The following is a 254,743-nucleotide window of genomic DNA, read 5'->3' as shown; positions in this document are numbered from 1 at the left end:
GCAGAGGTGCAGCGTTCGACTCCGGCTTCGGCCTTCCTGGGTGAAGTTTGCATGTTCTCCCCCGTGCCTGCGTGGGTTTTCTCCGGGTGCTCCGGTTTCCTCCCGCATTCCCAAAACAAGCGCAGCGGATTGCTCCAGTAGAACAACATTAGAAATCTCTGCGCAAAAGAGCGCAGGACAATTCAGATCCTGCGTAGAACCACCAAGCACCGAGCCGAGTGACGTCCCCATCTCGGATGTATTATTATTTTTTCCCAAAAGAACGGTGAGAGCGATCCGACACCGAACAGACACCGCAGCAGTCGTCTACAAACCAGATTGTGTAACTCGTATGTTCCCGGCGGCTGTCTAGCTTCCTAATGGCTCCCGAGTGTCTACGTGTACATTGTGTAACTGCTCTGACTCGAGGCCTCCATGAAAAGAGATTTCAATTAAAAGCAGGCCTTTGTAAAAGCGCTATCATAACAAATACTTTCAAGAACGATAAGCCTTTAGAACAAAACAAAACAAAATCGGACTTGGAGTGCGCTCACGTCAGGCAAAATGGGAGTTCATGGGGCGCTTCACCTGCAAGCGCTCGAGAGTGAAACCAAGGCCGGCGGGAAACATGCAAAGCTTATATTCAATGCATCCATTCTGACAACAAGCGGGCTGGCCTTTGTCGTTGTTGTTGCTGGAAGAATGTGCAAGCGTTTATGTTGAACGTGGTGAAATACCGCCACGGAAAAGGATTGTTTGTGGAGATCAACACCTTTCTCTCTTTTTCCCCCCCCCCCAAAATCTTTCTCTCTGACGCATGTAATAGAGGCACACGAGCCCGATGGATTGGGGAAGAAACGACAAGCCGCATGCCACTCAAGAAGCCGTCTCTTATTGTTCCAGCCGGTAATTCCACGCGCACTCAAAACAGGGATGCCGAGCACCCCGACTATGTTGTTCTGTCTACCGATTGCATTCAAAGCACCGGAAATCGGGCCTCCGGCAAGATTAAACGCCGTTACGGCGACCCTTGCAGGTAATCCTTCCGAGCACTCCACCCGGAATGTTCTTCCGCTCAAGACACAGGTTGGGATTAAAGCAGCGAGTTATCAACAAGCGCAGCACATGTTCGACGAAGGCACAATTAACATAGAGAGCGACGCGAGCCGCGCTCCCTTTTGTGAGAGCGACGCGGGGCCTCGGCTGCGGCTTCTGCGTAAACAAAAGTCACCGGCAAGATGGGGGAACGGCGGCGTAAAACGTGGCTCCACACTCCAAAGCTGGGGCGCAGCCGCAGCTCCGTTAAAATGACAAAAGGTCGCAAAGTTGCTCTTTTGGCGTCAGCGCCGTCAGCCGCACGAGCTCCCCATCCCCTTTCTCGCTTACAATATGAATTCTGCGATTTCAACACCAAAAGACATTCGAGTGTGAGCTTTCCTCAAAACGATTAGGCCGCAAAAATAAACATGCACCCGCAAGCGGCGTATTGAGAAAAGGAAAATCCACCTCTTGTCTCAAATCCAGATACGACATCTTGAAGCCGATAAATCCGTGTCATACTCTGAAAACTCCAAACTCCTCCATTCGAGAAGCCGTCGCGGGGTCTGTGCGTGTATCTCGGATTGCAGCGGTTTGAGCAGAAGAAATGATGACTTCCCCATCCATTCATTTGCCGTGAATCCATAAAACAATGATCTCAAAGCCGCATCGATTCTCTTTGAGGAAATGAAACGTTCAAAAATATCGTTCTAAATGAACACGTTAGATGAGCTGTTGCTACGAACCCCATCCGGAATCATGAAGTGGTTCAATGTGGACCTTTGAAATGTCCGTCAGTACGGAGCCTCTAAAGTGACATGGAGGGACGAAAAAAAGAAAGAAATATGTTTCTCGTTAGGATGACAAACTTTCCCGCCCGAATGAGAAATGTCTTTCCCTGCTAGGGCTAGCTTATTTACCCGCGCGGGCTAGCTTCCCGTGAGCGCCAGCCTATTTTCAACCTGCTTCCAGTGCAGGAGCTGAGGACTCAAAACAAGGACTGTACCAAATAACGTCATCGACCAACTAAAAGAAGATATGGTGAGCATAGTTGTTTCTCATTCGGGCGAGAAAGTTTTCTCTAACGAGAAACAGATTTCATTTTTTTTCCCCACGTCACTTCGGGAAATGATAAATAATCCCGAAACGCTTCAAGATATGTGTGCATTCACAAGATGCTGTTAGGCTGCAATACATATGCCAAGCCTGAAGTGGCGCTACAGCACAGCCAGAAAACAGAGAGAAGCCTCAGCCTAAAAGAAGAAGAAGAATCGTGCCGTGAAGAGAAGACCCGATCACGAATGGCCAGGATTTCAACACAATCATGATCAATATTAATTTTTTATCACACAAAAGCCTGATCTGGCCGCACAAAAAATGAAAAACATTCTTGCGAGCCAAGTGCGCCATTTTGTTCAGATGTTAAGAAGGTACAGCACCAAGCGTTGCGGCTTTCCGTCAAATTTTCCTCTCATCTCGGTGGCGGTTTAATGTTTTGTGCCGGCATAACCGTTTCCATGTGACACCACATCGCATGTTTGCTCGTGTTTATTGCCCGCGCCGATCTTAATATTAATGGCTAATTGCTGCCGTATAATTCACAACCTGTTTGCCAAATATCGCCGCGGTGGTCCGTGTTTATTTTCAAATATTCTGAAGAACACGAATGGAGATGAGGTGAAATGTTCGTCAAGAATGAGGATCGTAAATTTAACCGTGACGCGTAATTACGCTGCATTAGCTACTGCTGTTGAAGATCTCCATTTTTTTTTCTTCCTCATTGATGAGCCGGCATGGGATGAAATGCGCCCCCCCCCCCACCCGACCCCCCGGCATGGAACACGAAGAAACCAACTTTGGTGGTTTGAGTGTGAGCGAGGACAACGGCTGCTTTGGTTTACGTTGAAATTAACGCAGAGGAATGAGACGCCGCTGTTTATGTTGTACGTGGCCCGTTTCCTGCGTTTCCATCTGCGCCAGAGGAAACTTTAATCCGAGCAACTATGAAATGCATCTTTCAATCAGATGAAAAGAAAACATTTCTTTCCCTGAAGTTCGCGATTCCAAACACGACCGCTGCACAGCGCGACGCTGTGCAGCTAACCGAGTATTTTCGACGAAAGGCCACATTTTGGAACGATGTTACGGTTGTGTCAGGGCCGAGGACCCGAGGCAGGACTGCAGGAAGTACTCAGAAACAAAATATTCATTTCCCTAATACAAGACAAAAATGCTAAGCAGGCACGTGGAATGACATGAATACACGTTTGAAAACCACAAGTGGGCCTTGAGAGAAGCGATAATCCGACAAAGGCAAGGGAACTCGAGTCTTACGGGATTTGCGAGTGTTTATCTGCATTTTCGTTGGGACCGCCGGGGTATGGCCAAACCGCACCAGCGTTGGCGCATATCCAAGATGTATCCGATTTTTAATATTCATTCGAAGCGGGCCCGATTTCAATCTGAAGATATCCAATCGCAACATTTCTCATTTCGTCCATTGTTCACGCTGCCACGATGCCGATCCCGATTGTGCGTCTGACAGATGACGTGCAAGCATATGCTCATATCACGTATCGAACTCCGCATAGTCAAGGTGAACGTGACTTCCCATGGCGTGTGTTTACCTGTGTATTTACGTGGGTGAAAATGAAGATATGCCTCATTGCCAGCCATTAGCTTGGTGATGCGTTTGAGTCAGCGGGAGTTGACAGCATAATTAGCTCGTGGCTCACCTTTCCAAACGTCTCATCATACTCACGCACACCTGAATTACGTACGTGAAGAGAATGAACAACCTGTTGGGAACATCAAGAGTTCTCACTCCCAACAGAGTCCCGTGTCGTGAGATTCAACTTTTTGGAATATGCCCACTGTACTTTTCTACTCTTTCAGAAAGTTACTAAAAGAGACTTGGTCGGCGCTCAGTAGGTTTGAGTTGCGCAATTTGCATCCCACCATGATCATTCCTACATCTCCATCGGACAGGCTAAAAAGAAAAAAATCTCAACGGGCCGAGATATGAGGTCTCCCTTCACGGAGCACGTTATAAGCCAAATGTTTTGGTGTGCTGAATCACGCAATGCACCTTTAATATAAATGAACATGTTCGATGTTCCATAGTCTCATTTGGGAAGTATGATGCAGGGAGGGTGGGGGTGGGGGGGGGGCATCATAGTTCAAAGATCGCCTGTTCCCAAATCATCAAACGCTTTCCAGACTAAAAATAGAAGTGGGCTTCGCGCAGAAACTGTGCGTGTTGAGCAAATACAGCTGAAACCCGCCCAGTAAACACGGCCCGACAACCACTTAAAACACATCCGCAGAAAAGAGGTGTTTGCAAGACGCTTGCACTCAAGTTGGTCCACAAGAAGTGAGCGGCAAAACATGACGCCGCCCGTGTGAGTCTGTTTGATGCCCCCCCCCACCCCCCCATTCTTTTTTAATCTTAGCCCTCAATAGAAGCGAGTCTGAAAGGCTGAGCGGGGATTTTTAAGAACACGGTTTGTGGCGGTTATACCCGTGGATCACAATAAGCGTTTTACACTGCGCAGGAATTCAAATAAGTTGAGCGGAGAAACACAGAAGACAAAGCTCGGCGGTGAAAGAGCGCCGATCAGTCATTGCTATGCTACATGCTAAATCTCTGCTTTTGTGCCCGAAGCTTTGATCCCAAAACTTCCAGCGACCCTCTCGCCGAGTCTGTTTGCTCCTATTCACATCTATTCAGACTTGCCATTATGCGCCGGCTTCAGAAACAGCCCGTGCTTACTCACAGATTAGTTTACGTAAAACTGGTCCCGAGATCAGAAGCGAAAACCTTCTTTTGACGCCGCCAGGAGCTAATCTGTACACAGTAGAAGAATGCGGAGACTTCTCGAGTAACTGTGTACAAGTTGTGTCTTTTTAATGACTCCATATACAGCGTATTGAAAAAATAATAAAAACCCCAGAATGAATCGATAAATACATTTGAAAATAAACATGAATTGAAAAAAAGTCTTTCAAACGTTCGGTTGAGAAACACTTGTTTACTGAGATATGTCGGTGAAAGCCACATCATCTTTGCGTGTGTGCAGTGAATGTTTACTCCTGGACTTAGAAATACATGTACTCGGTCGGGGCTGTAATACTCGAGTTCGGAATCAACACTTTTTTTGGGGGGGGTTGTCCGGGACCTGACTCGCACTCGTTGGCATTTGACTTGGGCTTGTCTGGGACTCGCAAAATATTCTGGGCGACTTGGCCAAGTCCAGCTCTGATTTTGTTTCTGAAAATGAACCTCCTCCTCGCTTTTAACCTGACTGTAAGGGAATCGGGGACTGCAAACGCCGCAACGTGTCCGCGTTCATTCATTAGCTCGAAGCTCGCCGCTGTTGTGTCGCCGCCGCTCACCCCTCGACCTTCTGAAAGTACAGAAGCTGTGCTGCCCCAATAAATTCCAGTCAAACTCAAGAGGGGTTTAAGTATCTCAGGGTCGAGTTCACGAGCGAGGCCGGGATGGAGCGGGAGATCGACAGGCGGATTGGTGCAGTGTCTGCTTTGATGGCGACTTTGTATCGGTCTGTTGCGGCGAACGGGGAGCAGAGCCAAAAGGCGAAGCTCTCGATTTACTGGTCGATCTACTTTGCCGCCCTCACCTATGGTCACGAGCTATGGGTCGTCACCGAAAGACCGGAAGCTCAGTCATCCGGGAGGGGCTCGGACTCAGGCCGCTTCTCCTCCGCGTCGAGAGGAGCCGGATGAGGCGGCTGGGGCATCTGATTCGGATGCCTCCCTGGTGAGGTGTTCCGGGCACGTCCCGCCGACAGGAGGCCCCGGAGACGAGACCATGTCCCCCCGGGAAGAGCTGGAACAAGTGGCCAGGGACAGGGAAGTCCGAGCTATTGCCCCCGCGACCCAACCCCGGCTGGATAAAACTCAAACTTGTCTCAAGAAGAAGAGTCCAGTTCCGTGGATTCAACGTTTTCAAAGCAATTCTTGACAGCATTCTACCAGCGGCCGTGGTCATGTTTTCAGGTCACAGCGAGACAAATCCCTTTGTCGTAAATTGCCACGACATTCAGGTTGCGCTTTCGCTGATGCTGACCTGAGATGCCCCGATTCATGCGCGTGTTGCTTTAGTCCGCAGAAACAAAGGCGACGTGGAAAAACTGCAAAATCACCCAAAACGTCGACGAGGTTGGAGATTTGCCGTCTTCTGAGCCAGGAAGCCGAGCAGCTTTGCTTGGCCACCTCCGAAGACGATCTTGTGCTGGTACTTCCCAAATCAAGGCTGTTGTTGCAGCTTGGCCCGTCTCCAGCCTCTCGCCCCTCTTGCTTTCTCTGTGGACCAAAAGAGTCAAACCCCCTGCCGAGTTTCTCATGCTACAAATAACGTACTTGCCCGCGCACGCACGAGCGCACGCAAGCAGAAATATACTCAAGCTAGCATGCATTTGTGCTGTGGCTTGATCAATGTAAAGAGAAAAAAAAAAAGGGGGAGGAGTCATTGCGATGCATGCCGCGTCGCCCGCATCCGATGGTTTTTCAACAGTAATTCTGATGACTTATCTTATCGGCGCATCAGGATGGCGGAAAACAAAATAAACGCGTACGCCCAGGCTTGAACTCACGCACTTTTGGTATGCGCATCCGGTGAGGTGTGCACCTGTTTCCTTCGTCAGCAATTCATTTGTCAAAATGCGCTGATTAGCAAGAAAGTCGTCATCGTTTTTCCGTGAGCTGCGGATCCGTTTGAGGTGTATATGGCACTCGCCGCATTCTCCAAAGAGATCGGTGGAGTGTGACGCAGTAGATCGAGAATGACTTGAGTGAGTGTTGTGTATCACGATTTACCGTTGCTCTGCTCAGAAATGCGACGCGGGCCCCGAGTTGACAGTCGTAAGGAATGTCTGCCTCTTGCATACCAGCTCTCCTACGTACGTCGCGAGACGCGGCCGTTGCGCTGGAGTCTCTGCTGCCCTTGATCAAGTCTTTCTTCGCACAAGCGGTTGAACAGTGATGCGGAGACGGAAAGATGAAAAGAGAAGAAATGATATTGCAGATCATCAGGGCTCGAAAGGCCAACGTCTTCCACGCCGGTCGTGATATTAAACCTGCGCGTCGCTCTCAAAAAACACCGCCATCGGAGAAAAGACCACAAAAACATTCTCGGGTTCGATTTCTTTCGGCGGCGATATCGCAAGCGGTTTGACATCCCCGCGGCGGGGTTGAGAAAAGCCTGAAATGTATTTCTCCTCAAGGGAAAACGCGATGCAAATAGCACGCTCGGAGGGCTCCGATGCGGTGACGCAGCTTCCAACAATGCGGGGTATGCACCTCAGCCAGACTCTGGAGATCAGGTGCCATTGCACCTGGGAGATCGCTTCAGGTCACTTTCAGGAGCATGTCACTCACAGCTGGGGCTGCCCTTCAGCGGTCCGCCCCTTCAGATTTCAAGTTCGCATCAAGTTCACGCTCAACACCCGGTCTGGAAAAAACGATTCCCCGTCCGACACTGGTTGCACTACTCGAGTCTACCCTAATCCGACGGGTTATAAAATGCTGTTCCGTCAACCGTCGAGGAGAACTGCCGTTTGCCACCGCGTCTTCAGCAAACAAACGTGAAGCAACCTGCAGACTCTGTAAGAAGACAATTCGGGACACGTAGGGCTCCACGTCCATTTTTGTTCAACATTTGCAGAGGTGCCATAAAAAGAGGTGGCCTTGTTTTCTTTTTGCTGATGATCCGCATAAACGGTTCATCAAGAAAAAGGTTGCAATTGCCATCCAAGAAATGTTTGGAGCAAGAGGAAATGTCTCTAGTTTGGTGGTTGTGAAAATGTTATTTTTCAAGGTTTACTCTTGATCGCATCTGGACTTGGACTCGGAACTTGTGGACACAAACTTGACTTGGACTCGGATCTTTGTGATTCGAACTTGACATGGACTCGACCAAGGCGGACTTGACTACAGCCTCGGTGTCTACAGTATTTTGAAGACCAGGCTAATTGCTTAACTCATTCACTCCCAAAGACGTTTTTAAACGTCTTTTCAGACTTGGTCCAGAATTGGCTGGTACTGAATGAGTTAAGGACCGCACTCCAAAATCATAGCGCGGTGCCGTGCAACTCTTGGATCTTCACACAGGAGTGTTGCAGCTCTCCGTTCAAGCTCAGTCCACGTTATCCTTTGAAACAATGACGGCTGCGAGACACCGGAAGAGGCCGCTTGGCCCCGAGTAGTCACGGACGTCTTTCTCTCTACCCACACCTGGAGGAATAATGGCGGATCTGATTCCGTCATCGCAGCTGAATTACAATCACCTATCTAAATTTAGACCGAAAGAAAAAATGACTTTTGTTTTGGCCATGGAGGGAACCCCCACTGCCTGGTGATCCCAGTGCTACTGATATCTGTCAAAACAACATTTCTGAAGAACTGGTTTTTAATTGCACCCCCAAGGCAAACACACACATGCCAAACCTCAACAGCTCAACATACACGCAATGGCATTCTCTCAACAATGACTCACGGCCATTACCTGAGCGATTAAGGGTTGTGAAACACTACCTGGGTCACCCCGCAACGTCGTACACCGACACTCACCGTTTACTCATATTTCAGGCTCGCCCTTCTTTCTGACAAACACAGATGGACGGCCAATGGCGCAAGTATGTTTGGGCATTAATGAAGGGGCCCCCTCGCAACAAGCCGTCCGTCACACTCGCTGTAATAAAGCGCCCGAGCGCACACAGACCGGTCACAATCGCGCGGGTCAGAACGATAAGGTACGAGATAAGGGGCCGCACCGGCGGCTGGGATAAGCCCGACTCTAGGTCAAAGTTATGCACAAAACACGCTCCGCCTGCGATAAGGGGCGGCCGCAAAACTTGCAGCTTGCCACAATACTATCCAAACATTGCACAAAGGCGGGGAGGTGTCTGCTATTGTTCGAGTGATCCCTCACCTGTCTCGAAGATAAGGAATGTACTCGTAGCTCTAAGAAAGTATTTTTCCATCCAGCCGTTGCGGTGCGGCTCGGCGATGAGAGAAGCCCGCGTCGCCGTGGAGCAATGTGTAACATGCGCACCACAACGCGTAAACAGACGCAAGACGAGTCTTGCACTCAGAGTCGGGATCAAGCTGTCATAATCGCCTCTCACTTAAACGCACATTTCAAGAGCGGTGACCTTTACTTTTCGTACTTGTGTACTGTTATCGCTACGTGTTTGGATACACTGGGTTTGTTAACGCAGGTCAATAGCAAGCCAAACTCAAATCTTCATGAGCCTGGAAACTGAGGATCTTGCTCCTTTATTACGGTCGTCTTGACAGCTTACAGTGAACTATGAAATCAGCTCGATGAAAATGTGGAGTAGAAACTAGAACGAACACATTTAAATTTAAAACACGCATTAGCTTCTTGGAACCAAATAAATCCAACACAAATTGTCCAGTGCAAAACAACAGACGTAAATGCAGCTCTAAGTGTGACAATGACAAACGAAGCATTTTCGCGATCCTTTCGCATGCTAATTAGCTCGTTAGCACTAAGTTGGCGGCATTGCTACGTTCGTACACGGTGCTCCGAGCTAGCAAGTTTCAGGAACGACACGTAAAATGATCTCCGAAATAGATTTCTAAATACCTCTAAACTTACAGCCATTGCTTTCCAAGACAGGAGGGCCAGTTAGAATGACCACGGAGACTCGTCTGACGAAACACGACATATGCTACACACAATGCATAGCCATCGCTAACTACGTTTTCGGAATAAAATGTAGCTAAAGATGGAAATAATTTGAAACGCAATTACCCTTTGCCAGGGAAAAACATGAATTATGTTACGAATTATGAAACGCTATGAACCACTTTTTTATGAAACACCCTTGAAACTTTTTACTGTGGGCAGAACTTCTTGTACAGTCAACTTTGTGTGAACAGTTTGGTGGCCAGGGGGAAAAGTCAATTTACAAAAACGTTTTTTTTCCTAAAACGGTCCAGGTCCGACTTAGAGAAAAGGAGCATGTTTGAATCTTGACAAGGTTATTTATTTTCCCACGGTGCATTCGAAAGAGGTCTGTGGGAACAAAAAAAACAACAACATTTTCATCGTAATTGTGAAATTTCTTTTCAAGACCTCCATAGCTAATTGTGTTTGGCCGTATTTTCCTGTGAGATTTACGGGCCTTCGGCCACAGAAGCCGACCTTTCACGACCGCGTGCGTGCAACGGCGATCATTTGAAAAGCTGAAAGCTGTAAATATGCGAGTGGCAGACATTGGCACATTTTGTCGGAATGCAGCTGAGCGGAGGCGATGCCGTGTGGTGGCTGAGCAGCGGGCCTTTGAAACGCGGCTCCGCTTGCTCTCACACATGGACCACCTGGGTGATCTGTTTATGGAAGTCATCCTCGCTTCTGGCCCTGAGCACATTTAAGCTAGTCATGCCTCTTTTGTTTACAGAAGGACAATTTCTAATGTCTACTGCACAAGCTCCACGGAGATGGGAAACAGAGGGCCTTGGTGAACTCAAAACGCTTCCCGTCCAGGAAAAAGTTCCCAAAACGCAGCCACCCTTTTCGGTGACTTGGCCTCATGTAACTCCTACGTTGAATTACTCTGGACTCCGAGAGAAATCTCCCCAATCTGGAAATGTCATATTCTGAGCTTCTGGAGAACCGCCATGCAAATTTTGTATTGGGGGTTGGGGAGGGGGGAGTTGGGGGGGGGGGGGGGTGGCGGCGGCAGGCATTGCGTGTGCAGTTCGTGCCAAAGAGTTTCCACTGGTGAATTTTCAAGGAGCGGTTTCCACTGTTATCGTGCACTGTTTTGCCGCTGCTGTGAAAAGTGTTTTTCAGTTAACCCAAACACCGTCTATAGTAACAGTGATATTATCTACCTGAGCATGCGGGGCCCACCTGCGGGGCTGTAACACGGAGAGGGAGATGTTTTACCTCGTCTGCACGAATGGGCCCGGAGCGTTTGTGTGTGTGTGTGTGTGTGCGCGCTGGGGGAGGCGTTGGTTGGTGGGGTGTACAGTGAGGGGAGGTAGAATTTGAGAGAACTTTACAAGCTAACACGCAAGTCGCTGTTTGAACAGGTCGAGCCGAAAGATTTGCTGACTTTTCCTTCGCTCGTCTTTCTGTGCTTGAACAGCCCAAGTGTAATTATTCCGATGTATGGAAACGATTGGGAGACGTCTCGTTTGCAATCGCGCCTGTGCTCGCATAACGTTTTGTCACAATGGATTCGGAGAAAGTGCCGCTTGACTAGAGGAGGACATCTGTTGAAATGAATGACACGAGCGGAGTGGGCGTACTGTATTATTTTATTGTTTTCCATTTTTTTGGGGGTTTTTTTTTTAGAAATACCTGCAGTGCATCGAACCACCGCAGAACTGCACATGAAACGACGCATAGCGATATACACGCTGGCCATAACATTCGTCCGACATTCTACCGCCATCGAAGACAATAGTACTTCCGTGGTGTTGCCGGTGCTCAAACTGAGTAACAACCGTCCGGTTAAGAGACCAACACTGGGAAAATGATGTTTATGTTGTTCAGGACTAAACTAGGCAAATACAAATGAGATATGGTCAGACACGACCGCAGCAGATTGGCGTTGATTTGCGCTCCGCATCCCGGAAGCCGTCGTTTGTTCCCGTGGATCGATGCGACCTCGGAGGTATAACGCACCTCACCGTTCAGCCGGAGGACATTTCCTTCCAACGATACGTCCGATTCTTAATGGTACGACTTATCGCCCAATCAATAGCTAATAGAGCGAGTCCAAACAGCCACGCACAGCCCCACGCCCGTGGTTCCCAATTACCCTCGCAGTGAGCCACGCATAATCCGTAAACACGATCCCTTTATCCCGACAAATACTTTTGTCCTTAAAAGTTAAGGACGCATTTCATCGAGGCAGGCGGGGTATTTTTTTTTTCCTTCTTAAATACGTTTCCTTCTTCATGATTAAAGTGCGACTCCAAAGAAAGAGACCCGGAAGGAGCAGATGAGTATGATGAAGCAACAAGGTGTTTGTTGGGGTTTTGTGGTTTGAATCCTTGGTAACGATTCACAATCGGAGCTATATTTGCCGGTAAAGCCCTGCGGGTCATGAGTTCCGCCTCTCAATCAAAGACAAGAGAGGGGCGGTTGAGATTCAGACGGGGCAAAAATAGCACCAGGGAGCCCCGCGGTAGGTTGACAAGGCGAGCAAAGCATCTCGTGCAAATCACTATGCGTGAGTAGAGTGTTTTGGATCCAATTTCAAGTTTAGACAGAAACGGGCTGAATGGCTGCCAGGTAAACAGGGCAGCGCAGGTACTGATTTGGCCCCGCATTTACTGTACGCCTCGGCAAAAACAGCCTGCAGCCCTGCTGCTGAACCGAGTCCTTCCTCCACCCGAGAGAGAGAGAGAGAGAGAGAGAGGGAGAAAGAGAGCCGGCTACGACCGAGGTCGGCCATTGCTCCTTTCTACTTGGCATTCGGGCCCAAACAGCATCCACGCCTTGCTGCGTGGCACGCCAGGGAAAGCCTCGCGTGTGAAGAGATGAAATGTGTGATAGCGTCACAAGGATCCTGTGTTGCCCTCATGCGCGAGCTTGGGTGGGAGCCACGCAAAACGGCAACATGTTGCAGGCAGGATTCGGGCCGGGCGGGGCGGGGCGGGGGTCCACACCGAGGTGAACCTTTTTAAAAGTGGGAAGGACCACCTCAAAATCTGTTGACCCTTTTCCACTGCACCTGTGCCGGTGCCCAGGTTAGCACCAGTTATTCTTTGTCGGGGCAGACACTGGCCCCAACCTACGTCAGGGGGCGGTGGGCGGGGTTATTGTGACGACGGCAGATGTCGAGGAACGACTCCCTGGACACACGGAAAGTCGAACTCCGGCACCATCGCGTCCCACCAGAGCCACGGCGGATGTGGCCGGCGAGCACGCCATCTCCAACTCGCGGCCGCCCTCGTGACCATCTGCAAATACGGTCTTAAGAAAAATTGAAGCGTTTGCCGATTGCATGTCCCTGACTGTTACATACTGCATCCAAGTATCATGGATTCTACGTTGCCTAGCAGATGCTAACAGCACATTTTTATTATTATTATTCTAATGAAAGCGCAGACGCTCGTGGGTAAACGTCAACATAAGCAGTGACGTTTGGACGCTACACAATGACGTCATGACGTGGCATTGGCCCCGGTGCCCAACGAGCACCAGGTTTGTTTGTTTGTTTTTCTTTTGGAAGGGGGGCGGGGTTGGAAAAGGGGTATGCGATCTAGCGACATATTTACATCATAGCATATTGTGAATAACAGGTTCTTGTCCGCTTGCGTTTGTTGTCCGCAGTCAGGTTAAGCGTGTGCTTCGGTTGCACGACACCTCTCGGCTTCTTTTCTTTTCAAACAGTCCCGTTGGCTTTGCCTGTTTACGTGTATCTATTTTTTCCTCCCTCTGTTGGAATGGCAGGGCGTGTTCACCTCAGGTAAGAATGCAAGACAACTTAAAATAGTAACATGGGGTTGCCAAGTGACTGCAGGATAGTCTGTGCTTTTTTTTTTTTTTTTTTTCCCATTTACTGATGTACAAAGAAAGTGGCAGCACATGTGCGCGCTCATCAAACCGCAGTTGAGCAAAAACCACCCAGCCGTCCGTCCCGTTTGAGGGTTTTCTTTGACGCCGTGCGACAGTTGCCGGTGGGTCATCGCGCTGCGTCCGTGCAGAGCGAGGAGGACTGAATGGTGAGAAATTTCAAATAAAAACAAGAATTTTAACCGTTAAGTTGTCCGTTTGACGACAGGAACAGCCCCGCCCTCGCTTGTTTTTGTGACACGAAAAGGCACAACTCTGCGCAAGCGCAACGGAGCCGTCAGCTGCCGTTTTGTTGTCATCGCCCTTTCAAGACCGAAACACGTATGCATCGTCCATTTGGTCGAAGCGTCCTTCCACTTCCACGCGCGCACACACACACACACACACGTACAGTAACCCCCCCCTGCTCCAAAAGTATTGCACGGGCAAGGTCAATTCCTTTGTTTTCGTTGGGTTTCGAATCAAAAGATAAGACCCAAAAAAAATAAGAGGCCGGGCTTTTATTTCACGGGATTCACATGGAAATGTGTTCAACAAGTCAGGACAGAGCAGCTTTTGTTTGAAGCCAGACGCTTTTCAAGTGAGCGTAAGTGTCGGAACAGACGCTGTTCAATTAATTGAAGGTGAATCACGGTGAATATTTGGCGGCGAAACACTGAACTTGCAATCGGCGCGGCGAGCCCCGTGACCCATCGACTGTTTGTTGCGTCGTCGATGCGGAAGGCTTTTCCAGGCCTCTACTGCAGCTTCTTGAAGTTGCCGTTTGTTTCCAGGGGTTTATCTCGTCAGTCTCCTCTTCAGGAGGCGAAAGGCATACTCTGTCGGCTGACTTCGTCTTTGACGTGGTCTTTGGAGTCAGCCAATCCTCCATTCGGCGTCTCCAGTTGGTCCAGAACGCTGCCGCTCGCCTCTCGACTGCTACTCGTAGTAGGGAGCGCGTCATTCCTACTCCGGCATCCCTTCCCTGGCTCCCGTGACATTTTAGAGTTCTTTTTGAGATCCCCTTGCCGCCCATCTTTCAATACTGGTCTTAAAACTCATGTTTATTCTTCGGCTTTTGACTCAGCAGGAAACCCGATTTTTAGTTGTACTGACGGTCTTTGTTATTAATTTGTTGTCGTATGAATGATCTGTGCTCCATGTACAGAACTTTGTCGACAGCAATGCCTCGAGAAATACACTTGAGTTGAGTATCAGACAGTCATCCAGGACACATTTGCGTTTGGTCCCCCCCCCCCCCCCACCACCACCACACCTCTCCCAAAACAAAAAAAAAGCAAGGAATCCATGCGGTTGCTGAAGCAGACACTTAACGCACCTCCCAATGTGTCCCAATCAGACACGTTTACCTTCAAAGTAGTTGTAAGACTAAATATGCTGCAGGGAATCTTGGGAATCTCGGCTACGCGGGCCTTCTCGGTGCCGTTGTTGCCTGCCGTGCTCACACACACACTTTGCACTTTGTTTATACAAAGACGTGCGGGTCGGACACCCTTCACTCCATGAGAAGAAAGAAAGCGCAGGCTCTGCATACAGGTAAGAAGTCATCCAGACGCACGCAGACAAGAGCTAGCGTGTGAGCGCAACCCGCCACAAAGGCGCGGTTATTTTGGGAGCACTGAAGGATTTACCCGATGAATTGACATGACTGGAATTCCACTCGTGTCAACGCTTTGACAAGTCGTCTTCTCCCGTTCGCCGGAGACACCCCAAATGTCAACAGACGAGCTAACGCAGCGTCGCGCCGAATCGAACGGAAGGCTCGTTGGCGAGTTATACGAGCTCGGCGCGCCCCGACCGACATACGGGACGAGCCGAGTTGGTTTCTTCTGACCTGGGTGACCTTGCGATTGCGTCGTGATATCAAAAGATAGCCGCCGCACACAAGTGCTCCCAGTTATCTGCAAAACGCGGCCCGAGTCTCGTCACGTCATCCGAATGATGAAAACGAACGCCGTCGTATTCATATCTCGTTTTGGTGCTCGTCATTTCTGCTTTGATCCTTGAGCCGCAAAAGTTCACGTGAAGCACAAATGTCAAGCGACAGACACTTTTCCCGAAATGCGAGATTTCACCTTTTGAAAGGAAATGAACGGAAAGAAACGGCAGATCGATTCTCCTCACGCCGCACGAACGGAATAAAAGTTCAAAGCAAATGTTGGCCAAGTACCACGTTCCTTTCAGTAAGACCAAGATTAGCCCAGCGTACTTCCCCACTTGTCCTCACCCGCACAACGATGCTGAAGATGATTGATGTGCCGCCAAGCGAAGAATGAAGTGATGCCGTTTCATCGGAGCCAAACTTTGGATGCTTAATTGCGGCTTCGGGAGCAATTTTGTCAAAAACGGAGGGCGGCGCGCTGTATGGCGTGTTTGGATGTGCACTCGTTGTTTTGGGGCGGTGGGGTGTCACTCACCTCTGCGTCCGCCGTCCTGCTGAAAGACGTTGACAGGGCAGAAGTTAGCGGCACACGCACGGATTGGCTTTCCGGGCTCCGTCGCCACGACGCAATTGTGGTCAGCGCGTGTGCCGTCAAGATCTCCACGGCCGAGCGGCTCTTTCGTTCCCAGTTTCCATCCTCGTGTCCGTGAAGGAGATGCCGGTTGCCGGTTCTTCGTCTTTGAAGGCTCGGAAATCATTTGTCCATTCGCGAAGCGCTGCCGGCAGCCTCGTCCTGAAAGAAATTACATCAAGGGGTGACTCAAGAACCAAACAGAGGCCGAGATTTGGAAAGGTTTTCCATGAGAAGCTCAATGTGAGCGCATATGACAAAAGCGTCCCTATTTTTTTTTTTTTACTTTTCATTTTTCAGAACTGTAATGATGACGACAATCACTGAATGAGTTTTGATTTTTTTTTTTTAACTAAAATTTAGCCTTGCGGCACATTCGCTAATCTAATTGCTCCAGAGGCTCGGCTCATGCGGTTCACCACCTTGCCATTCGGTCGGATGTGTTTCGCTGCCACCCAAACCGTTTTCTCCCGACAATTCGTTGCCATTTGAAATTCTAAACACTCAGCTCATTCGGTTTGTGGAAAATATTCACCACTCCCACGTTTAGCCCACCAGGCCCAAAATCCGCATCATTTCACCACATCCCAAACGAGGAAAGATGATTATCCTTCAATATCGTTTCACTTCAGTCAATGTCATTCAAGATCATTCCAGATCACTCAATACACTCCACTGGCATCATTCAAAAACCATTGCACGTGCTGCAAAATGTTTTCAGTCAGCACTGCGGCATTCGCACGCAATTTCTCTTGAAAAGGATTCATCTGGTGGAAAAAAAAAAAAAAAAAAAATTTCTAGTGGCGAGACGGGCGGGTCGATAAGTCGCCGCGTTTTTTCCCTCGGTGGCGTGACACGGTAGCGTCCAAGTATTGTAAACATCGCATATCACTCAAATCCTTCCGTGCGGCAAGTTGGAGGCCCCGCCCCCTGGGCCGTCCCTTGCGGGGCCGTGATATTAATAGCAACACCGGCGCGTCTCGGGAGACAGACCTGTTTGCAGGCGCTCCGGGCGCACACACACACGCACGCGCGCGCGCGCAGACAGTCGGCCCCCGCCGCCAGGGCTCGTCTTCGCCCCACACCTGCTCAGCAAGCAGCCGGGCCGACACAATGAAACTGGAAGTTTTCTCCGCGCTGCACTTGGCTCACAAGCCGCTGGAGTTGTGCGCCGGCGCCGACGCGGAGGGGGTCCCGTCTCCTCTGTCCGGGGACGAGCTGGGCTCGGACGGGGACTGCGCGGCCAACAGCCCGCCGCCGCCCGCGGCGCCGGGCGCGGCGGACCCGGGCAAGGGCAAGCCCTACACGCGCAGACCCAAGCCTCCCTACTCGTACATCGCCCTCATCGCCATGGCCATCCGCGAGTCCGGCAGCGGCCGCCTCACCCTGGCCGAGATCAACGACTACCTGATGAACAAGTTCCCCTTTTTCCGCGGCACCTACACCGGCTGGAGGAACTCGGTGCGCCACAACCTGTCCCTCAACGACTGCTTCCTCAAAGTGCTGCGCGACCCGTCCAGACCTTGGGGCAAGGACAACTACTGGATGCTCAATCCCCACAGCGAGTACACGTTCGCCGACGGGGTGTTCCGCCGCAGGCGGAAGCGCCTCGCCAAGAGGGCCGCCAAGGAGCGGGAGCTCGCCGACGTCACGGCGGAGGACGCCCACCGCCTCCGTCCCGCCCCCGAGGAGAGCGCGGCGGCCAAGTTCCGCGGCCCCTTCGCCATCGACAGCATCCTGGGCAAGCCCTTCGAACGCGTTGAAGCGCGCGCGCACGGTCTCTTCTGGCCCCCGGGCCCCCGCGTGCAGCCGCCCTACGCTCTGAACTTGCCGCCGGGGCATCGCGGCTACCCGGCGGAAGCAGCCGGAGGGGACCCGCTCAGCCTGCACCTGCCGCACAGAGCCCGACCCGAGGCCGCCCCCCGCGCGCTCCAGACGCCCCCGAAGGCGGCGAGCTTTCGCATAGACTTTCTGCTCTCGTAAGGGCGACTCGCGAGCACTTTGGCGTGCATGGGCGACCTCGGTTCGCGTCGCCCCCCCCACCCCCACTGAGGCCATCGCGTCATCATCTTGCAATCGCAAATAAAACAAAACCAAACACAACAAAGCAAAACGCGCATTGCTCCTCGTCGTACGCGAGGTGATCCCAGGACATTTTACTGGCTTGCGAGCGCGCGCGTGTATATATATATATATACATAACTATCTATCTATCGATCTGTCAGTGTTGCGGGGAGAAGTTTGTTTGTTTTTTGCCGTTTCTGCTGCGCGTGCGACGCTGACCGTGATGGACGCCCAAACAGAAAACAATTCATGCATCTTTTTGTCCGTGCGGCTCCCAAAACGTTGTCAACATCCATGGAATCAATGACCGAGATGCACTTAAAATCCCTTTTGCATGCCTGTTATGTTTATGAATAAAAAAACGTGAAACAATGACAGCCGGTTCCTTTCGAGTCTTATTTCTTCAGGGTGCAACCACGTGGATGCGAACACAACTTTGTTTCAAAGTTGGTCATCCCGTTGACACTTTCATGACACGAGAAGCAGCAGGTGATTCGGAGTCGTTTTTGGAAAGGAGGGCGCAAGTTTGCCAGTCATCAAGTCTACACAGTCTTGTCATTGCTTCTGTGGCAATCTAAAAAAAAGTCCAGTGACAAGACTGTGTAGACTTGATGACTGGCAAACTTGCGCCCTCCTTGCATTGGTGCAGATATCTAAACGAGTCACAATAAGTTCTATGGCGATGATGATGGACAATAATGACAAATGAATATGATCAATAATAATAATAATAGTTTCCCTCCAAGAGTAAGTAAGTATGTGACATTATTATTCCATCTTCGATGTGTCACGGTGGCCCACTTTTTGCTCATATTTTTGAATCCGCAGAGCGAGTCTTTGTCTGAACGATGCAAACAATTTCTAAATTCTGCAATGCAGGAAGTCGAGAGAAAAACATTTTCAAATAGGAGGTAAAAACCAAATGCTCGATCATAAAACGCATTGGGTGGAGGCCGCGTTGTTCAATATATATATTTTTCTTTTTCAAAATGCTGCTGTTTGGCCATAAGAAGAGCTCAGTAGCTCTCCGTGGTCCTGAACCAACACCCCCCCCCCCTCCTTCTTCCCGCCCGCCACCCACAGAAATTGCACCCCAAATATCAAGTAGTGTCGATATGTTTAAACTTAGTACAAGGGACGATTCCAAGAACAAAAGGAACGCAAAGATTGGCCTATACTTTCAATACTAACCGCTAAAGTGACTTTTTAGTCTCCAAGACGTCAGTTCAAATGGCAACACGCCGTGTCCGAATGTAAAACCTCACCTGCACTCAAGCAATCGTGCCTGCAGGGAACGATTTGCAAACAGACGTGTAACAAGACGAATGTAGGCCTGCACTAAAAATAATAATAATAATAATAATTTGATTAAATGGCAAGATTATTAATCTTTCTTTTTGTTATGGTTTGTTTTTGTGACTGTATTTGGCGAAGGTCGCCTATATTTATATTTTACCTTTTTGATTTCATTCATCGCAATGGCAGCAGCTGACGCAATGTAAAGAACAATAAAATCAATCAATAAATAAAAATCAGCAAATAAATCAAACTAACCGTGCGGACGTGTGTGTGCGGTTGATCGCAACAGCACTTGCGTCCAACGCCGGGCGACGGGTGCCACTTGCTGTTCCGTGCGGCGGCAATGCTGCGACCTGGAGGCGAAACGGCAGAAGAACACACCTGTGGGTTAGTCACGTGACGACCCCTCGAGCGCATTTTTTCAGATTAGGAAAGGAGGAGGGCGGCGCGGTGGAAGAGCGATTGGCACGTTCGCCTCGCGGTGCAGGGGTGCAAGGTTCGATTCCGATACACATTCCACAGTCGACATTCCATAAGAGGCGTGGCGGGTTAACGGAACACTCGAAATTGTCCCCCAGGTGTGATTGTGAGCGCGAATGGTTGTTTGTCTCAGTGCGCCCTGCGATTGGCTGGCAAGCGGTTCAGGGTGTGCCCGGCTGGGAGAGGCTCCGGCACAACCCTCATGAGAAGAAGCAGATCTGAAAATGGATGGATGGATGGAAAGAAGGAGTGACAACCGTCACTTTTGAACTCTTTGAAATCTTTTTTGGGGGGGGGGGGGGGAGAAGTGCTCCATGCAGCTAAGTGAGGCTCACCAAAGTCACCTTGGAGAGCGGGCCCAATGTTGGAACGTCAAACCCAAACAAAGTGTCACTCCGGCAGCCTGCACCCCGTCCGACCTCCCACAAGGCCGCAGGGGCGGTTCCGAAGATCCCGCCAGCAGCAGACTGCGAGGGGGTGTGGTGGGGGGGGGGGGCAGACAGAAAAGGCTCAGTCACGATTGAGCCTCAATTTCTTCATTTCAATTTCAGATTGAAAATGGAATTCGAGGTTCAAAAGTTTGAAACAGGTTGCCTGAGGTCAAATGACTCTATAAATATGCGCCCAAATCTTACATCAACATGTCAGCCGACAATGGCTGACGTGACAGCATTCTAAAGATAAACGGCAGGGGGGTGGGGGGAAAAATCCAATCTTCCACGCATGTGATATTTGCAGCTTATACGACAATCTCCTCCAGTGGGTATGTGAAAGCAGCAGGGGAGGGGAGTTGAGGGGGGGGGGGGGGGGGCGGGAAAAAAAAGCAGCTCCAACAACAAAGATTGTGCATCCTGATCACGACGGGGGTCGCCAGTTTTGATGTCGCAGGAAATTTGCGGGGCCACCAAGCCGCGCTTTGTGTGTCTTGCACGGAAAATCATTTGATCCGCACATCCTTTGTTTGTGCAAAGTGCAAAGGTTATTGTTTGGAAAGTTAGAGGGGTCTGGATGATTTTTTTTTTTCTTCACCAGTGCTCGAAGGCATCTGCAGAGCTTTAAAATAGGCCATGCAGCGTGCACTTTTTTGCGCCATGCTTGTTGATATTATTCCATGGGCCATACAACGGCCTGATGTCCATGTACAAGTGTGTGGGTTAGTGTGCGGGTGTGTGTGTGTGTGGGGGGGGGGGGGGGCGTTCAAGGCCCGCTCGGCTAATTTGGCTTTTCTCTGTGTAATGAACGCAAAGCCCCCCCGGGACCGCCGCCGGGCCGGGGGCGGTAAGCTGACACTGGCGCACTGTGTGTGGTATCCCGAGCCGCGCTTGATGGAAAAAGCCTGCTTCCACTCATGTCATAGTCATTTATTGAGAGACGCCCCCCCCCACCCCCACTCCGCCTCCACGCACCCCCGCCCCGAACCTCCCCCTCCATTCGGATCCCACCAGCGGCTCCCTCCCGGCCTGATCACAACCGACACCGCCGGCGTTTGTTTGGATTCTCCTGCGGACCATTTTAGGAGGAAATGGGGAGAAAAACGCAATGCCGATAAGATGGAGGCGCTCACAATTTGTCAGCAGTGCTCCCGCGCACATGTATGACTAAATGCCATCTTAAAGATGGACGAAATATACGTGCTCTTGACATAGTTCGTATTTTAAAACATTGTTCGAAAGCATGTGTGGGGAAAAAAATAATAGTTCCGGAAAAAAGTTTTGAAGCAAACAGCAAAGTAACCACATATTACGGTAACTCTCTTGCATAAAACTGACCATTGAAGGACAGCACAAAACTGCTGAACCAACATTCATTGGAAAATAAATAATTTTGGGAAATTTTTCACACACACACACACACACACACACACACACACACACAAATATCAGCTCACTCAAAATTGTAATATTATTGAGGTACTATTTCCTCTGTCCTGCATGTCCTTCCAAATCTGCCCAAAATATTCGGCCCAGACTGCTCTATAATAAAATAAAACGCAGCGTAACCGCATCAAAGACATTTCTGGGGACCATCGCAAATGTAGCAATTTTCCCAAACGGATGGTCAATAATTGGTCAAGCCCCTGATCCCACCCCCCTTCCACGTGACAAATATTTCCGGGCCGTGTCTACCATCTTGTGGTCATTGGTCATATTACAACTAAAACTGCAGTCAACTCCTGCATTTTTGCAGTTTGGCACTCGCCGATTTGCGTATTTGCACACTTTTTTTTGCCCACCAATATTTTTCCATACGTGCGATTTTCCCCAATTTCTCAGAGATATGTTTTGCCCTCCTTTCGCCCCATTTTTCATGGAAAACATAAAGAAAGACTTCTATATACAGTATAAAACATCCCAAAAACATATTGGATATACACCGATATGTTTTTTAATTTTTTTTATACATTGTTGCACAGCTGTCATTGGGTGTAGGTACTACCCCACAATGGTACTCTTACATTTCGGAATCATTATTATTATTATTTAATGAATGAATGGGCCACTAAGATTGCGGTCGCGGGCCACAGGTTGGCCATCCTGAGCTAGTGTTGTGATTTCTTGGGATCATTGAAAGATTCATGCATGCAGGTGCGTTCTCGGCCCAACGAAAATGCAGGCCCGGTAGCTGCCGTTGGCTCGGACGCGAGGGCAAGTTTGATTCATTTCATTCATGTGGCAATTGCTCGATGGGCCGGAAATGGCCATGGGTGGGGGCGGTTCTTTTCGGCTATGATTTCAGGGAGATTTGAATGATGACAATGGGTGAGGGGGGGGGGGGGGCGAGTTTCGTTTGACTTGGCCCGCATAGTCGGGGCGCTTTTTGGCGTTTCGTCCACTTGAGCGATTGTCGAGGCGCTCGATGGCCACCCGGCGCGCCACGCCGCCCCACTTAGCTCCACTGTGACACCCCAGCGGAGGGAGCCCCCCGTGTCCACTTGAAAGCCGTGCAGGGAGAATCGGAGGCTCCCCCACCCCGCCTCTCGCTCTTCCTCTTCCTCTCCACTGGCCGCACGTACCCGCCGCGCGTCAAGTACGTGCGTAACCGGACCGAAGACAGATTTCTCTCCATTTTGAAGCGAGCGGAAAGGCCGCCGGTGGCGCGACGCTCACTGGCGAGGACCACATCTCCTCCGACTTATTTTTTCTTTTCTGTCCCCTCTGCAAACTCGCGGGGCCTCCTTTGGGCAGCCGCGCGTCAGAGCCAACATGACGAGCGAGAGCCCTCAGCAGCTGCTGCGGGATCCTCCGCTTCCTCCGAGATCCAGTCCGCCGTCCGGCGTCCTGCATCCCGCCATGCCGAGTCCGCAAGCCGCCGCGGAGAGCGCGTCGCTCGCGCTCAAGGGAAAGAAGAGCAGCTCCGGCCTGAGGCGGCCGGAGAAGCCGCCGTATTCCTACATCGCTCTCATCGTCATGGCCATCCAAAGCTCGCCGACCAAGCGGCTGACCCTCAGCGAAATCTATCAGTTCCTGCAGGCCCGCTTCCCGTTCTTCAGGGGCTCCTATCAGGGATGGAAAAACTCGGTCCGGCACAATCTGTCGCTGAACGAGTGCTTCATCAAGCTGCCCAAGGGGCTGGGCAGGCCGGGCAAAGGCCACTACTGGACCATCGACCCCGGCAGCGAGTTCATGTTCGAGGAGGGCTCGTTCCGTCGTCGGCCCAGAGGCTTCAGGAGAAAGTGTCAAGCCCTGAAACCCATGTACCGGATGATGAACGGCATCGGGTTCGGCGCGTCCATTCTGCCGCAGAGCTTTGACTTCCAGGCGCCTTCGGCGCCGCTCGCCTGCCACGGCAACGGCTACAACTTGGACGCCATGAGCAATTCGGTGGGCGCGGGCTACGACGGACTGGGCGCCGGCCATCACGTCCCGCACATGTCCCCGAGCCCGGGCTCCACTTACATGGCCAGTTGCCCGGTGCCGTCCGGCGGGGACTACGGCCCGGACGGCAGCAGCAGTCCGGTGCCGTCCTCGCCGGCCGTGGCGAGCGCCCTGGACGGCCACTCCCCGTACGCGAGTGCGTCCGCGCACTGGGCCGCTTCGGGCGGGCCCCCTTACATCAAACAGCAGCCGTTCACTTCCGGCAGCCCCGCGTCGTCTTCGCTGCACTCCGGCATGGCGTCCTACTCCCTGGAGCAGACCTACATCCACCCCAACGCCAGGGAGAGCCACGCGAGCGACATATCAGGTACGACCGGGATTGATCCACGATCCGCATTTGACAAACGAGATGCTCTCAAGCACGGTGGAACGCGATCGATAGCAACGATCATTTGGTGATGCCGAATTGACAATTATGACGACAAAACGTCCATTTAAATGTGTATATATAGATATATCTATATAGATATAATATAGATATATCTATATATATATATATATATATAGATAAATATATAGATATATAGATAGAGATATATCTATATAAATATATAGATATATCTATAGATAGATGTATATATAGACATTTTCAAAATGTTTAGTCTAAAAAATTACTTCTTACATGTCATTGTACTAATATATATATATATATATATATATATATATATATATATATACAGTACATATATATGCTGTATATTCCATTTGTGTTCAATTTTGAGTAGCACCAAAACGTACAAGAAATTGAAGAAAAAAAATGTCCATGGTTTTATATTGACTTGCATTGCTAATTCGAATCGACCATTCGTTTGGTTTTGTTTCTTGTCGCGGGATTTTCTTAGTTGCTTAAAATCATACTACAGCTATTTCAATTTCAGCGCCACCCCCCCCCCCCCTCCCATTGACAAAGAAAATATTTTTAAGATGCGTCGAATTGGCGTTTGCGTGGCCACGTCATTTCAAACACACATCGCGCGATGCCTTGGGGTCATTTCAAGTAATTTGAAAGTCATTTGCAAATTCCCATTCGGCTCCACAAGTCACGCCCGTTTGACTTGAGCGCCGCACGAGGGTTGGGGCGGGGGGGGGGGGGTCGCTCCAGTGGGGAGGATTTCAGCGAGACCAGCAGCCCACGCCGGAGCCCGAAAGGGCCTCGAAGGTTAAGCAAACAAAGACTGTTGCAGTTCGGACCACACCGGCGGCGGGTTCAACTTGCACGACGGCCACAAGAGGCGGGAGGCCTCGTTCGACTCGGTGCGACATCTTGACTGAGCGCGAACGCGCGTCATGCCGACGATGCCGCTGTCGCGTCCGTGCCGAGGCAGCGACCGCATGTCCGCTTGTGGAAGCCTCCCGCTGGCTCCCCGCCAACAACAAAGTCACATCTGGAGTCCTTCGGACCTTGACGAATACACGAGTCGCAGCATGTCGATTTAAGTGCGACGAAAACTAAGTGCAAGCTCGGAGGAGTGACGCGGATTGCGACCGTTGAACCCGAGTTCAACATTTCTTTGCAAACGTCCGCTGACGCACTCGTGGTGAGAGAACCGATGGAAATACTTTGGACGCCGGAAACGCAAAGCCGTCGCTGTCTTGATCAAAATGGCATCGCAGTAAAATGGATTGCGAGGTCACCGATTGCTTTTTCCTTTTCTTTTTATTAATAATTCACGTCACATCTTCAAAAGTTGCCACAGGAAGGCGAGATCGTCTGAGACATCTGAAAACGGAGTTCACGTGAAAAAATGGATTGGAAATGACAAAACCAATGAACACATTTTAATGGCCTGTCAAAATAAAATGTACTCGTGAAACTGCAAGGTCAAAAAAAAAAAAAAGAAAACATCACATTTTGATCAAAAATTGCAACGACCGGCTACTTGTTTGACCAAATCATGTGGGTTGTTTTGTACAAAATAATTTTTGGGGGGTAGTAAAATTTTTTGTTTTGATACAAATCAACTCCAGGTTGGGTCAAATTGACATTGTCCATTTTGGGACAGTTTTTTTTTTTTTTTTTTTTTTACTGGGCAGTTTTAAGGGTGTACCGTATTGTTCAGAGATAAGTTTTGAAAATGAAAAACAAAACAAAAAAAGACATCTGACGTTCCCTCTCTGCCGCAGTGGGGATTCCGCGCTATCAGAGCCACTGCGACCGGAAAGATTTTGTGTTCAACTTGAACGGCATCTCGTCCTTCCACCCGACGGCCGGCACTTCCTACTACCACCACCATCATCATCATCACCACCATCCTCATCCTCATCCTCAGAGCGTGTGTCAGGACATCAAACCGTGCGTCATGTGACCGTCGCGTCGTCCCCAAAGGACTCGTTTTGGATCGGATGGAGAGTTCGGCGCGCGCCTGCATCGCGACGGCGACTTTCACGAGCTGCCTCTGTGCGGACCTGACCAAATACGCATTGAAGGAAAACGGAGGAAGGAAGAAACATTCGAGGCCTAAAAAAAAAATAAAATAAAATTTAAAAAAACGGAGGAAGAAACTTTCGTGGCCTAAATAAACAACAACACGCGCCTCTTCGTGATAATGCTCGACATTTTCTCAATATAGTAAATCTATTTTATCCTGCACACGGATGCTGTATTATGAACTGCTACAAATATTGCACTTATTGTATCGCCATTGTCCAAAGTCGTCTCTTGTAAGACGTTTCAATAAAGCTGTTACATTGGAAGTCTTTTCTGAGAGACGTGTCGCATCTGACACACTTTGCTCTGGAATACTTACAACAAAGACTGCAGGCCACAAACGCATTTCGTGCAATGTCCTTGATGTGAAAAACTAGATTGAGAAGCTGAGCCGTCTGGTTGGTTTCACATTGTAGCCCACTTCATTATGAGGTGACAAATTTTGTTTTGTTTTGTTTTTCCAAATTGAAAGCACCATCACATTATATTCTGTTAGCTACATCCACCTTTCTATCTGTAAATGGATCGTTGAATATTTGAATGTGCTGCACTTCATACGTTTTCAATTCTATTCAATTCAATTGTATTGTATCTATTGAGCACTTTCGAACAGCCATCGTTTGCCCAAACAGGAGAAAAGACCCCAATGTGGCACTGCGAAATTAAAAAAAAACGAACCCCAAAACTTAAATGGGACACAATTCGACATTAATATTAACTCGTATAAATGTATGAGGGGTCTCGATATATTCTCTGTGACGTAGCAAGTATGTGAGACGACTGGACTACTGACTTGCTGAAGTCAGTATTACATGTTATCCATTTTGAAGGACATCTTTGTCTCTCAACTGCTCACTTTTCATGAGACCCCCCCCCCCCATTAAATGCCACAAAAAAACAACATTGCATCGTCTAAGACATTTCCAACACTTTAGATTAATTTGTACGAAGGCACCCGTGTGTGGAATGCTCAAATGCATTTGTGGGGAAAACACATCTGAAATTTACCAAATAGTGACAAAGAATCCCGGTTCTGTCCCGACGCCAACGACATGTACAAATACTGTAAAACAACAGCTCGCGTCTCGAGTGTTTTCAGATGGCGGGGGAAGAACGACTCAGGAGGAGCTGGCCCATGTCACAAACACCAATCGCACTTGTCGGAGCCTTTGAGACTCAAAGACTTGCAGGCAACAACATAATTCAGCAGCAAGTAACGTCGCTACCTTAATTATGCCTCACATCCAAATTAACGATAAACCCTTTTACATGCCCCCCCCCCCCCCCCCAACGCAATTGAAGTGGCGGCCTCCCTCCAGCCTGAACGTGAAAAGTGTCACTCGTGCCTCGGTAATTTCTGCGGGGAGGGGGGGGGGGCAACTTCGGGACGCGGCTTCCTGTTTTCATCGCGGCGATGGGAAACGAGGAAGGAAACGGGCTTTTTAAATAAAGGTACAAAACGGTAATTCATAGCCGAGGCCGCGATTCTTTCACTGCGTTGAACAAGAAACCAAGAAGTGGCGCCTTTGAGGTGAGAAGTTGGACTTGACCAGAATGCTGGAAGGCCAGCTCGGATGTTGACATAGAGTGGAGTATTACGCCACTTAGCGGCCACTTTCGAAACGACGTCACGCTGCTGAAACGCGCGCTTCTTTACGATGAGGGCGTCTCATTTCTCTTTAATAAAACTCGCCCTACCCTTCCCGTTCCGTTCCTGTATCTAACGTTACTAAGGATGTTTTAAAGAATGAGATGCACTCACAGCGAGGACACCGCGCTTTTTCAAACCTACGACGAACTGAGCACGGCTAAAATGTCTTTTTACTGAAATGAAACCAGACCCCTCTTAATGAACTTTATTCTTGTCAAAGTACAGTCGTCAAAATCGGTTTTACGTCGTCATTTTGCAGTGCAATCCCACAACCTCAATGCAAAACCTGTTACATCACGAACACATTTTTTACTGTGCATTGAAAACATGAACATGGCGTACTGCAGGGGTCCCCAACCTTTTTTTGCCCCACGACCGGTTTATGTCAGACAATATTTTCAGGGACCGGCATTCAAGGTGTGCCGGATTAATACAACAAAATTATGGTATGAGCTGCATGAAAACTGTGCTGTTTTCGAAATATAATAATAAACACAAGGAGCGTCTAATCTGGCCGCAACACTGATCACTTTGGTAATGTTGAATGCCTTCAAAACAATACACCGCAAATTCAAAATGCATGAAAATGACGACTCACCACAGCCCCGAGCTTGATTTTCTGCAACCAGACGGTCCCATCTCGGGGTAATGGGAGACAATGACACCTCAAGTGTGTGGTTTATGTCCAGTCCACTTCGTAATTTTGTTTTCGTCGCTGTTGCTGTTGCTGCACAACCCCCCCCCCCCCCCCCCCCCCGCCCCCACCTCACACAGGTAGGATGTCGGAAATAGCAACAGTGCTATTGTGGCGATCTCAGAGTATTCAGCCATAACTTTAATCCGGTTGTCTCGAACGTACTTTTAAGGCCGCCGCCGTTTGCGATCTCCAGTTTTTTACTCCTTTTGCTAGCTCCGGCATTTTGTTTTTAGCTTAATTGGTCACGTGACGGAGAAGCGTGGCTTGACGTGAGTCAAGCGTGACACAGGCGGATGTAACGGAATGTAACGGATGTAACCGGTAATTTTCCAAAATAAAACAACTTTCGTATTCCGAAATAAATAAAACGGAATTAAGGCAAGTTCTTTCTGTGCGGCCCGGTACCAAATGCTCTGCGGACCGGCGGTTGGGGACCCCTAACCTAAATTATATTGATAATTTCTTAAACATGTTTATGTTGAGAGCGTCTGATTGGCTGAATGAAACAGGAAGTGTTTTACTAGCGGAAGAAGGAGTTGTGCTCTGGAAGTGCTGCGGTGTAGACTTTTTTCCCCCTTCTCATAAAACTGCAATGGATTCCATCTCTCCTTTAACCGTCGTAAAGTAGAGCAATCCACTAAAAACTACGAACCTCTCAATTTAGAACTGTAACCTGCCTGGCCCGGGAAACCCGTTAGGATTCCCCCTGAAGAGCTGGACGAAGGGGTGGGGAAGTGGTCCCTACTAAAGCTATACTGCCCGCGCGAATCGATCCCAGATAAGCAGAGAAAGTAAACGGATGGATAAAGTTTTGTGATGAATTCGTGTTTGGTCCAAGGTGTAGCCGATCTTTGGCCCTTTAAATTCAGCTTGGATAGATTCCAACTACCCAGCGAGAAGGTTTCGTTCTTGCCGTGGCCCTCTAAAAATAACCCTGCAGCAAGAAATGCGTGGTTTCTTTTACACATACGCTGTCCACGTGAAAAAACCAATGAATGAAAATCAGTCTGGATGACGCTGCTGTCGTTGCGCGCACATTCCGAGGCCAAAAGATGGCAGCATTTCATTCGATCCGAGCTGACTTGCCACTCAATCCAAGACGGGCAGCGGTTGAAGAGCTTTCGTGGCAAACCGCCCAAAGTTATCTGCAGCAAAAAGGCCAAGTGGGCGCGCAAACTGATGGATCTTTTTTTTTTTTTTCCAATTTGCTTGTTGATGATACATACCTGCGCGAGCACAACGTGATGATCCGCAATAAGTGAATGAGTGAAGAACGCGGATAAAGAAATGTGTGGGTCTATATGAGTTTTCGAAACGTGATTTAAAATACAGTACGGTTGCGTCACAAACACACACACTTTCGTGTATCTGTATGTCCACGTACACTGAATTACGACTCTGGGGCGGTTCGAAACGTCGTTCGGGCGGCCAATATGCGATTATGATGCATTGTGGCACTCTGACCACACGGAGGCAGCCGAGTACCACACCGTGACAGACACAACCGGGCATATTTGAGAGGAAGGTTCGACAGCGGCGAAAGTCTTGAAGCCGAAAACCGATGAATCGATTGATTACGGCGGTGACCTGCCAAGCAGCACCCTCTCTCTCTCTCTCTCTCCTCTCTCTCTCTCTCTCTCTCTCTCTCTCACTGCATAAAATATTGTACTCTTCAAAATAAGAACCCAGGTTAGGTTAAAATGAAAATGTCGAATGAAGTGGTCAATTTAACGAACAAATAAACGTATTTTTAAACAATGTGTTGTGTGTAGTGGGGCTGGGGCAAATCACAATGTACGTATTTCATGTTAGTCTGATGATAACTCTTTTTTTGTTTTTGTTTTTCAAATCCAAACTAAGAAAAACGCACTGACTAAAAACATTTAAATTGATTGAGAGATGCAAATCAAATAAAACACAACTATCAGGAGGAAACGTTTTTGTGTTCCAAATTTCCTCTTCAGGTCAGAGGTGGTCAACTCGGGCCCCCGAGGCCCACTTTCCTGCCTGCTTAAGATATTTCTCTCCTCCAAGACATGCACCTGATTCAAATGAGGAGGATCGTTGTCAGGCATCTGCAGAGCTTGCTGATGAATTCCTCATTTGAATCCAACATCGATACTGGGCCTTGAGGACCGCAGTGGCAAATCAACACAGGGAGTTGGCCCTTTCCTTTGAAGAAAGTTTGAATCAACAGAACGAAATTGACATTGCCATGTTTGTCTCCAGTGACATTTGGATCGCCTTTTCGGGTCTTTGTCAGAAAAAAAAAAACGTGTCACGATTCCTGATTTTCTCAGCCAATCCGACCAAATGATCTTTCTACATTTAATGACTTTGCACAGACCGCCCGCGGTGGCTGCAGGGGAGCAGAACATCTGAAGACTTCAGTGACCACCCCCCACCCTCCCCAACAAAAACACTTTTAAATCCGTGTGTTTATTTAGAGGCTCAAGAACAGCTGATAGGACCCCTCACACTACTGCAGACTGATAAAGAAAAAGTTCGCTTTGCATTCTTCAACCAAGCACGTCACCTGAGATGAAGGTTTACGTCAATAAGTAGCAAACCTGAGAGTTTAGAAGCGGAGTTGACAAACAAAAGGAGTCAAAAATAACCCAATCTGCGTGAAAAAAAGAAGAACTAATGTACCAACCCACATACATGGGTCAACTAAAGTCGTAGAACATTTATATCTATTTATCTATATCTATATCTATATCTATCTATATATATATATGGTACAGCATATATTTTATGGATATTTTTACAACTGGGGGGGGGGGGGGGGGGGGGTTCTTTGAAATGACCAAGCGGACTTTCCAGAGGCTGACTTGGCCCTCCAATTGGGTGAAGGAGCGCACATGTGCGTGGGGAGGAGCAGCCCGAGCAGCCAAAAGGGAGGAAAAGCGTTCAAGCTCAAACAACACCCCCCTCCACCCCCAAAAATGTTTTTAGCTCTCTCTCTGTGGAGTCTCGCTCCTCCGACCTCACTTTGCGCTTTGCAAATGTTAACCGCCGGGGTCTGGACAGTCTTTGGTCCACTGCGGAGGGCTGTGGCCTGAACTGGACTGCGACCGACAGCGACCGGGGAAAGGCGAGCAAAAAACGAAGGAAAAAAAAAAAACCCAAACCCCAAATAACAGCCGCAACAACAACAGAAGTTGAGCGCGGCCACTTGCGGAACGCCGTCAGATCGGCCGGGATGCAGGCGCGCTACTCGGTGTCCAGCCCCAACTCGTTGGGGGTCGTGCCGTACATCAGCAGCGAGCAGAGCTACTACCGGGCCGCCGGCGGCTACGCGGGGATGCCGGCGCCCGCGAGCATGTACTCGCACGCGGCTCACGAGCAGTACCCGGGCGGCATGGCGCGCGCCTACGGGCCGTACAGCCCTCAGCAGCAGCCCAAGGACATGGTCAAGCCGCCGTACAGCTACATCGCTCTCATCACCATGGCCATCCAGAACTCGGCGGAGAAGAAGATCACCCTCAACGGGATCTACCAGTTCATCATGGAGCGCTTCCCCTTCTACCGGGACAACAAGCAGGGCTGGCAGAACAGCATACGGCACAACCTGTCGCTCAACGAGTGCTTCGTCAAAGTGCCCCGCGACGACAAGAAGCCCGGCAAGGGCAGCTACTGGACCTTGGACCCGGATTCGTACAACATGTTCGAGAACGGCAGCTTCCTGAGGCGCAGGAGGCGCTTCAAGAAGAAAGATGCGCAGAAGGAGAAGGACGAGCGCGAGCGGCCCAAGGAGCCGCAGGCGGCGGGTCGCGCCCCGGCTCGGGTGCCGCAGGACGCGCCGCCGGTGCGCATCCAGGACATCAAGAAGGAGAACGGGGCCTGCACGCCGCCTCGAGCCGCGTCGCCGGCGCCCAACCACGCCGTTGCCAAAATGGAAAGTCCCGACAGCGGCGCGTCCAGCGGGAGCCCGCGCGGCCGCTCGCTCGGCACGGACCTCTACGAGCAGCAGCGGCGGCGGCAGCAGCACAGCCAGGCCTCCGCGCAGGGCTTCAGCGTGGACAACATCATGACGTCCCTGCGGGGGTCTCCCCACGAGGACCTTTCCCCGCCCCTCGTCGCCTCCTCTCGGACAAGTATGACCCCCTCGCTGGCGCTCGGCTATTCCCCCAACCAGGCGTCGTCCTACGCGTCCGGCACGTGCAGCCAGAGCGCCCCCAACTCCACCTATCACTGCAACCTGCAAGCCATGAGCCTCTACGCGACGGAGCGAAGCCCCGGAGGCCACCTGGCGCCGTCGGGTGCCGCGGACGAGGCTTTGACCGACTACTGCGGCGCGTCGCCGCCGGGCCACGCCAACCAGGAGGGCCCGCAGCAGGGCCAGCAGCAGGGCCGGCTCGCCTCCTGGTACGGCGACCTGAGCCACTTGGGCGCGGGCTACCCGTCCCAGCAGCAGAACTTCCACTCGGTCAGGGAGATGTTCGAGTCCCAGCGGATGGGGCTGAATGGGAATAACAGCTGTCAGATGGCCTTCCCGTCCACTCAGTCCATCTACCGCACCTCAGGAGCTTTCGTTTACGACTGCAGCAAGTTTTGACAGCTTGCAAAGCGCAACCGGCAACTGTACTTTCGGACGTGATCTTGAGGAGGTTTTTTTTTTTTTCACTTGACATCCTGAATGCACAAATTAAAGAACGAGACGCAGATGATTTTGTCCAGGCGCGTGTCCAACACACGTAAGTTTATTCTCTTAATTTAAAAAAAAAGGGCGAAAAAATGGCTCACGCTCTGAGCCTGCGGACGTTTGTAAATGATATCCTAATATATTTATTTTTAGAGAGCGATGAATGGGTTTCTTGGAAGCCAGATACGCCGACCTTTTTTTTTTTTTGGGTCCAATTTCTTGTCCCCGTTAGGTACAAGCGGGACCTTTGTAGCCCAAACTGGTGATTTGATTCACATGTGTGCTTTGTCAACACATTTTTGAAGGCATTACCTTTTTTTGGGATGAATAAAGTGCCTCGGTTTTAATCGGAGTGATTTATTAGTGCTAAGAAAAATATCGGACCTGGATGGGAACACATAACCAAAGCAGGCTTTTTGGGAGAGTCAGACAAGGAGTGCTCTCAATGAAATCAATTATTCAGGACCCAAATCCCAGTCTGCACCCCCCCCCCACCCCCCACCACCAAATTTCACGTTGCAAATGTTCCTTTGAGCTGGTGCAGGCAACGTCCGCGTGGGTCAAACGTGCACGAACGTCAACACGCGCGCGGCCGCTGACTGGGCCCCAAAAAGGCCCAGTCAGCGATTTTTCTCAGCCCGTCACGACCAAGCTCGCCACGAGCAGCAACGCTCGGGCGCGCGCTTGTGCTTTGGCTCGAAGCGAAAAGGTCGTCGCTGTGATCGTCTTGTCGTCCCGAAAATTTGGACGCCGTGAGTCGGCCCGCGCGAGCGTCTGCAAACAAACGTGCTCGCAATTCGAAACGAGCCTCACTGTGATTGACTGCAGGAAGGCAACTCGGGCCACGCGTGCGTTTGCCTTTTCCTTCTCTTTGCCCCTTTTTTTGTTTTTGCTGGCAGGTGCACGCAGCCGATATTCGTCTTTTCCACACGAAACACGTCACTTCAATTTAAGTGAGTGATTCATGTGACGTTTTATTGTTTAGCCCCCCCCCCCCCCCCCGCCAATTAGACCGCTCCAATTTGCTCTGTGAACTCGTTCCCCGATAACATGCACACTCATCCGATTTTATCGGTCCACTACATTCGGATCGTCACGATCGAATCGCATCAAAGAAAAACACGTCTAGAAAATCACGTCTCAATGGAACTGCGTGTCACAAAACTACAAAGTCATTATTAGCACAATATTTTTAAAAAATGACAAACTAATATTAAAAGACCGCATTAAAAAAACGACAACACAGGCGTCGATTTCTCTTTCCGCTTTATACGAACACCCGCACGAGGTGTGTTAGCCTGTTTGGTCACTAAGCGGGCACAGTTGAACGCTCCCTGAAAATAAAAACAAAAAAAAAGATTAGAGTGCACCATTGCCACTTCCATCATTGGCATACGAAAGTTTAAAAAATAAAAAAAAGACTCAAGATGAAGACCTTGCAAATGAGCTGCTCAGTGGAACCAACTCTATTTGTTTGTTTTTTAATGCAAGAATGGAATTAAAAACCCCAAACATATCAACTGATTTTCACACAGCATTTTTTTGGTTGAATTTACAGCATTTTATTTTGTTAATTCGTTGCCCACAAGAAAATCATCTGAATTTAGAAACATCTTTGATGTAGATGAGACTAATTTATTTCACGCAACCACATGACGAAATAAAACGGAGTAAATTCAACCCCCCCCCCCCCCCCACACACACACAAAAAAAAAGGAAAGAGAAAGAAATTACTCAGTGTATCCAATCATTTGAAAAGGAGTGAGCGATCTGAAAGGATTTCATTTTCGTCACACGAAATCGAATTCGACACCATTCGGGACGATGGCTGACTTCTGGAATATTTTTTTTTGCACCACTCGAAATTTGTCGTGCGCCCAAATTGAGCGTTGTCGGGAGGGATTTGATTTCTTCCTGTTGTTTATTTCCGCGGCAAGGGTGACCCCAATTAGGATTTGTGTGCAAATGTGCAGGGGAAAGTGCAGTGCGGTGCCCCCCCCCCCTCCTTCCTCCCCCCATCTCAGCGCTCTTTGGGGGCCCAAATCAAGTCGGAGCACATCTGCTTCTCATTTGGTGGCCGCACTGATACAACGCGTCCGCGGCCGTCACTCACTTACGCGCACGCACGCGTGCGCACTCCATCTGACTTTGTCAATATTTATAAATAAATAAAATCATCCTAATTTTTTGAAGATGTACGGCACTGCGAAAAACGGCCAATTGCGTCCAGATGATTTGATTTCATGCACCCATTTGACGAAATCAAATGGACTAAATTCAACACGCCGTTTTTTCCCCCCCCAGTGCGCGATCAAATATTTTCTGATCTAAACAACGTCAATGAAATGCACCGCGAACGGCGTTAGGAGAACTTCTCGTTTTGTTGCGTTTTTGGATTTGACGCTGCAGATCGCTTATTGATGAATAAATCGCCTTTTCTTCCACGTGACCAGCATGGGACGAAAACCCCCCCGAATGTCCTTCCCATGCATGCCGAATTGGAGCAAGAAAGAGCACCGGGACGGCAAAGCAGCTCACAAAACCTTTTGAAAGGCTGCATTCCAAAATACTAAAGGCGTTTACGTGTTCATGGTAAACCTTCAAAAAGAAAACGAAGAAAGAAAAATAAAATATAATAAAGTCAGTCAGTGCGACGAACTTTCCAGCCGGTTTCAGTAGTAGGCTACATTTTATTTTTTGGGGGGGCACATTTGAGAAGAATTTCCAAAATTCCTGCAACGAGAACCCCCCCCCCCCAAAAAAAACTTCCATGTCCAATTAAAGACGGCACAATGCTGACAAATTAAAAAAATACAAGCAATGCGATGAGGACCACGGCAGTTTAGCTGAACCACACGCGCGCAAACACACACACACACACACCCACACACACACCCACAGGAAAGCTCACGCGGACAAAAGATGCGTTCAATATTTATTTTTTTTTTCCATTTGCATATAAACGTGATGATGTACAACAGCATATTACTCTGGAACCGCTCTTACATGGAGCGCTGAGCCAAAAGGGAATCAGTCATTGTTTTCTTTCGGCTACTGCCACAAATGATTTTTTTTAAAAAAAAACAACAAATCCGGGACAACTTTGATCCTTCATCTGTGTGTGTGTGTGTGTTGCTGGGAATGTCGAAGGCTTGGTGTCCTCCAGGGACCGTCTCAGGCATTTGGGTTTTCCTTCATCAGCGCAACGTCCGCCTCCACCATTTCTTTCACCAGCTCCTGCAGGCACGCCACAAACCGCGTCACGATGACGTCACCGCAGGCCAGCAACGGTCACGGAATGATTTCGTTCCTCGCGGGCGTGCCACCGCCACGAGTGGGCAAACTTCGGCGCTCGAGGGCGACTTTGGAGTTAGGCCAGTAAAGATGCTCATTAAAAAAAAAAAATAAATAAAAATTCGCTCGTCCTTCCTCCTTCTAAATTGCTTGTCCGCATTGGAGTGGGATTTCTTTGTTGTTTGCAAGTGAAAACAAAATCAATTCAAATGAGGAAAAACAAATAAATGACGCGCTTGTTTCACGTGAGGTCCCGGCATTGTTTTCAGAAGGCAAAACAACTTCAAGCAAACGAGACGACCTTTGAAACAACAAAGGAGCAAATGATTCACATGAAACAATCGCAATCGATCGTTTAATCAAAGCGTAGCGCACATTCTGGACATATTTGTCGGTTGACTACTGTTTGTTTCTTTTTTTTTTTTTTTTTTGTCGTCGTTGATATTGATGCTGTATTTCATATTTGATCGTTTCACTGTAGTTGTTGATTCTCATCATAACAACTCGCATTATTTTCAGCATTGCTTGTACGACGGCCGATCGATTCGGTCAATTAGGAAAATATGGAGAAGATTTGTGCAGACCTCTTCCCACTCCCCTTTTTTTACTTTTACTTGCTCATTGTTCATTTTTCATGCTTGTTTGTTTGTTTTTTATTGTTATTTTAATAGTCGTTTTTTTTTTTCCCATGTTCAACGTGCCACTCATTCCTAATTCCAACATACAGCAAGACATCAACTGAAACGCCTCGACCGAATAAGAACAAATCCGAACCGGGTACCGTTCGTTGTCCGCCACCGCAAATAACCGGAGGACATCATATCCGCCAGACTTCATTTTTAGAAAACGCGTCAAACCTTTTTCGTCTATGCGGCGGCGCGCGGCAGCATACGCGCGCGTCGATTACGATTCCGTGGAAGCGCTGTGACGATTACCTTGGGGAGTCGCCCCAAGTGGGTTACGCCCAGTCGGTGGAGCCCTCTTGTGACTCCAGCCGGGCGACGGAGAGACTCACCTCAAAAGTCACCTTTGGTTTCCAGCCCATCCTCTCGCACGCTTTGCTGCTGTCGCCTTGCAGGTAATCCTACGAGGATAAAAAGCGCAAAAGTCAACAAGGAGAAACGCCGGACCGCGTGGAGCGAGTCGGCCGGAGAGCTCGTGTCTTGCCGCGACCCGTCCAGATGCTCGCCTTCCTGCGGTGGCAGAGCGCGATGGGTTGTGGGACTCTTGCGGGCCTCTCAGCCCAAGTCAAGAAGTCGCCATTTCCCCTTCCGAACAACCCCGGACTTGTTTTTCTCCTTTGCCGTGTTCTCCGTCAGGCTCAAGACGCACCGAGATCAGCATCTGCCATCAACGTGTGTCCAGTATCGAACCGCGTCGACGGCCTCTTCGGACTTTTTGCCGAGCCACCCGAAGAAGGTCGGCGAGTGAAAAGAAAAGCCGCTAACGAGTGTTCCGCGGCCACGTGAATTCAGCCCAAACACAGCATGTCGCGAATAATTGAACTTCAACCACAAACAGACGGAGCGCAACAGAATTTTCATATGGAGCCGATTTGGAACCCGACACCAGATTTGGGCCCACTCCGTTACAAGTAGCGCTACTTTGCCTGCAGGCTGAAAAGACGTAGCGCAGATTAGCAACAATAAAACGACTGCAAGTAAATGTAATGCGGGGGGGGGGAGGCGCAAATTGATTTTGCCACGGTTCAGGCTGACGGGGGGGGGGGGGGTGTCTGAATGTGGAGATGGGATTTGGCGGCTGTTAAGTGCAGAGCCGGTTCTAGTCTGTGTGATCGAGGGCCGTTGGCCACCCCGAAAACTCAACTATTTGCCTTGAACAGAAAGCTGATGAACAATCCGAACGACATAAAAGCGCTTTCTTGACTGCCTTCAGCTCCTTCCATTTTTTTTTTCCTGCGTATGCGGCCCTCCAACGAAAAAGGTTCGGACAACCCTGCTCTACTGTATCAAGGGGTAATACTCCGATGCGTCGCTTTCGCTATTGCATGACCAGAACGGAGCGATCCGTCACGGCCGCTCAGCTTCTAACGCAGCTCAGCCATCATAGCGCCGACCCGCCCCGAGGACAAAAAGATCGTGAGATCACGGAAGACGTGAGGAGGAAAGCCGCCGATGGACACGACCTAACGTGGGGGGGGGGGGGGGGGTCCCAGTCCATGCTCTATCCTTAGCTTTGATGTCTGTACCAGTGCTTTAAAACTGGCAATGTAAAAGTGAGCAAAAAAATGGTTGCCAGTCCGCCAAGCTTGTTTCGACTGGTCCGCAACAAAAAAAAAAAAAAAAAAAACAACAACAAAAAAAGGTCGCGGGCCACCGATCGAACGTGTTTGAACCCTCCCAAGCGGCGCAAGCGAGCCGTGTGCCAGCAGCTTGCGATTGGGATGCGGGCTCCACCCCCGCACGCTGCGCTTGCGCACTGCTTAGCCCCAAATCTTCTGGCTGCCTAACACGGTGAAAAAACAAACAAACAAACAAAGAAAGAAATCAACATAAACAGACCAAAAAAATAAACCACAAAAAAAAAAAATGCTCGGGCCAATGTTTATTGCTGTGCAACTTTCACTTGGCGCTCCGACGGCCAAAGTATCAGAACATTTTGTCCTTGGTACTTCGTCCCGGAGAGAAAAAGGCTCCGGCGGCGGCGGGGGGGGGTGTTCGACCACCGCCTTGAAATTTATCGCGTCCGTGTGAGTAAGTGAGAGAAGCGAGGGAGGCGGACAGCGAGCGTCGGTGCTGTGTGAGTTATAGCTCAGGTTTCCTTCCCCGACTCCCCACGCAGCTTGGCCTGCGCACAATGTGTTAAGTGACCTCCGAAGGGTGGCCCTGTCATTCTGACCGGCGCGCGCGCTCCAATCCGCGCACGGACGCACGCGGCGACCTCCACAAGTCGAGCTTAGAAATCCAAAGGGGGCGGGGGGGGGGGGGGGGGGGGGGAGTCGTTTTGCCCATTTGATCGTGTACATACCAGGTGGGCATTGGGCAATATTTACTTGCGCCTGTCAAAAGACTCTCATCTGACACGGTTTACATCTTTCAGTTTTCCCAACGATGACGCTCTCATTTTTGATGACGACGGGAACAAAATCATCGGGGCTAAAAGTGCTCTCGGGCGTCTTGTCGTGATTCTTGTGATTCTGTTCTTCCCGCGGACAGGAAACGCATCAGAATTCCCCGAGTCAGCATAAAGCTGCAGACGGGGAGTGAGAGTGGCCGTGCAAAAGGAAGGGGAGGAGGGGATGGTTGGGGGGGGGGGGGGTGGGGGGGCGGCTCCGGTGACCGTTCGCCGCCACTGGGGTCAAACGGAAACAGACACGTCACAAGTGAAAATGTCTGTTCACGTGCCGAGCAGAAAGAAAAGCGAGAGATGTGCCAGCCTGCGCGCGTGCGTTCAGCAGATTCCCCCCCCCCCCCCCCAATCATTCAACACAAAGAAAGGCGAGCGAAGGAGATGCGCAGGAGAGAAAAACTTCCTCCAGTCTTATCTTAATTGTTGCATGCTCAGTCAAGCACTGAAGCGCCTTTGTCAGGCGGGGGGGGGGGGGGGGGGGCTCTTATGGCCCTTTTTCTAGCGCGCTTGTGCCGTTGCTCGTTCCGGTCCAGTGCCCTTGTTAGCACCCATTCTTTATTTTTCCACTGACAAAGTTCTGCTGCTTGAAACGGGTATTTAAGGTGGCTCCAATTACTTGTCGGGCCAGCCTCGAACACCAACTTTCCACCCCCCCTCCCCCAAAAAAATAAAATTGACACTCGTTGGACGCCAGGGGCGGTGCTGCGCTAAGTCGGTGTTGAACAAGTTCTTAGGAAGAGCACGTTTGGTGTGTTCCAACCACAAAAGGGCCAAGCAGGAGTCACGTCATGAAGCAAAGCGTCCAAACATCGCTTGCTTACGCCGACGTTTACCCAAGAGCGCCTGCGCTATTCATCATAAGATGAAGAATAACAATGCGCTGTTCGCGTCGATTACATGAGGTCGTAAATAACAGTCAGGGACAAGCGATCGGCTTATCCTTCTTAACTCATTCAGTACCAGCCAATTCTGGACCAAGTCTGAAAAGACGTTTAAAAACGTCTTTGGGAGTGAATGAGTTAATCATCGAAGATGATTAGGAGTCAAAGATTGCGTGCTTTTCGGCCACATCGATCGGAAGGATTTATGAAATGAATACCTGGACCATTAAAAGAATGGGTGAATTCTGCATGGGGGGTCACATCTCAAGCCCCCCCCCCCCCGCCCCTGCAAAGAAGTCGTAAAATAATTTGCCGAGGGAAGAGACGACACCACCCCCGGTACACGCGGCGGCACCTCTTGCATTTCCTCTTGGAGCAGCATTCCTCGCGTTATCGGCCTCACAAATCGGCTGCTCTCGTCGTGCCCAAACAGGGAGAGCCAGAAAGTGACGGCCAGGAGCTCCGGCATGAGAGCCGGCCCACAGTCGCTCCGCCGCCGAGACTCACAGTGTTTCATTGTGCGCTGGCTGATGATGAAATGATAAGGCCGAGAGAGAAGGAGGAGGAGGCGGAGGAGGGGGGGGGGGGGGGGGGGGGAAACAAAAAACGTTCAACACCTCGGAGGAAGCGTCCGCGAAGGCCTGCTCGCACAAAGTCGAGGGCACGAAAGACGGACGGCTCTTCCAGATGACCAAACGAGTCCATCTTTCAAACGCTGACGTAAAACAAACAAAACGTCAAGCGCGAGTTACTCTCTCAATTAAACACATTTAAAAAATATATGTACTGTATATCGAAAAAAAAATCTGTCATCATTTCCAGAGACAAACAGTCTGTGAGAAGGATTTTGAAATGTGAACGTTACGGGGTTGGAAACGTCGTAAACGGCGTGACGTTGAAACAAGGTTCAGCTGTGAAAAAAAAACAACAACAACAAATTCTTGTAAACTTCCAAATAGACGTCGCATTGGAAGCAGTAAGTCATAAACGGTGGCATTGTCGACTGACTTCCACGGGAAAGGGGGGGGGGGGGGGGAGACGGTGAAAGTGGCAGGCGGACGCGCCGGGCCCTCTCAGTAGTTGACGTGCACTCAAGACAGCCGCCGAGGAAGAAAAAGGACTGCCTGCAAGAGGCATCCCAGAAATGTATTCATGTCAAGTATTCATGCATTTGGCGGCACGACTCCGAGCGACGAGGCGTTTTCCCGCCGGCGCCGAGTGTCGCAAGAGCGACGGACATGAAGCTTGAACAACATGACAGACAAACGAGTCCTGCCAAAGATGAAATAGAACGAGCGGGAGCGATCGCGGAGTGAGCAGAGAGCGCACCGATGAAAAGAGAAGAGAAAAAATAAAAATGCAACAAAGCCGCCTTCGGGTTACGGGAAGAATGTGGTGGTGGTGGTGGTGGGGGGGGGGGGGGGGGGTCCTCACATCAGGATGAATGACACCGTCAGGACAAAAAGTCAAGGGAAGAAACTGGAGGGGGGGGGGGGTCACACCACATTAACCTTTCTCGACGTGCGCGTACAATGAAATTTTTTCGTACATGTTGGCGAATTCGCAGAACTTCAATGCACATCCGGGATCGGCGATCGGATTGGCCGCCCGAGCGCGGGTGCCGCCCAGGATACAAAATTGAGCCTCCACACGGGCATGCTTGGATGAGTTTGACGTGGAAGCACTTGAGAGGCGTGACCCGAACCCCAACATCCACTTTTGGAATGAACTAGGAGCCAAATTGTCAGCCGGGCCCTCTCTTCCGACCTCTGACCTCACAAATGCTCTTCAAAGAAATTTTGACCGGCACGATTACAAATCTTGCCGAAAGGTTGGACGGACGCCCGACGTCGAGCGAACGCGGACTTTTCGCACCCCGATCGCTCGGCGTGACACTCGGGTCGCTCCGCGGCCAAATCCGGCCGGCCGACGGCAGCCGGCCGAGGAGTCGGGCCTAATCTGCCGGGAGGGAGTCGGGCTTTTCTCCCTCACCCTTGTCAGTCATTCTTTCCTTCCCTCCTCGTCTCTCTCGTCACGCTTAAGCGAGCCGATAGCGCAGGAATCCTGGCCCGCGATCCGGCTCCCTCGCTATCTGTCGGCCAATTACCGGAAGGTGTGCAGGATGCGCCAATCCATCACGCCACCGACATCGGCGTCCGAATAACGGCAAATCCGCTCGACGCGGCAACAATCGGGCTCTCCGATGGCTGGCGGTTGCCGCTTGCTGCCCGGGGCCGGTTCCGCTCCGACGGCGGGAGGAAACTCCTTCAGGAAATACCAGACTGCCAGACACACGCATGCGCCGCCAGCTCTCGTTCTCAGACAGGCGGGCGAAAGCCGCTCGGAAAAAAAAAAAAAAGGCCTGCGATCCACAAGTCCGGCACGCGGAGCCTCCCGACTCCCGAAAGGAGCCATCGTCCTTTCTCGTGCTCTAGAAAATAGCTTGCAATCTGCGGTTGGCGATTAGAACCGCTTCACCCAAAACAAAAAGGTGCATCCAAAAAAAACAACAAAAAAAAACAAAGAATGGGCCCGCGATTCCAAACGGACGAGACGAAATTGGCTCGCATGTGGAAATGCGGGGGGGCCTTCGACCAAATATGCTCATTCGCGCGTCAGGCGTTCACGAGTGCGGCTTGGCCGGCGGAGCTGCCGGCGTGTGTTGCGATAACGCGTCATGAGGTCAGATGGCGATGCGCCTCATCGTGTCATCGTGCCGCATGCATTGCAATCATCGGACACCTTTGCTACTACGATTCTTCGAGCCGGCGTGCAATTTGTGGAGACGCTGGACGTCAATGGGGAAGATGTGAAGGGATGCAGAATGTGAGACGTGGAGGCGGGAATGCTTTGAATTTGTCACGAAATGTTCGACGCGCCTCTTCAATTTGGCCAATTGTATTGGGAAAGGCGGCACGAGCTCGCATGTTCTCCCCGTGCCTGCGTGGGTTTTCTGCGGGTAATCCGCTTTCCTCCCGCATTCCAAAAACATGCGTGGCCACTCTTAAAAAAAAAAAAAAAACTGTCCCGAGTTGTGAATGTGCACCCTGCAATTGGCCGGCAACCAGTTGAGGGTGTCCCTCCGCCTCCGGCCCGAAGACGGTCGGGATCGGGCTCGGCTCCGGCACGCCTGAGGGTAAAGCGGTTCAGCTAATCGATGGCTACATTGGGAAAAATGAGCAATTTGTGAGGATTTTACGAATGCTTTTGAGAAGTCTGCCATTATAAACAAGTAACCCAGATTCAAACCTGAAAGACGGAACTCCCTCCATTCAAGTTCAAAAGGCTGCAGCTCCCCCCCACCCGATCGGCATTGCCGGTCAGCCGCTCATCAAATTCCCGTTTTACAGTTCGGTCTGATCTAGGGTCTCCGTTTATGCGCGCGCAGCCTTGTCGGTGAACCCCGGGAAGTTGTAATCAGCGGCGCGACGTGGCTCCCACCTTTCCTTTTCCCTCCTGACCTCCTCTACCCCCGCCGCCCCCCCTTCTTCCCTTTGCAATAAAGATAGCGGGATCACGTTACAGAGCGCAGGTCAGAGGTCAATCCCATTCTTTTTTTTTTTTCGAGCCTCTCCGTCCCGTTTGTCTTCCAGATCCTCTCCCAGGGGTGAAAGCCGCCCATCACCTAAATTCACATCAGCTGGCGCGTGACCAAGGGAGCGCTGGCGGCCGGAAACTCTCCATCTTCCAAGCCGCACCAGATAGCCTCTTTCTTCACCCGCGTTGGCTTATTTCGTGCCCCCTCGACAGACAGTTGGGTGATCCCATCGCCCGTTCGCTCGCAGCAAAAACGTAGCCGACCACGTTGAAAAGATCGGATTGGCATACATCGCGATAGATGTTGCGGGCACCTCAAATCGGGCGTTGGTGGAATTTGCTCAGCGCGGCGTCCGATTTAGGTCGACGATATATTTAGCTTGCGCTCACTATTGTCAGCATGGCTCGGTTGGTTGGTTAACGATTGCGATTGTTGTGATTGTGCAGTTTATTCGGTCAAGCGTGAATGATAACATCCGCGCCATGGTGCCGCACCACCCCAAAAAAAAAACAACAAAAAAAAACAAGCGAACAAAAGTCGGCCAAATCTGGTGCGGTTCAGTTGACTTCCTCCCAACTGCAGTCAATCCCATCAGAAAATCTGCAACATCTCAATTTTAGCAGATCGAAGACTGGCAAAGCCTTTGCATTCGCCACCTATTTGCACAACATTTCCATCAGTGTGTGTGTGTGTGTGTGTGTGTGTGCGTGTGCGTTTTTCAAATGCATTTTGAAAGCTCTCCAGGATATCTCGGCTCGTAGTCATCACGGAGAGGCCCGGATGGGCTCGGGCTCGGAAAAAGTCACATGCTCCTTTTCCAGCGGACGTTGCCAACGGCGCCGCTTCACACGTCTTTCCTTTTCACTGTTTCTCGCAAACAAGCGTGTCAGTATTTGTACGTTATAAAAGCGAGTCACAAAGCATCTCATCCCCCGGTTTGTCGTGCAAAAATCCGCATTTTGAATTGTCCAGCCTGGCCAAAATCGACGACATTTCGTGTCGGAACATTCTTTGCACTCGGCACATGCTCGAGCAGCCCCAACTATGAGCGGATTCCTGTTTTCTCCGTTGCTAGGAAGACTTTGTGACCAAACGGCGGCTGCTACTTTAAAAGACACAACTACTCTGATCAATCAAACATGACTTTACTTTGGAGTCAGACAATCCTCCATTATGCGTCTCCAGTTGGTCCAAAATGCTGCTAACTGGAGCCTTTGTCCTCATTTAAAATGCCGTTTTTATTTTATTTTATTTTTTTGTCATACGCGTGCTTAGACAGCGAGCGGTCCCATGCGGCTTCCCAGTAGGGCTGATGAAAAATTTTGGATCCCCATCTTCAATTGTCTGGCATTTTATGAGTAGTAATCGAGCGCGCTTGGGCTATTGCAGCCGCTCCTTCAACGTGCTTGCAATGCACGCAAGGAGCACTCAAAGGGAAGTTATGCAGACAGGTTTTCATCAAAAAACACACCAAAAAAAAAAACAAAAAACAAAAAAAACCCCCGACAAGGAATGCATTCAGCATCGTTTTACTGATAATATCGAACTGCCTCCGAGTATCCAAGGGTGCAACTGTCCTCGAATGAAAAACATTTGGCAACCGGATGGGTCAGGTGTGCACTTGCGACATAACGCGGCTGACCTCACGAGGCAGGTTGACGGTGCTTGCGAACTGTCGTTCGTCGCGCTTCATCACCGGGGCCATCGTTTCGCGCTTCCAAGTGCCGACGAAAGCGGCGATGACACGCCACACGCGGCGTATTTTCAGTGAATGCCGCGATGCGCATCCGACTGCTGGTATGACAGCCGTTCCGAAAAGAAAGAACAGTCATTCATACCGAAGATGAATACTTGACAGATAGCGAGGCGAGGTGCGTAAACGCGGCTATTTTTAGGGTTGGAGCCGAGCGCTTCATGACGAGCGACGATCGACGATCTGAGAAAAGGAACGGCAAGTGGTCTGGCAAGAAAGCAAAAATGTTGAGTTGCCCGGTCTAGCTTCTCCGCTTGCATGACCGCAAAGATGAAATGAAAACCTGAAGCGGTCAATCGCGTCGACCTTTGAGTGCGCAGCTCGCACCGCCGTCAGTCACGCCGGCTCTCGCTTTCGGTCTTTCGCTCCGACGTTTCGCACTCGCCGAGTAAGAAATAACTCGGGTGTGCAACGCCGACAACAACAAAAGAAGAGACCTGTCAAACGCATCTGAGAGCGGTGCGGGAAAATGAGGGCTCGACTCCATGTCTGAGTCACACGCAACGAATGGAGATAAGACGCTTCTCACTAGCGACGTGGCCGAAGAGACGTTGACGGACAGGGCGGGGTTGAGGAATACCCGAAGAGTGCATGTGAGGTGAGTGCAACCTGGGTCGCTTCAGTCACGCTTGCAGTGCGTCTGCTTCCGCTGTCCAATTGGGGTTCCCTCACGAAAACTTCTTATGCCCCCCCCCGCCCCCGCGCACACAAAAACGCCGGATTGCAAAGCTGAGCGTCGAACATTTGCGGTATGTTTTCATTTTAAGCGTGTGCAAATGCAAACGAGTTCCTGAAGATAAGTCGAGGAACTCAAGTGATGACAGTCACCACACCTTTCTTTGAGGAGAAAAAGATGAGCATCTGTTTGGGCGGGGGGGGGGGGCGTCCCCGTTTGAAGCGGCGGACGCCTTTGTCAATTAATCAATCGAGATTTGAGAGCATTATTAATGGAGGCCATTATAAGAAATAACTCACAGCTCAACATGTAAGAGACAACAAATGTCTCCGCTTGAGAACAACCCCCCCCAAAAAAAAAACGTCAATGGTGATGCTGTTGGAAGGATGCTTTTTTTTTTCGATTTATACGACACAGGAAGACAAAGTTGGATTGTTTTTCCCGTCTCACAGTCAGGTAATCTTGCCTGGAGGGGCATTCCGGGCCTTCCCCCCCCGCCCCCCTCCCCTATCCCCACCCCTGCATCCATCGTACTGCTCAGACCGAGAAGAGGCGGTGGGCCAGCAACAAGTTGTGCGGCAAATGACAGGTGAGCAGTTACGTGTACGCAGATGGGACGGAGGAAGTCAACACAGCGAAAGACAACTTCCCATTCATGGAGATTTTTTTCTCCGCATGAGGTTACAACCCCCCCACCCCCAAAAAAAAAAAAAACCCCGCTGTGCCTGTCACTCAGCCAGTAGCAGTTTTTGGCCTCAAGCGACACATGAAATGGAAAGTATGATGGCTGCCGACACAATCACGCACGCACGCACACACACACAAATGTTGCATTCATACTCTTGTACATTGACAGACTTCATTCAACAGTCAAGTTCGGATTGTCTTCTCGATGCAGGAGGATTCATATTCCAATGAAATTTTCTCCTTTGGAATTAAAAGCCATTTGGTGCAGAGGGGCGCCGCTGCTCGCACATGCACACGGACGCAGCGTTCGAAATATATTGAAGGATATACTGTACCCTTCCCGCATTTTTCGGACGATGAAGCACGCTGGATGATCAGGCGCGTTATCTATGTGAAGTATTGGACGGTAAATAGTTGACCGTCATTTTCAACGTACCCCGTTGACGAGGTTGTCGCCCCGATAACGTTCACATTTCAAAGTCGCGATCGCACGTCATTCATTTTCCATTTGTCGATGTCGCTTACAACGAACACCTTCATAAGGTCAAATTCATTATCATGACCAGATTTTTTCTCCCCCCCCCCACAAAATAGTGAGAAGGCCTTTGTTCCAATGAACCGCGGGCGGAGAACTGCCACTGCAACCTAGCTTATGAACGAAATGTACCGTGCGGGATTCCCCTCTGGTGATTAGCAACGTAGCAATGTTCATACGGAATCATATGTCGTAGTTGGTGGCCATTTGATGGGAAAAGCTGACAACGAAGTACCGTGAGAACGTACAGATTGGGTCTAGAAGTCCCTCTGGAGGAACAAGCAGAATGACCGTATTTTCCGGATTATAAATCGCAGTTTTTTTCATTTCTTTCATAGTTTGGCCGGGGGTACGACTTATACTCTGGAGCGATGTATGTGTGAAATGATTAACACGTTCTATCATTTCACATGTTATTTTCACATTAAACCACAAGAGGGTGCTCTAGGCCTGTGTTGATACTTTCCACATTGGCGGTAACTGATAAGAACAACTGACGATGACTCTGATGTAAGCGAAGTCGAAGCGGAAACGCCGCATCTTTTATGTCCGGAGTTCGCGGAGTTCTTTAAAAGTGACACCGATTTTATCCAATAAATTTGCGCAAAAATGCGACTTATACTCCAGTGCAACCTATGTATGGTTTATTTTTTTCTTCTTTAGTGTGCATTTTATGGCCGGTGCGACTTATACTCAGGAGCGACTTATAGTCCGTAAAATACGGTAACTCATAAGGCGCCCCGGATCGTGAGGTGCACCGTCCATTTTGGGGATAACGAAAGGATTTTACGGGTGCCCGATCGTCCACAAAAATACGGTCAACCTAAAAATAATCACTTCTCATAGGCAGAACTTTGAAGTGACACGTGCGATGTACTGAGAACAGTAAAGGAAAACCCCCAAACTCAATTCACATCCTGTATCGGCTGTCAACGACCGGAGTGAAATTTGGAACACGCGCAAAAATGCCACTCAAGAACGTTGGACACTCAAGCTCGACCGTGTTCAGTTCTGACTGAAACCCAAAGGCTGAAAGATCGAGACTGACAACTTGGCAAAGCTCAAAGAATGCCATCAGCGGCCATGTCGGCCTGACGCTGATCGACTTATCTATCGCTACATTAACAACAAATCTGTCAGCCCTTCCGACATACTTTCGTCTTCACATACCGACAAACGTGCTTGCACCATTGCGGCCGGTGCGCTCGCACGGTCGGTAAACGACAAGCCCGTCGCGACACAACCGCAAACAAACGAACTGCCCTCGCAAACACCCAAACGCAAGGAACACCTGCACGGTTGACGCAATTCGCTCGTTACACCCTGTTGGGCTCCGGAGAGAAACGAGCTTGTGCCACACACACACACACACACACACGCGCGCGTGCACACACACACACACATACCCAAACAAGGGGAGTGATGAATGACATACGCGACATATTGGCACGTGGCCTGAGGGCACCCTGCTTTTACAAACCTGCGCAAGCGCTTTTTTTTTTTTTCTTTCTCGCGCTTCACAGCAAACACAAAAGAAGTGTCTGAATCAGCTGAATTCTTTTAGCGTGTAGCCACACGATGACAGGTATTTCCACTTGAGGAGAGCAACAATGCTAAGCTGTGAGCCCGGTGTCATAAACTTCCTGCCGAAAGAGGTCAGGGGTTAAACGCTTTTCACTCTCTTCGAGCTCCAGATAAAGACAATAGACAATGGACGAGAGAAGAGAAAAGGTACCACCTTGACGCTCGGCCTACAAACGGAGACGCGGGCTGCAGCGGGGGTGGCCAAACGTTTTCCTTTGAGGGCCGCGTAGAGAAAAAAAAAAAATGGAAGGGCGTAAAGGGCCACTTCAAAATTTCTGCATAACACTTTAATACTTTGTCAACGCGTTTGTTTCGAGGCTCGCGTGGCTTTTGCGTACTTGTGCCTGAATGACTGTGCGCATAAAAAGGGGGGCAAGCAAACCGGGGCTGACTTCAAACAGGTTTCCGGGTTGCTGGCGTGAATCGATCCAAGCGAGCTCCCCAAATAACGCAACATCAAATTCAATATTTGCAATGTCCTGTTTTTACCTTTTGGACCACGTACGAAGAATCTCGGCCCAGGTGCGGACACGGCAGTCGGGCGGCCTGCCCCCCCCCCTCCCCCTGCACTAATCCTGCATCACTCGACTGAATCTCACTTCTAATCCAAATGCGCCGACCCTCTGACGAGCGGCACTCCTGGCTTTCAACTGAAGACCCGACACATCATCTGGGCCGCAACACGACCGGTAACCCGACACTCGCGCTCCCCAAGGAGCAGCCGTAATGCCCTTGGAGGGGGGGCAGACTGATGAGAGAGGGCCACTTCACACCTACAGCCGGGCGGACGGAAGGATCATCGGATGGGGGCTCGTGTCATTACTTTGACTCTCACGGCCGAAATATTCCTCTTCTGAAAAATGATTGCCGCTTCCGACTGAGCGATGCGTAGTCACGGCTAGAACGAAGGGGCGATTCCGACGGGCTGCTTTTCGGCCGCGGAGGACAGCGCGTGTGCACGATAAGCGGCCGGGATAATTTAGGCTTGAAAGTGCTCTGGAGCTGCCGAGTGCACACTTGGACGCGCGACGGCCGGGAATGAGAGACGTACAAAGAAAGGAAAAGAAAAGGTTCGTGCTTAGGTCTGTTATGGAAAGCAGGAAACGTGCGAGGTGATGCATTACACGGAAACATGACAGTTACTGTAAGGTAGCTAATTGCCCCTTCATTTTGATTTGTTTATTATTTTTTTAATATATTAAGATCGCTCTACTACTCCAGCCTTTTGTAAGAGGCAGCTTGGTTGCGCAATCGACTCCCGGGTGAGCAAATACTGTACTTTCCAAGAAAAGATCCCCGTGAAACGGTCAAAACTTACCACTTCGGTTGGCCGGAAATATTTTGGATTGACTTTGACATGCACGACTCCCGTCTCCTGGCAACAGCCCACCTCGTGCTCATCCTTGCCATTCCACCTGCAAAATAGGGCACGTTGCCATGAACCACAAAACCTTGCTCACCTCCCAACATGAACACGCGCAGACCTGACCCCAAATGGAAGCGGAAGGCTTATGCAACGATTTTCAAAGAATGACAATGATGCAACATGTAAAATGGCGACCTGATATGTGCCACTGTCGCGCTCATATAAGTCTGGATTGTATCAAGTGCGATTTCTCAACAGGGAATTGAACGGGGGTGGGGGGGGGGGGGAGAAAATTCACGATAAGGATTGTGTGCGCTTACACTATGGTCTTCCCCACATGTTGGAAGGCTTTTTCCACAAACTCCCTCACGCTGTGCACCTCCCCGGTTGCGATGACGAAATCATCGGGCTCCTCCTGTTGCAGCATCAACCACATAGCCTGAAAGAGAGAGAGCGAGAGTTTGGTTTGGCATCAAAAGAGATCTTTCTCCTGACCTTCGGGCCTCCGAGCAGGGCGCTTGCCTGTACCTCAGTTGTGACGTCACCATGAAAGCTCGTGGGACGCGCACTGTGGGAAAGAAGGGCCGAGCGCTCCCGCGGGCCCACTGCGCCGCTGGCACACATCGACGCACGCGGCCATCGGCGCACGCGCGCAAACCCATTTTCACACTGGTGACATGCTCACGGACATCTGAAAATAAACGCAGGGGCCGAATGCCGATGAACTGTGCCCTCCCTCCAATGATTACAAATCAGGGGTGGCCAAACTTTTTCGCGACAGAAAATTGGGAGGGTCACTTTAAAATTGCTCCATTTTTTTTGTGGGGGGGGGGAAACACGTTCAAGCCAGTCAAGAAAGCAATTGTAGATTGCTTGTCTTATAAAACTATTGTGGCCTCTAAAACGGAATTCTCTTTATTCACTACAGTGAAACTCCTCTACAAGGAAACCTATATGGGCGAAAATACCCCCCTAGTGTGAAAAAATCTTCATGCATTAAAGCATTCCCTGTTTTCTGCTACCCCCTATGACGAAAAGTCCCAATGTTGCGTAATATGAAATCCTTTTCTCTACCCTTGCCTCTCGCAATGAGGTTCGCTACAACAAAAACAAGCCTTCCGCAAAAATCTAATCCGACCTCAGCCTGCCACAGCGACTCCTACTGCTTAGCTCGGAAATGGCAACAGCGAACACCACAGTGGCGTACGCATGCGCAGTAGTACAGGAAGTATTTGCCATTGTTCGTTTCGGTCGCGGGCCTCAAATAGATTAGACACCGCCGTCGTAAACGGTGCACTGAGTCGACAGCGCAGGAGCCGAAGCCAATCCGCCCCTGTGGAAATGGATCGTTTTGCTTCCTGAATGCAGAACTCCTCCCGAGTGCACCAAATGTCTGCGTCCAAGTTCCACCGTATTTATGATGAACTCCATTAGAAAGCCTTTGAGAACAAGCGAGGGCCACGGCCAACAGACTACATCGGCTACATAAAACAAAACCTCGATCGAAAAGTAGCCTGCGGGGCCAAATGCGGGCGGGTCGGCAAAGCGCTGAATGATGCATCGCCTTTCGCAGTGATCAACAACGGTCGACTTTTGGCGCGTCGCTTGAATTGATGCTGGCAGCCACTCGTAGTTCGCTAACTCGCAGTTTTATCTCAGTGGCGATGGCAAGCGCATCAAAGATGCAGAATTATTGCGACATGTACTACTGTGTCTAATAAAGTACAAATGAGTCGAGGCTAATCACAGCTCGTGTGTATTTGCCGATGCTGACATTCGCGAGTGATCAATCACATACTGTAAAAAATACAAAATTGAAAAAAAAAAAAGATCGTTTGAAGACCGCGCCAGCGCTCTGCTTTCAATCGCACGTTTCATTGTGCTCAAGTCGAGCTAATTGCATCCAGGGGCATTTGGCTCGGAGCCGGCTTTGTCTCGGTCGCAAAGCGGATTGATGAAAACGGTCTGCTTCCATGACTTTCTTCGGAGCGCGCTTGACAAGATGGGTTCTTTCCAGCTCCTTCGGGATGTTTTATGTGGTGTCGTTAAACGGAGCAGCCGCTCTCTGTCTCGCTACAAATTTCGACTGTCTATCGCAGCTTCACAGATTGGTCATTTGTACACGTGCCTGGAGAGCGCAAAGAGAATTCAAATCAAGTCAAGTCGCATTTACGTCGATCGCAGGGAACCACAAAAAGAGTCTCAAAGGGCTTCACACGCCCGCAGCTGGCAAGTTTTCACGGCATCCTCTGACCTTAACCCCCACGAGGGCGGGGGACAAAGTCCCAAAGCGCCGCCTGGGGGGAAAAAACCTTGAGAAGGGGCCGCAGATGGGGGAATCCCGCTCCCGGGATGACCATCAGGCTGCAACGGATGCCGAGCGAGCGACATTTGACACAACATTCAAGTAAATTGTCGGGATTTCTACTTTTTTATTTGTGTGACAAAGACCTTTGCTTACTACGTGCTTGGGTCAGTGAAATTTGTTGCTGTGCTACAACCCGACCAAACCAACCGAGTCAGGAAAGCAGTTACTCCTACCTGAAGTGAAACATGCCGCAAAATAAGTTTGAATGCGAGCAACTTTAGGTATTATGGAGGATATATGGGGGGGGGGGGGGGGGGGGGTTTCTCAAATTGGGTCAATGGCAGCCATTTTTGACCATTTGACTATTTTTTTAGTTCTGTAACTGTATATGCATGGTACTAACAAACATGTATAAGCATGACCTAACAAAAGAAACCCTCTTCTTTCATCGGGAAAAAAAAAAGTACATTTGGGAAACATGGATAAGTTTCCTGAAAATCTTCATTTACAAAGAAAATTCAGAGTAAAAGAGATTTTTGTGAAGAAATGCATTTCAAGCAGAACTTTTGACACGACAGTATTTTTCTTCTTGGCTTTTGCGATACCTCCAATATCAAAACAATGCTTTGCGACGAAATAACAACATAACCTAAAGGAAGGCACTTGGATTGCAAAATAAAACCACCGCACTGATGCACAAACTAGGCATGAACTTTTCACGTTCTCACCACCCCGCCGCTGATCAAAGCCATCTCGCGGTGATTTATCAGATCAATCCGAGCGAGTATATATTCACTCGGGGTTGCAAGAAGGCAAACTCAAAAGTGGCCGACGAAGTTCAACGTTCTGAACTCCCCGTTTGATACGAGAGAACAAACACTGGAAGAAGTCTGGGTATTCCCGCGTTTAATTCTCGAAAATCGTTTGTGACCACAAAGCCACGTTTGCCTCCCGCCGCATTTTCCACCGCCGTTGGCTCTCGTGTTTTCCTCTTTCCCCCGCGCCGGGTCTCGCTCGCATGCTTCAGTAACTACCGCATCAACAGCTCAGAGGTTGAACCCTCGGCGCTGAGTCCCGGGGCCTTCCCGTCTGCCCGCGAGATGACCCCCCCCCGACCCCCCCGCCACGGGGGAACTCGGTGGCTCTTGCACAGCGGCCGACGGTGTCGACAATTTAGCGCAGAAGATGGAACCTTAAATTTAAAAAAAAAAACGTCCAGGTTTATAATGTTTTTTAGAAAAGGGCAGAGATGCGATCCGGTCTCGGGACGCTACCGCATAAAATGCGGCACTTGATAAGATATCAAAAAGACTTTTGATAAAACGAGAAGAATTTGAGCCAATGCTCACGTGAATAATTTTGCATTCGGCAGACGTGACGGCCGAGACCGCCGCTATCAAACTCATTCCAGATGCCCTTGTGCACGAAATGCACAAGCAAAGTAGTGCTGGAAAATCCCCGGTACAAAGCAAAAGGAAGCCCGCTGACTCAAATTAGGCCGCGCATCTGTCGCAGAGCGCACGAGCACCAATGTCAAACCAAAGTCAACAAAATAAAAAAAACCCGGTTGCGCTCCCAAAATCCCAGACTGGATGCCGAGACGAATGCAGCGCAACGTCGAAATGTGCACGGGCGCATGGCTGCCGATGCAATTACAAAACGCTCTCCGAGTTCAGCCAGATTACAACGGACTCGTTTTCAGCGTTTTTTTTTTCTTTTTTTTTCCCCTTGATGCACTTTCGGCTTTAAGACGAAAACAAAACAAACGAAAGGCAAACGTTGAAGAACGGCCACCCCGCCATCTGAAATCAGCGGAATTGGGAAAGTCGCAATTTCAGGATGCTTTTGAAGAAATGATCTGAAGACGACGTACAACTCTTGCTCCGATTCGCAAAATCCCCGGGCGTCTTTTTTTTTTTTCCGGGAATGGCTGCAACGGAACTGTGATTTTTTAAAAAAATTTTTGCAAAAGATTTTTCTTTTTACGTGCTTCGACACTTCGCGAGCCATTCCATTGTTTTCCCTTCATGTTGCTTTTCACTTTTCCAAGCACCCCTGCGCTCTCCTGTTGCGTTTTGACCAAAAAAAGGGACTTGTTGAATTAATTTCTTGTCAGGCGCAGACAGTCCGGATGTGGAGTCGAAGACAGATGCGGTTATATTTACGGTATGAGCTCAGCCCGAAAGCCCACAGACGTACGCGGCAGTTCCCCTGGTCAGGAATGACGCAGGAATGGCGGCACCTCCGGCGTTTGCCGTTTTCTGCCGGCACAGCTTGACGGCAGAGGTCAGCCGCAGAGGACGCTCGCACGCTCGCTCGCAGCTGCTTGCCGCGCGCAAGGCACCGAAACTTGAGCTCGTCACTGTCCATCTTCTATTTCACGCAAGCTGGCGCTCAGGAAAGAAGGAACTGAGGCGCACGATAACGAGACATTTGGAGTACTGTAAAATCCCGCGCGGAATAGGCAATTTTTTGCTATTCCGTCTCCTACAGTGGTATCACGGGATATGTTCAAATCCAGAAGAAATATTCTTGTCTTGGAAATAATTTCGACTTGTCATAAGAAGGATCGTTCATGTAGTCATTGTAAAAATGTTAATTCCGATGCTTTCAAAAAAAAAAACCTTCGTTCTTAGGGTCTACATGGCTCGAGTTTTCGGCACTTTTATTGCTGTGTAGGCATGTGAGCCGTTCCTACTTGGAATGTCGTTTTTTTTCCAGAGGGACGGTGTTCCCGTCCGTCCGTCTCTTTCGACGATCGCACAACGCTAACAAGAAGGCAAGCCCAGCCCGCCCGGCGCATACCTCCAGCCTCCCTCTTATTGGAAATAGCGGGCTAGCGCACAGAGGAAATGCCTCGGATATTCCCGGAACAAAAGCAAGCCTACGGAGGCGGCGGCTCGAGGAGGAAAACGATAGGAAGGGAACCCGTATTTCGGCAAAGCGAAAAATTCCAAATCAGTTGCGGCAAAGGACGCGAGACTTTCGGCGAGGTTTGGATTCGGCTCCGGGCGGCTAGGACACATTAGGAGAGAGCGTCTCAAGTGTGTTGTGACTTGTGAGCGGTGTAGACATGAAGTAGCTGACACGAGATCCCCCCCCCCCCCCGTCTTTGTGGGCCGGTCTGCTCGCGTGCCTGATGCGTGTGTGTGTGTATTGCGCATGTGGACGAGATGGCCTTCCAAAGTGTGCACCTGCGTCATATAAATCTGGCAGGGGCTTCCTCCCATCACGGCCGAACATTTCCAATGAGAGTCGCGGGGAGGGCTGGAGGTGAGGGGCGGAGACGTGGCTCCCGTACGTTGCCGTAATAGAGCACAGCTGTCTGGGCATGCGTGCGCGCGTGCAAAGAGCGCAGCCGAGCCCGTGTGTGTGTGTGTGTGTGTGTGTGTGTGTGTGTGTGAGATGGCGATCATTGAGGTTTCATGTTCTTGGAGAGGCAAAAAGGACCAGGCTGTTCTCTGAATTCAAGACATTGCCATTTGAGCGTACATTTTTTGGGTCTGCCTGACACTGTCTAGTGTTCCAAAACTTTAGGATTCAAAAAATGTGCCCCCCCCCAAAAAAAAAAAATCATGTGATTGCCATCAGCTGAGGGGTTACAAGTCTTCTAAATGGCCTCAACATATTGCCGATGCTTGATGTTAGAGGCAGGAAAGGGGCGCGGGGGGGTGGGGGGGGTGGGTGAATTTATGTCTGACATTCAGACAGAAGATTTACAGAAGTCCAACTTGTATTTTCAGTCGACAAAATCCGCTAAAAAGCAGTACACGGTACGGAACATACGTTTGTTTTGATTGGGTTGTTTTCAAACTTGAAAAGTCGTCAATGTCAGTCCAACTGAAAGCAGACCAAAAATATTCTTCTAAGCGAGAGCGCAAAACTTTTTCTACTCGGTCATCCATCCACACGGCGACTGCCGATAACCTCCAAATGGCAAAGAAGCATTTGGGAACGCCAGATTAAAAAAAAAAAAAATGTACAGTATATTTGCAGAGAACGTGTTTCGCTTACGGTACTTTTCGCTTCAGAAAACGCGACACAAAAGGCAAAATGCGTGCATGTGGTGAAGCCTGGCATCTAATCAGGTGGGGTTTGTTTTTTGTTTGTTTGATTTTCCCCAATCGCTGCAGCAGACAACAGTACAATACTTGCCCCCCCCCCCCCCCCCGATGGACATCATGCTTGAAGTCTGAGCAGTTTCCTGCTCTCTTGCGTCACTTTGACATCATCAGCTACAAGAAGGATGGTCAAGCTCTCTGGTTGATCTTCAAGCGTGGTGGCCAGCCCCAAAGTTCTATTTTGGAGTGTTTGTACACATCACGACGTTATGTAAGCAAGTATTTTAATTTAAGACAAAAAAAAATGTATGGCTGACACACACACACAAAAAAAAAAAGAAAACGTTCCGAAATGAAATACTGAAAAAAGAAGTCATAATATTATATTAGTGTCAATTGAAGACAGCATGCGAATCGTGATTGTTATCCAGATTGGCTTGGGTAAGAGCGGTAAAATGCATCCCGCAATTCTCTCGCGCCACACATGCATCCAAAAACACGTCACGGCAGACGCGCCGTACGCAGGGGAAAAAAGAAAAAAAGCTTCCAAAAATGCCGGGTGTTGCCGAATACAAGTGGGATTGCACACGCTTCCATGCAGCGTATATTCTAAAGACGTGCACGAGTATCCCGAGAACGGGCGAAGGCACAAAAAGCTTAGGACACAAAAGCAGTCTCGGCCACCAGAGACATCGGAAACCAAACCGCTGCTTGCAAACTGGACCTCCTTCAAAGCCAAAGCAAACAATTTATGAGTTTTGGCCACAAAGGCATAGCAAGGTACGTTCTATGCGAGGGACTGATGATGGATGTGAGGACTTATACCAAAAAAAAAAATTTAAAAATGAGCAAGGACGACGGGGGAGCAAACGCTTGTTCATCATCGTGGCCCAGCAGCAGGCTGCGTGAGGGCCGTCGCCGGTGCCTCTCTCTTGTTTAAAGTCTGTGGTTTCGCTCCGGAGTTCTTCTTTACTCCCGGGAAATAAAAACATTCTTGTTGGTTCTCCAAATGAGCGTTCTGGGGGCGGCCAGATGTGCAAGAGGGAAAGGAGGAGGACTCCTCCTTTCGGGCTGACTGGATGAGGGCTGGACGAGGGGACCTTCGAGTCGAGCTCCGGCTCCTCGAAGAAGGGAGAAGTGGTTGGTCAACTCCGACCCCTGACCCCTGACCTCAGGCGGGGCTACTGGAAGAGCCCCAGAAATCTTCAAGCGGTCCATCGGCACGTGCAGATTAAAATTGCAACCTTCGCTGAAGCGAAATGACGTTTTTCATTCGCTCAAAAGTCAAAAGTCACGTCAGGTGCATTTCTTGTGATTTTGGCTTTGGTCATTCAGAGAATTGCGTCAGCTGTCCTTGCGAGGACTTGCCAAAGGCCACCGGTGAACATCGAGGAGCCGCGCGGGGGGGGGGGTCATGAGATGAAGCCTCTTTGCGCATCAAGGTGACCCATGGCGGCTTATCAACTCCAAGAGGCCGAAGCGAACAAATGCCCTGGACTCACACGGCGGCTGCGGTTTGATGCCAAAGTGGCTCCGTCGCTCCGAGATTAATTGCGCAACCTTTTACACTAACAGTTGAGTGGAACTGTTGTCAGCCAGATAAACGGCACCGCATTCTTCTCGGCAGGAAGCGACTCATTGCGTTGCACTCCCTGACTTAGCACGCTAGAGACCCCCCCCCCCCCCCCAAAAAAAAAAAATCAATGCGCTGCCCTCATAAAAGTCTCCGCTTCCTGTCTATACAGGAAGCAGTCTCTCATTCCCTCGCTCCTGCTCTCGCGCACGTTAAGTGTGGGGGGGATTGTTCTGCCAATCCAAACATGTTTATCAATAAAAACAAGTGAGCGGCGGAGCGGGACTTCACGGGTCGGCGAGCCGCAGCCGAGCTCGCGGCAGGCGGCGCATTGAATGCGGCGGGAAGCGGGCCGACAATAAATAACGACTTTGATTGCAACGCATTTTTCCTTCGTACAATCGCTGCAAATCCAAACGTTTTGTCAAATTGGCCGCTCGCTGTCAACATTGTTTCCTTTTTGCAGAAAATACGCCCCCCCCCCCCCGCCTCGAATTTGAGCCCGCTACCCCCCTTCCCCAGATGCTGAACTCGCATTCAGGGTCGCAACGCAAAACATTTGACCTGAACCTTTGAACCTTCGAGATAACTTAAGAGCACCTTTCGAGTGCAACTCTCAACAGAAAAATGTAATCGAAGAATTTGGAAGGAATAAAGCCGCGAAAAAGGCAACAGAGAGAAAAACGCCATCGCCCCAACGCGTCCCGTTTTGTTTATTATTTCCATTCTCCAGCCGTCATGGGGGGGGAGTTGAAAGAAGCGCCGGCGCACCTGTTAATTCCACCCCCCAAGGTAACAGGCCTTCAAACTCTCCAGCGATTTCCTGTGGCCTTCGGGTATTGGATGGGCGAGCAGAACCAGATGTCGGGGGGGCTCTTGCGAGTCGTCTTCAGGCACCCGGAGCGGGTGGGGCGGAGAGAACCGTGCGCGGTGGCCAACGGGGAGGTCGGGTCAGAGGCGGAAGGTCAAAGCAGGGGGGTGGGGGGGGGGTGTGGACGACTTGACCGCCATGATCATGAAATGAGGGATGAAGAGATTATTTATTCCAGACCCGGACCACATTCACAAGGTGGACAAGAAATGAGTTGCTCACGCCATCGGCGTTCAAGAACCACTCGAAGAGAAGCGAGAGAACATCATTTATCCGTTCGTCGCGGTGAGGGCCGCTGGTACCGTGACAGAGACAATGTCATGACGAGACTCGGGTTAAGGTGGCTCTCAAGTGGGGAAATTTGTTCAAAGCTGAAAAGTAAACAGTTGAGAGGAAAATCCTCAACGGGAACAAGTTTGGAAGTCCTTGGGCCGACTTCTATTTGCAAGCAGATGGTCACAGAACGTGGAGTCGCTAAAACGGAAATGACCAAAGGTCGGCCACGATTGACTTGGCCTGATGTAAACAAAGGATTGGAAGAAGAAAAGAATTCTTCACATTTTCGCTCAGCACGCCGGGAACAAAAAAAAAGGGAGATCCGCCGTCATCGATACGTATGAGCAGACCGGAGCAGAGAATACATTTAGATGGCGGCAATGCTTCAGCAGGCGAGCAGATTCGCCCGGATGTCACTATTTGACGCGCAACTTAAAGTTACGCTTTGTTGAAAGAAAAAATTAATAAATCGAATGAAAATGGAGTCGATTCAACAAAAACTTTTCTCGGCGTGTAACAACGTTCCGAGACAACATCCAAGTCATTTTCTCTTTTCGAAAATTTCCCGCCACGTTTGTTACCGCGTCAGTTGCTGATCAAAAAGTCAAAGAACAGGTTCCACTTTTCCTTTTACGAATTAGAGCCTTTTTTTTTTTAAACTCAACTCGTACGGTTTCTTAGTGAAAAAGTGAAGCCTGTACAGTTAAAATAAACACACAAAAAAAAAACATGCAAAGCGAAGCGCGTGAGCGCACGCACGCACGCACGCACGCACGCACGCACGGTCCTCTAGTGGGAGTGGACCGCAGCAATACTTCTCACAGACACGGCGACCTCCCCTTTCCATCGTTCACCGCTGCCCATAACCGTCCAGTTCAACCTTTCCCCTTCTGGCCTTTGTGGCTCGAGGTGAACGGCAGAAATTGGGTGGCGAGACCAAAAGAGATGAACATGAACGACGGGCCGGGCCAGGTCAACATTCCGAGATTTCCCATGCGGAGCCAGTGGAAATACAATTACGGAGGCTAAGTATAACAAAAGCAAGATTGATGGAGGCGAATCCACTATTCACAGTGCCGACGCAAACGCGCAGCGCCTACGGCAGGGGTGCCCAAAGTTTTTCCTTTGAGGGCTGCATACAGAAAAAAATAAATAAAAATGGAAGGATGAAAGGGCCACTTTAAAACTCTTTTAGAAACGGGCTTAAGTCGGTCAAGAAAGCCAGTAGATATTCTTTGCATTTTCTAGTTCATCAGCTTCCTGTTCAAGGTGTAACGGGAAATAGTTGATGAGTTTTTGGGGTGGCCAAGAGCCCTCTCTCCCTTACAGACCAGATCCAGCTCTCCATTCTGAACCGGGTGCCAGCCAATCGCAGGGCACACGCAGACCAACAACCGCGCACGCTCACAATCGCACCTCGGGACAATTGCGAGTGTTCCATTAACCTGCCATGCATGTTTTTGGGGATGTGGGAAGAAACTGGAGTACCCGGAGAAAAGCCACAGAAGCCCAGAATCGAACCCTGCACCTGTGCACTTTGAGGCCAGTTTTTTTTTTTTTTTTGTCATGCTGCAGACTGCTGAAAATAGACCGCAAATTGCCCCCAGCACGTAGTTTGGACACCGTGGTCTACAGATTCTACAGATGAAAGAATTGATTTCTGAAACTAATGTGGACAACAGCGTTGCTTAACTCCAGTCCGAAGCTCAGCACACAACTGAGAAAAAAAAAAACAACAACAACTTCCAAACAAGCTGGCAGTCGAGCGGGCATCGGCCGCTGAAAACACAATGAAGACGCTTCTATTTGCGATTTACGCGGCAGCAAAAAATGCAAGGCCGCACGCAAGATTATTTTCAAACACCAACTCGGTGGGGAGTCGTGGCTTGCGGGACGGGGAGCGCCGAGGCTCGGCCAGGACGAGGACAGACGCCACCCAGGCGGACGCGCGTGATGAACAAGTGCACCGCAAGCGGTCCAGCCGCCGGTTGCGGCACGGCGGGAATGTCGTACAGCAACAGTGCGAATGGCCCGTTGTCCATTGTCTGCTATTTTAAATGGATTGCTAACGCCATGAAAGCATCCAACATTCTCGCTGCAGAAAACATTGGGAGGGGGGGGGGGAGGGGGGGGGACAAAGAACACATTTCAGATTCCAGAACGCCGGAGAGCCGATTGTCAAACCAATGGTGCGAGCGGGAGATCGCTAAATGCAGTGTGAAAATGCAAAGGAGGATCACGTTCGGTCAAGCAGATCCAAATAGTCCCGAAACTTGATTTCCTGGACATCAGACGACACGAATGCAATAAATTCAAAGGGAAAAGGAGACTCGCCAAAGAAAGAGATCCCAGAGTTGGAAGATGGTTAGCCAGATCAGAGGACGACATTGGCTTCTGTTATGCTAAGAGCTCCCCATCATGGGAAGTCGGACCAAAAGCAGCTGCAACTAAAAACAGCTTTCTTTAAAAAAAAAAAAAAAATCCTGATATTTTATTTCACTTTTTCGCAAAGTAAAGGCCCAAATACAAGCGTGAAAGGGATGAGTAGAATTAGAGTAACACCAACCACTCGAGCATTTCCAAGACGGGAGGGTTCGGGCAAGTAGGGGCAAAACCTGCAGCGTAAGGATAAGAACATGTAGGTTTAGGACTATGTGTGTGCCCCCCCCCCCGCCCCCCGCATTCGATATGAATAATGCATGAATGGCAAGTCTGACTGATGTGGGCTATAAGGTTTCTTGCCAACCACTGGCGGAGCCGAGTGCGCCCGCGCCCAAACCTCAACGCGCTACACAGCCGACTTCAAAGGGGTGTGGTCTGGATTTGCTCATGCCCAAAGACAAACACATACTCGCACACACGCACGCACATTTTGCGGCAGAAACTCACTCACGCATTTAGTAACTCTACATAAACTTTGAGACAATGAGGCACTCTTCCATGTGCGCGCACATGCACACGCGGGCGCCGAGTCGATTTCCTGCCGTCCAAACAGGAAAACACAGGCTGCCGTGTACCGGACGGCAGGTCCCGGGCTGATGTGGGAGGGACGACTGGCTTTCCGCACCTGCGTTGGCAGCGGTAATTAACCTGGAACGCAAGAGTGCGATGGCAAACGTCCATGCCCTCACACACTCGTACGGAAGAGTTCTCGGGGGGCGGGTGGCATGCGGCGCGTGACGAGGGCTGCAGATTTCTGCGTTGAAGAATTTTCGTCGGGGAGAGAGTGTGAAACGCGTGCGGAAAGTTCGACAGAAATAGCAGTCAAGGCAGGGGGGGGGTACAAAAAAAAATATTTTCACTTCCAGATCTTGAAACCCCTCACCAAGGTCCATCCAGAGGTTTTTTAAAGATTAAATTAAGAGTCGGCAGATTTTCACCAAGTGTTTGTTATCTCTTATTTGTCTTGATCTGATCTTTATCATCTGTGCAAGGTGCTCTTCAACATGACTCGGTTTCTAAAAGTGCTTCTTACAAGAGTTACCGCTGGCTTTCTATCAGCGATTTTCTACCGACCTCTGCCGTTGAGCAACCATTTTTTCACCCCCCACCACCAAAAATGTACATCCACCATTTGTTTTCATTTTACGAGTGCCGGTCAAGAGGCGAGCGGCAGCGTTTTGGACCAACTGGAGGCGCTTTCGTGGAGGACTGGCTGACTCCAAGGTGAAGTGCAGCCGAGATGTGACCGCTTTTGTAAAAAAGTCACCGTTTGAAGCCAAAGAGCCACGCGGGGCTAGCATTTGGACCGCGCTGGTCCCCGCAAGAGTGTCAACACCGGTCTGAAGCTCAGGGACAAAACGGGTGGGCACCATCGGCCGCGGCAATCGCCAATCGACTCTATACTTTGAGGTTTTGTTGGCGGATATCAGATGTACACGGCGAGGAAATGAAATAGCCGTATTCCTTTATCGCTTTCTTCCTTTCGAGTTCGTAAACAGGCTACGATTTGACAATGTAGTCACGCGTGTCGAACACGAGGCTTTGAGGCTTTTCTGGCGCGGCAAATTGATATGAGCGCCAAGCTCAGTGGCCAAGTGTGCCCGGTGTGAGTCGTGAACAGTAATTTGTTTCAGACTATCCAGTTCAGTCGTGTTTGGTCGCATCGCTTGTTATGCGGCGGGCCTGATTTGCAGTGTTTGGGGCCCAGATCCCCAGCGAAACACGTTCGGAGGGTCACTTGCTCTGCTGTGGGTCTGCTCTTCTTTGTTTAAAAAACAAAAAAACAACCCCAAAAAAAAAACAACAACCCCACACATAATGACAGGTCTTCTGTTTTTAACGACTGCCGCTTTTTATAGCAGCTGTCAAGGGAAGTCTGCAGTCACTGTGATTGAGTGAGCGTGGCATTTGGTGCCCACGCATGTACTCGATATGTAAAGGCACAAGATGGCACATGAAGCCCTTTGGCAAAGAAAACAAACGCAGAAAGCCATGAGAAGACGGAAGTGGGAGCAGTTAAGGAGAAGGGAAGGGCAAGACAAATCAGGTGTCAAGCCGAGAGGTTCGAAATGCAAAAAAAAAAAAAAAAGCCTCTGCTAGCACTGACGGGATCCACCCTCGGGATACCCCGTAAAATGTCGACGACTCCCGTTGTCAAACGACATCACTTTTTTATCGTTCGCGACGGTCGCGCTGTCAGGACGACGAGATAAATATCGTAGCGTGTCTTGGACCGACCGGGCGTAGACGTCACACGACAAGACGGAGGGCCTAATCGGTACGGACCCATTCCTGGATGGTGGCGAGAGAGCCGTTTGCGGATGCGTCTATGGATCCAAAAAAAACTTGGAAGGGGAGGAATTTGTTCCATGACACCAGATTTGCAAGTCAGCCACCAGCTTTCGCAGTTAGCATGGAGTTGAAATGCGACGCCCACATCGCCGTATTGTCCAAACTGTCCGTTTCTCCTGCCTGCTGGCTTTCATGCCCGTCACTTTAACTGACCACGGCGATTCTCACCGATGTTCTTCTTATTTTATTTACTGCGGTAGCGAGAGGCAAGCGTAATTGCGTATTTCCACGTACAGGACACAAGACGGGCCTCCTCTTGACTCGATCGGTCTATTTCGTATCCGCGTTGTCTGCCGAGGGCTTCCACACACATCTTATGATGATTCCAACAAGATCAACAAAAAAAAAAAAGAAAATCAGATAAGCAATATCGCAACGTCTTTATCTGGAGAGGGAGGATGGGATGTTGTGAGAACGCCCCCAAAGCGCCGTGACCCTTTTGATATTTGCCTCGACGTTGACACTCGGCAGTCTGGACCGAGAAGGTTCCCACGAGCTGCTTGACCATCTGACGGAGTCGCAGACGCGCAAGAGTGTGCGCGGAGGGAGTGTGAAGGAGGAAGAGGAGGTCGCACACATTCCAGTCCCAAAGTTGGCCAGACTGCTCAGACGGTTTCAACAGGATGACCCCCCCCCCCCGCACCCCCGACGCTACAGCAGACAGCCCATCCCCAATGGTCATAAGTCCGGACTGCGGGAAACTTCCGACACCTCAGCTCACCTCACTTCCTGACGCACACCGACGCTCGCCAAAATGCACTTTTCTAACTTGGCCGGTAAGACACAAATACTGACGTGTCACACAATGTGGATCTCAATCAACCAAAATGTAAATCGAACCGCGTATGCCGAATGTCGTGTTTTATCGCGACCCTCCGAGCATAGCGTGAAACTGATCGGAGTTTGCGCTGTCGCGTTTTGAGCTGGAGCCCGTAGCGGCTTCTTTCTTTCAAGTTCATCCGCAGTAGGCGGGCTGCCTCGAATGGCGCAGCGGGGGGGTGCCGAGACTGTCCGCCAGCTGTTCCCCTCTCTGGAGATCAGCCTGATTCATCATTGTCCAAGTCGCCCCCGCTCCCCACTCACCCAGGTGGGAGATATGACCCCCCCCCCCCCCGCAGCCCCCAACCCTGCTGAAAGTTGGAACTTTAAGTTGCATAACCAGTGACTACGTTTACATGCGGTCAAGATTTGCTTTCAACTTGTTCTCATCCCCTACCAGCCTCTTGCCAATAAATCACGAACCTGAAAAATCCATTTCAAGACGTTTGCGAACGCGACCGTTCAGACTGCAAATCACCACGAAGGCGTGCGAACGAGACCGAGCCGCTTGCATACCGCACAGCGGCAGAGCCACTACTTTTATATGAAAGTAAAAGACCCCCCCCCAAAAAAAAACAAGAAAGAAGGAAACATTGGAGACCATACGGCTTCGAAATGGAACGGGAGTGTTTGATACCAATTCAGTTCATTTCATCGCACGTGCAGTGAAAATGTCCCACGGCAACGGGTTGAAGTTTGAACCGGCTTCAAAAAAAAAAAAAAAAGTCTCCCGTTTCGACAAACACAGGTGGAGCGTACCGTCGAAAGTTTGATGAAATGGCTCATATTGTCACCTCCGAGACCAAACGCGTGATGAATGAGCCGGCGCTTTCATCAATCATCGACGATTGGCTCAGATTGGCTAATTAGCCTCATCTGTAACCAATAGCGAGCGCACAGACGGCTGCCGCGGATGACGGAAAAAAAAAAAAGAACAAAAATAAAGATGGTGAAAAATGACACCGGTGGGGCGACGCCGTGGCCAAATGGCATCAACACAATGCCAAGAATTGTGACAGTTATCACACCGCAAGGGCAGCCACCCGCGCATGCACGCGCGTATACGCCTGAATCTAACTGGTAATCATCAGCTTTAAATAAATACGTGAATTTAAAAAAAAAAAAAAAAAAAAAGCAGAAGGAGACGGGCTTTCACAACGTCCACGGGTCAACCGCAACTCATCTGGCAGCAGTTTCGCAATCTGTGAGAACAGTCAGAACAATGCCAGCTTTCGTCAGGGCACAAAAGCAAAAAACTGCCTCTTGGACATCAAGAGGCGGAGTGGAGATGTTTGCAAAGCGGATAACAACAGGAGCCAGACAGGAGGTAAAGCTTTGCTGGGGTACGAGAGACATTCTATGTTAAAAAAAAAAAAAAAAAAAAAAAAAAGTCATTTGTCCCCCCCGCCCCCCCCCCCCAAAAAAAGTCAGTCTATTTGAAACGGATGACCCTCGTGCAGGTACAAAGATGAGATAACCTTTAATTGTCCCACACTGGGGAAATTTGAGCAGCAAATTTAAAGCAGCAAAATTGGGGGGGGGGGGGGGGGGGAGTGTTTCATTGCACAAAATAAATGTTCTGTGCACAGTTCAATAAAAGTGCAAATTAAAATAAGGGGCATCTTAAATCATAAAGGGCATCCCGCCATGACTTCATGCCTGGATATTCAAGCGCTCGGGTTAGGGCAGTTGGCGAATGAAAATGAAGATGACCAAGTCAAAAAGACACTGTCGAATGACGCCACTCCGTTGCTTAGCAACGCTACCGATGGACTCGGACATTGTTGAACTTCCGGAGGCGAGGCGCGGTCCTGAGCACGCGGTCTGAAAACACGTCTGCTAAACAGAAGCAAATGTGGCTGGCTGGCTGTCGAGGCTGAAATTGTCTCTCACTTTCCAAAAAGGGGGAGTCTCCCAGACGGAGCTCAGCCGAGACTTCGAATTGGGCAAAATCGACGATTTCGGAAATCAACCGTAATGGCAAAAAAAAAAAAAAGATCATGGCGGAGTTGGAGGCCGACAGGCTTCGGGGTGCGGCACATCCTAAACTGATGACAGTCGGCGGCGCTGGCGGTTGCCAAAGGCGACTAACGCTTGCTGACTGAATGTTTTCAGAGATGAAGTAGGAACGCCGCGGCCGTTTTGCGTCACGTCTTACAAAAGCGTTTTTTTTTTTTTTTCCCCTTCGCGTACACGTATTTGTCAGGGACATGTTCACGCCGTATTACACGTTCATGTTTTTACACATCGAAATCTTCATCGTACGTCATCGTTGCTGGCCGTTTTCGTTGAAAATGGCTCCAACGAAGTATCGTATGGATTTGTTACGTCCCTTCAACTGGATCGGAAAGCTCCAGACAACAAAAATGGTAACTTTCTAATATTTGGGCATTTCATTTCAGTCAGTCTTCTCTGAGAACATCGCCAAATAAATGGTCTTGACTCACTTTACAGCAAATGTCCCCGCGTCGTACAAATAAAGGGCTTGAATGAGAGTCGCCGGCGCGCCGACGCGGCGGAGATACCCGATACACGGCTGAGATGATGCCCAGCCAGCCACACGCGCGCCTTCAGACATCATTAAAGCAGAAACGCAGCACGCCCCCCCCCCCCCCCCCCCCCCGCCGCCCGCAATCTACCCGCGGCCAATTAGGAGCAATTTCCCCGTCTCGGGTGGGGTGAGGAGAACGAGAAAGATGAGGAGGAAAAGCAGTTGTCAGCCCAAAAGCAGACACACATGCTTTCTGTTTACAAACTGCCGCTTGTTTGCATTTGCCGCGGCAACTTAGTGCCGACACTGGCCGGACCGGCGTTTCAAAATGAGGCGAAAGAAAGCAACGATGACAGTTGCGGCCTTTGATTGCCTGCAGAGCGGCTGAACAGATGCGTCGACCACTTTTTTTTTTGGGGCGGGGGGGGGGGGCTCTTCCACCTCCACCTCAGTTAACCTCAGTACCCCCCGGGCTTCTGTTCGGCTTCCCGCAAGCCCGAGACATGAAGCGTGGAGGTGCCTGATTTACCGGAGCTGGAATGTTGGCAATTCCCACAGGAAACCTGCAGCGTCTCAAGTCGGGCTCCACCGGACTGGCATCAGACGCATGCATCGATGCGGCAATCCGGAGCAGTTTGGACGGGAAGGTACCCCGTCAATTAGAGCGCAAAGGCTTGAAAAAAAAAAAAAGGCCCATTCAACATCATGTTCTCTGCAACTAAACTCTCGGCTAGCTCCTTGAGCAGACTCACGCAGATGTGACATGGCAGCATTTTAGCCATCGTTTCAATGCGGTGAGGGGTGTTGGCTTTTCACCTTCATGAATACCGCTCGGTACAAAACATCTCAAACGTGGTGATGGAAGCAAGGCAGCAGATGATCCCAGACGGATGTGCATGGCAAACAGCATTCGGCTGAAAAGAATTTGCCAAAAGGTGCCGACCGGGTTACGACGCTATGTGGGATTCGAGTTCAGGTAAGGAAACTCGATTTCAAAGGCAGTTCGAAGCGAAAGAGTATTGCCGTCGTCATTTGCCGCTGGCTGCATTCAGAAATGCTCTTGACAAAAAAAAAAAAAAAAAGAAGAAGAAGACCGCCCCGACCCGATCCTGCCGTCAAGGCTGGTTATGGTTGAGTATTATTGTAAAGCACAATTATAAGATAAGATAAGAAAACCTTTATTAGTCTCGCAATGGAGAAATTCCCAATTCACAGCAGCAAAGTTATGAAAGGAAGAAGTAGAACAACAAAAATATAGGAGCTGCTGGAAAGGCAGCCACTCACGCAGCGCCATTTTGAAGTCCAAATAACACAACACAACACAACACATAGGACACAGACAGTCGTGCAATCTTCACCAATTTTCTGCGTCTACTGTTAAGAAACGGCCGCACACGTCGGCCAATCAGATGCCGGAGGCGTCACGGGGGGCAACCGCGTTTTCGAACCACCTCGGAAGAGGTTTCGGAAAAGTGGCTCCATTGTAACCGCGCGGCGTCAAAAATGTTTTAAAAAAAGAGTCACGGACATTGATGCATTTGATGCTTTGAGCGCTTGACCGCCATGACGCAACGCTCTGATCTGCATTTGAACCTCCTCAATTCGGCTCCCGTCTCAAAGAATGTTCCCCCGCTACCTACGCCACCATCAACTCCTTAGAACAACAGCGCGCCGTCGGGGGGTCTTCTGTCAGACACGGTGGCCCGTCGAGCCTTTCATCTCCTCAGCCGCACGCATGCGTTCCCCAACGTAAGCGATCGCATGCTTTGGCTTGCTACAAGGAATGTTTCCTGACGCGCGCGCCGACGAGATTTCCAAAGAGTCAGCCGGCGCCTGATCCGGGATGCGGTGACCCCCGTTCCTTTGTTTCATCTCGCCACCGCGCTCTCGTCTGCAAGGGAGCCGGGCCGTACGGCCGAGCCGTGGGAAATGGGAGCGGAGTCTACGGGCTCACGGCAGGCGGTGTTGCGCCGCAGCCGCTCCCTTTTGCTATCTGGAGTTTTCTTTTGGCAGAAAATCACAAGAGGCTTCAAACGGGACGCACATTGAACTCGCAAATGATCTGGGGAAAAACCGTCCTCCGTTATGTGGACATCTGTGCACTGTTCAGCTCCCATGCAGGGCACGCAGAGTTGAGCCACGTTTCCACCAAAACTTTCCTATTCACTTCGCGACAGTGGCCCTTGGAACAAAATATCGCTTGTGGTTGCACTGTGGGTTGCGGAAGCCGTAGTAGAACGCCGAAGCCCGTTCCTTTATTTCTGTTGTAGACTCAAAACATTTGGTGGAGTATCAGACAGCAGATCCAAAACTGCTACTTTGATTTCGGAACGCGACATTAAAAAAGGATGACGAGCGGGGATGGGCGGGTGACGACAGCCGATATCGGGAGCGGGGCCATACCCTTCTCATTTCAAGGTTATCGGGTTGTCGTCGCGGAGGATGCCGACGCCATCCGCCGATACTTGGGGCTAAAAAAAATCAAATCAGCGGGAGTTGGTGCTACGCTGCGGCTGTTAGAAAAATGGGCGACTCATCGCATGCGCCGGAAAGACTTTGTTCGCAACTATCTGTCACTGTGCTGGTTTAAATTTGATAAATCATAATTACTTGCGGTATCAAGCGCTTGGCATCAGTATCGGAGAGGACTCAAAAGTGAATGCTCGTACGGGAATCGCTCTGAAAATTTGGCCTTGCCATCACATCAATCAAGATCAATATTTGGCTCATCGGTTCATAAGACTTGTGGAAGCTCCGTGACTGCTGGACAAATTTCTGCCCGGCCTTCCTTTCAGTCTTGTTATTGGGTGGATTGCATTTTACGATGTTTTCCACAAACCGATGGCGTTAGCGCCACTCCTGCCCCCCGGAGGTCGTCGCCGGTGTCGCAAACAATTGCTTCGTCTAACTTCTTCTTGAGGACATTGGTCGAACTGACTACGGTGAATGTTTGCGCTGTTTGCGTGTCAATTTGGCACTCGATTTTTACGTTGGGGAAAAATGTGGCATTTGTGGGTCTTTTTCTGGTCTTGTGTGTGTGCGCGGGTTGGTTCGTGCGCAGATGATGTTGTACCTTCACATAGTCGCGGGCATGTCCCCAATCCCTCTTGGAATCCAGGTTGCCCAGACTGAAGCTCTCCAGCTGGCCCAAGTGAATCTTGGCCACAGAGCGGCTGATCTTCCGTGTCACAAAATTGGACCCTGAAAAAAAAAAATATATATATATATATATATATGATATAAGTGTTTATGGAGCTCATTCGTATTCCAATTGAAGCTCGCGCGATGTACATCGAAAAATAAAGGCCGTTCAGCTTTGCTGAACATACACACCAGTGAGAGGCAAAAATGGCTCATTGAGGTCGAGCGACAGATCGCAACCAAACTGTTACGCAAATTAACCCAACACGCACGCGCACACAAAATAATAGAGCCCCGCAGTCCAGCTCAGCTTCAACTGATCCAAAACTAAATCAAAAGAACCAGCCCAAGTAAAGTCAATTTGTTCCCACTTTATATTGGAGCCAGAGCAGCTTAGCTCCACTCTATCATTTTCCTCTGTCATTTCGAGTCTTGGTGTAAAATCTGGCCCATACGCCAAAGCAAATCAGACAGTGAGTTTATTAGTTGCAAAAACATCAGGGAGGTCACAAAAAAACAAACCCCACCCAAAAAAAAAAAATAAATAAAATAAAAATAATCAACAGGAGGCTCACACCCGAGTTTTCCGCAACTGCAGGTTCAATTTCCGGGATGTCACATGGACACGGGCTCCACGACATCAGAAACGGGCGGTGTTCATATTCAGCGGCAATCCGCAAAATGGGCTCGTTATTGATTTGCCGTTAGCGGGCTTACAAGAGTTCTGGAACTTTTGGCGGAACACCCGGGCCTGGTATCACGTTGCCTGTTCAAACTGTGCGGGGGAAAAGATGCTGCGGAGATCCCGCTCATACAAGTTGCACTTGTCCAAGCAAAATAAAGCACTTTTGAGTTGGAAACGCAACCCCGCTATTATGGTGTCAGCTCGACTAATGCGGCATCTCGCTCGGAATCCCTGATTCGAGCTGGCTCTCCGCTCGTCCGTCGTGATATGTGCGAGGATGATTTGCGAGCGTTTTCAAACATCACATCTCGCATCAAAGAGTGCTCTTTTCATTCCATAAACATATAATGCCGTATAAATCAACCTCCCATCACCCTGAACCTCTCGCAAATGTCCGATTGTTGTTGTTTTTTTTTTTCCTGCCGCGCCATAATAACGCAGCTCTGTCTCGACATTGCGTTACCGTCGCCCTGACAAGGAGCAGCGCCTCTATTTAAGACTCGGGGAAAATCCCATCAAGGCAATCGTACCAAATGCACCAAATTTGTAGTCATTATTTCATAAAATACTGACAGGCACTGCGGGCTGAGACGAAACAGACCAGAAAAGGCCAGACATACGTTGTGGCATATAGCGTGCTGGTGCTTGTACACATAGCTAGCCTCTCAACACGTAAGGAGTGATAAACACCAATTCAGATATTTGACGTCAGGTGTGCGTGCGTGAAAAGCAGCATTGACTTGAACGGTAACTTCCTCAACAATCGTCAGAGTACTCCATAAGGGAATAGGAACGGAGATGTGCCATGAATATCAAAAAAATGCAAGTGACTGACACTCCACGGGAATTTGTATTATTGCTCTCTGAATGAACTACCCATCCATCCGTCCATTTTCTAATTCACTTATCCTCACAAGGGCGTGCCAGGGCCTAGCCCAGGTGACTTTCGGGCAGTGGGCGTGAGACACCCTGAACTGGTTGCCATCCATTCGCAGGGCACACAATAACAAACGACCATTCACGCTCACAGTCATGCCGAGGGACAATTCAGAGTGCCGTGCATGTTTTCGGAATGCGGGGGGAAATCGGAATACCCGGAGAAAACCCACGCAGTCAAGGGGGGGGGGGATATGCAAACTCCATAGAAGAAGGCCGGAGCCTGAATCGAACCCACGACCTCTGCACTGTGCTAAAAGGTCGACCACATAGTACATAACACTTGCATTGCGCTTTTCAAGACACCCAAAGAAGCTTTGCTGGTTGAGAGGCAGAAACCAAAGATTACAAGATCATAAAACTGCAGAGCTGCCAGTTTAATTTGATTTCATTGCATATTCTCTTGAAGGCCTCCATAAATAAATATGGGCTGCGAGCTGTTAATTGACTGTATTGAATGGCTGTACATAGTTTGTCAACGCTAAATAATCCAATACAAATACAGGCACACCAACTTGGAAAAGTCGTTGCCGGTGGCACTTCGACTTACAAGTGGCCTGACCAGTTTTTCAAGATAGAGGTTGCGTCTTCTTTTGGGAGCAAAAATTGGAGTTACAAGCGCTGAATGGCGGGCGGCTCAACTAACAAGCAGCAGACAGTGGACAATTGGATACACACTATTCGCTTTAAGCTGCCAGTTCTAGTTTGAACATAAAACAAAGACTCTGACACATTGTGAATTTAACAAAAGCACAAAACTGGCGATTTTCCATCAACTGCATGCCAATGCGCCATGCAAAACGCCATAGATGGGCAAATGAAACAGGTGGCAATTATACAACCCTTGAAGCAAAAGATATTTGAACACAAACGGTGTAGCACCATAAGTAGACAGGTAAAATAATCATGATCATGATACTTTCTGCGAAAAACGACTCCTGGTACTAGCGCATAGAGACAGACAGTTGTAAAAATCTCCTTTGTCGTGTCTTTATTATACTGTCCCCTGGTGGCCACGGTAAACCCACCCGAATGTCAATCGAGCTGCAGCAAGAAATGGTGACGCACAAACTGTTTGGTTTTGTTTTGTTTTTTTCTACATTCTATTTTATAAGTGTGTGTTATGACTTTGTCTTCACACAGCACAATACTGTGGAGAGCCGTGTTAGTAAAACAAATGGGTTTGTTTTTTTTGTTTGTTTTCATGTGGTGGGGGTTTTTTGCGCCGCTGGAATGGATTAATGCCATTTTCATTTAATTCAGTGAGGAAAGATGATATGATTATTTTCAGTCGCAAATGTGGTCAGGGACAGATTCAACTCATAAATCAAGACACTATTTCGGTTTGGGGGTTGAACTGCAACGGCTGCAACCAGGGCCTCATCGGGGCCTTACGTAGCACCTGGCACACCCCGGGTCTCCTTATGAAGCTCACACCTATGCTGCCCGATTGCTCTCCTCCCTCCTTTGTCTAATCAGCGCGGCATGGAGCAGAGCTTCAACTGAATATACGACTGGCCTGCCCGGTGGGGGGGACAAAGCCTGCTCTGTTGCTGGCAGCAGTGTTAATGTGTTTCCTTTACTGGCAGCAGCACTCAGGACAGCCAGGATGAGGCCTGCGCGGGGGGAAAAGGACGCTTATTGCAGGGTTGGAGCTCAAACGGGGCAGGGGTGGCCATTTCACCTGGCCTCCAGCTGGCAGAAAACGCCATAATTCCATGGGCCATGAAATCTGAGCAGACAGCAAAACCTCTGCCAGAAACTGACACGCGTGTTTTCTTGTTCTTCCATGTCATTTCTCCAGCGCTTGGATTTGTTTGGCAAGAGAAGTGACAGGAAAAACACAACATATTGGCTTGACTGGCACAGCTGGTCTGAAGCGAGGCTAAAGAGGGTGGGGAAAACGTGACTATCGATCCGAAACAAGGACACCGCAACGCTCCTTCATGCTTGGGGATGGGAACTCGTCGCTAGCTGGAGAATTGGACGGAGTCCATGAAGATTTGTTGACCGACTGGTCCGACAGACGAGTCGAGCTGGATGAAAGTACGCAGAGTGTGTTCTTTTCTTCTGTTCTGGATGTGACCAAAGCGGTGCCCCAAGGCTCCGTCCCGGGACCCACTTCATTTTCCATTTACATCAACAGTTTGTGTGCTCACGCGCCCCAACGGATTTTGTCACTACTATGCCGATGACACCATGACTGTTCATCCACACCCACTCCGGCTTTTGAGTTGTTCCAAGCTTCTTTTAGTGTTGTCCAGTCACATCTGAGGGCTCTGAAATGTGTTTCAAACACAGAAAACACTAAGCCCCTGGTCTACTCAAATGCGAGTGAGTTACAAGGGAACCATTGTAACTCCACAAGTGAGTCCAACGGAGCTGGTCTCTAAATATACGCAGGGTCTGGGTTTTCTTCTGGACCAAGAGCTTCCTTTCAAAGCACACATCTCAGATTCAGACACCAAAGCTCAGGGAGAAACTTGGCTTCTACTATGGCCGTAAACTGCTTGCGTCCACAACATTTCTTCCAATTATTGACAAGGGAGATGTGCTGCACAGGGGTGCCTCGCTTTACACTGTTGTTTGACTATTTCTACATTTTGAGGAAATGCAGTGGGGGCTCATTGGAATTAAGGTCGGCATTTCCAAGGTCAGTACTTTTCCATCTTGAAACGTGGGATTAGTTTTTCATGACTCGCCCCCAAGTAAGTATGGCGCAAAGGCGAAGTTGTAGTCAATCGCTGACGCGTCTCACAAATTGAAGATGAGCACGCAGCTCAGTCCAAGTACTTTTCAGATATTTCATAGCTGAGCTCATTTACGTCGTGCGCTTGTCTGAACAGGCAGCGTTTTGCTCTGAGAAGAGCAGAAGACCTGCGATAGCTTTATACAGCATTTGTAATCTCTTCTCTCCAATTTTTTGTAGCAATCACCCAAATGGAAGAAAATATTTTGAGAATGAGGAACACGTCTCCCGGTGGGTTTCAGGATGATGCGGACCCTTGGTGTTGCCCTCTTTCCCTGAAAAGTTGTTTTCCGGGTCATAGCGCCGTTTCTCAAATATCCCGTTCATCAAAATGATATCCTGTCAGTTGCTATCAGCAGCATTGCGCAATCCTCGCAGATATCTGAAACTTGGCTGCCAAAAGAGAGCATGTGTGCGCCGTTTCACTAGCGCAGTGTCAAGGCACACCCAGAAACGGGAAAAGGAGTGAGGCGAGGAAAAACGTCATCTGAAGGGGGGTTTGAATAGCGGACAGGGCTTGTGAAGACCCCCGCCCCCAACTTTAAATTCTTTATATACAAAAATTTAAAGTAAAAAGAGAGAGCAGGGCCGCAGGCGGCGGCGCACGAAAGGCTTAAACGTTTTGACAACGTGTCACTTGGGTTAACTCAAGCTTACACAGAGGAAAAACAGCCGCTTAGTTTTTGGGAGCTCTAATTGTGTCTGGTCCGCAGACTCAGGGAGCCAAGGTGGGGGGAGGCCAGTGAAAGATTTGAAAACAAATCATAGGACCTCAAAAAGAACTCTATGATGTAGCCAGAGAACGGGATGCCCGAGTTGGAGTGATGTGCTCCCTCTTACGAGGACCAGTCGAGAGGCGAGCGGGCAGCATTCTGGACCGACTGGAGACGCTTGATGGAGGATTGGCTGACTCCAAAGTAAAGCGTGTTACAATCATCCGGCCGAGATGTGACCAAAGCATGAATGACTCTTTCAGAGTGCTCTTGAGAAAGAAGAGGTTTGACTTTAAAGATACAACAAAAACAAAGGAAGCAACCTTGCCGTTGCAACACATTTGGAGGGGACTGTCGTCAAGATGGATATTCTCTTGGATTTCATGTTTTCGCATTTTATCGCCAAGCAGCAGGATTAATAGTAGCGCTGTCACCCAATTGGGTGTGGTTCTTCAAATTCACGCTTTGTGACTTGCTCTGTCACGGAGACATTAAAACATTCTTCATTCATCAGTGAGAAAAAGATTGTTGCCAACGACACTCCTACCGCTTTCGCCCAGGGAGCGCACAATCGGCAGATGCTCCTTTTCTCTCACAGCGAGCAAAATATGGCAACAGTCGCGAGCGAGTAGATGCGAACGAATGTGGTGAAGGTGAATAATTCATAGCGACTGCTATTTGTTTGATTGTAAAATCGAGAGATCAATGACGTTGAAAATACACCTCACTAATCCTGGCAGGGAAATGAAAGGGATACAATCTGGCACATTTTACTGATCGTAGTGACAAACAATGGAACTGAAATATTTTGCATCTGAAGGATGATTGAGTGTAACATGCCAACATCATTTCAATTGGTGTGTTATTCACTATAAACTGTTATCTCATGAATGGTTTCATATGAAAAGACGACCATTGGCCAGTCTGGGTTCTGACTATCTGATGATACATCACAAAAACAGACACGCACACAAACAAAAGAGAGGTTGCGGTGACATTTTTAATATGTGCGCGATGCCCCGAAGCGTTGCAGGCACCGGTTTAACCTGATTTACACGCCAGCGTGACCCGAGATGAATACCACATGACTTCATCGTAAGCGGTGCGGCCGGGTCAACCACTCAGGTGTTTGTGATTTCAAAAACCCCGACGAAGGCCCTGACAACGAACCCGACCGAGGTCAGAGGCTTAGCCAGTAAAACCTAACGGCTTACCGCAAAAAGATACTCGCTGTGGGAACTGGGATCGATTGCGCCAGAGGTGGCCAAACTACGGCCGAGGGGGCATTTGCGGCCCGCCGGCCATTTTTCAGCAGCCCGCTACGTGACTGAAAAAGTATATATGACAATATAAATGACATGTGCCGCAAGGTTTGTGAGAAGGCAGGGTGTACAGTAGAACTTTTCGCTGTAGTCACAATTTAGATTTATAAACACAATTTATCTTCAAAACACTCTAGTGAATAAAGATAATGCAAATTTAGAGGCAAGAATTGTTTCTTCCACATTAGGACTGATTTATTAATGATCCTCATCCACAGTTTTGTCTTTTTTTGGTTTTGAATGTGGAGATGGGATTCGGCTGCAGAGGCGGATCTAGTCTGGCTGTTGGCCACCCCCAAAAAAAAATTTTGCCTACACCCTTTCCACAGAAAGCTGTGGAGATGAAGAAGTTTGGACACCCCCGGTTTACACCCTCTCCCCCCAAGCATTAGTCTGTGTTGAAATGCATTTGAGGAGCAGCCCAAATTTTATTTGATTTTTTTAAATCATTTTTCAGGTAGCGCGAGGATAATGAGCACAGATAGAGAGTAGGATCCCGGTTGCTCCCGAGTTCCTTTATGCGAAAAATAAAACTCGAGTGAAATCACTTGCCAAAAAAGGCAATCAAACCGATTGATCCAAATGATTTTCATATGCCGCTTGTTGGATGAGACAAAAGATTGCGGTTTGAAGACGTGCGTTTGTCACTCGTGCGCTCTTACCTCTCCTTGGACTCTCGTGGTTGAAGAGAATCCCGTTGACGGCAAACATGTTGTACGCCTCTCTGAAGTTCACCACAATCCAGTAGGCATACAATTTGGCAGCACCTTTATGAGTCGCAGGGAACAAAAAAAAAAAAGGCCAACCATTATTTTTTGGATTGTATCTTTTGTCATTCATTTGCGCTATTTAATTGCAAAACCAATGAAGAGCAGCCCTCTCATAAAACTCTCCCATGGATCACGAACGCTGTTCGCTTCCCAAAATCCGAATCGACAGGCTTCGAGACTGGGCATGAATATGATGTCACTTCTTGGAACCATTCAAAATGATTTTACGACCCGGATGGCCAGGATGTGTCACCGCGTCTAATCTTCCATCAATTTCAAATCCTATCAGCACATGACCAAAAATGGGCTCAATTTGGACACGACGCCGCCCGCCGGTTACACTGGAAGCGAAGAGAGGTCTCCATGGCCATGTCATCCGCTTGTGATGATGAATTCATTGCCGAGCATGCCTCATGATCGGATGTGCCGCCCCCCCCCCCCCCCACCCATGAAGCCTCGGTTCGGGTGTTGACAGAGGGGGGGGGGGGGGGGGGGGGGAATGTCAGCAAGCGGGGCATTTACCCGACAGAGAAAATGAAACTGGATCGCTTGTATTGCCTGCGCGTGCATCTACGTGCCGCAAATGAGTGCTGAGCCGCGTGAATATAAAGGTGTCTTTGTTTCAGCCAGAGCCACTCCAGTCCAACGGAAGACATTTAGCCTCAGGTTGTGCGGAGAGCAAATAAGTGGCCCGCGAAACGAATCTCTCTCTTGCAACAGCGTCATACGCAGGCGAGCGGCACACGCGAATCGTCGTGTGTCTGAACATGGCCAACGTCAAGCAGCGGATTACTTTAAAAAAAAAAAACAACAACAACAACACGGGACTCGACGTCGGCTACGAGTGAGTTTACCGTAAGGTGAACGAGGGTAGAAGGGCGTGGTCTCCGTCTGTGGGATTTCCTGGACTTTGCCGTACAACTCGCTCGTGGAGGCCTGGTAAAACTTGACGCTGTTGGTCAAGCCACACGTCTTGATCGCGTCCAAAAGACGAAGCGTTCCCACGCCGTCCACATTAGCCGTGTACTCGGCCAATTCAAAGGAGATCTGAGGAAAAGACAAAAACGTGGCTCATTCCAAAAATAAATGAAGAAATCTAACAAAAAAATGTATAAAACATCTATCCATCCATTTTCTAGCGCTTATCCGAGGTCGGGTCGCGGGGGCAACGGCTTTAGCAGAGACGCCCAGATTTTCCCTCTCCCCAGCCCCTTCGTCCAGCTCTTCCCGGGAAGGCGTTCCCAGGCCAGCTGGCCGGCATAGTCTCTCCAGCGTGTCCTGGGTCGTTCCCCGGGGCCTCCTGCCGATGGGGCATGCCCGGAACACCTCAGCGGGGAGGCGTCAAATGCCCAAGCCACATCATCTGGCTCCTCTCAACATGGAGAAGAAGCTGCTCGACTCTGAGCCCCTCCCGGATGACCCACCTTCTCACCTTATCTCTAAGGGAGAGCCCAGACACCCTGCGGAGGAAACTTACTTCGGCCGCTCCGATCCACTCGACGCTCGCACGTGAACAAGACCCCAAAATACTTCAATTCCTCCACTTGGGGCAAGATCTCATTCCACTCCAACCATTGTGTCAAATTTGGAGATGCAGATTTTCCTCCTACCGTTTCACACACTGCTCCAGTGAATCGCATTTAAAAGCACACGGTTTCTGACAAACACTCGTCAGAAGGCAACATCAAGAACAAAACCGGATTCTTGAACAAATGAGCAAGACTTTGCTTGGATCTGCCTCACAATGAACAGTTGTAGGTTGAAATCTCGGTTTGGACATTCCTGTGTGGGGTTTTCCCCTGGTAAGCCAGCTCCCACTCATATTTCCAAAACATGCACAGTAGGTAGACGGAAGCCTTTTTCGTCGAAAGGTTTTGCGGGTCAAGGGATGAGACGGAATCATGAAACACTTGGATGGCGAGTGAATGCTCTTTTACATATTGTTTGAAGGCCGTCTGATGAAAGCGGTTTCATGAGTTGGCTGAACTGAAAACCTGCAACAGTCCAGGGCCCCTTCCACTTCACATTTGTCTGGAACAATCACTCACAAATCCCAAGGAGGTCAGCAAAACACGTTCCGGGAGTCCATTGGAGCCGATCCCAAATTTTCTACTCCCAGAATGCCCGTTTCCAGACAGGAAGGCCGAGAGGGAGGCAAACCTTCAGGAACGCAAATTGAGCTGAAGTTGGAAATGGAGGCGCCCACACAGGTACGGCGTGCGCAGCCGAGAGTTTCTGTCTGCGCTTATCGACGCGCCGGGTTGGCGGAAGGCGCATGACAAGTTCAAATCCTTCCTGGTTAGTGGTCACCACACCTGGCAAGGGGGCCAATTGCAAGGAAATGCGTTGGCCATTTAGTGCTTCTCCATCAGCTCTGCACACACGGACAAATAAAGAGGCCTTATTTATGGCAACTACGAACACTGGGCCTCTCTGTACCGGTACCACTTGCAAACTCTCTCGTTGTGTCATTTTGCAAATTTATCACACATGAACGTTTGGGCTCAACAAGCCATGTTCAGATCACAAAGACAAGCCCAGTAAATGGGCTGTCACTTATCTTTCCTCATTTAGGTACTGATGACGGAGCATCAGGAGCAACCGGGGTTCAGTATTTTGCTCAAGGACACTTTGACCAGGTATTGAACCACCAACTTCTTTATTGGGAGACGACCACTGAGCATTCACAGCCCCAGTTTTTTTTTTTGGGTCGTAATGTGTCTTCCTGTTGGCGGCACGGCGGTCGAGCGCTCAACACATCTGCCTCACAGTGCAGAGGTGTAAACACAAAATGCAGTTTATAAATGAGGATGTTCTCAACAGCCATGCCAATATCCATCATTACCTCTCAGGAGAATGTTGCGGGAACATTGTGATAAGATTTTTTTTTTTCTTGGAATATTTTTATCATGTTCCCCCTGAATTGGATGTCGTACACTCAAATTTAAGCTGAAAGTCTGCAGTCGAAAGGCATTCGTTTGAGGACTTCATCTAACTAGCTGTTTTTACAAACGGCATGCTGTAGCCTAAGCTACTGTTGCTGCACACAGATACACAAACAACACACCTTGGAAAAAAAAAAAATGACATGCTGACAGAGACTCTCCTCCAGTCTCATCTTGTTGGAATTGGGACACCTAAACATCACGATCTTATATGTGCACGCGCATGCGCGCACGCTGTGAAAAGTATAAGCACCTTTTTTTTTTCCTCACCTGCCGCGCCACGTATCTACACACGCATGTAATGAATGCTCGAGCAGAGTCAACATATGTGTTCAACCAAGACTTCACTGAATCGAACCACCGAGACGATTCCAAAAAGCTTCACTGGGCTGACCTCACCTGCAGCGGGTAAGGCGGAACCTCGTTTCGAAGTACGACGTCTGTTCAACAGAAGCAAATATGGATGTCTGTGAAAGCTGAAATTATCTCAATTGGGGGAAAGACGAATTTGGGAAGGTACAAGACATTCGGGGATCATGCTTGTGTTTGGAACCAGCCCCCCAGCATCAAGTCCGATCGCAGAAGCCGCTTGGCATCGTCTTCTCCACCCGTTGGCTGACCAGCGCACCCATTTTCAACCCCATCGCCCTCCCTCACACACCACGGCGGGCAACTGGCCCCAAGCATTTCCCAGTATGCATTTTGCTATTGATGAATGTTGTCATTGTGAGCGCAGGAAGCCGCCGACATAGCAACCAACCTCAGCCCACAACTATGCACTGACGCAGCCGAGCGTACACTGCTTACATGGTCCTGAAAGAACAGTCGGCTTTGGCAAACGCCGCCAACCTCTGCAGGTGCAACTGCACATACGCACGCAGACCACAGCGCCAGACGATAAAGCAACACCAGCGCAGCCGCAGCCTCGCAAGTCATACGGCCGAAGAAAAGGTTCAAATTGTGTTTTAACTCATTCAGTACCAGCCAATTCTGGACCAAGTCTGAAAAGACGTTCAAAAACGTCTTTGGGAGTGAATGAGTTAATAGAATCACTGACATACCCAATCCCGTGTTCCAATGATCCTCAGAGATAAGTTGTCTGGCAGGGTCGCCCCCGTGACTGACACGGGGTCAGAGGTGAAGGACCAGACAAAGCGTGGCTCACGGACCCATGATGATGATGATTAAAAACATTGGATCAGGATTTCCCTGGCCTAACACCTCAGGAGCCAGGCCTTGAGGTGCGGCTCCACGGCGGGGGCCACCAGGCGCTGGAGTCGTGGCGCAGTTCAAGCTTCTCTCCAAAGCACTGACTGTTCATTTACATCCCAAAAGAGGGAAAGCATTCCTGGTTGGGTGTGCCTCGACCTTCGAGGATACATATTTGGATTATGCGCCACTACCAAGGCTGGAGCCGTCCTGTCCTATCCTTTTGGGCACGAACGGACAAAGCCTGCTCGGGCGAGAGGCAAATTGAGTCGTCCGGTTGCGATCGACTGGCAATGAACGAGAATGATCACGCATGTCACAAACGCACACGCGAAGACAATGACTTTTAGCTCTCTCCTAGGGTGGGAAAATCAGAACGGGGGGTTGGAATGTCGGCTCGACCCATCGCAGCGTGGCTCGTCTTTCAGGGTTTTCGGGAAAGGAAATGCCCTCCACTTAGTTGCAGCTATCAAGGGGAAAGACTTTCTCCCTGCCACGTAGGACAGCACAAAAGCTTTTCCTTCCTTCCACCCCTTAAACCGCAACCGTGCAAAGAGAGAGCCATATTTCCTGGAAGAGATGCTTCCAGCAAATGCGAGCTGACCACTCAAGAGGAACGTGTACAGCAGGGGCGTCAGACTCATTTTTGTCGTGGGCCACATTTTAGTTGCCGGTTCCCTTGGAGGGCCGTGATGACTGAAAGCATATAAAAATAAAAATAAAATCAGTAAGAACGGTTTATTCAACTATTGTTTAAGTTTCTGTAATGAGGGGTTTGGTCACAAGCAAATGCTTACAATATGTCTCTTATTTATTAGAATTTTAAATCTTGGTCGAGATTTTAGCGAGCATCATGGACGTTCGCATCTATGATTTGCTTTTGCGGGCCACATAAAATGATGTGGCGGGCCAGATCTGGCCCCCGGGCCTGGAGTTTGACACCTGGTGTACAATATATAAAAGAATATATTCACAACTACAAAGGTGCCAAATGTTTGCGGTAGCTCAAAACGCTGCTACGAAAAAGAAAAAGAAAAAAGTGCATCAAGGGGTGCTGCGACAAAATCGGCAATTGATTGACAGATCGTGATCAGCCTGGGGGAGAAACATGAAGGAAGAACTTCAGCTGACCCACACTATCCCACGATCCAAAAGCAACCTGCTTCAACCGCAAGTGCAACCTCCGGCTGCCCAGCTGTTTGCTCCGCAGAACATACTTTACGCACGCGCGCGCACACACAGAAAGCAGGATCGTGAAGTCGGAAGACTGTTGAGACTGAATCGAGCAGAAACGCAAAACATTTATACAACGTCGATTCGCGTGCGAGTGCGTTTTATTTATGTCCCTGAAGATTCTGTCCAACTCGCTCAGCCCAGGTCGACTTACACGTTTGCGGCGTGGGAGCGGATACGGACGCGGGCTCACAGTGACCCGTTCAAAGACTTGCATTTGAAAGCGCTTCCACTCTACCGATACCTTCAACTTCATCTACATATTCCAAGAGCCAGATCCCGTCACTTACTTCCCGTCCGTATGAGATAGAGGAAACGCTAGGCCCAGACGAAGGTAACGTGGATTTCCGTTGCGTTACAAAAAGGTTGTTTATGAAGACATCATTGCGGGGAGGGGGAAGAGGAAAAAAAAAAAAAAAATGAAAGGAGCATCATGAGTCTTCCGGACGAGAAAGACGATAGACTGACACTTCGAGATTTAAGGCAACAATGGCAAATTGCGAATCGTGTACATGCAACGGCCAACCTGACTTAACGAGCTCAGACGTTAAAGCTCCCGACTTTTTCTTGGACACGTGTTTCAACCGCAATTCTTTGGACTTGCGCTGACGCCCGCGCATCACGCACATCATCTCGGATTCCGACAGCGGGTTATCGACAAAGAAAAGGAGCGCTCCCCATTGTGTCTGTGGCAACCACAAACAACAGTTACACTTGTACGCAAACAGCATACCGCAATGACACTCCTGGAGCCGTTCCAAAAAAAGACGCTCGGCTCATCCGCGGGCACGGCGAACGCGATGCTTTTGTGAGGGAGCGCGGCTCCTGCTTGCGCAACGCGCTTGCCGCGGCAAAACAACAAAACCAAAGAGACGCGTGCATTCCAGGCATGTTCCGACATTTAAAAGACAAAAAAAAAATCCGAATGCTTTAAAAAGGTTCGAAATACTCAATCTGCCATATACGAGGAGATTCGTTTTGAGGCACTCTCAATCCAAATAAAACCGACGAAATAAACAAACGCAGCTAAAATTTAAAGTCGTTTATCACCGAGCAGAAAGCTTTCCAGGATATTTGTGGTTCATCTTCCAAGATTGAACAGCGTTCGGAACTGTTCTTTGTTCCCTCCACCTTGACGAAAGAATAAGAAAAAAAGGATGGATGAATGGAGGGAAATACTAAAGAGTTTTAGGACGGGCCATTGCTGGGGGGGAGGTGGAGGGGGGGTTGCCTTTCACAGAGAGACTTGGTTTCTGTCACCTGTAAACAGCGAGGGTTCCCAATTGAAAAGTTCCCCCGGTGTCTTCGCACAGATGCTTTTGTCAAAAATAAGTCAGGGATGAAGCATTATATCCGACATTTTCTGAGGAAGAAAGAAATTTGGTGGGCATCTAAATCGAGGGCGGCGAGCGAGGAAACGGCTGATCACGGAGCAAGGGCGAACGACCGCAATTGATTTATTTTACTGTTCCTTTTAACGGCCGGCCGCGCGTTTTGATGAACGAGCACGAGAGCGAGCGGCGCTTCGAAGCGTAACTCCTCAACACCTCGACCGCTAAGGTGGAACCGTAACGGAACGTGCCAACCTCCGGAGGGCTTCGCCCCGAGAAGCTTTATGAGCGCATTCCGCCGTCGTTTTGGTCAATAACCGCGCGCGCCCCTGCCGAGTTGGGCTTCACAGAGAAGAATACGCCGTTGTGAGCTGCAGCTTTCTAAAGGTTACAAGACAATTTGCCAGTTAACGCAGTTTTCTTTCAGTAATGCACTAAGTGGTATTATCATTGTGGGGTGTGGGGCGGGGGAGGGGTTGTCTTTGTTTTTTCAATCACTTGAGAAATAAAAGACATTTCCAGACGCGGCTTGATTGAATTTGCTAAACTCAGATCCCGAGGGAGTCGTCTGCCATGGCTGAACGCTGCCACCTATCTGTGAAACTCCATTTCAGCAGTTGATTTGGACTTTTTTGAAAGGGGGGGGGGGGGGGGCGGCCCGGTAGTCCAGTGGTTAGCACGTCGGCTCCACAGTGCAGAGGTACCGGGTTCGATTCCAGCTCCGGCCTCCCTGTGTGGAGTTTGCATGTTCTCCCCGGGCCTGCGTGGGTTTTCTCCGGGTGCTCCGGTTTCCTCACACATTCCAAAAACATGCATGGCAGGCTGATTGGACGCTCTAAATTGTCCCTCGGTGTGAGTGTGGGCGTGGATGGTTGTTCGTCTCTGTGTGCCCTGCGATTGGCTGGCAACTGATTCAGGGTGTCCCCGGGGGGGGGGGGGGCTTGATTTTGGCAAGCGACACAATGCATTGTCTAGATTTGCTGACCGAAGCCTCCGCACTCTCACTCTTCAAGGACACGCGCGTCTCTGTCCGGCGCTGACGCGTTGACTTAAAAAAAAAAAAAAAAAAAAAGAAAGAGAGGCGACTCACGAATGGAGCAACAATTGTGACCCACAAAGGGCAACCGCGATACATTCCTCGACTCTCAATAGGGAAAGTGCAGACATGTTTCACTTGGCACAGGCGGGCCTATTCTTAAGCTGAAGTTCATTTTCAACATCTGTCGGCAAGTCAGGCCGTCTTGTAATGGGGCCTAACCTTTTGATAAAAGGGATCGGTCGGAGCAGCGGGCCGCTCCGCTCCGACCGGCCGGTGAACACACCGCGGCCCGGTCCCGTGTTTGAATCTTTTTATAATATAGACCGATCCGTGTTTTATAACAGTGAGTGCGTCTCAACAAACAGGAAAATCATTCCGGCGTGACGTATTTTCGCTGGAGATGATCCCGCGACGCGGCGTATACCCGAGACCGGTCGTGAGTCAATCCCAAGGCACTTTTCGACAAACAACAATTCACACTCATTGCGGTGGGTAATTGAGAGTCGTCGATTGACCCGACGTGCATGCTTGTGCAATGTGGGAGGGAGCCAGAGGAACCGGAGAAGCCACGCTTAAGCGTGGGATGAAGGTTTTGGAGTGACCAAGTCCAAGTCCGGATTTAAATCTCATTGAGATACTGCCGTCTGACCTTATATGTTCATGCTCTAAAACCTTCTACGTTGGCCGAGTTAAAAGGATCCTGCAAAGGAGAGAGCGGGGTCCTAAGGGGTCCTAAAGTCTCTTCAGACGCAATGTTTTGATTTTTAGTTCTCGGGGCCAAGGGTGGAACAAGCAGTTCTGTTCAGGGGGCACTTACTTTTTCCACTTTATTGGATATTCAAACATTTGAATGTGATCGATTTGTAAAACAAATCTGAAATCATGAAGGGGGCAAAAAAATAAAAAAATAAATCACAGCACTGTTCAAGACGGCTGAGGGCTTTAAGAAGTCTTTTCTTTTCCCCGTCTTTCCAGCACATTGCCCCGAGAGCAGAGCCGCCAACTGAAGTAAATCCGGAGAGGAGACCGTTAAGCCAAGCTCCATCTCGCAACAATCGCAATAAGTCAAGCCCCCCCCCGAATGAGCCTGAACGAGCGTCAAAGGGAATTCCCCGTCACGCAGAGCAGACCGAAGCTGCTGGGAAGAAACGGACGTTGTCTGGGCTGACTGATGTTTTCCTCTGTGGTGACACACTGCAGTGAAATCATCTCGGCGACTTATATTGTCGGCTGAACAGCAGACTCGATTGAAGAGTTGAACGGGGAGGTACCGGTCGTGTGTGCACAATATACATGCATACAAAATGGGCAAATGCCACATAAAAATAATGCCAACGATTATCAACCAAAATGTTAATATGGGCTAGCGGTAATAAGAGATGAGATGATGCTACCTTGACGTGACTCTGAGCACCCAGGTTGTAGATTTCTGTTGGTTTGACTTGGTTAATGATCTTCACCAGACACGTGCTATCCGTCAGGTCGCCATAGTGCAGCTTCATATCTGGTTAAGAAAGTAACATGAACATGACATCTCATGTGATCCAAGGAATGATCCGGAATTGGTTTTACATTGGAGCATGTCAATTAGATTCAAGACTGTCTCTGAAACCATAATGTTTTATTTGTTGGGGGGGGGGGGGGGGGTCATTATTCTGCTGTATAACCCAAAAGCATTTGAGCTTGATGGCATTGACTGATGGCTGGACTGCAGGATTTTCTGGGAGATAGCAGAATTCATTCTTCCGTGACTAATGACATGTCATCCAAGTCCTGAAGTAACAAAGCTGCCCTCAGACAATTAAAATGCCACCGCTGTCTTTTGGCCTGGCTAGGTAAAGGGGCATGAGGCGGGTGTGCTTTGTAATGGGGTTTGGCAACACAGGTGTCCAGACATTTTACAACTTCGTTGCGGTTGCTCGATTCGTGAAGAAAACTGCAGAAAAGACACTTACTGCCTTCAGTATGCGCCTTTGGGTTCTGGTAAAGATGTTCGATGCGTCCCGTGTTGAACGAACTGGAACGTCTCAAAATGCCATGAACCTCAGGATGGAGAAGATACGATAAAGCTCCATATTCGATGACATCTTGGCCAAGCCCGCATCCTGGCTTTCTTTCTTACCTCATATCCTTTGGAGAGCAGAAACTCCGCCAGGTATGACCCATCCTATAAATGACAAGATGAGACAACAAAGAGCACTCAATAGACTCATTCATACACTCACTTTTTACTTTATTGTTTGTGTGCTTGTGCTTTTTATTTTATTTTTTACATATTGTGTTTTTAGGTCGTACAAAAATCGAACTGAATAAAGTATATCATGAATGTCAAAGTCCAGTGCCACTCTGGCGGCGCCGCCGCAACAAGGCTCATGACTGCCCGCCAGGGTCAACGCCCAAAAAGGCTCAAGTCCTCCGACACGAAGCCTGCAGGCACGAGTGCTGAAAAAAAAAACACGCAAACGTCCCTTAAACCGAGTTGGATCGCCGCCATGTCGAAAACTTTAAAACGGCGCTCCAGAGATCTTCCAGGCCCGCGTAGGATCACGGCTATTCAATGTGCGTATTCATGTGCGAACGGGCGAAGCCCGTCTCGTTCCCGTCATCTATTAAACTCGTCTTTTTTCCATCCTCAGACTTTCCAACCGCACATTCTGCGACACCGGGGAACATTCGGAGCCAGTCACGGCATTTATCCCTCAATGCCACTCACATATGCGCACGTATACAAACGCACTCTGGCACACGCCGGACCTGCACTTCCTGTCCAGGTCTGACAAATAACAGAAGGCAGAAGGCCAAGTACATGGAGAGAAAGACTGAGGGACTCCCAGGGCTTCTTGCGCTCACTAACAGTCATGATGGAAGCTTAGTCGCCGGTAGATCTTGCTTCACACACACACACACACACACACTACTAACTTGATCAGCAAGCTCTATAGAACGTCGATAACGATCCTGATGAGTTGAATTGGGTGTGTCGAAGGAGGGAAAATATCAAAAACACGCAGGATAGGAGCGGCCCTCGAGGACCGCACTTTTGGCAGCCGCGCTCTACGAGGCCTGCATCTGCACCGTGAAAACGAGGGTGGAAGTGATTGATAAGGCTTGAGCTGTAAACGGCAGATTAGGAGAAAGGTCAAGGTAGCCCACTTAGCTCTCGGTAGTATTCAGAGCTCCAGCTGGTGTCATGTTTTCCTTCCTCTATGCCAGAGTCGAAGCATTCCACGCCCCGACCAATATGGGGGGGAAAAAAAAAAATGCCCGAAGAGCTGCAGCTCTGTTTGAAAACAAGAAGCTCCTTCAAAGCCATTTTAGCCCAGAAGCCCCCGGCCTCACCTCACCGTTTCCTGTTATGGAGAGTTGACGATTAGGTCGGACACACAAATACGGTTGAGCGATTTCAGGCTCACCTGCCACGGTAAAACGACAAAAACGACTCGGAATTATTGTTATCCTTGACGCAATTTAATTTCTTTTTTTCTCCCCCCCCCAGTTATAAGACTTGAATTAATTTATTTTTCTTTGGGGTTTTTTTTTTTGTTTTGTTTTTTGCAAGTCAATTACTTCATTTGAGGAACAACGTCCTAATTTGGAGGAGGATTTTTCTTTTGGTTTTGGGGTTCTCCCCCCCCCCCCCCCATTTCCGGTTTCTCACGGTTCTCTTTAGATTTGAGGACTCTCACCAGAGTCCAGACACTTTTTAATTTGCCCGCTCTTGTGCTGCTCCAAGTTGGATGTTCTCCACTTTCAGGCTGTTCCAACCAGACTGCTGCACTTCATTTGCAGTGTTGGACGGTTACGCGTCAACCTCAGGTTAGCTATTTTATATCGCGTCCGGAAAAGTCCGGTCCACGTCTTTACACGTTTGTTTCAATAAACATGAAAAGTTGGAAGTGATAAAGCCACAGATTGGCTTGCGTTATTGTTTCAATGATGGCTGTAAACTTGTCATATTGAGTGCGTAAAAGACTGCCGGTCCAAGCGTTTAGTCTGCTAACAACTAATAGAAGCAGACGGAGAGATGACGTGTCCCGCGGTGCAAAATTCAAAGTGAGAGATTTCGTTTCAACAACTACATTCCAGACACCGACACATCAAGCTCCTGTTTTAAGCAACGATTAAAAAAAAAAAGAAAAATGGGGGGGAATAAATCACAATACATAACTGGAAGTTTGGCACCCCCTGCTGGTAAATGAAGAAACTTTGTGGAATCTGGATCTGGAATTATCACTTCAGAAAACGTCCTGCGGTGGAAATAAATGCGGATTCATTCAAGAGGTGAATATGATGAAGTTCCATAGTGTGCCTCTTATACATAGAAAGATTTAAAAAAATAGAGAAATGTGTTTTGCTCTCTCGCTGTACAAAGCTTCCCTCCTCGGGCCCCCGTTAAACTGCAAGTGAACTCTGTCGGGCTCATTAACATGTACGCTAAACTCAACACAGCCAAACCAAGGTCTAAAAGAAGAAAATCAGGCTTGTACGGGGTGCAAAGAAAACTCCTTACTCTATGTGAGCCATCTCACTAAGAACAACCGAGAGATTAAAACATTTCCTTCAACTTGGTGAACAGGCGACACCTGGGCTAAGACAAATAAGGCTGCAAGGCGGGTCATGACGCGAATAGGGAAAATGTATTGACTTTGGCACTAAACTTTATCGCTTTATGACTACTATTCCCGGAACTTGTCAGACTGCATTCATCTGCTGCAAACCGGGAACACATCAAGGGACTTTATGGAATGCCGACAAAAGAGGAACGGGGCCTTGCAGGATCGTATGGCGGCGGACCATAGCAAGAGAGGCAAAGTCAAATCAAGTACAAGTTTATTGTCAAATGCGCTGTATCACCATACAGCACAGATGAAATTTCTTCCCTCTCAACCAGACAAGACGACAAAAGGAGCCGCTGCGGGCGCCTGCGCCGCCTGACAAACCAAAAAGCAAAAGTAGTCAACCGTAACCGTCAGACAGCGAGGATGAGCCTGTACTTTTGGTAACCCCCCCTCCCACGATCATAATTCGGCCACAAGCCCTCCCGGTTCCGCGCCGCTGCCTTGGCCCCCAGGTGGTCTCTCGTAACTCACACCCTCTCACCCCATTACTTCACGCTGACAGCCGAGTCAAAGGTATTCCCACAAAGCAGCATGCCGCCTTCAAATTTATGAGCAATAGTTAGTCAAGCAATTTATGAGCACTGTGACCTCATGGCCCAGCAAGTAACTTCTTCAGATGGTCCAGCCAGAAGAATGGAGTCGCTGTGCAACAATATTATCTTGACTGGTTGAAGAAACGCCAGTTCACATTGTTCTTGTTTTTGCGGTTTGTCACATCTGAAAAGGATTTTCCCAGACCTCCAAAAGTTATCCGAGAGGGCCGTCCGTCCGTCCGTCTTTGTGTGCTTATCCGGGGTCAGGTTACGCGGGCGGCAGTCCGAACTCCCGCTTCCGCCACCATTTCAGCAGATCCCAAGGTGTTGAAGTTCCAAGGCCAGCCGATAGACAGTCGCCCCGGTGTGTCCCGAGTCATTCCTGGGTTCCTCCTCTGGTGGGACATGCCCGGAACACATCAGCAGAGAGCCGTTGGTGAGGCATCCAAAACTGGAGCCCAAGCCGCCTCATGTGGCTCCTCTCGATGCGGAGGATCAGCGGATGACCCGACTTTCCGGCCTCTGCCTGGGAACGAGCCCAGCCACCCTCGGGACACTTGCGTCCGTGATCTTGTTCTCTCAGTCAAGACTCATAGCTCGTGACCATCGATGAGTGTGAGAATGCAAAGAATAATAACAATAATAACAAATCATTAAAATACTGTAATAATAATGATTGGTCACACCTCTTCCCAATGGCACAGTCGCCGCACATTTGACATTTCAGACGACCAAACTGCAAATGTTCCGATTATGTCGAAGGAATAAGATGATGAAGCTGACAAGTGACCAAGGTTTACAGGCTGCGAGTATCGCGCTTTAAAAACTTGCACATAGACCCGTTTTGAGTTTTGCACAGACCGAGTGGCACCAAACTCTCCAACTATTCGAGAGGAACCGTTATAGTGGCAGAAGCATTGGGGGATGGACACATGTGATTCTCCGCTAATGTAAAAGGAGATCTCATGAAAATCGACATTTGCGGTTTTCACTTGACTAAACCCCTCACGGTGTCGTCGGGGCGGCGAGAAGGAGGGTTTGCGTTACCTGTCCGGTGATGCCGGTGATGAGAGCCACTTTCTTTTCCTTCTCGATGTCTCCCACGACACCGATGCCAACGGCCGCAGGTTCGGAACCCCGAGACATTGTTATCCGGGGGGGTTCGGCTCACTACAACCAAACGCCACTAAATGTTTGTTTAGTTTGCACCGCTTCACCTCAAGACTTCCTGCACCGCAAGCAGGCAAACTGGCGCGGTGACGTCACAGCTACGTATCAGGAAGAGGCCGTGAAATAGCCACTGGGCGCAGAGCAGGAGAAGGTTGACATCAAGAGGGGCGAGGGTATTTCCACGGTGGGGCTTCCATCCAACAGCGCCACATTCAGGAGTGGAGGAAATTTACATACAAATCAATGTGTTTTGTTTTTGTTTTTTCAAGCCAACGGTCCATTTTCGCATCCGATATTTCAAATATGTAACATTAGTAATATAATGTGTCAATATACTGGATATAAATACGCGCTTTACATCTCTCGCTTCTTTTCAACTGCATGTGGGATTCCCATCATTCCAGTGTGAAATGAACACAACCTTTATCTTTTGTTTGCCACCTATTTTTTGGAAATGTGTCCAAAGCCGTTATCGATGCACATAGACACCAAGGTTCTTGGCCATGATCTTTGCACCTAAACTGGGCAAGGCTTCAAGCAACGACCAGAGTCCGGCCACAAGGTTGCAAAAAAATGAAAGTACTTTCATTTCAAATACTCAAGGGGAGGGTGAAGCAGTGGCAGAACGATCATAAAATGTGGTGTGGACATGTAAGTTTACAACGGGGATAACAAAGAGCCTTATGTGCTCCATTTTAGTTCCGCAAAAGATTACATTTCATATTTTATCAACAAAGGTGTTTGAATAATAATCAGTTAGAGCACAGGTGTCAAAGTCGAGGCCCTGGGGCCAGATCTGGCCCGCCACATCATTTTATGTGACCTGCGGAAGCAATTCAAGCATATCAACTTCCATCATGCTTGCTAAAGTCTGAACCAAAATTTCAAAATATCACATCTAATATCATAATTTCATCTGTGCTGTACGTTTTACATACAGTACATTTGACAATAAAGTTTATCCAATCCAATCCAATCCAATAATTACAATGTTGGAACAACCCATTATTCTTGACTCGTGATGTCAAAACCAGTTATCCATCTATTTGTTGTTTGCTGTGTATGTAATATGTGGAGGTGGTTCAACATTTATATGGTTTCACAAAATTCACCGTCATAACAGCCCTCCAAGGGAAACCGTAACTACAAAGTGGCCCGCGACAAAAATGAGTTTGACACTCCTGAGTTAGAGGGATAATTAGTGATAACATCTGCTCTAATCACGAATTCTTTCTCCCGTTTGAAACTCGAATAGGGCACAGCATGGTTGGACGGGCTTTTTCATTACAATTAAAAGTAAATATTTTGATACTAGCCTTTCAAGATTGTCGTGTGGAGTCTCCATGTTCCCCCCCGTGCCTGCATGGGTTTTCTCCGAGTACTCTGGTCTCCTTCCACGTTCCAAAACTATGCGTGACAGGTTAATGGTCCTGAATTGTCCTTTGTTGTGATTGTGAGCGCGACTGGTTGTTCGACTATGTGTGTGACCTGCAATTAGCTGGCAACCGGTTCAGGGTTGCCTACTGGGCATGCTGGGATAGGCTCCAGCATGCCCTTTGACCCTTGTGAGGAGATGCGGATCAGAAAATGGATGGATGGATCATGAGACAACAAGGTATGCTACATCTTCTTTTTACCTTCCTCTGGACCTTTCTTCTTCTCGTCATTGGATTAGAGTTGAAGTGCATCACTGTGTATTCGAAGACGTTTATTTGAGTCTGACGGTATAAACTGTCATGGTGAAACTTATCTGGGTAAAGAGGGGCGTATTTTTCTTGGTATGAGCAGGACTGATTGACACCGCAGTTTCATACTGTACGTGTATTTTTAAAGTTCTAAGTTACTTACTTTTATATATGGCAGCATGTGATTTATCGTCAAGCAGGTGCCAGATTTGGTTTCACTGCAGAAGAGTCCAAGTGGAGAGCCCGTGTGCCTTTTCACATCTTCTCTTGATTGATGGGCTGGTGACGCCACCGGAGCTCACTCTCAAATATTATTTTCGTAATGTTATTTGGATGCACTTGTACTATAAAACGACTCTGCTTCCCTCGTTTTGGGTTGCTCAGTGGGAGCGGAACCATTATCGTTGGAAAGCATACAGATCCTACTAAACCAGGGGTGTCCAAAGTTGGTCCTCAAGGGCCGCTGTCCTGCCTGTTTTGCAGCTCTCCCAGGAGCAACACAACTGATTTAAATAATCAGGATTCTTCTAATGCTGCCTCAGAGCTGGCTGACGATCTGATCATCTGAATCAGGTGTGTTGCAGCCGGGAGAGATGGAAAACAGACAGGACAGTGGCCCTCCAGGCCCGGAGCTGGACACGCCTGTACTAAACTGAAAGAAGTGTCATTCCGCCCCTGTCGTACAACAACCGCGCCAACAGCGACGCCTTGTGGATTGATTTTTGTAATACAGTCCGAACTTTTGGCGCCGCTGTTGTTTTAGCTAATTTTTAAATGAACGTGTACTCGTTTCCATATAAAATTTGATATTGATGTTTTTCTTTCAAATTGTGTAGAAAGATCATTTCCGGTTCAGAGTCACGTAAGGATCAGAGAGAGAGATCGCATTTGATGTGGACTTTCCACTCATCGGTGATCTCCCAAGAGAGTATGTGGGCCGTCTTGTGTCTTTTCATCGTGTTTCCTCGATTGCGAGTTGGCGGGGCGTCGATAGAGCTGTGCCCGGTGACGGTGCACCCACAGGCAGCCGTGAACGTGCGACAGCCCGGTCCTTCTTGGGAGATTTTCCCACCTCCCAGTGGTGACGAGGGGAGTCCGCCGTAATCGCAGCTCTTATGATGCAGACACTTCGTCACCACTCGCGACAACAAACGACGCTTCAGAGTTCCAAAGAGTGCTTCCAAATGTCGCAGTTTGCTGTTCGTTTGTGAGGAAACGGCCCCTTGCGTCGATTTCCGTATATCAATCCACAACACGACACATCAGTGTACTTTATTTGTGCTTTCATTTATACAGTTTCTATTTTCATTCATATAATTACACAAAACAATTGTTGTAACATGAAACAACCAACTACCATTCCCAATGTCAAAGCTTTTCAGTTCACAGTGGAACCGCAAACAGTTGTGACATACAGTCCCCTCACATAAAGATGCAATGGTCAAGAATGTCCACAAGCCAAGCAAAACATGATAACAGAAAGAGAAATGACTGAGGAGGTGGGATGTCCACCCCCCCCCCCCCCCCCAATAAGAAACGTGAATCAAAAGATCGAATAACAAGAATGAAGGGCAGCCGCTGCCTTTCCACTGATTGCATTCCGGTCAAGACTGTTGACGATCCTGCCCAAAATCTACGCGGCGCACAATCTCGAGGTTGGACTCCTCCATTTTAACCAACCTCTCACTAAATGTGCAGAAATGAGAGAAACCAGGCGCTTCAAGTACAACCTGGTGTCGAAACCAGTAAATAAACCGACATCAAAATCAACAGCAGTCAGCAACATGAAACATTCATAGGTAGTATCGTGTAGTCTGTGTTACGCCTTCATGGAAGGTGAGAATGGGGGCTACCTACTCCAGACTGTCAAAGCAAAAGGGCATCCAGCGGCATGAAAGATAAATGGCAAGAAAAGTAGCGTGCGTGTGCGATGAGTATGGCGGGGGATCGGGAGCGCGCTGACATCTAGAGATTTTTGTGCAATACGTGTAATGTACAAAATGACGTGTTCAACGAGATCGATGTGTTCTAAGTTATTCACAAAATAACTCATAAGACTTGAACATAAAAGAAAGTAACATGTCTTCTCCAAAATATAAATGTTGATTACAGTAAGTAATAAGTTATTTTGTAACTAAGGGTTGGAGAGGAAAAAAAGTGCCACGCATGCAAAAAGACAGTAAATCATTTTTCTATCGAACGTGGTGGAATCTAAAACAATCTGTCATCGTCCGTCCGCGTTCATTTTGTCGCTCCAATTAAAATCCCGAATTATACATCCAGTGTGACCCTCCGACGCGAAACCGATCGGAAGTCGGGCGGCCATGTTTCGAGCCGGAGCCCCAAAAGCGTTGGCCGCGTGAAAATGATCCATTATCCCAGTTGTGATTCAAACACCAGAAAAAGATGTCACGATCAGTCCCGGCTTGGAATTGGTCTGATTTTCCTTCCCTTAATCTCTCGAAAAATTGTGCGGCGACATCTTCATGACCCAAAGTCCAAAAATCAACCAACCTAAGCGGCTGCTGCTATGCATCCCAAAAAAAAAAAAAGTCTGGTGCCAACACAAAGTTTTTGGGGTTTCCTTCAGCCTCAGATTTCATTTCAAAAGTTGTCATTACACGTGTGGACCAACAAGAGGCCGTAATGCAATCCCTGGTGGAGTAAACAAATGCTGGGCAAACGCTGAAAGTTTTTTTTAGAACCAAAAGTGATTTTTTTTTTAAACAAGATCTTGTTTGTATATGGGTACGAAAATTTGGCATGATCAAGTCATGTTATGGAAAAAAAAGTGGTGTTGATTACATCTACAGTATTTCTGGGAATTACACACAGCCGTTGCTAAGGAGTCCATTTTTTGGGAGTACTTTAACGTGACAACATGATAAGATGTCCACCGTGATCACCGCTGTCCCTGGAAGGGTTATATTGACATTTCTTTACCAAATACGATGCGTTCCTGACAATAAAATCCATTTGAGCGCTCCGTTTTGGGCTGCAGGGTCCCCATGTCATATCAGTACGGTATTTCGACTTCGCTTTTATCTTCTTACACTTTGTACCTCGAATGATAAATTGACCCATTTCTTGTTCCGGCCTCAATGAAGTCGACTGCAGATCGGCTGTCCGAGCAGCTGTACCAAGCTAATGCGGTGGAAGCTCAGCAGAGAGTCGATATTCCGTAGCCATACAGGTACAGCAGACATTGGTCCAGTCAGTGATGGGCTCCGGGGCCCGACATTGTCCGAAGGCCTGCTGGCGGCCTCGCAGAGTTTCTGCAGAGGAAAGTGACTTCCTTTTTATTTATTTTTTGTTAGGAGACGGCACCTTCAAAAAGGAATGAAAACAAAGCGACTGTTGTCAGTTGTCGTCATGTGCAGAGCAAGAAATGGACCTCACCTCTCTAGGACTCTGGCGAGGGCGGTGCTGTGGGCTGACATTTGTCTTTCTGCAATGAGACGGGGGGGGGGGGGGGGGTGCATTGAATTAGAATTCCGCAACATACAACTGTACAGGGGCGGCCCGGTAGTCCAGTGGTTAGCACGTCGGCTTCACAGTGCAGAGGTACCGGGTTCGATTCCAGCTCCGGCCTCCCTGTGTGGAGTTTGCATGTTCTCCCCGGGCCTGCGTGGGTTTTCTCCGGGTGCTCCGGTTTCCTCCCACATTCCAAAAACATGCATGGCAGGCTGATTGGACGCTCTAAATTGTCCCTCGGTGTGAGTGTGGGCGTGGATGGTTGTTCGTCTCTGTGTGCCCTGCGATTGCTGGCAACTGATTCAGGGTGTCCCCCGCCTACTGCCCGAAGACGGCTGGGATAGGCTCCAGCACCCCCCGCGACCCGTGTGAGGATCAAGCGGTTCGGAAAATGGATGGATGGATACAACTGTACAGTATACGCTATGTGTGTCTTTACGGTGGTCGAGGTTGCCTGCGCCCAGGCGACCCAACTATTTGTAACCCAACGCTAGCAATCAAATGTCAATGGGCCAAGATTTGATTGCGTTACTATCACTTCCGTCACAAAATTCATGCCTTCGTCACATCTCGGCCGGATTACTGTAAGGCGCTTTACTTCGGGGTCAGCCAATCCTCCATGAAGCCTCTCCAGTTGGTCCAGAATGCTGCCACTCACCTCTTGACTGGTAATTGATCCATGTACAGCACTTTGTCGACTACGGTCGTTGCTTTCAAGTGCTCGAGAGACACAGTTGAGTTGAGACTTGGTTGTCTGCTTGGGCGTAGTTTGGGGAATTTGGCAGCCAGCAAACAGCCTCCATCGGATGTTTCGGCACTAAATTGGCGTGTGTGTGTGTGTGCAACTGGTGCATCTGCCCAAAATGTCCACCTAAACCATCTAATTGACTCTTACCTTCACATGTAACTGATAGTGCAGCCTTTGGTCTGCCAGCCAGGGGTGTCTGAGAGCTTCCGTCGCGCTCATCCTCCAGCTTTTGCTCTTGACCAGCAAACGCGTGATGAAGTCTTTGGCCTCTTCAGAAACGTCTGTGAACTCTTCCTCCTCAAAGTTCCACTGACAGGCCAGGATGTTGTTGAGAGTCTCGTTGTCATCATCCCCGAGGAAAGGAGACAAGCCACTGAGTCTGGATGCAACGAGGAGACAAAAGAAAGCCAGAGCGAATTAGCTTGGAAGAAGGAGCCCTCCGAAGAAATGTAGGCGGTGAGCACTCACAGCATGTAAGTGATGACGCCGAGGCTCCACATGTCTGTCGGGAAGGAAACAAACTCATAGTTGATGACTTCTGGGGCCAAAAACTCGGGCGTTCCGAAGTTGACCTTCAGCTTCTCTCGAGGTTTATACCTGTTGGGGGCATGCGATGTTTTAAACCTTTTGATTTAAAAAAAAAAAATAAATGTCACGAATCAGTCTAGAAAGATCTTACCTCCGGGCGAGACCAAAATCGATTATTTTGATCTTGTTTGTTGCTCTGCTGACACAAAGAATGTTCTCTGGCTGAAAAACAAGAGGGAACATGAAACATATACTGTCGAAATGACTCCAGACAAAAAAGAAAAAACACTTGTCCCACCCCCGCAAAGATCAGAAAATGGATGGATAAATATTCATGTAGGAGGCTGGACTGTTTCCGAATTGTCTATGTCGATGTTTAAAGAATGATTCCTTTGTTGTGTGTTCACAAACACCCCCAGAGAATTTAGTTTGTGATTTCCTCGCTGGATTTTCTCTTTTAGTGCATTATTTTCGATTTTCTTAGTGCCGTTGAAGCCGTCATTCATTTACGTTTTCGTGAGACGGCCTTTGAACGCCTCTCGAGCCCAAGGCGAAAGAGAAGGCACATTGTCGGAGAGAGACGCGTCTGTATTTGTTTGAGAGTTTGAAAGAATGAATAAAGTGTTCATTTAAAAATTCTGTTTCGGTGCATTATTTTCGATTTTCTTTGTTCCATCGAAGCGATCATTAGTTTACGTTTTTCTGAGGCGGTCTTTGAACGCCTCTCCATCCGAACGCGGAAGAGAAGGCTATCGCTTTGTTCGCTATGTGCCTCACTTGTGAGATTCGAAAAAATTATAACGGCATGCTATGACGAGTTTGTCGCCAAATAACCAACGCGGCCTCATGACGTTTTCAAAGAAGTAACAAATGATTCCAAATAGTTACCTTGAGGTCGAGATGTAGTATGTACATTCGGTGCATGTATTGCAGTCCCTCGCAAATTTGCCGGATAAACAGCACTGTGTCAAACTCAGTCAGGTTGCAGTTCTCGTCGATGATGCGGTCGAACAGTTCGCCCCCCTCGACACTGAAGCGCACGCACAGAGAAGAACAAAGCGCGGTTTGCATCGGGGAGGGGGGGGGGGGGGTGACGCGTGAGAGCCATCGCGCAGCGCCGACTTACTACTCCATGACCAGGATGATGTCGTGACGAGACTCGAAGGCCGCGTAGAGCTGGATGAGGTTGCAGTGATTGAGCTGGTTCATCACCTGGATCTCGTTCCTCACCACGTCCTGGAGGGAGGGGGGGGGGGGGGATAAGCTCAGTCAAATATGCATTTTCCGAATTTCGAAGGACAACACACAAAGACTGTCAGTCTTGAAAGTGACTTAAAAAAAAAAAAAGAAAAAGTAAGCGACACGTTGCTTTAAGTTGTTGAACAGATAGTGCTTATGAGCGGGGTGTCTGAAATGTCAGAGAAAATGTCTCCTCAAATTCAAGCAATTCAGTATTTGGAGCTCATACTGTGTAGCGGAAGCTGCAAGTTGAACATCATCGCTTTTGTCAATTTCAAAATATAGATATCTTTTTTAATGTGAAAACAATTTGAACCGCCTTAAGAAATATGTACGCAATAGCGGTATGTATGCAGTACTTTGTGTACTGCACCTTTTCCTTCTGGCTCCTGGCCTTAATGATCTTGGCGGCCAACGTTAGGCCAGATGAGTTCTCGATGCACTTGTGGACCTGGCCAAAACGTCCCCTGGTGGGAGAGAGAGTAGACCGTTAGATAGGTCAGGGGTCACCAACCTCTTTTGTGTCACAGACCAGTCGAGACAAGTACTGCACATGCTGTTCGTGGACCGGCAACCCCCCCCCCCCCCCATCAATTTTAAATAGGCAGTTTTAAAGCATTGGAACTGACCAAAAAAAAAAAAAGCTTGAGGATATTTTTTTCCTTCCTTTCAAACAGTTTGATTCAGTAGGATGACAAATGTAGAATATTGTAAAATCAACATTTCTAAACTGAACTATGAAGGGAAATACATTAGTTCTCCTGGAATGTAAACATGGTGAACAAGTCATGTAAAAAAAAAATAATAATAATAATAACTAATAGGTGCGATGTACTCTGAATTCCAATTGTGTCAGCAATTTGAGAAATGCGCCTTTGCATGAAACTCATCATCTCGGGTTTGAAAGGGAAGATTGAGGGCTGGTCTGTCACCGAGCCACACAAGCGCGCAGTCACGTGTCCATGCGGGGCCAATGAAAAGGGCCATTATTTTTTTTGGGGGGGGGGGGGGCAAAATCTAATTCTGGCGTCTGGCATCGCTCACCCTCCCAGGACCTCGTCTCTGTTGATGGAGTAGTAGGCCGCTATTTGATGAGGTTTGGGAGTGACGATGCGATGATCGAAAGGTGCCGATGGCGGAGGACTGCAGTCTGAAAAGATTACAATTAAAATGAGGAGATTATAACAAAGTCTGAGGAATGCAAATCAGGCGGCACAATGCAAATGATTCAACCACATCATTAGCTGCTTAGTCAGAGTGTCAATTTATGAAAAAAGAGAGAGAGTTTTTTTCCCGTTTTGTTTTTCCGGGACTTAACCTCCGAGTGAACACGTAGCTGGACAAACGCGACCCAAATACAAAGTCTGGATTGTTTTCACTGTTTGACTCTCCAGCCTTAGTGAAGGTCCCTGATCAACTTTCTAGTTCTCGATGTGATCACCATCACGTTGCTAAAAGAACAAATCCTTTGGCGGCCCGTGACTTTTGGACGGACGCATATCACCACGCGACAATTTTTTGAAGAAACCCAGTGAAACTCAGCACGAAACGCGGGACTTGTCCGCTTCTCACCGATGAGGAATTCCTTCACATCAGACCGCTGGTTGTTTCCCTGTTCAGCCTCCGCGCGGACCGCATCCGAGTCGGCGTGTTTGGCGGTCTCCGTCTCCAACACAACTCCGTCGGCATTCGGATCTTGACCGCCTTCCACTCGACTCTTTTTAAGATCGTCCGTCGCCAGTCGCTCTTCGGTGACGCGGCGTTTGCCGCAGGCGTCCGCGTCGACACCGACGTCGTCGGAGCTGCAAACGCAAGCCGACGTCACTTCTTCATAGCCGTTGTTTGTGGAAGCCGTGACGAAAAATGACACGTCGATAAATACCTCTCAGTTTTAACGATAGGAGTCGTCTTGGCAGTCTGGGAAGAAATGTCTGCTTCTGAGTTACTCCCTTCATCTCGCTCATCGTCGCTCTTCTCTGGATTGAAATCTGCTGAATTGATCTCAAATTCCACCTCTTCGTCAGGGCCCGAGTCGTCAAAGACCTCTTCACTCTCCTTATTGGAATCGTTCAGAATCAAGGTGGACGACTCGAGATGTCTTCCGTTTTCCCTGTCCTCGGCCTTGTTGTTTCCATGAGAATGGTCGATGTTCTTCTGGTTGAGTTTCGCCACCTGCTCTGGCAGAACCGATCCCGTCAGTGTGTCTTCTGTAGAGAGAGACAAAGGCAAATCACATCTTGGTGCAGTTTGATGTCATTTTGAGACAAGCTTCTTTTTTTAGTATTGTATGGAATGCGTTGGTTCCTGTTGCTAAATCCAACTTCTTACATTTTAGGCAGCTGCCTAAAGTCTAGCCTCTCCTTTTGTTACGAGCACTCGGAGATACAGATACAGTCCTTTGTGAAATCTCGGCTAGATTACTGGAACGCACTTGATTTTGTAATCAGTCTCCAGTCGGTCCACAACTCACAATTTTAACAATCGTAAAAATAATCATTTTAGTGCTATAGCACTTTAAAAAAGAAGAAAAAACTGTCACCGTTCCCATCAGCAACTTGACTGGGATGTCTCAAAATGCCGCTTGTGAATGATGAGCCTACCTGAAGTTTCCAGGGACCTCCTCTTCTTCTGGGCTTTCAGGTTCAGTTTTCCTTTATCCTTGTCGTCTTTTCCCTTTTGGAAGGCAGAAACCACAATTCAGCGTGAGCGACCTTGATGCTCTCCATCGCCTCAAACTCGGTCCTCCGATCAACATCTAAGTTTCTATTTTTCAGAAATGTCTGCCACCCGGCACAAACATGTGATATGTCGTAAATATCCAAACTATGGCACGGGGGCCATTTGTGGCCCACCATCAATTTTCAGGGGGCCGCAATATGACCCCAAAAACAAATGAATAAATATGGCGTAAAAATTTGACATGGGCGGCAAGATATGTTAAAATGTTGAAGGTTATCAGAAAAATAGGTGCCATGACTACTAATCCATCCATCCATCCATCCCTTTTCTGATCCGCTTCTCCTCAGGAGGGTCACGGGCATGCCGCAGCCGATCCCGGCCATCTTCGGGCAGTAGGGAGGGGACGCCCTGAGCTGGTCGCCAGCCAATCACAGGGCACACATAGACGAACAACCATTTGCGCTCACAATCACAACTGGGGACAATGTAGAGCGTTCAGTCAGCCTGCCAGGCATGTTTTTGGAATATGGGAGGAAACCGGAGTACCCGGTGCACGGGCATGAGGAGAACATGCAAAGTCCACCCAAGAAGGCCAGTCCTGGAATCGAATCCTCATTAAATGTGGTGTGTTGGACGAGGGAGACGAGGGGGGAAAAAAATCGACCGGCCTTATAACATTTGCCTGCTGCTCCTGTCGTTTCACATCACAAGAAATCCTGCTGTGCGTCATCAATATTCTTAAAGAGCGCAGTCGGACACCGCCGGTTCCGCTAGCCAGTGCTGATAACGACATTTTTAGGCTCAGATAAGAAGTCTGAGTTGAATCATTTACACCCTGCCAGACAAGTGGGGAAACTACTTAACATTACAAACTATCAGAGTGACCAATCGGGGAACGATACCACTAAATATAGATGTGCAAGGAGCCGTGTTGCTCGGCAAACATTCCAAACATTTTACTTCAAAGTCAAAGCTCCCCATCACAACGCCGTGGATTCTTTTCGTTCCAACAAAAGCAGCCTCAATTCCCATATTTTGGTCCACGGGTTAGAACGCTGAATCCCAAATGAGGTAGTGAGGCCCCAAAACAAACATAAGTCGCTAGAGTAACGGAATGGTTGGGTCCTGAACACATGAAAGAAATGCAAAGTGAACATAAACCCAGTCGGGCCCTCAGGTCTGCAAACTTCGGGGCCAGGAGTTCAAAGCAAAGATGGTGAAGCAGCACCTGGCCGTTATGCTGCACACAAATGGAATAGGCAGTGTAAATGCTTTAAAATCTGCACTTTTTGCCCATACCTTTGCCCTAACATCCATTTCTGAAATCTTGCGAGATAATTAATGGATACAAGGAGGAGGAAAAAAGTTTCATTGTAGTCTAATTACCGTAACGAGGGTTGCAAGTAACAAGGGTGAAAATCGATGCTAATGCTCGCTAACAAAAACAAATAAATAATCCATGCCAGTTGTTTTTGTTGCAATGTTACCTGCTATAAAAAATGCGGTGTGATATTTTGAAGGGCACTCTCAGACATTCAGACAAAATATTTGCATTGACTGCAGCGCAAATGCCCCCTCGCGATAAAACGAGGCTGAGGCTCACCTTGGGTTTGAATGGGCTCGCGGGCTTTTTAAAGAGAAGCCTCATCAGCCGGGAGCTCTTCACCACGTCACCGATGAAGCCGATCACCTGCTGGGTGCCCCCCGCCACTTTTTCCAGCGCGTCCAGCCTGCGGCCCTGACTCTCCATTTGCTCACCGACCCTCTCCGCCGCCCCCAACAACTGCCCGCACACGAACGCGACTTGGGAGCGGTCGCCCACTCCGGCGTCAGCATCACGGGGAGCCTCCTCGCTCATCGACGCCCGGCTTCGCTCCATCCCTCTCACGTCGCGGGACAAACTGTCCAGCCGGGTCAGGACGGCCTGCTGCATGCCGAGCAAATTCTCCATCTGGCAGGCCAACGAGTCGATGCGGCTCTCGATGCGGCGCAGCGAAGCGACGTCGTGGCAGGAGGAAGCGCAAGTAGCCGGGCACTTGTCTAATCCATTGAGCGAGAGCTTTCTGCCACCGGGCTTCTGACCGTGAAGCGGCTTGGGATCATACATTCTGGCTAAAGAGTTGACCAAGCTGGAGCTCATGACTGATTTGTGTTTGACCTCTTCCCAGGAAGAAAACAGAAGCACTCATCGATGAGCTCCTGTCAGTCATTCAGGCCATAAAAAATGAGTGGACACTTCTCAGCAAGAAAAGGCAATGGAGGAAGAAAAATGAGCTGCCCCACAAAACGACCGTTCGGCGTTGACTTTTAACGAGCGCCACTGGCTTGCCTCCAAATGAAGGTGCGGCCCCCTGCGGACGTCAGGGAGTGGGTGGCCAGTGATAGCTGGAGTGGCCACTCGGGGATCGATGGGGGCGAGGGGTGGGGGCTTACGGTGGGGGGGACCGGGGGCGGGGGTTGCTGGAGATGATTGCTCCCTGGCATTTGAGATGCCTCAAAGCCCTTCGCTTAGGTGTTAGAATCTCGGGAATCCGGGACTGACACGCGAGCGCACTGTACTGCAAGTCCAACAAACAAACAGGAGCGCCGCAAAACAACACCTCCGTGTGAACACAACTCGATGGAACTCTGAATCCGCCGCACATTCAAAGTTCATGAACAGAAAAGGCCATCAGGGGGCGCAAGTGAGTACCAGATGGCAAAACCTCCATCGGCAACTCGGACCGTTTCTCAGCCAAAACGTTTCCTTCCATCATCCAAATTCTCAAGGAGGAAAGTCGTGTATCGTATTGTGACGACGAGTTTTTGGAAACACTCATTTCTTTTGAAATGTTGTCTTTAGAATGGGCATACAAAACAAACCTCGGATGGACACAAAAGAGCAAGAGTTAGCTTCGATTAATTGACGGGCCGACAGATTTTCAGCTCAATGGCCGTGCAAAGTAAACACAAGGGGAAAACGGGGAATGCGAAACGTGGGAAGCCAACCGCCGCCGCGACCTTGCCGACGAACAAAATGTAGCTTAGCAACACCACCGATCGACTCGTACATCGTTGTATGACTTTGCACCGTCTGCAAATGCGTCTGGTAAACTGAAGCAAATGCGGCTGTCTGCCAAGGCTGAAATTGTCTCTCACTTTCGAAAGGGAGTCACCCAGGAGAAGCTCAGCCCATTTCGACAATCATCCGTCATGACAACAAAATCTTGGCAGAGTTTGAGGCCGACCGATTGAAAGATGATCGTAAGCGGCTTCGTGGCGCGGCACATCCTGAACCCGAGAAGAGGCACTTTTCATTTGCTGAGAGATGAAATATACCGTATGTTTGTTTCTTTCTTTCCTCAAAGGGACATTCCACGTCGTCTATCGTAGGATGGGCAACTGGCAGCCAGCATGCCGCCCTCGCCGACACTCTGAGTGGGCCTTCAATTAATTTAAAAAAAAACAAACGGATTTTCGCAATTTGTTTGTTTATTTCTGGAATTATTTTTCTGCGACATAATGGAGATGTGCCAGGTACGTGGTCATGGAAAGAAAGTCACACTTGCTTATCTCTCTGGCTGCTCCTGCTTTTATTTTATCAGTATAAAGCAATGTGTCACCACCGACCGAGGACAGCCGGTATCGCCGCGGCTCAGCGGCCTTGATAAGCGTGCGGCTTTTTCCACCGCGGACACTGAAAATTTCCTTTAATACATCCGAGGTGCGACATCAGTAAAGTGAGTGAACGTGCGTATCGTGTAAGTAGAGCATGAGTGCGTGGGTGTAATTAGTCGCTGCCTGTGAATAAATTGCATAAGGTGCTCAAGTATGCGTCGGGACTTTAAAATAGACCGCCGCAGACCAACTTCCCCAAGTTCGAGAGTTTGTTGCTAGCTGTCACTGTTGTGTAACTGCATGACAACGGGGCCTGATTGAAGGAGGATTGTGGATCAATGATGACCTTGCCGCGCCACAAAACCCTACTTTTAATCTTCTATCTCTACCTGAATTAGCTTTGTAATGGGGTACGCATCCGAAGTTGTCCTTCAAGGTTGTGTGGAGTACTGCTTTGCTACCACCAGATGTCAGTAAAAACTAAAATACTTGACATGCTGCTGATGTCCAATTGGACACATGATACAAAAGACTGCCGAAAGAGCGCACGCACGCACACGCACACACACACACACTCACACACGCACCGGCACGAACATAAGTTAAGTCAAGTTAGTTTTATTGTCAAATATGCTCTATGTGCAACATACAGCACAGATGAAATGACTTTCCTCTCTCAACCAGAGTGCAAACATGTAGTGCAGTGAAACCCACACAGCTAAAAATAATGGCAGCGACCTGAACTGCGTAAAATACATACAGAGATAAATATATAAATAAATAGGTTTCGCGTGCTCACATAGCAGTCGCGGCTTGCCCTGTTAACATAATTCGATGCAGTGGCGTCAATGGGACGGCATGCTCACAAAACAAAAGGAAGTAGACAGTAGCGGGCCACGAATGCCATTATTTTATTCCCATAATCAGAATCAAAATCATCTTTACTGCCTAAGTATGTAAAAAACAAACAAGACAACTGCTCAACGAAATAATGTGCGGTCATCAATTCACGCATTCGTGGAAGCTCGATAAGTGTTTTTATGAACAGATTAGATGGGCAACAACAGCGAAACGGCCCGAGCGTTCAAGCTGCCGTCAATCGAACTCACTGGCGTAAAAACAATCAGTACTAATCATTCATAAATCTGATAGCACCTTCTAGTGGAGAATGTGAGAATAATAATTTTCAGTCTCATTGTATGTAATGGATTAAAAAGTTATACAAGTGACATCATGTGAGTGACTAGACGCGACAGAATTTCACAGAAAGGAATCAAATGAGCGGCAAACACCGACTGGGATCTTATTTGAGTTTATACGTTTGAATGACAGGAAGATGAATCGGTCTGTCACCTCGGAATATTACTGAATGGGTGGTAGTGAGTGACACTATATTTCGGACGAGGAACTGTATGTGCTGGCTACTTGTACAGGACATACTGTAGGTCCAAATTATCCCGGCATCTTAAGTTTCTTGACATGTCAAAGTCCCTCCACCCCCCCCCCCCATCCCCACTCTCACGAGGATATTTTTTGATCTGCTGACAGGTCCGACTGATTAAAATTCATTAGGCTCTCTCGAAGAACTGGATGAGCTCGTTTAATTCTTGGTATCAAATGATCAATACGTATTAATAAGTATTTAATAGATCCAAAGCACGGTTGAATTGCGATGTGTTCTGAGGCCTTGCTTGTGAATGTTTTCAGGATGCATCAGCATTGAGGTGGTAATGAGTTATTCCAATATTTAAACCACCGAAAACGGACAAGAGTCAACAACCCACGGGAGTCAAGTGCAAAGAGTGCATTCCCAGAGAGAAGAGCCTGTCTTCCTCTTGCTCCCTTTCCCAGCAGCTCCATCCACATCAACCTTCTAACGACATCCACCGCGGTCCGCTTCCACCTACCAGAGACTATGTATCACCTAACACCCCCGACACTTTCCTCCACCCGTTCCACCCTGCGTAAATCCACTTCTTCACATCCTTACCACACTCATGGTTGATCTGGAGTGTTGAGCTGAAGCATTTCAAGTCCTCCACCCTCACCATTTCGTCTCCTTGTAGCCTCACTGTTCCTCTCCACCCCTCTAACAATCTATTCCGTCTTCCGCTAATCTTCATTTCTCTCCTCTCCGGCGCATGCCTCCACCTTTCTAAATGTTCCTCCGGCCGCTTGCTGCTTTCACTGCGGATCGAAATGTCATCTGCAAACATCATGCTCCGTGGGGGTCCCAGTCTTCACCCCTCTGTCAGCCTATCCATCACTATTGCAAAGAGAAAGGGGCTTAGAGCAGATCCCTGATACAGCCTCTCTCCAGGTACTCTTCAGTGAATGTGCCGCTACATGAACAACGCAGGCCTGAACTCATCTTCATGGGTGACAATGCTCCAGCACATTGAGGTCGCATCATCAGGGAACGGCTGTTGGAGACCGCCGTACCTTCAATAGAATGGCCTGCACTTTCTCCACACCCGAATCCTATTGTGGGAAACAGCCAAGTCACTGTGGAGACCCTCAAAACTCTGCACACCAGAACCTCAATGACCCGAGAGCTGTCCTTCAAGAAGAGCGGGATGCCGTGCCTCAGCAGACACAAGACGTCGACTTTTGAGCAGCATGCGACGTCATTGTGAAGCTGGATGCTTGAGGGCACATGATGGGTTGAAATTTTTGGTTGTGGTGAGGAAATCATCAGTGCATCCTTCTATTTAAATATCCTACATTCATGATATGATATCACTGTATCGTGAACCTGTTACATTTTCCATAAAATTCACCTGAAAGCCAAATATTCCCAACTTTTGATGAGAAGTGCATATATATATATATATATACAGTACATATATTTATATGTAAATATATATATATATATACATATGTATACATATATATATATTTTTTTTTAAACTAGTACATTTGTCCAACTTTACACTAGCATGCTGAAAGAAAAGTCCAAAGTGCAACAATATCTCTTCCACTGACTGTATTGAGTGTACACAAAACACATTTTCTAATGTTTCTGTTGCTTTTTTGGGGAGGGGGGGGTATTTTTACTGAACAAGCTGCAGGCCAGCAGCATCAGTGTGTATGTTGGTGTTTGAAAGTTGAAAAGGTTGCCAAGAATGAAGCAGCACAACGCCACAATGTTTATATTTCACATTTAGAACTTTTTTTTCTCTTTGTAATAATTAGTGGGGGGGGGGGGTTTAATGCTTTGAGCGCTCAAGATGTCGTCTTGGCAGAAGATCATGTGATGCATTTTATCACCTCTGAGCTGGTTGTGACAGGCCTGCAGTGGATCTCACATTTGAGACCTCCTTGTAAGTCTTTAGCCAGCTCGGTGCAACGATACACCATGTTTAATGCAAGAACCTCATGCTTGTGGCGGGCAGGTTTTGCCAGTGAACGCAGATGACACCGTAGAAACGGATCCGTTTCTTTTACCTGTATGTCAGCTGTGGGGGTCCTCCGATTCTTTTTGATGGCAAATAATTTCCACAGCCGTCGCCACGTGAGCAAAGTGGCCACCAGGCACACGCTTCCTAATAGCCATAAATCTTTATCCCTTAGGAAGGTCTCCATGATGGAATGCTTCCAGTTCCTGGACCCGCCGTCCTACATCGACTGCAGAACTCTCGGCTGTCTGCCCTGAGCTGCAGGCGGCGGACAATAAATTGCTAACATGAGGCTTGAATGCAGGCCTCCAGGAGCAACAAAAGTGTCTGGATTCCGAATGTGTCTTGCGCACAACGGACTCGGTCAAGAACAAGAGGTAGCCCACCCACCTACCTCTCGTTCCCACCCACCCAACTACCCACTCACCCTCTCGCCGGCTTCCTCACTACCTCCCACTGTCCAGCCTAAAAGGAGAAGGCGCTGTCTGTGAGATGGGAATGGGACAGGTGGTGTTCAGTTCAGGGTGTCAAGCAAATCAGATGCCTGCTATCCTTTAACGTCAGACGCAGCACTTTATACTTGCATGCCTGCTCCAAAATATATTTATCAAGCAGTGGTTCTGACCCTCCTTTCCCACAGTAAGGGCAAATGGAACATATACAGTCAAACAGCCTCCACCCTCCACGTAATAAGTAACCGAATGTGTGTGCGTGTGTGCGTGTGTGTGTACAAATGCAAAAAATGTTATTCCTTCTTTTCCTCAATGTATCAGCATCAACCCAGAACAATGAGTCCTTTTGAGGATATATTCTAATTAATATCTCAGAACAACCTAAGAGGAAAACATGTGTTTAAAAGAGATGAAACGTAATGTTTCCTCAGTAATCGCCGTGTTTGAAATCACGTGTATCAAATGTGCCTGTGATTTGTAGTGCGTGCACACGTGTGCGTGTGCTCGTGGGTTTCAGTGGGGCACCCTTTAAAACATTTTTTCAGTCCTACGGCGCCCCCAAGTGGACTTTTTTCATTCGTGCAGGGCTTTTGTGCTCCCAGGTGTCGAGTGCCAGAAGGAGACGGCCGGAAAGTAATCCAATGTCCGCACAGGTATTTCAAGCGATCAGAAAAGCTTTACTTGTCGCTCAGAAACAATACAAGCCATCGTAAATGGAAATATCAACGATATCCCTGCGAGCGTGAACGCAGGAGTTGCCCTAGTAACCCGGTAGCAGCTGTTTACGGCATGTCCAACTACTGTCGTAAAGTCCAGTGCATGTAGTCGTTACAGCAGAGGGGTCCAAACTTTTTCGTTCGAGGGTCGCATACAGAAAAACGGAAGGATGAAAGGGACACTTTAAAATGTGTCAAATTTTTGAGCCAGTCAAGGAAGCACTTTGATATTGTTTGTATTGTTCTTTTGATTTCTGTTAAAGGTGTTAAGACAAATAGTGGAGGATCTTTCCACGTTTCTGGAGTGGCCAACAGCTCTGCACTTAACAGCAGCCGAATCAGATCTCCACATTCAGACCCCCCCAAAAAAAGAAACTGTAGTTACCTGAGGATTATTCATGCGATGTCTTCATAAATCAGCCATAGAGCAGCACAAAGTGGAAGAAACTATTTTTGCCACTAATATTGAATTATCCTTACTCACGACAGTGTTTTGAAGATAAATTGTGTCGATTTTTGAATCATCAATGGTTTATTTTTATCTTCGAATATAGCGAAACAGGACACCCTGCCTACTACTGCCTAACTTCACCTTTTTTAACTAATCTTGTGGCCCGTATCAAATGTCATTTTTAGTATTATGTATTTTTTGAGGGGGTCATGTCGCGGTCCGATGAAAAATGGATGGTGGGCAAGAAGTGGCCCCCGGGCCGTGTTTTAGACACCACCACCTTACAGTGTATGACGAAGGCTATCTTTCCCTTTCTCAGGCTTGAGCTCCCCTGCTGATGTAGGAGCTGGTCCTATGTCCCTCTGCCATACCTGCCTTCCATTAAGGATTTAAAAAAAAAAAACAGCAACCAACAAGCAAGCTGTGTTACGCGGTGCTTGTTGCCTACCTCCAATTCCATGTGTTTCAGTTCCCAGAAGCAGCGCATGGTCCCCACCTTCTCCAGGTGTTTGTAGAAGGCCAGCCGGCCAAAACGAAGGCTGTTGCTGCGGTTGCGGATGGCCTTCAGCCCTTCCATCTTCTCAACGATGGGGGACATGGGTATCGGCGGAGGGACTGCTGTCGGCAGTATTTTGCCATTCTTCATTGCAGACTCGTGACACGTTCTCTTCGTTTCTGACCTGCGATAATAGCAACAAACTGCGTTTCAAAACATCCACCGCGAAGGACTTCAGAAGTGACGCAGTCATCATATTTCTGCAATCTTCTCTGACTAAGCACGATGCCAAACGGAACTTTTTCCAGACTGTTTTTGTGGGTCTTTCTACATTCGGGCAATAGATCCAAGATTTGTGATTTATTTGAATTAGATGGGTTAGAAAAGCGAACATGAAGCCATTGTCTTGCATGATCTGATCGATATTTAATACGGGAGTTGCTACGAAGAAAGAAAAATGGCATTTTAGTATGCGTGTCAATATCCCGATGAGAATGAGTTGATCAAAGATCACTGACCGTAGATATGTAAAATGGCATTCTTCCGCTCAGTGCCACCGTGTCAAAGGATTACTGGCAAATCCTTCTTTGTCATCTCCACGCCGTCCTTTTGCCAAATGCTTTGAGCCATTCCACCGACGGGGAGCAGCATCACATCTAAACGGGATGACCGATGAGATATCGAAATCCTCCCTGACGCCCGCATGAGACAGCTGGCTTTGTGCTCTACCTGCGTTGAGCCACTTTGGGTGAGGGGGGACCGGGGGGGGGGGTGTCATATAAGCTTACCGAAGATATTTTTACCTCGAGAATGTCCATGTCCTGCCTGTGCTTTACAATTAGACCGTCTGTAGTTTGACAACAGTGAGCGTGCGTGTGACTGAGTGACTGATGCGGACTGTCTGGACCAAAGCAGGGCTGTCCTCGAGCTCCGGGGGGGGATTTCTTGGGCTAGGATTTCAACTCTAAAAGCAAAAGGGTGCAGGCCCGAAGTGGACAGCTGGGAGTGCGCCGACAGACGGCTCTTTAACGTGGATGATTTACAACGCGGCTTCCAAAAAGGTGAAGACATCGTGGAAGTAAACACAAAAATACAATTTTGTTTGTGTACCATTTTGCTGGATTCCTTTCCATTGCCAGCGCACAGCATATTCGACACACACACACTCACGCACACGCACACACACTCTATCCGAGCCGCTTTATATTCAGGAGGGCGGCGGGTGTTTGCCGGAGCCTCTCCCAGCTGTCTTTGGGCAGCGGGGAGGGGTACACCCCTCAGCTGGCTGCCGGCCAATTGCAGGGCACACATACGTAAACGACCATTCACACTCATAATCACACCATTTGAGAGTGTTCAATTAGTCCGCCATGCGTGTTTTTGGAAGGTGGAAGGAAACCGAAGTACCCGGAGAAAACCCTCACAGGCACGGCGAGAATATGCAAACACCGCACATGGAAGGTCGAAGCCAGAATTCAACCCTGCACCTCTGCACTGTGAGGCGGACGCGCTAACCAGTTAGCATCGGGCTGCTATATTTTTTATTTAGATATAAATCATAACTTCAATCAACTTGTGAATTCAAATCCACGACGCATTTTGCTTGGCATTAAAACTTCAGCTACACACTGAAGATATGTCATATCCTAGAAGATACAAATAAATCATTTAGGATTAAAAGAACAACTCAATTTCTACTCAAAACGCTCTCGGGAATTCAATTTTAGAGGGAAAAATAGCTTCTTCCAATCCGCGCTTTTTTTGAAAAAGAGTCACGTGAGGTGTCTGAAAACGCGAGAAAGCCGCTCAGTTAGCAACACTGCGCCGAAGGGGTACGTCTGGGTCCGCCCTCCCTCCCTCCCCTTTTTTTTTTTTTTTCACCCAGAGGCGTCTGCTGTCCTTGTTTTGAAGTCGCATGGAAACAGCGAGCAAAGCCCGTAAACCATCGGAATGCGGCCGAGGTGTTGAAGCGCATGCGCGCACGGATAGAATAGGAGACGGCATCATCGCTCAATTTGTTTGGTGCCACTCAGATCGGACGAGGAAAATAAACGCAGAAGAGAGGGCCGACATCTCGAAGCGTTGCGTGCGACAGCACATCTTTGTGAACGAGCATTCAAAAGCCACCCAATTAATTGCCGCAAAAATAAACACGCCGCCCGGGCTGATATGATGAGACCGAGTTATTGAGAGAATGTCTTAACTTGTCGTCGGGCCCCCGAATTAGACGGCCCCTCGACTTCAGCTCGCAGCCAATTAAGCGCCGCTCAGCATGTTGTCGCCATTTCTCTCCGCAGAATTCATGGCACAAAGCCCGACCGCGGCCGTTTCCCCCCCACCCTGAAAGCGCACGGTGACCCCATGCAAGCTTTTGAGAAATGACCGAAACTTGTCGTCCATCCGGCATGTACACAGACGCACTTGCACTCGCGCATTTGTGCCTCGGCTGACATTTTCAGCGCCCGCAGCCGCTCCGGTCCTTCACACTGTCGCAACTCGGCAAGATAGTGTAACTGTAGAACTTCCACTCGATCACTCTGCTTTTCCCTGTCGTCAAGAACAAATCCAAGGTCTTATTTTAGGAAGCAGCAGATCAATCTCGATTATTTTTTTCTTTTTTTTCTTTCTGGCATTCGATTTCCGACCAACTTTTCATTTTTGTTCCCGTACAATAATTCCCATCAGATAAATACTCAATGTCAACAAAAGCAAGCGAGTAAAATTCTTACGCTACTTGATGAGTAGGTGTCAATAATGTAAAAGGTGCGCCGAGTGGCTTATGCGTTGCACCTCGCAGCGCGTGTCACGAATCTCTCAGGCATAAAGGTGTGAGAATTCAAGACGCCGTCATTGTGCCTGTGTACTTTTGTACTGCGTTTCTGCACAAGCCATGCTCAGATATTTCCACTGAGAACGCCCAAAATAAACCGCGGCTTCAACGCACTCGCATCCTTTTTGCGCCGATTAAAACGGACTCACCCGTCATAGCTGGGAACGTCGGCAATGACCAAAATCTTCTTCTCGTTTCTTCCCGTGCTTCTCATGGGTCCGACGGAGGCTCTCAGGCCGGCTTTGCTGTCGTGCTGTGAAAAAAAAAAAAAAAAAAAAGTTTTCCTTCGCCTGCTGGAGTTCGAACTTCGGGCCTTTGTTCCGGTGTGTCAGCGTATCCCAAAGTCGATCGTGGCACTGCAGAGGGAGCCACAGAGGGCCCGGGATAAGCACCGGGGGAGGGGGGGAGGGGGGCATGCGATTGGGGCGGTGAGAGGGATGCAAGGGGGTGGGGGTTGGTGGAGACTGGGTGCTGTGTCTGTGTATGGCAGATGAGAGGACGCGGGGCAGGTGAAGGCGGAGTGGGGTGGGGGTGTGGGGGGGGCAGTCTGCTCATGGATCTGAGGGCCACAAGCAGGCAGAGAGTGGAGGAAGTGTTCCAGGGAATGTGCCTTATTATAAAGGAGCGTGTGGAATGCCGCTGCACTGCGCCATGTGTCCCTGCAACTGCACGCACACACACCACAGACGGACCGAGAGGGGCAGTGTGATCGATAGACGCTTTGCTTTGCCTCGCTTGTTTTTTTTTTTTTTAGAAGCCGGCATTGAGTTGTGAAGTTTATCCCCACCTTCCTTCTCACACGTCATCTCACTGCCGTGGCCTCTTGGGACTCTAATGTGACTTTTGGAATAGCCAAGAACTTGCTCCCAAAATAGCAGCAAAATCCAGAGATGATCCTCATAAATTCCTCGCTTCACGCGACGGCAAAGGACTGTTGACTGAATAGGCACCGGTCAACTATAGACACGCAGGCACAATAAACAGGATTAAAGAAAATAATTGCGACATTGATTAACTGGCAAACAAAAATATGAAATAGACCAAATTTGAAAAGAAGTCCGAGTGTGTCTGACAGTGACTCCATCTTACCAAACATCGATAGAAGTTAAAACCGCTTTGCTCTCAGATTGGATCACTGAAGACTCGTAGGTGTCAAAGTCAAGGACCAGAGACCTTTTTTTTTTTCCGCATCTCCTTCTAATCTGCAAGATTTGTCTGTATGTTTACTTCCAAAATGAAACTCATTGGAAACTGTCGGGGTCAAAGGATTTGTTGAATTCCTCACCAGCGTCTGTTTTCCTGCTCAAAGTCACTGGCGCCCTCCCTCCTCGGTGGCCTTCTGTCCTCACAACGTCTTCCATGTGCTAATTGGCTCCAACGGACCCTGTTGCCGTTGGGTTTAAAAGCGCTTTATATCCGCCCCACAGCGTCGCCCTGGGCCAAATGTTCATGTTCCACACTTGCTATATTTAGCTTCTCCACACTGAGATTTGGGCCTGCAGAGACCTTTAGGGGGGCAGGTGCTGAAAGTTCATGGAAAGACATCGAACCCTAACCCTGCAGTTCACGGAACGTTTGTATGGAGCTACGGAAGAAGACCGCAGCTGTGTAGATGGACACACGGTGAGGCGGCATCGAAGAGGCATACCAGCTGACCACACCGGTCGCTTCTCTCAGCGGTAGTGATGGGCAAAGTGAAGCCTCATGAACAAATGAGACATTACCTGTCACGTATCTGGTTCATTACCGGATGGTTCTTTCATATTTGCTCTTTAAGGCCCCCTACTGCACAGTGAGCTGTATTGTAGTTTGAATATGAGACGATAGCTTGTCATGTCGCTTCACTTCAAATTCCGACTGTGTCTTGATGTTTTAGTCAACTAATCCGAACACTCTGTACACATAACACTGCAACTAAAACTGAATGACTCAATCTCAAGTGTTTATCCATGGACAACTGAACTAATTTTGTGACTGACTATATATGAACTTTCTCTCTCTAGGTCTATAGATGAATGAATGGGATAACTACCTGAACGACAAACGAACTGAATTTAATAGTGCGGCGTCTTCAATGACGAGGCAGACACACGCGTTTTCTATTGTATACTTTTGACTGTGAATTCCACCATCAGCAACGAGGGGAAGGAGCCTGAACTTCAACATTCTCCAAACATAACACGCATGCGCAGTCGATGGCAATGCAAGGTACGGGAAGTCAATGCATCCAAAACACATACAAACACTGTATACTGTAGCGGTTAATACACCACAAATAGCTAAATCAAGATTGATCACTCGCAAAACAATTGCCCTCACAATCTTTCTCGAAACAAAATCTATGTCTCTCTCTCTATGTCTCTCTCTCTCTGAACACCTCAACTCGGAGTCACTAGGCGTTGTCGCCAGTTTCACACTGTTTTCAACCTTGTGTCACGTCATCGGCGAATGCAAGTCACGTGACCTTTTCCGCTGAACACGCATCGCCCCAAACGGGGTTTGGTTTCCTCGGTCAGGTGACCTTTTTTTCCGCTCGACCCGCAGAGCCCCGAACTAGACGTCAGTTCCTTGTGGTCACGTGACAACGTCACTGATGTGCTCCTCGAAAGGAGACGCGACCGCTTGCAAAAGATGCTCAGTTAGTGGTAAGTTGTGGGCTCTATATCTCATATACCGAAACCATTGCACATCACCTTCCAGTCATGACCCCCGACAATCAGCGTCACATCGATTGTTTCAGTGGTCAAAGAAAACAATTCACATGTGCTGTTGGTGGTGGTTTCGGTCTCATCGGCATTAAATATATATAATTTCTCCTCTCAGCCATATATCGCAAAAGTACCTTGTCCAATGAGTTATGTCGTCTGCAACGTTTCCGTGAGGCGTTTCACACTCTTGTTCCCTTTTAGTTTCGAGTCTCCGCAAAGCCCCGCTGAACTGGATAAAACTTTTAATTCATTTGTGCTGTTAATACACTGACTGTTTATATAGTAGTAGTCTATTTTCATACAGCGTAGAGTTGGCGTGGTATTCTATTTAATCATATCACAGAAACGCGAAGGACAGGTCAGCTCATCAACTTTGGCTTTGCGCTGCTAGCCATCGTTGTTGTGGAACAATGTCCTCATCGCGCGCCGTCTGTTTATTTTGCCCGTCCTTTTTTTTCCACAACAGCGCCTTATTGATCCAAAAATGTTTCCCTATGTGCCCTCTCATGTCTCAGCTGCCTCAGCTCTGTGGCCGGGCTTTAGGGGATAACGCCTCGTGTTTGTTTTGTAATTTGGCCCCCCGGGGAAGCAGATGGCATACGGTCAGCCACTGTTTCTCAGAGTCGAGAACTGTTGGGAGGCGCATATCCTGCACGACAAAGGCAAAGTCAATCAAACATGAAAAATTAGTGCACAAACTCACACAGCCATACCTCAGCCCAGTCTTACTATAGAGCTGCTGGTGCCAACTTGGCGCATTGTTATCTCACAGTCATTGGAAAAAAAAAAGTTGATAAGGGAGCCTCCCTCTGAACATTCCAAAAACAGAAGTGTCCTGCTGTTCTATTCTAGGTGAGCAAAGACTTTATTATCCCAACAGAAATTGTATCCTGAATGAGTTAAAAGTACATTATTGGAAGAGCAAGGAAATGAAATCACATTTGCTGATGGGAGGAGAGCTTGAAGCAGTTTGCGATAAGCTAAACATAGCATAGCACAGCGCACACTGTTTAATCTTAAATTATGGGTCGTGTCCTTAAAGTCTTAGATGTAGTTGATGCGGACATGGGTAAATGCTGTACAGTGATTAACTCAACAAAGAACAGTCTGTAAACTGAAAAATAGTCATAATGACTCAATGATTGAGCACTGACGCAGGGAAGGTGTCGGTGCTGTTATTTGATCTCAGTGCAGCATTTGACACAAACAGAACATACAGTTGAACAGTTTGGAAACTTGGCTGGGTTTAAATGGAACAGTCTTAAAATGGTTCGGGTCCTACTCGGGGGGGGGGGGGGGGGAGGAGTTACTTTTGTAACCACTGGAAATTTTGAATCAGATTGAATGGCCATGACATGTGGGGTCCCTCAAGGGTCCGTTCTTGGACTCCTTCTGTTCAGTCTGTATATGTTAACTTTTTGTCAGTGGCTTCAGAACACAAACGATGGCTATCAAAACTATGCAGATGGCACACGGCTAAATTTTTCAACATTGCCGCATCACATCAGTTCAATTAATGTCACTGTCTTGAGAAACCAAAGACCAAGTCCGAAATCTCGGCGCGCTGATGGACTAAGAACTGACTTTCAGGAGATCAATCAGTAAAAAAAAAAAGCCTTTCGCCAGCTGAAAAACATCTCCAGACTGAAAGGTTGCATGGTGCAAGCAAACCAGGAGAAACTTATCCATCCGGCACACTTGGTGATTGTAACGGTCTTCTGACTAGACTACCTCAAAAGACCATCAAACAGCTGCAGCTCAGGTCAATCGGTGCAGCCCAGAGTTCATTCTTTGTGTGAAGCACATTGAGTTGCCTTGCGTATGAAATGTGCTCAATAAAACTGCCTTGCATGTCTCGAATTCTGGTTGGAAAAATAAAATCTTTATCAATAAAGTTGTATCGGGCAACCCGTATGGGAACGTCCTCCAAATAAATGCTGCCGGGCTGCTGTACATTTTGTATCCTCATCTGAACTGCCGCAGTGTGAGGTTGGGCGGCCATGCCGCCGGTCCATGTGTTGCCAGTATGCTAAATGCCGCCCTCCCTAGACACGACGTGCTGGCCAACGAGTATTATGTTTGCGTTGGGAACCGAGTCAACTCGAGGAGAGCAAAAGCGGGACCTGTTATCGGACACCCAGAATAGGTTTGACGCACGAGTCAACTAAGTGCCTGCTTAGGAGCCTTCATCGCCACTGGAGCCTCTCCCCCTCGATGAGTGCGGGAAAGGGAGATGGCCGGCAGTTTTGGTCAGCGACAGCGGTCCGAGTGGTCACCTCAAGGAGACCAGGACCACCAAGAGCGGGTCTCATCGGTTACGTGATAAATAGTTAGCGATGAATAAAATCGGTTTATTATCTCTGGCATCTCAAACGACGACGTACTTCCCGTTTGGGTGCTTGTGTCGTCTCCGATAGAGTCTGTCGCTCAAAGTTTGTCGTGCGCAGTCGTTCTCGTTTAATATCACCACCCGAATGCCAATGACGTTCAAGTGGAGTTCCCGTTAAAGCTAACGTCATTTCCTGTCCACTCCAGACGTTCTGAAATGAAATCTCACTTTGTGTGCCTTTTGTAAAAGTCACTGCAATGCTGTGACGCGAGGTGGATTGAGGAAGAATACTTGGCAGAGTATGTGACAAGTGTCATTTTTGGCCACTGTATACACTTACATACACACAAATAACCAAGAACTCGTTTCTCCACTTTGTGAGCTGCACTCGGAAAAGGACGTGAACGAGATTTAACCTTCATCTCAAACCAGTATTTTGTCCTCGCAGGTGGCATACGTGTTAATTTTTACAAAAGCGAGGCGCGCGAGACAGATATTTGGCTATTAACATAAAACACACAGCGATGTGTATTATATTTAACAATAAAAGAAGTCAATATGTGTTCATGATCTTTGCGGGGGGGGGTACTTTTTTTGCGGGGGGTCCTTCTCTTTAATGGAGAAGGAAAACCTCCTCCATTAACCTGCGAGCCAGACGACATGATTCTGGTTGTGTCACAGGCGTCTGAGGTCCAAAGGTGACCGTCAGTTTGAGCTGTTTATCGTGGTCGCCACGGCGACGCTTAAAGCCTGCCTGCATGATGAGTGAGGCAAGCTGGAATGTGTGCCGTAAATCACACGGAACACACCTTTCCAAACAAGTAAGTCGCGGCCGCAAAGATGAACCTGTTGGTTTGACGAAAGCCGCAAGCCTGCCCACTCCCGACGCCGCAGGTTTCACATTTTGCCAACGGCAGCTGCAAAGGGCCATTATTTGTGGACACTCAACTGCGTATCTGGTTAAATGGTTGTCTGGAAATGCAGCGGCGGGCAGTAAATAGTACAAATACGGTACTGCAGTAAAGTAGATTACTCAGGGATATCTGTGCTGAAGTGAGTAATCATATTTTGGAACTCTCTTTATTTATTTTTTGAGTTTTTTGAGTTTTACCTGTGTTTTTTTGCAACATGAGAAAAGCCATGTGTTGTAAGCGCCAAGGCCGGAGCCAAATCGATCCAGCCCTCCCCACCCCACCCCTTTTTTTTTTTTTTTTTTTTCAGTGTAGGAGCACTATGTAGGTTCATAAAAAGCAGACCTTATTGTGCCAAGCGGGCATAGTCCATAACTTATCGTAAATGTGTCATGTTCAACCTATGGACTTGAGCGCATTTCGAACTCTTTGGCCACTTTCTGTACCTTTGCCACCTCTGTGTTCATGCAAGCGCTTCAATCATTCCACCGACTCAAGAATCCATCCATCCATCCATACGTGTATTTTCAACGTTTGATGGCTGTGATTCTGGCATAGCATAGCATAGCCGCGGCGTCGCTGGGGCTGACAAAACAAATGATCCTTCTGTGCAAATAGCAGCGTGTGTTGCACCTCCCCGCTGACTATTCCTCTTTGTTCCCCTTTGTTTGGCTTATCGTTGTTCCTGTCACTTATCGCCCATTCACGCGTTCCACCCATACGCTGCAGTCCAAAGGCACTTTGTCTGTGTCGTTCACCAGCACACCTCTGGACGCACCGGAGCCGTTTGGGAGCTTTGTCAGATTTGACCTCTCCATTCCTTTTTTTTTTTTTTTTTTTTTTTGGCCACGCGCTCACATTGCGTGAACAAAGCGGCAGCGGCCGGTCACAAGTGGACGAAGGGGTAACGAAGGGGTAAGTCAAATTTAAAAAGTCAAGGGAGCGTAATGCAGAAGTTGACGATGTTTTGTGTTCCGTGTAGTGAAAATTGTACTTCGCGTGATAGTCGAGTTGAAACAAAACGATTTGTTTCAGTCGATCGCCGTGGCGTTTGAAAAGAACTTGAATTGTTGATCGTGACACCTGTTGGATGCGTTCATCACGCTTTCAATCTTAATATCAGATCTCATTTCCATGCGGAAAGAAATTCAACTGTCTTGCAGCTCAGATATTTTAGACAAACTAAAATCGCTTTAAAAACGACACTCCCAACTCAAATTATCGAGCAAACCCGATACGACATCAAAGATTTAAAAAAAAAAAAAAAGTTGTTAACATTTCACAGCTTGCCTTCATGATTAGCCTTGAAGCTGTTTGATCGCCCGCACATACGAATGAAGTAAAATTCATGTCGACAACAGAAAATCTCACTTTTGCGCAAAAATGAATACAGAAGGACGCGTGCAGTCAGCTCTTGGTCTCATTGCAGGAAACGACGTTAGCCTCACCGATGGCTGCCCTCGGCATCTCAAATACAACTTTTGCTCTCGAGCTGCTGCGCACCTTGAGCCAAGCAAACCCCACCGGAAACATCTTTGTGTCGCCGTTGAGCATCAGCTCGGCGTTAGCGATGGTCTACCTGGGGGCCAAAGGAGACACCGCTACACAGATGGCAAAGGTAAACAACATTTAAAACATTTTTTTTTTGTGTTTGCTTGGTTTAATGTTGCGATAAATGAAGCCCTTCGGCAATCTACTTTTTAGTCAAGTACTTTCTAATGGTTTCCGATTCAAAAGAAAAGTTGTGAAATCCTTCTCCCAGGCTCTGTCATTCAGCTCCGGTGAAAGCGTCCATGCAGACTTCCAAACTCTCAACGCGGACATCAATTCACCCGCCGCGTCGTACGTCCTGAAGCTGGCCAATCGCCTTTATGGAGAAACGACTTCCCGCTTCCTACCCGTGAGTTCTCAGGCGGCGGCGGCCGACGCATTTGCGTAAGTTACACGCTCAATTTGTGAGCGCTTCTTCGTCTGCAGCAATTCCTCGATGCCACGCAGAAGTACTACAAAGCCGACCTGAAAACCGTTGATTTCATCGCGGCTCCGGAGGATTCCAGGGCAGAGATTAACAGCTGGGTGGAGCAGCAGACGGAGAGTAAGACCTCGCAAGGTTGCGTTACGGTATATAGTCGTGAATGCCAAATGCGGAGGTTGCTTCGTTTTGTGCGTTTGCTCTCAGATAAGATTCGAGATCTTCTGAAGCCGGGAACGGTCAGCACCATGACACGATTGGCTCTGGTCAATGCCATCTACTTCAAAGGCAACTGGAAGCACCGCTTCGATCCGGCCGACACCAAAGAGATGCCGTTCAAAGTCAACCAGGTGAAAATGAAAGAGCGCAAGGCAGAGAAGGCTCAATTGGTTCGGATGCTTCGCAGAGTTACAAAACATTTGAAAGACAAAATATGGCAGGAGAATTTAAGACAGTTAAAGGCAAAGAAGAGAAATGAAAAGTTGTACGTCGCACGTTGGCGACATTTAAGGACATTACCGGAAGACTTTGAAAATATTTAAAGCATTTAAAAGTTGAAATATATATATTTATTATTCTTTGTTTTACCCCGCTCACATTCACACCAACTGACAATTAAGAGCCTTTACTCTAAAAACTGTTCCGAGAATGTGGGAGGATGTTGCTAAAACGTGGTCCATCCTAACGGGCGGCTTCACGTCAAGTTCTCCGTATTTGACGATTTGTCAGAATGTGACGACGTCGGTGAATATGATGTATGTGATGAAGAAAATGCCTTACAACTACATCCCCGAGCTGGGTCTGCAAATCCTGGAGCTGCCGTACCTGGACGATGAGCTCAGCATGCTCATCCTGCTTCCAGAGGAGACGAGTGATGGCACTGACCCACTGCTGAAGGTACCCAACCCAACGGCAAATTCCATCCAATTGATGTGATTTCACATTTATGCAATCGACACCGAGTGGTAGCTACAGTGATGCAGTTTTGAGGTGAGGTTTGAGGCTTGCCTAGTGTTCCGTGGGAGGTCATTCCAAAGAGAGGAACCGGCAATGGCAAATGCTAGTGCCAAGTATGGGCCGCTGGCGCTGCAGCTTTTTTAACCCAACACATTTGAACGCGATATGCTGAAGAAAGTCATCCTGCAACTACAGTTGGAGCTCAAAGACACTTCTGATTTTCTTGTAGCTGGAGGAGGAGCTGACACACGCGAAGCTCGATGAGTGGACCAGCAGAGACAACATGGACATCCACTCCGAAATCCTTGTTCATCTGCCAAAGTTCAAACTGGAAGAGGAGTACGAGCTGAATGAGCCTCTCGCTAAACTGGGCATGACAGATGTGTTTTGTGCTGCAAAGGCCGACCTTTCTGGAATGAACGGCGAGGGAGGACTTTCTCTGTCCACAGTGGCCCACAAAGCCTTCGTGGAGGTCAACGAGGAGGGCACCGAGGCTGCCGCGGCCACTGCTGGCATTGCAGCTTTTTGCATGCTGAGGGAGGAACACTTCACAGCAGACCACCCTTTCCTCTTCTATATCAGACACAATAAATCGAATTCGATCCTTTTCCTCGGAAGGTTCTCCTCTCCTCAGTAGAAAAAAAAATCGAATAAAGATATGCAATGAAGGCTATATTTCTTTTGACTACATTTTGTAACATGCATACACTGGAGTATACAATCAGCCGGTCGTTTTGGCAACACAGTGAATGACACAATACAATACAACACAATATAATACATCTTTATTTGTATAGCGCTTTCACAAAAGTTGCAGCTGCAAGAAAACAATTTCCAGAACATTTAACATGAAAGAACAATAATACAACAGATCACAAAAGATAAAGCGCCCTACCATAAAACGCGCACTAATAACAGGTGCTTTCAGCCAAAGCCCAACTGAAGTTGTCAGTGACTGTGGCAACGTAAGATGGCTGGCATCTGGCTTCAGTCACAAGAGGCCACTTGTGAGTCATATATACCTCCGAGGAAGAAAGCCAAAGCGCGCTACACGTAACCGTTGTTCAAGACTGAATCCTCATGCGACGTTTTGAACAAAAACGAGATAAGTGCAAAACCTTAACTGCCATGATCCGGAATCGTACCGGGGCTACTGCGGCAACAACGCAGAGTACTAACCTCTATACTATCACGGCTTTATTTTTAACTATGACAACAACTTTCAACCCAATTTTAAAGTATCAATCATAGGTTCAAAAACTATTAGAGTCTTCCGTGAAGAATCCAGTAACATTATTTTAGGCACAATCTGTATATACATTATATATATAATATATATATAATTATTTAGTTTGTCATCTCGAGTCTTTAAATAAAGAATGATTGATTGATTCCGTCATTCATTCATTGATACGCAAAACGAAGCGAAAGCTGTCTTTTTTTTAATTTAAAAACGTCAACGTCTACGAACAAATGACTTTATAAGCAGAAAGAATATTCGTAAATATGATTTTTGAATGAAATTCATATCGGTGAACAAAACTGTTCACATTTTCACGGAATATTTTTAATTAGTGATAAGGATAAATATCAACTTTCATGAAAAACAACAACTAATTCATCGTGTGGTTTCGCGTTTTGAAATGTAAGGTGACTACTTGAATGCGGAAGTAATAAATCTCGCCTCACCGATCTTTGCCGAACCTTTCCGAAAAAGCACACCCGTTGTCTGCTCTGATAGGCCGAGCGTTCTCGAGCCCTCGGCCAATGAGCGCGGGCCACAGGTGTTTGGCTTTCTTGTCTCGCCTGTATTAGCTGACGGTCGCCGTGTTGGGGCGTCTTCAAGCCCAACTCAGTTTACCCGAGCAAGTGATGCCGCTGCCGGCCGCCTTCTTCGCGCTCGTAGCCTCGCTCGCCTGCAGCGGCCACGCCACCGTCTTCTTCAAGGAGCAGTTTCTCGATGGAGGTGCAGTATGGACGGGCTCAGCTTCACATTTTCTCACTATTTGGCAGCAAAAGTCACTCTTTTTCGTCTTTTTCTTTCTTTCTTTTCGCAAATAAATATATTCCATTCAATGAATTTGGCCACAAAAACATTAATTCTAGCTATTAACATCTATATTTGGCTTCAGTACGTGTGCACAAAATGTTTTGACAGTTTACCAAACATGATATAACCCAGATGATATTTTGCCACTGAAATTAGTACTAAAGATTAAAATAGGCTATGCAAATTATTTTTAATAAAACACTCTATTTGGCCTTAAAAGTTAATATTTGATCACAATATTTAAGTCTACATTTTGGCAAAATATGGCACCCAAAACACAAAGCATGGTATAGTTATTCATATTTTGCCATTTCAAACACTACATATGTTCATAAAAGGCTACATTATGATTAAAACACATAAAAGGAAACATTACACAACAACGTTACTTATTGGAAACGCTCACCTAGTCTAACAGATCCTTTTGTTAAATTTGTTGGGGTGCACGCCATGGAGAGTTTTGACAAAGTGAGGAGAATTGTGGCAGCGTTGAATAAATGCCACCTTTCCGGCTCAACTCACAACTGGTGCGACGATGCTTCTCTGCCGCCACATCACAAGCTGGTTCGGCAACTCCCACTGGCCGTCGTCCGCTGAGACTGACGACTCCCGCAAAATGTCAACTTACACGAAACTCCACTTGAGCAACGCAAATGCGGGCAACACTTGTTGGCTGTTGAAAAAATGGCCAAGTATTTCAAACAACGCTTCAAAGTGCTGACAAATCAAGTCATTCTCTCGCTACATTGAAACCGCGCCCCGCTCAACTGTAAGCTGTCAATCAAATGCCACTGCTACAATATGCGTGCACTCAGAGACGACAACGAGGCACTCTAAAGCGGCCATGCTATCGAAAAGACACATCTCCTTGCTTTTTCACCTTTTCTCTGTGATGTGTGCACACTTACAGCTGACAACGAGGCGCTCTAAAGGGATCATGCCAGCCTGCAACCACATTGAGATGGAGCTTTAAAACAATACAAAAAAAAAAAAATCCCCCTTCTTATTAAGCACCTGTTCATATTGACTTTGTTAAATTTTTAATAGAAAATGTGACGCGTTTGTTAAAAATGAGAGAAGTCATATTTTCAATTAAATTACAGTAAATTATTTTATTCAAGTTATAAAAAGAAATGCACCTTCACAATAAACAACTCAATCAATATTTATTGTATTTCAATCAAATGAAAAAAACTGAATTAACTGAAAAAGGGTAAAAATTGAAAAAATGTTTTTATGTCAAACTTAAAAAAAAATTCAACAGACAAGAACTATTTCATTAATTTCCTTTAAAAAAATGGTAAGTTTGTTTTGAAAGTGTCAAATGTTTTTGTTTTGTCATGTGTCAGATGGTTGGAGGAGCAGGTGGGTGGAGTCCAAGCACAAGGACGATTATGGCCAATGGACGTTGAGTGCCGGAAAGTTATATGGTGACGCTGAGCTTGATAAGGGTGAGTCAGCAACCTCCCACCCCACGCCCCAAAACATAAAAATCACACTCAGATATTCACAGGCATATATTCTTTATCCTCTATGAAAATGACTGCTCGTGAAGCATGTTTCGAGTTACGAGTGCTGTTTTGTTTGGTTTGAAATATCTTGTGACAAGTGTGCTGGAATGTTGTTCTGTGTCATCGTCTTCTCCACCTTCCCTCGGTTTTCCCGGTTGCAGGCGTGCAAACCGGCGAGGATGCGCACTTCTACGCGCTCTCGGCGCGCATGGAACCGTTCAGCAACGAGGGCAAAGTCCTGGTGATCCAGTTCAGTGTCAGGCACCAGCAGGGGATCGACTGCGGCGGAGGCTACATCAAAATCTTTGACGCCCGACTCGACCAGACCCAGATGAATGCCAATTCGCCCTTCTCCATCATGTTTGGTCAGAAAACAATGTTCAACGCTCTCTTCAAAACACAACCCTGGTCTCAGGAAGACCCTGGCACTGGCTCGGAGAACCGAGTTTGAACTCCCAACCTTATTTTGAAACCTTGACCCTAGCTTGAAACCCTATTTTGAAGTTCTCATCCTGTTTTCAAACCCTGATTTGAAGCCCTCGCCTGGGTTATGTTGAAGATCGTGCAGGTCACTAGGGGAGGATTTTTTTGTTTTTTCAGTGAACTTGCTTGAGCCCTTGGAGGAGGTCCGACTGGCGTTGTGTTTGTGTTTGGTGGCAGGTCCCGACATCTGCGGCTCGCCCATCAAGAAGGTTCATGTCATCCTCAACTATAAGGGACAAGGACGCCTCATCAAGAAAAACATTCAGTGCAAGGTCAGCAAAAATGACTGCCGCAATCGCGACGCCTTTTCGTTTTGGTAAATCTTTGGAAACTTCTCTCTCAAAAAAGGTACTTTGTTCGTCTTCTGAATGTTGAACTGTGACTCTGGAAAAAAATGGTGGCTTTATTTTTCTGATGAAAAATATTCTCTCACTTCCGCATGAAATTTCCAAAGGTTTTCCCTGGAAAAAAAATGACTACTTTTTATCTTGAAAAAGACTTTCAGGTAAAAATAATGACACATTTTCTGGTGGAAAAAAAAAACAAAAAACGTTTTATCGACAAAAATGTCGACTATTTTCCTCAGGAAAGTAAAAAAAAAGAAATTCTTGGAGAGATTGGAAATTTTTCCAAGAAAGACTTCAAAAAAGTACATTTTTTTCCTTTTTTTTTCAGAAAAAATTTAGCTTTTGTAAGGCAGGTTTCGGTAGTCCAGTGGTTAGCACGTCGACTTCACAGTGCAGAGGTACCGGGTTCAATTCCAGCTCCGGCCTCCCTGTGTGGAGTTTGCATGTTCTCCCCGGGCCTGCGTGGGTTTTCTCCGGGTGCTCCGGTTTCCTCCCACATTCCAAAAACATGCATGGCAGGCTGATTGGACGCTCTAAATTGTCCCTAGGTGTGAGTGGATGGTTGTTGGTCTCTGTGTGCCCTGCGATTGGCTGGCAACCGATTCAGGGTGTCCCCTGCCTACTGCCCGAAGACAGCTGGGATAGGCTCCAGCACCCCCCGCGACCCTAGTGAGGATCAAGCGGTTCGGAAAATGGATGGATGGATGAAGGCAGGTTTATTGTATTTTTTAAATGAAAAAAAAGATGACTTTCCAAGAAAACTAACGCCTTCTTTTTTTTTCTTAGAAACACCCCAACCTTTAGACAGATCGCCGCCTGCATGTTCTGAACTCCCAGTTCTCTCCATCAGGACGACAAGCTGAGTCACGTGTACACGCTGGTGCTGCGTCCGGACCAAACGTATCAGGTGAAGATCGACAACCGTGAGGTGGCGTCGGGCTCGCTGGAGGACGACTGGGACCTGCTGCCCCCCAAGACCATCAAAGACCCCCTGGCCAGCAAGCCGGCCGACTGGGACGACCGGCCCACCATGCCCGACCCCGACGACACCAAGCCGGAGGTGAGCGTGTCGTTCACGGCCCCCTTCGTAGCGCGCGACAACCTCAAAGGTGCGCCGTTGGCTTCCATCATCATCAGTGGGAATGCAGACGTCTCAAACTCCTTTGTCACCTTTTTTTGGACTTTTTTTTTTCTCCAAATATCTTTGAAAGCTGCTTGGCCTGGAGCTTTTCAAATTAACTCAATCTTTACGTTCACATCACCTCCTGACAATGCGCGTCTGGCAGTCGCGCGACAAGACGAACAAGTTCAACTGCTTCTCATTTCGGAAAAAACACCCTCGTTTCCTGCTCGGTTACTTACAAAAAAAAAAAGGCGTTGCATTCCATACAGCGTCTAATCGGTCTTTCCTGTCATTTGAAAAGCCATTCGTTATACATGCGATTATTTCCAAATCAGAGTGCAATACAAAATATGAGCTATTCAGTCCCCCCCCAAAAAATGGATAAGGGACTCGGGCCCAGGGGCGGTTCTGGATCAATTTCACTGAGGGGGCCGGGCTGGGGCCAGGGGTTTTGATGGGGGGGCACATTCAACCCAGGGCTAAAAAGACAGATTCGAAATCTTATTTGACTTTTTATTTCTTCAGACTTTGAAATTGTAGTCATAACATTACAGTGATGAGAAAAAAACACTATTAGGAGGGCTAAAATGTCTGCAAGCGTAACAATACGTCCGTTGAGAATATTCAAGCCAGGGGATGATATGGTACCAGCCTGCCGGGGACAAAAATTGCAAATACACTGAAGCTAGATGTTTTACATGCATATAATCATCCAAATTTTAAAAGGCAATGTCTTATATATTGATCCTGTTAAATAAAAATTAAAATAAAAAGGGAGACCAAAAAAGTTACACACACACACACACACACACACACACACACATGCACACACACACGCGCACACACACGCATGCACACACACACACACGGGCGCACACACACAAACATGCGCACACACACACACACCGCACACCGCACACACACACGCAAATAGCACTCGTGTCGTGGTCATTTCCTTCTCTGCGGACTGCTTCTCATTTTCCCGCTCATTTTTAAGTGGCGCAGCGCACTAAAGGGTCCGACTAGAATGTTAAATCACGCACTTTTAGTTCCACCTTTCGCGTCGGCGACTCGGCACGACTGCGTAATCTGCGCTCGGAGGGGGGGTCACAGGGGGGGCCCCCGTTGGCCCCCCCCCACCCAGAACCGCCACTGCTCGGGCCTCGTCCCAACGTTACTGTGCAAAAATAAAACGTAACTAGTTATTTTTCCTGGACTGGTCTGACCGCATCCCTGCCACGTATCCTCTGCCATTTGCTTGTTTTAAAAAAAATTGTAGACGTGGTTCAGTCGAAACCGAATCAAGCTGATTCCCCGGGCCTCTCGTTCCCCTGGCACTTCGGGTGAACTGAAATAAATGACAAGAGTGGCAAATTTTTTCATGCAAAAACTGAGTGCATGTACTGCGTGAAAACAGGGACAAAATTTGACATGGGGAAAAAAATGGTCGATGTGAAAACTGATACAGTCGGGGAGGATGAGTGAGTTTTGAATTTCATACCTTGTTGCGTTTTTCCCGCCGCCGTTTGCATCGGTACCCGTCACACAGAACGGCGACACAAGAAAAAATTGCAGAAAACGAGACGGCGCGAAAGGGGCTTGTGACCCCTTCTCACTTCAAAGTTGGTCAATGAAAAGTTGTTCCTTCAGGATTGGGACCAGCCAGAAACCATCCCGGACCCCAAACACCGTAAACCCAGCGACTGGCGAGAGGACATCGACGGCGTGTGGTCGCCTCGGGTGATGCTCAATCCCGACTACAAGGTGCGTCCGTAGCGGTGCGGATTTACGTGGGCAGGCGTCCGTCACCGCCTCACCTCGCTGTTTGTTGCTCGCAGGGCGACTGGACGCCCAGGCAGATAGACAACCCCAAATACAAAGGCTTGTGGGTCCCCCCTGAAATCCCCAACCCAGAGTACGTTCACGACGCAGAAATGTACAAATTCCACAACATCGGCGTGCTGGGATTGGAATTGTGGCAGGTGAGCTCCGCCAGCCAGCCGGACGGTGTCCGTTCGCCGATGTTGTGCTCAATGATGCGTCACCCAACTTCAGATGAGGTCCGGAACCGTCTTTGACAACTTCCTCATCACCGATGACGTCCGGGAAGCCGAAGAGTTTGCCCGGCAGACTTGGGGACGCATGCAGGTGACCGCACGCGTAGGGTGACCAAAGCGCTTTTTTTGAGCAAGCCAATTGTTTGGCCCATGTTGATCATGCCACATTTATTGGGCGGGCTCAGTTTACAATCTGAAGTCATTTTCAGCCGACACTAAGACTCCTTACAATATATTGTCAAGAAAATGTTTTGACTTGACTCCCTCCTTCAAAGAAGCTAGCGTACTTGGACTGTTTTGTTTTGTTTTTGTTTTTTTTGCCTGTACTTTTGTGAACTCTTTTTGGTGTTTGTAAGATGTTTGTTGCCTTTTGTGCTCACCAGGCAGCCGAGAAAAAGATGAAGGAAGAGCGAGACGAGCTGGAGAGGAAGAAGTGGGACGACGAGCACAACACGAAGGACAACTTTGACTTTGACTTTGGTGATGATAATGATGACAAGGCTGATGACAAGAAGGGCGAGCAGAAAATCAAAACTGAGCTGTAGTTCTGCCTTCGGATGGGAGTTGAGTGTATTTGCTACCAATGTGGTTACCCAAAGTCCACACGCAACCTAATCTGCATCGCAAGTATGGCAACACCAGATGGACAAAATACATGAAAACATGGTTAGCTTTGGTGTCACTCACATGTATTGAATGACCTCAAAATGCCGGAAAGCCCACCAATGTTAGCTAGCAGTTTTACTTTGGTGAAAATGTGGATTTCAGAGGTCTCCATCACCCCAAAAAGAAAAATCCCTCTTTGCGTGGCCCGGAATTTTGCAAATAAAAAGTTTCCCCCCTGGTTACCATTTTAGCCGATCAACACAAAATTGGACGGTCATGACTATTTTGAATTGATGCACGAAAAAAGTCTCAGGAACATAGTTTGACTTCTCGTTATTTATTCTTACTTGGTCTTGAATGCAAATGCTGCTTTTTGTATTTTCCTCATCTTCCTCGGTGTGTTAAAAGTATAATAATCCTCATACTCCTCCTCTATACTGGTTTTGAGCTTCTGCAAATGAAATAGCACACCTCGACAATCTGACTCTCAAACTTTGTCAAGGAAACAACAATAATTGAAGCCTACGCGTCTGCTTGGGGCACACGATGGGCCAGGATGGAAGAATAACTTTTAATGTTTTTCTTTTAAGTCAGTAACTGGAAAGATTTGAAATGCATCTCTTTGTTTGGAATAAAAGATCAATAAAATAAGGGCACCATTGCCACCTAGTGGAGTGGATGTGTAGTTACTTATTATTCGAGTGTGGCAATAAAAATCATGTTCCCGTGGGGTCACATGCACCCTACTAGGAGGGCCCTTGCCACTATTTGGTCTAGTAGTTACTCAAATTTTGGAGTTGTGTGATGAGTCTTCAAACATTGGTCCTCTTCCGCATAATTACTAAATGTGTTTGGAATGGTTGAACACATTTCTTCTGGAATGTTGTTGGTAATAAACCGCACTATCGCCACAACCACTTCTCCAACTGATGTTACGTCCCTGGGAAATGCTTGGGTGTTGAACTCATACGTTGGGAAAGGCGCTGGTGCTGAAACGCAAAAATCTCCCGCAGGCAGGTTTAAAGACGTCCCTCCGGAGCGCTAGGGGCAGTGCTGTCGATTTATCATCAGCTCTCGTTTGGTCGTCTTGTTTCCTAGTATTGGAGAAGGCAACACGTTCTGTCATTCTCTCCCTGGCCTCCTAGAGGGCGCCCTTGTGCCCCCAGTCTGCTTCCATTGAGTCAGACAGCTGAGTCACTCACTGAGTGCACAGGCGAGTGCACTTCGACGAGGACTCTTCAGTAGTCCGAGTGGCGAACGCGGAGCGAATGTTAAGTGCGAAAGGAGTTTGGGGTTTTTTTTCGTGTGTATTTTGAGTTCTAGCGGCTGGCAGAATGCTGACGGTGACGTTGAGGACGCTCCAGCAGCAAACGTTTAAAATTCACATCGACGCCGAGGAGACGGTGAGTCAAAAGTTACTCGAGGTAAACACGGTGGCGGCGGCCGAGAGCGAACCGAGACACCACCGCACTGGCGGGCTAGCTTGTAGCATACGTTCATCATAGCCTAGCCGAGTCTTGCCGCGCGGCTGTTCGGGTTGACTTTGTCGAGTCTGAAACGCTCTTGAGATTTTTATTTTTTTGTTCAAATGATGAATCGTTTGAGAGGGGAGGGGACACAAGTTGACGTGTTTACGGGACCTCAAGTCACCTGCGCGCGGAGATGTAGCCTCCAATGAAGCTAGCCCAAGTCACAGCGGTACATGCGTCTTTTCCCTTCAAAGTGAAAATCAATAGAGTTCGAAAAAGCACTGTGGTATTGGATCATGCCGTTAATTTCAAATATATGTATGGGTGAATAATATTCACCTTTATTAACATTTGTAACGTGTTTTGACTATTTCAAAACGATAGCACGAGTGGCGCATTGCTTTATTTTGAAGAGCGCGTAAGGGAAATATAGATTTGCTGTGAAATCGTCTTGGTGTCAGTGAATGACTGTGCAAGATTCCTCATTGTCTCTGCGTCGAGAGCCGTTCACGTTTCAATTAACAAACATATCTGACCTCCTTTAACGGAACTAACGTGATCGTTCCACTCCTGTTTATTGTAGAAGTAAGACGGCAGGAATTATTTTGCCCCAAAAGGCTTTTAAAAACAATCAATGTACAGCAAACTCTATACTCAACTCTGTACATACACATCAAAAAGAACTCCAGAAATTAACTTAAAAAAACAATTCCTGACAACAAGTGGGAAGACTGTGAACAATTTTAAATTGTGGGAAAATGCATTGTATGTTTCGTTTACCATCGGAGATGGAATAAAAGACCATGGAACAATTTATATGAAGACTTGTGTTGAATTGTTGTCATTTGTGACCGAAACATTGTCTTGTGCTTGTCAGGTTAAAGTGTTGAAGGAGAGAATCGCAGAGGAGCGAGGAAAAGATGTGTTTCCCGCTGCAGGGCAAAAACTCATCTACGCAGGTTACGAACGGATACCGCTAGTCAAAATGAGAAATGTATTGTTAGAAAAAGTGTTGCGCTGCTCATGTCAACTTTCCTTCTTGCCAGGCAAAATTTTGAACGACGACATGGCGCTGAAAGAATACAACATCAGCGAGAAAAACTTTGTGGTTCTCATGGTCGCCAAGGTCAGTTTTAACTTTGCAAAGTTTTGGTAATGTTGAATGAATATTTTTATGTTGGGGGGGCAAAAGAAACGGCAAATTATGGCCCTCATTCTTAATCTGTCCGCTCATATTTAATGCATTCATTCCAATTTTATTTCCTCTAAGTGGTCAACTCTAATGTGCTTTTTTGTTGTTGTTGTTTTTTTTTTTTTTTTTTTAAGTAAGGTGAACAAATCATACAAAATATACACAGGTCTGCTCGACTGGACCGGTTGTTATTTACGGCATATTTTGTCCTAAATCGGTTGTAATATCATAATTTGCTGATGAAGCGATGCAGAGATAAGCATTTTCTGCCGATTGGAAGATGTCCGAATGACCATTCTGGAGATGAGTGCAAATCGGTTGGGAGATTTTTGGAGGTGAACGGGGCCCTTGGAATTGCAGTTCAGTGAAGTGGGGGGGGGGGGGGGGGTGTAATGTCAGCATTAGCCAGTGCTAAATTGCCTAAGCGCATTTTGTCATTTGTGCTGTTTACCTCAATTAATGTGACAAGCATTCAACTTTTAGTGGACAGCAGAGGACAATATTGCCTAATATTGATGAACATTCCTAAATGAATGCAATTCTCATTCCACAAGCACAATATTAATCAGAACATGTTTAAAAAAAAAAAAAAAAGGAAATGTGACAATTATAATGTTGTCATATTGTATATATCCAAACATTGAATTTTTGTTTTCTTTATTTGCAGCCCAAAGCGGCGCCCTCCGCTCAAACCCCCCCAAAGTCGACCCCTGAATCTGCGCCGCCCCCCGATTCCTCTTCGACGTCAGAACCGGCATCCTCTTCTTCATCCTCGCCCTCCTCATCCGTGTGCGTCCCCAGGCCAGAAGCCGCCGCCGCCACGTCGGCGGAAGTGCCGCCGCCTCCCGCCCCGGAGAACACCCCCACCACCTCTCCTGAAGATGCGTCTCCACCGTCGGCTGCCACCCAAGACCCCCCCGAAGCCGTAACCCCCTCGACGGTCACGACGGATGTGCAGAAGCCCGGTGACACGCCGGCGGAGGAAGCGGCAAGTCGAGCGTCCGTCCATTCATCAGATTCCAGGTAAGTTTGGTGGTTGAATAAATTGCACTCCAATTTTCCAGACATAATGCACCACAAATATGTTGGTTTGTGTTTGTCAGCGTGGCGGACGAGCTGGGCCTGCTGGAGGAGGCGGCGTCCATTCTTGGTAAAATAGCGACCGATCCATGATTTGATGGAGGAAAAAAACAAAATGAGCGACATCTCTTCCTCCCTGGCAGTGACGGGCCAGGCCTATGAGAACCTGGTGTCGGAAATCATGTCAATGGGCTACGAGCGGCAGGCGGTGGTGTCGGCGTTGCGGGCCAGCTACAACAACCCAGACCGCGCCGTCGAGTATTTACTCACTGTGAGCACGTCGAACACAAAGGCATCCGTTTTGACATTCGACAAACATTTTGAAAGAAGTTCAAACAATTGTTTGTTTTTATATATGTATATACACATTGCCTCTATTTGATTGATCTTTAGCTTTTAAAAATACACTGTTTAATGACTAAAATATTAATTTTCATTTCCACATTTATTTACAGGTATGCATTGTTGATTTAATGATAATTATTGATTTAATTACGATTACTTAACCAACTAAAAAGAAAAGTGCATTTGTAAAATATGCTTTAAATAATTTCTGAAATATAGTTGTCATTCAAAAAAAAAGGTATGGAGTTAAAATTATGGAATTAACCAATTAAAAGGAAAAACATGTAAAACGTATGGTAAATTACTTACTTGTAACTTCTTTTTTGGGGGGGGGATACCTGTATATTAAAATATATGTGCTTATTACAATATCTCTGAAACATTTATTTTTGTGCATGCAAACTCTTAGTTTTTCTTCTTCTACCCACCAATTTTGCTGCTGTAGACTGTAAATTTCCCCAGTGTGGGACAAATAAAGGATATCTTATTACTGTTATTCTCATTTCTTCTATAATTCGTAAGTTGTGTTTTTATGTATACCTGTGCCTGATTATTTCAGTAAAGACATGCAAAACTGCCATTTGTTGGACGATTTTAGAATTCATAACAAATCACTTAGCCGATTGTTTGTAATGAAAAGACCAATGAATGAAATGATAACTGCCCTTTTTTTTGTGGCGCAGGGCCTCCCCACCACCGAGGCCGGTGACATGCCAGCTCTTGGGGACTCTCCAACGGACCCCCCCGCCACCCTGGCCCCCTCTACGCAGACGACGACGACGACCACCACCACCACGACCACCACGCCGCCAGCAGAGGCCAACCGTAAGTGCAAAAACAACACGTGGTCCATTTTGTATGTTGATGGCTCACACGGGCCCGTGGCACATGTAATTGCGATATTCTGTCATCAAGGCGGCATGTGTACTCAATCAAAGGCCATTGTAGCCGAGAAAACACTCAGGAAAGGCCTACAATCGACCACAAAAACATGACAGTGGCGCCCTGACTTCTCCCTTGAATTTCTTCCGTCCCCACTCCCAGAAGGATGTTGTATCTTTCTTCTGCCGCCAGGTCCGTCGCCGGGTGGCGGCGCTCCGCCCGCTCAGAACCCTCTGGAGTTCTTGAGGAACCAGCCTCAGTTCCAGCAGATGCGTCAGATCATCCAGCAGAACCCGGCACTTCTGCCCGCCCTGCTGCAGCAGCTGGGCCGAGATAACCCGCAACTTCTGCAGGTGGGGGACCTCCGACGCGCAACCACCCCTCCCTCCCTCCCTCCACCAAAGCACTCGCCTATTCTGATGCCTTGTGGTTTGTTGTCACGCAGCAAATCACGCAGCACCAAGAGCGATTTGTCCAGATGCTCAACGAGCCTCAAGGTGGCGGCGGCGGAGGAGGAGGTGACGGCGGCGGCGGTGGGGGTGAGCCGCGGGCGCCGTCCCGTTCCAACTACATTCAGGTCACGCCGCAGGAGAAGGAGGCCATCGAGAGGGTCAGTATAGCTTTTCCTTTCTGGATGGGCAATGGACAAAAGTATTGGGACAGGGTAAAGGTCAAATCACATGGCCAACCAGGGCCTCAATCTCAAACAGACAAAGATTCCCATGTCCTGCAAAAACACAAAAATATACACCCCATATTTGGCCACAAAAATGCAATGTTTGTGCTCAACGGAAAAGGTCACGTGACACAGAGGAAACTGAGTCTTGCATGCACTGATGACATGTCACAACATTGAAAACAGTGCGAATCTGGCGCCAACACCTCGCGCCACAATTTGGTCACCAAAGGCGACATTAGATTTTTTTGTTTTTTTGTACTGGCCAGTTTCCATTTCTGTTCCAATACTTGTGAGCATACCTATTTTTAGGTATGACTGCGTAGATATGCAAGTCATGGTGCGTCTGTTTTTGTTTCAGTTAAAAGCGCTGGGCTTCCCCGAAGCTTTGGTCATCCAAGCGTATTTCGCTTGCGAAAAAAATGAAAACTTGGCCGCCAACTTCCTGCTGCAGCAAGCCTGGGATGATGAGTAATTTTTGCTTTGGTTCCCCAACCTCGCATGTTCGGACCATCGACGATGAAAAGTGCTGTCGCCCTGGCACTCCAACGGGCTTTGGTTAGTTTTTGTGTGTGCGGAAGCAGCGTCACGATTGATTGATTGATTGATGCAAATGTTGAATAAACGTCACCTTTCATGGTTTCTTTTCTGAGCTCTTGTCATCCACAATCACGCCGGTTGGACGTGGTTAGTTGCCAGGTTTGGATGAAGCGGAATTGAAGTTTTGCTTTATTTTAGCATCATAACATGTTTTATTTTCCCTTCAAACATTATTCAGAGGAAATACTGTAAATTGTAATTCGACAAGTATGAAGTCTGAACAATTTTCCAGAGTCGGATTTTGTCAAAAAAAATAAACACAACCCAATGTAAAGCCACGTTTGGAGAGTAATATTTTAATTCAGCCATCTTATGAGGACAGAAGTCAAATATAAAAATGTCCAAATATTTATATATTATAAAATTGCTTCCATTAAAAAAACATTTTCTTTTCGCTGTTTTGGGAAAATACAGAATAACATTTCTTTCAAGAGAAAATGGAATTTCTAATGAAGTTGTTTCCCCTCCCCACAAAATTGTTCCCTCCCATTCCCTCCCTCTCCTCCCGTTTATGTTGAGATGAAGTTGATTGTTCTTGATTCAATAGATCTTAATCTTGTGAGCAAAAAGATGTAATTTATCTGACCTGGGGGGCGGTAAATTGTTTAACATAAAAAATCCGACACACTGTGTGCCTGTAATCCACGAGCGTTCCCAAGGGACAATAAACATGCAGTGTAAAAAAACGTTCTAATGAGGGCAGCGTCGCGCCATAGTCTGTGAAATACAAAAGTAGAAGAAGAAAGGCGCAAACGCGACTTTTGGGGCTCCCGAGTAGCGAGGCAAACGCTGTCCGCTGGGGGGCGCAGTTTCCCGGCTGCGTCGGGAGGGTGCGTTCCCGCAGCAACAGGGAAGATGGCAGCGCTCACATCTCTCAGCCAGGTAAAGGATGCAAGCCTTGTCCACGATACCTTTTCAAGCCAATGCGACCCCACACGTTCGCTTTGTGCTCCACCACCACTCCGTGCCATTGTCGCCTCTCGTAACGTGGCCCATTTAGAGGGAAATCTGCTCTCTCGGCCGGTCGAGCCAGGCCCAGTGCGTCGGCAGTGGCGGCGGTCCCGTTACGTAGCGGGCTCGTTAGCTGCCGCCGACGGCCACAACCGGCTAAGCGCCACTTACCCCCGCCCTTTGAACGGAACACCACTGGTACTCTCCGCGGGTGGAATGTCACTGTGTACCCCCGACGAGCCGCGTCTTTGGGGTGGACTCCTTCGTGCTGGCCTGTTGTCGCCTTCACCGCCGCTAGCTGGTTAGCATCGTCGGGGCAAAGCGGGCTAATCTGCAAGCGGTGACAAATTGATGCCGAAGTAAACCAGGCCGCCGCCACTTTTGCGGGCGAAAGAAAAGACAGAAGCGCACCCTGCTTGCAGGTCGTCTCATCATCCATCGCAGACGTTTCACAAGTGTCTTCTATTTTCTTGGTCTTGTTAGCGTGAAGCTAGCAGCAATTCAATTGTGATGTCGTTCACGTCGTGTTGAACTTCTCTTGGATTTCATGTCATGTCGTATCGTATTACCACACCCACACTTTGTCTTAATAAAAGCTTAAACATCCACCCATTCCCCCTATTAATTATACTTGCACATTATGTTGCATCTGCCAGGAATGAATGTTGGTGTTTCAACACCCACGCTTTTATTGGGGAAATAAATAGACAGCCAACACACGCAAAGTGACATTCCCACGATCCTTGTGTGGCAACGGTGACTGGCCAAAAAGTCTGGTCAGTGCCATGTCAGGAAGGTGGGAAGTAAAAGAAACACAAGCCGCTGATTGGAAAACTACATGCCAACCTCAAAATCCTTCCTGGCGCTTTTTTTATGTTGGAGATTGTAACAGCTGCTGCTTTACACCAATTCGATATAAGGGACACTTGGATGGGCTGAACACTTTCACTTACATACGTATGTAATAATGATATCAGTTATCACCCACCCCCCTTAAAACATTCTGCAGTGATTGAAACTTTTTTGTGATGAATAAAGCCAGAGATTGTCACGCCCCCTTTTTGTGTGCCCCCCCCCCCCCCCCCCTGCATCTCAGCCTGTCTAGGTCATAGCAGGGAGGCAAGCATTGTAATACGTCCTGTTTCCTGGCTTGGCTTGTCACGTCCTGTAATCAGTGTTGTTACCAAAATCCACGCACATTCCTACTCACGTCTACTTCAACTTGTGTAAATAGAAAAGCGATCTGCACAATATTTGGGATTTATTGACGGTTTTAAATAATTTATTTCTCCAAAACAAATTAATACAATTGAAAATCCAAGCGAAGATGATATTCTGATTAAAAACAAAACTACATACAGTATATCGAGCTTGAGAATGAAATATTTCCCATCCTGGCCCAGGTGTCCCTAATGCCAGACACGCATTTCTGCAACTACCTTCTACTTGACTTGATTGTATTTAATGGCATACTCCGGTGATGAACGCCCTACACAAACGCTGGTCAATCAAAGGAATCAAAGTCCACAATGAAAGTAATCGTTGTGTCTGTCTGTCACAGTTGACGAGCGGGAGCCCCGTGTTTGAGAACTTTTACAGACAGGTAAAATGTTAACTGGGCACTATCTTCGCATGCTGTCCTAGCAAGCTGTGACGGTGTGTGTGTGTGTGTGTGTGTGTGTGTGTACGTACCCTAGGTGGATCCGGGAAACACGGGAAAAGTGGGACCAACAGAAGCTGCCCTGTTCTTGAAAAAGTCTGGACTTCCAGATGTCACGCTGGGAAAGGTAGCAGTGTGTTGTTAACTGCCATCTAGTTGTTGAGCTGTTTTACTGTTTCTGTCAAGTGTGTGTTTTTTGTGCCCAAGCATGCAACCTGCATCGGTGATGTTAGTCCCTTTTGCCCATTTTCAATGGCAAAAAAAAAAAAATCGTAGAAGTTACCAAAAAGTAACCTACACCCAATTCAAGTTGGGCAGGAATGTTTATAATGTCAGAAAAAGTCAAGGTCACTTGCTCAAAATTGAACACAAAGTCGGCCATTTTAGTTTGGTGCAGCCATTTGGGGTCCAATTCCAAGGCTCGCACTTCGATGAACTTCTACTCAGGAATTTCACCAATTGGACAGAGGCGTCATTGTATGAGGTGTGATACTAAATTGGAAAGCTTTTTGGGGGGGGGATCATTTAGCAGCCCACAAGATAGCTAATTTATCCAATTAGTGTACCCGATGCTGATAAAACAATTTTGTGAATGAGTGTTATAATGTTTATTAAAAGACAAGACGGCGGCTGCAGTTTTTTAAATTTTTCTTCCAGATTTGGGATCTGGCTGATCCGGAGGGTAAAGGCTACCTGGACAAGCAGGTAGGAAACTACTCCTGAAGTAGAACGTGAAGCGATGACTTCATCACAGTCAACATCTTCTCCATCCTCTCTACTGCCAAAAGGGTTTTTACGTGGCGCTGCGTTTGGTGGCGTGCGCACAGAGCGGCCATGACGTCAGTGTGTCCAGCCTCAACCTCGGTGTGCCGCCGCCCAAATTTGTGAGTGGCCTCCACCTCGAGTCCTCATTTTTGGGGGAAAAAACCCCCATCTGTCAGTCATCATCATACATTTTACTCAGGACAACTGCGCACAGATCAAATTAAAAATAGCAGAAAGTGCATTTTAAAAAATGTTTTGTTTTACATTGTGATAAATAACACAAAAATAATCTATTGTATAATGATAAAAATATAAAATTGAATAAAACAAATATAATACATTTCATTATTAATAATAATGCCCAAAATAATACAATGTCATTATGTGAAACTTTTTTTAAAAAGCTAGTAATCTGCAAAACGTAGTCGAGAAATATTACCTTGCACACACTTGGCAATATTTTACAATGAATTGGTCTAAATATTAGGCCAATTAAAAATATTATTCAAATGTTGAATAAATAACACACAATGGTTTGTACAAATCTGGGTCATAATATTATAGATTTTTTCATTATAGTTGATTTTTTTTATTTCATTTTGACTTTTAAAAAATTGTTTGCAGAAGGACAACAGCAGTCCTTCTCTGAGCACCTCCACTGAAGCCCACTGGGCTGTCAGGGTATGGAAGTACACAACCAAGTAGTATGATTTCTTAAAATTCTACATCAAAAAACCAAAGGCAAATATTTGTTTCAGCCGGAGGAAAAGAACAAATTTGACGGCATTTTTGAAAGCCTCTCACCGCTCAACGGCCTGCTGTCAGGAGAGAAGGTCCGACCCGTCCTCATCAATTCGAAGCTGCCTCTGGACATCCTCGGCAAGGTTTGCCCTCGCCCCACATGGTTGTTTAAGGCCTTTTTGTCATCCTCCCATTACCCGTTGGAAATATCAGCGTCGATCCAAGCGCATCACCCTCCTTGTGCTCCTTTACGCTGCCGGCAGGTTTGGGACCTGAGTGACATCGATAAAGACGGCCATCTGGACCGAGACGAGTTTGCCGTGGTGAGCCATTTTCACAGCTATCCCAAACTCAGCAAATTTTGCTGACTCCCCCCCCCCCCCCACCCCCCATTGGATTTCACTTTGTCATTCCACGTCACGAGGTAACGCCATCCTTCAAGGTCAGACTTGTCCTCATTTAGATTTTAGTATTTTGATTTAATTCCTTGTCTTTACGTGTACTAGACATATGGATGACGCTAAATTGCGAAGAAATAGTTGTGCCTATTGCCTCTTTCAAACATTGTGCAGTGACATCAGAACTTCCCAGATGAAAGAATCCGTTGTTTTTGTCTCGTTCCGTGGCAGGCCATGCACCTGGTGTACCGTGCGCTGGAGAAGGAACCCGTTCCAGCCCACCTGCCCACCGCCCTCATCCCGCCATCCAAGAGGAAAAAAAGCTTGTGCTCGGTGGTGGGCGGGGCCCCCCCGCTACCGGCTAGCCCACCGCCTCCCAAAGACTCCCTGCGCTCCACGCCGTCCCACGGCAGCATGAACTCCCTCAACAGTACGGGAAGTCTGTCCCCCAAACATACCCTCAAGTCTGGACAGGTACGAGATCCAACGTCGAATCGGATCGGTCTTCAAGTCTCACGGTGGCATCAACTCTCCAGCACTCCCTCAACTGGGCAGTCCCGGCGTCGGACCGCGGTCGCTACGACGACATCTTCCTAAAGACGGACACCGACCTGGACGGTTTTGTCAGTGGGCTGGAAGTGAAGGACATCTTCATGCAATCTGGACTCTCTCAAGGCGTCCTCGCCCATGTATGGTAGGTTACCTCAGCTAGCTAACACCTGTTAGCGTCCTCCTCCCTTTGGCCATTTTCCAGTCGTTGGCATGTTAGTTCTTGACATCATCGTGCAGTCCAGACTTTGTCGGGGCGTCCTACGGGTTTGGTCGGCTCAGTCGGCTCTGGGTCGTTCGGTTCCTCTTCACTTCAACTAGTCTCTCCGTTCCTGACCCCGCAGGGCTCTGGCCGACACCAGACAAATGGGCAAGTTGACCAGGGAGCAGTTTGCCCTCGCCATGCATCTCATCCAGCAGAAAGTGAGCAAGGGTGTGGACCCCCCTCAGGCGCTTACGGCGGATATGATCCCGCCTTCGGAGAGGGGAACTCCAGTCCCGGTAGGTCATGACGACACCGTATGCCAGGGGTGTCCAATGACAGAAAAGTAGAGAGGAGAGTCATCTTGTTTTGGGAACTTGCTAAACAAGCAATAAAGCGAAAACGTTTTTTATCAGGACCAGTGTGGGGACATTCAAATTGTATTTCTTTCATGAAAATTGCTGAGTAACAGAAATACATTTAGTGTGATGTCTTCTCACATGCAAATTGATGTTCACAGTTTCCTGCAGTCTTAGCCAAAGAAAAACTATTGCCGGAAGTCACCAGAGTCTAAAGGTTTTGATCTGTGGTTCACGATACCATTTGGCATGGCTCACAACGCCATTTATAAAAGAAATCAATCCATAAAAAGTGCACATGTCAATTCAGGTTGAAGAATGTCATCCTTCACCTTTCCCCGGAGAAAACACGAGCGGGTGTCAATGCTTGGGATCAACTGAGCTGCAGTGCAATGCTATGTGGTAAAAATAAAACACCACCACTAATACAAGTTGTTTGGATTTGCCAACAGAGCATGTCGGGGTACATGACGCCAGTGGGATCCGAGATGGCGGCGCTGTCGGAGATGAGGAGGGTAAGCGCAATTTCTTCATGTACTTATTTCATGTGTTGTTAGCGCGTGAAGACATGAGCCAACATTTCGGGTGGTGGGGGGGGGGGTCTGGGGGGTTCCTCCATGATGCGGTGTCCAGGCTGACTCGTCTGCAACTAACTTCTTTGCTCTCCACTCCTCTTCCTCCTCCTCAGGCCATAATGTTCAAGCTGTGGGTAGGTCATTTAATTGGCCCTTCAGGGCCTCCATTCGCCAATGCTTTCAAGTCCCCCAAACACACGGGAAGCATTTGCTCAACATTTCTATTCCCCCCCCCCCCCCCCCTCCCCCGTTTAACTCAAATGACGTTCTCACCTTCGGGAAATGTCTGGGTCATGTCGCGCTCTAATGCAAAAAGGTTGTGCCATGTTGGGCAGGCACACAGAACATATCGTCATATCATGTGATGTTGCTTGCGTAATAGAAATATTCTCGATATGACTCAAAGGGATCCACATGCACTTTACAGTATATTTCACCAATCTCAAAGTGCGACAGTGTCAAATATGTTTCAAAAAGGTCAAGGAGGCCAAGGGAAAAGGCAAGAAGAAAAGCCATCAGATCTCGTTTTAACGCGTCAGTGATCTGCGGGACTCTCAGGCGGTCGAGGGGGGGGGGGGCTTCCACACAGAGGAGAAAGCCCGATGGCCCATGGATACAGAACTTGTTTTTTTTAGGGGAATGGAGGGTGTCACGCAATTGCTCCGGCATGGATGGTCAGCCCCTCCCCCTTCAGCCCCTCGCCCGCCCACTCGTTTGACCCTCCGTGCTCGTCGACTTTCTGGACCTTTCCCTCCACGTCGCCTCCCCCGGCTTCGGCCCCGTCGACCGCGTTTGCTCACGCTTCACTGACCCTTTCTCGCTATGTGTTTTACACCCCCAACTACCCTTCCCACCGCCCCCATGTGCAGGACAGCTCCAGCTCGGTGGGTTCGGGCGAATTTACGGGGATCAAGGAGCTGGACGACATCAGCCAGGAGATCGCCCAGCTGCAGAGGTAAGGGAAGGTGACACGATTCCATCGGAATCCTTTCACGTGTGATGAATGTGCCGTGCTGTTTTTGAAGCATTCATTCACTTGCCATGAACACATCGGACGCCCCACCTAAACTCTGACCTAAACCTCCCTCTCTAAGAATGATCATTCTCCACCATGCAACCAAAAAAAAAAAGTTTGAACCGAAGTGTGTGACATTGCAGTGAAAGAACAGCAATGATTAGCCGCAGAGAATACTTAGCCAAATCCAGGTTGGATGAAACATGCGAGATATGCCAATCCAATTTGATGTTGGTCAGTGAAAAATGGCTCCCAGGGCCTAATTTTCACAAACACCTTCTTTTTTTTGCAACCTTGGGGCCATAATGATCATTAAAAAGAGTCAAAGAAGAAGAAGAAAAAGCCACTACGCCCGACCCTCCTTTCCCTAACTCATCATCATGGTGCGTCCTCTCGTGCGTTTGTCACCGACCCACCAACCCACCGCAACACGCACACACGACTTCAATGTGTGTGTATTTTGTTTGCTCATGACTTATTCTCTCCATAATGCTGCGTCAGCACTCTTGCCTTTACCCAGTGGAATACGCTCAGGTAAATCGCACAAGTCACCCTCTGGACCTGGACTGGCATTCTCGCTTACACACACACACACACACACGTAATGAAACTTGACCCAATGTAAATGATTATGTTTGTAATTTAATTGGAGTGATAATTTGTGACCTTTCATTTGAGGTATGACTCAATGTGCTCTCTTGCAAATGTTGCTAAGAATTGTGCAACTCTTAATTGCTTTTCGGTACAATGTATTTGAACTTGAACTTTGAAAACTGTGCAACGAAAAAAAACCTGGATGGCAAGTATGAAGTGTTTTGGTGTTTATTTCTAAGCGTGAAAAATATGTCAACATGAGCTGGTATTCAATGTGGAGCTTAGTGCTGCCTGGCATGTTGTGGTGCAACTTAGCAAATTTGCCCTGCAAATCCAATGGTAAACATAAAGAAAGAAAGAAAGAAAGAAATACCGGTCGCTTGAAAACCAAGACTATGGCTCGCGTGTGAATGTTGAACCGTGATCTTCCATGGCATTGGGTTGCTGGACCCTCAATGGTTTTGCTTTCACTTGCCCACTGTTGTCATACTTCGCCTTTTATGGATCTCTCGATCCGATGAGTTATTTCGAATGTCGTAGAAATCCAGTCCGGTGTCTTCAACGGCGAACATGTCGACGTGCCCACACAGAGCTGTTTGTTTCATTGTTCTTCTTACCTTCTTTTTTTTTCCCTTTTATATGCATTTGTGTGTGCGCGCCAGGGAGAAGTACACTCTGGAGCAGGACATCAGGGAGGCGGAAGAGGCCATCAGGCACAAGAGCGCCGAGGTGCAGGTAAGCCGGCCTTTCACACGCGTTGGCCACGCGGTTGGCCGTTGGCCCGGTGTGGTTCCATCGTGCTCGTCTTGCGGTTTCAGGAGATGCAGAATGACCTGGACCGAGAAGCGGCCTGTCTGCAGGAGCTGGAGGCGCAGAAGCAGGATGCCCAGGACCGCCTGGAGGAGATGGACCAGCAGAAGCACAAGCTGGAGGACATGCTGAACGAGGTCCGCATCAAATGTCAGGAGGAGTCTCAGATGGTGAGTAAGCAAAGCGCCACCTGAACCTCCAAAATTTCAGAGACCCCGGTTTAGATGTTGAAACTCTGGAAAATCTGCATTTCTTCACCTCATCTTGTGGTCCTGGCAGATCTCAACGCTGCAAAGTCAGATCCTCTCTCAAGAGTCGGACCTGCAGAACCAAGAGGAGGAGCTGGGCCGGGCCAAGGCCGACCTGAGCCGGCTGCAGCAGGAGGAGGACCAGCTGGAGCAGAGTCTGGCCGCCGGCAAGATCCAACTGGAGACCATCATCAAGTCCCTGAAGGCCACTCAGGATGAGATCAACCAGGTGAAATATAATTTCCTCTCTATAGTCAGCAGAGGGTGCTCTACATTTGATTCTTAAAAAAATTGTCATTTAGTCTGAAATTAAAATTACATGAAATTTGGCTCCTTTTCCAAAAATTGAAACATGCTGCAGTCTGGTAAGAATATGTTTGTTTCTAACTTTGGAACCGATTTGATCTACCATGTGTGATTCAACCCATCCATGCATACATCCAATATCCTAATGAAAAAAAGATTAAAAAGCAAGTCTTTCTCATGGCTTCATGAACATTTGATCTCAATTTGATCTCGGCAGGAAATAACTGATATTCAAATCGCTGAAGTTGGAAATGACCAAATCAGACAAACGTCCCCGGACTCCGTCGCTAAACTCGTGTGAATTGCAGAGTTGTGTAAAGACCAAAAGAAGCGCCGAGGTGTGCGCTCCGCGTTTCGCAGACGTCCGTCTTGACTTTTACGACGAATAAGTCTCTCGCGATGGATGTGGTGACGACCTGCCTGTGTTGTGTAGGCGCGCAGCAAGCTGTCGCAGATCCAGGACAGCCAGCAGGAAGTGTCCAAAAGCATCGAGCAGTACAACAGCACCCTGAACGGAACCCACGGAGGAAGCATGACCAACCTGGCCGACATGGGCGAGGGCTTCGGCGACAGGGAGAACGGAACCTTCCCCTCCATTGGGACGGCCTCACAGCCACAGGTGGCAAAAATGCACGCTCATCTATTACTATTTCGATTTCAGCAAGATCTGTAAACGGGAGAAATGAATCCATGAATAGCCGCACCTCTCTTTTTAACCACGTGAACGTGAAAGAATGCAGCTTGATGGGTCAACTGGTCAAAATGGGCTTGAGAGCCGAGAGATGCTTGAATGTGGATGGATTCGTTGACAGCTTAATGTGATGGTGCAATGTTCTCCTCCACTCCAAATTCTAACTGAAGTAGTAGTGAGAGCAAGTATTTTTTTTTTTTCAATTGATATAGTCCTGGTGTTTTTATCCTAGCAAGAAGATCCGTTCAAAGTGAAGCAGTCTGTGTTCAACAGTCAGCCTCAGGAGCTCCACGCCGACCCCTTCCACTCGGAGGACCCCTTCAGGGCGGACCCTTTCAAAGGTGCTCGTCTCCCTCGGCGTGCTCCGCTCCTGCTCTTTTTTGATTTTGGTTCTTGTTGGCAGCATTTGTTTCGTTCCCCTCTTGGCTTCAAGCTTTTTTTTGTTTTGTTTTGTTTTGTTTTGCCACCTTTCTGCTCCTCCAGGAGACCCCTTCCAAAATGACCCCTTTGCAAAGTTGCCTGCAGCCTCGACAGGTACTCGCTTTCACACCTTCATTCTTTGCTCTAATAACAGTTTCAATCATTTTCTTCGACCCATTATACCGCTGATTAATCAAGTCATCAGCGCCAGTGAGTCATGATTTCATGATCTGGCGTTGCAGATCCGTTTGGTGGCGACCCGTTCAAAGAGACGGACCCGTTCAAGGCCTCGTCTGAAGATTTCTTCAAGAAGACCGCAAAACTGGACCCCTTCGCCACAGCGGACCCCTTTAGCAAGAGCGCCACGCTACCCTCCAAGGTGACGCATTTAGTCATTGAGTTTCATCTGTTCGCTTTCCATCACTTCAGAAGTTTCATGGTCCAAAAAAATGTTGTTCTCCTGCAGCAAATGGGTCATTTCACGAGTAATGACCCGTTTTCCAGCGGCAACCCCAAATGCAAAGGCGCAGGTAGGAAGTCTGGCTGGCCGAGCGTCTACGGCTGTTTTCTTGACCGCCGTCCATTCGTCCCTTTCAGATTTGTTTGGCTCTTTGGATCCATTTGGCAGCGGCTCCTTCAGCAGCAGCAGTAACAGCAGCTCTGCCGCTTTCGCCGACTTCAGCCACATGGCCACGCCCAGAGATCCGTTCGAAGGCCGCGCCAGCTGGCTGCCAGACTACCAGAAGGTAGCGCGCGACGATCACAACGTCGCCCCCTCATGGCCCCCGACGACTAACGAGATACTTCCTTGTGGCCAGGCTGTATTTGCCGATGATCCGTTCAGCAGGAAGAGCGACACGCCGGCCCTGCCCCCCAAAAAAGGAGTTCCGCCGAGGCCCAAACCCCCCAGTGGTGAGTCGAACAAGTTTGCATCTGGTAACGTTCATCATCAGCTGATCTGTTGTCAAGATAAAACGCCAGAGTGCTGATGAGGCCACAAACCAAAACAGGAAACCGTTGAGAGCGCTTGGAAGTGTAACTGAACAGTGACCACTCGGTGCGTGCAGGTAAGACGACGCCAGTGAACGTGTCCGGCCCGACGGAAGCCCCCAAGCCAAGCGACCCCTTCCAGCCGTTTGGCCGGGACATTGTCGACCCCTTCCAGAGTAAAAAAGGTTTGGGGGACCCCTTCAGCGGCAAGGATCCTTTTGCCCCGCCGTCCTCAGCACCAAGTAAGACTCTCCCTTCACTTTGGATGCTGTCCTTTGTCATGTGACTCCAGGAAATTCATAAAGACTCAAACTATGATGCTACAGAACTTTGTCGCTGTCAGGGGGAATCCCAGCGCCAGTGCAGTGAAGAAGTGGTGTTATACGACACTTAAATTGACAAACGTCCAAGAGAGCTAAGAGATCTTTTCTCAAGATATTTTCGATACTAAAAGATGGTTATTAGTGCGGAAAAACAACAGACCACGTGGCGACAGTACACCCGACTGATTTATGGAAGAAGAAGAAAAAAAGATGAAATTGAGCATCTTTGGATATATGGGGTTTCTCCCCGACAGCAATGATATGACTTGATCTACTGAGTTGATGTATTGCTAACGTGTGTTCTCTCAACCTTGACAGGACCTGACAAAGTCAAGGTGAGTTTGACTTATTCACATTGAGATATGAAAACAATCGACAAGATATTTTTTGAGTATTTTTTTTTCTCATGGCTTCGATGTTGTATCCAACACATGCTGTTTGATATACTTTAACCCACAGATGTTGGTTTTACTTACTGTGTTCAGAATGCGCACTGTGGAATTAAACTGATCGCGACTGGACTGTCGCTCAGGCTTGCGCGGGGTTCGAAAAATCCCTTTCGTGCGCGGCTGATAGTCCGCCACTGGTTTTCCGACGATTTGAAATTTCAATCGCCGGTGCAGGGCGTCGCAGTCAAGTGTGTGAAAGTAACACTAATTTTGATTGGCCAAATGATTCCAAGCCTCCTCTACACAAGACGAGCAGAGAAAGAGGTTGAAAAAAACGCTTCCTCCTAATGAGCATTGTGAAGGGGACTTTAAACGGACGCCTGGACATGTTAGCAGAAGCGAGCATTAAACACGTGTGTGTGCGTTTCTGTGTGTGTGTCAGTTTAATAACGAGGCTCAGCAGCTGGAGTGGGCCAAGCGCGAGAGCGAGCGGGCCGAGCGGGAGCGCCTGAAGCGTCTTCGGCAGCAGGAGCAGGAAGACCTGGAGCTCGCCATTGCCCTCAGCAAGGCTGAGATGTCCAACGCGTGACTAGTCGCCCACCGACATGACTCTTGAATATTCTCTAAACACACACACACACACACACACACACACACACCATTGACAACTTCAGGATGAACAAAAAAACGCAACCCACTTCCGAGTATTGCGTTAAGCCCAGGCGCCCTTGTCTCCTCAGGCAGCGTCGGTTAGCATCCGCTGGTGCTTAAAAAAAAAAAAAAAAACATAAATAATAAATGCTCCAGAATGACTGAATGGGATTAGACGCTCTGCATCATCATCGTCATTATTAACAATTCACTGTGATGAGAAGGACAAAAAGGCTGGAAAACCTCCACTCAGTGTTTTTTTTTGGTTAAACCTCCGTTGTCCAAACGTGCCACAACAAAATGGAAGACGGACATTTGGTATGTTAGTGGTAAGCAACGTTACCTCGTGGTTTTTCGCCCCATCATCCTTCCTTTATTTCAAGCTACTGGCCAACAAAATGGAGGACAGTTTGGACAGTTGGCATATCGCGACATTTACTCCCGCTTTTTACCTTGTTGTTGTTCCATTTCATTGAAGACTCTAAATTCCCTGACGTGTGATTGTTTGTCCATATCGTGCCCTGTGATTGGCTGGTGACTCGTCCAACTTCAAAAGGGATAGGCTCCAAATGGATGGGTCAATTTCCACTAGCAGACAAAAACAAAAAGAAAATGGGAGTAGCGGTAGCAGTATTAGCTTGTGATTGCACACGTTTAATAATTTTGATAACTTTATGAGGGAATTGTTTGTTGTTGTTTTTTGTTTTTTTAACACAAATGTTTTAAGCGTTTGATTTGGAGATGTTTGGAAGTATAACTGATGATGTTGCTGGACAGAACAGAACCCCGGTAGAAACTGGAAATGTGTTAACCACTCACTAACTTTTTTTTGTTGTTATGTACTTGAAGCAGCGACCGAATGGCCGTGACTGACTACACACACACACACACACTGCTGACTTTTTTCATTTATCTTCTCTGTATGAGACCTGGCGTACTTATTTATTCCTGATGATAGGAAGGTTTACATTGCGCTCCCTCGCAAATCTCAACCACTTAAAAAAACACCCTGATATGTGTTGGATGCTATGATTGTGGTGTTGGATGGAGTGCTACTACAAGACAAACATACCACCCACTTGGGGGGGGGGGGGGTCGCTCCCGAATGTCTCTGTAAATAGAAGTGTGAATTTGACACCACTGGCTGTTCTACCCCTGCGTGAAGCACAAGTGGTTATAATAAGAGCAAGAAACCCACCTAAAATGGCTAATATTTGTCTTTTATCAATATCGATGCAGGACTGTAAAAAAGGATGACTTTGAATTGCAAGATGGTTTATTCTTTTTGCTTTGTCGTTCTTATTTTCCTCCCAATACAAACGTTCCTGCCAATGTGAAGTCTCTGAGTTGCCATGTAGGCGCCACATCCACTGCATTTCAAATGAGGGTGTTTCTTCCCGCCTTTTTTTAGGTTTACAGTTCACCCATCCACTTTTTGCTGTTTCATTTGAAGTTGTGTCACTAAGCTAAACCTGCTAACACTCCAAACTAACAAGCCGATTGTTTTCTTGACTGAATTGATAGAACAAATGGCGGCTTTTGTTGTGACTCTCATTGAAGCTGGAAGCTAGCTAACAGGCTGCTCTGCTCATGTTGTCTTGTACGCGTATTCTCGCCTGAACTGCTAACTTAGCTTTTTAAAATTTATTCTGCTTTATGTGATGTCAACAAGCTAGCATTTTAGCATGTCTTAACAGCTAAGACATGAAATCAATAATTTTATTGAGCGTTTTGATGAAATGACTAGTCCCCCACCCCACACCCTTTGAAACTGGCTCCTAGCTAGCAGGCTAACAGATATCACGCAGGCTAGCTCTGCTCATGTTACCCCGCCTGGACTGCTGACATTTTTAGATGGCTATTTAATTTCTACTTCGCTAACATGACCACATATCGCTACAGTACGATTTGGTTAGTCACTAACCGTCAGCTAACAAGATGCTTTGGCGCATCTTTTAAAATTGTTTAAAACATTAGGTCGCTGTGATCTAGCAGGCTAGCTCTACTCATATGGTCGAAATGCATATTTCCTTTGAAACGTTGCCAATGGACTTTTAAAAGCATCTGTCGCGACAAGGTAACATGGACAGTAGCTATCCGCCAGCGAGCATGCTTCTCGTGCACTATTTGTGCTTGTCAGACATTATCCAATTTGCTTCATTGTTCATTCTAGCCTAGCTTGTCTGTTTCATTGAGCTCTACTGTGAAACCTCAGCCGCGCGCCATGTACTGCTCTTTGAGCGGGAACAATTCACACAGTTAATGCTGTATTTGTCTCACTTGTGCAATAGGTGTTTTATTTTTATGTCATGTATGTTTTTCATATGTTCTTCATCAGTTTGATGCACTAGCAGTTTCTGATTTGTTTGGGGCAATGAAAAAAATTGGGAGAAAGTATATTAACAAGTGTTAAGGGGTACGTTGTTAACCCTGATTTCCTGAAGTGTGCATTCTATTTTTCTTTTGCCGAGCGGTCTTGATCCAGATGCTGTGTATACTTTATCATCTCTTGTATGATAAAAAGAAAGAAAACAGAGTAGAGTGTTTCACAATCGAGGAGAAAACGGTTGTTGTCGTCTTCTCCATCACGTGTGCGATGAAAGAAAAAAAGTACTTCTACCTGGCATGCTCCTCTTTCCTCTGGAAACACACGCACACAAAACAAATGTATTCCAATTTTCCAACTGTGGCGAAAGGTAGAAGAATGTAGGTTGTTGCACCATAACACACTATATATGTTGTGAGACTAAAAACAAAATCATAATTTAAAAAAAAAATGTTTTGTGACAACACAATAGAATAATATACCGTATGGCCAAAAGAACACCATCCCAACATAATAGTAACACATGGTGGTGGCAGCATCATCTTTTGGGAACCGGGGCCTTAGTTGAGGAGCAAGGAGCTATCAGTCGGTCCAAATATAAGTCATTGTTAGCACAAAACATTCAGGCTTCATGAAAAGCCAACTCGACCAGCTAAATTTGGTCTTTTCCAATCACTTTAAGTGGACGCTGATATGTGCTGACTTTTGACACGTTTCATGTTTCCCTTTGTCTTTCTATATTAAGAATCTGCATCAACCTAATGAGTGAAACAAAAACTTGCAATGACAAAGCACAAATTAAGAGAAGAGACAGAATGTTGCAAAACAAATCAACATTAGTACATGCACGTTGCCACATTATGAAGAAGCCTGGTGATTTTACACACACATACTTGTCCACAGGATTTTGTGAAAACTAGTGAGGGTCGAGAACAAACACTGGAAACATGAACTGAGGTAAACATCCTGCTATGACGGCGTTCCAGTTTCCAACTTCCGCCACACCAGATGGCAAATGTCTTTTTATTTTGAAGGCGGAGCCGGTAGTGTTTGTACAGTATACTCTCGCAACTTCGTAGAACGGATGTCGTGTACTTAAATCATTCTGACGGACGATGTTTTTCTTCTTGAATTTACAATGTTAAACCTTTGAACGCTTTCTTGTGGAAGAGGATTCAAGCGATACGACTTTGTACGAAGAGGTACCCATTATATGCTGTCAGATGCTTGTAAAAATGCCCAAGTGCTAAGTGTTAGTAGCTAACATCGACTTTTTACTTTGCGTGTACTTGGCGACTTGAGTAAAGCCTCATCACCTGCCAAGGTGTCGCGCACAAGTGTTCATCCATTCTTTTGAATAAACGCGGTCGCTTTAAATGTTCAAATATACGATCTTTAAATGAACATTTCTTACTTAGTCGTTTAAATTCGTTCTATGCCCCGTCTGTCAAAATCGTTACTTTTGACCACTTGCCTTCCTATAAATTCAGTGACCAGCCCGCTAAATTCTTCCTATATCGCGCAATCAGTCTCTTGTCACCTTCTGGCTTATAGTGTGTTTATGCAATAGAGCTGTCAGCGGTCAGATGAGGGTGTTGGTGACTGGAGGCTCTGGCTTGGTGGGGATGGCCATCCAACGTGTGGTCCAAGAGGAAAGGGCAGGCTGCGAAGGTGAAGAGTGGATCTTCCTGTCTTCCAAAGATGCCAACCTCACGTGGGCAAAAACAAAACACTCAAACGATATTTGGAGGGTGCCGTCAATTGTCTTTTTTTTCGTGATCCTTGTATGATTGGGTCTTCTAGGAGCATGAAAGAGACGCGGGATCTGTTCAAGAAACACCAGCCAAGCCATGTTATCCACCTGGCTGCCATGGTGGGAGGACTTTTCAAAAACTTGAAGAGCAACCTGGACTTTTGGGTACAATAAATGCATTCAGTTGAACAGCTTGCCCTTTTGGCATGACAATTGTTAAACCCGCCGGCTCCAACAGCTGTTGCGTTTCTTCTTTTCAGAGGAATAACATCCACATGAATGACAATGTGCTGCAGGCTGCACATGAAGTAGGTGTGGTTAAGGTCATTTCCTGTCTGTCCACCTGCATATTTCCGGATAAGACCACATATCCCATCGATGAAACTATGGTAAGTGCTGTTTATGTGGTATGACCTCATGTTTTGACAGCATCCTTTTCTGGTGATTATTTTGATGACATTAGACAAATATTCAGTTCTAAGACAATGGCCTTTTGGGAAGGTCAATCAATCAGTTAGCGTTTTGGTTGATGTCCAATTCGTGTTCATCCTAATCCAGATTTAGAAGAGCTAAATTCTGATCCGAAGATGTCAGCTTCATGCATATTTTTATATTTACGTTGCCATGATGCATTAACAAATAGTATCGCTTGAACACTGCCGTGTCATTCGGCCCAAATGCGTTTTTGTTCCTTTTCAACAGATCCATAACGGCCCACCTCACGAGTCCAACTTTGGCTACGCCTATGCAAAAAGAATGGTGGATGTCCAAAACAGGTAGTGTATTCTGTCCTTAGGATTGGTGACTTCATAACTGCAAAAGAGGACCAAAAAAAATTGTCCCCGCGGTAGTTTGAAAGGTTGCAGTTCTCAATGGCTTAGTGGAGAGGAGACGCAGCAGCCTGTGAATGTTTTCACCTGTCTAATAAAACTGCATTGGTGGTGTTGCACAGGGCCTATTTCCAGCAGCATGGTCATCGCTACACGGCTGTGATCCCCACTAATGTGTTTGGTCCCCATGACAACTTCAGTATCGAAGATGGTCACGTGCTGCCCGGCCTAATTCACAAAACGTACATTGCCAAAAGTAAGTTGCATCTTTTTTTCTGTCGGCAATAAACCGTTTCAGCACTTTTGGTTCAAGGTTTTTTTAAATTGTCTTTTTACAGCCGTATTTCCACACAGCAGCACTGTCACGCGCAAGACTCGACATGAAGTGATAATGTGTACTAACAGTATGCACGTGCACCGTTATGCCACGTAGAGGAGGGGAAGCCGTTGGTGGTCTGGGGCTCCGGCACTCCCAAAAGGCAGTTTGTGTACTCTTTGGATTTGGCACGCCTCCTCCTGTGGGTTTTGATGGAATATCCTGAGATTGAGCCCATCATCCTTTCCGGTAAGTTCTCGTCCTGCGTGTTATGAGCCAAATGGGAACGGCCCAAATCGGAGTGCACTTGTTTTGTCTGTCGACTGCAGTTGGGGAGGAAGACGAAGTGTCAATCAAAGACGCAGCAGACGCGGTTGTGCGAGCACTGGACTTTAAAGGCCAAGTGGTTGTATCCTAACATCAAGTACATGCAAAGGTAATGCGAGTCAAATGTCGTCACGGCCCATTTTTAAGGCTGCGGTGGGTGCGTCGTGTCGTTCCTCAGCAAAGTTACTTTTATTTGCAGCACTCAATAAACTGGCTTCTGGGAACACGTCCGCAAGACTATTAACGAAACTTTACAAACACGTTGGGTCGACCTAATAAAGATGAGATGCAGTTGAAGCAGCAGGCCACAGCTCCTGGGCGCAAATTCAATCGGCGCCGAACGACCTGCTTGTGGTCTGATTGGCGGCTGAGCTGCCGTCAGTCTGAATTTGGATCTTAGTCGTGCCCAAAAATGGAAAGCGTGTAGCCGCTGTAAATTCGTCTGTCGAGTAACTGGTGCCTGTCCGAAGGCGAGGGTGCCTCAGCTCCAACCAGCCAGCATTTACACCCTGAAAATCTCTGACGCGGACACAATTTCGTTTTTACGTTTAGCAGCTCCTAGATCGCCGAATTAGAAAGTTTTCCGAACCAGATGTGAGTGAGGAATTAGGTCGGCAATAGCCGTTTATTTCTAAGTGCTACTGAAAATATAAATTTATTTATATTAAAAATAATTTCATGAATGTGCAATATAACCATTGGGGTTTTTTTCTCCCCCCCCGCCCCCCCTTAATAGTTTTCACCACTACATACCGAGTTATACCTTTTATAGACTGTCCAAACTGTTTCAAACTTGCCTTTTCACTGCAATTGCCTTGACCACCGCTGCAGTATGACAAGAGCAAATCAGACGGGCAGTTGAAAAAGACGGCCAGCAACGCCAAGCTGTGCCGCTATCGCCCGGATTTCCGCTTCACGCCCTTCAAACAAGGTGAGCCCGCGAAGCGGTTTTTGGATCAGGGCTGTCCACTGACTTCCATGTCCTCGCAGCTCTCCAGGAAACCTGCGACTGGTTCGTTACAAACTACGACACGGCTCGCAAGTGAAACCGGTGCTCGGGCGTGGACGAAAACAATCCGGGAGCTTGCCGGGATGGGGACCAGAGAGGTGACGGGCCGATACTTGCCTGGCCGCAGAGAACAAGGTGCCCCGGAAGAATGCGACACACAAACCTCAATGTTAGCGCATCAGATTCATTCTTTGCGTTTGACCGCCACATTGGCACATTAAACGGACCTGCGCTTCACTCAAATCTGTCGATCGCACTGTGCTTAATTCATTTTTGTCATACTTGTAAACTTTGCCATCCGAGTCAAACATAATAGAAGTGTCAGTTTGAATGTGTTTATTAGGTTGTTAAAATTACTATTCCATGGGGGGGGGGGGGGGGGGGGGGGTCATTAAAAAAAATAAAAATGAACACACGTTAACCATGAAAAGCTGAAATCCTGCCGATTTCAGACGTCACATTTGACTTGGCGAGTGAAAAGACGGCTTGAGTCGGCCTTCATGAACTCTGCAGTAATCTTGTCCAAACAGCGCTCGCTTCCTGCACGCCGTCCCAGCTTTGGTGATCGAGTTGCAGAGCGGACGTCCCGATAGCGAGCTGAAAAGACCAGCAGTTGTATTTTCACTAGAAAGTCAAGATTTTAATGATATTGCTCATCCATCCCGCACAAATTAAACCAACTACTTTTTTTTTTTTTTTTTTTAAACCTGCAATGCGCCATTCATGTAAAAATCCAAAACAATATTTTACCCAACATGATATAAGCAATGAGCGCAAAAGAGAACAATGAGGACGGCGCGTGCAATGGGCTCGTCTCGACCACCGACCTGTTGCTAACTGACGGTGTGGGACTTGCACTTCTGGAGTCATTCGCAATATTGTGAAAGTCATTCAAAGGGTCAAAAGCTCCTTGGGGGTTTCCGGAAGTGATATCGTCAATCAGAGCCTTTAAAAAAAAAAAAGAAAAGTCTGATTTTATTACTGCACTGTGGTTTAAACCTTCCTCGAATGCGCTTACTCCTGAACGAATAGGCTGGAGTAGAAATGGAGATGCGCAGTGATGAGGGAGACAACTTGCTGCAGGTTTCCTGTGAAACGATCCTTCCGGTATTCCAAAATCACCTGGATATCGAAAAGCAAAAACAGGAACCACATTGTTATCACCTCGTTGGACTACTTTGATGTTGAACGACATCGGTAAAAGATTCCCACTTGACGTCGCGCCTTCTTGTTTCAGCGGGTCGTTCCGTTGGACGCCGCCGCGCCCTTTCCTGAGGGGAAAGAGATGCAAAGTAGACGGTTTGCAATCGAGTTTGGTGGCCGTCTGAAAGTTTGCAGACTAACTTTTGAGGCGTCGAGGATGGCGGATATGCGTGACGAGACTTCTGCGGCTCCGCCAATTCAAAAGTCAGCAATGGCAATGCAGCAGATGGGTTTCCTCTGCTGGGAAATTGAACCCACAACTGACTCACAAACCAGTGTCCTGAGTGAGGAAAAAAAAAAAAAAGGAGAAGGTGACGTGACAACCAATCTATGTCATGAAAGTTTTTCCACTCGGCTTTTCGCTCGTACCTAGCGAAAGCGTGACGATCAGCAAGCTGAGACTTGCCAGATCCAGCGCCGGCTGCTGGTTTACCTCCGCCACGGCATTCAAGGGCACAGTGAGCAGCAGCGTGGCACGGGAGAAAAGTGGACACCGCAGGAATGACTGGACGACGGCAAACAGTACAAAATAGCTGGTGTGCGCGATGCACGTCCACATGGCGGTGATGCTTAAACCTGGAAAGACAAATAACCAGGATGAGGACAACAAAAAAGAAATTAAAAATGCCAAGTCTAACCCAAGCGCCGCGGCGCAATTCACCTGCCCAGCCGAGGTAACTCTGAATGGCGCGGAGCCTTCCCTCTATTCGCCCCTGCGTTTCATCCAGGAAGTGCAGCACGAATCCCAGACTGCTGTTCATGCGCTCCAGTTTGCCCATCAGATCAGTGTAGTAGTGCAACGTCTGGTCCTGGTACTCCAGAAACTCTGACATGCTGTCATCTGAAGTCACAGGTTGGCTCGTGTCAAAAAAAAAAGAAGCCAATCACGCAGCACCGATCTTTCCAACTGCGGCGCATTTGTTCGATTTGACTTTGATACCCAGTTTTTGATGGATGCTCTGAGCCTGCCGTCTGACGTCAGCGAGGTCTTGAACGATTGCTCTGTGGCTCTCCTGCACTTCTGATCCTTGGATCTGCATGTTCTCACTCACAAGAGCTTCAGCAAGAAAGGTTAAACAGTAGTTTTGGCGGTTAAAAAAACAAACAAACAACAACAACTTTGGGTCCCCCTAACATGGATTGCATCAATACGACTTCAACCATGAATTCTGCCAACGCTGACCGGGATCCGGCAAGCTCTCACCCATTCTGTCTGTAATTCCCTGGATGAGCTGGGCCACAAGTTCTTGTCCCGAGGCAATGAGGGCTTTCTCCTGTCCCAGACGCTGCAGGTTGTCTCTCAGGGAACTTTCCATTTGACCTTGGCCTTCCCGCAGCTTGGCCTGCTGAGTCTGCAGCGCGCTGTGACCCTTCACGAGCTTGTCCAGTGATTCCGCAGTCATCTCTCTGAGTGCCAATTGGCCATCCTGTCACAAAAACACGACTTGAGGATACTTTTTTTTTTTTTTTTTTTAAATCTTAGAACCGTCTGCCTCCGCTCATGTAATTATTACTCTTGACTAAAAATGGAAGAGGACCAAGAAAAGATGTCCTGTATGTAGTACCTTCAGGTCCTCCATGGCAGATAGTTGGCTGGCAGCTGAGGCGATGAGCATGTTGACCGTTTGCGCCGCCCTGCGCCGAAATAGCTGCTGGCGACTTGCGTAGCACACAGCGCGAGCCCTGTTGCTCACTATGTGATAGGCGTTCCAAGTGTCGGAGTCCATATTTGTTGTACATTCTTTGATAGCCTGAAAAAGCACATGAGAGCACCTCCGTCAGGCCTGGAAACGTATCGCCTTCAAGGAAAGGTCAAATCAAAAAAAAAAAAAGTCTGTAAATTACGGTACGTTATTTATGATACTGCGACATTTTGGGGCTTACCATCTGTTCTGTGCACGGATAACTCGGGCGACCCTCAATCTGCGCCTGGCAGTTGAACAATAGGACGCCAAGTTTTGCCAGCTCCTCTTCCGAGAGCGCTTCGCAGCTCGCCTTTAACTGAGCCACCACCTACAGAGCACAGATTGTTAAACTGCCATCACGCTTGCTAGCAAGACCATTTGTATGATGCGGTTGCCGTGCCGTCGGGAACCAAAATCTTCCATTTTTACTTCCAGTAAGTAGAGGAGCCACGTGTTCGAAAACGTGTTTTCATCGTTTGTAGTTTTGAGCGTGAGTGAGACGTCCTCTTACCTTGTGGTGGCAGCTATCTAAAGGGCTTAGCTCCAGCTGCTTGGCCTCAGCCAGGAACTTTTCATCAGCGGTCGCCATTTCAAAGCGTGCATCCTCAGCTAGAATTGAGGGAACTGAATCTGCAGGAGGAGGAGGAGGAGGAGAAGGCAGCGAAGGCGCTGCTGCCGTTTCTCCTGGAGGATCCTCCTCATTCTGCCTCAGCCACTCAAAGAGCCCAGTGACTGCTGGAAAGCGGCTGGCAAGGATGCAGAGCAGCAGGAGGTAGTTGTAAGAGGACGGGAGGTGAACCATGTCTGCAACAATAAAACATTGGCTCAATAACTTCAAAACGTGCACTCTACATATTTCGACATAAATATGATTATACGCCATAGGAAAACACTCTTAAAATGTTTTTTTTTCTAGATTGCACCGACATTTGTTGAATAATAGGCTTATGTTACACAGTGTACGAACTTAAATCAATGTATAATTTGAAACAATATAATTGGGAAAACGGCTCAGTCATCAACGAGGCTTTGCCCAGACATGCCCGCTGTGAGGCTGAGGCTCACCTCACACGCGCCGTTTCAAAATCGCTCTTTTCTGCACCGATAACGTTGTGGTCAACGACGCACATACTCGCCAAATGATTACCGGTACTTTAGAAAACGGCACGCAATTTTAAATAGTTGCACTCGTGATGCATGCATCTTTACATCAGGAACAGAAAGTTCAGGATTTTTGTCTTTCGGAGTCAAGCTCGGGATGAAATTACAATGAACTATGTAACCTTTGCAGGTGAACTCATTTCAACCTTTTCGACACCCTTTGATGCGCTACAAATTTAACTAGATGACAAAATTCGTGACAAATCGAAAGACGCGCCGGTGTTCCATGACTTGTCGCTAAATCGAGTTTTTTAAAAACAACAACTAAAAAACCCCACCTGTCATTTGATGTTGCAAGACAACGGTTAAGAGGGAACCATTTCTTGGCGCTGTCCACGGTTGATGGAAATCATTTATAATTTTGGAAACCACATCCCCCACCCTTCACAACAAGCGTACAACCAATGGGATTACTCGATTATCAAAAGTGGGCGTGCTAAGGGTGCGCTCGATTTTAAGCAATTGACAAGAAAGTGCTTGTAACGCACGTTTAGTAGAGTGCTGCGTGAATTCTCCTCGACTTGATACCACAATACAATAAGGTCAGGCATTTGTACCGTACTAATTGGGCGAATGTATCGCGCGGCGTCAGCACAGCAGTGAGGTCCAAATCAAGGCAAGTTTCTTGACAGCGTTGCACGAGCCTCCTTGTTTGGTTGGTGAAACGGAAACATCTGGTGAGTCCAGCTAATCGAAAGTTATCATTTCAACAGTACGGTTGTCAATCTCTACTCAAGTGGATCAGAGTCCAGCGTTTGGCGATGTCTCTCCGGGATTAAACTCGGTGTTTCATTCATTCTCTGTTGAGAGTACTGTTTAAGCTTTCCTCTGCTTGTGTTTTATGAGCATGGGAAACAAGTGCAGTACAAAAACCATTGCTGCATGTCGCTAATGCAGATGTCGGCGTTGGTCACGATACAACCCAGCGCACTGTTGCTGCGTGGCCGATTTCTACCGACGTGCTCGGGTGGCGGCCATGTTGGCAGGGGCGACATTCCTTTCAAATCCATCCATCCACTGATCAGAATTAGATATCAAGCCAAATAGTGTGTCAACATTCAGCAACTGTTTGTAAATTAGGCTTCATCTTTATTTTAGGTTGTCCCGTAAGAAAAGGTGCTTGCCTCGAACGCTTGAGCTGACAGACTCCTTCTCAAGCCTGACCCTTGACCCTTGAGATGGACTCCCAATTACAAGTTGGCTTCATTGGTGCAGGGAACATGGCTTTCGGCATTGCGAAGGGCATCTTGTCTGGTCAGTAAACAAGACCTAACATAACCCGCACCTTGGTGTTTCAATTTAGCGTTGATGATCTTACATATTGTGTCATTAAAGGGAATGTTCCCCCTACGAATGTCAAAGTGAGCGCTCCGTCTCTCAGGAACCTCGGACGCTTTCAGGTAACATCTCGTTCCGATCGTGTGTTTTGTTTGATGACAGTTCGCTTCATCTATCAGTGAATCAATTTATGTTGCACTTTTCATAGAATCGGAGGCACTGCGATATGGCTGATTAATCACAGCAAATATATATTTTTAAAAATAGAGCAAGTCAAGTTTGTACCTTTTTATCGTCAGTTTCTTCACATGCGCTAGAAGATACAAAGTAATCAAACGTGCATTATCGCGGAGGTAAAAAATAAAAATGTCTATCCCCTTGTTAAAAAAAAAAAAAAAAATTACAGTAACAAGTGTCTTTGCTTTCAGGAGCTGAACATCTCCACAACTCACTCCAACACTGAGGTCGTGTGGAGTTGCGATGTCCTCTTTGTAGCAGTAAAACCTCATTTAGTTGCAACAGTTCTCAGTGAGATCTCGCACCACGTCACCGACAGACACACGATTGTGTCCGTTGCCGCCGGAGTCACGCTGGCAACATTGGAGGAGGTGACTGACCAAGCACGTGACCTTTACGTGTATCAAGTCAATGTGATCATAATTTAATTTTATTTTTTTTGGTATCACCTGTCCGAAGCTCCTGCCCGAGGGTTCACGTGTCATCAGGCTGATGCCGAATCTTCCCTGCGTGGTTCTGCAGGGGGCACTCTTATTTACACGGGGCACTCATGCGAAACAAGAGCACGGTGCTCTATTGTGCTCCTTGTTGCAGCGCTGCGGTTTGGTCGAAGAGGGACCCGAGGCCTGGATTGACATCCACACTGGACTGAGCGGGAGCGGAGTTGCCTTTGTGAGTGCGCTCGCTTCGACCTCTCCGAGAACTGAAGTACGACAGTGTGCACGTGGCCGGTGACGTACATGATATGTCCTGTGCTTCACTTCCCATCAGCTGGATTCCCGATTGTTTTTCACCGCCGCGCTCTGCAAGTCAACCTGTTCAAATCATCACCGTGTGAGTGAATGGCATTATTTCCCTCTGCAGGTGTACCTCTTTGCAGAGGCCCTGGCCGAAGGAGCAGTTAAAATGGGCATGCCCGGCGCTCTCGCCCATAGAATCGCATCTCAGACTGTTCTGGTCAGTTTCATGGACGCGTGGACTGTCAATATCAATGTTAAAGCTTCATGATCATTCTTAATATAGCCGTATAGTAAACGGCAGCCGCCATAAATGTACGGTTATGTTCAGAATCATAGCAGTGCGTTTAAAAACCTAAGTCACAAATGAATCATTTGACTTGGGATTCGAGTGGGCCACCAAAGGCATTCTGCGGAAATCGGACCGAATCCTATCAAATAATGTTGGCAGTCAATGTCAACATCGCGTCAGACTTGAATGTAATGGGGAGCTCAATATGTGGGATGTGCGTGTTCCTTTTTTCAAGACAACTAAGTGGCAACAGGGAAGAGTAACGCTGACTCGTTGAGCTGACATGGCTTTGACAAAGCAAAGCGCTCTGCACTGTGATGCTTTTTGACTTGACATTGAAGTCCTCGATGTCGCAATGACGGCCTTCGCGCCGCTCTTGTATTTTCCTGTTGCTTGGCCGATACACTTTGGAGTTTTGAGGTTTTTGACGTGTCGTGGCACTGGATAAGCGCCGCTTCTTTCTGTTACAGGGTGCCGGTCAGTTATTACTCGAGTCCGACAAGCATCCAGCTCAGCTGCGTTCGGAGGTCTGCACCCCAGGTGGCACGACCATCTACGGGCTTCATGCGCTGGAACAAGGAGCTGTGAGGGCATCAACCATGGCTGCCGTGGAATCTGCAACTGAGAGGGCGAGGGAGCTTGGTCGAAAGACGGCGGCACCGGGAAGCATGAAATAATACCTGTGCACGTCCTCTTCAAACTCTGTAAAGTCTTAATTGCAAAGTACCCTTTCTTCTCTGTTCTGCTGTTTAAAGATTAAAATATTTCTTTTGTCATCTATCCTCAAAATATGGTTTGTCTGGTCAGTACAGTGTATTGATATTTAAAACGTAAGGGGAGAAAATCTAATGATTTCAAAAGTAGAATTTTACGGTTGTGAATGTCTGAAATGTAAACCTGAATGAACATTGTTTCAAACATAAGTGACGGAATGACTCGTGGAAACCAACTTGGCTCTCCAGTTTAAAGGGGCGTTCCAATGCACTTTTCCTGGTCGGAGGTCGGAAAAGTCCGAATTCGTATCGTTCCTCGAATGTCGCATAATATCCGGTACAATCGAAACTCGACCTTGTCTGCCATCCGATTACAGCCGATGCATATTCGCTGTTCTGCATTAATAGTTGGCATATTCGCAGATCTGTTTTTTTTTCATTTAATATTTTTTCACACGTTTTATTTTCTGGCAACCCTTTTCCATGGAAAAGCGATATTGAATGTTTATCAACGTTTTTGACGAATTTCTTTGTGTGTGCGTGTGTGTATAAAAAAATAGAAGAATGAAAATTAAGAGTTTAACTCGCGGAAAATCTTGAATGAATGTTTATCAGCATTTTGGGACAAATGTCTTGGGTTTGTAAGAAAACAAAACATGATGAACATGAATCAAGGGGCCACTCACGGTGTCGTCCCCAATTTCTCCATGTCCAACTGACTTAACCACAAAAAAATGGTACTCGCTTCGGAATAAGCAATGGCCACATTTTTGAGACGACAGTTTTATTTCAGCACTTTCGTGACATCACCACGTCACGCGAGCAAGGCGCGAACGTGCTTTTGTCCCATACCCCCATGTTGACACATCATCGCGAGCAAGCGTCCGAGCCTCTCCTCGTCTCCTTCCTTCCTCCTCGCCGTAGTCACGTTTCGTCCACTGGCTTGCCGCACCCGCACGGACCAGACCAAAAGGCCAACAGTAAGTCAACGTGCCACTGACTGCTGCGACTTGGTACTCGGGCTTGTTTGCTGCCATTCGTTTGAGTTAGAGCGCGAGGGGACCGTAAAGGTTTTTGGGAGTCTGCCTGCCCATGTGTTAGCCGCTGCTAGCAAACGGCTCGCGAGTTGAATGGGGCCGACACCGGAGCGGCGGAAAGCGGGGCTCGCTGCTTTTTTTTTTTGACGTAATAATGGTCTATTTGAAACGAAATGACGTCACGACGTTCTTTGACATCCGATTGATGGTCCGAGGCTCGGAACGAGGCTGCGACCGAACGATGACATCGCCGCCGAGCTTCTTCGGCCGCCTCCTGCGTTGTGCGACATCTTGCGCGACGACCTCCTCGCGACGGCGACGTCACGCGTCAATTTTGAGGGCAACGGTGGCTTTTCCCCCCGATCGCCTTTCGGGCTCAGCCCTGCCTTGATTCTGTTACGATGGTCCGCTGCTGTTCAAATGGTAGGGGAAAGTCAATCTTTAACGTCACCATGACTACGCTGCTCAACTTGAGGCTCGTCCAACGTGATTCTTTTTTTCTGTGGAGGTTCATTTGTTCCTCTTCGTAGTATCTTCAATTTGTCGTCATCCTGAGGATGTTGCTTTCACACCGTCTGTATCGGAGAGTTAAACGGCGGTTCATCTTTTGATGGAAAAAGGCTGGCACAAATGAACAAATCGGTTCACTTTCACTTTCTTTCTGAGGGAAGATTTGTCTTGAAAACGGAACCACTTTGAAGTCATCTCGCTTGGCGGGACAGACTGTTGGGCTTGAATCTATTTTTATTTGAGCGGATTTATTTTGTATGTATTTATTTTATTTTATATCCAAGTCACCGGTTGTTGTACTTTGCAAAACCGCGATGTGTTTATTTACCTTTCTTTTCCAATCGCTTGCGGTTAACCGGATAAGAAGAGCATTTGAGCAATTGATTTTAGACTTGAGAATCGCATCTTCCCAAGGACGGTGAGTCAAGACCTCGATTGCCATGCGCTGCCTGACTGCAGCAAATGACTTCCCAAAAGACGACCCGCGGTCGGCAACGCAAGGGGAAAGCATTTCCTGCATTCACATCACCCAAACTGCATGGCCTGCTGCATGATGTCCCATTTCGGTCATTGTGAACGGTGCCTAATCTTGTCAGAACTTTTTTTTTTTTCGGCCATGTTTGTCAGAGGCCCGTTTCATTTTCGAGACTGAAGATGTGTCCGCATGACAAACATTTTGAAACCGGCTACAATGTGATCGTGACGCCTTGCTCAGTCTGCAGTGACCGATGAAGTGATCCAAATCAAATTTCAACCTCCGACTTGATTGATGGTTCCACGGTGTCAATGATGCGTCTCACGCATTCTTTTTGACAGCAACCGTGACGAAAAAGTAATTCATGCCTTGGTCACATCCCGGCTGGATTAATGTGACGCACTCGACTTTGGAGTCAGCCAATGAAATAAAAAACGGAGTGAAATGAAATACGAATGTGTTGTTAAAGATGGCGCGCGCAGACAACGCGACATTTTGATTGCACGTGGCAGCCAATTCAGTCTCGCTATTCCGTAGCAAACAGCGCAAAGCTTCCTGACAGTTTGCTGTCCACCATTTCCGACATCGCAGTCTTCATGACTTCATCGTCTTTTATCAGCAGTTCTCGCTCACAGGTTGAGTTGTGATGATTCTGCACCAGAAAGCCGATTTCGTTCCGCTTGCCGAGCTCATTTGCATGATGGTTTCGCTCCCTGGCACGCTGCTTGACGATGTCGTCGAATCGGATTTTTGCTGCCCTCGTACGCCAACGATGACTTTTCCGACCTTTGTTCTGAAGTGAAATCAGCGTCCCAAGTTTGAAAAGTTTCCCTTTCACACTTGTCGCAAACCGTTCAAGGTTTTTGATGCCGCCGGACTTCCCTCATCGCGTCTTTCTCTTGACTTGCAATTGGCAGTTCCGAAGTCACCGGAATTCGGCCCTCTTGCGTCCAATGCATCTGGAGCGGCATATCCGAAAAGCTGATTTATTCTCGGTGTTATCAAAGTCTGTAAATAGTGACTTCGTTTACATGAGCAAGACCGACCTCACTTTTGACCTTATTCAAGATAACACCTGACCTTGTGTTTTTGTTTTTGTTTTTTAACTCCCGATTTGAGTTTGTATCGAAAGACCCGCATTTCTGTCCTGAAAATCAGAATGTGGCCGTCCTGCACGAAACCTCAAGTTTGCAAAGCACGCGTGAAAGGGTCTTGGCTTCTCTGTCCCTTCTGTCCGGTCTGTTCTACTTTGCTGCAAATAATGCGCGAGCCTGTACTTGTTTTCTATTTTTCCTGCTAACCGATCAAAAGATGTCACAGAAGACCCCCCAGTGTTCTGCGGCCGCTTTCTCGGATAAGCCTTCCAACCGCAGTCCGGCGGACTCTGCTGCCATCCCGGCCGCCGAGTGTCCGAACTCGGCCCGTCAAAACGGGGGAACGTCGTCCTCCCCGGAAAGCGGAAGCTCCAACGGCGATACCAAGCGAAGCGGGAAAAGGCGGCGCAGCAAGAAAAGTACGCGCAAACCGGAGACTCCCCGCGACGCCGACGTTCACGGCGGAGCCAAAACCGAAGACGAGTCCGAGCGCCAAGCCGGACCGACCGCCCTGCGGGCGGAATGCGCCAACGTGTGGTTCCGGCGAAGCGTTTACGAGCGAGCGGAGAGCCTCTATCAGTGCTGGTTGGCGAACTCGGCCGAAGCGAGCGCGGAGTCCGACGGCTCGGCCGCGAGTCCGCCGAACACCTCCGAGGCCCCCGCGAAGAAAGCTTGTCGACGAGACGGAACGCGAGGATCCTCCCAGCGGAGCGCGGCAAACGCTCGGTGCGACTCGGTCCCCCCTCGGGACTCGGCGGCGGCCCGAGCGCCCGAGGAAGGCCGCCGGTCTCCCGTAAGCGCTCGCCCCCGGCCGAGGGCGCCCCCCCCGCCAACGACGACGACGAAGCGGGCGCTTAACGGGCTGTCCCCCGTTTTCGCAGAAATGTTGGGAGACATCTGGCTGGAGAAGCCGCTGTATGATCGCGCCGAAGCCGCCTTCTACCAAAGTGTGTTTGGCAACAATAGCCGCCGAGGCTCCGCCTCCTCCGGAACGTGCCGGCCCCGAAGCGGCGAGCCGCCCCAAAGCTTGGCGGAGGCGGCGCCGGCGGAGCAACGGCGAGCGGCGCCGCAGTCCAAAGCCGAAGCGTTCCACGCTCTGCACCCGATCCAGGAGGAGGACGAGCCCGCCGAGACGCTCGGCGAACGAGAGCGGCTCGACGCCGGCGCCGCCTACTTTCTTCACCCCGACGGCGAGCGCGTGTGGTTGGACAAGTGGAGGTACGACGCGGCCGAGATGCGTTTCCACGCCGAAGCTCGCCGGCCCAAAACGGACACCTCGTCGCGGCCGGACGTCGCCGTCCCGCCGAGGGAAAAGTATGATCCGAGCCGCGGATTGGATAAGCGTCAGACATTTCACTTCTTTTCATCCTCATTTTCCTCTCCATGTGCTTTTTTTTTCTTCTCAATCGTTTCTTCCCCCCCCCCCCACTCAGTTCGTTTGTTTGCTGTACGTAATTGTTTTTCACGATTGTTCGTATGATCTCACCAATGCCCTTTTCGTCGTTGCTTTTTTGTGTTTGCCGCCGTTCAAAGTCGTCACACGCTCGCGTGGAGTTCATGAAACCATTGAAGAGTTGAGCGCCGCTCCGTCATCGCATCGAGTGTACGCAAATCGCCAACGCTCGGCGCCGTCTCGCCCATTCACGCCGCCGCTGCGTTTCCTTTCGCTCTTCTTCAGCAACATGAACGCCGTCAACTTCCCGGGCCAGGAGAAGATCTGGTTTGAGAAAAGTCGCTACGATGAGGCAGAGCGCCGCTTCTTCGAGCGCGTCGCCGGCTCCTCGCCGTCGCCGCCGACAGTCTGCGTAAGTGGCCGCCTTGTGCGCCATTTCACTCAATTTCTATACCCGGCTCGACTCTGGAAAACTCGCGCTCGATCGGGAAGCCGTATTTCTCTCGATGGTCAGACTTGAGTTTGTCGCGGTTCTGTCGCCGCTAAACGCGAGCCGCGAGTTTTGTTTTGCCCTGACATCTCAATTTCTGTTGATCTTCAGGATGCGGGTGCGAACGCCATCCTCCAAGACATCGCTCGTGCCCGGGAGAACATTCAGAAGTCGCTTGCGGGAGTAAGTTCACGTTGCTGTGCTTTTCTGTCACAATACACACACACACACACACACATTTTTTTTTTGCTGCTCCAAATTGGGAATTTCTCCATTGTGAGCTAAAAAATAATCTTTTCTGTTACAAAACATTGGGGAGATTTGGCTTTTATTAGGTGACATTTCAGGATGAGGCTCCAAAGCCATTCACGGGGGAGCTTAATGTGACCTTCTACGAAACTTTTGAATGCATGTGCCCAATTTGCTGGCACCCTTTATTTTCGGAATCAATCATTTCAATGGAAAGGAAAAAAAAAAAAAAAGCCCCACGCCAATAAAGTGATCAACTGGCACCAATCACGAAACGGTCGCCTTCCTTTTCCGTGGCAGAGCACCTGCAGCAGCAGCGCCGCCGATCAAGAAATGATGTCTCGAATCAAAAGCCTGGAGCTGGAGAACAAGAGCTTATATCGAGGTAGGTCCATTTCGTAGCCATTTTCAAGAAATTTTGCCCCCCCCCCCCCCCCCCCGTTTAAAATAACACCTGCGTGCTTAACTCTTTCATTCCACAAGACGTACTTGTACGTTTTTTTAAATGTAGGCCCCGCCTACCAAGGACGTACCTGTACGTCAGTCTTTTTTTTTTCTTTTTTCTTTTCGACATAGAGAGGAGGAGGAGATGATGCAATCTGTGAATGAGAATAAGCCGTTTGCATTGTAAATCATGTCAAAAAGCGACCGCCAGGTGGCAGTGGTGATTCACGTGCTTGAAATGGATGCTTTTACAAAAAGCTCTTTTTCCCACGAATCGCCCTTTTCATGAAAATTTGCCATTTTGTAACGCCGATTGCTGAAGAATGGAAAAAAGATAGAAACCATTTTTTTTTCTGCTGAAAGAAGAGAGTCCAAACTCTATTTCGGTAGGCTCCATGTTTATATAGCATGAGAACCAAATATTCTGTGGGCCTTGCAAGATCAGTCAAAATCCAGTCAAACGCTGGGATTTGGGGGGGGGGGGGGTGCTCCAGTGAAAATGGCCGGGATTGAATGAGTTAATCAGGCCAAATGTGCCACGTGCAGACATTTGTAGAGTGTGGTGAAAATGAACCCCGGATCAGGGTGGATATGGAAGTGCCGCATTTCAGAACTGAACCAGTTTCAAGAGCCAGAGGCCATTTTGGCGCTGGAAAAAGAAAGAAGCGGCGCTGACCTTGGCACTGGTTCGGAACGAGCGTTGGTTGACAGTGCAATTTTTTTTTTTTTTTTAAAGATTAGAAAAAGCGCCGTCAAAAATGCAGCCGTTTGATGCGCAAAATGGTCGCGTTCTAATTAAAAATGCAAATTCTGTCTCTTTGTTTTTGCCTTTAGTGGTCGAAGATTTGAGGGCATCGTTTTCCAAGCTGGAATGTCGAGTCGCCATCTTGGAGGAAAGCCCCGCGGCGGCGGCGGCGGCGGCACCGGCCACCGCTCCTTCAGTCCCCTACACAAACGTGAGTACGCTCACTTTGCTTCCTCCGCGGCCGTCGCGATCGCCTCGCGAGCGACCATGTCGATGCGTTCAGGGAACCGCCGTCCAGCAGACCGGCGGCCCGGCGAAACACAACCTCGACGATGACGACGATCTGGACTTGTTTGATAGCGATGACGACGAAGAGGCCGAGAAACTCAAAGAGCAGAGGTTGAAAGATTACGCCGAGAGGAAGGCCAAGAAGCCCGGCGTCATCGCCAAGTCCTCCATCTTACTGGACGTCAAACCGGTAAGACACCCCGACTCGAAACGGCCTCCCGAGGAGCCGTGAAGTTCTCGAAAGCCAAAAGCGTTTTTCGTCTCTTCAGTGGGACGACGAAACCGACATGGCCAAGTTGGAAGAGTGCGTGCGCTCCGTGCGAGCCGACGGTCTCTTATGGGGAATGTCCAAACTGGTTCCCGTGGGTTACGGCATCAAGAAGCTTCAGATCTCCTGCGTGGTGGAAGATGACAAGGTCGGAACGGACCTGTTGGAAGAAGAGATCACCAAGTTTGAAGACTACGTAAGTCGCCTTCCCCGCGTATGCGCCGCAGCTTTTGCCGGCACGCGAGCATTTTTGTCGGCGTCGACGCGGACGGCGCGGGGACAACATGCAAACTCCAAGCGGGAAGGCCGAAGCCGGAATCGAACGCTGCACCGCCGCGCTGTGAGGCGGACGTGCTAACCAGTTGGCGGACGTGCTAACCAGTTGTCCATCGTGCCCCCTCGCCCCCCTTTCTATTTCTAATGTCGTCAAAAGTTTTTCCAAGAAAGCTTCATAGAAGGGACATCATCCACTGGCGTTCTAAACGGCGAACATGCGTTTTGGCGTTCCAATATTTCGGTGCAACTCATCCAAATGTTTTGCTTTTGCCGTTTCAGGTTCAGAGCGTCGACGTTGCGGCTTTCAACAAGATTTAAAGAGTTGTCTTCTCGTCCTGTCCGTTCCCACGCTTTGTTTTAATGTCACATAATAAAAGATTCTTGCACTGAGGCCCCTGGCTTCTTTTTTTTTTTTTTTTTTGCCGAAGTGGGCAGCCGAGCTCTCGGCATCTGTAAACGCCGCCGCCTTTTGTCAGTCGATGGCGCGGAGGTTGACCATGGCTTCCGCCCCGAGCCACATCGCAGGTTAGAGGGGCTGCTCGAACTTGGTCTTCACCCGGTGCAAGAGCAGAAATCGCTGAGAAAACAAAACCATCTGCCATCGAGTTTCCATTTGTGGAGCGGCCTCAAGACACCCGAACAAGAAATCGGAAACCAGCATTTCCCCTGACGTGTTTTGGTCGGTTGACGAGTTTGTCGACTGAACTCGGGAGAAATCGGCAGATGCACACAAACGGACGTCGGTTAGACAAATGCTTTCCTCTTGGGGGAGAAAGCCAGAACGGAGCCGGAAACGGAATGAGATGGGGAAAAAAAAAAAAAAAGCCTTGGGGCAAAGGTGAGCGAACGACCTTTCTCTTGATCCTCTCGTACGTGAGCCCCAGCGCCACCTGGTGGCCATCGCACTCCACTTCCCGGTAGCTGATTCCTTTGCAGGCCCTCGCAGCACATGACCTGAACCCAGGCGTCAAAGCGGTCCGGGCGGTCTGCGGTTCCCCCCCCCCCCGTTGGACGGACCACGCGGTTCCCTTGAGTCAGGACGAGCTCCCTGTGGGCTGTGAAGGGGTCCAACGAAAGAGGACAGAAATCTGGCGAGAAAAAGACAAAAAAAAAATAAAAAAGTAGGCTTACTCGCATGACATGAATGTAGGCCGATTTTGAGCTGACAGACGTGTTGCAGACAAACGAAGTCAATTTGGAATTGTCTTGACCTGAATCTTGCCCTACCAACAACCGGTAGGAGAATTCTATCAGCCTTGCTTACTTTTGTTGCCAAGTGCGTGACTATTCTCAATGTTTGTATTTTTCATGGAAGTAGTTCTTGTCGGTTTGTACTCTCGTGCATTGGATTTTCTTTTTGCGACTTTGAGCGACAGGCAATTTCTGTTTATCATGTTCCTTGCCATTTCCAAGCCTTTTTTGGGGGGTTTGTTTCGCTTTTTCCTGGTTATTTGTTGCCCACCGTCTTTTGGCTTTTGCAGTACTTTCCCGGGCTTGCGTTTTGTAAATACATTTTTTTTTTTTTGGTCAACGATCTTATCCTTGTCTTCTTTTTGTGGGATCCACTCCTACTCGGATTGTTCCGAGATCTAATTGGGTCATGTCTGCCATCTAGTGGTGCTCGGTGAGACCGCAACTTAAAACCTGCGTATTGACTTCTTCCTTCTCCCTTCTGAGCAGGCGAGCTGTGCTTTATGTGCTTTCCACTACGTTTTCTGTTTGTGTACAGTAAGCAGCAGGAGTAAACACACACACACACTGGCGCGCGCAGATTGCGGCTGGCGTGCCGCTTTTGCGTTGGGTGGGTGCGCTCAGCGCGCACGCCCAGCGTCCGCGTGAACTTCAAGTCCCAGCGATCCTCGGCATCAGCGGACTTGGAACCAGCTCCGCGAAAACATGGCAGCGCCTGGCGGCAGCACGTGCGAGACCGCGGAGAGGTCCCTCGTCGCGGCGAGGGTGCCGCCGCTGCTGACCGACCTGTACCAGTTCACCATGACTTACGGCTACTGGCGCGCCGGGCGCCACCGCGAGCATTCCGCCTTCGAGCTCTTCTTCAGAGAAAACCCCTTCGGCGGCTCCTTCTCGCTCTTCGCCGGCCTCGACGACTGTCTGCTCTTCCTGCGCAACTTTCGCTTCACGGACCGAGGTGGGCGATGATTTGGATGGCGTACGCTCGCGAATGTTCACTCGGGAGCGAATCCCCCCTGGATCCGAACCCGGGGCGCGCGGCTCACGTGGCATTCGGCGTTTCTTTCGGCTTGCGCAATAGCTCGCCGCGCGTCCGCGTGACGGCGGCTTTGAGGAACGCGGATTCCGAACTCCGAGGGGCTCACTGAACTCTGGCGAACAACCAGTCACCGTTTGCACTCCTGTCAACTGTCACAGCAGTCCGTAAACGCGCGAAGGTTCGGGATCCCGACCAAAAGTTGCGGCTAAAAAAAAAAAAAAGAGAAGGGAACGTTGAAGATCCTCAACCTCCTCCATTTAGTTCAGACTGCAAAATAAAGAAAAAAAAATCACAGCGCACTCGATGCGAAATGAAGACTTTTTTTTTTTTTTGCACGAAGCGTTTCGTTGAGACAAATGTGGTGTTAGTCTAAGCTTATGTTATATTATTAATTATCATGTTATGTTTGAGCATCATATTATTTCATGTTAAGCATGCTTAAATTATATTCTGTTGTTTAATAATTGCTTAGACATTTTATTATTATTTTTTTTAGCAAGGTTCAGTCGAGTATTGACTTCTTCATCGGGTACACAACTCAAAAGAGTGCACTTTTTTTAAGCCTGCCGTTTTTTAATTTCATGTGAGAAAAAGTATGGGAAGATGTGAGGACACGTTTTCTTTGTGTGTTTGTTTTTAGGTGTGTCCACAAGGAGCTGAATTTTGCTTGCAAGGTGTGAGAGAACATGCGATGGAAATGTTCTCGCGATCAAACATTTGTTTTTGTTTTTTTCTTCCGCTTTCTGGATGCAGACGTGGACTTCCTGCGATCCGTTTTACCGCCGGCTACCGACCCCGCCTTCTTCCAGTTCCTGCGAAGTCTCGACTGTTCCGAGGTCACGCTCCGCTCCGTCCCGGAGGGCACGGTGGTCTTTGCCCGGGTGAGGCGGAGGACCCTCGCGTGAAGCGTCCGCCGTCCGGGTGCTCCGAGGGCAAAACCGATACCTTTGCCATATCCGCAGGAGCCTCTGATGGAGGTTGCGGGTCCGCTGGCCGTGGTGCAGCTTCTGGAGACAAGTTTACTTTGTCTGGTAAACTACGCCAGGTAATAACAACACACATTTTTAATCATTAAAAAAGAAAATCGGGCATTTTCTGATATCACGCATGATCTTCTAGTCTAGTTTGCAGCAATGCCGCCCGCTTCCGCCTGGCGTCTGGCCCCCGCAGGAAACTGCTGGAGATGGGGCTCCGAAGGGCCCAGGGGCCCGACGGAGGGCTGACGGCTTCCAGATATTCGTATATTGGCGGTGAGTGTCGTGTGGAAGCCCATTTCTCAGCCCCCCCCCCCCCCCCCCCCGACAGAACGACTCACGATTCTGCCTCTTAGGGTTTGATTTCACCAGCAACGTTCAGGCTGGCTTGCTGTTCGGGGTCCCTGTCGCGGGCACCATGGCGCACTCCTATGTCACCTCCTTCACCTCGATGGATGAAGTCTCGCCGCAAGTGAGCGCGCGCTCTCATTAAATGACCTAAAAAAAAAAAAACAGCGCGAATGATCATCGGGATTGGGATTTTTCGGTCATTACGCATTCGAATTCATGGCTGAGTGGACAGCGATCGTACCCGACAGTGCGCTCTCATCACGCGCCGCCGGTTAACTCGTTCAGTACCAGCCAATTCTAGACCAAGTCTGAAAAGACGTTTAAAAACGTCTTTGGGAGTGAATGAGTTAAAATGGGCTCGTCAATGCAGGGGGGGGGGGGGGGGCAACGTTTGGCGGCGGTGACGATGAAGCGTGCGGGAAAAGGAGTCTCGAGGAATGAGCGGGTGACGAAAGGCGCCAATACGGCAGGCCCGGGCGACTAACGTCCACACTTTCCCTTCCGATTAGACCCTCGTCGATTTGAACGGGGACCGCCAACCGGTGGACTTCATTTCGCTGACCAAGGGTTGGCTGGGTCGGCTGTGCGAGCTTTTGGGGGCGGAGCCCGGAAAGATCCACGAGGGCGAATTGGCCGCCTTCCTGTCATACGCCATCGCTTACCCCCACAACTTCCTGCCGGTGATCGACAGCTACAGTGTGAACTGGTAATTCTGACCAAAGCCATTCGTGCCTTGCTCAATGGCTGCGGTGTTGGGCCAACTCCATTCAAGGGGAGACCCTTAGTTGATTTCCTTCAATATCGGTCGCGTGCTTCCTTACCTCGGCGCTATTTATTCTCGTGCGCTTATCGCAAACGGCAAAAAATGACTCGCCGCGCCCGTCGGCGCGTCGTAACGTGCCGTACGTGTGCCGGGCTTCTTTCTCGCAGCGGCCTGTTGAACTTCTGCGCCGTGGCCTTGGCGCTGTGCGAACTCGGTTACAGGCCCGTGGGAGTTCGCCTGGACAGCGGCGACCTCTGCAAGCAATCGGTGGATGTCCGTCGTGTCCTGAGACTCTGCAGCGAGCGGTGAGTGAGGTGCCGAGTCGCACATTTCTACAAACGTGGCCGAGAAAAACCGCGGCGGAGTCGTATTCTTACCCGGTATCCGGCGCTCGCGTCTCTGTGGCGTTGCCAGTTTCTCCACCTCCGCCTTTGATTCGCTCATCATCGTTGGGACCAACAACATCTCAGAGGAAACGATGGTGGAATTCAACAACAAGGTCAAGGCCACAGAGTTTGTTTGTTTTTTTTTGGGGGGGGGGGCGTTAACAATAATCTTTTTGTGTTTCTTTGTCAACAACATTTTGACTTTGCCTCAGGAGAATGAGATTGACGTGGTCGGCGTTGGGACACATCTCGTCACCTGCACTAAACAACCGTCGCTGGGGTGTGTTTATAAGGTAGACTAAGATAGTCGTGCCGGATAACTTCGGTGCAGGATTGATTCCGTGGCAATCGTGCTGCCGTTTGCATTCGCTAGCTCGTGGAGGTGCGGGGCAAGGCCAGGATGAAGATCAGCGAAGATCCGCAGAAGAGCACCGTCCCGGGAAGGAAAAGCGTCTACAGGCTAATGGATGCTGACGGTAAGCAGAGTGACTCATTGGCAGTGGTGGCAAGTCATGAAATACAAAATACTGCGTCCGATCACTGCACTTGCAGTAGATTGTCCGGGTATCTGTACTTTTTATTTGATTACTTTTGCACAATGCAAGGCTTGAAGGTAGCATACACTTTATTACAGTATGCTACGTATCCGTAGTATCGGTTGCGGATTAGGAATTCAACTTTGCAGCGCCTGTATTCAAGCTTTTTGTAGTTGTCGACTATCGTCGCAATTTCATCGATTGATTGACGTTGAAGTGGGTGTTGCTCACGGAGGTCGACATTTCTGTGCAGGACATCCCTTTCTGGACCTGTTGTGTCTGGCGCCGGAGCCGGCGCCGGAGGCCGGACGTCATCTGAGATGCCATCCTCTGGCTGCCGATGGCACTCCTCTGTCTGTCACGCCAGCTCGGGTCATTTGTCTGCGCCAGCAAATGTTTACCAAAGGCGAGGTGTGTATCATCCTCATCAACTTAATATAACGCGCAATCGTGGACACATTTTGCCTTTGAAGTATGGCCTCTGGGGTGTTGTTGCCACGGTTACCTTGAAAAAGTAACGTGATCATTTTTCAGCTTCCTTGGTAAAAAAAGTAACAAGGCAGTCTTGTGTGCGGCTACATGAATCGCTTCGGAGTTGTCCGGCGAGTCCTACCAGGGTGGAACGATCCATTTTGCATTTTTTTTTTTTTGTAAGGTGGATGGAGATCGTCTCAGCCAGGCTTAATTTGGCATGAATGAATGATTTTTGTGCTATTTGTTTTAAAAATGTCAACAAAAAATATATATTCAAAGCTTGATAAAAGTCTGGGCACACAACGTTACAAAAGAGGAAAGCAAATACTGCATATCTTTCCAGTAGCGAAAACAAAGAACTCTAAAATGTTTCGGATGCCAGTGAAGGGATGTCAAGAGGCGAGCGGCAGCATTTCGGACCGACTGGAGATGCTACACGGAGGATTCCGAAGTAAAGTGCATGACAGGAATGCGGTAGAATTGGAAGCTATGAACCCAGCCAGTGTAGCGGCGCTCTACAATGTGAACTCCAACAGCGCGAGTCCGTTTGAGAAGAACAAGCAACGCGCGAACAATTTGATGACAGTCTGTACTTGCTCATTTTATCCATGGTTAAGCAGGGATGACTGAAGATCTATTGTGACAGTGACCTGCATTTCCAAATACGTTGTTGTGTCCCGAGTGAAGTTGTGCAAATGTGCCACACTTTTAAGGTGACGCAACCTCTGAGGAGTGCTGCAGAGACAAAAGCCAATGTCCAGTGCTCCCTCCAGAGCCTTCACCCTCGACATAAGCGGCTGCAAGAGCCGGACTCTTACACGGTAAGCCACTACTCCGGAAACGTGTTGCCTGAACCAGAACAGTCAGAGAGCAACCTTGTGGTTGTCATAATGTGCATCGTTCCACCAGGTGGCGCTATCAGAGCAACTATACAACTTGGTGACAGAACTAAGAGGCAGTACAAAGAAGAACAACTTCATCTTGGGCAATTAAAGAACATATTTTAAGCTTTTAAAGCCGGCTTTTGTGTCTGTTTACTGTTTATTGAAAGGGGAAACAACAAACGCCTGACTTGCTCAAAGTCAATCAAATTGACTTCTCGTTTGTGCGACTATATAAAATAATGAGCCGAAACGTCACTGTGTTTTTGACTCAGTTGGCTTCGTGAAAAGAGCAAATGTTAAAGTGATAAGGTACATTTGAAACAGCTAAGTGTTATGGTTGGGTATAAAACCACATTCAACTGAAATGCATCATTGGTTTCCTTAAGGAGCCTTCTTCCTTACTTTCTTTTTTTTAAACTATTTTCTTGATGGCATTAATTAGGCCCAGATTTATGACGTCACGCCCCCTTTTTAACGCCATGTTGAACATCGAAAATGACAAACTGAACCTTCAGTCAGTCGTGGCGCAGCTATCGAAACAGCCATTCCTTGTGAACAGAGGCCAGTAGAGCCACGGAAGCTCATCCAGCTTGTTCGGGGGCCCTGGAAGTTGGGTTGTTGACTTTGGTTCTGAGGGTGTAGGACAGAGCTGAAAAGTTGTGGTCAAAAGAAGTCCTCCGCTTCGAAATTGGTTGGATTGTTGCAGTACCACATGTCCCCCGCAGAGGACGCACTCCCTGTATGGACGAAGTGAGTATTTGGCGAGTTTGTCATTTTAGATGGGAGACTAAGTGTGTGTGTGTGGGGGGGGGGGGGGGTTAACGTGAGGCAATAACGGCGCATTATTAAAGGCGCCACGAAATAGTTTAACGGAAAAAAAGAAGGCGCTGAGAGGGTCAAGAATCCGTGTGGGCGGAGTCATTTTTTTTGGTCCACTCCACGTTTAGCCAGGCCTGGAATTGCGCTCGGCAGACACGGAAGAGGAAGGTGAGTTGGGCCAGTCCAATTTTACAAGCACAACAACCGCAGCGAAATGCATCCCTTCTGCGTTTCCGTGTCTTCGCCGAGGAGCCACGAGGATGGCGCAGCGGATGGGCACCGTACAAGGTTTTCATCGCGGTCTCCCGGTGTTCCGCATCCGCGGGATAGTCAGCCTCGGTGAAGTTTCATCGCAGCACCGGTCGCCCCCCCCCCCCCCCACCGTCTATTTCACCAAGTGGTCATTCCATAAACCGATCTTTGTGCGTGTGTGTGTGTGTTTTACACTAAGTACTTTTAATGTGAAAAGGATTTCATCCACTTTTTGTCACGGACTTTGACTGAAGCAGGACTGCGTTTGCGCTGGAAAAAAAGTGATGAAAAAACTCAATGAGTGGATTCGGGTACTGCGCAGGCTCTCAGACGCATCTGGAAAAGATAACAGAGGCACACACACTCCCCTCTAGAGGACCTAAGGAGCAGTCATAATTCACCCCCGTGTCGTGTGGCTCGCAACTTGCGTTTTAATGTGAGCCTGTTTGCAAGGTGAGCGTCCCACACCCAACAGCCCGGCAGTCGTCGAACTTCCACGGATAGCGATGCAGTGAGGATGTGCGCAGCCAGGTTGGATGGACGCCTCAATGGCAGCGCCGAGGAGGCGACGGGGCCGCCTCCCGCAGCCTCCAGGGTGATGATGGACTGGGCAGAGGCCGGTCCGCGCATCCTCCACAGTCTGCAGATGGGCACCGTCATGACCCTTTTCTACCAGAAGAAATCCCAACGTCCAGAAAGGAGGACCGTACAGATCAAGCAGGACACCAGACAAATCGTGTGGCGTCGCAGCTCGGACAAAATCGAAGGAGAGGGTGAGTACGAGCTTTTGGAGATTGCTTTTTTTGAATGGGAGGTCAACTTTAACTGAGGACATGTTGACAAATTGAAGGACAAAACGATATTGTTCCTAGAGAAGGATATAGCTTCTACCTCAACAGCATCCGATATTATGCAAGCATTTACTGTTACTACAAAGCAAAATTCTGAATTCTTTACAATGACTAAACGTATGTTTTGTTGGTTTTGAGTGAATTGCAAAATTTGGTTTGACCAAATTGCAAAGTGAACCCGAGCACCTGCAAGGGAAGCACCACAGAGAATTCTTAAAATAAATACTGATAAACATTCAACCGACTGTAGTTTCAAGTTGTAATGTCACAAATCACGACAAGATGGCCGACAGGTCTTAGTTGCGCTCACACGGGCTCTTCTACTGCGCCGTACTATGACACTTTTTTTAGGATCATGAATGACATGCAGGATAAACATAGAAGCTCAATCGTATTAACAATTTGAGTGAGTTAATTTTTGTGAAATGACATAGACAAAATCAGTTTTTGGACTTCAAGTTGGTTCCTTGTTCCACAATTTTGTGCCATCCTTGAATGGTCATTTTTATGCAAGAGAGCCCTTTGCACTGGAAAAAAAAAAAATTACAGTATGTGATCATTTTGTTGCGTGCTTCAAGCCTGCCAAATTAGTTTTCAAAGGGAGTGTGATTATTTTTTTGCTGAAAACACGCTTGTAACACCCAACTCGGTGGACTGCTTAATCATGGCTCAGCTCCCGAAAAGCGGCGAGCCGTGATTGGGCGGTTCCTGAGTGGTGAGCAACTTTGATGTCATTTTCAGTCGACGGAGAGCGGCAAAATGGCCGCCCGCGCAGATGGCTCAACGCGGGCGAATTCTGCTGCTTCGCTCATTTTCCACATAGGCAATATTCATTCGAATGTCGTCGTTAGACCCGTGAAGGCACATGGAACGTTCGAAAATGTTTGCGTTAAACCTCCCCTTGAAAGTCCGTTTGGCTCTTTCTAAAAAGGGGGCCCGTGGCAGCACATTCCACTTCAGCAGGTCTCGTCTTCACTCGATCTCCCACGTTCTCAATCAGCAACCCATTTTTTTCCCCCCTCTCTCTTTTCCTCCTTTTCCTCCAGCTGTCTTTTCTCAAGTTGCTTATTCCTCACAGCCACATAATCGCCCACCCGGCCTCCTTTCCACATTGTCTCTGACCTCTCAGTCGACTTTCTTTCGCTTTCTCTTTTTACGTCAAGGTTCTTCAGCGGATTCTCGACCTTTTGTTCTGCAAAGTCTCCGTCACGCCAATCCGACTGACCTACGTGCGGCGTCTCCACTCCCGGCTTGTTTTTGTAACGTGATATTTTTTCGCCCGACTGTTTGCTTTCAAGTCAGGTTCCACCCTCAACACCCACCCACGCACACACACACACACACACACACACACACACACCAATCAGCGTGTTCTTTGCAATGAACTCTTTGGATCACATGGTCAACTTTGATTATTGAGACACAGGAAGTGCGGGGCAATCAGGGAGTGTCTGACTTCCTGTCTCGCATTGAACACAACAAAAGGCCCAACCTTTCATACAGCAAGCTGGGACGCCGCCTGAAATTGAAGTCTTGCATTCTGAAGATTGAGTGATCATATAAACACCAGAGAAAGTAAAAAGCAACTTTCTGCTGGGTTTGATTTGCAGTTGCTTTGCTTTCGTCTCTCGTGGTCTAACTTGTGTGTCTTGCACTGATTCGCTAGCTAACAGGAACTCTTTAAATATGCACTCACTGTAAAAAGAGCTCGTGGGAGAATATCAAGGGGTCGAATACAAATATTATATTCATACATCGGGAGATTAAAAAAAAATCACAGATATCAAAATGTTCATACCACAAAAATTGTGTGCGTGCGTGTGCGTGTGCGTGTGTGTGTGAGTGATGGCAGAGGACATCTGCTAAATCAATAATATATATATTTTGGTGGGTGTGGACACAAAGCGCGGGAAGTGTCCAAGCGGCTTTTTTTCAGTCTTTGCGCCACGCTCACTTTAAGATTTCAGCCGCAACATCGGCTCTCATTTCTCCTGACGTTGGAATCTCCCGCAAGAATTCCCGTCATCCAATACAAGTTCACATTGTTTCACTCTCTCGGCATCGTCAATGGAGCGCCAAACTGACACGCAAAAGGCCCTCGGGAACTCTTTGGCATGATTCCCATGACTAGATTGCCATGATGGGTTTTGTTTGTTTAAAATAAACGATGAAAATAATCATCTTTGATTCTTGAGCTCCAAGCATGCCATGGATTGTCCAATTTGCAGGTTTGTTGATATCATCTTGTGCGCTTCGTAAGGCAAACGCAGTCATTTGATAATAGCGCATGATCGTCTTTTTCTCTGCGTTCACGCAACGATGATCTTTTCCTCTCCCATCCAGTGGACATCCGAGAGATCCGGGAGCTGCGGTCGGGAAAGGCCTCCCGAGATTTTGAGCGCTACCCGGAGGAGGCTCGTAAAGTGGACTCTGCCCTCTGCTTCATCGTGCTTTACGGTCTGGAGTTTCGCCTCAGGACTCTCAGTCTTGCAGGTCGGTGCGTGCGTGCGTGCGTGGGCGGGCGGGTGAGAGCTAATCCGTCCCCTCCCGGGCGCTATTTGTTTTTACTCCTTTCCCGAACGCAGCCAGAGGCTCACGAGGGAACCTCCGCTCTAAAATTTGATCTCGACAAGCAATGTAAAGTTTGTTTCATGTTTCCCGGGGAAAGTCGTGGCGTGTATCCTCGAGGTCTCACCAAAAGCACTCCATTTCCTTCTTTTTTGTTTGCTCTGGCTCGTGGTGTATTTCAATCGTGAGTAGCAGCCACAAAACAAAGGCGGCCCCGAATCTTGGTTGGTTTGTGTGTTCCTCATCTACGAGAGTCCCGTCGGCGTTTTCATGCTCTTTGGGTGAGAGAGTCTTTTCTTGGGATCTTTTCAGCCTTCAGTGAGGAGGAAGTCCACATGTGGATCGCCGGTCTCAACTGGCTGATGAGCGACACTCAGAGAGCGGCGGCCCCGCTACAAACTGACAGGTTGGAACGCTTTGACTTGTGGGGGCGGTCACGCATTTTTTATCCGTCCGGTCTCTTGTTTAGTTCACTCGTCCCCGATCCTGATCACGGGAAGACCGCTTGCCATAATGTGTTCCGACAAACACGTAAAATGAATCGAATCAAAAAAAAACAGTTCAACTTTGGCGGAGGTGTACTCCGAAAAGCTCTTCTCATCCCGTCTTTGGTGTAATTCTCCACGTTCTTCACCCTCGATAGATGGCTGAGGAAACGGTTTGAAGTCATGGACAGGGACCACGAGGGAAGGTGAGTCGTCTTCGGTGGGCCTGCCTGGTGCCCCGCCCACTTTTGTCCTTGGTCGATCTTCCTGTGCTGGCGTGATTGAAGCCAGACTTGTGGTCGGGTTGCTGCGGCGCCGGCACAAACGGCCTGTCGCCGCTTGATAAGGTGAAGGAAGTGAGTCTATAGGCTTCGATAGGGCCACTTCCTTTTCTGCGAGGAAAACATTCGCAGTCCAGGAGAGAGAGCGAGAGAGTGTAGGGCAGTAGCGGCGTTCCAAGTTTAATGACACTTCCCGGCATTGCGGTGGCAACCTTGATGTTTTCGACGTCGGTTCGCTTTCCAGAAGCAAAGCTGCGTTCATGTTCACATTGGGTGGTCGCACCCGCGCAAGCAACATTCGCCCAGGCGGTCACAAACCTGGAATGCATCCGGCCTCAACATTTTTGAGTTTCGTCTGCCAATGCAGAGGAGAAGGCTGCGAAGTCGGCGACAAAAGGGAGCAAACTACATGTGCGAATTAAAGCCATGTTACTTATGGAGTCCTCACCGTCAGACGACAGTTGGACGTTCAAGTGCTTAACGGCGCTACGCAAAAAGGAAGCTCACGTCACGTTACGTCCAATGTGACAGAGGCGTGATGGTGTCACAAAATAGTCACATTTTCCTTTTATTGTCGCGTGCTGCAGTTGAGCACTTGCGTGTCGTCCTTCGGGGGTTTGACCTCTGCCAATAGTCTTGCCCACGCTAATATCGGAGATCTGTTGAAAGTTCAAAGCAATTGCTGCTACGTCAGTGAACCTGAGGCTCTTAAAAAGTGTTTGATAGCTCTCGTGTCTGTTCTGCCTCTCCCGCAGTGTCACAGTGAAGGATGTGAAAGCTTTGCTGCCTCAGGTCAACTACCGAGTCCCCAACTTGCGCTTCCTGAAAGACAAACTACAGGTCACGGTTGTGTTTTGAAACGTATCTTGAAAATGTATTTTTCAACGTCACTGTCGACAAATGAACGTGACGTCATCACAGTGGCTACCCTTTATTTTTTTTCTTGAAGTCTTCATTCAAATTCTCAATGTGCGTCCAGGAGGTCGATGCCCGCGGTGAATTGGCGTACCCCAACTTTGCACAACTTTATCGAACGCTGATGTTTGACACACAGAGGAGCGTAAGTGTCAGTGTTGTTTGCACCCAAAGGACACTTACACACTGGCTGTACATACTCTGTTTCTCTACATACTTACGGTAAAGGGAAAAACACACCTACTCTAATGCCAACTGCTCAAAACTGTCAGATCAATTCGCCTGCTGAAATCTGTGATCGCATGGGGATGTTAGGCACTTACTAATAATTGCATTCTGTTTTTAATTACCTTCTTTCTGTCTATCTATCTATCTACTCTATCTAGCTAGCTAGCGATAGAGCTATCAAGCTATCGATCGAGCTATCTAGCTAGCTAGCTAGGTTTCAGGGGTTGGGGAAGAATAGGGGCTAGCATTAGGAGTAGTATTAGCCACACCGGTTATTAAAACACTTCTAAAGCAATGAACAAAATGTTGCTGTTGTTTTTAGTATAAGCCGGTTTACAAATGGTATCCCATAAGCCAGCCACAAATGTTTGTTTAGTTGCTAAAAACAACAACAACATTGATTTCATGTCAAAACAAACCAAAATTGGGAGTTGATTCTCCTGTTATCGTGATTTGCCTTTTTTTTTTTTTTTTTAACTTTTCATTGCGAAGGCAAGAGTACACACTTGACCGGTCACACGTCAACACGTTATTGTTCACATTCACACCCGTTGGGCAAATACACAGTCGATATGATCGTCTTGAGCAAAGTCCTATTGAGGATAAAAGTGGTCTCGAAAAAGCAATGATGGCACAAGTTGTTTATTTTCTGCAACGCCACTGCACTCACGTTGTCCTTTTTTTTATGCTTGTCCTGTTCGCGCTTACTCCCTCCACCTGGCCTCTCAGATTATCGAACAACTGGAACTCTCCTTCCTTTTGCGGTGAGTGCCACCACCTGCACCTCTTCTTCGGTGTTCAGCCATTTTTATTTTGGACATTTTGTGTCGTTGTTCAGGCTGACCTGAAAATATCAGATACACGTCAAAAAACAGGAGGCAAAGAAATCGGAGCCAAAGTATGAACTCGGCCGGTCGGAATAGCTCCAAATATGAGTGCGACGCAGCTGCTTTCTCTGCTGATTTATGAGATAATAGCTCCAAGATGCTGTAGGTAGCAGATGTCTTAAGTTATCATTTCATCAACTTTTTGGGTTTTCAGGAATGTTGACAGACCAGAACTGTGCCAGATTTCCCTTTATGACTTCCAGAAATTTTTACAAATTGATCAAAAGGTAGAGTTCACAGAGTCTGAATGGAAGCGTCCAAGTCAGAAAGAGCTCCCCACGCATCTTTTTTTTGTTCCCCCTTCCAACAAGGTGTCATGGGCATCAGATTTGAATCGGGTCAGAGAGTTCCTCGCAGGCTACGTAAGAGGCGGACCCCAGTCCGAGCCCGCCTTGCAACTCGACGAGGTGACGAGACGCAGCCAAACGGAAAGCACGGCACATTTGAAATGTTAAATGTCACGTTATTTTCACAGTTCCTGACCTTCTTGTTCTCTAAAGAGAATTCAGTGTGTGACCCTCAGCTCTCACCCCTTCTTCCCGAAGACATGAAGAGGCCGCTAGCACAATACTGGATCTCTTCCTCGCACAACACGTACGTCTCCTCATCCGTCACGAGTTGGCTGTAAAACCTCCGCGTTCTTCTTCTCGTGTCTCTTCATCTAAGCGAGAGAAGCTAACCGGTTTTGAGCGTCGGTTCATCGCGCCGCCTAATGCTTCCGATAAGACCTTCTTTGACTTGAAGGAGATCTGAGGTCTGATTTCTCGCGCAGGTGCTGGGAAAAATGTACTTTGATTGTTTCGTGCCACCGCTCAGAACCCCTTAGGCCGAACAAAGGCTTTTGCACAGGACGGAGCGAGTGCCGGAGTCTGAAGTTTCCTTGTGCTCTCAGCTACCTGACAGGTGACCAGTTTTCCAGCGAATCATCCCTCGAAGCCTACGCTCGCTGTCTGAGGATGGGCTGCCGCTGCATCGAACGTGCGTCTTGACTTTGCTGAAGTCGTGACCCGGGTGGCCTCGATGTTGACTTGAAGTCTTGTCATGGGGGACGTTGAACCGAAAACCTTTGTCTGACTCCAGTGGACTGCTGGGATGGACCCGATGACCTGCCCGTCATCTACCACGGTCACACTTTAACCTCCAAGATCAAATTCCTCGACGTGCTTCACACCATTAAAGAACACGCCTTTGTTACGTCCGAGTAGGTGATTTCGCATTCTCTCGACGTTTTTTTTTTTTTTTTCCCCCCCGGATCAATCTTGGTCTCGGGATGATCCGGTAAAGACATGCGATCGGAGAGTAAAGCCCGCAATCTCACGTTGCTGTGCGTGCATAGGTATCCCGTCATCTTGTCTATCGAAGACCACTGCAGCGTGGTCCAACAAAGGAACATGGCCACACACTTTAAGAAGGTATTTGGGGAGATGCTGCTCACCAAGCCCGTTGACAACAATGCCGAGGACCTCCCTTCACCCTGGCAGCTTCGCAGGAAGATCCTCATCAAGGTACCGGCACAAACATCTCCATTCGCATCAGAAACCGGAATCCTTCAATTTGGTCGCGAGCGGGAAAGATGAAACCATTGATCCAAAATGGCCGAAACATCCGCGCGGTGAATGTTGAACATCGCCACTTCGCCTCGCCAACTTGTGCTTCTAAATGCGGTGCTGCGCTACCAGAAAACAGTTTTGATTAAGTCTCATTGAGCGACAAGAGAAAGGGAAAATATTCGAACCGCCTCCCAGTTAAAGACGGGGGGGGGGGGGGGGGGGCGTGCTAGCCATCGATCTCTCCGTACTCATCGGACTGGTCGCAGGTCTGACAGCAGACAAGACTAGCATTCACACTTCTCTGCGCCTAGACTCCTAACCCTCAGCGCCGAAGCACAAGTTTGAGTCTTAAATTCACCTAACATGCACATTCGGAGGGTGTCCGCATACCTCGTTTGAGGGAGAGCCTGCAAACTCCACACACACACACACACACACACACACACCACTCTTGAGTTGAGATGGAATCCCACAAACCCTTTGGTGAAGCGGAAAGCCACAATCATCAACTCTGTGTTCAAAATTCAGACTTCAAGACAAATGTGTCGGGTCCCGGTAAAATACTAGAACATGGAGTTAAAAACCAAAGTGATTTCTGTCCTTGTGTCCAAGCACAAGAAACTGGTGGAGGGAACCTTGTACGAGGAGGTGACAACGGGCAGCTCCTCGGACAATGACCTCAGCAACTCGTTGAAGAACGGCATCCTCTACCTCCAAGACCCCGTTGACCACGTGAGCGCTCGCCATGTGCCACACTCTCTCGTACGGCTTCCGTCATCCACGACCCGACTATATGCGTGTGCATACAGACTTGGACGCCGCATTATTTTGTCCTGACCAGTAAGAAGATTTACTATTCGGAGGAGACGTCCCGCTACCGGACGGCTGACGAAGAAGAAGAAGATTTGGATGACGCCAACGAGGTGAGCCGTCAGCCAGACTAGCGTGACGGAAAGCCGGCGATCTTGTTCTCTTTTTGTCACGCCGTCGCCTCAGGAATGTCGGGGCGACAACCGCGAGCCGCACGGCGCCGAGCGCTGGCTTCACGCTAAGCTGGGCGGAGGTTGCGACGGGCGTCAGCTGGCGGAAAAGCTCCTGCAGGACTATTGCGAGGGCGGAGCGCAAGATGGCACCTTCCTGGTGCGCGAGAGTGAGACCTTTGTTGGAGACTACACCTTGTCCTTCTGGTGAGTGATGCTTTTCATTCTCGGAGTGAAAAGTACCTCCCCTAAGATGCTTTGACTTTCCGATCGATCGTTTTTATTGGATTTTGAAAGCCGCCCCACTTTGCTGCTGCCGTGGTCGAGGACCCGAAGGCAGGAAGCGCAAGGCGTACGAAACAAAATGTATCCACAAAAACGCAAGCAGGGGCACTCTGGGGAAAAACTACGTGAAGAGTCCTGATAAAAATCAAAGTAACGGCAGGAAATAAATCACGGCACTTAAGATTTAGTGAGCAACGGGTGCGACATTGGAGGAGAAGCCCTCCGATGCCCCCTGTTGGTCACAAACGGAACAGAACCCATGACCCAAAATACATCGAATCTAGACAAAAGCGAATAACGACAGCCGCGGCACGGACACGAATGAGAGGGGTGGAGGGCGAGCGCGACGTAGGGTAGATCATCATCCGCCCGCGGAGGTCTTCTTGCACCTCCTTTCGGAACGTGCTATGCTGCGGACGCAAATCAACGTCTGCCGCCGCCATGTCAAGCACTTTGCCTCTCACGCAGAGATGTGCAAGGGAATGAGAGGAATTGCCGCGATTGGCAGAGAATCCATTCAGCTGTTTCACACCCACAACGGCGCAGCATGTCTGTTTTTAACCGTGGCAAGCTGCGCGCATCTAGGAAAAAAACAACAGAGCCGTCTCGCACGCCTCTGTGCAGTTTTCTGAGAATAGAGCCTGTGCTCTCCGGGAAACGGCTTTTGGTCGATCTCCCTCTTACGTTGGGCCTGGATTGTATTTGCACGGGTGATGGCAACGCTTGGGGGGGGGGGGGGGGGAATGTGAGTTTTTAACCTGCGCAGCCGCACATCTGCCGTTTGATTTCTTCCATCAGGCGCTCGGGACGCGTCCAGCACTGCAGGATCCATTTACGTCAAGAATCCGGCGCCACTCGTTTCTATCTGACCGACCACCCGGTGTTTGACAGCCTTCGCCAGCTCATCTGCCACTACAGAGAGACACCGCTGCGCTGCAACGAGTTTGAAATGAGGCTTGGCAACCCGCTACCTCAACCTAACGCGCACGAGAGGAGAGAGTAGGTTGCGCCTCATCCGGCACTCGCACGACTCGTACGCTCGTCCTTTTTTCATTCCATCGCCGACATGTGCCGCGCAGATGGTATCACTCCAGTCTGTCCCGAGTTCAGGCCGAGCACATGCTGATGCGAGTGCCTCGAGACGGAGCCTTCCTGGTGCGGAAACGCAGCGAGCAGAACTCTTACGCCATCTCCTTCAGGTGCAATCGCAGGAACGCCGCGGAAGGAAACGCGCATCCGCTTTGTGCCGAGGATTGAAAGTGTGCCCCCCCCCCCCCCCCCTTCAACGTGTGCACAGGGCGGAGGGTAAGATCAAACACTGTCGTATCCAGCAGGAAGGTCGCCTCTTCATGCTGGGCAGCTCAGCAGAGTTTGAGAGTCTGGTGGATCTGGTGAGCTACTACGAGAAGCGCCCCCTGTACCGCAAGATGAAGCTGCGTTATCCCATCAATGAGGACGCTTTGGATCGGATGGGCACCACGGTCAGTCGCTCAAAGAGGCGTTCGACGGGACGCGCGGGTCGAGACGGACGTTCACATGCGGGGGGGGGGCGGAGGATTCCTGCCCGAGCCGCAGAGGCCACGGCGGCCCGGTCATCCCGCCTCGGAATGTTTTCGTTTAAGGGTGAAAGGGCCGCTTGAAAATTCGTCAACGAAACGCGCTCTAGCCGGTGAAGGGAAGCAAATTATGTCTCGTTTGTTTTTGGCGAGTTCACTGCATCGGTTTTCTGTTCGAGGTGCGAGTCCCAAAACGGCCTTCTGTCTCGCAGACTATGAAGTGCAGAAATGCAGGGAGGAAATTTGAGGACCGGACGTTTCCTTGTTGTCATTTCAGGAACTTGATTACGGGGCGTTGTATGAAGCTCGCGCTCCTCATTTTTACGTGGAGGCAAACAAGATGGCCGCCGCTCGGGTGAGCGCGCCCGCGCCGTCCGCGCGCCCGTCGTCATCTCGGGAGTCTGAAATGGCGATTCCAGCTTTGCCTTTGGCTTTCTCCGCTGCGTTCCACAGTGCACGGTCAAGGCGCTGTACGACTACCGAGCCCAGAGGGAAGATGAGTTGGGGTTCCCCAAACAGGCGCTGGTCTTAAACGTGGACAAGCAGGAGGGAGGCTGGTGAGTCTCGCCGTGCGCCGATCGCTTCAAAAGCCGCCGGCAAAAGTGGCCGATGCGGCGTGAAGAAAAATCCGTACGAAATATCGTCATTGTCTCAACACAAACTCTCAACTCGCTTGCTGGACTCGAATGTCGGGACCAAGTCCAGGAAGAAGCTTGAAAGTCTGTTTTCCACCGCTGATCCCATTCAGGGTGGCGGGGGAGCCCCAATTGGACCCTGGACGGGTTCCTGGCAACTTTGAAACTGAACTACAGCAGAAATACATCTGGGCCTATTTTGCAATGTGCACATCTCAGCAGCACAGTCAAACACGCCCCCCCCCCCCCCATCTTCCCCCCTCCCAGGAACCGAATTCCTTCCCGCGGTCAAGAAATTGATGACGCATGCATGCAACTGACTTGCCACCAGTCTCGCCCCCAAATAGTCCGCCACAGGATTCCGATTATTCCTGACTAGAGGGACATTTTAGCTGCTGCGTGATAATGACGGAAAGAAAAAAAAAATGGCCCCCTCCAACTGTGGACACAAGAAGTTTTAATTACTCGCAAAACAGTCACAATCTTTCTCGGAACAAAATCTACAAGTCTCTCGTTCTCTCGCCTATAAATCGGATTGAACAGTCGCGTTTTTCTTTTTAGGTGGCGAGGTGACTATGGAGGGAAGAAGCAGCTGTGGTTCCCCGCAAACTATGTGGAGGAAGTACCCGGCTCCCCGACCAGAGACATGCTCGAAGCAGTGAGTGCCTCGGACAGTAAAAAGTACGGCTCATCTCGCTTCTCCCCACACTAACCTTTTTTTTTTTTTTTGAAGTCGGCAGAGAACAGTCCCCTGGGTGCATTCCTGAAGGGCTTCATTGATGTCCAGACGTGTAATGTCGGTGAGTCCCGATCAGATGTCGCTCCTGAAATTGAAAATCCAAGTGACAAGACATGGGAAGAGCAAGGGGAAATCCCTCCCATCTTCACTCTTCATCCGCAAAGTCGCAACGTTGCCTTTTTCTTCCCGCAGTGGTGCACAAAGACGGCAAACATTCGCGGCCTTTCGTCTTCACCGTCCATTGCGGCCACTCGTCCTCTCGGATGCTGGACGTGGCCTCCGACGGCCCGGAGGAGCTGAGCAGCTGGGTCGGCGAGATCCGGGAGGCGACGCACAACGCAGACGCGCGGGTCAGTGGAAAGACTTATCGGCTTTTTATACTTAAGCCGATCTCCAAAAGTGTCACGGCGACTAAAGTGAGACGAGGCTCTTCAGATGCAGGAGGAGAAGCAGATGGAGAGAAGGAAGAAGATTGCGGTGGAGCTGTCAGACCTGGTGGTTTACTGCCGCCCCGTTCCCTTCGACGAGGACAGTAAGGGATCCGACTGCCCCCCCCCCCCCCCCCCCGCCATCTGCTCTTTGGCCACACGCGACTTTTGTCTTTGCCGCCGTCAGAGATCGGGACAGAGCGAGCCTGCCACCGGGACATGTCGTCCTTCCCGGAGACGAAGGCGGAGAAGTTGGCCGCACGGGGCCGAGGGAAGCGCTTCCTCCAGTACAACCGGCGTCAGCTTTCCAGAGTTTATCCCCGCGGCCAGAGGCTGGACTCGTCCAACTACGACCCCCTCCCCATGTGGCTGTGCGGCTCCCAGCTGGTTGCGCTCAATTTCCAGACGCCAGGTCGGTAAACCCGAGAAACCGACCCTCTTAAATCCCTACGGGACGGATCAAAATCCACCTTCCCGCAGATAAAGCGATGCAACTGAACCAGGCCTTGTTCACGCTCGGGGGCGGGAGCGGCTACGTTCCCCAACCGGACATCATGAGGGACGAAACCTTTGACCCTTTTGACAAAGACACGTTGCGGGTGGAGCCCATCACCGTCCAGCTGGAGGTGAGCGCCGCCCCGCCACTCAAATGCTTTTGTTTTTTTTTTCCCTCCCATCTCTCAGTTGGATCAATTGGAACTGCGCGGCTCCTCCCTCTTCTCTCTTGCCATCAGTTGCTCGGCGCTCGGCACCTCCCGAAGAACGGTCGAAGCATCGTCTGCCCCTTCGTGGAGATGGAGATCTGCGGCGCGGATTATGACGGCTGCAAGTTTAGGACCGACGTCGTAGGTCGGACTGCTTTTGTCGTGCGCCCGTGGCGCGACGGGACGAGCCCGAGGTCCGGGCGCTGACCCGCTTCCGCCGTGTTTTCCCAGCCGATAACGGTCTCAATCCCGTGTGGACGCCCAAGCCGTTTGTGTTCGACGTCCACAACCCGGCCCACGCGCTCCTGCGCTTCACCGTCTACGACGAAGACGTGTTCAGCGACCCCAACTTCTTGGCTCAGGCGACGCACCCCGTCCGTCTGCTACGTACAGGTTCGCGCTTCAGATTGACCTTCTCGGAACGGCTCAGCGAACGGATTCGCGAATCCATCGCTGGAGTTGGTCTTCCAGATTTTGGATCTCGCTGCATTTTATCGTTTCTTTCTTCCGGCGCGTCCCCGACGGCAACTGCGAGGAATCAAAACCATCGAGTACGCTTCCCCGTTGTCCGGCCGGGTTGGCTAGAGCGGCCATTTTGTCTCTCGCTCGGATCGATGTCGGTTTTTCCTCGAGCGCTGCTTTTGCATTTGTCTTGGTGGGACGGTCGTCTTCATAGCGTCCCCGTTTCCCCTCGCAGGTTACAGAAGCGTCATTCTCAAGAATGGCTACAGCGAGGAGCTGGAGTTGGCCTCGCTTCTTGTTCACATCGAGATCATGAACGCAAAGGTACTTCATCTGCTTTATTTTCCAAATAAATGTCTCGCGGCTCGCCGCAAGGGGGCGTACTTTGCCCAGGCCTCGACACAAAACACACCAGTACAAGCGGTCCACGCTCTTCCACTTCTATGGCTGCAGGAAGACGGCAACGAGAATCTTTACACGTCCATCCAGCGACTCCGCGATCGAACCAGTGAACTATCGAACAAAATTTCCTTGCTGGAGAATTTGGGCTCTAGGGACTTCACGTACCAGCAGAGCGTAGAAGAGCTCCGAGTGGCTCAAGATCAGCTGAGCGAGCTGGTCGAGGCCCGCAACCGCAGGTGACCGACTGCCCCTTTGCCAAAGTTTCCGTCCGCTTTTTCCTTTTCAAGTGCCTAAGCATGAACTTGTGAGCCGACACTTCACAAACAAAACTCTGCCACCCGAACTTGCGTTGCAGACTAATGGAGAAGAAGAGGCGGGAAAGGCTGCGACTGCAGGTAGCGGCCAAGCGCACGTAGCTCCCTTGTCCAGCAGAGGGCGTTAACGAGCAACAGACTACTCGACTCATCTCGTGACGTCACAGTACCGACACTCACTTCAGGCGTTTGAAACTGATTCAGAAACCTGATTGTTTTTTTTGGGGGTTTCTTGTTTAAATTTAAAATTGACAGATCCACCCCCCCCACACACACACTTGAGGCTTGCCTCCCAGAAAAGGATTATTTTTAAAAATCTTTTGATTACTTTTTAATCTTATTTTATCCTTGCAGAAAATGCTCCAAACTCCCAATATGTTAACCTTTACTGTGATTACTAATTTGCATACAAATGGGAAAAAAAAAACCCACTCGGGATTGACGCAGTCCCAGTCCCGTGACACTCAGATTACAGTTCCTTTTAAAAATTGTTCTCTTGCAATAGAAAAGGAGGTAACATAGCAATTATTAGAGAATGCTGCAAAGTAAAAAGAAAAAAGAAAGAAAGACTGTTCACTGATATGAAGTATTGTCTGAAAAAAAAAATGACAGAAGCCCATCCAAGTGGGCTCTTCCTGTTTCCAGTCAGCAGGAAGAACAAAACTCAGGTTCCCCAAAAATGCGGCTGCGTTTTGTGGCAGGCAAACATCCCGTCTGTGCCCTTTTTTTTCCTGTTTGGCATTGAAAGTTGTAACTTGAAAATTGAAAACAAACAATGCAAGAGTTTGTTTTCGACTGTCAATAAATGAGTCTCTCGTGCCGCACGCTACGTCTGTCGCCGTTGCGCTTTTCATGCCAACAAGCCAGCTCGCAAGAATTTGGGTTTGCGCCATCGGACATTCCCAAATGCTGTCAGTGGTCGGTGCGTCCGTTTCCGACTGAGCCACGGTTGTCATGCCGCTTGTCATTTCTCCTCGTGTGCTTTTGCCGACTTCTCAAATGCAATTAGATGGTCGTGTTAATCCAATCCCCACCGCGGGTTGCCTGCGTTGTTTGGCCATCTGCCTGTTGACCTGCCTGCCAGCCCGCATTTCCACAACACATTTGACGGCAGGCTCTCTCGCACACACGCACGCAGATCATATCTGATCTTCCTCGCGATAAGCACAACAGCCAAACAGAAGGTGACATACAATCGGCCGCACATTTATTCATTTATTTATTTTTTTAATACATGTCCTCCATATTTGTATTCACCATCCATTCATTAGCAGCCTGACTTCTCATTCTCATTATTATGACTAACCTTTGATCCTAATGAGGGGAATTCCAAGACGGGGTGGGCTGAAACCGTGCAGAACCTTCTAGCTCAAAGTCGCCTAACGAGTGGATCGTCTGACAGACGGGGATGACCGATGAAGTTTCAGATTTTCGCAAATGGCAACACGTGACCGGTCACCGGATGGCTCCATGGGATAGACAGATAGAATCGAGCAAGCATCAAAGACAAAAGAATAAAAAGCAAACGCAAGAGCAGCGTTTCAGGTTCTTAACATCGACATCAATCGGCGAGGGATTTACGCTACCGCCACGTTGGCTGTCGGAAATGCAAATAAGTCCAAATTTAGATCAATGTGTTTCTCACAAACGGAGCCCGGATATGGATTGTAGGGATGCGTGCGTGGTAAATAATGCACAGTTGGAAAGGGACGCGTTCTGGGACCGTGTCCATGCACCGGGAATTATTCCAGGGGCGAAGGGGACCAAAGTAAGAAAGGGGACGGCTCCACGTATGCCGATGAAGAACAGATTCTCATTTGCGACGCCGAACTGCCGGGGGCTGCATTTGGCAGAGAAGAACCAAAATGCACACAGCAAGGACAGAAACGAGGAGTGAATACCAAATTGCTGCGAACCTTTTTTTTGGGGGGGGGGGGGGGGGGAGATGAGATGACAGAGGAAAATGTCGAACTACTGTAGATGGTTGCCATAGTGATGAGTGAAGTGGAGGCACTGCACGGGGGGCGGGGGGCAGCATGTTCAAGTGGAGGAGAGCTTGCGTGTGTGTGTGTGTGCGTGTGCGCGCGCATCCGAAATGTTCCCACCGGTCAGCTCACATGACAGTGCCAAGCTTGGCGGTTTTCATCGAGGGCCTCCCTGTTCATGTTGTTTTTCGATGCGGCCTCATCGAATGTTCTCCCGAGGAAATGATCATCTTAAGCGCCGCACGGCGAAGCCTCGCTATAATGCGCTTCGATTTTTACGGCTTCACTGTTTTCTGTCGTTTTTGCCGTCCGAGGCCAAGCATGCGACGGCCCGGAAGGGAGTCCGAAATCCAAAAGTATTTGGGGGGGATAATCAAAATTGGCTCTTGTTGCAGAGCGCTGATCCGGCGACAAAGTGAAATTCGGGGACCGGCTCGGGTTTTGGAAACGGCACGCTTGGGACCTTTGCGTCAAAGGTTGCCAGTTGCACCTCGTCCTTTTCTGTATGCCGCAGGACAGCCTCGCCGTTCACCTCCTCCGTCTTTTTGTCCCACCCGGGCCGCTCTTTCTCATCTCTCTCTCTCGCTCCCCCCTTCGCCTGCTTTGCGGGCAAAAGTCTGTGATCTGAATTTCAACAGCGCGCCGCAATGCATTTTTTGGGAAGTCGCCCAGATGCTCAAGTAAGCCGACGTAGCCGAACATCAAGAGTGCAGCCTTTCCTTTCTTGAAATGGCAAAGCAAAAATCATCTGATTGGACTTGCAAATTGGGCTACGGCGTCTCGCGTTATCAATGCCTTTTGGTGGGCTCCCATTTGGGCACTGACATTTTTTCAGAATAACGACGTCATCGGCATCATTGCTGATTTTTGACGCTTCGAACGGAGCATTTCAATGTCGTCATCGGCCTCTTGGCAGCATTCCTGGCCAGTTCTTTTTTTTTTTTTTGCTCATCACGTGTTCAATTTTGGAAGGATGTCCATTTTTTGGCCATATTTTTGATGAATCCAAGTCTTTTTGTGATGATCTGTGTTCTCCTGATTTGGCTTTGATTTAGATGGTTGTGGTTTTGCGCCCTTTTTTTCTTCAACTCAACTCGCCCCCGTACAGTATTTCTAGAGCACTTTAAAATGGCCACCGCTGTACATGGAGCAAAAATAATTCATACGACAATAAAATAATAAATAGCGAAGACGGCAGAAGGCACGATCCAACTAAAAATAAAGTCTCGTGCCGAGTCAAAAGCCAAAGAATAAAAATGAATTTGAAGACGAATTTTAAAGACTGTTCAGGTCATTCTGAAGAGAGGGAGCGGCAACGGAAAAGGCTCCATCTCCTCTGAGCCTCCGCTTAGTTCTTGGTACCTCAAATAGGGTCCGGCCCGCAGACCGAAGCCACCGGGAGAAAACTCTCAAATGTAGCCAGTAAAGGGATCCCAGGGTAGGCGTGACGTGCGCCTTCTTACGAGTACCGGTCAAGAGGCAAGTAGCAGTATTGTGGACCAACTGGAGACGCTTGATGGAGGATCGGCGGACTCCAAAGTAAATTGCGTTCCAGTGATCCGGCCGAGATGCGACGAAGGCGAGAAGGATTGTTTCCAAGTGCTCCGGAGAAACGGGTGCTTCTCGCTGTCTCGTCAGTCGCTTGTATTGAGCTTCCTCGGCTTCTTTCCGTCCTTTGTGGCTTGATGAGCTCTCGTCAAGTCACTTCAGGACATGGAGCTCGGCCACATCGCACGCATCGAGGACCCCCGGAGGGAACCCACGTGCCACGCGCGCCACACTCAGAGAATCACGAGCAGTGAAGAGCGGTTTGCTTTTTTGTTTTTTTTCTCGACTCCATTTTTAGAGGTGAAACGGGATGCCGCTTGATCCGCTTCAGCATTGTCGATTAAAATGCCAGAGGTTTAACATTCATCACCTGACATTTCCACTGGCCGGTTCAACAGTAAGAGGCGGCAGACAGTGGTGTCGTCTTTCACATGAAGTTGCTGAATGACGCCAGCAAGAAATGATTGTGGATTTACACCCCCAAATATGAGAAAGTTCATCTTCCACAACGTGCCAGTCAGCCTTTGGATGTTCGTGGCAACGTTGGCAATGGGCTCATCCCCCCGTTTGTTCAATCGGTGCCGCTGAAACTGAAATGGGAAAAAAATAAATCACTCGACATTAGAAAGCAAGCGCCAGCCCCAATGAAATTCTGTTGCCGGTCCCTCTCTCTGGAATGACATCTCACTGAACATTCGGCAAGCCTCCCCTCGCTGCCCATTTTCAAAACCCTCCTCAAAACTCACTTGTATTCTTTGGCATTCGACTCAGCAGGACTTTCGATTTGTTCTTGGTTTTACTGTTTGCTGCTTTCTACCGTCTTTATTACCCAATTTGTTTTACTGGTTATTGTGCATGTTAAATTGCTCCATGTACAGCACTTTGTATGCAGCGATGGCTCGAGAAATACACTTGACTTGACTTGACTTGACATTCTACAAACGCCCTGGCTGGCATACACAGTTAATGTCCGATGAAACGTATCTTCAAAATAGCTGGCCTAGCATGGTCGATTTGGCCGACCAAAGTGTTCTCATCAATACTGGTCATTCGGAAGGACCGCGGGTCTGTGGTGATTAATACAGAAGAGTCGCTTGATTGATTTCAAATCCTTTCCCTTGTGGGGACCTGATTTCTGCTTCCCAGACCAGAAGAGGTCCCCGCGAGTGACCCGCGGGAACACATTGTGTACCTCACACGTGATGAACGCACATGCGGCCGCACGCGCACGCTTGACAAGAGGAGGCTGTGCTCCAGGTGTTGCGCTGGTGCGCATGAACTGATTTGGAGTGGAAATGAGGCTCCGCCCTCACCCTTCATTACGGTAATTGGAAAAATTGCGGCTTCGTGCCTCCCCCCCACCCCCCCCCCCCCCACCCCACCTGCTGCCAATTTAGGAATGAGCAATTCCTGTAGAGACATCAATGTGTCCTGAAAACGTAGCGGGGAAAACAGCGGACTTTTTTTCCTGGGAGGCGGCGGAGGCGGTTGCATTTTGACATTCCTCCCCAGGCTGTGACGCACTTTGCTCGGCACAAGAGAAGACTTGTTTGGGATTTGCTTCCTCCCACCTGATAATTAGCGGAGACGGGTTAAATGGCGACATGACTCGGTGGTGTGGGATACAAAATAGTGCGATACTATGTTGACATCCCCAAATTTCAGTACATGACCGCGTTCATGAAGGTTTGATCGTGAGAGGTCACGGGGCGCTTGATGAACGTAGGCTAATTTCATTTCTCCTCCTCGTGCCTCCGACTAAAGCCACACCCCTCACATAATAAGACATGCGCGATCGCAGCGGAAGGCGGTCCTCAAAGGTCCACTTCCCTTACAGCGGTGATCCGCGATCACCGCTATAAGGGAAGTGGATTCTTACCTCACCCGGGCCAACTTGACCTCATCCGCATTGGAGGTCAACTCGCACTTCCCTGGTAAAGTTACTTTGTGCACTTTGACTTCCTGCAATGACTCCGGCAATTCCGTTTCTACTTCCACCACGTCAAGGACTGTGCACCGCTCGCGCGCCATTTTCAAATAGAAGGAGAGCAAATGTTTCCTTTGGCTGCAAAACCCAGAATGGCGCAAATTGTTCAGGATATAACCCTGACCCACCAGCGATTTTGACGAAGACCCTCTTCTCCGGAGGCGGACCTTGACAACATCTTATTCATCGGAATATTACAATTCACTTTGGAGTCGGACAATCCTCCATGAAGCATCTCCAGTTGGTCCAGAATGCTGCTCTTTGTTAGGAATTCGTTTGTTGCTGTATGAATTATTTTTGGTCCATGTAGAACACTTTGTATGCAGCGGTGGCTGTTTTAGAGTCCTCAAGGAATATACAGTTGAGTTGAGATATACTCACGCTGTTCTGGTTAATATCGTATCGCACCGCAATATCTGGCGCTCTGTGTGGGCTTCATGTTTCCGTGACGTTACATTTCTATGTCCATGCATGTGTGGCTTTTGTCTGGGTATTCAACTTCACCCCCACATTCCCAAAACATGCATGGCAGGTTAATGGAGCACTCGAAATTGTCCCGGGGTGCGACTGTGAATGGTGTGTCCCCCCCCCCCCCCCCCCCCCACCTAGTGCCCAAAGACGGCTGGGGGTGGGCTCCAGCACGCCACCCTCGCGACGATTAAGCGAGCTTGGATGGGCCGATGGATGCAATACATGCCGTATGTGCAGCTTTGATACAATCTGGATTCTATTCTGGAATAATTATTGCACATTGGGATAGAGACGCAGCCATCTGTTCAATATGTAGCGTAAATCAAATCGTGGTGTGTGAGCGTGCTGGAATCATTTTCGTATGAGAGACGAATGTTTTCTTTCAGACATCGCTTCAAATCCCCCCCCCCCCACCCCCCAGGCGGTTTTGCGCTCGCCGATTTCCATTCCCACGCCAGCATCCTCAATCACCTTCCAGCCAGCACTCCACATCCCCCCTCGCATTCAAATGCTGCAGTTGCTATGGCAACCCATACGGCAGCATATCATTCTCTTTTCCCCGAATTCAAAACGGGATCAATTAGTGATGACGTGTGTACATTGTGCACGCGACTCCCATCCGGATCCTGGTGTCTTCGGAGTGACTGGCCTGGATGCGTGTCCAGAGCCAGTCGACCGCAAAGGGCAGTCCAGCTGGTGGACTTTTCTTCGTTTTGTTGTTTTCCTCGACTCGCACGGGTGGAGGAGGGCCTTTGGACCGCCGTGCGCCACGGTGGGGTGGAACGCAACCGACTCCCGGCAAATTGAAGCGGTACAAACAAAACAAAAAAAAAAACAGCACACTTGCTCCACAAAATTTGAAAAGTTGCTCCTCCACTGAAGTCACTCCGCCAAGGCAACAAATAGTTTCCAGCCTTGCGTTCAACCTCTTCTTTCTGGAGGTCGGGCCATCGCCCCCCCCCCCCCCCCCCCCAAGAGCAGGAAATACACAAAAGGTTGCACACCTGCATAGCCTTGGGGGAGGTCCTGTCATCGAACCGTCCTAATGATTCTATCTCAACATTGTTGTTCAGGTAGAGGAGCAAAGACGGACCAGGCTTGCACGGGCTCGGACGCGGGAGCTCAACTGGGACTCCGGATCATGGATATGAAGTCCCAGTTCCGGTCCAGATTGACTACGGCCCCTCGGTTTTGAGGGAGGCGATGACATCACTCTTCTGAGGTGCAGGCCGGCAGGCCCACGTGGATCGATCCAGTTGCAAAATCGCTCCGCATTGGTGCCGACCATCAGCCGGAAGCGGCGGACTCGTAATTTCAAAGGTACCGGTATGTTCCGGAAAGGATTCCGCCGCGCGCAGCCCGTGACCGTTTGCAATCGAATTTCGAACGCAGTCATTTCGTACTGATCAATTCTTGATTTTGCTGGAGGCGGCAACTCCACCGCTTGCTCGCCACCGCGCTGATGCTGCGCCGGTGCGGCGGCGGCGGCGGGGCAAAAAGGCCAAAGGAGCCGCCGACGCCAAGTCAAGCCAAAATCTGAATTGGCAGCAACTTCACTTCACTTTATGACGGGAAAAGGTGATGCTGTCCCGGGTTCCTCGGCACGCTTTGTTTTCTTGGCTTTGTTATTGTGTGCGCGCGCGCGTGTGTGTGTGTGCGCGCGCACACGAGTCGCTCACTCTGCATCTATAGCGGAGTGAGAGAGAGAGAGAGAGTGAGACGGACGGAGGGAGTTCAACGCTCGGCGGGGCTTTGTCCTTGCAAATGATCACGCCGGAGTTATTTCAGCCCCGCCCCCCCCCCCCCCCCCCCCCCGGACACTTTCGACTCGGCGCATTTGAGATGAATGTTATCTTTGTTTGTTTGTTTTTCGCGGAGTAATATGATATCCTTTATTTGTCCCACACTGGGGAAATTTACAGTCTACCTCTTCATGGACCCTCTGCGGAGATTTTTCCTCAGCGCGGGAGCAGCGAGATAAAGACTGAACGCGAAAATGGTAAGATCTTGTTTCCATCGCGCCAAGTGTCGCGCGGCTGCTGCAGCGCCGGCGTTGCGTGTGCGTGATTGTTTTTGCATCCCGAGTTGAAGCGCGAGCGGCAAGATCTTGCGGACACGCGTCGGGATCTTGCGGCATGCGTCGGCTGGGATGCGCGGAGGTTGTTCCTCGATCCTCGGGGCGATTTTGTGCAGAAAGATTTCTCAAATCTATCGGAGTGTCCTTCGCGTTCCCTTCTGGGAGGGAAAATAATCGCTCACTTGCGGGTGCGGATCTGTTTTTTTTAATATATATATTTTTTAAATCAAGGTCATGCTAATGCCACTGGCGTTACGCAATACAGCCGATTTCCATTCTTTTGGAGTCGAGTTGAACAACACAGCGACGCTATCTTGGCCACCGCTATCTTATCAAATTTGGAAAGACTGCTGGCGTAACTACCAGCTCACAGTGAAAGAGGCCAAAAGAGAATATCTGTCGGACCTTATTCAAGCTAACCGTCACAACCCACGCGCACTATTTAAAACAATAGATTCTGTACTCAAACCCCCTCTGCCTACTTGCTCGGATTCTTCACCCGAGATGTGCAACAGATTCCTTCAGTTTTTCATTGGTAAGGTCTCTACAGCTAGGACTCCGGTCTCAAATACCGCATCTGACCCCTCTGTCCATGTTCCATGTTCAGCTGTGCTAAATTCTTTTGAAACTGTGTCCTTGGCGCTTTTGGAGGATGTAGTTCGCCAGACAAAGCCATCTGGCTCCCCTTGCGACTCTCTTCCCCCGCACTTCTTTCAGGAGGTTCTCCCGAGTGTTGGCGCATCAGTCTTAGATATCATCAACAGCAGCCTCTCTTCTGGTGTAGTTCCCCAACAGTTTAAACATGCTGTGGTCCAACCCTTGATCAAGAAAGCTGGCCTTGATCCAGATGTGCTGTCAAGTTTCAGGCCCATTTCCAAGCTGCCTTTCATTTCCAAAATTCTGGAAAAAGTCGTGCACATGCAGTTGAAAATTTTCTTGGATGAACATAACATCTTGGAGGTCTTCCAGTCAGGTTTCAAGACGATGCATAGCACGGAGTCAGCCCTGTTACGCGTTTCTAATGACATCCTCCTGGCAAATGACTCTGGAGACCACGTGTGTCTAGTTTTATTGGACTTAACTGCAGCATTTGATACAGTGGATCACAGTATTCTGCTGTCTCGTTTGCAGCACTTGGTGGGCATTGGCGGCAGTGCTCTTGAGTGGTTTAGGTCCTATTTAGCTGACAGAACCTTCTGTGTCAGCCGTGGCTGCTCTGAGTCACGCACTGCTCCCCTGTCATGTGGTGTTCCACAGGGCTCAATTCTGGGGCCTCTGCTGTTCTCGCTGTATCTGCTCCCATTGGGTTCCATCTTAAGGAAACATGGTATTCCCTTCCACTGCTATGCAGATGACTGCCAGATCTATGTCCCACTGAGCAAGAAAGACGCCTTCTCATTAAGGCCACTCCTATCCTGTCTGGAAGAAATCAAAACCTGGATGGCACAAAATTTCTTGAGATTCAATGAAAAGAAGACAGAGGTGATATTGTTTGGTCCCAGTGGCCCTTGTACATTCCATCCTGTAGACTTGGGCCCCCTGTCTCCTTATCTTAAGTCAACAGTCTCAAACTTGGGCCTTAAACTGGACAGTGATTTCAAACTCGATCGGCAAATTGGTGCCGTTGTTAAATCCAGCTTCTTTCACCTTAGACAGCTGGCCAAAATAAAACCTCTCCTCTCACATGAACACTTTGAGATGGTAATTCATGCCTTTGTCACATCCCGGCTCGATTACTGCAATGCCCTTTACTTTGGAGTCAGCCAGTCCTCCATTAAGCGCCTTCAGCTGGTCCAGAATGCCGCCGCTCGCCTCTTGACTGGTACTCGTAAGAGGGAGCACATAACTCCTACTCTGGCATCCCTTCACTGGCTCCCCATTCATTTTAGAGTTATTTTCAAGATCCTCTTATTTGTTTTCAAATCTCTGAATAATCTCGCGCCACCTTACCTCTCTGAGCTCATCCGCCCCTACACACCTGCCCGGCGCCTCAGGTCTGTGGACCAGACTTTATTAGAAGTACCAAGAACTAAACTGAGGCTCAGAGGGGATCGAGCCTTTTCTGTTGCTGGTCCCTCTCTCTGGAATGACCTCCCACTAAACATTCGGCAAGCCTCCTCGCTGCCCATCTTCAAAACCCTCCTCAAAACTCACTTGTATTCTTTGGCATTCGACTCAGCATGACTTAGATTTGTTCTTGGTTTTACTGTTTGGTGCTTTCTACCGCCTTTATTACCGATTTGTCTTACTGTTTATTGTGCATGTTAAATTGCTCCATGTACAGCACTTTGTATGCAGCGATGGCTGTTTGAAAGTGCTCTATAAATACTGTTGACTTGACTTGACTTGACCGTTGCGATAAACAGAAGACAACAGCGACCGACTTTTGATTTTCAATGTGCCTGAAACGCTTTCACGCAAAGGAACATTTCCAATCGAATCCTGATCTCTGAAGTCAAAACGTGTGTTTTCGCAGCAGTCGCTTGGTCCAAACATCTGCCACCCAACGTAAAGAAATGGCCGTCACGCTGACTGAATTGAAAACGATTCTGTCGCCTCATCTTCCGTCATAAATGTAACAACCGAAAGTATTGAGGTGAAATATTTGAATTCAACAAAATGCCTTCGATCAAGCGTGAAAAGCTCAATATTTGCCGGGCGAAGACGGCGGAGCCGTTTCAAGCGAAAGAAGAATCATGCTGCTTGAAAGCGCGATGAGGTTACGGCCGGTGAGGCCGAGCGAGCTTTTCCCCCCTCGCAAGCGCATCCCCCCCCCCCCTCTGGGAAGACAAAGACGCATCTTCATCATCGTATGCCATCCTTCTCTCCTTCGAGCTGTCCAATCCCCGGCGCGCCTTCCGCGGCAGTGCCGGCGAGTGATCATCCGGCCGACCCCCCCCCCCTCCCCGCTTCTCCTTCCTCGCCCCGCTCTCGTTTTTCAACACCGTGAATGTGACGAGAGAGAATCTGCGCACTCGCTCGGCTGGATCGGCTTGCTGAATACGTTTTGGCGGGGCGACGCGGGCCTGCTCTGGCTAGTCACGCTTCCGATAAACCAAAAGTGCAAAATTTTGAAGACGTCCTTGAGAAGTGCGGGTCAAACTTTTTCATCACTCAAAAAGATTTGATTTGAAGGAAGTTGGGGGGGGAAAAAAACAAAAAGAAGCCGGAAATCAGGTCCATCAAGCCTGGTCCAAATAGAGACTCAGCTGTTGCCCTTGACAACAGGGGGGGGGGCTCATGGAAAGGGGGGGGGGGATTGTTTCTGGCTGGGCTATTGAGGAGTAGGACAGCCAAGTTCTCCTTGGAGGACAAAGAACCGAGTACTCGTTTCTGCTACTTGGCTTGAGTCGCGGCATCAAGTCTCTCCCCCCTCGCAATTGACAAGCCCGGCGTTTGACCTCTGGAAATAAAAAGCGACGTGATTGGCGTACTTGCGTTGGGCCTTTCGCAATCGATTCCACGGAACGGACAAATCTTCATGAACCGACGCGTTGCCTTCTCAGTTCATTTCGGCCGACGCAGCCGCAAAATAAAAGCGGTCAATTCGGCCGGGCCTGCGCGAAGGCGCGCGAGAGTCGGCGATGGCGGCTGGAAAAAGCCGAAGGTCACCGCATCGACGCAATCGCGAGCCCGCCAAACTGGATTCACTCGACGCCTCGGCCGTGCCCGGAAATTGCGTCCGTAAACGTTTTGGACGCAAAAAGGGAGTCCGCGACGCTCGCTTGAAACGAATCCGACGTGTCGCCGGTAATGCGGGGCGACCTTTGACCACCGGACGGATGAAGCGGAACCCTTCAATTCACAAACCGTTGGTGACGCGTTGTCGACGTTGAGAAGCGCGATGACGGCTCGGGTGAGACGCGCGTGCGCTGCGGAGACCGAAACCAAGCAACCTTTTTTTTTTTTTGCTCAACATTTTCACACGTTATCGTCTTCTTCTTTGCGCATTTGTTGTTGTGTTCAGAAGCCGAGGTGAGCTGCGCTCCTCCTCCTCCTCCTCCTCCTGCTCCCGTTCGACTCTTGGGCCATTCAAGCGTTGAGAAGGAAACCGGGCACAAAGCAACAAAATGTTGGGCGCTGGCCTCAGTCCGCTCGTCTGCGCCGTCTTTCTGCTGCAGCTGCCGGTAAGCAGGAAGGTCCTTTGGCATCACCTCCACCTGAACATGACGCTGCTGCTGTTATTTGTTTCGCGTCTGTTTTGCAGGACGACTCCGAATTGAAAAACAAAAACCAAAACTCTTTTCGTGCTAACGATAGCGTGAGGAAGGTGCGCGAGAATTGCGGTGGAAATAATTAGTGCTCACGTACTGTCTTTACGGCACTCCCCCCGCACACTCGGGAGTGGAGGGGGGGAGTACGAGGTGTTAACCTCTGGGCTCGACGTGACCCGCATTGTTAAGAGGAACCAGATGGGATTTTCTGCCCGCGCACGGAGATTGTTTGCGCTGGCCGCAAGCCACGCCAAATAATTAAACCGGCCTTAAAGTGAATTACCCGCACTGGGTCGACGAGTCCCGTCGATGAAAGATGATCGGTTGCCGTATCGGGCTATCAAGAAGATTTTTAGACATCCAGAAAATAGCAATCTGTTTAGCAATCTTATGCTGTGTGGCTACAAGGAGCTAGTCGAGAAATAAAACGAATCCAGTCGGCGATATCGAAGGCACTTCTTGATCAGTTGTCCAACTGAACAGGTCTTATCCTCAAAAATTGCACCCAAATCGGGGGGGCTTGTTCGCACGGGATTCCGGCCGATGAAAAAGCTAGCATGGCCGCGTTTTGTCCAATACCAGACGAGACGCGCAGATGGCAACGCCAGCTATTGATCAGATGTTACAATATAGGATATCGCTGACCTTGCCGGTAGTGGGGGGTGGGGGGGGGGCAACGGTGCATCGCGGGGGTGCCCAAGTCCGACAGCCTGTTTTCGGGTGTCTCCCTCCACCGAGACCACCCCCCCCCCCCCCCCCGATTCAAATGATGGGGATCCCGAGCAGGCTTGCTGACTTGAATCGGGTGCGTTGGAGGAGGGAGGCGTCGTCCAACGCACTCGGGCAAGCCCTGCTATGTTGCATGCCGAACCCGAAGCGGAGACGCGGGACGCTTTGTCCCAGCGTAAAGCCGCGGCGTGGCGCAGCTGTTACCCGGCTCGAAGGAGGAAAGAATCTTGGGTTTGCGGAGGCCCCTCGTCCCAAATTGCGCTGAGGCCGCACGGGATAATCCGCATTGTAGAAGCGCGCCTGCGCCTCCAACGCGCGGGCCAACGTGAGCCGAAATGCGCGCCTTCAGATATTTCCAGGGATGGCAATGGCTAGTGATGAAAAAAGCGGAAAGGGGCGTGGCCTGGATGGGGCGACCAATCACAACAAGTAAGACATCATACGCGTCCAATCGCAGGGCTGTTTACAATCGGAAGATGGAAAGCCTGATCGGGAGAGCTCGTGAAAACTCGACGATAAGGTACCTGACCCCCCACCCCCCCCTAAAATTTTCTCAACGGATTTGGACGATTCACAAAAATGATCAATTTAAGAAATAAAACGGCAGGTATCCGCGGAAAATTGCCATCCCTGTATTTATTGCCTTGTTTTCGCGAGCAAAGCGCCTTCCTTCGGGTGCGGCTTCGGGATCGTGTCGGCCGCCCGGCGCGCGGTCGAGTCAAACCGCGAGCCGCAACTCGGTTTGACTCGACGGCGCGCTCCAGTTCAAGCATTGTGGCCTTTTTCCTGTTCCAAATGCGACGGCGACTCCCTTCGTCTCGTCACCGCCGCTCCGTTCGACAGGTTTCATGCCAGCGAGTCCCCTCCAACTGCGTCATCAAGAGGGACGAGGAGAAATGCTCCGAGATGATGGCCTTGGACGAGAGCGGCGAGGATTCCCAATTCGGTAAGTCCGGGCAAGTGTCCGCTTGCTGCTGAGCCACGAGCGGCTTTCTTTCATCGTCGATAACAAAAAAACGTTTCCAAAGTGACCGCCGGTGACGTTGCAAAATGTGGCTTACCCCACCAAAGAAAGCAAAGAAAAATCCGATCAAGGTTGAAACCGGAACACGATGAATGGCTGCGCGCCAAATGACGGCTTACTTCGTGCCCTCGTCTGACCGAGCGAATGTTTCTGCTCAAAGCGGTCGCCGGTCCACCGCTCGACTCGACCGGACAAAGTGGAAAGGGGCGGGGGCGCGCGCCGAGTGGAATACCGGGATGGCCGAAACCTGGCCAAGTCTTTAAGAACCCGAGCGCTTTTGTTTGAACCGGCGACGACGCGGCGGAGTTCCGATATCGGTAAACGGGTTCGGGGAAAGTGACCCTGCGGGCACATTGAGCTTGCGTTTTGTGTCTCGAGGGTGTCCGTGGATGTGGGACAACCTGACGTGTTGGCGCCCGGCCAGCGTCGGCGATGTGGTCCTGGTCGACTGTCCTGAACTCTTCTCGCAGTTCGTGAGCGAAGACCACGACGGTGAGTGAGTTCCACGGACTGTTCACCAAGAAACCTTGTCCGAATGACGGCCGGGATTTTTAACCATTTCATCACAAAAAAAAAATGGATGTTCATTGAAAATGAGCTATTTGGAGGATGCATCGACCTTACAATGGTGCCAGCAATGGCAACGCGAGCTCTGTATTTGTTGGGTATCGGATCACTGGCAAACTAGACGGTATCGTAGAGCAATCGTTGCCTTGTCGGCGTTTATAAAAGAATGCAGGAAATGAAAAGAATGCTGCCCTGTCCGGCGAACATTCGTGCCACTCGGCACCGTTTTATCGCCTCGACTGTTTGTCGAAAAGTGATGAACGGGGGGGGGGGGGGGGGGGGCGATTTGGTTTGTATTTCCAGAGGTGGGCAAGGTCAGTCGCAACTGCACCGAGTTTGGCTGGTCAGAGACGTTTCCTCACTACATCGACGCTTGCTTCTATGAAGAAGGCAACAACACTCATCCGGTTGGTACACAACCACCCGCGCAAAGGCCACTCGAGCGGGAGAGAATTGACAATTTCCAAATTGGTGATTTTTTGCAGAACTAAAGAAATTCCCAGAGAAAAGGCAAATGAGGAATTTCTGCCGCGCTACGGACACATTTTTGTCAGAAATGTTGTTTCCATTCCAAATTTCATGAGCCTTTCCCGTTTTCCATGTCCAAAAGTTGTTGGGGGTTTTTTTTTTCCTTTTCCAAAGCAGGACATGTACTACGCGTCAGTGAAGGCTCTCTATACGGTCGGCTACAGTACATCTTTGGTGTCGCTCACCACAGCCATGATCATCTTGTGCAGGTTCAGGTGAGCAAAGACTCCAGATTTCACGTCTGGCTGGACAACAACAACAAAAAAAAAAAAGGGGAGTCGATGAGCAAGATTCATTTTGAAAGCTCCGAATCTGAAAATCTTTTGCTAAGATTTGCCCAAGATGGCGCCACAAGAGCGGCTGCCTTTACAGCAGCTCCTTTACTTTGGTTCTTCTCCTTTCTTCCTTTCGTAACGTTGCCGCTGTCAATCGGGAATTTCTCCACCGTGAGACGAATAACGCTCTTCTTCTTCTATCGCCACCGGAAAAATCTAGCCATTCGTTGAGCTCTATGCTAGTTGCTAGCGCATTACTGATGCTTCCAACCCTGTTCCGATTGCTCCGTCGATACGGAATCAAGGTTTTCACAACCGCCCGGCCCCGAACCCAATCGTCCTTCAGTCTTCGGGGAAGCGGCTTCGGCGCGGCCGTCCTGAAAAGCCTCCTCGCCGCGTCTGCTTTGCGCCTACAGGAAGCTGCACTGCACCAGGAACTTCATCCACATGAACCTGTTTGTGTCGTTCGTCTTGCGAGCCGTTTCCGTCTTCATCAAAGACGGCGTGCTGTACGCCGAGGAGGACAGCGAGCACTGCTTCGTCCGTACCGTGAGTGGCGGTTCGTGCCCGGGTCGTCCAAAGTCCCCCACCCCCACCCCCACCCTCACCCCCCGCTAAGACGCGTGCGCTCTTTGCAATTTCTCCCGAAGTTGGAATGCCGGGCGGTGATGTTATTCTTCCATTACTGCGTCCTCTCCAACTATTTCTGGCTGTTCATCGAGGGCCTTTATCTCTTCACGTTATTGGTGGAGACCTTCTTCCCCGAGAAGCGATACTTCTACTGGTACATCGTCATCGGCTGGGGTGAGGCCGCCGGACTCCGAGACGCCGGCTTGTCATTCGCATTCTTATGACGGAATATGAACCTCCGCGATAGGAACGCCGACCTTGTGCGTAACCATCTGGGCGGCGCTGAGGCTGCATTTCGATGACATCGGGTAGGAGGGGGGGCAGCGGATTCTTGAGCCCCGCGCTCGGAGGTTGATTTTCAGTCGTCCGCCGTCGGTCGTCTTCTCTTTCAGGTGTTGGGACATGAACGACAACGCCGCCATCTGGTGGGTGATCAAGGGGCCCGCGCTGGCTTCCATCATGGTGCGCTTTGCGCCTTCAAACTTGATGTGCTCATTTTGTCACCATCATCGTGTCATTTATGTTTTTCTTTTTTTTTTTTAAGATCAACTTTGTCCTGTTTATTGGCATCATCGTCATCCTGGTCCAGAAACTGCAGTCCCCGGATATCGGAGGAAACGAATCCAGCATTTACCTGTAAGTCACGTTTGTCTTCCTCAGCTCGGCACTTGAGAACAACCGGCGCGGTATACAAAGTGCTGCGCGGGAAGCAAAAATCTAATCGGACAATAACAAACGCTAAAAGCAACGCATTCATAACGAAGACGGTAAAAAGCACCAAAAAAGCCTTTCGAAGCACCACCCAATTTTCTCCAAATATGCCATCGAGAATCTCTTTGCCGTCCGGCAGGAGGTTGGCGCGCTCCACTCTGCTGCTCATTCCTCTCTTTGGGATCCACTACACCGCGTTCGCCTTCTCTCCCGAGAACGTCAGCAAGAGGGAGCGTCTCGTGTTCGAGCTCGGCTTGGGATCCTTTCAGGTAACCGAGCGTTTTCCTCTCGGGTCTACTTTGCGTTTTCGCGAAACTCTTCGGGATTTTGCATCTCATCATTTGACGTGTGCGTTCTTTCAGGGCTTCGTGGTGGCTGTCCTCTACTGCTTCCTGAATGGAGAGGTAAATCTCGCTCTCTCTGTTTCGACTTCGTTCAATACAACGGCAATCGCCAATTCGCTAGAAATGAACTATGCGCAGTACGGCGAGCGAAAAATGAACTCTGTCACCGAGCCACATCGCCAAGAGCGACAAACGGGTGTATCTTTCAAGGTGCAATCGGAGATCAAAAGGAAATGGCGCAGCTGGACGGCGAACAGGTACTTTGCCGCGGACCCGAAGCAGCGGCACCCTTCGCTCGCCAGCAGCGGCGCGAACGGGGGCACGCAGCTGTCCATCCTCAGCAAGAGCAGCTCGCAGATCCGCATGTCCGGTCTGCAGGCCGAGACCCCCGCCACCTGAGCCGCCGCGCGGCCCCCGGATCGGACGCCGGCAAACCCCCCCCCGCGCGCCTCCCCCGACGAGCGGCCCCGAGGACCCTTTGGTCAGTCCCCCCCAAATTGCGACCCCCGACCAAAGCTTCAAGCGACATCGGCCGAGGATTTTTTTTCAGTCTGTCCCGTCGGCCAAAGAGATCCGAGGAATGGACGGCGGCCGGCTTATTTCGCCTTTTCTCTCTTTTGTCCGTGCACCTCTGAGACGCGTCTACTTCGGACGACGGCGCTAGGTGCCGCGGGAAAATGTGGCGCTTCAAAGACAAATGTTTTTCAAATTGTCGAAGGCCCTTTTGTGGTGATCGAGTACTTGAGAGAAAACCATTTGAAGGCTAATACTGGCGATGTCGCGACGGCTTTGGCCCATCTCGGAGGACGAGTGGTCCCAAGCTCTTGCCTTCGACTTGGAGTCCAGAAGTGTTTTGTTTTTTTTATGGACCCGCAGCAGTCTGAATTGCGACTGTGATTTGGAGGTCCCGAGACATGAAATGGCAATCCGCTCGGTGAAGATCTCAGCTTCTTACGATTTTAAGAGGCAAACCAAGTCAGAGGGGATCGCCGGCAGCAGGCCAAAAAGCTCCTCCGTCCCCATTGGGTGCATTTTTTTTTTCCCCCCACAAATCTCGACTCGAAATCATTCCTGTGGTCATTTTGCGGGTCGGAGCGTCGGGCTCGACGCCAGCGAGAGGTACTTGTGAGTGGCCACTCGTAAAAAAAAATTAAAAATGTTAATGCATGAAATTTCAAGATTCACTCCTGCGAAAATGCAGCCTCTTAACATTGAGGGGGTGGGGGGGGGGGCTCTGTTTGGGCGTGCATTGGAAAAAAAGCAAAGCACTTTTAAGCTGATCCTCGACCACTGATGGAACGTTTAAATCGACCTTTATTCTTGTGAAACGCTCTTGGCAGTTTTGGCAAACTGTTTTTTTTTTTTTTAACCTTTTCAGCCTGCTTTTTTTGCTAAAGAAGAGCAGAACATTCAACCGATTCTTTGAAAAAAGAGCCATGTTCAATTATACTGCTGTGCGTGTGGAGAACAGCTTTTTTTTTTTTTTCCTCCGCTCCAGTTTGCACATTTTTGGGGCGTTTGATCTCGCGCGTTATGTTGCGAACGGAGAAGAACAGAAAAAGCACAGCGGTCGGCCATTTTGGAAGGACTACGGTTTTGGAACTCGAGGGCGACGGCCAATGACAATCGTTGGCGTGGCGCTCTTGGCACGACGCGCATTCGCATTCTCTCTGTTCGTGGCCGCAGGCATGTGATAAAAAAAAAAAAAGAGAGAAATATTCATCAAATCTTTTTTTTTTTTTTTTTTTTGCTTTTAAGGTCTAAATTAGGTAGTAAACATGGTCTGCGGCAAAACATTGCGAAAAAGCGCAACTGCAGTATGACGTGCAAATAGCGATGTTGTATCGTGTCAACGGATTTGTCCGTGCTTCCAAGTGGAGTTCGAGTCGCCATCTTGTGCAAAATTATTATTATTTTTTTGGTTGGACAAATACTTTGGAAGACTTTGCTAAAAATGCAAAGCATCCTGGAGCGCTTCTGCATTTGCTCACAAGTGATCAACGCGTTTGTTTTCACGCAAACCGGGAATCCGCAAATGTTGAATTCATATCGGAGCATGTTGTAAAACTACTGCAATACTTTTTTTTTTTTTACCCAATGTGCTTCGCAAGAAAATGGTAAGGGAAAAAAAAAAGTTTTTTTTTCCAGGTATTTTCCTTATCGCCGTTGAAACGATTCATTCAACGGATCAACGCGTGCGTTCCAACGCACGCCTCTGTTGTCTGATTTCAACCGGCACAGCACACAAGTGTGCGGCTTCAGTGCGTTACGAAAGTCATGACAATAAATGTTTGAGGGTCAATCGCGCTATCCGTTTCTGCCCCCATACAATCATTTTAAAACTTTTTTGGGGGGGCGGGGGGGGGCACGTAGCTTCGTCGCTCCATGTTGACAGGACACCCGGTCGCACTGGTCAACAGCAAATTTTAATCTAAGATGTCTGCATGTGTCCTGAATTGCATTTTTGATGATGATTGATGCTGGAAAAAAAAAAAAGCTTGACTTTTTTTTGTTGTTTTTAAGTTGTAAAAGTTTGCGCAATATGGATTTTCCCATGTGTTGTCATTTATAGCCGTGACGTTTTTCTGAAAAACAATTGCACCAGTTGCTCAACTTAACCTGACGTTCATAAATATTACAAAATACATGACTGTGGTACAGCTGACGACGATGATGATGTGCTGGGGGGCGGGGGGCAGACAAGGGGTGATTTGGAATGAAAATGTCATCTGGAAAAGTTCCCTTCGCTCGATTGGTTTATTTAGCGACACATCCAGTCACAACAGGATGTCCCAAAAATGTCGTGTTGAGAAAGACCCTTCGTCATTGCATTGCTCAAGCACCTTGGTGGCCTTTCAAGAGTCAAATCTGAGGTGCACCTCGTCCAACATTTCAAACGTTGTACTTTTTTTTTTTTTAATAATAAAAATAAATGGAGCCGTCATCGTCCATTTTCCCACACGGGCGAACTTAACTACTTTCATTCTGTTAATGAGCAACCGATTGAATGTTGAACTTTGATGAGAATAACGGTGCCTATTTGGTTTGCGCTATTGATCTCCGCGAATGATTACCGAGAAAGCAAAACAAAGAAAAAAAAAAAAAACCCTTCCCATTGCAAAATGGCGCAAATCGCCAGCGCGCATGGCCGACTACTTGACGTCACGTCATTTCATACGTTCTGACATCGGTGACGTTATGCAAACGCGCTCGGGGCCGTTGGAGGTGTACGCTTAAAATGCGGCGTTGAAGGTGCTCAGGGACCACCGGCCTGCGCGTGTGAGTGTGTGGCTCCACATTCCTCCCCTACCGTGATACGGGACACAACGGGAGACTTGCGCAAATATATTGTGCAATACACACACCGCCCCCACACACACACACACACACACACTTTTTTATAAACAGTGCAGTGTAATCCGCAGCCGAAACGTTGTACGTATACCGATGTCGCGCGGGCTCCGTTTTTAGTTGCGAGCGGCGACGGTCGTGAGAGACGAGGACAAAATGAAGACGATAGCGCAAAGCTGTGTCCTCTTATTGTGGATGCATACTTTGACCTCGGTGAAATGTCAAGGTAAGACGAAAGCGCCGTACGAAGCGTATCGGTCGCGGCGGCTCTGATCGGATCTTTTGTCGCGACGGCGGAGAAATGCAAATTCTTGTTCTTTTTGACTTGCAGAGTGCACACTTGAAGATTTTATGAACGGTCGCCTGTACGATTCCAATTTTGACACGACCAGTTTGGAGGCCAAGTACCTCAACGGGCAGCAAGTGCGAGTGGGCTGCAACGTCGGCTACAGCGGATTTTTCCGACTCATCTGTACCGATGGAAGGTGGCAGTCTCGCGGAACCAAATGTCAACGTAAGAGACGCTTTTATGCATTTGCCGTATTGGCGCAGGCTATGGTGCTGGTTTTTTGTTTTTAATCATGAAGGAAAAACACAACTGCTTTGTTTGTGTTACACTTTGACTTCCAAACGTTTGACTACCAAAGCGTAGCTTTTGCAGCATTGCACTCGAAGATGGATGATGAGATCTGACAGGATTGGTGTTTCGCAATTAAAAAAACTTTTTTTTTGGGGGGGTCAAGAATCTTATCCGAGATGCTGAACCTTTGTCTCCGTCTCTCTCTCTCTCTGCCTGGCACATTGAAGCAAAGCCGTGCGGTCACCCCGGTGAATCCTCCAACGCAAATTTTCATTTGGAGCAAGGCGACGATTTCGTCTTTGGCTCCCAAGTCCAGTACACTTGCCACGAAGGGTACGGCCGTCGCAAAGTTCTCTCATCGCAAATAATCCCGTCGATTCCAATCACGTTTCCCCTGCGCTGTTCTCGTTTTAGTTACGTCATGGTGAGTCGGTTCAACTTCCGCCGTTGCATGACGGACGGGTGGAGCGGGACCATTCCGGTGTGCGAAGGTACGAGCTACTCGAGTCGCCTCGGTGAAGTGTCGTCAAAGTGAAGCCTTCCGTTTCCTTCAGCGATCCGGTGCCCCTTCGTCAACGTGGAAGACAACGTCGAAGCCATCGGGGACATAGAGGAAGCAAACTACGGTAACGTGGTTCGATTTAATTGCAAGAACAACAACGAAATCCTCGTCGGTTCGTCCGAGATGTCCTGTAATGAAAACGGAGAGTGGAGCGGCCGTCCTCCCAAATGCCAAGGTACGTTTGTGCAATCGTGTGACCTTTTCGATCAAAACGATTTGCCGATTATTCACACCGCTTTGCTTTTCCGCCATTCGTCGCCAGCCGTCAAATGCGCGGTGCCGCCGATCGAAAACGGTTTCGTGCCCGGAAAGGTCCAAGAGTACAAAGAACACGACATATTGTCCTATCAATGTAACCCGCGCTACAAGTACGCCGAAGCCAGACCTTCGGCCTGCGCAAAAGTTGGATTCCGAGCCGAGTGGACCCCCCGTCCCGCTTGCGAACGTAAGGGGTTCTCATCTCGGCTCGCGCCGACGCAAAGGCGAGCCGCTTCGGACGTGAGCTCGCGACAAATCCGTGTCCGATTCGCTCCGTTGCAGTGATCAAATGCAAAGTGTCGCTGCCGCCCATCGACGGAACCAGCTACGTGCCCGCTCACACGTCCTTGTTTCCACCTGGCGCCACACTCAACGTCACATGCGGAGCCCGCCACTGGATTTCGACCACGCAGCGGATCTCGGCGCTATCTACGTGCAAAAACGACGGAAAATGGAGCATCCGACCAATATGTCAGGGTATGGTGAACGCGCACGCTGCAGTCGTTACAAATTATGGCTGTCAACCCCCAAAAAGGGAGTCATGATGATGAAGGTGATGCAGGACGAAGGGCGAATGGGGAGGGGGGGTCGCGGAGGGAGAAGGGTGGCTTGCGGGAGGTGTGGGAAGGAAATGTTGGCGGGGAACCTTGCAAGACACCAACGGGATTCGTGCCGGGTGTGGGACCGGGGGGGGGCAAGTCCCTGACGGGGGCCGATTGCCCAGGATCAGGATCAGGATCGGGTGATGCAGGACTGGTCGACATTCCGGGCCGCCCCAAATTGGTTTCCCGCCTCGAGCCTTGCGATGCTCATGATGTTATTGTCTCGGTTAAACGAATATCTCCGACGTGTTGCTCCGCAGAGGTGACCTGCAGTAACCAAAGGGACCCCAGCGTATGGCGATGGGACATCTATTGGGGGCAGAGTGTAAGATTAGGTACTTCTGTCGACTTTACCTGTCGGTCAGGCTACAAGAGAACAAATGGCGCCCCAAAGGTCACGTGCACCAGAGACGGCTGGATACCGAACCCACCCTGCCAAGGTAAGGTGCAAGTGCGCCGTTAACGGTTGCCGTGTTGGTCACGCTGCTAAATTGGGCGTCAACCGAAAAGCTCTCTTTAGTCTTCTTTGCCTGCACAGTTTTTGTTCAGTTTTAAGAGTTTGAAATTGAGGATTCTCTCATTCGCTGCTGTATTCCTCCCCCCCACCTCCCCAAGTTTAACTGTGTTTTTCATCTTCCTCGACCGCTTCCTTGCACTCGGGTCCACCTGACTTTTGCCCGCGAGTCACCACGACAATCCCGCCGCCTTTTGTAACTGACGAGTGCCGTCTCTCTCGTTATCTTCACATTTGATATTCACGGTTGTCAGAGGAGTCGTAGAACCAAACGATGTCATCGGGCAATAACGAAGCGCATCTCTGTTTTTCTTCCCAGAAATAACATGCGACAGCAGGGATATCCCGAGTGCAAACATCGCCGACGGTGGCAAGCAAATATATAAAAACTATGAAACGGCCTATTTCACGTGCAAAGCTTCTCAAGACTGGTTTAGTCTAACTTGCTCTGAAAACGGCTGGCAGGGAAATGTGGATTGCCCAGGTAAGAAAGAAGACTAGAAATGTATTCATTTTTTTAATCCATGACGACATGTTAAAGCATACTGTAGGTGTCCAAGTCAGGTCCTGGGGGGGGGGGGGGGTCCGCCGTCCTGCAGGTTTTCCAAGTCTCCCTGTTGCAACACGGCTGATTCTAATGAACGGGTTCAATGTCAGGCTTGCGCAGAGCTTGCTGATGATCTGATCATTTCAATCAGGTGTGCTGGAACTGGGAGACTTGGAAAACCTGCAGGACAGCGGACCCCCCCAGGACCTGAGTTTGACACCTACGTGTGATAGGATGCGCTGGAAAAAAAAAGGGGGGTTTTTTGTCGAAGTACATACAGTATGTGTCGCTATTTGGACATCCCTAAGGGACTTGGAGCATAGACCTGAAAACTAAAAAGACATTCCAAACATTAACAATCATCATTTATAATAATCAGTTTGACACAAACATTAAATGAATCAACAAAGATAACATACCGTGTGGCCCTTGTAAACCGACAGTAGATCAATTGAAAATAAAAGTAAACGAGACATGCGGCATACGTGACCCAAACCGGAAGTGAAGTGTTCTTTCAGAAAATATTAAAAATAATAATACAGTAATTGGATAAGATTCAAAAGAAAAAAAAACACCTATCTCAAGGTATATATGGAAACAAATACACATTCATAAAATAATAAAATCAATCAAATATAACCCATTTTAGTTGTCATGGCAGCCAATTAAAAACACGACTGGAGACAGCGACAGTCGTACACGTGCAGCGAAGATCAGGATTGTGAGATTTTAGCATTGCGTAAAAACATAGCGTGTCCGAAAAAAAGAAAAAAAAAGTCGCCCGTGCGCAAGAAGAAGAATCCCATTCGGGAGTTTATCAGCAACTGGTTTGACTCATTTCAGGACACCAATGTAAACAACTTGACCTCAGCAACGCAGACATTATCCGCAACAAAAAGACCTACTACAACGAAGGCGAACGCGTCCGATACGCCTGCACAAATGACGCCGATCGGCAATTCACCGTCACCTGTGAGTTGGCTGGCTGGACCGGAATTCAGAACTGCTCAGGTAAAATCGCGCTCGTGTACTGCGGATGAAAAAATGTCGCTATGTCCGCATGCCATTTTGATTGGATGGGGATTCTTCGTTTCATACCGCAGCGTGTCTCCAACCTGATGTCCTCCATGGCTTCGCTGTCGGTCCGGTACATGACACGCTCTACTACACGTGCGACGAAGGGTATAAACTTGCCACGAAAGGCTGGTGGGGCGAAGCGAAATGCATCGATGGTCTTTGGTTTGGACTGGAACAATGTGTGGGTAAGGGTGGACACCTCTCAGAGTGACGCGCATCAGATCTGTACCGTTGTTGATTTTCACCATCATGACAAGAACGGGATTTTGAAATCGACACCGATTTTAATGAACCGTTTGCATGTCACCACAAAGCAATCTCAAGATTGATTTTTTTTTTTTTGTGGTGTGTTTCTTGCCGTGTTCTTCAACCTTCCATTTAAATTTGTTTCTAATGCAGAAAAAAATAAGTGTGGCCAGATACCCGCGATCGCCAATGCCAAAATCAAACATCAGAGGGATAGAAACGGAAATGCTGACAGCGTCCAGATTATTTGCAGGGATGGATACCAAAATCAGATTGACCGCTTATTGTGTGTGGGAGGAAAATGGGATTCCAATGGATTATCGTTCAACTCCATCTGCACTCGTGAGTTAACATACACACACACATTATTTATGCACGCACACACACACACACACATATAATATTAAAATGAATGTTTTTTTTCTCCAATGTTATGATGTTTTTCTCTGTCTCAATTATACATCCCGCAGTTGTTGCCGGGACCTGCAATCCGCCTCCGAAAATTGAGAATGCGGTCATTGTGACTGCATTTCAGAGGGAATACTTGTCTGACGCTAAAGTAACATTCAAGTGCCGGGAGAACTACATGATGGAAGGGAAAGACACAATCACGTGTCAAAATGGACGATGGGACATGGTGGACAACGACATAAAGTGTACACGTAAGTGAAAGATTAGTATGAAGGCAAGGTGGTGGTGGTGGTGGCGGTGGGGGGGGGGGGGTCATCTGTAACTCATTGGTATGCATTTTTTTTTTTAGGGTTTGTCATTAAGACTTGCACGTACCGCTATTTTCTCCCAAAATAGAAATTTGGGAATATCCTCTATTGATAGTTGCTGCTTTGCTAAATTGCATCATTCCGATGATGACGCATGAGCTCCTTCACCAATGTGATGGGGGTGGGGGGTGGGGGGGGGGGGTCATACCCGCAGCACCATAGCAGGTCGGTCGTTTTTGTCCGGTTGAGTTTCAGTGAAATGAAATGCATCTGGATCAAGAACTTACCCTAGAAAAAGATGTGCATTCTAACGACAGAGCGTGCATTTTTACGCACTCGTTGAAATTCTCAAGGGAATCGGCCGCCACTTTTCAACCCCCCCCCCCCGCACAGCACCTTCCAGGGGAGCTCCAATGTGACATGATCCGTCTTGTATTTTTAGCATACTGCTCCAAGCCCAAAGATGCGCAAGTCACGATGACCTTCGCTGACAACAAAGAAAAATACGTCAACGATGAGGTCGTAGAGTATCGCTGCATCCAACCAGGTGAAAAAAGCGGGGGTTCCGCCACCTGTGTCAATGGCAAGTGGAGTCAACCAATTCGATGTGAAGGTAAGGAGAAGCGCAAGTCACTCCACCGCGTGAATGTTTCGTTTGGGAGGCATTTGAGTCATTTTAACTCACTCACTCCCAAAGACGTTTTTAAACGTCTTTTCAGACTCGGTCTAGAATTGGCTGGTACTGAATGAGTTAATTGTTGCTCCAATGGTTATTTAATTTTTTTTACTATTACATGGCATTCTTTCAAAGAGCATTCTATTTGACGGGGTCCTCTCATTTCGGTTTGAGTCACCGCACGCAAGACTATCGGTTATCAAGTTCAGCACCGCTAACATTAATGGAAGTAAAATACATTGTGCCGTTTCATACAACTTTCAACATAATTCAGCCGCACGGTTATGAAGTGGGGAATATCTACGGGGTGGCGCAAATGCGGAACAGTGAGGCTGAAAATAAATCCCCCTGTAAACACAATCGTGCGATCATATATTTAGCGATATCTCCCGTGACTCTTGAAGCCACGTCAGTGAGCGGGGAGATAAGGTGACCCAATCACAAAAGCCGAGAGTCATAATAAACACAAGCAAACTAATACAGAGGAAAAAAAACGGAAAACGACAATACGGCGCGATGTCGAGAACGTCTAGAAAACTGCACTTGAACAAATGGCGTGAGCAAGGCAAACGATAGAACAGTCGGTCGGCGTACGGGACGTCCTTGAATCGTCCGAGTTCAAATGAGGAACGGGTGCGGGAACACCACTGCCCCCTGCTGGGGACTAGACGGAACGGAATCATCGATGAAGGCGTCGAATTCATGATCCTCATGGAACGGTTTACTACAGTTTGTTGGGGGGTTTTTTTTGGAGTTCTGAATGTGGAGATGATGTGTGGCTGCTGTGAAGTGCAGAGTTGGAATTCTGTGAGATAAAGGGCTGTTGGTCACCCCCCCGAAAACTTTGCCTTCACACCTTTAACAGGCAACTGATGAAATGAACTCGACAAATACAAACGATATGGAATCGCTCTCTTAACTGACGTTCGCGCGTTTCAAAAAGGATTTGAAAGTGGCCCTTTCATTCTTCTCTTTTTCTGTATGTGGCCCTCCAACGAAAACGTTTCGGCAGCCCTGCTTTACATGCCCTCCAATTTAGGATAGGATTCTCAACACAGAATCTTTCCTTCGCAGCTTCCACTTAGCAGAGGAGATGCTGACCGGCCGAAGGAAATCTGACCCCAAAATATGGATGCAAGGAAAATATCTTTTTTTTTTTTTTTTCCTTTTTTTGTGGTGGCGGGGTGGAATGTATCTGTCACGCAAATGGGAGGAAAACATGGAGGCGTCTATAGTTTCTACACAGCATTTACATCATCCTTATGTTGAACATTGAGTTAATTGGAGTAATTCACTATCTGGATGCCTTCAATAATAAAACGTTAGAAACGGATGTTGAAGTATTGCTGTCATTTTTCCCAGTTGATGTTTCCAGCTAAATTCTGTCTGGTGGATTTCATTCCGTGCTTGTCGTCGGTCCCGTTTTAGAGAGCCGCTTCCGCTCGCTGTTCAATAGTTCAAAGCCTGAACCCCAGATGCTTCGTATTCTAATACGGAGGTGTCCAAACTACGGCCGTTAGTTAAAACGGGTGAAGGTAGGGAGGGTGCGCCGTAGAGCTTTTCGCTATCGTCGAAGATACTAATAAATGATTAAAAGAATAAAGAGACTTCCATTTTAGAGGCAAAAAATATATTTTTTCCCACTTTGTGCTCAATGGCTGATTCAGGAAGACATCAGGTCACCTTATGACAGTTTGGTCTTTTTTGGTGAGGTTCTGAATGCGGAGATGGGATTTGACTGCTGTTAAGTGCAGAGCCGGATCTACTCTGTGAGATACAAGGGCTGTTGGCCACCCCAAAAAACTCTCCACTTTTTGCCTTAATACCTTGAACAGAACTCGACAATCCAAACAATATGTGACTGCTTTCCTGACCGTTTCAGAAAGTTAACAAATTTTAAAGCGGCCCTTTCGTCCTTCCATTTTTTTATTTTTTCTGTAGGCGGCCCTCAAAGGAAAAGGTTCGGACACCCCTGCCCCACAAACTTTGTCCTATCCATTTAGGCCCATGTTGTACGGCATATGAGCTGGTGTTTACGTACAGGTAGCCCTCGACGGAACGGACTCATAGCTTCGAGAGATTTAAATCAACTACAAAGTTAGTACTGGAAGTATGATCCGGTCTCGTGTCAATAAACACTTTGATCTGTTTTTTTCCGGAATTCGCTTCGTACACAAGTACTTTTTACAGTGGACTTTGCACTCTCATATCCTCGCGCCAAGGTTACGGCTGTCGCGACTGGACCCGAGCGAATCAATCATCAGATCAATGAAAACGCTTTTGTGTGCCTTGATTCTCGGCGCAGCTTTTTCGTGGCAGAATTGTTTCTAAAATCGAAACAAGGCGGTATTTGTTCGTCGAGAGGAAGATATGCGAAGATGCGTTTGTTTCCGTAGGCCCGTTGCGAAACGGCCGTTTGCGGTTCTTGTTTTTGCCCTTTCTTGAGATGGCAGCCAGCCTCTCGGTGCGCGTTTGGCGCGGAGGCGGGGGCGGTCGGGATATCGATTACGGTTGCGCCAGAGTTGGCGTGCGCAAACTGGAGTGAAAATGTCAGAGTTGCTCAAGCGAGCGAGCAATCACGGCGGGGGTGCACCGTGTGCAGAGTGCACGAACGCATCGTGGATTTTGTTCAGTCCATATTTTGACCCCTGAGGACAAACGCGGCAGAATTCCACATTTGTCAAAGCTTTGGGCCCCCAGCTCGGACTGTCACCGCGCAGCTGCAAGGCAAGCCATGATGCGACTGCATCTCTTACTTTTGGTTCTAGAACTTTGGGGGAATGTGAGAGTGTCCTTGTCTGAAAATGGTAAGGTAGACTTTTTTTCTTTCTTTCTTTGTCAGCATCTTCCGGTTTAGGGAAGTTAACTGTTTTGAAGTCTTGGAAAGTGGAGCTATTGCAAGATCTTGCCGTACGTGCCCGGCAAATGATTATTTCCTTCTGACCGGACACAATTAGGTACGCTTGCACAATGAGATGACTTCAACAGTATTTGTTCTCGTCATTTTAAGTGTGAAGTGGCGCACCGCGGCACTTACTTTGTCATTTCTCGTATTTTGGCTGAACAAAATCCTCCACAAAGGAGCAATCTATTTTCATTCGGCTCTCGCATGAGTTTGTGCATGCGTACCTAATATTGTGGCTGGCGAGTGGAATGTATTTGATGGCTAAAAGGATGTGAAGCGAGTTAGAAAGAGTTGCTTGCGTCGACAAGTCGAGCCAGTTATTGTGGCCGCGCGTCTGCTTAACCCGTGTTGCTGTTTGTTAGCATGTGCGACGCTCCCAGACGTTCCGCACGGCCATTGGGCAGAGGCCCCAAAGACTAAGTATCAAGAAGAAGACGTGATACGTTTCACGTGTGAAGTGGGTTACGTATCAGGGCTCCCCATCAGATATAAATGTACAAGTGACGGCTGGGCGGCAGTCAATCAAGGACATTGCTTCTGTGAGTCCAAAGTCATTTTTCTTTTTTTTGTCTTCCTCTTACTTGCCCACCGGTTGCAACAAAAACAACAACAACAAAAAAAAACTGCAAGTGCGCCATTCGGTTGCTGACAACAATTTCAAATGAGTCGAGTTGCTTCACAGAAACTAACCAACACAATGCTTGTTCTACAATAGGGTGTACCAACAGGGGGGGGGGGGGGGGGGGGGGAAGAGGGAAAATTATTCGATTCAATAACTGATCCCAACAGGTCAAATATCAAATGTTTGATGTTTGGCAAACTGTTTTTTTTTTCTTTGCAGTGAAGCCGTGTCCACTTCCCGAAAACACTCCAAATGGCTATTATCAGTTTATCCAGGGTGACGACTTTGTTTTCGGGGCAACGATCAAATACTCTTGCAATGCGGGGTAGGTGCATGTACCAAGACCAATTCATAAAAGCACACGTATTAAAGATTTTGTAGCCATGATGACGTTCCATTTGTATCATGATCATCATCGTTATTATTATCGTTGTAATAGTTAATGCTCGCCTCTTCTCTCAACTCCTTGTAGCTATCAAATGGTGAGTAAAATCGATACCAGGACATGTTTGCTGGAAAAATGGACCAACCATGTCCCAATTTGTGAACGTAAGTTTTCATAACAAGCAATTCATGATCAGCCGTATGTGTACTCGTTATCGCCGATAATAAGTACATGACTCAAGAAAGCATCAATTCTAGCAAAATCAACATTGATTTGATTTAATGGAATCCTCTTCAAGAACTTATGAAAAAGTGGATTGATTCCCAACTCGGGGCAAATGCGTGAGGTTCAAAGCCGAACAATAGAGGAGCGAGAACTGATCTCTGTGGCGCTCCACAGATGACATTACAATACTCACGGGTCCTACAGGGACATCACAAATTTGTACGTTTTAACGGTAGTTGGTGGTAACCATTTCTAAAAAAATATCCGCCAACTACGATGTATAATACAGTCGGACGGTATTGTTGCTAGGCAACAGAGGGGAATCCCGCGCTGCGCACTTAGTTCATGAGCTAGGTGGCGGCAGCAATTAGCTTCGCGCGGTTCGTTGTCACGAAGGCCTTTTCACTATTTTGTGGGAAAAAATCTGGTCGTTATAATGAAGATCACTTCACAAAGGTGTTTGTCGTCGGCAAAATCGGCAAATGGAAAATGAATGTCGTGAAATCGGGACTTTGAAATGTGAACGTTATAGCGGTGAAAATGTCAGCGGGGTACGTTTAAAACAGGTTCCGCAGATCAAATCTAAACCAAGATAGTGCTGAGCCTGTAATGGCAACCCACGTTTCGAGTGTAACGTTACACTAATTGTGTTGCAAATTAAAAACAACACCTAGAGTCAACCAAAACGATATCATCTGCGGCAAACGGCAAACCACGACATCGGCGTGTATCCCTGGATGGAGCATATCTTGTCCGCCCTTTGGCTGAGCTGGCTAACTTGTTTTGTCTTTGTAGCCATGAGATGTGACCCACCGCCTGCACAGGGGGGGATCACGATCACAGGTTTACCAGAAAACGAAGAGGGCATCCTTCCCGATCACTTCCTCAAGTTCAGCTGTGACCTTCCCGGGAAACAACTGAGTGGCAGCACACTGCTAATATGCGGTCAAGATGGCGTTTGGGATCATCCATTCCCATCTTGTGAAGGTAGCCGTCGCACGCTAACGGCAACAACGCCAACAACATCAAATATCGCTAACCTTCGACCCTCCCCCGCCCCAACAGACATTTCTTGTAAAGTCGAAGATCTACACCTTCATCTTACTGCAGACGGGCTGCCACCGGGGAATCAAACCATACGAACGGGACACAAATTAAGGTTTCGCTGCGGTGATGGGTATGCTTTGGATGGAGCTGAAGAAATTGAATGCTTGCCCACCGGGCAGTGGAACAAACCTTTCCCGACTTGCACTGGTATGCTCCGTTTCTCCCCGTTCAAGTGAGGAAAAACCTCCCAAACCTTCAACGTCGAGCACAACACATTTTTTGAAGCTAGTCAACTTCCGGTTTGTTGTCATTTGCAAAGCGTCATCTAATATTAGACTTCTTCGTGTGATGGATGAGATGGATAATAGAACAACAACCACTCACAAAAGACGCAGTTGCCAAAGGAAAATTAGGTCCCAATTATCCACATTGTCATAATTAGCATGTTGTGTCCAAGTGCCTTATAGTTTGCTCCAGAAATGCAGTTCAGCGTACTGAACAACCAACCGCAACCTCGTCGGTTAAAAGCAAAACCGCGCGGCTGATTCGCTATTTGACCACAACCGCGCCTTAAGTCTGATTTGTGAGTTTTCTTCTCCTGAAAACAGAACCGTGCCAAGTGTCGGGGATACCTGCTAGCGTACGCTTGAGGACCGGTTTCCAAGGCACACAAGCAAGAGAAGGACAAAAGTTGACCTTTTATTGCCGCCTGCGTGGTCAGATGCTTCAAGGGAAAGCGGAGGTGGAATGTCTTCCGAATGGACAGTGGAGCGATCCCTTCCCAACGTGTGGAGGTAATGTTTTATACAGGGTGTTGCCTTTTTCCTTAGCTGCGCGCGTGACAGAAAATGGCTCTCCTGGTCTCGAATGGCTCAATTTACTCATTAGCGATATATTTTAAAGTCACAAAGGCCAACGGTCTAATTGTCCTTTTTTTTTTTTTTTTTTTTTTGTCAATGAAAAGAGAAAACCGTGATCAAATTGCAGTTGATTTTAAAGCCCACACGACCACAGTGGCTGACTGGCTCGCCCATCCACCTCACCGTTCAGAGTTTGTGGCTCTGGACTTCCTTAGAGGAGTTTTCTTAGGCATGCCTGCACGGGTGTTCATATGGAATGGACATGGAATAATAATTTTAAAAAATTGGCGTCAGACTTTCTGAAGCTATTGTAAATAAAGATGCTGCGGTAGTGATGGGCAAAGTGAAGCTTCATAAACCAATGAGACATTATCTCTCACATATCTGGTTATTACACGACGGTTCGTTCATATTTGCTCTCCAAGGACCCCTGCTGCACGTTGAGCAGTATCCCAGTTGGTATTTGAGACGAAAGCTTGTCATGTCGCTTCATTCCAAATTCCTCCGGATGTTTGACTCGACTCATCTTAATACTCTCTGAGAATGACAAAATTGAAACGAGACGTCATTCTCCACGGCCACTTTTACTCGACGCGAGCTTTGAAGCTCCGTGTCATTTTGCCCAGTCATGGCAGCAGCATCATGACCCGTCTCTGTTTGTCCCCCGTTCTTCTAGCTCCTTCGGAATGTGAGCGTCCACCTCACCTTTCCGGTGGCGACACCGAATCCTCCAGCAAATTCAGTTACAAACATAATGACAGAGTTAAGTACATTTGCCAGAATTACTACATCATGGACGGGCACCCCTACATGACCTGCAACAATGGCCAATGGGTGGGACAGATGAAATGCCTCAGTAAGTCTCAAATGGGTGATTTTGCCGACGCTCTAAATCCAGGCCAAATGCTAAAATGACTGGTCCTTGAAAACTGGCTGTGAAGTTTCAAACGCAGCCCCCGGATGATGAATACGAATGCTCCGTTTCTTGCAGAGCCCTGCACCGTGGATAGAGAGCTCATGAGCACCCACAAAATTGCATTCCGATACGTCCGCGACGATAAGTTGTACTCTGCCCATGATGACGTCATCGAGTTCAGGTGCGCCTCGGGAACGAGACATGACGGCGTTCTGAATATGCGACAGAAGTGCACCGACGGAGAAATGGAACTGCCCACCTGCCAGTAGCTGCTTTTGCGGGGGTCGGGACAGGTGAATGTCCCAAACTCGAGTCGGTCATCGGCCAACTGTCTGTAGTATGTCGCTGCATTGTCTGCTTGTTTTCAATTAAAAAAACGTCTCTGCCGCTTGCTTCTTTCTACAAGCTGAATTGTTGTCGCGCTCGCATACATATCAAGTGGAAGGCCCCGGACACATTATATTTGCAGCCGCGTTTATCCGATGCATTGGCATTGATACGATTTTCTCGAGGGTTTTTTTTCAGGTCCATTCATCCACAAGAACATTGCTGAGGTTAAGTATCATCAATATTTGACGAGAGGACTTAATTGTAGCTCATCCCAAAGCGACCGTGCTTTTATTGCGTATTTGTGTGCACTGTGAGATGCTCACGCAACAAAAGGAAAGAGCGGGTGTGCCGGAGCCGATCCCAGCTGTGTTCAGGTACACCATGAATTTGTCGCCAGTCAATCGCAGGGCACACAAACGATCACTCTTACTCATAATCGCACCTACGCATAATTTAGAGTGTTCCACTAATGCCTTACTATACTATGTCGGTTTTTTCGGTCAAAAACGCCTTACTATACATGGTCGTTTTTTTCGGCTAAAAACGTCTTACTATACATGGTCATTTTTTTCGGCTAAAAATTTCGTCCAAGAATGCCTTACAATACATGGTCATTTTTTTCGGCTAAAAACGCCTTACTATACTATGTCGTTTTTTTCGGTCAAAAACGCCTTACTATACATGGCCGTTTTTTTCGGCTAAAAACGCCTTACTATACATCACTGGTGTCAAACTCATTTCACATGGTGGGCCACATACGGCCTCGGTAGATGTCAAGTGGGTCGGACCATTAAAATGATACCATACTTTGCTATAAACAACCAAAACTATATGTCTTTCCTTTGTTTAGGTATAAAGAAGCACACGAACATTTGGAAAATGTTGAAATTTAATGAAGGTATCTTTTAGAAAACATTTATATGTGTAAATGTGAGAGTGCTATTGATAGCGTCTGCTGTCATGGGTATGTCTCACTGACGGACTGAGGCTGCTGTCGTCTTCGTCTCTGGTCAAAACTGTTATTTCTTGCAGAGCCATGCGTTGTGACAAGAGAGACTATGAGCAAGCACAACGTTACTCTCAGATTTAGAAACCACAACAAGTTGTATGCTGTCCACGATGAGAGTATCCAGTTCAGGTGTACCGCAGCCACGACGCAGAGCGGCACGTCAGGGATGCGTCGGAGGTGTAACGATGGAGTACTTCCCATGCCCACTTGTCTGTGAAGCTTTCAAGCGCTGATTGGGCAGCACCGTCAAAAAGTACCTTCACGTGTGTATTCATCAAGTACACAGGACGACATAATGAATGTTGTCTGTCAGTTGCGAAGTAACTGGTAACATTTTCGGTTGAGGAGAGAAAAAACCCCCACTTCCAGCATAATAAAATACTGTTTCGATTTTGCTGTACATATTTGCTGCTTCAAGCCTTTCTGGTCATTTTGGGTTTTTTTAAAGCAAGGAAAACCATGCACACAAACACCGGAAATAACAGAAATGCATTTAATGTGGCCACACAGATGTATCTGTAAAATCATGTTTACTGTACATAAAACACTTTCCAAAACAAAACAAAAAATATGATAACTCTGACATGGCAACATTTCAAAACTATCTACATGACAATCGAGAGAGTGTTTGCCAACATGCGGATGGCCTTGAGAGGATCCACGATATTTGGAAGATTGTCCTTCCTGAGAACCCAGTCCGGTGCGAACCTTGTAGAACAAAAAACAATTGTCAGTCACCCGCCAAATACAAATTGGATGTTGAACCCATCCATGCCTTCCACGTAAAATACCTTGGCACAGGTTGGCATTTCCGCGGCGTTGCTGGGATGTAGAAGCTTCCGTTGATTGGCGCGTTCATCTTCTGTTTGGCCACATTTCTTTCTGCGTCCATCTTGTATTTGCGAACGGTGAGGCGATAAATACTTGTTACCCTATCCAAGAGCTTCGGGCAATTCATAACCTCCTGGAAAAGAGAAACGGAATTTTGTACACGTCTTGTAACAGCAGTTGATTTTGATGAGGATTTTTGGTGGAACGGACCTCGGCGTGGCATTTGTCTTGCAGGAGCAGAACCAGTAGAAAGCAGGCTTTGGTGAAGATGCTGCCGCCTTTGTCTGCTACTTTGCCGCCCGCTTTCTCTCTGTACGTCTGGATCAGGTTAACCAGTGTCTCCACCGAGTTTTCCACCAAATACACAGCCTCAATGGTTTTGTGGTACTGTTGAAGACAGAACGCATGGTGGAGGGAGATCACGGATTTTGTCTTTCCTTGCAGCACCCGACCGTATCACGCTTGCATACTTTGCAATCCTGACTATTCTTTTCGATAGTGCCCGTCCCACATGTGCTGGACGGTACGTGCGTGCATACGTCCCCTGGGATTTTTGTAGGAAAACGTTTGGGCGCCCCCGACTTAAAAGCAAACTCTGCAATGTCGACACCGTACCTTTGAGAGATTGAGGAGGATCTGGATGGAGTAGGTGATGACATCCATGCAGGGCACACTCCTGTTGCAGGAGCGGATGAGGGTGAATATGACGCTGGTGGCGCCGCTCTCCACCAGGTGCTCACAGCACACAGGGGACAACCTGGTGGCCGCTTCTGGAAACGCAGACGCACGACGGCATAACGTCAATTTCGCCGACGGAGTGTGGGCTAGGCTAGCGTATTGTCTACAACAAACGCGACGATAGCAAACTATTCAAAGTACAAAGCAATAAGGCGAATTATTGAAGTAAACGAAGAGCCGCTCATGAAATCCTGTATAATTCAGTCGGTTAAAAACGACTCGATTGATTTGCAAAACCTCACCGAGGTTTTTCAGAGCTTCGAGGAGGGAGGAGAAGTGCCTGTATCGAAGGATACAGTCCAGGGCAGATGAGGTTTTGTTCTGCAATTTGTCCTCCTCCCGGGCACCGGCAGAGACTTTACGCAGGTGGTGTCTCAACTTGATCACTTTGCTATTGTCATTCAGTCGGCGGGAGACATGTCCTCTCCATAGAGCCTCGGGTAGGGAGAAAAGAAAGGGCTTTTGTGAGCCGTTCCTGTTGCGTTGACATAAAACGGAAAACTCGTAGCTATGATTGATACCTGAATTTTGACGACGCCCTGTTCCACTTTCTTCTGGCGCCTGATGAGGAGGAACGTCCGAGCGGCACGTTGGATGACCGATGCGGAATCGTGGCGACGGACCAACCAACGCCTGACTGCTCTCTGGGCTGTCATGACCTTCCTCCGTTGGGCCAGATAGCGTCTCCTTTGGAGCCTCGCTCGCACCAGATTCTAAAGGTGCAGAAACACCAAAAGGACTTTGCGTTTTCTCCAGATTTCAGCGGATCACAAGACCCAACAGCTGCTACCGTACTTGAATCACGACGACAGAATGGATCCGTCTCTTCGCGGACTCCAAGGCCCGGTGTGCTCGCAAAGCTCTTTGGATCTTAATAGCACTGAGGTGGTGGTAGACTGCGGCGGCAAAATGAAGTCTCCTCTGTGCACTGGCGGCCTCGAGTTCCTTGATGACACAAACAATGAATCTTTGTAAAATCATCTAGATCAGGTTTTCCAGACCAGAGGTTTTCCTCCACCGGCATAGCGGATTCAAAAGATCGGGATGGTCAAGTTTGCTGACCATTTGAATCAGGGGTGCGTCTAAAACAGTCTGGAAAGGGCCTCTCGAGGACCAGACTTGGGCACCGCTGATCTAGATCTTTCAACACTGGTTTTACGATGCGCAACACATGCCGGAAGGAACGAGACTGTTATCCTCACCTGCTTTCGTACAATCCAGGCTCTGCAGTGGGTCTGAAGCGCGATCGCGGCCCGCCTCATTCGCACGTAGTTCTCCCTTTCTTCTTTGCCAAGGCGCATTGCTCTGACCCTCTCTTGCAACTTCACGGCTGCCGCTCTCCTCTTCCGGAAGAGGCGCCTCTGGACAGAGCATCTCCAGTACGACTGGATCAAAGTGGCAGCTCGACTTTGCTGCCTTATGTCCCTCCTGACTCGGTGAGCTCGATATGCAGCCTGAAGAACCACAGTGGCCCTTTTGAGTTTCAGGAACTTGCTTCTTTCTCGCCTTTGACGAATAAAGGCCCGGTAGTACTTCTGAATGAGCACCACAGACACGCACATGGTCTCAAATTTGACGAGCTCAACGCGCCTCCTGTATGCCGACCGGATGGCCGTCGCCGCCCGGCGCAACCGAGCAATGTGCTTCCGGGTTTGCCGGCCTCTGCAGGCAGCCTGAAAGATGACGGCTGCGCTGCGCACTTCCAAGAAGTGTTTCCTCTGAGATTTGGCTGCTGCGGTAGCACGAAACCGTTGCTGAATGGTTAGCGCAGATGATTTCATTTTCCGGTACCGCTTCAACTGACGATGGGCTCTGAAAGCCGCCTGAATAGTAGTGGCGGCCCGATGCATTTGTCTGAGGGATTTTCTTGAGTTCATTCCCCGGAAGGCAGCTTGGAGACAAATCGCGGCGTTCCCGACTTTGTCATAACGCTTGACCTCACGGCGTTTCTGCCGCAGGGCTCTGAATCTCCGCTGCAAGACACAGACCGCCCAGAGATGCTTCTCGAAAGTCGATTGCCGATTACGTCTCTTGAAGTTTGCTTGAATGACGGTAGCTGCTCTGTGCATCTCGGCAATTCTTCTTCTCTCCAAACGACCGCGGTAAACTGCCTGCAGACAAATGATTGAGGATCTGACTCTCAGGAAATAGTCCCTCTCTTTTTCCCGAAGAACGTGGGCCCTGTAGCCTCTCTGGATAACGATGGCCGCCAAGCGTTCGGCCCGGAATCGGACTCGCTCTCTGCGGCATCTGAAAGCAGCCTGGATGACGGTTGCCGCAAAATGCCTTTGTTTGATGGACTGTCTTGATTTCATTCCCCGGAAGGCCGCTTGTAGACCAATCACAGCGTTCCTGACTTCTCGATAACGTTCGACCTCCACGTTGCGCTGACTCGCGGCTCTGAATCTCTGCTGTAGGACACGGGCAGCCCAGAGCCGTTTCCTGAAGCGCAATTGTTGCCGGTGCCTCTTGAAGTTTGCTTGTATGACAGTGGCTGCTTTACACATCTTAGCAATTCTTCTCCTCTCCGAGCAACCTCTAAAAAACGACTGGAGACAGATGACGGAGGTTCGGACTTTCAGGAAGTAGTCCCTTTCTTTTTTCTGTAGAACGCGGGCTCTGTAGCATCTCTGGATGACGATGACCGACAGACGCGTGGCTTGGAATTGGACTTTCTGTCTGCGACTTCTGAAAGCGGCCTGGATCGCGGTCGCAGCCCGGTGTTTCTGTCGGATGGATTTTCTCGATTCCATTCCCCGGAAGGCCGCTTGTAGACAAATCACAGCGTTCTTGACTTCTCGATAACGTTCGACCTCCACGTTGCGCTGACTCGCGGCTCTAAATCTCTGCTGCAGGACACGGGCAGCCCAGAGCCGTTTCCTGAAGCGCAATTGTTGCCGGTGCCTCTTGAAGTTTGCTTGTATGACAGTGGCTGCCCTGTGCATTTTGGCAATTCTTCTCCTCTCCGAGCAACCTCTAAAAAACGACTGGAGACAGACGACGGAGGTTCGGACTCGCAGGTAGTCGTCCCTTTGGTTTTTCCGAATGAGGTGGGCTCTGTAGTATCGCTGGATGACGACGGCTGACCGACGCGTGGCCTGAAATTGGACTTTCTCACGGTGGCACCTGAAAGCGGCCTGGATGACAGTCGCAGCCGCATGCGTTCGTTTGACGGATTGCCTTGATTTCATTCTCCGAAAGGCAGCTTGCAGACGAAGGGCGGCATTCCTGACTTCTTGATAACGCTTCATCTCCGCGTTTCTCTCCCTCATAGCTCTAAACCTTTGCTGTAAAACCAAGGCAGCCCGGCGCCGTTTTCTGAAGAGCAACCGCTGCTCATGCCTCTTGAAATGTGCCTGTATGACTGTTGCTGCTCTGTGCATCTTGCCAATCCTCCCTCTCACAAGGCGACCTCTGAAAGCGGCCTGTAGAACGATGGCGGAGGATCGGACTTTCAGGTAGTATCCCCTATCCCGTTTCTGAAGCGCGAAGGCCCGGTAATGTCTCTGGATGACGATGGCCGACAGACGCGCGCTTCGGAATTGGACTTCTTCTCGGTGCTTTCTGAACGTAGACTGGATCAAAGTGGCAGCCTGATGCCAACGAGCGACATCCTTCCTGACGCGCAGTCCTCTGTACGCTGACTGAACGACGATTGAAGACCTGCGCACGGTTTGGTAGTGTCGCATTTGAGCTTTGGCCGCTACGGTGGCACGGTACCTACGTTGCATGGCGAGCACTGAAGACTTTAGGCCGACGTACTTCTTGTGTTCGCGGCGGGTTCTGAAAGCTCTCTGGATTGTCGAGGCAGCCCGATGCTTTCGTTTGACGAGCCGTCTCGCTCTCATTCCCCGGAGAGCGGCTTGTAAGACAACGGCAGCGTGTTTCTTTGCACTCAGAGCCAGCCTCTGCCGTCTCATTTCTCCGTTGGCCCTGTGACGCGCTTGCACAACGCTGCAAGCCCATCCAAGCATCTTGTAGCGAGCTCTCTGCCGATACCGCCGGAAATTTGACTGAATCCGAATGGCCGCGTGATGCTTGACGCTCAACTGCTTTCGGATCTGGCGTCCCCTGAAGGCCGCTTGCAGGCAAACGGCCGCCCTGCGCCTCGACAGGTATTGCCGCCGCGCTTCTCTCGTCGACATCAACGCTCTGCGGCGCCGCTGGAGAACCAAAGTTGCCGTCTTAAGAGCCAGGAATCGATTCCTCTCCTGGATCATGCGAAACCTTCTCTGAATGACACAGGCCGCGCGGCGCATCTGCGCAATCTTCCTGCGGGCGCAGTGGCCACGATATGCGGCCTGGATGGTAACGGCGGCGGATTTCATCGTTCTGTACGTCTTCAGCTGTTGAGCCATGCGGACTTTGGCCCTGTATCGCTCTTGAAGAATGACCGCAGCACACTTGGTGGCAAGATAAGCCTTGCGAACTCGGTGCATTCTGAACGCAGCCTGGATGACGCTTATGGCGTTGATCCTCTTCTTAAATTCTTCTCTTCCTCTCCAGCCTCTGTAAACGGCTTGGATTTTCAAGGCGGCTTTTTTTTGCTCTTGGTACTTGCGTCGCTCCGCCCTGCAACAGAGTCGGGCTCGATAGCGGCACTGGATGATAACGATTGCACTTCGAAGGAGCCTGTATCGTTTTCGACCGGAATACATCCCGAGTGCCGACTGAATGACGGTTGCGGCTTTGTGCTTTTTCTTCAGGTCCGCTCGGACTTTCATGCCTCTGAATCCCGCCGCTATGGTAGCACAGGCCGCCTTCTTCTGCAGGAACGCTTCCCTTGTTTTCTTTCCGACCACATGAGCCCGATAGCGACGCTGGATGACAACAGCCGCTGCCTTTTTTGACCTGAGCTCGGCTTGAGCCTTGTGTCGGCAGTAGTGGGCCCGGATAAGCGTTGCGCTCCGGTGGTATTTTTTAATCCTCATCCTGTCGGCTCTGCCTCTCCAGTAGGCTTGTATAATGAGCGCGGCCTTTCTTAGGGCGCCATACTCCTCCTTTGTCTTCCGAGCTAAAATTGTGGCTCGAAGCTTTTGCTGTATGGCAACCGTCGCTTTCCTGAGGGCGAGGTAGCGCCATCGGGAGGCACATTTCCTGAACGCAGCCTGGATGACGGTTGCTGCTCGGTGTCGTCTCTTCAGCGAGTCGCGATTGCGTTTCTTGCGGTAAGCCGACTGAATGGTCCTGGCGGCACGGCGCATCTTGACAAATCTTTGCCTTTCCGCATCCCTTCTTGCAGAGGCCCTGTACCATCGCTGGATGAGGACGGAGGCGCGTTTCATTCTCAGGGCCCGCTTCCTGACCCGATGCCCCCTGAAGGCACTCTGAATGACGACGGCCGAGTGGCGTTGCCGCTTGCGCCTCTGAAAGTGGGATCTTTCAATGAGACCTCTGCAGTGCGCTTGAATGAGCAAAGCGCTTCTTTGGATCTTTCTGTATTGATGCAAGCACCTTTGCATTCTATAGAAAGACTGAATCTTAACAGCGGCGGCTGTTCTTTTGGCCATTTTCTCCACGTGCCATTTCTTATATGCGGTTTGTATTACTCTGGCGGCACGGTTTTCCCTTTGAGTTGTCTGGATTTTCCACAGTCTGTACCCTCTCTGCATTTTCACCGCGGCGGCTTTGAGGCAGAGATAGCGCGTGCGTACTTTCCTCCCATGAATCCAAGCTCTTAAATATCTCTGCAAGACAGACGTCGCCCAGCAGATTTTGACAAAGGCCGACGCAGCCCTCTTCATTCGCCACCGCGCTTGGACAACAACGGCGTTGGATCGGACTCGCTGGTAATATCTCAGAGCGGAAAACATTCTCCACTGGGCCTGCGCAAACAAACAAACGGGAATTTGATGACCGATTCCACATGCCCTTGCAGTGCGTACGCTCGACATACGTAAACTGACAAAATAGATGCTGTTGAGAAAAGGTGCTTATGACTCAGCGCCGGTATTCCTTCCTATAGTGGAATCACATGTATTCGATTCGCATTGCGTTGTACTGGTAAAACCGGCTTAGAATAGTTCTAGCTTTTACATCATTATTGATTGATCAATCGATTGGCAGATTTTATTTCAATATTCCTCCCTATATGTGTGCAGTCGTATAAGAAGCCTCAAGCTACCTGGATGATTGCGGCTGCTCGATTCTGAATGATCCGGAGCTCTGCTTCTTTTTCCAGCCGCAGTCTTTTGCGAATAACGGAGCCTCTCCAGGCAGACTGTATGATCACGGACGCCGCATTTTGATTCCTGGCTCTGCATCGCTGAAGAAAACGTTTGACGGCCCCCTGAATCTTCGCAGCAGCCACGTTTCTCTCCTGTGTCGCAAAACAAGAAGCCACCATGTATTTCGACGCGAGACATTAACATTTTCAAGCAATATCCTTTTGACCGACCTTGTAGAGTTGCAAGTCCTTCTTTATTCTGTAGTTCCTCCAGGCACCTTGTATGACCCGAGCCGCTCTGGTTTCATTACGCAGGTCCAAGAGACGAGCGCACAGGAAAGACAGGTAACACATCACGACCTGTTGAAGAAATAGACATCCAACAGATAAAAAGGTCAACTTTTCTTGCGCCTTGGGACAGTTTTCAAGTTGACTTTCCACTTGCTCGAGCGATGCGGATCCTGATTGTTACAATTTCGGAGTGCCGACATATTCCCAAGAGTGACCGTGCCAATCTCGACATTTGGTTCGGTGCTCGTTTGGATGCAAGTCTGGTTTCGGCGCACCTGCTCATTGGGGATGGTGTTGGACATGTCAGCCGGGTCGATCATGGAAGGCACTCCACCCAGGAAAGCCACCGCAGCATTAGCCAGCCCGAAGTTGCTTTTCTCCTTTTCCAGTAGCTTTTTAAACTCCGCAGAGGGACACTCGGGGCCTGTTCCGGTTAAGCACAAACAAAAAAAAAAACAAACGGTATAATGGGTGTACGTACATAAACCAATCAGTGACTGCGGTATGTAACGCCTCCACATGTGTCATTTCCTTAATGTCTTGAGTGAAGTGACACACACCATTTGGGCTTTTGGGAGCATCGTCAAAAGAGCTGTCGGAGTCGATGGCCGAGCAGTTGAGCTCCAGGCGACCCCTTGACGAGCAATCGACAGTTTGGGTGGTGCTGTGATGGACCGACTCCTCCGGAATGAGACCGGGATGGTAGTGGTGGATTAAGTAGCAGAGGACGCGGCCATCGGAAAACGTCACGGTGAAGTTCTCCAGCTAGAAAACGACAAAAGACTCGCGTCATCCGTTCGTTGGCGTGCAGCGAGTTCCCTTGACGAGTTCTAGATTCGGTCCCCGGACAAAAACCGCCGCTGCCGGCTTTCCCTTCAAGGATGGCGGCAGCGCTGACACAATGTTACAGTTTGACACAAAGCAAGCCCTCGATTCAGACTTCTGAAAAGAACATCTCGCAAACTCACCGTCAGATTGTAGAAGTCGCACACGGCGCGGGCCCACTCCATCAGCAGAACAACTTTAGCGCTGCGATGCTCATACGGCGCCTTGGTCTTGAGCGCACCGGGCTCAAGGCCCCGGCCGGCCCTCACGGAAGCCAACCTCCGTTTTGACCTCAGGGTTCTCCTCAAGAAGAGAATCTCCTCCCTCAGCTGATCCTCGTTCAAAATCACCTCCACCTAACCAACAGAGATTGCCGAGATGATTTGCAAAATCATTCCATCTTTGTTGGGCCGCGGGTCGGATGCACACCTGAAATGAGAAAATGATTTTCCACAGGAGGCTCAGCGTCTTCTCTCGGTGACCATCCACAATGTCTCGAGAATCGATGACGGAACCTGAAAGTAAAAGCAAAGACGCCCATCGCCGTGATCATAGAAGTCAGCGGAGCCGAACGTATTCCATCCACTTGGAACAAGCTTTGGGTTCAGATGACGGAGCGCAATTACCATGTTCATCCTTCAGGTCCACCCCCCGGATTTTGAGCACTTGCAAGGCAATATCCACGTTGTGGATTTTTTGCAGGCGGCTGATGGCTGGCAGTCGCAGCTTTGCTGACAAGCCCCACTGCTTTATGAGGAGCTCCATCACCCTTCTAGATGGGGGAGGGGGGGGGGACCAAAATAACAAGCCAATCAGGATCCATAAAATGGGGCAACGTATGACATTTAAATTCTGTCACTTACACAAGTCTGATTCCACATTTCAAGTCAACGGCCAAATTCACCACAGCATAGCTGAATTCGTCAAGGGGAGTTTGAACATGAGAGACTGGTAATCCAAGGAACCCGAGATGCCGAGGGAGAATGCCCTCCCCGCTTAAGAAGTCTCTCGAGAAGGCCAGCAACAAGTCTTTACTTGTCTTAAAAAAAAAAAAAAAAAAATTAAATGCATTCACAACAGTTAGCTCATGGACATCAGATCCAAAACCAAACTCTAGACCGAAATGAAACAAAGGAATAACAATGATCTTCTAGGAAGCAATATTTTGAAGAGGAAAGGCCAGTAAGCCGTCTCACGTGTGTAAACTTACATTCTCAAGTTCACATAATGAAAGGCATTATGACAAGTGAACATTTTCATCAATTTCGCCTCAGCACTGCCACACAATGCATTACGAAAAGCGTCCGACTAAGTGGATGCGGTATTAGCTTTCAAGCTAATACAAACTATTAGCTTTCAAACTATTGCATTTGACGAATAAACCGGAATTAGAGAAGTCAAGAAAATGTCCCCGCCTGCGCAAAACCTGATGGATGTAACAGTGCAAGATGCAGCACACGAGCAAATATTGTAAGGATCTCGATTCGTATGAATGATTCAGCTCTGTCGCCATTAACAACATTTGAGTTCCACAGTTACAATGTCACACCAGGCGGCAACAGTACAAATGTCATCAATAAATAGGAACACATACTTGCTTTTTTTTTTTTTTTAATTTAAACATTCAATATTTTGAGTTTTATCCACTGTAATTGTTCAATCCATCATTGATATTTTTATGTCATTTATCCTTTAACTCATTCAGTACCAGCTAATTCTAGACCAAGTCTGAAAAGACGTTTAAAAACGTCTTTGGGAGTGAATGAGTTGATAACTTTCCCCATAATGGCGTAGGACTGTAGGTTTGCAGTTGCAGTGGTCACCATCGTTGACCAATATCAGCGCCTACCTTGAACTCTGCGTCAACGCAGAACAGACACGGGTCGTGCTCAATCAGGCGAGAAGCTTTGGCCTTGTCCAAGAAACACACCAGCAAGAGCAGCTTCTTCAGTGTGAAGCTCGACAGCGCCTCCTCGTGGCCTGAGCGGAAGAGATAACAGCACGGATCGCCATCAACGTCGCGACGGCGGACAGGGAGGAGGCCCGCGTACACTCGGTTGGAAATGGGTGCGGCACACTGGCAAAACAAAACAGCTGGATGGTTTTCTGATTTGGGCACCCGATGGACCGCCCGCAGGAGTCCCGGTTAACGGCTTTGTATTCAAGGTTGCTTGAATGAACGATGTTGTACAATAGGCAATGTGTAAACTAGGGACGCACATTGGACTACAGTTTTCTTTGGGAAATTATCAATCAATTTGTATTACCCCCCCGCCCATCCCCGGGGACAACCTCTTACCATCTTTGTAAAGATGAGGAACTTTTGAATGTCTGAACTCGGCTGCGATGTCGGGATTCCATAGAAGACGCTGGAGGATGAACATCGCCAAACCCATTGCATCGCTGTTGCTCTCCAGCGAGATCATCTCCCCAAAGATCGTCTAAGCATAAAGGCGCGTTTGATATTCAGCGTTCACTTGAAGGGGGGGGACAATATCGACAATTTTCCTACAAAATAGAATAAAACAAAAGCAAACAATCTGGCCAAGACATACCTCAAGCCCAATCCTTAACCACAGAGGATTGTAGGAAAGAAGCCAGTTGAGAACTTTTTGACGTTCTCCTGAAAAACCCCCGATGAGGATTAAAATAATAATAATAATTAAAAAAAAGATAGGATTTTTTTTTTTTAAACCGACGGTAGTAGTGGCACCTATATCTTTCCAAAGATGGCGGTCCTTGCGGATGAGCAGCCTCTTTGCCTCCACTTCGAGTTCCAACCTCTTAATGGCCTTGACCATCGTCTCGGAGGTGAAGAGCCGACAGGCGGCCCGGCGCAGTCGGTTTAACTTTCGCCGGGCGGTGTACGTGCTGAAAGACATCTCTTCTTTGGTGGGAGCTTTGGGGACATGGAACTTGTCGCTGCAGCCCATTGCCAGAGGCGCAGCACTCACTACAACAAAGACAATGACAAAAATAATCACGATCACAAGAACAACTTCACACGGAAGCCGTGTCACAAACGTCAAATTCGCCCAAAGTTGAAACGAAAACACAACGCTTTCATCTTTGCAAAAAGTGACATCTCAACTTACCTTTGGTGCTTTCTGTGTCGACTTTAAAATCATCCGGGGTCAGGACATAGTTGAGCCACCACGTGAAAGCCCTCTCCTGCTTCTCGATCCACCGCTCGTCATAGAACATGTTCTTGGCAGCAAAAGGAAGTGGATGCCTGGGGATGGCTGGGGCAAACCACAACAGAGCGCTTTCTTATTTGCCAAATCCCCGCACCAATTAAACACCCGACGCAAGGATAAATAAACCATCGCCACCCAAATACCTGTCTGAGTGGTTTTGACAAAGATCAACTTTGACATCGCAACTGGAGCCATCTTCACACACTTGCCATGCTCTGCTCTGAGTGACCTCCGCGCGCCTTTGCACAAAACGAGACCGGGATTTGGAGACTCATCGTTCGCACGCCGAATAAGTATGTGACACTGTCGACCATGTGATACCTGGTGGGGGGAGTTTGGCGCTCGCCGGCTGTGTCTGAGTCGAGACAGACGACGTCAGGGTCTTTACGGATGTTGTCATTGCATGCGGAGAACCTATGTGGAGAATACACACCATTTTCACATTTGTTAATAATCACAGATGAACTTTCAATTCTTAATACTGCATTGACTACAGAGGAGCCTTGTGATTCACGGGTGGATAGGGACCAGGCAATGATGGCCATAGAAATGCATATGGAGCATAAAAATAATTAAAAACTCAATCTATGTCTTTCACAAAAATAAAGAAAACGGCTCCTCAAAATTATGTTTCGAAAAAGGAAATTAAAAAAAAAGTGGTGAATCTGCGGGTGCCGAACCACAAGTACGTGCAGGTCCACAAATATTTGTCAGCAGGAGAATAACGTTAGGACGGGGGGGGGGGGGGGGGGGGGGGGTGTTTTCTCCAAATTCTGCACATTTTTCCAATCAGCACATTCACTCCTTGCCTTGTGTGTGACGTCGCCAACTACCTTTCGATTTGATTGACTGCCTCTGTGACTTCCTCCTCTCCTGCGTTGATTTCACGGGCTGACTTTTCCAAGCCACCGTTTTGCTCTTTTTAACCCGCTCGGTTTTCCCACCGCCGTCGGTCTTCGTGACACCTTTCAAATATTCTTCACTCTTCCTCTTTCTGCTCTTTGTCAGGCTGCGAACAGGCGAGACGTCCTCCCGCGCCGAGACCGCTCGGGGAAGAATATCCGTTTCCGGGGAGGGTTCAGGTTGGGGATGACTTGTGTTGCTGGAGTGAAGTGGAGAAGACTGGCCCAGGGGTAACGGGGAGGAGATCGTGAATGTCATGGGAGAGACGTTGTGGGGCGGGGAAGTGAGCGCGAAGGAAAAACTCAAGTGAGCTCTAGTTGGAGGAGAGCTTCCATCGAGTCCGATGGGCAATTGAGCATCACCGAGTCTTGCCGTTGGTCTGCCATTAAATTCTTGGACTGTTTGGCTGTCGCCACCAAGGGAACCAGCTGTCCTTGTGTCTGGTTCTATTACAGGGAGGTGGGGGGTCCCCGGGCCAGACTCACACTGGCTGCTGCCTTCCGACAACTCAAGTGTTTTCTCCATCAGGCGCCGCCTCGACTTCTTTATTCTTTGCCCACTTTCACAATTTGTCACCGGTGCTTTGCTTTTTATCACCGTCTCACAGTTGAAGGACAATATTTTAGGTCTCTCGGGCTTTTCTGCTTTGGGCGCTCCAACTTTTTTGGTGACAAAGAAAGTAAGCCGCGGCTCCGTGGACTCTTCTGGGCTATCAGGATGAGCTTTGAAACGCTCAGGATCCTCGCTTTTAAACTCCAGGGAATCAGAAAAGTCACTACTAGAACTGGAGTCTTTAGGGTTGCGGTTGACAAGAGCGAAACCGGAGTCAATGAGTGCCAGGGCATCGTTCAAAGATACCGCCGGGCACCTTGGCGCAGTCTGGGAGGTCACGGCAGCAGTGCATCCCACCGGCTGAATGTGAGGCATGATCTTTTGGAACCTCTCCGGTGTCCCAATAGGGGACAGTGTCTTAAGTATTTTTGCCAGGTCTTTGTTTTCAAGCTTCCCAGCCAAAGAACCTGAGCCCGCTTTCATCTCTTTCTCGCTTGTGGCTGAGACAAGAGATGGGTGATTTTGAATATGGTGCACATTCTCCTGGCTCACCAAAGACCACTGCTTTCGGACGGCATTGAAAGGCTTTTGCCGTTTGGATTTCAGAGAGTAACCCTCAAGGAGACCGTGCTCCCCAGTGGACTTGTCTCTGCCTGTTTTTCCATCATTGAGAGAAGCAAGAGGACTCCGGGGTTCATACTGTTGCTTCCAGGTCACGTGCAGTGTTTTATTGGCAGCCATCTTGGTGGGTAGCGCCGACCACTTTCCCCTGTAAGGAGATCCTTTTTCACCTCCCCTCTTCTTTTTAATAGCATCCCATAAGCGCCTCTAAAAAAACAAACAAACAAAAAACAACAAAAAAGAGCATAATTTGTTAAGTAGTTTATAATGTTTGCTTCCACTTTGTTACTATGTTTGCCGCATTTCTTCCTCGCATTTATGTTTTAGTGAGGTTTTTTTTTTTTTGTAATTACCTTTTTCTTTTGGGGGGCTTCTGCTTTTCCCAGCAAAATTGCCTGGTGCTTGACGATCCCATTGGCATTGAAGACAATCAGTTCTCTGATTCCACCCTCTTCTGTTGGTGTCCAGGTGAGAGTCAGGGTATAAGAGCCCAGTGGCTGCGGACAACATTTTAAATGATTCAGTAACAGGCCACTTGAAAAGCATGACATACATCATTCAATTTGGCAGCTTCATCGTGAGTAATTCTTTGGCAGTAAAAGTACATTTTATTTTTCAACCGCAGGTATCTATATACATTTATCATTTTTGTAAACACATCTGGGCCAGCTGATTAGATTGTGCAGATGTCACTGATGAAATGTCCGGCTGTTGTAAAGTTGAAGAACCACGGCGAAACATTATGCAAGGATTTTAGAGCACTTACCCGAATTGTGAATGTGTTGTTGTCCACAGAAAAGCCTTTGCTTGATGGGATCTTGTCAACAGTCAGCACAGCCTCCGCAAATTCTGTTGGGTTTTCGATGCGCAGAGCGGTCGACTTGGAGGTGCCTATTTTCACTGTCCCGAAAGATATAAAAGTAGCCTTCGAAAACAGGTGCAGGCTCAAAACAGCAACATCGTTTTCCTTGTCAGTGTCGCGATTCCTCGTTGGAGAGAATGCCACAAAGCTCCCTGGAGCGCAGGATAAAGCGACACTTTCGGACATTTTTCCCGTTACGATCGTCGCTACCGTCACAGCAAGCTACATTCCATCCAATTTGCTGGTTCGTGAAATTATCCACTAATCGATGTACACTGCTGTCGAGTGTTTGAAAAAGTAGCTACATAAAGGACCACACTATCCAACTACAAAACGCTTGTTTCCTCACAACTATCATAGATTTTAAACTGCCCAAGTGTTGAAGCAGCCAATGATCAGCGAGGAGCGGTCGCTTTCTCCTCCAATCGTGAGCGACTTCCTGTCAAACCGAAAAGCGTAATGAGCAATCCGCCAATCAGGTGGCAGCTCCTCTCCACATTCGCCCCCTCCAAACTGCTCAACTCGAATATTTAAAAATACTGTACTAACTTCCACAATTATCAATAGAACTTTGTATGGCCGCGATTTTCAATTTGCGAATTAATTGTGCAGATGATGTAACCCCTCCTTTGACGATTTTGTGCTTATTTAAGATTGTACCTCTCTTTTTTGGTTGATAAGATTTCACGGCTGCTTTTTTTTCGAGCAGGTGATTTTCTTCGAGCAAATACAGTATTTTAGTCAACCCATATTCTCTCACTTCGTCCTATCCTGTTGGCTAAATTAAACAACGCGGTGTCTTCCGGCCTTAAAAGGTCAGCGAACGATATGTTCGTCTTGTCCAAACAATAAAAAAGAAAATTAAAAGTAAAACACGGATGGTATCCCGAAAATAGGCTTTTCGAAAACAGTCAAGTACAGTACAGTACTTGTCCATGTTATTTTAAAGCTACATTGCCGCAATTCGAACACGTGATTACCAACTGTCCAATCACGTGGCAGAGACTCACGGCTCGTAATTTTGAACGGACGGCTGCAAGGGAGTGCTTAGCAACTTTGTATTGTTGAGACTCACCAATGCTGCTATTTACTCTCTCGTCCCACACTTGCTTACCTAGTAATGGATACGAATTATCTGTCGTCGATTTGAAATGATCGGTCGCGTCATTTTGGGATGAACATGAGTACACATATCATCACCCCTGGGCCGTACCGAGCTACAAAGCTGGTAAGTACACGATAAGTTCTTGCAAGGAAACGGCGAAAAAGACTTCCACCTCCGTTTTTCCAGCAAATGCATTATAGGTCGTATTTAATTATAAATATGAACTCACATGACTGTTGTCAATTAGTTTCAGATAGCCATAAACTAACCAGACCAAACAATTTTAACTTCTCAAGTTATTTGTTTACGTGGCGTGGCTTCGTCAGACACGAATGATTTACCATACGTACATGTTTGTTGAACGCAAATTAAGAAAATAATTCCTTATTTGACCCTTGCACCAATGTATTTTAAGACACACACCTTCAGTCAACGAAATCAAACACATTGTTGCATTTGAGTTGATAACCAAAGCGCGATTAAATTTTATGTACTATCGCGATCTAATCATTTAAAATCTTGAATCTGACACGAATAGTTTCAACTTGTAAAACTTGGCCTTACCTGGTAATTTATCAGTCCTTTTCATAAGCCTTTATCTTCATTTCAAGCAACCCCCTCAGCAGCTCAACAAGAAATGCAATTTCTGTCGAGATTTCATGTAAAGAGATGAGTTGTATATAAACGTTGGGACGAAAGTAACCCAGTAAATCTTCTTGTCCGGTCTTAGTGGAATGAGATAACTCATCTCTTCCGAGCTGGTATGCCCCTGAAGAAGCACCGGCAGAACCTGAGGAATTACAGCTCCTGCTTCACGGCGCTCGCTGCTGTGGACTGGCTGCACCAAATGCTCTGCAGCAACAGCAACTTTGGTCCTGATGTCACCCGACAGCAGACGGTCCAGCTGCTCAAGAAATTTCTGAAGAACCACGTGATAGAAGACGTGAAGGGCCGTTGGGGCACAGAGGATCTCGAGGACAATAACACACTTTATAGGTTTCCGTCCACTTCTCCGCTGAAGCCCATCCCGTGTCCAGCTGTGCCCTCAGTGTCCAAAGGCATTAAGAAAAGGCCTTCACTTAGAGACAAAGAGGGTTTTTTCAGGTTTAAAAGCTTGAAGAAAAATGAACAGGAGGCTGAGGTAAGCCGACCTGGATACAAATGCCAGGGGTCTGCTATTTTTACACTGTATGATCAGCTCTTACTCTTGTAATTTTTTAAAATTCTTTCTTTTTAGTTATCCAAACAAAAAAAAAAATCGGTACATTTAAACTCCAGTTGAAAGAGCGACCTTATCTGTCCCTTTCAGGAAAATCACCAAACAGAAGAAGAGAAAGATCCAGAAGAGCCGCATGTACAGAGACGAGAGTTGACTGAAGATGACGAGCGCGATATCTGGAGAGATACCACACTGACCCAGTAAAAAAAAAAATAATAAAATAAAATAAAAACACACGTGAGAATCCAGAATGAATGAAGACAGGACCCTTAGTGGCTTTCTGTTGTGTTTCAGCCTGCAGAAGATTCTGGGTGTTGCATCTCTTGATGAAGTGTTAGACCCCCGTTCCGTAAACCCTCACCACATCATCCATAACATGACGAAAGTCAACAAGCATGGCGTGGTCGCCCTCGATGACAAGACCAGTAGGTTGACGCTTGACCCGATTCATTTGATAACTGGCGTCTTTGCACTACAATGAAACTGAACTTCATGAGCACTTGTAGCTTTCGTTTTTATATCGGCAAAATCATGCGATAGGAAAATGTTATTTGAGATCACGCGAACTGTGAGAGTAGCCAATCCAATCTTCTCTCCAGATGACCTTCCTCATTGGGTTTTGTCAGCTATGAAGAGCCTGGCCAACTGTGAGTAGCAGCAGCAGCAGTAATTGATCTTCTTTTATTTTGGTATTTCCATTGCGATTGTTGCTAGGGTGCATAAATTAAAGACCGCGCTTCTGTTTCTCTGTCCTTTTAAAATGTCAACCGACGGCACGTCCAGGGCCCAAGTATGACAGCGCGGAGCCGTCCTACCCGGGCTTTGAGCGGGACGTTTTCAAAACGGTGTCGGATTACTTCTACAGCCTTCCACAGCCGTTGCTCACCTACGAATTGTATGAACTATTCATCAACGTGCTGGGTAGGTACTCATTGCATGATTATTACAGTACAAATGTGTATTTACGGAGGTGGAATTATGGAGCGTGCAATACCTTGTTTGGTACCTTTTGGCTAACAACAGAGGTTTCGATTCTCTCTTCTGTTTGTGAACAGCTAACACCGTTATTCACATCTGTGTTTTTCCCTACGTGCCCGCTCTGTTGTCTTTGGTTCCGTACGCTGTACACTGGAAGTTTGAGCTAACCGAAGCTTGTCCCTCCTCCCCTTTTACTGTCTGCTTGCACTGACTCCCTGCCTGCGCCGCCCGACCCCTCTTGTCTACCTCTCCGTCCAGTGTACTGCGGCTATCTCGCAGCGCCCGCTGCGCACCAAGGTGGCAAACGCAAGAAGCCCAATCCTCCCTCTGCACCTCCTCCGCCCAAGATGTCATTTCGCTCCACAGAATGTCTCCTCCTGTCACTGCTTCGGCAAGGAACGTGCGATGAAATGGAGTCTCCCATGAGGGAAGTGCTCGGCGCAAAAATTCAATCCCGCCGAGCGGCGCCGAGGCGAGGCCCCGCCACCGCGGACGCCGGCCAGTTAGGAGGCGGCGACGTGATCCTCGGTACGGCCGGCTCGTCCTTGAGGCGCCGACACAGAAGCTCCTCATTGGAGACGATCCTGGATGACTCCGCCCCTTTGAGCAGGCAACGGATTTTTTTATCCAATGACAGCCTGGCATCCCGCTTCTCTAGCGACGGGAGCCGAGATGGCAACTGTAGGACAATTCGCAGTCGTTCGCATTCTACCTCTGCGTCAACAAAGACACTGGCTCCATCTGGAATTGCCCCGCGGCGGGTGCGCGCTTTGCGGGCGAAGAGCGTGGGCAGCTGTCTGGACATAGTCGTCGAGACCAGTGAAGAATCCTTCAAGGAGAGCGAGTGGCGAGGCCGAGCTGCCAGCTGCTCCAACGTCAACGCCTCGGAGGACCAGAATGACTCCCGTGCTTCCGCTGCCCCTCCCTCGTCGCGCTCCCGGTCTCACTCCAGTTCGTCTTCATCCTCTGCATCGAAAGCGCGCTCGCCTCACGCTGGCCACCCGCTGGCTTCCGGTGCATCCAGTCTTTGGACCCTGTCGGCACCCGCGGTTGTCCGTCGCTGTCTGAGCTCTCTGGATGTGTCGAAGTTGCCTCGACCCGCTTCACTGTTCAAACCGTCTGTCTGTGCGCCCACTGCCAGAATGCAGCCCCCCGAAACAAAATCTGAGCACAGTAAGACCTCTCCCTGTCTGTTTGTCTGCCGACGTCTAATCGAACTAACGCCGTCTAACGTCTAATGAGAGCTCGTGTTTGCAAGTATCGCGCAAGAACGCAACTCTTGCTCATCTCCCGGTTGAGGCGTTGAAAGTTGTTGCGACGTGTTTTGTACACGACGCCCGCCGGTCAACGCACAGAATCGATTTGGGGGAACATGCAGCTCATGGGCAACTCGCATTCTTTTCTTGCTGCATCTCGCTCGAAAAACATTGAACGTATTATGAAAAGACACAAAGCAGATGTCAGGTAACAAGAACGTCTCATCTTCAATACGTGCTGTATTAATAGCCTCCTACTCAATTCATCACTGACTGTAGTTGTAGTTGATCAGACTGTCAGCCATCAACTCACCCATTGAAGTTTTTACATGATGAATGGGGGGGTGGGGCTTTGTGTTTTCATCTGGTTTGCGTCATTTCTGGCTGCAACACGGGAGAACTCGCGCAAGATCAAAGGCTGAAGTTTTGCATGTTTTTCCTTGACCTTTCCTTGCGTAAATTCAATTTTCAAGGCAAACGGAATGACAGATTTGTCTCTCGCTGCGTATGCGCTTAGGTCTTCTCCAGCCTCGGAGCGAGCGTGTGGCCATTGAGGCCCTGCAGTTGTGCACGCTCCTCCTTCCTCCCGCCTCACGCAGGAAGTTGCAGCTCCTCATGAGGATGATGTCCCGCATCAGCCAGAATGTGGATATGCCTCCGCTCCACCCCGCCATTGGCACCCGAACACTGGTGAGAGAAAAAAACGGACACCGCTGCTGAATTTTGGGTGGGGGGTGGGGGGGGGGGGTGGTATAAGCCAGTGGCATAAAATGTGAACAAAGTGAATCGCTGTGCATACCTTCCATATGCACCTTCTCAAAATACGATCCTGATTGTGTTTTCTCATTGCTTTTTCAGATGGTCCACACGTTTTCATCCTGCGTCCTCGGCAGCGCTGACGAGTGCGACTTGGATGAGCTTTTAGCCACCAGATTGGTTTCCTTTTTAATGGATCACCAGCAAAGCATTCTGTCCGTCCCGGAGTATCTGCTCGGTGCTATTAACGATCATGTCCAGAGTTTGCGCACAGCACAGGTAGAGATCTTTAAAAAAAAAAAAAAGCACAAAATATAAATATGACTACTTTGCTTTTGTGTTCCATGGAGTGATGTTAAGAACTCCTTTTATGGTGACAAAATGCTGATGTCATCAATCATTGTGTGGTACAATACTGCTTGTTGAAATCCGCCCACTTTTCTCCCCCACAGGTACCGGTCGAAGACGTGGCTAACGTTGACGGCAGCGAGCCAGCGTGCGCTCCGCTGCCGCTGTACACTTTCTGCCGTCAGATTAGCGGTGCCGAATTTGAGCACCAGAAGCTGTCCTATTCCCAGAAGGCCATGGAGGACTTACTGGAGATGTTGGTGTCGGACCAAAATATGACGGAGAAGGACAGATGCAAAAGGTTGAAGCAGGTAAAAATATTTGTTCTGTTCCTTTGGGTATAATTTTGATGGCGGCGCGGGCACCCGCGGCGGCTCCTCTTGTTGTCTGGTTGAGAGGGAAGAAATTTCATCTGTGACAATTTGACAATAATGTTGTACTTGACTTGACTTAACTTATTCCTTGTAACATTTTGGTGTTCAAGAGTTCATGATTAATTCTTGCGAATCACTTTTGCTGCAGCGAGAGAACTGCATTTTGTCTCGGAGTGAAAAATCAATCCATTTGGTCGTGACGCCTCAGCCCATCTATACGGTGACGTTGTTCAGTTTCAGAAGCAGTACCCCGACATCTACAGTCAACGCTACCCCTCCACAGAAAAAGCCGGCAAGACCGACAACAAGCCAAAGATGAAAGCGCCGCTGCTCATCAGGAAGACCAAAGCGTTCAGTATCAGGAGCTAAACTGGTTTGGAACGTTCGCTGCACTGGAACTGCACTCACGCTGGTACCCGCACGACAGGATGTTACATGGGAACTATTATGACTATTTTGTGTTGTTTTTTTGTTTTTTTTTTGGTGAATCGCCCATTTGGGAGATATGAAGGCAGGTTGACAGCTAGCGTGTGCGCTGTTGTTGTTTTTGCACAGCTGCGCCATTGAAGCTCAACTGTCTACATGTGAAGTATTTTCTGCATGCATGTGGACGTGTACGTTTGGGAATTAGATTCTAGATTTTAATTTATGTTAATGATACTAATGCTAGATATCTTGGCTTGGATCTCTTTTTTTTTTTTTTTAAAGCCAATGTTTTTATGTTACTAAACAGTTTATAAGACTGACAGACTAAAAATGTTAAGTTCCTGTATTCTTAATTTAGTCTTTTTTGGATTTTTTTTTTCCAACTTCAGAGCTGGGAAAGGATTTAAGCTTTATATTTTGTCACTCTGCTTGTATGTCTATCGTTGCAGTTGAAAAAGTTCAAGCCGTCAAAAATGTTAAATTGGGGCGGGCTTTAGGGTTTTATTCGGCACCCGCTTTCTTTTGCCGATCAGGTTAATGCACAAAGCGTGACCTTAACTTTCCAAGATCGAGTTCAAATTTCCTCACATATGGCATTTATTGGTCCCAGCCTACATGAAGCATGATTTAACCTCGGTGGATGTTATTGTATGTCCTAGATGCAGTTCTTGTTATCCTTGTTCCTCTCCAACTATGCACATTTCAGGGAAATAAACGCATGCAGCTGTTATTTGTGTGGTCTTATTTGTTACAAAAATGGACAAAACTGCTCAATGTTGGGCGCTATGTGATTGGTAGACAGCCACAACCCAACGATAGGTCACTGAAGCAGAACTATCGAGTCGCTTGAAACTAGTGAATCATTGCCCGTTATTTTTGTCGTCGTTTTTCACCCCCAGATGGTGTTCATCAGCGGTGGACGTGCGGACAACAAAGGCGGTTGAACAAAGCTCATTTTGCCTCATGCCATCTCAAATACCGATGGACGTTGGCGAGAACGATAACCCACGTGGTCCATTTGGGTGAAATGTTTCCAGACTTCATCCTTGGCTCCTCTGCAACGGATGATTCGTTCTCATTCTCTCCGTATTGCTGCCTCGGGAACCAAGCAGTTAAATGTTCTTCCTATGTTGCCGTCTGGAACTCATTACGACACATTCTTTCACATGCACAAATAAGCATCAAACGGCCAAAATCAAGGCTCGGGTCCTTGCAGTGGACGTGGCCCCGCAGGTAAACAAAGGCCTTGTTTCGAAGGCTCGGTGAACGTTTGACTCGAGGCCATGAGCCAGACAGCCGCAGGACAAAGCTGACTTGTTCGGCCCGGCTTCACGCCGCGTGGAGGAAAGGTAGAAGTGGGGGGGGGGGGGGCGTGGGGGGATGGTAAGGAGATGCAGAGAAGAGGAGGAGAATTCTCTCACTCATAACACGAAATTAGTGTGCGGTTTCAATGCAGCCTGGAGTGCTTGGGAAAGCGAGAAGGATTTTTCAAAAGCGTACGGCAGTATGGCCAGCTAGTAAGTAAAGCTTTTCTATTCTTTCATGGGGTTTTTTAGGAGTGCATGAGCTAAAACAAAACCAAAAAAAATAGTCAAATACAGTGGCTGAAATAAGCTATCCGTTTGTGTTCCTGAGTTGACTGGGTTTCATGAGTCAAGTTAGTTACTTGAGGAATGCAAAGTTTTCCATGAGCACTTTGGACTTCCTGATACTTTGTGGTCGTATAAAGACATTTGCATTGCTTGAACTGAGGCAAATTTCCCAAACAAATGGCAGAATTGTCCAACAAATGGATTCATTGTCAGTTGGCCTCAATTTGACTGTGATACAAAGCCAGTCATCAAATCTTGTGTTCTGAGCAAAAAATGACAATTTAAATCCGACCTCCAAACCACAAGTTTCCCCCATGGAAGTGGAAACCGAACACGCTTTCGCAGCCTTCATCATACACCGCTGAGAGAGTTCTTCCGGATTGTCTTTGAGATCCGCTGCAACGGCCATCTTGGCGTCGCTCACGTCTTCGAAACGGACCTCTTTGATAAAACCACAGGGATCTCGTTTGGGCTAGTCAAGAAGTTGCTCCGGCACGGGCGGTGAGGACGGGAACTGTCAGATGCTCAGGGAGTTGTGAGCATTGCCTCACCTATTATCGCTCACTGACCGAATGATTGTCCTGGAACTTTTCTGACATTCTTCTTTGAGCGTGTCAGTTTATGAACCAATGATCCTGAATTCATTCTCGACTGCAATTCTTGTCCAGTGTGGAGCATCCCGCTGCTGGTTACAGGAAGATCTTTGAGACGGTGGAGGAGCTGAATGAAGCAATTCCAGCCAAGGTTACCGGTAGGGGAGAAACCATTCCTTCAACCTGTACTGCTGTCTCCTAGAGGAATCACTTGCTGATTTGGTCAAATGTAACTTTGTCCAATTTGTGTCCGTGAAGGCGTTTTGCCAACATGGCTGGGCGGCAGTCTTCTCAGGATGGGACCAGGTCTTTTCGAAGTCGGGGACCAACCCTTCCGCCATCTGTTTGACGGACAGGCTCTCATGCACAAGTTTGACCTGAAAAACGGTCGGGTGACCTATTGCAGAAAGTAAGAACTGAACCGTTCCAGACCAGGAAAGTTGGATCCTGCCCTGCAAATGACAGCGCCTCTTCTTCTTGTTCAGGTTTTTGAAAACAGACGCCTACGTCCGTGCCATGACCGAGAATAGAGTGGTCATCACGGAGTTTGGCACAGCGGTGTACCCTGACCCCTGCAAAAATATCTTCTCCAGGTGAAATTGACTGTTGTTCGGGCATTGATGGATTCAAAATTTGTGTTTGAACCTGACCAGTCACTTTGCACACAAAGGAAGACATCCAATCCAACATGATCAAATCTTCACTGAGTCGTATGCGTGTGTAGATTTTTCTCCTACTTCCGGGGCATTGAGGTGACTGACAACTGCGTCGTGAACGTCTATCCAGTTGGGGAGGAATTCTACGCCGTCACGGAGACCAATTACATCACCAAGGTCGATCCCGAGTCACTGGACACTTTAAAGAAGGTGAGAGTCAACCGAGCTTCGCCAAGCTGCACTAAAGAAAATAAATAAAAATACATCTTTCAAAACATGGATATCCGTCAATTATCAAGTAATTTAATTATTATTATTTTATTTGTTATTAGATCAAGGCACTGAATATAATTATCTACCTCAAGCAAAAATTATTTAAATCAAGGGGTGGGATTCAAAAATGTTCGTTTTATGGACGGGACATTTTCCTCACAAAACGTGTACATCAGCAGCAACGGTACACGTTTTTTCTTTAGATTCGAACACAGCAAGAATTTGTTTTCCATTACATGTAATTATGTCATTTGTTTTCCGCGATATATAGTTTCCCAAATCTTTCCAAAATGTAGCACTAATGGGGCAGTCAAAAAAAAAGTCACACTTTCAATTTCAGCTGTACAAAAACAACACTTATTATCAATATCCACAAAACGTGAAATGGACGTGTTAGTTGGGTAAATATGATGTTGTATTTTTAAATATAATTCTCAAACTTTATTTACAATGAGGAGTTTACTTATTAAGAGAATCTCGAGCGTGATCTTTTACCATGACATTGATTTGCGTCATCCGACTAGAACACCTAAATCTACCAAACTAAACGTTTGATCATTTTTGAGCTTTCTGGAGGATTTATCCTACACGAATAGCGTATCATATATAGCTGCTGCATATGAGTGTGCTCTTTTTTTTGTGTCAATGGACGTAAATTAGGTGGACCTGTGTAAGTACCTGTCGGTTAATGGGGTAACAGCTCACCCCCACTTTGACGCAGATGGTACAGTCTACAACATTGGCAACTGCTTTGGCAAGAACATGAGTCTCGCTTATAACATTGTCAGGATCCCACCTGCTCAGAAAGGTGAGTTTGGTTCAGTTTGTTACCAGAAGTAAAATCTTTTTATTTTTTTGGTCATTTACCGTTTCCGCCCTGTGTTTAAAGACAAGTCGGACCCCCTTGAGAAATCGCAGGTCATCGTTCAACTCCCAAGCAGTGAGAGGTTAAAACCCTCCTACATTCACAGGTACCGAGGAGGAAGACGTTTTTTCCAAAACATGGCGGCATTGAGTTCAAAACCGATGTGAGACGTCAGAATCTAAAATGTCCATCTGCGCCCCCCGTTCTTCTCTCCGCTTGCGCAGTTTTGGTTTGACCGCCGACTATTTCGTGTTTGTGGAGCAGCCAGTGAAAATCAACCTGCTCAAGTTTCTGTCGGCTTGGAGTGTCAGAGGAGCCACATACATGGACTGCTTTGAATCCAATGAGAGCATGGGGGTAGGTGGGCGTGGCGTGCATGTTTGCCAGGGCATGTGAAGATTTTAAGTTTAAATCCTACAATTAAACATTTGCTTCCGTAGCCAAGACGTTGGTCTTCGATTTGTCTTTCAATTTGTACTCACTCCGGTTGACTCTTTGTACATGGGCATGTTTTTCTGTAGACGTGGTTTCACCTGGCCACGAGGGACCCAGCGGCATATCTGAGCAGTCACAAGTTCCGAACTTCAGCTTTCAACATTTTCCATCACATCAATGCTTATGAAGACCAGGGATTTATTGTTGTTGACCTCTGTGTGTGGAAAGGGTAAGGTCGACTGTGTGTGTGTGTGTGTGTGTGCGTGATGACACACACACAATGCTTTTAACCGTTGTGTCCGTGCGCAGACATGACTTTGTGTATAACTACCTGTATCTGGCCAACCTGAGGGGAGAGTGGGATGAGGTTAAGAAAGCAGCCGCGAGAGCGCCTCAGCCCGAGGTCAGAAGATACGTGCTGCCGCTGGATCTGCACACCGTGAGTACACACATCCCGGCCCGTTTTCATTCAACTTAACTGTTGCTGCTGTGAAGCGGATGACGGAGGACCCAAGTTGTTGGGTTTTTTTTTTTTTTTGGGAGGTTGGAGGGCGGATTGAGGACATTTCAATTCATTTCAAAAAGGGAAAGATGGTTTCAGATACAAAATATGACCGTGGTCACGGAACAAATGAAATTGTATCTCAAGGCACCTCTGTGCAGTTGTTGACTCAAAGCGCGTTTCCTGCTTTTTTTTTTTCTTGCGAGTACATTGTATTTAGTCAAAAGTGGCTAATCTTATTGTACTTAGTAATGGTTCTGTTCCGTTTGTGGCCAACAGATGGCAGTGGAGGGCTTCGCACCTGTTGGTCA

General features: G+C 48.5%; 20 protein-coding genes and 2 long non-coding RNA genes across 49 annotated transcripts in view; 16 read left to right on the top strand and 6 right to left on the bottom strand.

The window, feature by feature from the left end:
• The first annotated feature begins 16,394 nt into the window (after window positions 1-16,394).
• foxq1b (forkhead box Q1b) lies at window positions 16,395-18,554 on the top strand. Its single transcript, XM_086116493.1, has one exon. It carries the CDS (start codon window positions 17,227-17,229, stop codon window positions 18,094-18,096), a length of 870 nt encoding a protein of 289 aa, XP_085972619.1. The 5' UTR covers window positions 16,395-17,226; the 3' UTR covers window positions 18,097-18,554.
• A 4,257-nt stretch (window positions 18,555-22,811) lies between these two features.
• On the top strand, window positions 22,812-26,519 carry foxf2b (forkhead box F2b). The gene is made up of 2 exons (XM_086115682.1): window positions 22,812-24,138; window positions 25,956-26,519. The coding sequence occupies exons 1-2, from the start codon at window positions 23,160-23,162 to the stop codon at window positions 26,135-26,137; spliced, it is 1,161 nt and encodes a 386-aa protein (XP_085971808.1). The 5' UTR covers window positions 22,812-23,159; the 3' UTR covers window positions 26,138-26,519.
• Window positions 26,520-31,519: 5,000 nt separating this feature from the next.
• Window positions 31,520-36,555, top strand: foxc1b (forkhead box C1b). 2 transcript variants are annotated; one of them, XR_015101358.1, is made up of 2 exons: window positions 31,520-33,307; window positions 36,406-36,555. XR_015101358.1 is itself a non-coding variant. In XM_086115425.1 (1 exon), the coding sequence occupies exon 1, from the start codon at window positions 31,813-31,815 to the stop codon at window positions 33,166-33,168; it is 1,356 nt and encodes a 451-aa protein (XP_085971551.1). In that variant the 5' UTR covers window positions 31,520-31,812; the 3' UTR covers window positions 33,169-33,602. The 2 variants fall into 2 exon arrangements, 1 of the variants encoding a protein (XP_085971551.1); XM_086115425.1 differs by lacking the exon at window positions 36,406-36,555 and having other exon boundaries at window positions 31,520-33,602.
• Window positions 36,203-92,338, bottom strand: gmds (GDP-mannose 4,6-dehydratase). Its single transcript, XM_086115427.1, has 11 exons — window positions 92,125-92,338; window positions 88,048-88,092; window positions 87,881-87,968; window positions 87,320-87,429; window positions 79,023-79,215; window positions 78,061-78,165; window positions 70,926-71,053; window positions 50,980-51,098; window positions 50,612-50,708; window positions 37,565-37,633; window positions 36,203-36,492 (listed from the first exon to the last, which is right to left on the bottom strand). The coding sequence occupies exons 1-11, from the start codon at window positions 92,221-92,223 to the stop codon at window positions 36,430-36,432; spliced, it is 1,116 nt and encodes a 371-aa protein (XP_085971553.1). The 5' UTR covers window positions 92,224-92,338; the 3' UTR covers window positions 36,203-36,429.
• A 2,851-nt stretch (window positions 92,339-95,189) lies between these two features.
• mylk4b (myosin light chain kinase family, member 4b) lies at window positions 95,190-116,698 on the bottom strand. 7 transcript variants are annotated; one of them, XM_086116195.1, is made up of 17 exons: window positions 115,826-116,698; window positions 115,630-115,742; window positions 115,328-115,497; window positions 114,690-114,793; window positions 111,663-111,894; window positions 102,522-102,594; window positions 101,804-102,128; window positions 101,494-101,723; window positions 100,966-101,071; window positions 100,295-100,388; window positions 99,809-99,918; window positions 99,571-99,712; window positions 98,834-98,904; window positions 98,623-98,751; window positions 98,302-98,533; window positions 97,332-97,380; window positions 95,190-97,207 (listed from the first exon to the last, which is right to left on the bottom strand). In XM_086116195.1, the coding sequence occupies exons 4-16, from the start codon at window positions 114,752-114,754 to the stop codon at window positions 97,336-97,338; spliced, it is 1,854 nt and encodes a 617-aa protein (XP_085972321.1). In that variant the 5' UTR covers window positions 114,755-114,793; window positions 115,328-115,497; window positions 115,630-115,742; window positions 115,826-116,698; the 3' UTR covers window positions 95,190-97,207; window positions 97,332-97,335. The 7 variants fall into 7 exon arrangements, with proteins under 7 accessions (XP_085972321.1, XP_085972320.1, XP_085972319.1 ...); XM_086116194.1 differs by having other exon boundaries at window positions 114,690-115,497; window positions 115,826-115,924; window positions 116,573-116,678; XM_086116193.1 differs by having other exon boundaries at window positions 114,690-115,742.
• A 326-nt stretch (window positions 116,699-117,024) lies between these two features.
• serpinb1 (serpin peptidase inhibitor, clade B (ovalbumin), member 1) lies at window positions 117,025-124,090 on the top strand. Of its 2 annotated transcripts, XM_086116011.1 has the most exons (8): window positions 117,041-117,185; window positions 121,250-121,403; window positions 121,918-122,106; window positions 122,251-122,388; window positions 122,466-122,583; window positions 122,668-122,810; window positions 123,190-123,357; window positions 123,647-124,090. In XM_086116011.1, exons 3-8 carry the CDS (start codon window positions 121,939-121,941, stop codon window positions 124,052-124,054), a joined length of 1,143 nt encoding a protein of 380 aa, XP_085972137.1. In that variant the 5' UTR covers window positions 117,041-117,185; window positions 121,250-121,403; window positions 121,918-121,938; the 3' UTR covers window positions 124,055-124,090. The 2 variants fall into 2 exon arrangements, with proteins under 2 accessions (XP_085972138.1, XP_085972137.1); XM_086116012.1 differs by lacking the exon at window positions 121,250-121,403 and having other exon boundaries at window positions 117,025-117,185.
• Window positions 124,091-124,185: 95 nt separating this feature from the next.
• LOC147203138 (uncharacterized) lies at window positions 124,186-126,173 on the bottom strand. Its single transcript, XR_015101339.1, has 2 exons — window positions 125,874-126,173; window positions 124,186-125,419 (listed from the first exon to the last, which is right to left on the bottom strand). It is a non-coding gene; the product is annotated as an uncharacterized LOC147203138 (long non-coding RNA).
• Window positions 125,215-132,268, top strand: LOC147203137 (calreticulin-like). Its single transcript, XM_086115125.1, has 9 exons — window positions 125,215-125,383; window positions 126,817-126,918; window positions 127,140-127,343; window positions 127,639-127,733; window positions 128,659-128,868; window positions 130,582-130,695; window positions 130,770-130,913; window positions 130,987-131,079; window positions 131,372-132,268. Exons 1-9 carry the CDS (start codon window positions 125,290-125,292, stop codon window positions 131,531-131,533), a joined length of 1,218 nt encoding a protein of 405 aa, XP_085971251.1. The 5' UTR covers window positions 125,215-125,289; the 3' UTR covers window positions 131,534-132,268.
• A 492-nt stretch (window positions 132,269-132,760) lies between these two features.
• Window positions 132,761-137,880, top strand: LOC147203136 (lysine-specific demethylase RAD23B-like). Its single transcript, XM_086115123.1, has 10 exons — window positions 132,761-132,997; window positions 133,941-134,022; window positions 134,110-134,189; window positions 134,923-135,278; window positions 135,359-135,405; window positions 135,479-135,606; window positions 136,364-136,505; window positions 136,755-136,915; window positions 137,008-137,172; window positions 137,600-137,880. Exons 1-10 carry the CDS (start codon window positions 132,929-132,931, stop codon window positions 137,711-137,713), a joined length of 1,344 nt encoding a protein of 447 aa, XP_085971249.1. The 5' UTR covers window positions 132,761-132,928; the 3' UTR covers window positions 137,714-137,880.
• A 744-nt stretch (window positions 137,881-138,624) lies between these two features.
• eps15l1a (epidermal growth factor receptor pathway substrate 15-like 1a) lies at window positions 138,625-153,088 on the top strand. Of its 5 annotated transcripts, XM_086115107.1 has the most exons (28): window positions 138,625-138,720; window positions 140,351-140,392; window positions 140,487-140,576; window positions 141,107-141,154; window positions 141,238-141,333; window positions 141,839-141,895; window positions 141,973-142,098; window positions 142,219-142,278; window positions 142,585-142,827; window positions 142,890-143,047; window positions 143,247-143,403; window positions 143,916-143,978; window positions 144,152-144,172; window positions 144,908-144,993; window positions 145,555-145,587; window positions 146,310-146,382; window positions 146,466-146,627; window positions 146,737-146,934; window positions 147,445-147,630; window positions 147,935-148,043; window positions 148,186-148,236; window positions 148,365-148,501; window positions 148,589-148,652; window positions 148,720-148,868; window positions 148,941-149,034; window positions 149,190-149,354; window positions 149,754-149,770; window positions 150,267-153,088. In XM_086115107.1, exons 1-28 carry the CDS (start codon window positions 138,694-138,696, stop codon window positions 150,411-150,413), a joined length of 2,859 nt encoding a protein of 952 aa, XP_085971233.1. In that variant the 5' UTR covers window positions 138,625-138,693; the 3' UTR covers window positions 150,414-153,088. The 5 variants fall into 5 exon arrangements, with proteins under 5 accessions (XP_085971233.1, XP_085971236.1, XP_085971234.1 ...); XM_086115110.1 differs by lacking the exon at window positions 148,186-148,236; XM_086115108.1 differs by lacking the exon at window positions 144,152-144,172 and having other exon boundaries at window positions 138,626-138,720.
• A 105-nt stretch (window positions 153,089-153,193) lies between these two features.
• LOC147203134 (GDP-L-fucose synthase-like) lies at window positions 153,194-158,429 on the top strand. Of its 4 annotated transcripts, XR_015101338.1 has the most exons (11): window positions 153,194-154,003; window positions 154,372-154,515; window positions 154,605-154,719; window positions 154,815-154,943; window positions 155,257-155,330; window positions 155,507-155,640; window positions 155,818-155,949; window positions 156,030-156,109; window positions 156,859-156,958; window positions 157,018-157,171; window positions 158,274-158,429. XR_015101338.1 is itself a non-coding variant. In XM_086115114.1 (10 exons), the coding sequence occupies exons 2-10, from the start codon at window positions 154,388-154,390 to the stop codon at window positions 157,071-157,073; spliced, it is 948 nt and encodes a 315-aa protein (XP_085971240.1). In that variant the 5' UTR covers window positions 153,194-153,993; window positions 154,372-154,387; the 3' UTR covers window positions 157,074-157,279. The 4 variants fall into 4 exon arrangements, 3 of the variants coding, with proteins under 3 accessions (XP_085971240.1, XP_085971242.1, XP_085971239.1); XM_086115114.1 differs by lacking the exon at window positions 158,274-158,429 and having other exon boundaries at window positions 153,194-153,993; window positions 157,018-157,279; XM_086115116.1 differs by lacking the exon at window positions 158,274-158,429 and having other exon boundaries at window positions 154,372-154,472; window positions 157,018-157,279.
• Window positions 157,428-161,455, bottom strand: bmb (brambleberry). Its single transcript, XM_086115112.1, has 13 exons — window positions 161,364-161,455; window positions 160,436-160,728; window positions 160,124-160,252; window positions 159,805-159,990; window positions 159,444-159,666; window positions 159,180-159,296; window positions 158,901-159,080; window positions 158,609-158,815; window positions 158,381-158,519; window positions 158,249-158,307; window positions 158,055-158,158; window positions 157,864-157,982; window positions 157,428-157,633 (listed from the first exon to the last, which is right to left on the bottom strand). Exons 1-13 carry the CDS (start codon window positions 161,368-161,370, stop codon window positions 157,492-157,494), a joined length of 1,905 nt encoding a protein of 634 aa, XP_085971238.1. The 5' UTR covers window positions 161,371-161,455; the 3' UTR covers window positions 157,428-157,491.
• Window positions 161,456-161,527: 72 nt separating this feature from the next.
• pycr3 (pyrroline-5-carboxylate reductase 3) lies at window positions 161,528-164,418 on the top strand. Of its 2 annotated transcripts, none has more exons than XM_086115118.1 (7): window positions 161,528-161,762; window positions 162,184-162,339; window positions 162,421-162,485; window positions 162,792-162,971; window positions 163,060-163,272; window positions 163,372-163,434; window positions 164,100-164,418. In XM_086115118.1, exons 2-7 carry the CDS (start codon window positions 162,264-162,266, stop codon window positions 164,304-164,306), a joined length of 804 nt encoding a protein of 267 aa, XP_085971244.1. In that variant the 5' UTR covers window positions 161,528-161,762; window positions 162,184-162,263; the 3' UTR covers window positions 164,307-164,418. The 2 variants fall into 2 exon arrangements, with proteins under 2 accessions (XP_085971244.1, XP_085971243.1); XM_086115117.1 differs by lacking the exon at window positions 163,372-163,434 and adding an exon at window positions 163,465-163,557 and having other exon boundaries at window positions 161,536-161,762.
• A 708-nt stretch (window positions 164,419-165,126) lies between these two features.
• LOC147203131 (elongation factor 1-delta-like) lies at window positions 165,127-172,002 on the top strand. 4 transcript variants are annotated; one of them, XM_086115931.1, is made up of 9 exons: window positions 165,127-165,322; window positions 166,254-166,307; window positions 167,676-168,772; window positions 169,137-169,263; window positions 169,453-169,524; window positions 169,891-169,975; window positions 170,869-171,257; window positions 171,337-171,531; window positions 171,891-172,002. In XM_086115931.1, the coding sequence occupies exons 3-9, from the start codon at window positions 167,676-167,678 to the stop codon at window positions 171,927-171,929; spliced, it is 2,004 nt and encodes a 667-aa protein (XP_085972057.1). In that variant the 5' UTR covers window positions 165,127-165,322; window positions 166,254-166,307; the 3' UTR covers window positions 171,930-172,002. The 4 variants fall into 4 exon arrangements, with proteins under 4 accessions (XP_085972057.1, XP_085972058.1, XP_085972059.1 ...); XM_086115932.1 differs by lacking the exon at window positions 166,254-166,307; XM_086115933.1 differs by lacking the exon at window positions 165,127-165,322 and having other exon boundaries at window positions 166,254-168,772; window positions 170,869-170,990; window positions 171,063-171,257.
• Window positions 172,003-173,430: 1,428 nt separating this feature from the next.
• On the top strand, window positions 173,431-178,338 carry naprt (nicotinate phosphoribosyltransferase). 2 transcript variants are annotated; one of them, XM_086114884.1, is made up of 13 exons: window positions 173,431-173,757; window positions 174,592-174,719; window positions 174,801-174,883; window positions 174,958-175,088; window positions 175,169-175,284; window positions 175,673-175,869; window positions 176,148-176,231; window positions 176,341-176,425; window positions 176,525-176,605; window positions 176,686-176,788; window positions 177,102-177,259; window positions 178,036-178,143; window positions 178,232-178,338. In XM_086114884.1, exons 1-13 carry the CDS (start codon window positions 173,508-173,510, stop codon window positions 178,313-178,315), a joined length of 1,608 nt encoding a protein of 535 aa, XP_085971010.1. In that variant the 5' UTR covers window positions 173,431-173,507; the 3' UTR covers window positions 178,316-178,338. The 2 variants fall into 2 exon arrangements, with proteins under 2 accessions (XP_085971010.1, XP_085971009.1); XM_086114883.1 differs by having other exon boundaries at window positions 173,433-173,757; window positions 176,094-176,231.
• Window positions 178,339-178,941: 603 nt separating this feature from the next.
• LOC147203128 (1-phosphatidylinositol 4,5-bisphosphate phosphodiesterase gamma-1-like) lies at window positions 178,942-194,376 on the top strand. 3 transcript variants are annotated; one of them, XM_086114877.1, is made up of 33 exons: window positions 178,942-178,956; window positions 179,731-180,050; window positions 182,472-182,621; window positions 183,009-183,102; window positions 183,340-183,387; window positions 184,218-184,302; window positions 184,442-184,522; window positions 185,335-185,369; window positions 185,647-185,719; window positions 185,804-185,899; window positions 185,968-186,086; window positions 186,385-186,470; window positions 186,573-186,693; window positions 186,829-186,997; window positions 187,655-187,774; window positions 187,852-187,965; window positions 188,039-188,229; window positions 189,106-189,306; window positions 189,387-189,506; window positions 189,605-189,788; window positions 190,141-190,218; window positions 190,317-190,420; window positions 191,060-191,156; window positions 191,232-191,298; window positions 191,430-191,587; window positions 191,673-191,769; window positions 191,853-192,077; window positions 192,146-192,291; window positions 192,400-192,514; window positions 192,601-192,762; window positions 193,067-193,155; window positions 193,285-193,469; window positions 193,589-194,376. In XM_086114877.1, the coding sequence occupies exons 2-33, from the start codon at window positions 179,795-179,797 to the stop codon at window positions 193,647-193,649; spliced, it is 3,927 nt and encodes a 1,308-aa protein (XP_085971003.1). In that variant the 5' UTR covers window positions 178,942-178,956; window positions 179,731-179,794; the 3' UTR covers window positions 193,650-194,376. The 3 variants fall into 3 exon arrangements, with proteins under 3 accessions (XP_085971003.1, XP_085971005.1, XP_085971004.1); XM_086114879.1 differs by lacking the exons at window positions 178,942-178,956; window positions 193,589-194,376 and having other exon boundaries at window positions 179,073-180,050; window positions 192,400-192,510; window positions 193,285-193,432; XM_086114878.1 differs by lacking the exons at window positions 178,942-178,956; window positions 190,141-190,218 and having other exon boundaries at window positions 179,079-180,050.
• LOC147203129 (uncharacterized) lies at window positions 185,232-186,333 on the bottom strand. The gene is made up of 2 exons (XR_015101322.1): window positions 186,023-186,333; window positions 185,232-185,449 (listed from the first exon to the last, which is right to left on the bottom strand). It is a non-coding gene; the product is annotated as an uncharacterized LOC147203129 (long non-coding RNA).
• A 6,146-nt stretch (window positions 194,377-200,522) lies between the features above and the next one.
• LOC147203127 (pituitary adenylate cyclase-activating polypeptide type I receptor-like) lies at window positions 200,523-213,611 on the top strand. 4 transcript variants are annotated; one of them, XM_086114886.1, is made up of 15 exons: window positions 200,523-200,858; window positions 201,461-201,537; window positions 205,583-205,742; window positions 207,402-207,504; window positions 207,961-208,074; window positions 208,453-208,556; window positions 208,792-208,892; window positions 209,369-209,501; window positions 209,603-209,756; window positions 209,830-209,890; window positions 209,975-210,044; window positions 210,127-210,218; window positions 210,433-210,562; window positions 210,656-210,697; window positions 210,848-213,611. In XM_086114886.1, the coding sequence occupies exons 3-15, from the start codon at window positions 205,686-205,688 to the stop codon at window positions 211,034-211,036; spliced, it is 1,350 nt and encodes a 449-aa protein (XP_085971012.1). In that variant the 5' UTR covers window positions 200,523-200,858; window positions 201,461-201,537; window positions 205,583-205,685; the 3' UTR covers window positions 211,037-213,611. The 4 variants fall into 4 exon arrangements, with proteins under 4 accessions (XP_085971012.1, XP_085971013.1, XP_085971011.1 ...); XM_086114887.1 differs by lacking the exon at window positions 200,523-200,858 and having other exon boundaries at window positions 201,338-201,537; window positions 208,795-208,892; XM_086114885.1 differs by lacking the exon at window positions 200,523-200,858 and having other exon boundaries at window positions 201,338-201,537.
• A 295-nt stretch (window positions 213,612-213,906) lies between these two features.
• Window positions 213,907-227,121, top strand: LOC147203126 (complement factor H-like). 3 transcript variants are annotated; one of them, XM_086114882.1, is made up of 22 exons: window positions 213,907-214,214; window positions 214,320-214,502; window positions 214,796-214,901; window positions 214,983-215,059; window positions 215,123-215,305; window positions 215,393-215,575; window positions 215,671-215,865; window positions 216,251-216,430; window positions 216,824-216,988; window positions 217,895-218,062; window positions 218,155-218,313; window positions 218,528-218,716; window positions 218,845-219,036; window positions 219,536-219,706; window positions 223,037-223,213; window positions 223,516-223,621; window positions 223,769-223,845; window positions 224,702-224,893; window positions 224,972-225,160; window positions 225,562-225,747; window positions 226,490-226,669; window positions 226,805-227,121. In XM_086114882.1, exons 1-22 carry the CDS (start codon window positions 214,145-214,147, stop codon window positions 226,996-226,998), a joined length of 3,522 nt encoding a protein of 1,173 aa, XP_085971008.1. In that variant the 5' UTR covers window positions 213,907-214,144; the 3' UTR covers window positions 226,999-227,121. The 3 variants fall into 3 exon arrangements, with proteins under 3 accessions (XP_085971008.1, XP_085971007.1, XP_085971006.1); XM_086114880.1 differs by lacking the exon at window positions 223,037-223,213 and having other exon boundaries at window positions 213,910-214,214; XM_086114881.1 differs by lacking the exons at window positions 215,393-215,575; window positions 223,037-223,213 and having other exon boundaries at window positions 213,909-214,214.
• A 1,426-nt stretch (window positions 227,122-228,547) lies between these two features.
• aspm (assembly factor for spindle microtubules) lies at window positions 228,548-243,371 on the bottom strand. The gene is made up of 26 exons (XM_086114876.1): window positions 242,959-243,371; window positions 242,546-242,689; window positions 240,950-242,399; window positions 240,438-240,530; window positions 240,260-240,355; window positions 240,015-240,161; window positions 239,633-239,872; window positions 239,475-239,542; window positions 239,219-239,360; window positions 238,769-238,899; window positions 237,783-237,958; window positions 237,546-237,691; window positions 237,349-237,434; window positions 237,063-237,275; window positions 236,655-236,859; window positions 236,370-236,518; window positions 236,035-236,163; window positions 235,762-235,956; window positions 230,840-235,462; window positions 230,433-230,582; window positions 230,159-230,350; window positions 229,880-230,072; window positions 229,515-229,669; window positions 229,110-229,286; window positions 228,860-229,032; window positions 228,548-228,776 (listed from the first exon to the last, which is right to left on the bottom strand). Exons 1-26 carry the CDS (start codon window positions 243,238-243,240, stop codon window positions 228,674-228,676), a joined length of 9,858 nt encoding a protein of 3,285 aa, XP_085971002.1. The 5' UTR covers window positions 243,241-243,371; the 3' UTR covers window positions 228,548-228,673.
• Window positions 243,372-244,093: 722 nt separating this feature from the next.
• On the top strand, window positions 244,094-250,246 carry depdc1 (DEP domain containing 1). The gene is made up of 11 exons (XM_086116640.1): window positions 244,094-244,282; window positions 244,890-245,300; window positions 245,445-245,578; window positions 245,673-245,803; window positions 245,978-246,025; window positions 246,162-246,299; window positions 246,615-247,529; window positions 248,130-248,302; window positions 248,471-248,647; window positions 248,821-249,027; window positions 249,325-250,246. The coding sequence occupies exons 1-11, from the start codon at window positions 244,229-244,231 to the stop codon at window positions 249,457-249,459; spliced, it is 2,523 nt and encodes an 840-aa protein (XP_085972766.1). The 5' UTR covers window positions 244,094-244,228; the 3' UTR covers window positions 249,460-250,246.
• A 683-nt stretch (window positions 250,247-250,929) lies between these two features.
• The window catches only part of LOC147203123 (retinal Mueller cells isomerohydrolase-like), a 5,263-nt gene continuing 1,449 nt past the window's right edge, over window positions 250,930-254,743 (top strand). Inside the window, exons 1-10 of the mRNA XM_086116176.1 lie at window positions 250,930-251,033; window positions 251,777-251,859; window positions 251,960-252,110; window positions 252,187-252,294; window positions 252,426-252,567; window positions 253,291-253,438; window positions 253,520-253,601; window positions 253,720-253,852; window positions 254,017-254,159; window positions 254,240-254,369. Coding sequence (XP_085972302.1) covers window positions 251,023-251,033; window positions 251,777-251,859; window positions 251,960-252,110; window positions 252,187-252,294; window positions 252,426-252,567; window positions 253,291-253,438; window positions 253,520-253,601; window positions 253,720-253,852; window positions 254,017-254,159; window positions 254,240-254,369 — 1,131 coding nt within the window. The 5' untranslated portion in view covers window positions 250,930-251,022. The remainder of the gene's footprint in view (window positions 251,034-251,776; window positions 251,860-251,959; window positions 252,111-252,186; window positions 252,295-252,425; window positions 252,568-253,290; window positions 253,439-253,519; window positions 253,602-253,719; window positions 253,853-254,016; window positions 254,160-254,239; window positions 254,370-254,743) is intronic.

The sequence above is a fragment of the Hippocampus guttulatus genome, chromosome 7, assembly GCF_054856545.1.
Source record: "Hippocampus guttulatus isolate MCC_2025c chromosome 7, RoL_Hgut_1.0, whole genome shotgun sequence".
In the NCBI taxonomy this organism is placed as follows: domain Eukaryota; kingdom Metazoa; phylum Chordata; class Actinopteri; order Syngnathiformes; family Syngnathidae; genus Hippocampus; species Hippocampus guttulatus.
This window is presented reverse-complemented; position numbering and strand designations above follow the sequence as displayed.

Coding starts and splice junctions, on each gene's coding strand:
- foxq1b (XM_086116493.1), top strand. CDS start 17,227: ATGAAACTGGAAGTTTTCTCCGCGCTGCACTTGGCTCACAAGCCGCTG.
- foxf2b (XM_086115682.1), top strand. CDS start 23,160: ATGACGAGCGAGAGCCCTCAGCAGCTGCTGCGGGATCCTCCGCTTCCT. Junction 24,139..25,955: donor CCACGCGAGCGACATATCAG/GTACGACCGGGA, acceptor TCTCTGCCGCAG/TGGGGATTCCGCGCTATCAG.
- foxc1b (XM_086115425.1), top strand. CDS start 31,813: ATGCAGGCGCGCTACTCGGTGTCCAGCCCCAACTCGTTGGGGGTCGTG.
- gmds (XM_086115427.1), bottom strand. CDS start 92,223: ATGTCTCGGGGTTCCGAACCTGCGGCCGTTGGCATCGGTGTCGTGGGA. Junction 78,166..79,022: donor CTACCCTCGTTCACCTTACG/GTAAACTCACTC, acceptor CGACTCATAAAG/GTGCTGCCAAATTGTATGCC. Junction 37,634..50,611: donor ATTTCCGGCCAACCGAAGTG/GTAAGTTTTGAC, acceptor TTATCCTCGTAG/GATTACCTGCAAGGCGACAG.
- mylk4b (XM_086116192.1), bottom strand. CDS start 104,740: ATGAGCTCCAGCTTGGTCAACTCTTTAGCCAGAATGTATGATCCCAAG. Junction 102,129..102,521: donor GAGGTCCCTGGAAACTTCAG/GTAGGCTCATCA, acceptor CTCTCTCTACAG/AAGACACACTGACGGGATCG. Junction 101,724..101,803: donor CCTATCGTTAAAACTGAGAG/GTATTTATCGAC, acceptor TTGCGTTTGCAG/CTCCGACGACGTCGGTGTCG.
- serpinb1 (XM_086116012.1), top strand. CDS start 121,939: ATGGCTGCCCTCGGCATCTCAAATACAACTTTTGCTCTCGAGCTGCTG. Junction 122,107..122,250: donor CCGCTACACAGATGGCAAAG/GTAAACAACATT, acceptor TCCTTCTCCCAG/GCTCTGTCATTCAGCTCCGG. Junction 122,584..122,667: donor GGTGGAGCAGCAGACGGAGA/GTAAGACCTCGC, acceptor GTTTGCTCTCAG/ATAAGATTCGAGATCTTCTG.
- LOC147203137 (XM_086115125.1), top strand. CDS start 125,290: ATGCCGCTGCCGGCCGCCTTCTTCGCGCTCGTAGCCTCGCTCGCCTGC. Junction 127,734..128,658: donor AGAAAAACATTCAGTGCAAG/GTCAGCAAAAAT, acceptor TCTCTCCATCAG/GACGACAAGCTGAGTCACGT. Junction 130,696..130,769: donor TGCTCAATCCCGACTACAAG/GTGCGTCCGTAG, acceptor TGTTGCTCGCAG/GGCGACTGGACGCCCAGGCA.
- LOC147203136 (XM_086115123.1), top strand. CDS start 132,929: ATGCTGACGGTGACGTTGAGGACGCTCCAGCAGCAAACGTTTAAAATT. Junction 135,607..136,363: donor CCGTCGAGTATTTACTCACT/GTGAGCACGTCG, acceptor TTTGTGGCGCAG/GGCCTCCCCACCACCGAGGC. Junction 136,916..137,007: donor ATAACCCGCAACTTCTGCAG/GTGGGGGACCTC, acceptor GTTGTCACGCAG/CAAATCACGCAGCACCAAGA.
- eps15l1a (XM_086115107.1), top strand. CDS start 138,694: ATGGCAGCGCTCACATCTCTCAGCCAG. Junction 148,237..148,364: donor GTTGCCTGCAGCCTCGACAG/GTACTCGCTTTC, acceptor CTGGCGTTGCAG/ATCCGTTTGGTGGCGACCCG. Junction 149,035..149,189: donor GAGGCCCAAACCCCCCAGTG/GTGAGTCGAACA, acceptor CGGTGCGTGCAG/GTAAGACGACGCCAGTGAAC.
- LOC147203134 (XM_086115114.1), top strand. CDS start 154,388: ATGAGGGTGTTGGTGACTGGAGGCTCTGGCTTGGTGGGGATGGCCATC. Junction 155,331..155,506: donor ATGGTGGATGTCCAAAACAG/GTAGTGTATTCT, acceptor GGTGTTGCACAG/GGCCTATTTCCAGCAGCATG. Junction 155,641..155,817: donor CAAAACGTACATTGCCAAAA/GTAAGTTGCATC, acceptor TATGCCACGTAG/AGGAGGGGAAGCCGTTGGTG.
- bmb (XM_086115112.1), bottom strand. Junction 159,991..160,123: donor ATCCGTGCACAGAACAGATG/GTAAGCCCCAAA, acceptor GTGCTTTTTCAG/GCTATCAAAGAATGTACAAC. Junction 159,667..159,804: donor CTGCCATGGAGGACCTGAAG/GTACTACATACA, acceptor TTTTTGTGACAG/GATGGCCAATTGGCACTCAG.
- pycr3 (XM_086115117.1), top strand. CDS start 162,264: ATGGACTCCCAATTACAAGTTGGCTTCATTGGTGCAGGGAACATGGCT. Junction 162,486..162,791: donor GGAACCTCGGACGCTTTCAG/GTAACATCTCGT, acceptor CTTTGCTTTCAG/GAGCTGAACATCTCCACAAC. Junction 163,273..163,464: donor GCGGGAGCGGAGTTGCCTTT/GTGAGTGCGCTC, acceptor TTCCCTCTGCAG/GTGTACCTCTTTGCAGAGGC.
- LOC147203131 (XM_086115932.1), top strand. CDS start 167,676: ATGTCACAGAAGACCCCCCAGTGTTCTGCGGCCGCTTTCTCGGATAAG. Junction 169,525..169,890: donor TTCAGAAGTCGCTTGCGGGA/GTAAGTTCACGT, acceptor TTTCCGTGGCAG/AGCACCTGCAGCAGCAGCGC. Junction 171,258..171,336: donor TCTTACTGGACGTCAAACCG/GTAAGACACCCC, acceptor TCGTCTCTTCAG/TGGGACGACGAAACCGACAT.
- naprt (XM_086114883.1), top strand. CDS start 173,508: ATGGCAGCGCCTGGCGGCAGCACGTGCGAGACCGCGGAGAGGTCCCTC. Junction 175,870..176,093: donor GACAGCTACAGTGTGAACTG/GTAATTCTGACC, acceptor TCTTTCTCGCAG/CGGCCTGTTGAACTTCTGCG. Junction 178,144..178,231: donor AAGAGCCGGACTCTTACACG/GTAAGCCACTAC, acceptor TCGTTCCACCAG/GTGGCGCTATCAGAGCAACT.
- LOC147203128 (XM_086114877.1), top strand. CDS start 179,795: ATGTGCGCAGCCAGGTTGGATGGACGCCTCAATGGCAGCGCCGAGGAG. Junction 187,966..188,038: donor ATTTGGATGACGCCAACGAG/GTGAGCCGTCAG, acceptor CCGTCGCCTCAG/GAATGTCGGGGCGACAACCG. Junction 191,157..191,231: donor CCAGAGACATGCTCGAAGCA/GTGAGTGCCTCG, acceptor TTTTTTTTGAAG/TCGGCAGAGAACAGTCCCCT.
- LOC147203127 (XM_086114886.1), top strand. CDS start 205,686: ATGTTGGGCGCTGGCCTCAGTCCGCTCGTCTGCGCCGTCTTTCTGCTG. Junction 209,502..209,602: donor AGCACTGCTTCGTCCGTACC/GTGAGTGGCGGT, acceptor TTTCTCCCGAAG/TTGGAATGCCGGGCGGTGAT. Junction 210,045..210,126: donor CCGCGCTGGCTTCCATCATG/GTGCGCTTTGCG, acceptor TTTTTTTTTAAG/ATCAACTTTGTCCTGTTTAT.
- LOC147203126 (XM_086114882.1), top strand. CDS start 214,145: ATGAAGACGATAGCGCAAAGCTGTGTCCTCTTATTGTGGATGCATACT. Junction 218,063..218,154: donor CGGAATTCAGAACTGCTCAG/GTAAAATCGCGC, acceptor TTCATACCGCAG/CGTGTCTCCAACCTGATGTC. Junction 225,748..226,489: donor TCCCTTCCCAACGTGTGGAG/GTAATGTTTTAT, acceptor CCGTTCTTCTAG/CTCCTTCGGAATGTGAGCGT.
- aspm (XM_086114876.1), bottom strand. CDS start 243,240: ATGTCCGAAAGTGTCGCTTTATCCTGCGCTCCAGGGAGCTTTGTGGCA. Junction 236,164..236,369: donor ACACCATCCCCAATGAGCAG/GTGCGCCGAAAC, acceptor TTTCTTCAACAG/GTCGTGATGTGTTACCTGTC. Junction 228,777..228,859: donor AAATGCCAACCTGTGCCAAG/GTATTTTACGTG, acceptor TTGTTCTACAAG/GTTCGCACCGGACTGGGTTC.
- depdc1 (XM_086116640.1), top strand. CDS start 244,229: ATGAACATGAGTACACATATCATCACCCCTGGGCCGTACCGAGCTACA. Junction 245,301..245,444: donor AAAATGAACAGGAGGCTGAG/GTAAGCCGACCT, acceptor TCCAGTTGAAAG/AGCGACCTTATCTGTCCCTT. Junction 247,530..248,129: donor CGAAACAAAATCTGAGCACA/GTAAGACCTCTC, acceptor GTATGCGCTTAG/GTCTTCTCCAGCCTCGGAGC.